Raw genomic sequence first — 278,732 nt, 5'->3', positions numbered from 1 at the left:
GCCCTACCCGCTGTGCTATCACTCCAGCCCCTTCTGTGGGCCATCTTCTATCCTCTTTAGGGAGAGAGCATTTCTGTGTATTGAAAATTGTAGCTCAGGCTGGAGAGACAGTATAGGGGTACAGGCCATGCCTGTGGCTAACTCTGGTTCTGTCTCTGACACCACATATGCCTGTCCCCTCCAGCACCAGTGCCAGGGGTGATCCCTGAGCACAGAGCCAGGAACAAGCCCTACGTATGCTGGGTGTGGTCCAAATCCCTCCCCCCATGCCAATCACCACCCCGCAAAATGAAAACTGCAACTCACCAGCAACTTCTGGAAACCTGCAAGTACCAGCTCTTCACACAAGTGCTTGTCAGGCATGGCCTGCGTCATCTGGGCCTCCTGCAGTCGCAGGAGCAGAGCCCTGCAGCCGTGTTCTCAGAAGCTTCCCTTCCTGTGCCAAGCACAAAAGGTCAGAAGTAAAACAACATGCTCTGATATCTTCTTTTATTGAGAGCTCAGTTTTAAGTATGTTTTCTCTGATTGTGGTTGCAAGTTGTTTCTTTCTCTGACGCTGTGAGCTAAAGAGCCCAGGGGTGGAATTACTTCCTGTGCCCACTTGCTGGCTTGCAGGCCTCCAGGGTGACCAGTACACTTGGTGTACACTTGCTATGCACCTACCATGCTTCTCCCAAGAAGCCTGTCACAGTCTTGATAGCCCATCATGGGCCTTACTGCCTGGCACATGGGGCAATATTAGGGGGTGGGGTGGGGTGGAGGTGTGGGGGCGATGGGGGAGGCAGCCACACCCAGTGGTGCTCAGGGAGGCATCATATCTAGTGCTGGGATACTCAGCCCAGCTATCCTATCTCTTCATCCCTAAAGGGGGCAATAATTTTATTAGGGAATTAGTTTGAGGGCCAGATCTGGCAGTGTTTAAGATTACTCTTGGCTCTGTGCTCAGGGATCACTCCCAATCATGCTCAGGGGACCACCTACATTACCCAGGTTCAAACTCGGATTATTCACATGCAAGGCAAGTGCCATAACCCTTTACTAACATTCTGACCCTATTCAGGGCAATCTTAACAATAATGTGGAGCTTTATAAACTTCAGCGTCCATGGAGCAGCTGCTTCACCAAGGTAAAGAGTCTGTTTCACCTTTCACCTGGGGATGCTGTCAAAATGCAGATTCTGGTTCCCCCATTTGTAAATGCACAGGCATTAGAAGCTCCATCTTGTGCTCTACAGAACTTCTAGATCTTTCTTTCAACCCTTGCTTCTGCCCCTCCTAAGCACAGAGTTAGGAGAAGCCTATGAGCACTACCAGGTATAAGCCAAACTATCCCCCATATGCTCCCAAAAGATGTCTCTAAACCGTGTTTTGTGTAAAATTAGGAGCCAACCATACATGGGAGGGAAAGAACAAATTGAAGACATCTGATCTCGGATGGCCTCACTCACTGCTGAAGGTCCGCTTGGACGGTGCTGGTGGGTTTACCAAGAGCAGGTCTGCATGCCCCATGACGTCATCAGACCACTGATGTCACAGGATGCTGCAAGACTGACCCTTCCCCACCAGCTGCTCCATCTGCCAACACCCGGAGTAGCAACACTGAGCAGCCATCACCAACAATCCTGCCTCTTGGGCGCCCAGCAACGACTCAAGGGGGAGTCTGTGCTCCTCAGGCCAGGATTGTTTGTGTGGTAAATCTGAAAGGCTTGGGTGGAGTGTGGGGGACAGGAGCTGGGAGGCCACTGTTGTGACAGGCAGGAGTTCCTAGCAGGTCTGTCGCTCTGTGGGATGTGTGACAGAGACCTCTCAAAAAAGGGTGCCTGAGTCCTATTTCTGGCCAGCTCGAGGGAAGGACTCAGATGAGGTTCTTCTTCTGAGGGCCAGGGAGGGTGGTAGAGCACACGCCCCATTTGTGTGCAGCCCTGAACCGAATCCCCAACACAACTTGCCTCACCCCATTCCAGCACCACTGGGAGTAGCCATTGATTTTCCAAAAAGAAAGATCATACTTCAAGGTACAGTGTAATCTAGGAATAATGCTTCTAGGAGAGCGCTTGTCAGCAGGAGGCCCGGGTTCTGGCACGGCATGGCATAGGAATAATGGAAGCACCATCAGGAATAACCCCTGAGCACTGAACCAAGAGTAACCCTTGAGCTTATCTGGGTATTTTTACCCACCCATCCCAAACAGCTTCCCACCAAAAAAAAATTTTTTTTTCACAGAACAGGTGAATTCTGTTCCTTTGTCTAACCTTGCCTTTGTCAAACTTTGATTTTTCTGAAATACCATCATCCACATTCCATTTCTTTGCTCAAAGGTGCACAAATTCTGGCCCTGGAGAGATAAATAGTACAGAGGTGAGAGACTCACCTTGCACATCGCCAACCCCCCTCCCACTGCCCCTGCTCAATAGTCAGCACCATATATGGTCCATGGAACACCACCACCAGGAATGATTCCTGAGTACAGAGCCAGGAGTGACCTCTTAAGCACTATTGAATGTGGTCCATCTCCTGGCAAAATATAAAGCTCATAAATTCCCTAGTGATCAGGTTGTTACGGGTCATGTGATCATGCCAACTAGCTTATAAATGCCATGAAATATGTATCTTGGTTTAGCCACCCTCGCCTGGCTAAGCATAACAACACTAGTCTCTCCACAATGTTTCACTGAAACTCTTGAAAATGTTCCCCATTATGATGGCAATTGTGCTGAAGGTACACACTATATTTCCAGTCATTTTCTTACTTAAGAAAGATTTCTGGAAGGCAATTCAATCCTCCTAAGCACCCTCATTCAGTCCCCAGCACCCCACTTAGTCCCCTGAGTACTGCGGGGAGCAGTCCCCAAGTATAGAGCTGGGACTAGCCCCAAGCACCACCCAGTATGGCCCTGAAAACCAAATATAGAACCACTAAAAAACACACGGCCAACCCGGGTTCGATTCCTTTGCCCCTCTCGAAGAGCCTGGCAAGCTACTGAGAGTATCTCACCCACACGGCAGAGCCTGGCAAGCTCCCCGTGGTGTATTCGATATGCCAAAAACAGTAACAATGAGTCTCACCACAGAGACGTTACCAGTGCCCAAATTGATGAGCAAATTGATGTGCAAATTGATGTGCTCAAATTGATGAGCAAATTGATGAGCAACGGGATGACAGTGACAGTGACAGTCATTAAGAAGAATATGATTCAGGCCCTGAACACCAGACTCGCTCACATCCCACGATATGCATGGAAAGTGCCCTGAATAGAAGGTTTTGCCTTGAAGTGTTTCTTGTTTCTTTGTTGTTAGAAGATAATTTGTTGATTAATGTCAAATTTCTAATTTCCTCAGTTTGGGTCAAATCATAAGAAGTCAAAGCTGAGGTCTAGTTGATCTGGCAGCTGAAGGAGTCTGAGGTGACTCTGTGGCCTGGATCATCTAAGAGAGAGCCTGGCCTAAGTCATTCATGTCTCAGAGGAGCGGAATGTAACACCCAGAGTCACATGCTCAGAGGAAGAAGTCCTTTCCTCTGACCTGCCTTAAGCATCTTCCTGGGGCCCCGTGATAGTACAAAGGGGAACTGGAGAGATAGTACAGAATAAGGCACTCACCAGGAGTAATTCCTGAGTGCAGAGCCAATAGTAATCCTGAGCCTTTCTGGGTGTAGCCCAAAGCAAACAAAAAAATAGTACAAAGGTTTAGGCACTTGTCTAGCATGTGGTGCAACTGTGACCTGGGTTAAGTCCTGGCACCACATATGGTCCTCCAAGCTCCGCGAGGTATGGCCACTGAGCACTGCTACGTAGCCTCCTCTTCTCCCCAAGTAAAGTAAATAAAATGAAATGAAACATTCTTCCCTGGAGTGGAAGCCCTGAACAGTGAGCCTTTTGGCTAGGGAATAAATCCATTCGCCTCCTGATCTCCTCCAGGAACACCAGCAAGCAGCTTAGCACCCCATCAGTGCCTCAGCTGTTAAATCCTTGGGTTCTTAGTGGTCATTCAGTTGGGAACCTTGATCTCCTCCTAGGCTAAATGCCAGTTTCTCAATATGGCACAAGAAAAGCAATCATCCTTGGCAAACTTCCTTTTGCTTTGATTCCTGGGAGGGTCGAGGTCTGCAAAGTCTCAGGTCTCAAAGTCTTAGGGCTCCCTTGCAGGCTAAACTGACTGCCTTCCCCCTTCTTTGGGATTACTGGAAGTGCTGGTCACCCCCGGGAAGATCTGTGCCAGAGTTCTGTGCTTACACTGATGCTTCCTGTTCTCTGTGCCAGGCCATGCCCATGTGAACCCCCCTCCCTCAAGTGCTCAAATCTGGTACTCTGGAAAGTTCCATGAATGAGCCCATCTCTGTACCATCAGCTGGGGGAAAGCTAGGTTTCAGGGGACCCTCAAACACGCCTGGTCTCCAGATTATGATCCGGCTTGAATGTCAGAGTAAAACTGGCTGATGGGTCCCTGAGGCTCTAGTATGCACCGAAATGGAAAGTAATTGTGGCAAATGGTTTCCAGCACTTTCTGCTTATCAGGTTATTTCAGAATGTGCATTTATCTTTTCAGTTACACCTGTCTACAAGGCAACAGACTGTGCTTCTAGTTACTTGTTGCTGGATCATTTCTTGTCCTTCAAGATGGAGATATAAATCTGATATTAAAATTTAGAGTACCGGGCCTGAGAGATTGTACAGGAGATTAGGTGCTTGCCTTGCATGCAGTTCAGATACCCTGAACACTGGCAGGAGTGAATCCTGAGTGCAGAGCCAGGAGTGATTCCTGAGTGCAGAGCCAAAAGTAATCCCTGAGCACTTCCAGGTGTGGCAAAAAAAAAAAAAAAGACAAAAAGAAAAAAAAGTTAGAGTACTATCTGGACATCATTGTATCACTGTCATCCTGTTGCTCATCGATTTGCTCGAGCGGGCACCAGTAACATCTCCATTGTGAGACTTGTTGTTAGTGTTTTTAGCAGATGTGTACCTTTTGTAGTTTGTAAAAGGTACACATCTGTCAAGATGGGTACAGTTCAAATATACATCCAGCATTGTAAGCAGGCTTCCTAAGATGTATTCATTGCGTCAACTATGCATGATTATCTTTTTTTTCTCAGCAAAAGATGGTGGTTTGCTTTTCAAGTAACTCATACAAAATGTGCTCAGGGATCTTAATGATAGTTAAAATGAATGATCAGAAATAAGCCCCAGACGTTTCAGTCTTGGGAACTCCTATTTCTCTCCTTAGGGAGCCAGCATTTTATCCAGTGTTTGCCACAAGGTCAAGTCCGCCAACCTAAACTGTGTGGCTGTGAGACCAGGTGCCGAGACCCAGGTGATCCTGAAAATTGGGGCAGAAAGTAATCAGTTTCTAATCAAAAGAGACAGTAATGAAATTAGGAAGAACTGCATTTTACAGGCATTTAGCAAGCTTTTAATTGTACGCTGTCTAAATTCTGGCTTGTAAAACCACTTGAATCACCATAATTAGCCTATTTTGGGAAGGAAGCATTCTGAGAGCCAGAGAGTTTTCAAGCTCAGAGAAAAATCTCCCCAGGGTTTGTTGGGGTGGGGGTGTGGCGGGGATCCAAATTCCTGTGACACCTCAGCCTGGAGGGTGGGGGACAGGTTTACCACAAAACTCAGCTCCCTTCCCCTAACCAGCCCCTAATTTGGGCTTAGAAACAGTCACTGGCAAAATATCATTGGAAAATTGTGGGAGCCGGCAGAAAAGATAGTTTTTATTCCTTAATTAGATATGTGGCATGCCAACTATTTGCCAGACCCTGAGAAGAAAGAGGGAGGAGAGGGGAAATCTGGGAAAGTTAGAGGGTGAAACCTGGTAACCCGCATTTTGAAAATAAAGTCCGGTTGGAGGTGGCCTGGGATTCAAGCCCTCAGAACCAGGGCCCCACATGAATGCCTGGCTCACAGCTTTAGGATTCTCGATGGCCAAGACTGCCTGGGAGGTAACATGTACTAATAATAAAGTTGCCTTAGAGTAGATGAAAGTCTAAAGCACAAGAAAGCAGGGGTAAATACTAATGCTGAAATTTAATACTAATGCTATGTGATAAGAAACAAGTCGTGGCAGTGATGGATTGCCACACAGAGGAATTATGAGTGGCTGGGTTTTCCTTCCTTAGTCTGGTCTGTGTTTCCCAACTTGTTGGTGGGAAGGTTCTGTCAGGATGTCCTTTTCCTTTGATTCAGAGCCACACCCAGCAGCACCCCCAGTCAGGGGACAGGACCACTCCCAGGAATGCTCAGGCCATTGGCAGGCCTGATGCTTCCTGTCTGACACTTGGGCCCAGGCGCACTTCTTGGGAGGTAGTACTCTGAGCCCACCAGGGCCACAAAGGTGACACTGGGACAGAAGGGGCACCGTGAGGTTCCAGGGATAGAACTTGGGACTCACACATGTGCTCTACTGCTTGAGCTACCCTCTGCAGTCCTGTCCTTCTTCTGAAGACTGAATGATACCAAAAGAGGAAGCCTCAGTTTACCCTTGTCAGCAGCTGCCAGCAGCTCCACTTGAGCTATTTCTAGTCCACATTCTAAACATTCCTGCAAACTCCTGGGTGCTTTCTGAGAATGGGAAGTTAACAATTTCCCAAGATGACAGATACTGCCCAGAACTGAGGCTCATAGGAAACAAAGAGATAACAGGCAAATGGTCAAATAAATAATCTCAAAGGTGTCCTGGAACCATGGCCAAGTTTGTGCACAATGTCACGGAGAAGGCCCCAGCACTGATGAGCGCTGCTATGACTTACTTGAAGCCTCGATTGATCACCGTTTTACAATATGCCAAGGTTGTGCTGGTTCTTTCAAAGCCCCCCTAAGATCCAAACAGCTATTCAGGGCCTGAAAGAAATAGTCAATAGTGCTAAAACAGGGAGCTTCAGAAATCTTAGAGTTAAGGAAGCTTTGCTGAATGGTTTGGTGGCTACAGATTTGTGGATGTGATTTTACATTGGCAAGATCATAGGGAAGCGTGCCCTTATTGGTTATAATGTTTGAAGACCAATCTTGAAAAGCTGGTTTACTTGAGTGTTCTTGGATCATGTGTGGTCAGACTGGTATTTGAATAAAATAAAATGATGTGTCATAAAAAAAAAGATTTCAAAGGTCTAAACTAGAAACACCACTCTATAAAATCCTCTCATTCTCTGTAACATTTTTGTCACTTGACAAGTAATATAAAGACAAGTTTTCCTATGAAACCCCCCCAAAACTTGGTCCTATATAAAGTTCTTCCCTAGCTGGGGAGTTTTCATCTCTTCTACCTCTGAATCAATAAACTTTCTTACTTCCAACTCTGAGTCTGAATATCTTTCTTGCTCAATATTTTCATTTTTGAAAATTTTTAACCTGGGAACCATGAAGGAATACAGAGACCTGCCATCGCTGCTCCTGAATCAATACTTGTGTGTGTGTGTGTATGTGTGTGTTCTCACATTCTTTACAACATGGAAGAACCTAGAGGACCTGATGCTAAGTGAAAGAATCCAATCCTAAAAAGGACAACTATTGTCTGACTCCACTTCTATGAGGTACCCACAGTAAACTTTTTCAGAACTTTACTACTTTCAACAGTTAAAATACACAATGTATTATGCAGAGCAAGTGTTCTGTCATACCTCAATCCATGATGGAAATGTATAGAAAGTTAAAATGGTGGTCAACAGGGGCTGGTGACTTGCGGGCTGGGGTGAGTAGGAGGAAGTATGTAGCTCTTCATGGGTTCTGATTCACAAGTTGAGAAGTTTTGGACCATTCTGATGGCAAGGAAAACAAAAAAAAAAAACAACTTTTAAAAATGGGATTACATCCAAAAAACGTTTTGCACCACTAATGAAACTGTGTTGAAAACCAAAAAAGACTGACTACTGAAGGAGAGAAAATATTCACATCCTGTACATCTGACAAAGCACTAATGTCCAAGATACGTTTTAAGGTGAAGGTAGAGAGGGAAGCCAGGGAATGCAGGAAAGACAACTGGTCATCATAAATCTCACCAGCATAGGGGGGACCAACTGATCAGGTAAACAATGGAAATAGACATGGGGCAGAGACAGAGAAACCTATAAAAGGGAACACAGGTCAGGCAACTACCTCTCTGGCCCCTCTCCCGTCCCCTGGAGAAAAAAGCTCACCCATTCACCAGTTGCCCAAGGAACATAAGCTGAGGAACAAAGATCCCACCAGCCCCAGTAGGTAAGTGTAGGAGCTCACTCAGAGAGACAGAACCAGTGAGAGACCAGCATAGACCAAGGAAAATCCATAGAGGAACCAGCCAGTAACAGTGTGAGGCCTGGATATAGACCATTGAGGGATCCTAAACAACATTTTGAAAGCTGTTAAATCAATGATTTCTCAATCACCTAAAGCTTGTGTTCTAATTTTACATCCAGAAATCAAGGACCCATTTAGAAACTAGTTTTGGGTAACTTAAGGTACTTCCAAAACTCAACCAAAACCAACAGCCCATCCAAAAAATTGGGGAGGAGAGCTCAAGAGACATTCCATCAAAGAGGATGGACAGAGAGACACAGCAGTGAATCCCAGAAGACAGCAGCTCACCAGAAATCTCTCTGGACCCTGTACCGAGCCAATTCCACCAGGGCATCTCAGATGGAGTGGGTGTGCCCCGTCTGCCCACTCCAGATGAAACCCCGATGGCCACGAATTTCCAGAAGCAAAATCCAGGTAGACGGGCTCAATAACTAAGACTCCAGGCCACATGGCAGCAGCGGAGACGGGCCAGACCTTCCCACTTGCTTGGGGGTTGGGCTGTCCACCCACAAACTTCCTCCAGGAGCCATCTCAGTGCATCAACAGCCTTGATCCAGAGACTTCCAAATGAATCTCAAAATAGATGAACTCCCTACAGATGATGTAGGGACATGTCTTTGGACCCCAGCCATTTTCAATTTTAGAATTCCAGAAGCACACGGCCACTTTTGGGGCTGCGCAACTTCTCATGATATCCACAATAAGCAATACGAAATAAATGGTCTAGCACCTGCCCCTGGCTTGCAGGCTTGAATGGTAGTGGGAAAATTCTAAATAATGGTGGTGGGAAGGTGTAACGGTAGTGGTGTTGAAATATTGATTATAATCAATGTGAACAACCTTATAAAAATAAATTTTTAATAAAAAGAGGATGGACAGAGAGATGACCATCAGGAACATGGGAAAATGCTCATTATCACTGAGTATCAGGGAAATCAAGATTACAATGAGATATCACCCCACACCTGTGAACACAACCAACATCAAGAAGGCCAGAAACCAGAGCTGTGAGGAAGTAGAGAAAACAAAGATGAAAAGAGAGGAGGGGAAGGAAGGGAAGGGAAGTACCAGACATTGATTGCACAACAAGTATACTTAACATTATTGAACTGAATACTCAAAAGTGGTTGAGAAGGTAAATGCTATATATGTGTGTTTTACAATGTTAACATTTAAGTTAAAAGAAATTAGACACATGTAAGTTTAGGCTCTGCAGTTTTGTTTGTAATAGCAAAAAATTGGGAACAACTTAAATGTTTATGTACCTCCCACAGTGTATATGCAGCTCTGTGTGTGTGTGTGTGTGTGTGTGTGTGTGTGTCGGGGGGAATGAAGAGACTTTGTACTCTACCAAACAACCATCACTTTGTAATGTTAAAAAGAAAAAAATGAGAATGTGGAGCAATACATAGAGGTATTCTCCACTACATGAAAATGATGCAGGAATGAAATGAGTGTGATATGTCTATATGGGCTATATTTGCATATAGAAATGGAAGTAGCAGAAAGGTTTATAATAATGAGTAGGTGTGTCCAGGGTAGTGGAGAACCTGACAGACAAGGACAAGTATGGGTGGGGTCTTTATTACAATGATCTTCATACTACGGTTTGACTGTTGTTGTTTAGGTGCCATGTGAATCTGTACATTTTCAGAACTTTACCACTTTCAACGGTTAAAATACACAATGTATTATGCAGAGCAACTGTTCTGTCACACCTCAATCCATGATGGAAATGCTTTACCAATGATCACCACACAAGTTCCTGCAATTTCAGTCCATTCCTCAGGGTCATGCAAGTTACACAGTGAAATCCACAAGTGACTTAATCCATGGCCTTAGCATCTAAGCCCACCTCCACAGGTTTCCCACCACTTGCCCATCTCTGCCAAGGTGAGAGCGCATCATTATGAAGAGGAACAGGGGTCATTCACACAGCGTTATTTATAAGTGTGAAAACAGAAAGGAGGACCCAAAACCAACCACGCTGCAATCCCTGCCAACATGCATGGTCCCCGAAGCACAATCAGGAGTGACCCCTGACCACAGAGCCAGGAGTAAGCCCTGAGCACAGACCTGAATAAGGGTATGGACCAACTACCAAAAAGAAAAGAAAAACAAAGAAAGGAAAATGATCAAGTCTAGTTCTATAATTCAAGGCAGCCTACCAAACCTTCCTTCTCAGGAATGGATCTTTCTAGTGAATTCAATGCAAGTGAAATCCTGTGTTCTGTCCCTGTAAGGAGCAAAGATTCTACCCACTAAAAAAGACTTGAGGTATTAACAAAGTTGAAAACCTAAGTATACTTATTATCAAGGAGATACCAACCTCCCCAAACAAACAAACAAAGAAACAAAAAACCTTTGAGAGTACTAAACAGTGGGGAAGGAGAAAGGAAAGGACAGAAGTAGGGATATGTTGGGGCTGGAGCAATAGCACAGTGGGTAGGGCGTTTGCCTTGCACGCGGCCTACCCGGGTTCGATTCCCAGCATCCCATATGGTCCCCTGAGCGCCACCAGGAGTAATTCCTGAATGCATGAGCCAGGAATAACCCCTGTGCATTGCCGGGTATGACACAAAAAACAAAAACAAAAACAAAAACAAAAAGGTAGGGATATGTCTCCTTTATTGTGGAGGTGGAAAGGTGGGGTGGGGGCTTTGGTCCATATCCGGCAGCACTCAAGGCTTACTCGTGTCTCGGAGCCTAGGGTTTACCCCCGGCAGGCTCTGGGGATTGGATGGGGTGCCAGGATCAAACCTGGGTTAGTTGTGTGAAAGGCAAGCTCACTATCTGCCATACTATCACATCAGACCCCAAATCTCCATTCATTGAAAGTGCAAACAAACTGAGGAAGCGATTGAGGAGACTGCACCCACAAAGACCTGGAGGACGGACGGAAGATGGATTAGCACAGCCTGTGCTCTGGCCCAGCTCCTCCCTAGCACCGGGGCAAGGTCTGTGACATCCAGGAAGAGGCAGCAGAAATGGGGGAGGAGTTCAGAGGTTCCATCCTCAGGACACTGAATTTCTCTTTCCACTGAGAATGATCCCGGAAAGGGGGGTAGCTCAGCGCTGGGAAGCAGGAGGTTTCCTGCCTCTGTCCCCTGCCCCTCTGTTCCTCCACCTCCGCTTTCCTATTTCCACTCAGCCCTGCATTCCTTTTATGCAGCGTTTGATTCTGCTCCAGTGACTTGAATTCATGGTGAGGTTCTCATTCCAAGAGGTCTCCTTGTCTTTGGACAAAAATAAGACACACTGACTATTCCTAATGCAGAAACAAAGCTTCCTTCTTGAGGCAACGGGCTCCCTGCCAAAGGCAACATCTCATACTGGGGGAGTCGCTTTTGATTGAGACAGCCTCTGGCAAGTTACCTTGGCGCTACTGTTTATCTATCAGAAGCACTGGGCCTGTTAAAGATGAATATTTAATAATGCACTGGCTGAACCCTCCTAGCATGTTTGAAAAAGACAAAGCACGTGCCCATGAGACGGGAGGTTAGAGAAGAAATAGAATCTAAGGAGTGCATATGTTTCTCCGAGCAGTTTTTCCACACTTTGAACTTGATCAAAACTACATGCTCCACCTTGAAACATTAAAAAGAAAACAATGAAAGAGACTCTCCAGGAGCTTGGCTTGGAGGATGTTTTGCTTACCTGATCCAAGAGGTCAGCCTGTCACTGAATGTTTAATAAGATGCTTCCAGGGGCTGGAGTGATAGTATAATGGGTTGAGCATTTGCCTTGTATGCAGCTGACCCAAGTTCGATCCTTGGCATCCCATACAGTTCCCCGGGCACTGCCAGGAGTAATTCCTGAGGGCAGAGCCAGGAGTAACCTTTGAGCATTGCCAGCTGTGACCCCAAAATAAGCTAATAATAATAATATGTTTGCAATCGCAATATGGTCGTGGATAAGTGTTAAGGGAAGAGGTGACCCCACAGGATGCTGAAGGAAAGAAAAGCATCAAATCCAATGGACTCTGGCTTTATTACTGATATCAAAACACAACTCATCTTTGCCGACATTTCCTGATATTCTCTCAAGGCCTAGCTCAATGGGAGGCTATTCATAGAGACCCGTAATCCTGCCCACCCCAGGCTGTGGGGTCAACCTGAGCACCCAGCACAGTCCGCTCTCCCCTTGTGTTGGCACCAGAGATGCACTCTGAGCACTGTACACTGAGCATTGAACATGAGCACCGGGCTAGTTCCTCTCTGGAGGTAGGGCCCAGGGAACATAATCTGCCCACCCCACCCTGCTTCTCAGAAATCTTCCCTTCTAGCATGTGAACTCTTCCTACTTTTTTTTAAAATTTATTCTTTTATTGAATCACCATGTGGAAAGTTACAAAGCTTTCAGGTTTAAGTCCCAGTTATACAATGCTCAAACACCCATCCCTTCACCAGTGCACATATTCCACCACCAAGAATCACAGTATACTTCTCCCCACCCCCCCACCTTCCCAGCCCCTCACCCCGCCTGTGTAACTGATAATTTCACTTTACTTTCACTTTACTTTGATTACAGTCAATATTTCAACAAAAAACTCACTATTATTGTTTGGAGTTTCTCCCCCCTAAAGTCGGACCTGCTGAAAAGGAATCATTTGATAATTTGTTTTCCATTGCTGAGAATGAAGAAATATGAGGTCAAGCGGCCACACTAGCAGCCACACAATTTTGGATTTCTGTATTTTAGTAACTAAGTCCAGAGAAATATCTGCCAGAAATTGCATCATTGCAAGCTTGTACCTTTCAGCTACTTTATATTCCACATATGAGTGCAACCTTTCTATGTCTATCTCTTTCTGACTCATTTCACTCACCATGTCAGAAAACATGAAGTCATGAAATTTGCATATAAGTAGATCAACATGGAGAGTGTGTTCCTACTTTTAGTTACAATGCAAACGTATGTTTATAAGCTGTGAAAAGTGCTTTGAAAGAGAAGCAGGGAGTGGCTTGGAGTGAGAGAAAGTGGAGGGACAGGGGACATGCCGAACAGACTTGCCGGAAGAACTGACGTCTGAGCTCAAACGTGAAAGATGAAAAGTAAGAAATAGGCTCAAATGCAGGACTTCTCAGGGCCTTCCAAGAACTGAAGTGCAGTGAGAAAAAGCCACAGAAAACCCAGTCAGCATTTCTGGAAGTTGCTCTGAGCGAGGGCACCTTCTCCCTCGTGCCCCCTGTGCGCCAAAGCCCCTACTCACTCAGGGCCCGCTCATGCTTCTCCCCTCTCCCTGCAGAGGGTCCACTCAGCAAATTGCCCCAGTCTTTGCAGATCTCTCTCCTTGCCTCCACACCCCCACACTCCCACCCCTCTCTGGGTCTTTCACCCTATTACCCACACCCTCCATCACGTCACATCCAGCCTAAAGCTGCCCACAGACCAGGAGGCATAAGAGCAAAACGGGAATAGATGGCAGCTAAGAGATGGCACGAGGGCAAGAGAATGAGGAAGGGGGCATCCAGTGTGGGGGGAAGGCAGTGGAGCAGTGTGAAAGAGCCTGGACACAGAGCAGTAGCTGGGCAGAAAGCCCAAGGGGCCTGGAACACAGACTCGGGGCCGGGGGTGGGGGTGGGGTGGGGGGAGGGAAACACAGCCAAGCCACACCACCTGGTCTTAAACTGTGCTTGCCATACTCTGTCTTAAATGAAGCTTTTGTTTTGTTCTGTTTTGCTTTGTTGCAGGGCTTAGAGACTATTCTTTACTGGGGGGTGGGGCACACTGGGTAGAGCTCAGGGTTGACTTTTGGTCTGTCCTCAGGGTCACTCCTGGTGGTACACTGTGGACCATAGGCGGGGCCGAGGATCAAACCTGGGTAGACCACATGCCATGCCAGTGCCCTGCCCACACACTATCTCTCCAGCCCAGGGACCCTGCTGCTGGACATCTCTCCTTACGCTGCTCCAGGGAGTGTCTGGTGCTGAGGATCAAAACACAAGTTCCCTCCTGTGTGCAAAGCATGAGCTCAGGGCTAATGGCTTTCCATCCACAATAAGCCCAGCAGTGAGCTCTTCTATGCTCCCTTTTTCACAGAAAGCTTCTGGTGAGGTTTCACAATGTTTATAACACCACAGAACCGGGAAGGGAAGTGGCGGGGATGGGATCTGAAGCCAGATCTTGCTGACTCTGCGTAAGACTCACGACCAGGAAACAGTGGCAGACTGATGGGAGGAGATAGGAAGCTGGTGAGTGTCGCCAGCCAGCAGACTAGGAGGAGAGGAGGGGTGGGGGAGACCAGTTAGAGTGAGTCCCCGCTGTGCCAGGGTGCAAGGGAAACAGAGAGACAGGGGGCTGGTGGGCACAGAGTGAAGGGCATGACTTTCTGTGCCAGCTGCTTCTGATCAGGAAGAAGCTTCTCTCTCTCTCTCTCTCTCTCTCTCTCTCTCTCTCTCTCTCTCTCTCTCTCTCTCTCTCTCTCTCTCGTTTTTATTGTTTTATTGAATCACTGCGGGCTGGAGCAATAGCACAGCGGGTAGGGAGTTTGCCTTGCACATAGCCAACCAGGGCTCGATTCCTCTGTCCCTCTTGGAGAGCCCGGCAAGCTACCGAGAGTATCCCGCCCGCACGGCAGAGCCTGGCAAGCTACCCGTGGAATATTCGATATGCCAAAAACAGTAACAAGTCTCACAATGAAGATGTTACTGGTGCCCGCTCAAGCAAATCAATGAGCAACAGGATGACAGTGATACAGTGACAGTGATACAGTGATTGAATCACTGTGATAAGCAGCTTCTCTCTTGAGGTGCAAAGCATGAAGGAAAGATAAAGTATCCTTCAGCCCCAAGATATCTTCCTACACAGGCTCCCGGGGCCCTCCAGAGAAACAGGAAGTTCCTTGGCATGGTCCCTGCTGGTTCCTCGCCCATTCTCCAAATGCTGCTCTTCAAGAGCTCCCCTCGTGGTTCAGATCATATCCTCCTCTCGAGATAATACAACATATAAACACGGCTCAGAAAGATCAGGAGAAAGAATATTCTCACAGGAGAAATGAAAATAGAGGAGAAGGGAGAGGTATGTTTCCCAGCTCATTCCAGCACAGAGGACCTTTGTTAATTCTCCCAATGCCAGTTTCGACTTCAGCCACTTTAAATCAGTATGAAGGATTGACTTTCCGAAGGAAAACAAGATCACTCGGTGAAGGGGGCGGGAAGGGTCACTCTCCTTCCTACGAACAGCAGCTTCATCATTCTCCCAGACGGGCCCAGTGGCTGCTCTAGACCCAGGAGAACACTTTATTGCAGCAAGTATAAATATTTAAAACACAAAGATACCACTTGGTTGCGGAATTTCAATGACTTTCTAGAATTCATCCTTCGGATCTTATTTCTCAAGATTAAGTCTCCAAGGCAGCTGGCGGGCCAGGAAAGAATTCCTCCTTTGTCAGCTTCCTCCCCGGCAGGCCTCCGAGCGAGCAGAGCAAACCACAGTGCCCCACACCGCCTGCCAAGCCAGGCAGAAATCAAAGCTGTTTTTTTTCTGGGAGCAGACTCACTTTCACCTTCAGGCACAGGCTACCACCTTCCCCTGAGAAAGGAGCTGACATGTGTGTCCACTCCAGTTGCCGTGTGCAGAGCACCAGCACTGAGCTGCAAGACAAAGTAGCAGAGGGCAGGAAGCAGAGAAAATATCACCCCCAAGCCCACCAGGTTCCGAGGGGGGTGCTGGGGGGGGGGGCGTCATGTGGTGTCAATTAATGCGATGAAGCAGTGCCACGATTTCAGTGAAAAAATGAATGCACCTGTTTCCAATGATTGGAGAACTTTTTATTACTATAGATATCCCTCATAAAGAGTCAGGGTCCTAGGTCACGCATGTCTCAGGCACACGTGAGTTAAGTCCCTACTTTCCTCCTGGGAAGTATAAAGTGGACCAGGGCCGCCCCATAGCTGGAAGCCTGCTTCATGAGCGGAGGGGAGAAGGCAGATGGAATAGAGAAGGGATCACTAAGAAAATGATGGCTGGAGGAACGAGCTGGGATGGGAGATGTGTACCGAAAGTAGATAATGGACCAAATATGATGGCTTCTCAGTGTCTGTGTTGCAAGCCATAATGCCCAAAAGTAGAGAGAAAGTGTGGGAAATATTGTCTGCCATAGAGGCAGGGGGAGGGTTGAGAAGGGGGGGCGGTAATACCGGGGGTATTGGTGGTGGGAAATGTGCACTGGTGGAGGGATGGGTGTCTGATCATTGTGAGATTGTAACCCAAACATGAAAGCTCGTAACTATCTCACAGTGATTCAATAAAATTCTTAAAAAATTTTTTTAAAAAGTGGACTAGGGCCAAGTCTTCTCTCTAGACACCATGAAAATTCACCCAGCTTGAGCCAAAATACTGACTTCAATTGACCCTGTGAAATGTATCCACCATCTCCCACCTCCCTGACTGTTAATCAGCTTCCTTCCCCTTTGCAAGGCCTGCGGGCTCCCCCACTTACAAAGATTTCTTCGTGCTAGATCTTTTCCCTCACAGCCCCCTCTGCTCCTTCAGCACACTCCTTCTGCTCTTGGAAGGAGCTTGGTTCTCAAGCTCAAACAGCACCATTTAGAACCCAGGAGGAGTCCTGGAGGAGCAGACATCGCTGGAGCCTGCTCCTGATTATTCTGACACCCTCCAGAGGCTTAGCACACAGTGCCTTACACATGATAGAAGATCAAGAATTCATGAATTGTGAGATTGCAACAGTATTTTCAGGTCCTCCAGATTAGGATACTGTAGGATATTATGGCCTCCTTAAAATCGTTATATGTTTCTTTTATCCTACCTGCTATTCTGTATGTGACCTTGATACTCCCTTATAAAGAAGTTGGGGTTACTTCTTTATTCCCTTCCCTACTCCCCCAAATCCGGGTGGACCATGTAACTGCTTTGACCGATAGAGAGTGGCATTAATGACCGTGGGTCACTCCCATTAATAGCCTCTATCTGGCCTGGAAGTTTCTGTTCCCTGCCTCTCAGAGGCCTCTGGTTGTGAGAAAACCAAAACATAGAGAAGCTATATGCTTTTGGCTTGGTGCTCTGGTCAAGAGCCCAGCTGAGCTCCCAGTTGACAGCCAGCATTAACTGCAAAAATGTGACTCAGCCTCCAGGAACTGACGACCCGGCTGACTGCAACCATAGTCAAAACTTGTGGCTCTAAATCTACTTATTTAGTGATCTACAATCTAAGATTAGATTAGAACCTCCTGTAAGAACCCAGTCAAACTCAGGGAATGACAAGAGATCTTCAAACATTGTTGTTTTAAGCCGATGCACCTTAGGTGGGTGTGTTATAAGGCAGCAAATGAGGGCTACAGATGTGCTCACAGGATCAATACACATACTGGCCAATGTGGAGCCGAATTGAGCTGACATTCAATGGCCTTCTGGCCTTGGATATGTGACGTCTAGATTACAGGCCTCTTCTTCCCTGAAAAAATTACATAACCGTGGAGTTCATGACAAGATCAATCGCTTAATCAATGGCTGAATAAATAGCAGTACTCCTACATTTAAAAAAAAATGGGGGCTGGAGCTATAGCACAGCGAGTGGGGCATTTGCCTTGCACATGGCTGACCCGAGTTTTTTGCCTTGCATGTGGCTGACCCGGGTTTGATTCCCAGCATCCCATATGATCCCCTGAACACCGCCAGGGTAATTCCTGAGTGCAGAGCCAGGAATAACCCCTGTGTATCGCCAGGTGTGACCCAAAAAGAAGAAAAAAATGACATAACCCCTAGAGTGTGACAAAGTTTGTGATATGGATAATAAAACCTAAGTCTTTAAGGTCTAGGAGCTGGAAATCTGAAATGGATCTTATTGGGGCTACATAAGAGTTTCTCTAGAATGATTTTTCTAAGCTAAGGACCATAAGGTTTTCTACAAGGGCAATAGGGGGAAATTGTGAAAAATGAAGGCATGAAACTAGAGGGCCAACGAGGGGGATGGGGGACTCCAGGAAGGAAAGGACCCACAGTAAGAGAAAGGACGAGCCTTTCTCTCCTCTAGAGAAGCCCATGTTTGCCCTTGGACATGTATTTCTCTCTTTCTCACACACAAGAGAGAGAAAGAGAAAGAGAGAAAGAAAGAGAGAAAGAAAGAAAGAAAGAAAGAAAGAAAGAAAGAAAGAAAGAAAGAAAGAAAGAAAGAAAGAAAGAAAGAAAGAAAGAAAGAAAGAAAGAAAGAAAGAAAGAAAGAAAGAAAGAAAGAAAGAAAGAAAGAAAGAAAGAAAGAAAGAAAGAAAGAAAGAAAGAAACCTATTTCTCTAGAGGAAGAACTGTGGGAGCTTGTGACCTTTACCCCAGAGGCAAGATGGGCACAGTGTGGAGCCTACAGACTATTTAAAACCCAAAGAAATATTTAAAATCTTAAAAAAAAATTATTGGTTCCAAGATACCAGAAGAAAACCACAAAATTGAAGTGAATAAATATTTAATTGACATGTTCATACTTCATCGATTATTAAATGTAAGATTCATAAAATATTCATTTCACTTGTGAACACTTTGTAGGTTAAACTCTTTCACCTTCCTCAGGTTCAAGTATGCACTGAGTTCTATGAAACTCAAGTCAATCATAAACTGGGAGACTTTATGAGAGACAAATCATTGTAAAAGCAGGCATAAAAAAGCCTTTTGAAATCATTTACAGCAATTTTTTTAAAAAAATTAAGTTTTGAAGGGTATTTAAAAATGTTTGGAGACAGAGCAAACATGGAGTTTGAGGTGCCTATCTTACATGTGGTCACTGTTCAATCCGTGGCACTGCGTGGTGCCGGAGGACGCTGGAGGCCCCCTTCCCAGCACCCCTGCGGGAGGGTTAGGGGCACAGGGGCCAATTGCAAGGCATGCGTTCTACTGCTGAGCCACATCTCTGGCTCTGTCCAATAAAGTTTTAGTTTTTTGCTCATTTATTACATAAATAACCTGGCAACAACAGTGGAAATTGCCTCACACTCTTAGTTTTCTATTCTTGCAATCTTGTCCAGGTGTAGATAAGTTTTATAAAGTCAAAATATGTACATAAACATATTTTTAACAAGAGTTTTATCATAAGCATTGTCTTCCTCTTTTTTAATATATCCTTACAGAAGCAAGGCCTCAAAAAATTGATTCAGAATTGTTCCTCTCCATGGAAATCTTCAGGAAAAAGTGAAAGATTTACATAATCTGGAGAAAAACCAGAGTATCAAGAGCATTTTCTGTAATGCAATATATTTAGTACTGTTCATCAAGATGTTTAGTGGCTACGTACTTTCCTAAGAAATTGGTGCTGTTAATAATAATAAACATGTATTTATTCAGTTTCCCCTACCATTCACTGCACATATAGATTACACCTATTTTTTTTTTACACCAGAGGTGACCTAAACGTCCATCTCATTGATTTTTCCTTTTTTCTGTTCGGAAGGCTCAGGGGTTACTTCTGGTAATTTTTAGGGGACCATATGGGATGCTGGAGATCAAACCCAGGTCAGCTGCATGCAAGGCAAACTCTCTACCCACTGTTGCTTCTGCCCCTTGAGCATCTGTCTTAATGCATATAGCTTATTCCCCTTTTTGAATGTAAATTTCCAAACATGTGACAAAGAGCTTTTCAAAAGTATTGTATAAATGTTTGCCATAGCCAGCAGTGTACTAGGGTGGCAGGGTCTATATCCCATCTGTGGATATTACTAGTTTAAGATTTAAGTTTTATTATAATCTTTAGCTTTGTCTCTTTTGAAGAGGAATTATTTACATCTCTTATATAGAGAGATATCTGCAGGATATATTGACGATTTTTTAAATGTATAGAGTAAGCAACTGGAGAGATGATATAGGAGGTAATATGCATGCCTCACACACCCCAAACTGGATTTGATCCCCTGCACCACAGATGGTCCCTAAGAACTGCAGGGAGTGAGCCCTAAGCACAGAGACAGGAGTAATCCCTGAGCACTACCATATGTGGCCCAAACCCCTTCTCAATATGCAGAGTGATACATACATATATATATTTAAATCATACCCCTTCCTTCACCGAGATTTAAGCGCAGCAGCCACATGTGTGTGGCCTTTCCACTGCTGCACGAGCATGATCCCAGAGGCCAGCTAAACTACTTTGGGCACCAGCAGCTTGCAGAAATGTCTCTAGACTGTGAACTGAGCCACTGCCCCATGCTGCACCAGGAGGGAAAGGGTTTTTCTCTCTCGGCTTTTCCATTTTATGAGCACCACAAAAGGGAAGTAAAAGCTTGCAGTGATGCAATTTCTGGCAGAAATTTCCCTGGAGTTAGTTACTAAAATACAGAAATCCAAAACCGCGTGGCCACTGTTGTGGCTGCACGACCTCATATCTCTTAATTGTCAGCAATGGAAAACATCAAATGGTTCCTTTTCAACAGGTCTGACTTTGGGGGTGAAAGCTCCAAACAATAATAGTGAGTTTTTTGTTGAAATATTGAAGGTAATCAAAGTAAAGTGAAATCTATCAGTTACACAGGCGTGGGGGCGGGGAGCTATACTGGGGCTCCTGGTGTTGGAAAATGTGCACTGGTGATGGGATGGGTGTTGAGCATTGTATAACGGAGACTTAAGACTGAAAGCTCTGTAACTTCCCACATGGTGATTCAATAAAAAAATTTTTTAAATAAATAAATCACATATATGTATGAATGGGGCTGGAGTGATAGCACAGTGGGTAAGGTGTTTTCCGGGTTTGATTCCTCTGCCCCTCTCGGAGAGCCCAGCAAGTTACTGAGAGTATCTCGCCTGTATGGCAGAGCCTGGCAAGCTACCCGTGGCATATTCAATATGCCAAAAACAGTAACAGGTCTCACAATGAAGGCGTTACTGATGGCCGCTCGAGCAAATCAATGAGCAACAGGATGACAGTGATACAGTGATATGTATAAATACATCACACATATACAGTTACCATTTATGTGGTATTGACCTGTATGTGTGCATGAGTAATCATACTTTGTACAACAACACATAGATAATTCTTGTAATGTTAAATTAATTATTAATGATATCAGTTCTGGGGAAGTAAATTTTAGATGTAGTATTGGCTAGACACCTCTTGATACTATCAAAGTGTTTTGTTATTTTCACTATAATTGTACATTGACTTGTTTGGGGTGGGGAGGGCATACCTGCATTTCTCAGGGTTTACTCCTGGTCTGGTGTTCAGGGATAACTCCTTGCAGAGCTCAGGGGACTATGTGTGGTGCCGAGGATCAAACCCAGATTGGCAACATGCAAGGCAAATGCCCTACCTGCTGTAATATTTCTAACCTAAATTAAACCATAGAAAAGCCATCTGAATACAAGACCCTTGCAGTGGTTAGAATCTTTGTATCAACTTTGACTATTCTTATGATCTGGGTGAATTCCTTACCTTGCCTAAAATCCAGATTTCTCTTCCAAAAATTCCCTGTTTATTTCATCCCACTTTCACTTATCCTCTCCCCAAGCAAATAAAAAAAATGGCATTGATTTTGAGAACAAAAACAAAGCAAATCCTCAATATTACTTTTACAAAGGTGCAGTGAATAAACTAATGAAGGATTGGATTCCCCAAAGAACACCCCAAGTTCCCTCACAAACAGCATAGAACACATGTTTTATTGGGAGTATTGAGATCACTTCCTGCTGCCAGTGCTTTGCTGCATTCTTCAGCATCTCCTTCAACAGTCCAAAGAAGAGTGTTGTGCCAAATAAATAGTCTATGGACCAAAGAAATAGTCAAATAAATAGTCCCATAGGACCACAAACTAAATGGCCAGCACCCTGAACAGTGATGTCCAAGTGTGCTTTATAGTACCATTGGTTTTGTTTTGTTTGTTCATTTGTTTGTTTTTGCTTTGGGGTTATACCTGTGATGCTCAGGGGTTACTCCTGGCTCTGCATTCAATCACTTCTGGTGGTGCTTGGGGAACTATATGGGATGCCAGGGATCGAACCCTGGTTGGCCACGTTCAAGGCAAATGCTCTACACATTGTATGATTGCTCCAACACCAGTTCCCTTGGTTTTAACTCTGTGTTAGAGCAATGTCTGCTCTTAACCTCTTCATTGAAGGACTATCTTTTTTAAGTGTATTCAGAAGATCAGCACATTATAAAAAACAAACAAAATATCCCTAGCACTTTATTTGGTCCCTGGAGTATTGCCAGGGGTCATTCCTGAGCACAGATCCAGGAATAGCCCCTGAGCACCACTGGGTGTGCCCCCCAAAATGGTGTTTCTCTATTCTAATAAAAGAAAAATAAGTTAAAACTAATTTCTTTTGGCATAAAATGAAATCATTTGGAAAACAGTGTGCTGAGTGTTGCACATACATTCTTTACTTTTCAGAGGGGTTTCCCATGCAATATTCAGGGTCCCTGCCAACAGTACTTGGCCAACTGAGTTCTAGCAGTTTGATGCTCAACACTTTGCCTGCTCAGTGATGCTGGGGGACCACCAGGGCCAATGTGGCATTGTGCATGACTCTTTTTTCTTTTTCTTTCAATTTTAAACACTGTGATTTGCAATACTGTTCATGATAGAGACCCGTGCACACAATGTTTTAACCTCACACCTTCTACCTGAGTGTCTGCTTCTTCCAGCCATTGTCTCAAGGTCCCCAGTCTCCCTCCATTCCTCCTGCCCCACCCCTGTTTGCTCCCCACTATAGTAAGCTCAATTTTGTATGCCAGTTCTCAGGTTCTGCTGCCTATGGCTCTCTGTTTTTCTCCTACTATATTTCTTTATAACCTACATATGAGAGAGATAATTCTGTGTCTGAGCCTCCCTTCTGACTGGTTTCTCTCAGCATGTTGCCCTCTACATCTATCTGCATAATATCAAACTGCATGATTTTCTTTTTTCTTAGAGCTGAGAATAATTGCCTTTATAAATTATTTATCTATTTTATATGGGCCACTCCCAGCATTATTTTTAATGGATGGCATGTATTAGTTATAATGGATACCATGGGGGCTGGAGTGATAGCTCAGTGGGTAGCAGCCGACCTGGGTTCGATTCCTTTACCCCTCTCGAAGAGCCCGGCAAGCTACCGAGAGTATCTCGCCCACACAGCAGAGCCTGGCAAGTTCCCCGTGGCGTATTCGATATGCCAAAAACAGTAACAACAAGTCTCACAATGGAGACGTTACCGGTGCCATCTCGAGTAAATCAATGAGCAACAAGTTGACAGTGATGATGATGACAGCATGTATCAAACCTCTTAGTCCCATCTTACATTGCCACGACTCTATGCCTTGGCAGAGTTAAATTTCAAAACAAGTCTGTGAAGTCAGAATTAATATTACCATTTCACAGATAATGAAAGCCAATCTCTTTAGCTAATGAAAAATGTAGAAAGCTAAGCTGCAAGTACAACTGCTTGGATTCTGAGTGGTATAAACTGAACTGAACTTCTTGGTTAAGCTACCTCACGTTGCTTAGCAGTTTCCTTTCACTGCTCATACCCTTAATCCTTATTAATTCATTTGATAAACTTGATTAGACACTCACAACATGTCAGGCCCCTCTCATCTGTAGAACACAAAACACAAATAAAATACAGACCCTGTGTGAGTCTAGAAAACAAGGATCATAATGTAGCATAAAAAATTGAAAAATAGAAGCACATTTGTACTAACTTAAGCTTTAACCCTTGAAAGGTATACATATTTTATTAAAAAAATAAAAATAAATTCATCCCCTATCTCAGTATTTAAGTTTCCTGAAACCCATTATAATAAACACTACTGAAAGTAAGAGTTTAATTTAGACCAAAACAAGGAAAGAAAAGAAGAAATTGGTCTTATGTAATAGCTACCTGAATTATCCCCTCAAAATGCAGAACCTTCCCTACAATATTTGGAATGAAAGCAAATTTTTTTTCTCCCTGACTATCTTTCTCTTGGGCACTATTCTGCTTAACAACAGTATTTGGGTAAGAGCTGATGGTTTTATTCATAGTTAATTACACTAAAAATCATATTAAAATGGACTAAAGAGTAAGAAAAGAGGGTTAGAGAGCTAATACAAGGATTAAAGCATTTGCCTTGCTTGCAGCGGACCTGGGTTCAAATCTCCAGCATCACATATGGTCCCCCAAACATCAACAGGAGTGATTCCACAGAGTCAGGAAGGGCCCTGGACATCACAGGCTGACTTTCCTCCTCAAAAAAGAGTATGAAAACAATGTTCCCCACAATGAGATGGAATAAGTTATATCCTGGGCTGTTTTTACCTGAGTCCTAGAATGGCCAAGGAATTTCTTCTCACAATCTGCCATAAGCGACAGGGATGAATGGAGACGTTACTGGCGCCCGCTCGAGCAAATTGATGTGCAACAGTACGACAGTGATACAGTGACACAGTGCATCTGACATATTATTTTTCCATAAAAGTAAGCACCAAAAGACTTTCCCAGTGGGAAAAAATATTTGCAAAACTGGGAAGAAAGAATTCATGTCTTTAATATATTTAGAGCAATAAGCATTCCTTAAGAATATATTTAAGGGGAATTCAGACAAAGATTTATATACAAAAAGGTTCATGTTGGCATTACTTGTAGTTAAGAAAAAATGAGCACCAGAGAGATAGTACAAGGGTTAAGGCACTTACATGCAGTTGACCTGGTCTAATCCTGGTGCAGCATACAGTCCACTGAGCACTGCCAGGAATGACCCCCCAATTACAGAGCCAGAAGAAAACCCTGAACAACCCCATGTATGGCACCAAAAAAAAAAGGGAAGATAAAATATATAAGAGCTAAAGTACAGATAACTTTAACTCTGTGTGTACATGGAAAACTACAAGGGAAATATGTTAAATATATACAAGATAATCCTTTGAATATGCAGAAAATTTGAGAACAGCTATTACTGCTTCTTTTGATCTCAAGTTTTCAAATGAATGTTTCTGGCATATGTTTTATAATTTTTTAACTTGATTATAATTGTATATATGATAAATGCATGCTCCAGCTTTTCTTTTGGAAAGGAACTGCTGTTCCAGTGTTTAGAGACAACTGCTCTAGACCATATATACTCCATGCATTGCTCCATCTGGTCTGGCAACAACTACTATCAAGAAACAAAGGCAGTGTAAGACCATCTGAACATGTTGAGCCTCATCCAAAAAAACAAACATTACCACTATACCATTTAGTTTGTGCAGACAAACTGCCAATTACAGCTTCTAAAACTTTGTTGTTGTCCTAATTGTGTTTTAGCATGAAAATAGCTAATGTTGATGAAATTCTTCGGGCGGGGGGTGGGGGCGGTCCTTACATTGGCAAAGTATGTGAACAGGACAACCATAACTAAGACCTCCAGTTAAATTCTGTTACTGTAGGACTTGGATCTCTAGAGTGAGCTGTGAAGGTTTTGGTTTTTTTGTATGTGTGTTTGTTTTTACACATCCTATTATCTTCTTTAAATAAATTAGACCTGGGGCTGGAGCGATAGCACAGCGGGTAGGGCGTTTGCCTTGCACGCGGCTGACCCGGGTTCAAATCTCAGCATCCCATATGGTCCCCTGAGCACCGCCAGGAGTAATTCCTGAGTGTAGAACCAGGAGTAACCCCAGTGTATCGCCGGGTGTGACCCAAAAAGCAAAAAAAAAAAAAATTAGACCTATTAAACCTGATCATTTTGTGAAGTGGTGAGAACATACACATAAACAAATGAACAAGTAAAGGCTCTCTTTTGTTTCATGTCAGATTGGATCATATTCTCTCAGGAATTAGATAAGAAAATAATGAGGATAACTATGACATATGCCAGTGGTATTGGTGAGAGACAGGAACCCATTTATTACCACAAACATCAATGATGACAACTTACTGCTTGCTGCTTGCTTTCCAAGTGCCATGCGTTCTTCCTAGTACTGGGTATGTATGACATGGCCTTTCTATTTAAGACTCATGATTAACCCGTGAGACTTGAGGCAGTGAGAAAACTGAGGTTGAGAGGGTCTAAGAAATGTGTCCCAATTGCTTAACCATTGTGGTGGTACCAGAACCATCCCCATGCAGAGTGTGACTTTAATCTCTACGCATCCAGGTTGAAAGATGGATGGGGCAAGGTTGATTGGCTTCTGTGGTCCAAAGGAACTTATTTGTCCTGGCATCAAACAAGTTCACTTTTATCTTTAATAACCTTCGATTTTCATTCTGTTACCCACCAGATTCCTCCAATTCTAAACTACATATTATTTTCATATATAGTATATTTTCATATGTTGTCGTATTGTGGGTCAGAGAGTCTCTTGCCCACACACCTGGCTGTCTTCCCCGGGGCCCCTCGGAGGGGATGGGCTCCAGCTTCCCTCCCCACCCCGAGCAGAGCTCCTGATGGCCAAAGACCTCTGGAACCTGGCCAGAGCCATGCTCAAGGCCCCTCTCCACACGTTCAACAGGCCTCACACATGAAGGTACGGGCAGAGGAACCCAGGTGTGTGTAATCCCATCAACGGCCAACATCCAGAGACTTAAAAGCAAGCTCCCAGAAGCAATATCTTATAACATACCTTTCCCTTTGGGAGAAACTAGCAAGCTACTGAGAGCTTCCTGCCCACATGGGACAGCCTCACAAGCTTCCCATGGTGTATCCATATGCCAAAGCCAGTAACCAGCTGATCTCATTCCCCTGACCCTGTGGATAGGATGAATGTAGAGGTTACTGAGATCGCTCAAGCAACTCGACAATCAATGGGATTTCGTGATTCGTGATTCATGGTTGTGGGTCAGAATGCTTCTCACAAGCTCATTCCATCATGTAGCAGATGTGGTATAGGTACCATTGCTTGGAATGTCCATTAAGTCAAATGGGTGTTAGTGATGAGAAGAAAATCTCAGAAACTACAGAGGGCATCCTTTGAAGAAAGGCTCATCACCAGTGCTTCAAAGGCTCAGAGGACTTTTTAAAAAATCAAGGGACTGGAAAGAGTACAAGGGGTAAGGTGCTTGTATTGAATTTGGTCAACCCAGGTTCAGATTCAACTACCAGCACCCCTATGATCTGCTGAGCCCTGCCAAGGGTGAGCACAGGGCTGGGAGTAAGCTTGGAAAACAGCCAAGTGTGCCCCCAAAACTACACACACACACACACACACACACACATGTACACACGCACACACGCACACGCACAAGCACGTACACACACACTTTGCATTCTGGCAACTTTCTGTGTTTATTGCATAGCTTCTCTGCCCAGCTTTTTATTAAGAGGCTTTTATGTACCAGATCGTGTTTAAGAAACCTGCAATACAGATTAAGCCTTGCCTTACTGATAAAAATGTTTGGAGCAGAAATACAGCAGGGCTTAATTTTTCTGTGACTCATTCAGATATGACATTTTCTCCACTGCTGCTTTTAAAGGCTTGCCTGATTGCTCAGTACTTATCCCCAACATTCACTAAGAACTTATGAGAGAGCTTTTGAGAATCAGTGAAGATGAAATGAAATGGAGAAATTAGCCACAGAAAGTAGCTTAAAAGGAATGATTAGGCTCAGAGGGAACACTCAAATGTTGAATTTTCTGGTTGTGGTCATTTCTCCAAATTCGTACCTTGTCACTGAAATTGTTACACTGTCACATTATTACTGTGTTTGTGTTGGCCAAAGGTCATCAAGAAAAGTGAAAGACTGAGAGAAAATGTAATTTTCTGACTGGAGATGTTTGAAAGGAGGGAAAAGGAAGGTGGAGGCAGAAGTAATTTCTATTTCAGTTAAAGAAAACACAAAGAGACTTTGTGTGCTATTAATTCAAAACCTAGCAAGATGTTGAAACATGAAACAAAGATACAGGCTCATTTGGTTATAAGATCCCTGAATCTGAAATTTGTCATCAGATCATGAACACTATTAACTTGAAATGACCTGTTTTCCATCCATTGCCTTTTCAGGGAAGAATTGCCACCACTCCCACCCCTTTTTTTCATAGGCTTTGTTAATTATAGGCTCCCACCCCTTCAAGGTTTAGTTCTGCTTTCCTTTGGAGGGGGGAGGAGTGATGTCCAAGGGGGAGCACACCCAGTGATGATCAGGGTTACTCCTGGGTCTGCATTTAGGAAATACTCCTGGCAGTGATAGAGGTACCATATGGGATGCCGGGGATCAAAGCTGGATTGGACACATGCAAGGCAAGTGCCCTACCCACTGTATTATCTCTTCAGCCCCCAAAACTTTGAAACTCATTAATCTTAGTTGATATGAGGTCTTGTTCAGCAAAGTGACAGAGGAAAACCCACACACAAAAAAAGCCTCATCTGGGGACTGGAGAGACAGTACAGTGAGTAAGAAACTTGCCTTGCATATGGCTACCTGGGTTAGATGCCCGGATACCTATACGGTCCTCTAAGCCCACCAGGAGTGATACCTGAGTGCAGAGCCAGTAGTAAACCTGAATAAGGCTGGGTGTGGACTAAAAACAAAATAAAACTAAAGTTCCCATCTGGTCATAATCAGAGAGATGGTACAGGGAATAAGGTGCTTGCCTTGCACGCAAATGACCCCAATTCAATAGCTGGCACCCTATATGATCCCCTGAGCACTGCCAAGAGTGATCCCTGAGCACAGAACCAGAAGTAAGCCCTAGACACCCATGGCGTGCCCCGCCCCCAAGAAGAAAAAGAAAAAATAACAGGAATGGGAGGTTATGAGAAAAAATACTACAGCTATCACAAAGGAAACATCTTTCCTTTCCAAGAAAACAGCTCTTAAGTTCAACTTAGGATGCCCTCTAAAAATATTATCACTGGGGGGGGGGGGAGTGAAAACTCAACTGCACAAAGTAAGATATAAGTATATCTTTAGAAGGGTGTCAAAAGGCAGCATGAAGGATAAGTAACAGCAAAATAAGATAGAGTTCTTTTCTCCCATCTCCAATCTATATTTACAGAACTTTTTTTTAAAGTAATGTTTCCAAAAAATGTCTTGCCTTGTACACGGTAGACTCAGGTTCGATTCCCATCATCCCATATGGTCCCCTGAGCACTGCCAGGAGTTATTCCTGAGTGCAAAGTCAGGAATAATTTTTTTTCAAAACACCAAGGCCTTTGTAATCCTGTTCAAGGAGTCCAATCGAGGCTGCTCCACAATGCTGTCCTCCGGGAGGCCGGGGACTGTCCAGCCAAGAGCACTGAGGCACTGGCAGCAGAGCCAGACTCAGGCCTCAGACAAATCATAGCACTTTCCTGACTCAGGATCCCGAGTTTTTCTTAACTCACTGCTGCTCTGTTTCTCCTGTTAACTTCATAGATGTATTCAACCTAACATGTTTTTGTTTGTTTGTTTGTTTGTTTTCTTTCTTGGGTAACACCCAGCGATGCACAGGGGTTACTCCTGGCTTTGCACTCAGGAATTACTCCTGGCGGTGCTCAGGGGACCACATGGGATGCTGCGAATCAAACCTGGGTCAGCCATGTGCAAGGCAAACATCCTACCTGCTGTACCATCACTCCAGCCCCAGTGCTCAAGTCTTATTCCTGGATCTGTGCTCAGGGATCACTGCTGGCAGGGCTTGATGCCAGAGACTGAACCAAGGTTAGCCAGGATAGCATTAATTTCTGGGCATACCTTTTTCACTAATTAATCAGGGACCATAGTGCTAGTCCCTGTTACAACTTTGAAGTGTTGTCCCTTCCAAACCCCATGGCCAGGCAAGCTCCTTCACTGCCGCACTATCTCCCTGACCCCCAAGACCAGACAGTGTGATGCCCTGCTTGGTGTGTGCTCAGGCCTTGCAGTGCCGGTGGCTATCAGGGTCATACCCCAGGGTGCTCAGGGTCACTCCTTGTGGAGCTTCATATGCAATGCGAGGAATCAAATTGGGGCTGGCCATGTCCACAGCAATACTTTGATCCCTGTACTCTATCTGGCCCCTATTTGTCATGTTTTACCATGAGGGATATCAAATTTGACAAGATACCATAGTCACCAACAACCATGAACTGGGCACCCAAACTGGGCACCCACAAACCTGACCCGCCTTCCCCACAAAGATCCCAGTGACGATGCCGTCCGAGCCTCAGAGGGGAGGAGGCTGGAGTCCAGCATTATCCTCCCCCCAGCAGCATGGTGCTTCCTGGGCACGTCTACACCCCCTCCCATGACACCCCCCGCACACACACACAAAAGAGACTAAACTCGCAGAACTCCAGCCTAAGGGGAAAGCCTTGGGTTTCCTTCTTGAAGGGGAAAGAAGCTGCCAGAAGGTCATAGTGCTGAAGGCACAAAACACAAAATACACAGGCAAGGGGCTGGTGTGGGTGGGAGTCCCTGGGTGAGTTCACCACTCCCACCAGCATGGCATTGGCCTAAGAAAACCTAAGATTGATAAATTCTGGCTTCAGGCCCATTAAAAACCAAAAGGTGTCAGGGTTTGGGTGAGAGTTCATATGGTAGCGCGCATGGCTAACAGGTGCCAGGCCCTGAGTACAATCCCCTCGCGGACAGGGCCAGCCCTGGCTCTCTCTGCCCGCACCCCAGGTCTGAGAAGCCAATAGTCATCGGTCTCATCACCTGACCACACACACACCATCACCAGAAGAGGTCCCAGCTCCTTTTCTCCATTCCACTGGGTAGCTCCTATAAAAACAAATATCAATAAAGCACCTTCTCAAAGCCCCTCATTCTAGTATTCCCAGTCTCTCAAAATAGAAGTTCTTTAAATTTGGTTTTGGCGGGGGCGGGGGGCACACTTGGTGGTGCTCCAAGCTTACTTCTGGCCCTGAGCTCAGGAATCACTCCTGGTAAGGCTTGAGGGACCATCTGCCAAAGATCAAATAAGACCAAGTCTCTACCTGCTGTACTATTACACTGACCTTATATTTCTTTGTATTTTTGACCCTGGACACTTCTGATATAGATTAAATTCCTTTCAACCAAAGGGAGTTTGCTTGTGTCTGCCCCTGAAATCAACCTAACATTGGAACAGCAAACGCTTGTAAATACTCAACAACTACACAAACGTCTTCTGACGCCACTCCTGTCTAGGCCCCTCCTTCTCTAAACATTCTAGTCTGCAGTCCTATTTCTGATCACTAGAGGGAAGTTTACATATAGATTCAAAATGTCCACACTGCTTTGCCCTTAACTTCTCTTTGTTGCTCTAATTTCTAGAGCTGTGAAGCCGGAAAAAAAGCCTGAAATTATTTCTTAGACTCCTTTATCTCTCCCATTCCACCAAATCTCTCTTGGGCCTCATTCAATTTATTTCAATTAAATCTTCCTCCCAGTAATGGCTTCCTTGTTAGCCCTTGAGATTCCGTGCAGAAAAAGAGAAGGATTTTACTAACCTTGGGCAGGTAAGCAAATGCTCAGCCGCTCTTTGTTGATAAGAAACTAGTCATGAGTGCCAGTTCTGAAGGCAGGCAGTCTTTCCAATGAGATATATTTGTTGAATTTCATCATACTTTTAATAGAAGGAAATCCCAATAGACCCTGATCTCCAAACTGCCTAACCCCCTGACTCTGGCTATTCTTGAGTTCCCTCAAAGGTTTCAGGAAAAGAGTAGACTTTGGTCATCTTTTTCACCGATCATTGCAGTTCTTACATAATGAAAATTGGACTCAGGTTCTTTTCTCTCTAAATGATCTGGAGACTCATTATTTGCTCGTTCTGCATTTGCCTCTGAACTTACTTTAGTTTTAGCTCTCCCCGTTGCATACATGACTCTGCACTTTGCTGCCAGCGCTCTTCAGCCTTTTTCCCTTAGACTGCCAAAGAAAGGAGGATGGAAAAGCACTAGCCAGAGTCAGCCAAAGACAAGGCGAATGCTCAGGGTCCAGCCTAGAAAAAGCTCCAGAAATGGAGAAAGCTCCTAGAAAACCTTACAAATTTGGTTTTCGCATCCCTGATCCTGCCCACACACCAGCACCAGTTCAAACGGGAAACAATGGTTGGTCTCATACATAATAGGCCTGTCACAACACTGAACTGCATGGTTCATGTCATGAGCAGCACTCAGCATGAGGCTGTGAAAGGAATGCTGAATTGGAGTAAGTGGGATTCATTTTTAGGCTGTGTCCCCACTTAGCATGGATCAAACTGGGATGCTTCCACTCCTTCAGCTCAACTCTAGCACTGTTAGATTTGGATGATCAATTTGAGAAAAGCATTAAACTACGGTGCCCTGCCATGCCGGGTGGGGAAAGGTGTTTGTCCCTTCTGCCTTCCCCACCCCCAACTCCTCCAAGCGGCACGGTGGCCCCCATCTTTCAGAGCCTATTGGACAACCAGGTGCAAGACTGCAGTGATGAGACATGCGGGGCCGCACGGGATGGAAGGTGGAACCGGCCCTTCTCCCCGCCCCGACGAGGCCCCAAGTTGCCGCTCATGAATGGCTCCAGACTTATTACTAATATATCAGATATCCAAAATTGTGTGGCCGCTATCATATGCTCTTCATAATCAGCAATAGAAAACAAATTATCTAATAATGCCTTTACAGCAGGTTGGATTGTTGGGGGAAATTCCAAGTAATAATGGTGGGTCTCTTGTCGAAATATTGAATGTAATCAAAGAAGAGAGAGAATCAAGTGTAAATCATCTGCTACACAGGCGGGGGAAGGGTGCAATGGAGGGTATACTGGGGTTCTTGGTGGTGGAAATTGTGCACTGGTGAAGGGATGGGTGTTTGATCATTGTATGACCAAGACTTAAACTTGAAAGCTCTGTAACTGTTCTCATGGTGATTCAATAAATAAAAAATAAAAATATTTTTTTAAAAAGTGTATGGAGGTTATGACACCCCCACCCTATTACTGTCATAAGTAGAATTTGTTTTGTTTTGGCTTTGACTTTTTGGAGATGGATACTGGGGCCACACTTAAGGTGCTATAGTAGGGGGTGCTAGTCTCAGCTCTGCGCTTAGGGGGTGGCTCCTGCCAGTGGTCCAAGACCATGTGGTGCCAGGGATTAAACCCAGGCCTTCTGCATACAAGGCAGGTGCTCAGACCATTGAGTTATCTCTCCGCTCCCCAAGTAGAAGATTATATTATGCATTCAACAGATGGAGATAGTGAGAATTTCAGCAATTGGAGAAGTTACTTTAAAAAGCCACCAAGCTGGGTCAGCGTGATAGTACAGCAGATAGGTTGTTTGCCTTGCATGCGATCAACCTAAGTTTGACCCTGGTAATATTGGTCCCTAAAGCCTGCCAGGAATTATCCCTAAGTGCAGAGCTAGGAATAATCCATGAGCACTGCTGGGTGTGACCCAAAAATCAAATAAATAAACATAGCTTATTTATTTAAGTAAGTAAGATAGATACTTACTATCTCTCCTAAGTCTGGAGAGATAGTATCGTGGGTAGGAAGCTTTTCCTGAATGTATCCAGCTTGGGTTCAATCTCCAGCACACCTTAGGGTTTCCCAAACCCTACCAAGAATAATCCCTGAGAGCAGAGCCAGAAGTAAGCCCCAAGTAATACTAGGTGTGCATATCCCCCACTTTACCTCCACCCCCCTTCAAAACAAGCCACCTACTAATACGTGCTCAGACCACAATCCAAGTCTATGGATTGTGAGCTAGTTGTCCAATAATACTCTGAGAAAGTGAAAAAAATGTGTGGATTTCCTTTGAAGAAATAATTTTTGTTATTGCTCTTATTTATTTTAATAAGTAATAGCAATTGTATAAATTTTTAAAGAGATAAAATGAAGTGAATGGAAATATTGCTGGCTAAATTCAAGAATGATTTTTTTTTATGGAGCATGAAGGTTCGGAGCGGACATTTCTCAACTATTTTCCAACCTTGCTTCCATTCTGTGGCCCCATATCCTAATGGTTGACTCCTACTCTCATATTATGCCCGCTCCCATGTGATATCCACTTGGGTTTCCCTTGGACTATCCTGAAGGCCACCAGGTGGGTTATATGGTCCCTGGTTGAAAAATGTTGGACCAGGGGCACAACAAAATGTAGGTCTCATTCAAAATCAAAATGTTCAGCCCATATTGAGTATACCATTCTGTGAAAAAAGTTCTAGGGGAGACACTTGAGGCTCACGCTGACAGACAAGGCCTAGTTTATCTGAGAAGGGAACGACAGTGAGTTGAGGCAGCCCCACCAATCTGGAACTCAAATCCAGGAGGTCACTTTCTGTCTTGGGGACTTCACACCAGCTCCTTCACCTCTCTGAGCTCCAGCTTCCTTGCCTTCAAAAAGGAGTAAAATATTTTCTTCTTTATAGGAATTTTGTGGGGATAAACAAACCAAATCGGCAATGATTTGCTACTTATTCCATTTGCCCAAGCCCTGACCTCTTACTGAAACAATGGATGCATATACTTTGCTCTGAACCTAGAACAGTAACAAACACTCTGCAAGTGAGACTGTGTTTGTTCCTCTACAAAAAAAAAAAAAAAAAAAAAAACCCGATTCCGGGAAATACAGTAAAATTGCATTATATATTATGGCTTTTTACTGGATCAAATCATTCTTTTTGCTCATTTTTGTTATGTAGACACACCCAGTAGTGCTTAGAGCTTACTCTATGCTCAATAATCACTTCTGGCGGTGCATAGGGAACTATTCATGCAGCCAGGGATAGAGCCTGGGTTGCTTCATGCAAGGAAAGTGCTTTACCCAGTGCACTAGCTCTCCAGTCCCTCAGGGTTGATAAGTGAACTGGGCCTCCAGAACTGCAAAGCATTAGCTCAAACCATTGAGCTAGCTCTCTGGCCCCTTTATGTCTCTTTTTAAGATAGTGATTATCTGGCTTCAAATATCAATAGTGTTACCATCTCTAAGTAGATGATCTATAAAATTTACATTTTAGGACCAAAGAGAGAGTACAGGGATGAAGGCTTTTGTCTTGCAAACAACCCCTATTTGATCCCTGGCACTACAGATGGTCTCTTGAGAACCAGCAGAAGTGTGCCGGGGTAAACCCTGAGCACAGCTAGGTATAACTCAAGAACTCAAAGCATAAAATAAAATTCCCATTTCAGCTATCATAGTACACTGGCAATTTACTCCATTTAAGTCTATTTGTATATATACAATAACAGCATGAAGAAAATTTTGACCGGTTTCTGAGCTACTTTTCCAGATGCACAATAACCAGTTGAAGAATCAAAAAATGTGCCCTAAACACAGTCCTACCCCCAAATTTGTCCTTTTGAATATATCATAGTTTCACACCCAAAAATACTAAATCCCAATTGTATATGTGGTCAAAAAAGAGATCAGAAATGTTTGAGATAGATGATGAATCACATTTTGAGAGGAGTGTTGTTTTCCACCCAGAGGTCATTCCAAACTTCAGAGCAGCCAATTTGAAGATTTCAAACACTGATCATGAAATCCTGAAGAAAAGCATTCAACTACAAATGACCTTAGTCTCTGAAGCCATAAATTTCAAGTGGAGCCATCATTCCACAGAGGTGAAGAAGCACTGCTCACAGACGTAAATTCTTACACAACAACCTTCATAAAACTATGTTCTCATATAAAACTGACTTACCTGAGACAGTCAATGATGACGTGTTCTGAGTTAGTTATACTGAGAGTTTGTATACAATGCTCTGCAAACTGTAAACTGCCCACCATCCCTGACAGTCTGTCCTCATTATCTGGACATAAATCAGAAAGCCAATAACTTCTCCCAGGAGGAACTTCCCAGATGCTTTATCACTGTGTCTTGACCACCTCTTGCACTCCTCAGAGGTCCTATGTCTGTATATACAGGAAGAGCCTCCATTAATCCATCTGTCTTCTCCAGAGACTTGGGCATTCTGCCCACTTCAAATCTGGATGTCTTCAGGGGGGGAGCATAAAGGTTTTTTTTTCTTTCATTTTATTTTTCTTCTTTTCAGTAATCTAGGGATTGGACCTGAGCTTCAAATGTGAAGCTTGTGCTCTGCCATGGAGCCTCATTCTCAAACTTCAGTGGCATCCTTCACATAAGAGGCAGTCTTAACAGCTAAGAGGTCCTTAAGATTGGTCCTGAGTATGGAAGTTCTAAACAGTTCTCATCTCTTATAGTCTCAGTTCTTTGCTCCTCAGTTATATTGTAGGGTTTTTTTCAAGGCAGAGATTATATCTTATTTCATTTCTTCTCCACATATGGGAATCTTGGAACATCAGATTTTAGGGGCTGGGAGATAGCTCAACAGTCTGTGTGCATGTTTTTTATAAGTGAGGCCTGGGCAAAATCACCAGCATCATATGCTTCCCCACCCACCACTTGGTATGGTCCAAATCCCTTCCCCTCCTCTCCAAAAACAAAGGTTCTGGGTATTGGATAGATAGTACAGTGGATAAGGTGCTTGCAATTGCTTACACCTGATCTAGATTTAATCCCTAGCATCCCAAATGGTCCTCTGAGCCTGCCATATTGATCCCTGAGTGCAGAGCCAGGTTGTGATACAAAAACAAACAAGCAAAAAGAGGAGGGGGGGAGGAGGAGGAAGAGGCTGTGGCCTAAAATAATTCTTCATTTCTAATAAAGTCCCATAAGAGGCAAGGACTTTATTTTAACATAAAGTTCAAGTACCAGTGGTTTGCAATTGAGGTTTATGACAGGCACTGAATAAATTTGGTAAAGAGTTTCAGTTGTGAAGAGGTTCAGTTTGTTGTTTCTTTGCATCTAGATGTTAGAACTGAGAAGTTCTGACAAATACTTAGGCAAACTCAGGGCTTATTAATCCAAATGGAGAAGGTGTCAAGTCTGACCAAACATGGCAATGTTTTAATTATAAAGAGCATTTTACTTCTATGTACTCATGCCATGGTGAATAATTACAGTTATTATAGTTACAGAAATTTTTGTGTACAGAACTTCTTAGGTACGGATGTATTTAACCCTATGAACTTTTCAAAGAAGTAGACAGAGATATATCAAGAATTACTATACATTCCACCTGGCAGCACTGTCATCTCAGAAGGCAAAGTTACAAGAAGCTAATGTAAGCAGAGTCAGGTTTCAAATATTGCACACCATAATACAATTGTACATCTACAAAAACCTCAAAGAGAACAAATCAGTACTACATCTCTTCATCATTTTAGAAATGTATTTATAACCTGACATAAGCCAGTGCTGCATTTAATATAATGGAAACCCTTAGATAAGCTGTTGAAGAGATGCTGTTTCATCCAGGCACTGAGTCCATAGGTGTGTACTAAAGATCTCTCTCTCCTTTTCTAGTAAGCTAAAGATTTGAGAACCATAAGAACTTATCCATCTGGATAAGATCATCAAATGCAACTAAAACCTCTGGACAGGATGCATAAAATAGCTCCTTGAGCACTCTAAGAAGTAATTGCAGCAGATGGATTGGGAAAGAACTCAAAATATAAGCAATCTTGTGGTGTACATTCTGATCATTCTTCTCCTTTTGCCTTTTTTCTTTTGCAGAACCAGAGACCAAACCATGACCTCACATGTGAGCCATGCATCTACCACTGAGCTACATTCCCAGTCTTTTGATTTTTTTTGTGTGTGTGTGTCTTCCTTTTCCTTCCAAATCTTTCAGACTAAGCTTAAAGCAAATCACAGAGCTGGGTACAGATAAAGGACTCCTGCCTTGCTGGTCTTGGGAGCAGAGGGGCCCTGCAGAACACGCAGGGTGTGGGAATCCTGTCTGTTGATTCCTTCTTGGTCCTGCTCCAGTCAAACCTTAAATGCAATGCTGCAACCCCGTGGTGAACAGGTGAGGCATCCAAAACTCATAGGGACCACCTTCTTTCCAAGAAAAGGAACTGTGCTCCAAGACAGAGTTGCTGGGGGAGGGGAGGCCCGTATGACTTTTCACACCTTTTCTCCCAGGGGCTAGCCTAGTGGCAGGCAGTTCCACCAGCAGTAGAACAGGGAGAATCTCCACATTGGCTTCTTAGTCAGATAAGAAAAGGAGGTGGAGGGAGGGGAAGACTGAAGCTTAACAGTGTAGGCTAGAGGAGCTTGAAGATGTGTCTACTCAGAATGTAATGCAAAAAGAACGAAAAGCCACACTTACAGTGCTAGGAAGTGTAGACTATTTCTGGACTTTCTCATTGTTCGTAGACCTGACCATGAACCATATGACAAAGCCCAGGAGAAGTGAATGAACTCACGGGGAGGATATTGCAAAGGTGTCTAATGGGACCCTGTCTGGTTGCAACAGCATTGCACGGGTGTTGAAACAAAAGTGACACCAGGTCAAAAGGTGTTGAAAGCATTGGTCACTGTGTGCAAGAAAACAAGGGTTAGAAGGAAGTTCAACCTCTCCCTTAGAACTTTGACTTCAATGTACGCAAAATGGATAATAAATGTAAGTGAGAAACACAAGGTTATAAAAGTCCTAGAAGAAAACTATTAATTCATCTAACTATGTTAGGTGAATCATTCTTAGCTAAAGGCCAGATTCATTGTTACGCTTTGTCAGATTCATTTTGAAAATAAAAATTGTACTTCATCCAAATGTAAAATTTTGCTCTACAAAATTTTTTATCTGTTTTTTAACAATTAAAAAGGGCTGGAGTGATAGCACAGCGGGTAGGGCATTTGCCTTGCACGCGGCCGACCCGAGTTCAAATCCCAGCATCCCATATGGTCCCCTGAGCACCATCAGGGGTAATTCCTGAATGCAGAGCCAGGAGTAACCCCTGAGCATCGCCAGGTGTGACCCATAAAGCAGAAAAAAACAAAAAAAGAATAAATAAATGAATAAATAAAAATTAAAAAATAAATTGGAAGCCATTGGACAATAGAAGTAATATTTAAAATTGCAGTAGACATATTATTAATTTTAAATTACCTTTGTCAGCATTTTTTTTTTTTGCTTCTTTTTTGTCTGGGACAACCTTTAGTTTTGAGATAAATTATTTGAGGAAGATGCAAAGAATTTTAATTCATTTCATTTTTATTACAATCCATCTATTTTATCTCCAAAATTATACCAAATATATAGTATACCTCTCTCTCTCCTTTTGGATGCTGTGGTTTGCAATAGAGGTATTGAGTGGCCATCATGTTCGGTCTATAGTCTGCTTTCAGGATGCGTTTCCCATCCCGAGCGGATCCTCCTAGCACCATTTACTTGGTGATCCCTTCTCTAACCGAACTGCTTTTTGCCTCAGTATGTGAGGCCAGCTTCTTAGCTGTGGGGTTATCCTTCCAGTACTTATCTTTAATAATCTTGGGTGTTAGTCTCCCATTCTGTTACTTTACATTCCACAAATGAGTGCAATTTTTCTATGTCGGTCCCTCTTTTTCTGACTCATTTTGCTTAACATGATACTTTCCATATTGATCCAGCTATATGTGAATTTCATGATTCATCTTTTCTAACAGCTGCATAGTATTCCATTGTGTAGATGTACCAGAGTTTCTTTAGCCAGTCATTTGTTCTTGAGCACTTAGGTTTTTTCCAGATTCTGGCTATTGTAAACAGTGCTGCAATGAATGTACAAGTGCAGATGTCATTTATTCTATACCTTTTTTGCATCTCTGGGATATATTCCCAGAAGTGTTATTGCTGGGTCAAATGGGAGCTCAATTTCTAATATTTTGAGAATCGTCAATATTGTTTTCCAAAATGGCTGAATCAGTCAGCATTCCCACCAGCAGTGAAGGAGAGTCCCTTTTTCCCCACATTCACGTCAATACTGGTTGCTTTTGTTCTTTTGGATGTGGGCCAGTCTCTGTGGTGTGAGGTGATATCTAATTGTTGTTTTGATCTGCATCTCCCTGATGATTAGTGATGAAGAGCATTTTTTCATGTGTCTTTTGGCCATTCAGATTTCTTCTTTGAGAAAGTTTCTGTTCATTTCATCGCCCCATTTTCTGATGGGGTTTGATGTTCTCTTTTTGTAGAGTTCAACCAGTGCTTAATAAATCCTTGATATCAACCCCTTGTCGAATGATTATTGGGTGAATATCCTTTCCCATTCTGTTGATTGTCTTTGAATTCTGTTCACTGTGGTTTTTTGCAGTGCAGAAACTTGTTTGAGGTAGTCCCATGTGTTTATCTCTGTTTCCACTTGGTTGGCCAGTGGAGTGTCCTCTTTAAAGATACGTTTAGCCTTGATGTCGTAGAGGGTTTTGCCGACCATGTTTTCAATGTACCTGATTGACTCTGGTCTGATGTTGAGGTCTTTAATCCATTTTGATCTGACTTTTGTGAATGGTGTTAGGTAGAGGTCTGAGCTCATTTTTTTTGGCATGTACATGTCCAGTTTTGCCAGCACCATTTGTTAAAGAGGCTTTCTTTGCTCCACTTCACATTTCTTGCTCCTTTATCAAAGATTAAGTGATCATATATTTGAGGGTGTGTGTAAGAATATTTCACCCTGTTCCGTTGGTCTGCAGCTCTGTTTTTACAAAATTTTTTAAAAGATAAGCTATAGAGCATAAGAAAATATCTGCAAATTATACATCTAACATAGAATTTGTATCCAATAGATAGAGAGAACCCTCAGAGTTTAGCAGAGTTTAGCAAAAAGAAAATTAACAACCCAGTTTAAATATGTTTTCAAAAGGGGGCCAGAGAGATAGTACAGCAGATAGGGTGCTTGCCTTGTGCACAACTGACCCAGGTTTGATCCCCGGCAGCCCGTTTGTCCCCTGAGCCCTCCAAGAATGATTCCTGAGCACAGAGTCAGGAATAAGCCCTGAGCATCATCAGGTGTGGGCAAAAGCAAACGTTTTTAAGAAGAAAGAAGGAAGATAACTCAAATGGAAGAACAGAAGTGGAGGTTCTCAGTTGGATCTCTTGCATGGACCCCCAACCACCATTAGGAATGACCTCCACTACAGAAAGTTGTTGAAGAAAATAGAAAACATGTCACTAAAGAACAGAACCAGATGTTAAATGGGGTGGGGGTGGGGGAATTCTCAGTCTCATGAGCCATGAAAGAAACGCAAATTAAAACCACAGTGAGATCTTAATACAAAATGGTTAGAGGAGATTGAATTAAGAGAGAACTGATCAGGACTCGAAACAAATGTAACTATATCACATTGCTAGTGAGAAGGAAAATAGCACAACCATTGTCAAAGAAATCTGGCAATTCCTTACAAAGTCATATGATACTAAAAGACCCATAATCTCACTTTTGGAGATTCACACTAAAGAAACAAAACCATACATTTACACAAATAATCAGACATGAAGATTTATAGAAGCCTTATTTGTAAGAGTAGAAAATTGGAAACAACTCTAATGTCTTTCAACAGATGAATGGATAAATAACCCTAATAAGCTGTGGTACACACATAGACCAGAATACTATTCAGCAACAAGAAGGAAGGAATTATTGACACAAACAACATAGATAAACTTCAAAGGCATTTTGCTGAGTGAAAGAAGTCAGTGTCAAAAAGCTATGTCCTTTAAGATATCATCTAAATGGCATTCTCATAATTGCAAAACTATAGAGACAGAGGACAAATCACTGGTTGTTTGGATGGGGGAGGACAGGACTACAAAGCGTCAATGTGAAAGAAGATTTTAGAGGGTGCCACTGTTCTATACTTTTATTGTGGTCAGAGTTACGTAAGTGTACATGTGTGATACAATTCATAGAACTGTATATCCAAAAGAAAGCTCATTGTAAACTATGTCAATTTAAAAATTGAGGTAAAATAAAAAGTTATTATATTAGAATGTCAATGTTAAAGTAAGAATATAGTCTCAGCCATCAGGTCTATTACCAAAGGCCAACTTATATTTCCTGCAAAATAATGTTGCATAAAATAATCAAATAGCAATTCCCAGACCTAAAAAACATTCTCCTTAATGTGCCATAACAATAAGACAACTTATTCCATTCACAAAGTTGGAGAGTTTTCAGTGACAATTTTTTAATTAATTAATCCTTCATTCTGACCTCTGTGATGTATCGGTCTATTTTCTCATCAATACCCGAGAAATAAAATAGACAGAGGGAATGTGCCCCAGTTATGAAACAAAGAAAAACTCCAGTGATTATCAAATATATGACATAACATGATTGCCAACAAATCCAATTAGATTAGCAACTTTTTGAACTGACCTCATTTATTTATCTTTTAAAGATTTCCCAAGCATATGGTCAAGTCAGATATGAAGATAAAGCAACAGTGAATCTTACTCTCCAAAGAACCAGTCCAAGGAGAAAATAAAATAGCTCTTTGGGAAACTTCTTATCAGTTAAAATTTAAGAGCTGATTTAAGTAGTTTATAATATTTAAGTAGTTCATAGGGCTGATTAGTAACCAAGAATTTTAGACCAAATCTTGTCATCTTTTCCTACAACTGGAGGTAATAAACATGATGTTGGGTTTTTCCAGCCCGAATAATTTCCCTGTGCCATAGTAAAGTAGTAATGAAGGTGGAAAACATGGGTGGAAAATCCTCTGGATGGGTTTTTATATATGAGTAGATAAACAAACTAATTTGGGGTTAGTTGTATAGTCACCAAAACTAGATAAGCCAGTCTTAATCCTGTTTTTACTCCCTGAAGATATAATTTGAAGGGGTAAGATACATATCCATTCAGTGTCTCCTCATCTGTAAGCTGGGTGTTATATGAATACTTTTCTAACAAGGTCAAAGATGAGGGAATCTAAAAACTAGAGTCCTATGACTCTGTACGCAGTAAATAAATCATTGATTTATTAGCGTCCACAAGGCAAAGTTAAGATTCAATGTCTCTGAGGTCAGCTGGCTTCTGTCTTCATGTCCAAATTGCTCTCTGGGCAACCATCAAATAGAAGGGCTTAGAGCAACAGTAGGGATACTGGTCTCAAGGCAGCTGGCCACAGTCCAATCCTCGACATCCTATATGGTTCCCCAAGCCTCACCAGAGTTTATCCTTGAGTGCATAATCAGGAGTCAGCCCTGAGCACTATGGGGGTGTGGCCCCAAAATACAGAGAGAAAGAGGAAGAGAGAGAGTATGTATAGTTCAATATAAAAAATAAATAAAAAGAAGTTTAAGTACTATAAGTTATAGTTAAAATTTTAGTTACGGTGACAAGCACGAAAAGCAAATGGTATTCTCTAAAGATAGTCTCTAAAGAAACCTTACCAGATAAACAATCCCTGTGGAAATATGCTCATGTGAAGAAAAGATAACTGACCTTTCATATGACTAAAAGTGAATATTTTCCTCATACATTGGTTATGCTAATCCATTTACCAAATGAAACAGAGCTCCCCTTATCAGCCACATCCACCCTGGCCTTGTGATTTAGCAAGAAAGCCAGAGCAGATAAATCATTGCCCCACTTCAAAATTCAGGACTGTGCAGTTCACATGAAGAAACATTGGAACATTTTTTTTTTAGTTTTCCTAGGATTCCTATTTCTTGAGCAGCCATAATTTTTTCAGGTGTTTGCATTTCAATTCTTTTTTATACACATTACCTTTGCCTTTTAGAATAGTAAAAATTGTACCCAGCAGTATCTTGCCTTCATCTGTTATCAGACAATCTCAGAGGATGTGCCAATCCACCCAGATCTACCTCGTTATTATCCCTGGCAAGCCCCCTTACTAATCGTAGCATACAATGTGAAAATCTATGAATTATATTTCACTGAAAGGATATAAGCTGTGTTCTCCATCCCCATGGCATAATTAATATTATGCTATATTATCACATAGTAATGTATGTAAGGGTAAATTTTCCCACTTAGGCTATATTGATTATACATTTAAAAAATTTACTAGATGTTTGGTGCATGGTCTTTCTTTCTTTGTAAACCACGGTTTACAAAGTTACTCATGACTCAGTTTCAGAAATACAATGTCCTATACTAATCTCTTTACCACTGTCCACTTCTATCCACCAATGTCCACAGTTTCTCTCCCATCCCCCAGCCTGCCTGATGGCAAGCTTTTTTTTTTTATCCTTTTAGGCACTGTGGTTTATAATACTGCTGCTTATATGGTTTCATACATACATATTTATGTAGTATTTTTGGATTGTAAAGTTACTGAAGCAAGCAAAATGCTTCTGAAAGGGGTGGGGGCTATGAATATTTTTTTAACTCAAAAGAAAGTGAAGATCTGAAACAAGGAAGGAAGGAAGGAAGCAAGGGAGGGAGGGAGGAACACAAGATGAAACTGGATTCTTAGCTGTACAGTCTTATGTATTTCAGGAAATGGGTATTTCACTTGTAAGCAAAGCTCATATTCTAGATACTGTTTTTCTCCTCCACGGAAAGTGTCTTGGCATGGATTTGCTATCTTTTGTTTCACATAAATAATTTATCACAAAAATATAAAAGTGGTTTTAAATTGAACATTTGATTTCCTTGAGAGCTAGCTGGTAATAAACTGAGCTTGACAAAACTGGAGTTATCTTGACATTGTTGCGATCCAGAGCTATGGCCTAGCATGTCAAATTTCGGCTCATTAACTTTATTTGTGAATAAGAATGCAAGCCAAAGCAATCTTCATTAGTTGGCACAGCTTCCAATCTGCTCACTTTGGCAAATCCTGTCTTGAGAGGTTGCCAAGAAATCCTTACAAAGCAAGCAGTAGGAAATCCATGCTTATGGTAGGGCCTCCCCTCCCCCGAAACCCAGGCAGTTGAAGAAAAAGTAAGATCCAGGTTTCACAAAAGGTCCCACTCTCTAACCTGCAGATAGGCTATATTTCAAAAGCAATAAAATGAAAATTCAGACTCTTCTTGATATTGTAAATTTAGAAGAACCTAACCACAAAGGAAAGTGCTGAAAAGAAAATAACCCAGGTTGTAAAGCAAAAGATGTTCTGTTTTTCCAGAGAATGAGGACAATGTGATCTAGGCTATAATCCAGGGCTGAGTCTATAGCCCATAACCTTAACATTGGGTGTTACCGCCCACCCACAGACTTCTTGTGCAGATGTTCATAAATTGTAGAGAATCCTCTACAATTCCCCTCTGAGAAGATAAATTAATACAGCCGGAGCCTATTCCATTGATTAATTCCTCCTGACACTCAAATAGTCTAAAAATAGCAACAGAAGAAATCTCCCTCAGCTCATCCTGCATAATAATTTTTATTCCCATTTCAGTTGACCTGTTGATTGAAACACAAAGTAAACAGAATGATTACTTATCATATTTGTGAGTTCTATTCACATAGTTCACAGCATTGATTTAACCTTCTATTCAAGCAGCTTCTCCATAAGATTCAAATTATTGCATTGAGCAGCATTTTGGAAGCTTTTCTCATTGGCAGCCTTGTAAGCAAGCAAGAGTGACTGAGGAAATTTAAGGGGTAAAAATAAAGCAAATCAGGTGGCAATTCATTCTTGTAATTCTAAAAACGTGAAACAAGAAGTTGAACCCCTTACATTCTGCTGTTCTAGACCCAAGAACTTGGCTTCAATTGTTTATAAATAATCTTACTTTCTCCTCAAGCTGCAAGTGCTTTCACACCCTTAAAAATATTCCTGGTCCCAAACAAAACATTATTTCCAAGGACCACCCTGAAGTCAGAAATGTAGTATCTGGCTCAAGCAGGTTGGAATGTGGCCATGGACTTTCTAGGGGATGTTGTTTATAAAAATCTGCACAAGGTTAGACAGGGAGGAATCCAAACAGGCCTTACAAGCTTACAGAGATAAAAGTGTTACTCAGAGCCCTGTGCAGTTTCCAGGTCTACAGGAACAAAACCTGAAAATGCAGCACATTATGTAATCATACACGAAGACTGAAGGGATTAAAGATATTTTATTCTAGTTTATTTGAAGTGAAACAAAATTGAGTTCACCTCTATTATAAACAAGCATACACTTTTTTTTGTTTTGTTTTTTGCTTGGGGGTCACTCCTAGTGGTTCTCAGGGCTTACTCTTGGCTCTATATTCAGGGATCACTCATTACAAGCATAAGCTTCAGATGGTAGGTTTTATTAACTAGCATAAAGAGGATTCCAGGATTTAAGAGCTTTTTGTCATAGAGGGGAGCTAGAGTACTTTTCAAGGATAGCTCCAATATTAGGGAATTGAATCAGAATTGGAAGGATGCAAAATCAGCAAAAAACTATTTCTTAAAGAAAAGGATGCCAAGAGTGAGTTTGTAGATGTGTTGGCAAGTAGTTTCCCTAATTATCTACCAATATTCTAGTATGCTACCAATTCCAACCAAAAGCCAGGGAGTATTTCCATGGGAGATATGAACAGTCATTCTTTTTTATCACCTGCATTTCTACCTCTACACACCACAACATTCTGTGACTTCAACATCCACAAGGATGATCTAACATTGTTGTTTCTCTCTTCTCTTGACTTCCTCATTTCTCCCTGGATTCTAATAAATCCATAGCTACACCTTTGTTTTCATTTATTTATTTATTTATTTATTTTTGGCTTTTTAGGTCACACCCAGCAGTGCACAGGATTTACTTCTGGCTCTGCACTCAGGAATCATTCCTGGTGGTGCTCGGGGGACCATATGGGATGCCGAGTATCAAATCCGGGTTGGCTGCGTGCAGGGCAAACACCCTACCCACTGTACTATTGCTCTGCCCCCCCATCTCACCACCTTTAAAGAATAAGTCTACACTTTTCTTTTTCAGAATAAAAGGAGAAACCGCTTCTGAGCTCGTTTCATAAGACCAATACTTCCTTTATCCTAACACCAAAAATAGGGGGACCAGATAGTTCAGCAGGTTTACCTTTCATGCAGCCAACCCGAGTTTGATCCCTGGCACCTCATATAGTCCCCTGCCAGGAATGATCTTTGAGTGTAGAGCCAGGAGTAAGCCCTGAGCAACAGAGTGTGCCCTGCCCTCACCACTCCCCTCCCCCCCGGAATGAAACAAAAAAATATGTTCAGCATCATTAGTTATTAGAGAAATGTAAGAAGAACCCACAATGAGAGATCATTTCATACTTAACAACAGCAACTAATGTGAAAAATATGGACAATTCAAAATTTGTACATCCTTTTTAGGGCACCAAAGCTTTCTTCAGTAGTTTCTGCTTATTTCTACAGATCATGTATTCACTTTCACTCCCTAATTCTCCAAGTAGACTAGGTCTCCTCATTCAAGAAACATCAATTTCACTTCTGTGTTGCACTTGCTCTTACTCTTGTTGGTAATGATTATCCCTTTTCACTTTCTTTCTCATCATCCATGGATCTTCTGAATGCTCTGGCATTCAGAAGACCACCAAATCTCAAGTCTGTGCTCTGGTCTCAGTCATATCAGTCCATATCATGGCTTCCATTGCACTTACCCCTACCTTAAGTTACCAATTATTTAACTTACTTAAGTTACTCTATCACATCTGGCACATGACAAGATCAGGAATTAGAATATTCTCTCTGCATCCCACATTGAAAATTTCTTGGAATTATTTTTAGAATAAATGAAAGGATGGAAGAATAGAGAGGTGGAGATATGGATGGATAGATGGATGGATGGATGGGTGGATTGGATGGATGGATGGATGGATGGATGGATGGATGGATGGATGGATGGATGGATGGACTAATTGCACATTACAGTCATGATGATTGATTGAAAGTGGGGGGATACATTCTGAGAAATGTTCTGTGTGTGTATTTTGACTTTAGGGTCACAGCAGCAATGCTCAGAAGTTAATCTTGGCTCTGCACTCAGGAATTAGTCCTGGTGTCACTGGGGGGACCATATAGGATTCCAGGAATCAAGTCTGGGTTGACCAAGAGCAAGGAAAATGCCTTACTATCACTATCACTCTGGCTTCTCTTTCTACAACTTTTGTCTTTGTGTGTACATCATAAGTGAATTTTATTCTCCAGACAACATTTCTTCATTTTGCTGGCATTGCAATGCAGGAGGGCATCTTAGAGGAGGAGCCTTCTTGTTTTTCCTGGAGAGTGTTGACAGTATGTATGGCCATACTAGGATTTGGATTTGGTATCCAAATCCCATACTAGCAATAGGGATTTGGATACCACCACCATACAGATGGTTCTATATGTCACTATTGACCTGCACATGTGTTATGCCACCTCGGACTACATATTAAAAGACTAATTCTGGTCTGTAGAGAAGGAGGCCAACCCCCTTGGACTCGAATGGTGCAGCTTACTGACAGACTTGATACCATGCTCAGCTCTTGAAATCTCTTCAACAGTGTGCCTGTTTATAAATTTATTCCCATGGCTCAGGTGTGGGTCCATAAATTAAAAATTTTTAAATGAGGTCATGACAATATCTCACAGGGTTTAAGCACATGCTTTCCGTGTGGGAGTGAGGAGAGAGTAGGAGGTCAGTTCCCTGAGCACAGCCACTGTGGTCAACACTCCACCAGCGCCCAAAATTGCGGTCATGATTAGTTTCATAGATTAGAAGGAAAGTGTTAACATTATTTACCAGTATATGACATTATTTTGCTCTCTAAGCCTTCTCTAGAGAGCAAAAATTAGAAAGTAGGACATATCAATTACCTCACACTTGTAATATTAGGAATTATAAATCGTTTGCTTGATAAATAGAAGTATGTTTCTATACTATAGTATCATCTGAGTTGTTGTTTGATGGTGAAGGGGGTGCACATCAGGCTGTGCTTGGGGTTTACTTCTGACCCTGCACTCAGGGATCAACCCTACTCACCCCTCCCCATCAACCTCCCTCAGCCCCACCATCCCGTACTACCTCTCCGGCCAATCTGTGCTGTTCTTGAACAACTGTTAACACAGGTATTATGAAGTAAAAGTAGTTTTATTTTAATTATACAAAAAAAGAATACATTTTTGTTCCAGGGAAATAAAAACATCTCTTTAAGGTTCACTACAGCCTTACCAGCACTGATCTATTGGCATATATCATTGCCATTAAAAAATGGAACATTGCTTTAATTAAATAGGCACTGGATATGGCTTTCAAAATGAGTTATTTCCTCAAAGGGCACTTTAATTTATTTACTTGGTGGGAGTGGGGCTCTCAAGCAGTGCTCAGGGAGTTGTGCCTGGGGCTTTGTATACAAGCCTTTAAAGCTGTCTTCCTGGCTGCCCTAGAAAGACATTTTTTCAATGTTACCTTAAAAGTCATCATCTTTCTTCCAAATACTTCCAAGTCACCCTCCTAAAGGACACAGTAATAAAATATATAGCAAGTCATTATCTAATAAAGAGAAAAAAGTGAAATAGTGAAATTCCGATTGGGGGGGGTGGAGGGAGGACTGCCTATAATTTAGTGTTGAACCTGAGTGTAGGCATTTATATCATATCAAGTTGTCTTCCCAGAAAAAAATATTAACATATTATCAGGATTCCTTTTTGGAGATTTTTGTTTTGTTTTGTTTTGTTTTGTTTTTGGGTTACATCCGGTGATGCTCAGGAGTTACTCCTGGCTTTTGCATTCAGGAATCATTCCTGGCAGTGCTCAGGGGACCATATGGGATACTGGGAATTGAACCTGGGTCAGCTGCATGCAAGGCAAACATCCTACCTGCTGTGCTAACTCCAGCCCCAAGATTCCTTTTTGGGCACATGGTATTATTTCCTTTAAATTGCAGCAAGTGGTTATTAATTTCTACTAGGTTCTATGACATAACTTCACACTTGAAATTCAGAGATCATGAAAAAGACAGCCTCTGCGTTTTAGCAGCCTGTCATCTAGGAGGGAGAGACAGAGCAAAGACGCAACACTCAGTTTCAGTATCTTCACAGAGGAACAGGAGCACAGAGGTGTGACTGTCACTTTTCCCATGGGAAAGAGAGCTTGCCTAAAGGTAGCCCAAGGCTGAGCTGGAAGATGAATAGCTAGTTGTGTGTAGTGCCAAAGGACAAAGGGGCGTGTAAGGCACATTCTGCACAGAGAGTGAAATCAAGCATGAAATCCGAAGAAGACATAGCTTGGTCTACTTAGGACTATACAAGTTATGAAATATGGTATGTTTGCCCTTGAATGTCAAGACAGTGTTTATGTACATTATGGAAATACAGGAGCTAGTTTTGTCGTTTTATTTTGTTGGGGTTGTTATGTTTTGATCTGGGGACCCCACCTGGTGGTACTCAACTGTTGGAAAACATTGGGTTGTCCTTGCTCCTCCAGCAGGAAGCTTAAGGTTTATTGAGTTACTCTCATAACAATGCCCCTTAGGCTCACACAATTCCATCAAGCATTAATAATTTTATATTGCTTTTCTCTTTTCTTTATGTCACTTGCATGGTTTAGCAATGTCCTTTTTGTATAGACAGAGGAAGACAGTAGCCTTAGTAACATGGGAGTTTATTGACTCCGAAAAAATATTTACTCCTGGGCATTCATAATACTTACCTGACTTAAACCTCAGTTGCCTTTACTTCCTAGCACTCATAAAAGCAGGGTCCTGATGAAGGGACTGGATGGACCCAGGGTAAGCTAAAAGCTGCTCTGGCATCCAAAGGAAAGAAGCCAAGCACCATAAGAATAATAAGTTAAGAGCACGGTCATGGAACAAACTGTCATAACCCAAAGAAAAGTAACTGAATAAGGACCCTGCTGGGGTTAGGAAAGACTAATGTGGCCTGAGGACTGTGGTCTGGAATATAGAGTGAGATGTCCCCAGGAAGAATCAACCTTTAAGCTTAATATATCTTTTACTGTGTTCATACAAAATGACTAGAAATACTGTCACTGTCACTGTATCACTGTCATCCCGTTGTTCATCGATTTGCTCGAACGGGCGTCCAGTAACGTCTCCATTCGTCCTAGCCCTGAGATTTTAGAAGCCTCTCTTTACTCGTCCTTCCCAATGGTGCCACATTGGAGGCTCTTTCAGGGTCAAGGGAATGAGACTCATCACTGTTACTATTTTTGGCTTATGAATATGCCACGGGGAGCTTGCCAAGCTCTGCCAATAAGAATAATAAAACTAAGTTAACATTCTGGATAAAAAAGTATATGGAGTTTATGCCCTATTCAATCAGCTTAATCAAAGACTGAATAAATAGCAGTGCTCCTACACTATTAAAATTAAAATTTTTTTAATTATAAAAAAAAGGAATCTAGGCTACTCATTGTAATGGGACCATAATGAAGGTATCCAAGCCCTTGGGAGATGATGTTGAACATCTGCCTGAAGCCTTTCAGGGACTCAACCACAGAAGACTAGTGCCCAGGCAGGAGATGAGAGGGATGCAGAGAGATGTGACAATTCTCTGATCCAAGCTTGCATTCCATCACTTGCTCTCTGAAGAGCCCTGGGTCTAATGCTCAATACACCAAAATCCCCGTCTTTGAAAATACAAAGTGTAGGATGTCGGTAGTGAAAAATGCACACAGGTGAAGGAACGAAGGTTGGAACATTGTACGACTGAGAGCCAATCATGAACAACCTTGTAATTGCATCTTGTGCTGATTCAATGAAAAAAATCAAGAGGACAAAAAGAAATAAAAGTAGGAAATGAAAAAGTAAGACCAGGGGTTAAGGTGCTTCTCACACAAAGTGGTGTCCTGGGTTCAATGCCAGCCCTTCCTAGGGTACCCCAATCCCCAGCAGGAGTGATCCAGGAGAACCAGGAGGAGAGCTGGAAGACTGTGGGAAGAGCTCCAAAACCCACAATAAATAAAGTATGAAATGCCTAAAATATTCCAACATGTGCTATGATGGAATTCTGTCAAAGTATCTAAGTGCCAAAGAGAATGCATACATGCATGCTTATATATATATACATATATATATATACTATATATACAGATATACAGATATATGTAACACTGTAGCACTGTTGTCCTGTTGTTCATCGATTTGCTCGAGCAAGCACCAGTTATGTCTCCATTGTGAGACTTGTTACTGTAAGAAGTAAATTTACTATGATTGTTTAAATGGATTACTAGCTGAGGAAAGGATAAAAGGGTGTATTGTATTCCATCAATACACCCTATATGGAATCCTGCCTTTGAGCAGGTCTTCTAGTAATCTGGAGTGCTTAACCCTCAGATGAGATTTTGTCCTGGAGTTAATCTCTTAGAACTTCCCCTGAAGGAGTGGCTTTACCTGTTTGTTGTTATGACAACGTTCAACCCCACCAAATGTACCCCCATCCTTCATGGTTTTATATAACTATGCTATATGAGTAAGAGGGGACTAGAAGGAGGACTAAATGACAACAATGACTGGAATTAGAGGACTAAGAGGGTACAATGAGATGAGGAATGACTATAATTGTGCTATAAGGGAGAGATTGGACTATGTTGGGGAGGAGAGAGAAATAAACTGACTACCGAGCAGCCTGGGGCCCTGTTTCTCCATTCTCCTGGTCTTTCTTTAGTCCATCCATTGCCACCATGGCCTGGCCAGGGGAACGGTTCTCTGCCACCGAACACTTGAGTCCCTTGTATGCTCCCATGCTTTTTCTTCGTGAGAACTCAGACTCAACCATCACTCCTGGAGACCATATGTGGTGTCAAGGTTCAAACTGCGTCAATCACTTGCAAGGCAAGTACATCACTTTTTTTTTTTTTTTGGTGGGGGGTCACACCCGGCGATGCATAAGGGTTACTCCTGGTTCTGCACTCAGGAATTACCCCTGGTGGTGCTCAGGGGACCATATGGGATGCTGGAAATCACACCCGGCTTGGCCGAGTGCAAGGCAAATGCCCTACCCGCTGTGCTATATGCTCCAGTCCCAAGAACATCACTATTAACTACTGCATTATCTCTCTGCCTCTCCCTCTCAATTTTTATTTTTATGGTAGGTTAGGTAATATGGTTATAATAGTGTCATGTTTATGATTTTGATGTACAAATTTACTGCATCTTCACCACCACCAAAGTGCCTAAGACCTCCTGATATAAGCAGGTAGACAGGGAAAGGCCCTCAGCAATGAAACTTAGGTCAACAAAACTTCTGGGAAGGTAAATTTTAAGACTGATCCACTCTGTGGATGGGGGAATGGGAGAGGAAAGAAAGACCTGATAAGACCTTCAGCAGACCCTGAGGAGATTGGACCTCTCCCCATGTAGTTCATCTCCCTGAAAATCCTCAGACTTCTCCTTTAATCCAATTAACTTTAGTGATTCAGCCCTGAGAAGACTCCAGAACTTCCTGATCAAGACAATCCGAGAAGATCCTATAAAAGCCACATGAATAAAGGAAGGGCGTGCATACGCTGCCCAAGCCCGTGTGCTGCTTGAGCCCATGTGGCCAAGTACATGTGGTGCCTGAGCACATGTGTCTCCCGCATCTCCCCTCCTGAGATGTGTATTTTTATGTTTTCCTATCTATTGCTGGGATGTGTGTAGGGAATCTTTCCACCCTTGGAGAAGCCCAGGTTCTCTCTTGAGCATGTTACTCTGTCTCTCTTACTCTCCACTCTCTCCCACTTTCTCTTCCTCCTTCCACACCTTCAAAAACCCTCCAAATAAAATCTGTTTTACTTCACTGCTTGTCTACTCCTGAAATTCTTTTCTGTGAGGCGAGACAAGAACCCAGTAACCCTGGGTCCTGGGTAGCAGAGATGGATCAGGAGAAAGAGACCGTCTTTCTCTCCTCCGGACTCACATGAGCCTCCCGTGGGGTCCACTGACATCACTTCCACCCTTGTCCTTAGGAAACCTGCTCCTTCTCTGCCTCCCTCCACTTCCTCCTTGATTTTGTAATGTTTTATCATAAAAGGTCAATGGTTTATCATGTGATACTGCCCGTTCCCTTGTCTTGGTGCTCTGTCCAACACAGATGAGTGAGATCATCTAGTATTTGTCCTTCTCTCTCTCTGACTTATTTTAATTTACACGACATTTCCTAATTCCATCCAAGGTTCAGCAAGTGGCAAGATTTCATCTTTTCTTATAACCATGTAGTTGTCCATTGATTCATTCATTTGTCATCAGACTCTTGGGTTGTTTCTATATCCTGGCCATTGCAATTAGCACTGTAAAATGTAAGTGTGCAGATATCTTTCAAGTCAATGCTCTTGTGTTCTTGATGTAAAGACCAAAAACAGGCAAATCTTTGCTACTTCACCAGAGATTCTGGAGGAGTACATCGTCTATATTTTCTTCCATCTACCCCGATTAGATCCTAGCCCTGCATATGTTCTCCCAGCACTCCTGACCACAAGGCCAGGAACAGTCCTGAGCACCATAGGATGTGACCCAATCCTTCCACAAAAAAGTAAAGAAACCATTTCTATTGGCTGATAGTTTCAATTAAAATGTTCAGACACTGGTGCTGGATAGAATCCAGTGGGCAGGGCATCTGCATTGTATGTGGCTGACCTAGGTTTGATATCTGAGACCTAAAATGTCCCCTAAGACTGCCAGAAATGAGAAGCAGGAGTAAGCCTTAAGCACTGCCATGTGTGCTCAAGGCACCAAACCAAAATAAATAAATAAATAAATAAATAAATAATTAAAACCAAATCTCAGACTTTATTTTAAATTATTATTAAATATTAACAAGTAACATTAAATAAAAAACCTAAATGAAAATAATTTATAAATGACTAATACAATACAAATAAAATCTGTATTTTTAAAATACAATACAAAATAAATTTGAGGTAAGACAGTAAACAAATATGGTATCATCTACTCTTAAACACAGGGTCAGGATTTCATTGGATTTAATTATGCACATAATATATTAAATCACATAATCAAGAACTATTAACACTACAACCTTGTTTCTGCCTTATGACATATTAGGCACGAAACTGACAGGTTAATAAACACTGAGTATAATTTTTAATATCTATGAAGTTAAAATTACCATTAAATCAAAGTCTGCATAATATTACTGTAAACTATATTTAAAATATTATTTCCTTATACTGTGAGAAAATGCATTGTAAAATAGAAGTAGTAAGAAAGAAAAATATAAGAAAAAAAATTCAGTTCCTTGGGACTAGAGTGATAGTACAGCAGGTAGGGCATTTGCTTTTTATGTGGCTGATTCAGGTTTAATCTCTGGTATCCCAAATGGTCCCCTGAGCCCACCAGAGCCAGGAGTAAGACCTACACACCATCAGGTGAGGCTCAAAACACAAAAACCTAAACCAAAATGTTCAGGTCCTCAAAGCAACAGCAAAAGGGGACGAGCGATATAGTACAGTGGGTAGGGTGTTTGCCTTGTACACAGTAGGCCGGCGTTCAATCCTCAGCACCCAATATGGTCCCTTAAACCCACCAGAAGTGAACTCTGAGCACAAAACCAGAGGTAAGCCCTGACACCACTGGGTGAGACCTAAAAACAAAAAATAAAAAACAAAAACATAATAAAAACAAAAAATAAAAACCAGAAAATAAAAATAAAAAATAAAACCAAAAAATAAAAACAAAAATGTAAAAAAACAAAAAAAGCAATATCAGAAAATTGTTTCTATCTTCATCTTTCAATTATATTTTTTACACAAAAATAGACTAAAGTATCTGAAGAAACTATTGTTTAAGCTGTCTTTCTTTTGCAAATGAAAATCTGTCAGAAATATACTGAGAAATGAGATCTTAATATATATTAATATTTTTAACTGTACCTTTCTCACTAGACAATAATAAAGATAGAGTATAATTTATTCTTTTTTACATATTTGTATAAAGTACAAACATAACACCAAGAAGTAAAATACTGCCACAGTCCTAGATAAGAAAATACCTTGAATACAAAACTAAATATTTTAAAGTGAATTAAGTGCTTATTTCCAAAACAAATTAAAAAATAAAATGAATCATATTTTTCTCAAGATTCATTTAACAAAGAAAACAATACCATGATATTATTTCCTAAAGCTAAGGTCTTGCTAAGCTAGTATTCTAAGTAAATAGTCTTTACAGAATTCTTTACTAAGAATTTTTTAGTAATGTTCACAAAGTAGCCAAAATATGAGTCTAACAAGTTATGGAAAATACTAGGATCAAATATAGCAATTCACTGCCAACAAAGTGACTAGGTACTGAAAATTTCTTATGCTAAGAAAAGACTTATGTGAACCTCTGAAAGCCCTTACACATGCTTTTATATTCACTATAAAACATAATAAATGAATCATTCTTCTCTATCATTCCTAATTTCTCATTTTTAAATTATAGTACAGTGAACAGTGCATTTGCCTTGCACATGACTGACCTGAGTTCGATTTCATATGGTCCCCCAAGCACCACCAGGAGTAATTCCTGAGTGCAGAGCCAGGAGTAACCCCTGGGCATCACTAGGTGTGACCCAAACACACACACACACACACACACACACACCCACACACACATCTAGGGGCCAGATAGATAGTACAGGAGTTATGGCACAAATCTTGCACACAGCTGACCCAGGTTTGATCTCTGAACTGCATATGGTCCCCTGAGCACTGCCAGGGGTCCCTCTAAGCAACAAGCCAGAAATGGCCCCTGCAAACTGTGGAAACTGTGGGACGTGACCTCAAACAACACGTGCACCCCTTCCCCATCAAACAAGACAAACAAAGATGTCTACTAGGACTCATTTTTAACCAATACATAGTGAAAGTCAAACCCCCATAATTGTCAAAAAGGAATAAGAACTAAATTAGCAAAGAATCCAAATTTGTTACCAGGGAAATGCCATTTGGGGAAGGAGACTGTGCTTGTCTTCCACTAATTAAATCTGTAAACTTAAAATAAGCAAGAACTGGGCAGGAGAGAAAGTCATAGGCTAAGCACATGATTTATATGCTGTAGGCCTGGCACTGCAGTGCTGCAGGCCTGGACCCCTAAGCACTGCCAGGAGGGACTCCCAAGCACAGAGCTGGGAGTAATACCTGAATACCATTTCACTGATTAAAAAAATAGAAATTTTCAATTAAAGATGAATCATAAATTAGTCAATATTCATTTAAAAAATACATCCAAGGTGTTTTGGGGGTTATTTGCTTGTGCCTTCCTAGAAGTTGCATTCTTTGCCACAGGTCCAGACCTGGAATGAAACATGAACACAGTGTTCAAAGGCAGGAAGAGATTTAAACACTTTTACAAATAACTGCTTTTTAAAAAGTTACTTGGTATAATGGAAAATTTTAACATTTCCGGAAAGTTATACTTCAAAATTTGAGTTTTATAGCCAACTTTAGTACAGCTCAAATTAATCATACCTTTTTGTTTTTGTTATAGTCTTGTGTATTCTGCCTGAGTTACCTATAGAGGTGAGAGAAATGGAGACATTTCATAATGAATAGGAAATAATTAAAATAAAAACTTACAACTGATTAAAGAACAAAAAGTTCATATATATACATATCAGGAACTAATCTTATAAGCATAAGTTTTTAAAATTTAATTATTTTATTAGTATGCTTTATTTTAGAAATTTATGGCTAGTGAGAGAATGATTCAAAAACAGAGTAAGGACTATGTGATTATCATTGCTATACCACCGTGCCCCGAAAAACGTTCCCTGTGGGAATTTCCATTGCTATTAGGTCACTCCACTACACCCCAGACCTGGGCATAAAGCCAAGCCCATACCAAAGTTTTCTTGAAATTTAAAATATGATGGTTTTCATAAATTTTAACCTATGTTAAGGCCACTAACATTTTTCTAAATGGCAGCATAAGGAAATTATGCCTTTAAACAGAATGTGTTTCAAATTTAACAACTCAATTTAAACAGAGTTTTCTGAGAGAATCATTTCCTTTAAAATGACTGCAAACTCACCAGTATGTTTGAGGCTTCCCTTGGACTGGTTAGCTGGTTTATATCCATCCTTTCCTAGTTCCTGGATAATGCCCTTGTTTAAGCAAATGTCCACATGTACATTGAACAGGGCAAGATCTGAAGTCTCTTGTTCTAGGTTACAAACTGGACACACCAGGGGTTGGTTTGCTATTTCATATGGTTGGAGGGGTTCCTGCCTATTTAAGGACTCGGTATCTTCATTTTCCAATGAAACTGCACAAGATGAATTCTGGGGACAGAGTTCAATATTAAATGATGTACATGGAAGATTAGAACATTCCTCTATGTCGCTTTTATTATTTACAGCATCTAAAATTTCTGCTTTGGGTGGACTACCTACAGTCTCTACCAAATTGACACCATCTACTGAAGTGATTTCTGTAGTTTTCTGATGGGTCTCAAAATCCTGCATCTTAGTGGAATGTTTTACATGTTCCTTTTTGTTCATTTCTGTGGTGGAAGCTTGTGCACATGAGACTATTTCTGAGTTTTCACTGATTGAAGATCCATCAAGACATGCATCTACATGTTTATTAAAGGCTTCCAGGCTACAGCCTCTTTGCTCCTTAAAGCAAATAGGGCAGGTAAATAGCTGACAGTTATCTGAATTATCTGACGTTTCTAAGTTCTCACTCTTCTTCTTTAGAACTTGGAAAGACTGTGATGTCTGTAAACATTGTTTATCCACAGTGTTGTCACATTTAAATGTGTCTTGGTGGCCACATTCTCTTTCAGATCGTTTTTTATCAAAGAAACTCTTCTTGGGAGACATTTCTGGAGGTTTTAGAAACTTTTCTTTGTTTGTTTTCTCTAGTATACACCCAGTGGATGGCAAGGCTTGGTTGCCAGTCTGTAAGAAGCCAATAATGCTTCTTTGTTGGTGTTTCTTGTCTTCTTCACTGGGAAAGCCGGAGACCCGCACACCTAAGTTAAGCCAACCACAATTAACCAATTTAAAATTCAATAAAGCAAATCCATTCAGAACACATAAGAACATTTTGATTTTGCACAATATTGTTAGTACTTTTAAAGGAAAAAAAACAGAAACTACAAATTATCTGAATTAAATTATGCTTTTTCAAGTTGGTATTGAGTGGAAATCCAGGTTTCATTCTAAAATTGTGTTTCACTGAATAGTGTCTACTAGAGTAGACAAGATGACATAGGTCTTTCAATAAATATCTAACACATGATACCACTAAATATCAAGTGGCTAATTGGAGTCAACCACATAGATTCCTTTGTTGTTGTTGCTTTTGGCCCACACCCAGCTGTACTCAGGGTTTACTCCTGGCTCTGTACTCAGGGATCATTTCTGCTGTAGCTTGGGGGACCATATGGAGTGCTGGAGATAGAAGTCAAGTTGGTGTACTATGAATTATGGTACATATTTCTATAGTATCAAACTACCCTACTTGCTGTACTATCTCTCCAGCCCAACCAAAGAGATTCTTTAGGCTTTCTCCCTGTGTGGGTCTAATTTTTCAGAACAAATTTAGATTCATAAGAAAACTGAATGGAAAGTACAGAGTACCCATATATTCCCTTCTCCCAACCCCTGCTCCTACATTGCAGCCTTTCCACTTAGAGCATCTTGTGCCAGAGTGGTGCATTTGTTATAACCGATGAACCTATACTGACACAAATTATTATTCAAAGTCTATAGTAAATCCTTTGGGTTTTTGTTTATTGTGTGTGTGTGTATGTGTGTGTGAGAGAGAAGCAAGAAAGCTTTTATTAAAACATTTATAAATATGTGAGGGGAGAGAAAGGGAGAAGTACAAGTTGAGAGAACACAGACTTCTCCGGAGTGGAAATAGGTGAGCATAGAGACAAGCAAGTGAGATCTCTGTGTTCGATCTGTGAGATCACTTTGTGTTTGAGTCTTCCTTCCCAACTGTCCAACCCTTGGAAACAACTGATCTTTTCAGTATCTTCATTATTTTGTTTTTTCTAGAATGTCACAAAATTGGAATTACACATTCTATGAACTTTTATTTGTATTCTTTTATTAATAACACAGATTTAAGATTCCTCCAGGTCTTGCATTGGTTAATAGATCATTCCTTCCTTTCTGTTTTTGTTTTAGGGCCACACCCAGCAGTGCTCAGGGCTTACTTTTGGCTCTGTGCTCAGGGATCACAACTGGTGGCAGAACGGGGCGGGGGGGGCAGTTGAGGACCATAGAGGGTGCCAGAAATCGAACCCAAATTGGCTGTGTCCAAGTACCTTACCTGCTGTACTATCTCTCCTACCCTCTCTTTTTTCATGTGCTGAACAATACCTCATTGTCAGCATGAAACCATAGTTTCCATTCACCTATTACTTTAGAGCATCTTGGTTGCTTCAAAGTTTTGATGATAACGAATAAAGCTATTATAAACAACTGCTTTTATATCTCTTCAATATCTTTTAGTACTTTATTATTCTCTTTAATACCTTGTTCAATAAATTTCAATCTATGCCATTTTTTTTATATGTGAAAGTATAGCTAATGATCCAGTCCTGGCCATGAAGTTGGCATTTGGAGTATTATTCCTTCACATTCTCTCCCCCAGTTGGCTTTTGGAACATGGTTTGTTTTTTGCTTTACAATTTGGAGGCTAGAGATGAAGTTTATTTTTAAACAGCACTATAATCTATAATCAAAAGTTTTAAAAACTTAAAAATGTAAGTAACGAAAGACAACTGACAAATGAAATGACGGAGGCCATATAAAGAGTCTTAACTCAACATGAATATATTTTGTTTTGCTCAGAAAGATTAATGTGTTTGACAATGAAATGCTGTTTCTGATTCCAAGAGTATGATATGCAATGGACATTAAAATGGCTTTCCAAAATCTGAAAATAAAAGTTTTTAAATACATTTAGATACAAAGATCCTAGTAAGTAGTAAGGAAAAGAACAACTTTAAGTGATTTTTACTGGAATTAAATGAAAGACCATGATTCCATTTATGTCAGTTTCTAAGAAATAATAAAGACAGTAGTAGCATAGGTACAAATTCCTGAACAGATTTAAGAACTAAAATAGGGAGGTGACAGAGACAATACAGGGGTTAAAGCATATGTCTTGGATACAGCAAACCCTGGTTCAATCCCTGGCACCATATAGTCTATAGAGCACTGTAAGGAGTGATCCCTACATACAGAGTAAGTCCTGAGCACCACTGAATGTGACCCACATCCTCCCCCCAAAAAGAAAGAAAATGGGGGTCAGGGAGATAAATCAAAGGGCTGGAAAATATGCAGCAAGAACAAGACCCCCCCAGTTCAAACTAGGGGCACCTCATGGCCTCTCAGCATCATTGGGTACAGTCCCAATAGTCCCCACAATGTTGGAAGGCCCACCAAAAATGGGGAAAAATATGAGAGTAAGTGAGACTTTCTAAAATTTATTTTTTAGAGAAGTCTAGCATATTTAAGGAAAACTGGTGCCACAGAGGCAGAGTGGGGTAGGGGGGTAGGTTTCGGGGGGTGGGAGGAATACTGGGATCATCGGAGGTGGAGAATGGGCACTGGTGGAGGGATGGGTACTTGGGCATTGTATGACTGAAACACAAGCACAAAAGTTTGTAAGTCTGTAACTGTACCTCACAGTGATTCGATTAAAAAAAAAAAAGTCATACCCATAAGTCTTAATCTCAAGGGATGTGGAAAATCAGCATCAATTTCTGTTCTTAACAATTCTTTGGCAATAGCAAATATTTCTTCTGAGGTAGAAACAACAGATGAAATGGTAGATGCACGGGTTTTTACTTCAAAATTCACATTCTTCAGCTTAATGGTAACAGTTCTTCCCTATAAAAAAATATACTTCATTATGTGTAGCTTTCTGGATTCCAGGGGGAAAAGCTTATTTCACAGGACAGAAAAATCAGATCAGAAAAGTCTCTTCTGTAAATATGGAAGTAATACATAGGACTATAATATATAGTGATAAAAGTTGTCATAAAATGTTCTGGTTTCTCTTCAGGTCACATAAATCTTTTACCTTTTACTAAAGATTTCCGTGGAGTGGAACAAAAAAAATTGTCATAAAGATGAACTAAAATACCTAAGTAACCTAAAAAATCTCATTGTGGTCAATAATTATTACTCTCCTTCCCAAATAAATTTCATAAGATTTTAATAAAAGGACAATTCTGACCATATATTTTTCTTTCAATGGATTTCTAGAAATTCAGTACCTAAGAAAAGGAAGAGAAAAATTCCTCTGGGGAGGCCTCACTGAAAAGATCTTCTGAATATCTCGAATTAATTATGTGTCCACTAAATGTCAGTCACTATGGTAAACAATTCACATGTGAGAACCCCCTTTGTTTGTTAGTTATTTAATGGAGAGTGAGTTCAATGGACTGAGCACATGCTTTGCAGGTTTGATCTCTGGCACTACATGATCCCTTTAGCACCACCTAGAATGACCAACAAGCAGAGCCAGAAGTACCCCTAAGAACCATCAGGTATAACCCCCTTAAAAACAAACAAAAAAATTGGGAAAAAATAACCCTCTCTTTAGAGTCAATATATTAAAAGAGAAGAACAAAAATGCTTATTATATATCCCATTTATATAAGAAAATATAAAAAACTTCTTAAAAATTACACTCTGTAATAAATTCTTTGGTTTTGAAAGTGTCGGGAAATACTAAATGTAGGGCTGAAAAGAGAGTTCTAAGGGCTGAGGTCATGCTTTGCGTGTAAGAAGCTTGGGGTTAGCCCTGGGTACAGCATGAGCCCCTCGGCACTGCCAGGAATGACCCTTGAACACAGAACAGGAAGTAACCCCTCAGCATCACTGGGTGTGGTTCAAAACCAAGCCAAAAAATGTCTAAATAAATGTTGCGTGTTGTGGGTAAAGATAAGATAGAAAGTTCAAAGCTTTCCAGGTTTTGTTCTCAAAGTGTTCAGCAAAAACACTTTGGATCAAGGCTTTGAAATGAAAAGCCTATTCTAAAAGGTTATTGTCTACCTGGGAAGCATTAAAGGGTGCCTGGAAAGGCATTAATAACATGCAGATACGCTTCTAGGGAAATCCTCTATTTTCTGATGCCAATATAGCTCTAGTTTGGAACTTATTCAAAAGTAATCCTGAGGCAGTACTAACGCCTCTGGAATTATACAACTTATTATACACCCTCATAAGTTCCTTCTTCATAAAAATGACCTCATCCTAGACCTCAATAAGGGTCAGAATTTAATTGGTCTCTGTTGGGCATAACAATATTCTTTTCTGATATTCCCAAGCCTGTATTCAAATAGAAAATTTAACTCTTGCTTTAAGGGAGATTTTTATCATTAATGCTGTTGTGTTGCTGTAGTATTTAATGGGGTTAGGGAGACACTCAAAGGGCGAGAACACAGTTTTGAGCACTGAAGAGGCCCAGGTTTGACCCTTGGAACCATCTCACCCCTCTGAGCTCCACCAGGAGCCACCCCTGACCACACTGCTGGGAGCTGGCACTGCCCGGTGTGACTCCAAAACCCAAAGCCCCCTCCCTCGGGTTTTTAAATGAAGACCACCACATCAAAATACAGTACCTTCAGGCCTTCTTTTTGCAGATCTTGAGCAAGTTCACCACAAAGATCTCTGCACAAACTGTACTGTTCTTCTGCTTTACTTATCTCACTGAATGTCCTAGAAAGATAAGGGTGATTCCGGTGCACAAAGTAAACCATAATTCAGGATAATTTAGAATGACATACTATGTTTATGTGTGTGTCATCAAGGTCTCACATTGAGACAAATTGCACTAAAAACATCTAAGATTTACTTAAACAGTGAAAGATCCTGTAGATTGCCGAGCTCCTCAGCAAAAGTTCATTTGCTCTTTCTATAAAGTATGCTTTAATTTTATTTTAATTTAATTATAGCTACTAATAGATACTGATAATTCCCCCAGAGCATTAGGATATATGAGGTAAAGAGATTACTACTTTCTTAAGAAAGTACAGATGAGGGGCTATGAGACAGCTCAAAGAAATGGAATATAAGATTCACATGCAGGAACCCCCACCCCCAGTGAGGGATAAATCCCCCAGATCACACTGTCCCCAGAGCACTGCCAAGAGTGACATGTAAGCATTCAGCCTGGAGTATGGATCAAATACAAATGAAAAAGCAAAAAAAAAAAAATCTTCCAATTTCTGTGTATGTATTTTCTTGAAAAGAAAGAACTATCTTCTAGTAGAGTTAAAAGGCTGGTTTATGGCATATTAGCAGAGGTCTCTAATATCTCACAGATAGTGAGATATTGTTTTATTGTAATTTTTTATAAGCAAGGCTAGGCATAGAGGACTGGTAAGATTAAAATTAGACATTTTGAATTCATTTGCATAGTAAAATTGAAAGAAATTGAAAATTTAAATTAGCATAAATGAGAAAGACACTAAGCTCAGGATAAGTAAAAAAAAAATGCATAAATAACATCTGTGAAAAATGCCCCCTTCCAACTGTCCACCAGAGGCAACCCACGTTGCCAGCTAGCTTCCAATTCTATGAATTCCTCCAGAGATATCCTATGAACATCTAAGCAAAAGTACATTTTCCTCTCCTTTTTCTTTTTTGTTTTGTTGGGCTAAACCTAACAATGCTCAGAGGTTACTCATGGCTCTGCACTCAACAATTACTCATGGCAGTGCTCAGGGTTCCACATGGGATACCAGGTATAGAACCTGGGTCAGATGAGGACAAGGTAAGTGCCCTACCCAGTGTACTATATCTCTCCAGCCCCATTCTCTCGTTTTTTAAAATGTAAGCAGTGGACAAGTAGAATATTGATTAGAACTGTGCTTTTAAATTCCATCCTGGTCAGTGCTCCCTATGAGTAAATAATTCTCTAGTTTTTATATGGCAGCATAATAATATTCTAAGCTAAAGGTGTATGATCATTAAAACAATTTTATTAGATGAAGTCATGAAATTTGCATATAGGTGGATCAACATGGAAAGTATCATGTTAAGTGAAATGAGTCAGAAAGAGAGGGACAGACATAGAAAGATTGCACTCATTTATGGAATATAAAGTAACAGAATGGGAGACTTACACCCAATAATAATAGAGATAAGTACCAAGAGGAGTACTTCACACTTGGAAGCTGACACACATGCTAGGTGAAGAAGCGGCTCTGATAGAGAAGGGATCACCAAGCAAAGGGTGCTAGGCGGGCCCACTAGGGATGGGAGATACGGGCTGAAAATAGACTATAGACCGAACATGATGCCTACTGAATACCTCTGTAGCAAACCACAACACCCAAAAAGAGAGAGCAAGCAAATGGGAATGCCCTGCCACAGAGGCGGGGTGGGGTGAAGGGGACAGGGTGGGGGTGGTGGGAGGGGTGCTGGGACCATTGGTGGTGGAAAATGGGCACTGGTGGAGGGGTGGGTACTCTATCATTGTATGACTGAAACTTAAGCATGCAAACCTGTAAGTCTGTAACTGTCTCACGGTGATTCACTAATAAAATTTAAAAAATAAATAAAAAAAAAACAATTTTATTTTATAAGGACTGGAGAAATATCTCAACAAACTGAGCTCATGCTTTGTGTGGACTTATTCCCAGGCACCACATGCTCCCGTGTGCACTGCTAAGCATAGAGTCAGAGATAGTTCCTGAGCATCGCCAGCTGTGACCCAAAACCAACAACCAAATTCACAAATACTTAGATTATACTCAATCTATTGATATTATAAAAATGGAATGAGTTGCCTTCAGTACATGTAAAATGACAAGTGCTTTACATCTGTGGAATGAATACCAGAAATAGAATTGGGGGGAATCAAAAGTACATATTTCTATAAATTCGATAGATTTTGTCAATTTGTTTGCCCCCCTGAAAGATAAAATACTAGCTCCCCCTAAATAAGCAAATCTTCCCAGATCTAGGTGTATGGCATGGAAAAGGGACTTTGCAAGAGCGATTAAGATGGGAAGATAACGCAGCCCAAAGTAATCGCAAAAGTCCTTATGAAGGAGGCCGGAAGGTCGGTGTAAGAAGGAGAAGGCAGAGTCTGAAGGTGGAGGGGTCCAGAAGGGAAGCAGCCTCTGGAAGTTTAGGGAAAGGTTCTAAGTTCTGTGAAACTTCTAGAAGGAACACAATCTTCTGACACAATGGTCGTAGTAATTCTGATCTCTGAGATTGTAAGGGAATAAGTTTGTGCTGCTTGACGCCACTATACATTGGAGGGTCAGATAAATGTACGTTGGTTAAGCGTGCTCGCCTTGCATGCAACTGACCCTAATTCATGAGAGCAGCAGAAACAACCTGTGATCCCAAACAGCCTCCCTTTCCCCCACCAAAAAAAAAAAAAAGCCACCACATTTTTAGCAATTTCCAGCACCAAAGAGAAACTAGTACATCCCTTCCAAATACTGTAACTTTTCACTTCCCTAGTCTTGCCAACAGAACATGTTAGAATTTTTGCCAATAGGATTACTGAAAAATGTTATGTCAGCACTGTTCCGTATTTAGCAAATTACAAAGATGAGAAGTCTTTCTGATGTTTTAAGAGTCACTAGTATTTGTTTTTCTCTTAAAATGATATTTTTGTGAAATTTTTCCCTATTATTTGCTGACTTTTTCCTCAGGAACTTCAATGATAAAAACAAAACAAAAACACCTGAATCTCAAGTTGAGAAGTGTTCACTTCTCTCCCTCTCCCTATCCCTCTCCTCTCTCTCTGCCTCTCCTCTTTCTCGGCCTCTCCTCTCTTTCTCTCTCCCTTTCCTTTCTCTCCTTTCTCCTCCCTCTCCTCTCTCTCTCTCCCCCTCCTTCTCCCTCTTCCTGCTCCTCCCCCTCCCTTTCACTCTTGCTCTCCTTCATCCCCTCCCCCCTCCCTCTCTTATTTCTCTAAATAAAATAATTTTACTTTACTAAAAACAAATTGCAATCTCGGGCTTGGAAAGACAGTACAGAGGGTAAGTGGCTCTAGTCTGTGGAAGGCCAATCTGGATTCAATCCCTGCCATGGAATATGGTTCCCAGATCTGTGCCCCCGTGCAGAACTAGGAGTAAGTCAGAGTGTGGCCCAAAAACAAAAACCGAAAAATAAAAAAATTATTAGAACTTCACTTTTGGATGTTTTTTTTCTAACCTTTTCCTTTGATTGCTTGCACAAAGTCACAGCCTAAATAGTACTTTTTATCAGTCATTTATTGACTGTGTTGTTCTGTGAAAGCCACTCAACTCTTCTGACCACAAATAATATATATGAAAAACGAACATAACCTTGTAATAGGTCAGCAGTTCTTAAATGTCTCAGAGGAACTTTCAGGCCTTGAGGAGATAACTGAGGGACTTTTAAGACAGTTATATATTTCCCAAGATCAATAAAGTTCCATCAAGATTTCATCTGACTTTCAAACAAGATTTAAATCATTGAACTCGGCTCATTCTAAGCTTTCTATCATCAATACTCTTATTATTTGATGCCTATACTTGTCCACCCATATTTACAGTGCTTCAAGAAGAGTTTCTATTGTCATTTTTTAAATTCCCCAAATAACTTCTCAGTATAATTTTTCTTACAGACAACACTGAAGCAGAAATCTAAAAATGCTTGGTTTTCACTGAATAGGAACAGAATCAACATTAAGAAAAGTGTAGTCATATTTTTCCCTCATAGAGCAAGTAAAAATAATAAAGCTATAAACTTTCATATTTATATCTGGAGTACCAGTTGCTAGAAAATATTATTTGATTTGCAAACTCACTGACACTTTTCAAAAACTTTAAAATAACATAAACAATTAATAATAAAAATTACCTTTCAACACTCATGCTTTTCCTCTCTCCATCCCTTGAAACAAAAAAATAAAAAAAAAATTTTTAGCTGCTTACTCAGAGGAAACAGAAGAGTTAGTTAATGAAGCTTTTCAAAGGATCACTAGATCACCTTTCTTAAAGGCTGATCTGTAAGATAACAATCATCTTTCTTTCCACAACAATCTGACCATCAGTATTCTTACTTTCTGAACAAAGAATAAGTATAGAAAAAAGAGCAAACACATCATTCCTCTTATTATATTCAACTAAAGTAGCCAATAATCTATGGAGTGGTTCTTTTCATTATTCCCACATATAATATTTTGACTTTAATGAAAAAAATTATCATCTTGATGCGGGAGAGATAGTACATGCCTTGCATGCAGCCAACCTGGGTTCAATCCTCAGCATCCTTTGTGTTCCCTCAAGCATCACGGGATGTGGCCCAACACTCTGACACGCCACGCCCCCCCCATGTCAAATTATCATCTGAACTGAACTAGCCTACAATTTTAAAACATGTTCTCCTTATAGACTGCTTCTCAATGGCTAAAGATATTATTTCAGTAAATAAAGAAGAAAAAAATGCAAAATGACTAAACATAGATACCTTGCCAGGTGTGTTGAACCTAGACCCAAGGCAATGTGAAGAAAATAATGCCAAGATGTTTCAGAGAAAAGGAGAGAAAGTAATGCTCTCTGTTGGTAGAGTTCTGTACAGGTAGTAATTCCAAGGGCCTTCAACATTTTCTCTGTAACTTTTCCTATTCCAGAAACCTAGAAGAGAACCAATATTATTACTAATGTTTTTAAAATAAAGCAACTGTTACTATAATCTTATTAAACTTGGCATGGGGGGGGGGTGTATATTGGACCATCGTCAGCAGTGCTTGGGGACTACTCCTGAGGTCATGTGTTAGAAAGAGCTCCACCTGATGCTCAGAGGACAGGTGGTGTCAGAAATTGAAATGGGGAGAAGTGCCTTAGCCCCGGTACTATTTCTCACTTCCTAAAGAGATACTGCATGGAAATTTAGAGTTTAGATGGCACTAAATTTAAAAACAAAGTTTTATTAAAAATACACAAATAAATGAATGAATCTTTATGGCCATAAAAACATGGGAAATGGCTGGACAAACACACTTACATTGATTTTTCATAGCGAGATTTATGAACATTTATTATATTACTTTATGCCACAACTTACATATATGAAAGCATTACTTTATGCTACAACTTACATATATGGAACTATTCATTACTCACCCTACATTATATACACTTATGCAGCTTTTCTTTTGAGCACTGAAAACTGCTTTATTTAAAATCATTTATAAACATTATGTAGAAAAAAGCAAGACCTAAAACATCTAAAATGTAGAATTTTCCATTCTTGGTGATCAAAAGAAAAGCTATATAAATGTACATAATGTATGGTGAGTAATGAATAATTTTGTATATGTTGTAGCATAAAGTAGTGCTTCCATATACTTAAGTTGTAGTATAAAGTAATACATACATCGAGAAAGCATATTTCTCAAGATATGTATTGGTGTTCTATTAAAAAAATATTCTGGAGCCATGCAAGTGGTTCAGCAGAGAAACACTTGGCTTCAATGTGTGAGAACCTTGCATTGGAAACAAACAAACAAAAAAGCAAAGCAAAAAATTATTCTGATGCTAGTCCCTGAGCATAACTGGGTGTGGCCTCTAAAGCTCCCTTACTCCAAAAAAACTACTCCCATAACTTTCATCTAACAAACTTTCCAACCTTCTAAAAATAAGGCCCTTGGGGCTGGAGCAATAGCACGGCAGGTAGGGTATTTGCCTTACACAAGGCCGACCCGAGTTCGATTCCCACCATTCCATATGGTTCCCCAAGCACCGCCAGGAGTAATTCCTGAGTGCATGAGCCAGGAGTAACCCCTGTGCACTGCCAGGTGTGACCCAAAAAAAGCAAAACAGAAAAAAAAAATAAGGCTCTTGGAAAGATATCTTCAAGTCAAAATTCAAACATCCTTTTTACTTCCTGCTTATTCCATATTGTTTAAAATTTTCAGCAAAGCATAATTGCTATGATCCTAATAGTATCTCTTCAGAATATATATGATACATGCACATGATTAATTTAATATAAAAGCTCACCTTCCTAATGGGTAAATCCCTGATGAAGTCCATCACAGCTTCTCTGGTGGGGAGAATTTGGTACTGTCCATTTGGTTTTCTCTTATCACTGCATATTTTTGCTAGCATTGTATTTGGGGCAATGCCTTAAAAGAAGAACACTCTGATGATGCAAAGAAGTTGATATATATAATTTTTTAAAGTATATGATAATATAAGGCGAAAGTAATGTTAAGTGCAAATAAAATAGCACAGAATGAATGCTAATATAAAAATAAAATTTAACTATCATATATCCTCAGGACTTGTTATAGTTTTGAGAAAAGAAAATTAATTAGTCATTGTGGCAGCAGAAATGAGAAATATTTAAATCTCCATGGTATGTTAAATTTTGAGTAAATTGAGTTTAAGTGATATTATTATTCACTTGCTAATATTTAATAGACATATAGAGCTATCTTAATAGAAAATATCTAGAATATAATTAGAATAAATGTTTTCTTTTTGAAAAGGTCTTATATAAATAATTTAAGGATAAAATATCAATGATTCTAAATTGCAGTATGTTTAAAACAAGATTATGAAATGAATGCATCTCTTTTATGTTACAAAGCAAATTGCTACTTCTTAGAAAGTAGTTCTACAATTTCTAGCAGTTGATAACATACGAATATTTAAATAAATTTGAAATACGATTTGAAATAGGCATATTCAAATATATGGTTCATTTCCATTTTGATACCTGTCTTCCCAAAAGATTTTATTTATTCTCATCCTTCGGTACAGAAGAGACTAATCTCATCACAATGTGATTTTTATGCTCAAGATGAGTATCAGTTTCTATAGTTAGATGCAACAATACCCTCACTAATTACTGATATCTGTAAAACTCCTTTCCTTTCCCCAGATGGTTCTAGATTGCTAGGCTGCTAGTTGGTGTTTCTGTCTCCTGTGCTTCGATCACCTAGGATCTGCTCTTGTTTACTGTAATCCTAGACAGGGTAGAATTCTTTCAAGGGAAAACTATAAAATACTATATCTAAAGCCTATTAAAATATATTCATGCTTTAGAAAAGGACAGCTATATAAGATTTATGATCATATATAGACTTCTACTTAACTACAATTTATCTGTAGGTTAACAGCATTTTGAATAGCAAAGTTGTAAAAATTTGTACAAAACAATGAATATGCAAACCATTACTATTATATACACTTTAATTTGAGAAACTACCCATGTTAAACATGTCAGTTAATCAGATTATTATAACCATTGTAGTCATCAGTATCCTTTTGAGTACCTGCGCTGGCAGTCAGAGCTGTTTTTTGCTCAATTCTGAAACGAATTTCCTTGACCACTTCCTCAGCTGTTGTTCCAAAAACAACTGAGTTTTGAAGTAGCTGAGCATTTTGTTCTTCAGAATTTCCTTGTAAAGAACTTCCTGGGGGCTGCAAATCAGGAGGACTATCTTCAAATAGCAGTGGAGAGATGGATCCTTCAAGCTCATTCAATTTATTAACATCGTTTCCTGGTTTATCTAAATTATGAACAGGAACAGTAATCCATTTTCATTTTAAGATGCATATACTTTGGGGTTGGAGCAATAGCACAACGGGTAGGGCATTTGCCTTGCACACAGCCGACCCAGGTTCGATCCCCAGCATCCTATATGGTCCTGTGAGCACCGCCAGGAGTGATTCCTGAGTGCAAAGCCAGGAGTAACCCCTGAGCATCTCCAGATATGACCCCACTCTTCAAAAAAAGAAAAAAAGCAAAAAAAAAAAAGAAGCAGCACATACTTCATAAATTAGGTTTTCCTATATCCATTTTAAAGACAAAACAAATATAATTTCAGTTTTGTTTCTATGATCCAAGATCAGAAATGTTATTTAAATTAGTAACTTAGGGGTCTGGAGCGATAGTATAGCGGGTAGGGTGTTTGCCTTGCATGTGGGCCAACCAATTTTTTAAAAAGCTGTTATTTTCATTGATTAATCTCAGGTTGGGGTATGGCGAATCTTCTTAATTTAGAATTTATATATATTTTCTGTTTTTAATCGAGAATGAATCCTTGAAACTTCTTTTTCAAAATTCAATATATAAAAGTAAAACAATAAACTTAGGCTGCTTTTAAATAATATTCAAAAATAAGATTAAGTATTAGGTATATCAGAATTTAATAATAAGAACAGCCATTAAACAACAAGCAGTTGAGAATAATCATAGCTATAAAATAGGTATAAATTTTAGAAAGACAAAAACCAAATTCTCTTCATTCATGGAAAGATAATTTTCAGATGATAAAACAATCTGAACTTCCCTTCAAATGCAGATGCATTTATATATTTATTTGTTTGTTTTATTGGGTTTTTTTTTTTGCCATACCCAGCAGCACTCAATGGTTACTCCTGGCTCTGTAGTCAGGAATCACTCCTGGTGGGGACTATATAGGATGCCTGGGATTGAACCTGGTCAGTCACATGCAAGGCAAACACCCTACCTCAGTACTATAACTCTGGCCTCTGAAGATTTAAATTTTGACCTTCTTGTTTGTAAACTATCTTTACTATGGGCAAATACGAAATAAACAGAAACCACTCTGGGAAGTATACTTCTTTAAAATACAGAAAGTGGGGATGGAGAGATAGCACTGTGGGTAGGGTGTTTGCCTTGCACGCGGCTGACCCGGGTTTCATTCCCAGCATCCCATATGGTTCCCTGAGCACGGCCAGGGTAATTCCTGAGTGCAGAGCCAGGAGTAACCCCTGAGCATTGCTGGGTGTGACCCAAAAAGCCAAAAAAAAAAAAATTCTAACTCTGCTAACACTCTTGAATGGCTTTGCAGAAATAGTAAATATACTACATGTTTTACAGGAAGGAATAAGCAGAAACATACTCAGACACTTGTTTCTGCTTTCCTTTTATCTTCAAAACAGCCAAATTTATAAGAGTTTTAGGAGGAAATTTACAGCAAACAGATAACCATCCAGGGGCTGGAGTGATAGCACAGCAGGTAGGGCGTTTGCCTTGCACTCGGCCGACCTGGGTTCGATTCCCAGCATCCCATATGGTCCCCCGAACACCGCCAGGAGTAATTCCTGAGTGCATGAGCCAGGAGTAACCCCTGTGCATTGCCAGGTGTGACCCAAAAACCAAAAAAAAAAAAAAAAAAAAACCAAAACAAAACAGATAACCATCCATTTTATCCTTAGACCTTCTGCTTTTCAAGGCTCCCCAACACTTTTATGTCTGTTCCCAAAAGTAATCTCTGGTTTTTCAGTAGACACAGATCAAAGTTTCAAACTTTGCTTTCTACTTGTATGAATATTCACTGAAACACTGTTCCTGCCCTCCTGCATTCTGGGCTACGATAAAGCCTTGTTCTTCTTGCCAAAGCCAGTATGATGGTGGCTCTCTGATACACGGGACCAGGGGTGATCTTCCAAATTCACCTTTATAATTATCAATAGACTGTAAACTAACATCATTAGAAATCAAATAGGGGGCTGGGGAGGTAGTATAGAGGCCAGGGTGCTTTCCTTGCACACAGAAGACTTAGGTTTGACCCCAGGCACCACATATGGTCCCCAAGCCTCACCAGGACAGATTCCTAAGCACAAAGAGTAGAGTAAGATAAATCGCCCAGGTATGGCCCAAGTCCCCCATCCTCAAAAATAATGTAGCACAGCGGGGAGAGCACTTGTCTTGCATGTGGCTAACCTGGGTTCTATTCTTCCGTCCCTCTCAGAGAGCCTGGCAAGCTACTGAGAATATCCCACCCTCACGGCAGAGCCTGGCAAGCTACCCATGGCGTATTCGATATGCCAAAAACAGTAACAACAAGTCTCACAATGGAGATGTTACTGGTCCACCAGTGCACATTCCCCACCACCTATATCCCCAGTATAACCCCCCTTTCCCACCCTCCCCCTGCCTCCCTGGCAGACAATATTCCCCATACTCTCTCTCTACTTTTGGGCGTTAGAGATTGCAACACAGACACTGAGAAGAAACCTCACTTTCAAACTTGTATTGACTATTACTCATGTGCTTCAGTTCTGGTCTTTAAAATGCAGAGAAATTTCAAAATGACTAAGACTCAGCCATGTTGAAATGATATTTCTACCTGGCACCTCTTTTTCTTCCATCTGGATGTGCAGAGAGGAGCAAAGGAATTAAGAAAAACTGCAGACCAAGCAAGGTACTTAGTGAATTCCTGAGCTCCTTCTGCAGCATGCCTGATGGCATGCTTGTACCTCCTGCCTCTACCACTCTGCTTTCAGGGAGTCCCTCACAGAGCCACACATGGTAATAGGAAGCAAAGCATGCTTTGTTTGGGTTCCCTGTTGGATCTGCTAATGAGCGGCGAAGTTCCTTTTCAATCTCTCTACTCTGTAAGGCCTAGCTATGCAACTCCCTCCTGCAGTGGTTTTGCAGGCTTTCTGAAAGAAGTATCTTTATTTCTCAGTTTTTGGGTTATATTTCGCAGTGCTTAAGGGCTACTCCCAGCAGACTGCTCAGAGGTCTGCTGCTCAGAGGTCTGAGCTTCTCATGGTGCTCAGAGGACCAGGTGGTGCCAGGGATCAAACCTAGGGCTTCTGCATACCAAGTATACACAGCAGCCCTTGGTACCTCTGGCACCAAGAAATGGATTTTTGACGCTCAAACCAAGGTAATTAAAGTACAAAACTAAGGCTTTTTATAATACAAGCTGCCTGAACTAATGAATCCATTGGGTGGCAATGTGCAGTATTCCAGTTTTTCATGCTGTCTGGCACCAACCGTCATCCAGGTTTCTTTGGCAGAATAAATGAAATCTGGAAATAGTCTGAATAGTTAGCAATACTTTCCAGAGTATAACCTTTACAAAAACAGGGCAGAGAAAAGAAAAATGTCTTGGACTTGAGCAAAGATATCAATCCTCCGCCACGGCTCCAACTCACTGCTCACCACATCCCTTCACCTATGGAAATCAACCAGGCCTGAACGTCCAGCCCAAAGGGTCTTGGCTATGAAGGGGAAGTTCTGTTATTTAAATTGCTTAAGAATATGGAGTACCTGACGAGCTAGAGATATAGTACAGCAGGTTGGGTGTTTGCCTTGCACACGGCCAACTGGGCCTGATCCCTGGCATCACATATGGTCCTTCAGCCCTGCCAGGAATGATCCCTAAGCACAGAGCCAGGAGTAAGTCCTGAGCATGGCTGGCTGTGCCTCCTCCCAAAATAAGAATGCATGAAAATACAAGTGTTTATTTATTTATTTATTTTTAATTTTGTAGTTTTGGGGCCACATCCAGCTGTGTGTGTGGGGGGGTAGGGTTTAGTCAGGGCTTACTCCTTGGCTCATTTGGGGGACCATATAGGATGTGGGGACCAAACCTGAGTCAGCCAGTACCCTACTCACCATACTATTGCTTTGGCCCCCACTATAAGTATATTTAAAGCAATAAATATTAAAAATTTATAATAAACTTAAAAATTTATAATAAACTTATAATAATTCATAATAAACTTGGACTTAAATAAATGAAAAGAACATTAGTAATTAATAAAAAAGCATGTATTTACTTTAGTGCCAGTGTAATTTTTAGAAATATATTGCGAGGTACAGGGCATATTGTGAGTTCAAAGGGCATACAATATTTACGGTTGCATTGTATATGGGAAGCCTGAATTTGATCCCAGGTACCACAAATCCCTTGAGCAACACAGAAAGTTATCTCTGAGCACTGAGTCAGGAGTAACACCTGAGAAACTGCTGAATGTGGCCCACAAAGCATACTATTAAGTTAATAGTTTTAGGAGCATCTCAGGGCTTACAGAGACACAGCCACTTCATGGTTCCTCCCACCTCAAAAAATAAGGAATTAATGAGATTTTTAAGCAACATTAGGTTTTGCATGTCACTGCCATAAAAAATAATTATACTAAGAAAAGAAACGTTTTCACTTCAAGCTTCTGTGCACAGAAATTATGCTTGTTTATTGTTTAATGTTTCTAGTAAAGAAAGAGAGAAGCCAGTCTCTCAGAGCTTAAAATAATGTAATTAAGTTATGATTTGATGTTCATATTAGATCTATTCTAAAGATGCGAGCACCAAACAATATAGAAATTGAATTTTTTGTTTATATGTGGGACCAACCCAGCTGTGCTCAGGGCTTACTCCTAGCTCTGTGCTCAAGGATACATCTAGTGTTCTGGGGATCATTATCTGGTGCTGGAGATTAAACTGAGTCGATGTACGAAAAAAAAACGCTCCAACACTGTCCTATCTCTCTGGCCCAGGAATTAGAATTCTATGTAAGGAGTAATGACCACTGCTGCTTTAAGGGCAAGTTATAAACAGATTTCTCCACCACTGCCTATCTCCTCTAGAAGGAATAAACTTCCTTTAGTAAATTATATGCATGAAAAGCAGCAGTGGGTTATGAGGAAACCCTTTGCTTCTACCTTTTCATCCTAGTGAATTTTGTTCAGGAGTCTAGGACAACTGAGACATTTGAAAACAATCAAATTATTTAATAGGCAACTGCTTTCAACTAAAGCAAAATGTGTGAAAAAAAACAATTTTTTTTTTTTCAAAATCAGTATGTGCATTAACCTGCATGTTACTTGGCTGAGTTTTGGATAGGTAATAAAGGGATCAATTAGAAAAATACTTGTGGCCATGATACTTCAGGGTAACTATCTATAAAAAGAATCAAAATAGGGGCTGGAGTGGGTAGGGCATTTGCCTTGCAGAAGGCCTACCCTAGTTTGAATCCCCCTTCTCCCTCCCCCCATTTCCCATATGGTCCAAGTATTGCAAGAGTAATTACTGAGTGTAGAGCCAGGAGTAACCCAAGTATCTCCAGATGTGGTCTGACTGCCCTCCCCCCCCCAAAAAAAAAGAAATCAAAATAGGTCCAAAGAGAGAGTGTAGGAGTATCATGCTTCTGTGATAAGACCAAGAATAGTCCTCCACCGCCACCTCAGCACTGCTGGGTGTGGCCTAATCTCCACCTACTCCACTCCAAAGAATCAAAATAAAGTCTAAGGCAAAGAAGGAAGCTGGGGAGTCATTCACTTTGGCAAGGTTGGAAAAAAGTCACCACATAACCAGACAACAAAATTTGAGAAGAAATAAAATCCAACCAATATTTTGATATATATTAAAAAAAAAAAATCCAGCTAGGGTTTTAGCTCAAGGATAGCACATTTGCTTTGTAGGCAGGAGGCCCTTGGTCAATCTCCACCACCAAAAAAAATAGTATTAAATAAACAAATTTCAAAACCTGATTTCCATGAGCAGTTACAAAAAAAGATTACCTAAAACAGAACTTCTTCCCTCAAAGTGCATTCTCTGGATAAGGGCCCTGGGTTCAATACCTGAAACTACATGGTTCCCAGAACACATCGATTTGCTCAAGCGGGCACCAGTAACCTCTCCGTTGTGAGACTTGTTGTTACTGTTTTTGGCATATCGAATAAGCCATGGGTAGCTTGCCAGGCTCTGCCCTGTGAGCAGGATACTATTGGTAGCTTGTCAGGCTCTCCAAGAGGGATGGAGGAATCGAACCCGAGTGGGCCAAGAGCAAGGCAAATGCCCTACCTGCTGTGCTATCCTCCAGTCCCCCAGAGCACATACGGAAAATAATCTCCCATACCTACCTACCTACCGAGCACCACCCACTGTGACACCCAAATCCAAAAACAAAAACAACAACAAACAGTAGACACCTTCCTCAGATTCAATACAATACAACCTTGTTAGTCAAATTTTAGGAAAAGAGCAGTTACAAATTTCCTTTGTATAGGGCTATTTCATACTCAAAGATTGGGGATTTAATCATCTTATTCAGTTTTAAAGTGACATTCCACACATTAAACTAAAAGACCCACTTGTGTATTTTAGTGTCTTATATTCGGTTTTCAATAATTTTTAATAACAAAACAATATCTAAACTTAGCCACCTATATATGCTAATGAGATAACTGAGTTAACTTTGTTTTCTGTTTTGTTTTTCTTTCTGGGGGGGCCCACACCCCATAATACTCAGGGATCATTTCTGGCAGTGCTAAGGTGATACCTGAAATGAGGTGCTGGGGACAGAATCTGGGTTGTCCACATGCAAAGCAAGCGCCCTCCCTGCTGTGCTAGCATCTGACTCACCAAACGGGTTAACATTAAGGATCTATTTAGCGGTGCAGGAGGCTAGAAAGCCTCAGTGGATGGAAGCACTGTTCAACTCTCAGTACTGCCAGAAGCAATCCTGAATTCAGAGACTGAGGTACCCCCTGCCAAGGGTGGCTCCCCAAAATGAACAACAACAACAATAATAAAAGAATTTTTGTTTGCCAGCTTTTCCAGTCAGATCATTCTAGTAAATTACTTACCATTTTCTAGAGAGTTCGCTGTCTTGATGAAACATTTCCTTTTGTCCTCTGGCCAATTTTGTCTTTCCTGTAAATGTTTTGTTATATTCAAATAGGCTTCATCAAGACTCATAGCCATAAAATTGGGATCATAATCAGCAAGTATTTCCTTAACCTTCAAAAGAAACAAAATGGCTTAAATTTTGCTTTCACAGCAAAACCCGTCATATATAGCTGATAGGAAACATTAATATTCTTACTTTGCAACTATAGTAACAATCCTGCAATCAATAGCTCAAGTAGTTTGGGAATAAATAATTTACTGTCAAGGCAAGTCTGCCCAAGTTCTCATTTATATTAAAATAGATCATGAAAGCAGGAAATTATGAGATAACTTAATTTCAGATGATTTCTATCTAGTACATATGTTAGATATAGTAAGTGGTTACAATAAATCTCAGATATCATAATTTGGAGAGACAAGAGAAAAAAATGATTAAGTTAACTGTTCTCTTTGATAGATTGTTTCTTAAAATAAAAAGAATAATCTTACATAAAGAACTTTGTAAAGGTTACTTAGAAAAGATGGCTCTTTTAATTAATTACAAATGCACATAAAAGTATCACAATTAACTCCATACATTAATGCATGTGGTTATTCAGGCCTCCATTATTGGGCTTTAAAATGCAAAAGATGATAAAATTTGTTGTGAAAGTTTGTGACTATATTAAATCATGGAGAAAAGTATGGAGTTATATTTCTGAGTAAAAAAATATATAATTGCAAAAATGACTTTTTATATAAAATAGGAGAAAAACAGATATTTTTAAAACCACAGGATTATCAGTCAAAATTAGAGAAAACAATAAATGAATGTTAAAAAATCTACACTTGTCAAATCATGTTTGTTTCTTATATTTAAAATCTGTCTAGTAGGGGCCAGAGAAATAGTACAGTGGATAAGGTGCTTACCTAACATAGAGCTGACCCAAGTTTGATCCCCTGAACCCCATATGATACCCTCTGTCTACCAGGATTGAGTCTTGAGCCAGGAGAGAGAGAGAGGGGGGGGGGAGAGAGAGAGAGAGAGACAGAGAGAGAGAGAGAGAAAGAGAGAGAAAGAGACAGAGAGACAGAGACAAAGAGAGACAGAGAGAGAATATATGTCTATTGTATCATGAAAAAAACTAATTTTATGTTTTTGTAAAAGGAAAGTTTTTTGGCATAATGTGAGTAGCAGTGCCAAAGGTAGTTTTAGAAAATGTTCATAGGAAATCTGGCCAAGCTTCACTCTAAGAGCACCTTAATTAGCTTTGTTCCTGATGTACTCAGATGGAATCTTTCTAGTGAGAATGAAACTCTCGAAAGTGTGGTTGGCATCCAACTAAGATTACGCTGAAGAAGGACTCCCTGGGGACACTGAGTACTCACTTCTTTTACACAGCACACTGCTTTAACAATGGAAAGACTCATTTTATGGGCTGGAAAGATACTGCAAGAGGTAGGACACTTTCTTCGTATGCAGCGGAGTCCAGTTCAATTCTACATCGTCCCCCAGCCTCCGGGAGTGATCCCTGAGGACAGAGCCAGCTCAGCCAACCCTGAGCACTGCTGGTGGCTGATATTGTGTGCTGACCCTCCCCTGCCCTCAAAAACAAACACCTGGGCTTCGATGTAGTTCAACTTCTTCCATTCTTTTAGATAAAACAAAAGTGATTTTTTTCCCTTAAATTTTAAACAAAGTCATAAGTATTCATATACTTATAGTCAGTGAATTTGTTTACATGCAGTTCCTTCACAGATCAAAAAACATTTTCCATGTGCAAATAAACTAGTTTTTGTTTGCTTAAATCTGAAGAATGATTTCTCTACTTGATATAATAACTAGATTAAAGATAACTAAAAACAACCTAGTTTCTTCATGTCATATTAGCAGAAGTTTGAGAAAAAACAGGATTTAAAGACTTCTCTTTGAGCTCGAGACACAGTATAGAGGTGAAGGCACGTGCCCTGCATGCATCCAACCCTGGTTTGACCCTTGTCACCACATATCGTTCTCTGAACACTGTCAGAGGTAACCCCCAGAGCAGAGATCCAGGAGTAAGCCATAAGAACCGTCACTGGGTATGGTCCAAGCCCCTCCCTTCCATTTTTTAAAGCAAAGTCTTTACCACTTATATATGAAAAAGATAATATATTACCTATTAAGAAAAATAGTGAAAATTAATTTAGATCATAATTAAAGCAACTTAAAGTTTTCTGGAGAGAGAAGAATTAACTAAGCAGATGAAGAATATGTGGGGGGAAAAAGAAGCAGGGCATTGGGGCTCTGGATTCCATATGCAGCTCAGCATTCAAAAATATCTACAATAAAGAGTGACAGGACAGGAGACTAAAAGCATAAGCTAAAGCCAAGTTCTGATGTACATTTATACTTGACTCTAAATGACAGAAACTCAGTGAAAAGCTCTAAATAGAGGTGAGACATCAGACTTACCTCTTTACTCACAGCTCGGTATTTGTCAAAGTTTGGGGGCACTATAATAAGCTGTGGGCAGAGTCTTCTAGCAATAAATCCTGGCATAGCAGCACGAACACCAAATCTTCTTGCATGGTAATTTGATGTAGACTGAAAGAAAATGGACCACATGGGAAAAAAATAGATAAAACTAAATGGACACATTGATCAGACGCATTTGTAAGAAACACATTATATTTTCATTTTCATTCCAAGGCCATTTCTATTATAGGCCATTTCTAAAATAAAGGTTTGCTGAAACAACATGTTAGTAATCTCTTACACAATGGCTTAATGGCTCCAGGATGAGATCCAACAATCTTCACGTACTTCCTTCTAAGGAAACCTTTCTTGATCATTTTTAACGAATTATTTATAAGAAGCAATACAAAATAATTTAGGCCTCACTGTTGAGGCAGGGTTGGGTGTGGTTGGGAAAACTGGAAATAATGGTGATGGGAAAGTGTAATGGTGGTGGGATTTATGTTGGAATAGTGAATATAAAAAATTTTTGTGAAGAACTTTATAAAAATAAAATAAAGTTAAAAAATAAATGGAATAACCTCTATTGCAAACCACAACACCCAAAAGGAGAGAGAGAGAGAAAGCAAAAGGGAATGCCCTGCCATAGAGGCGAGGTGGGGTGGAGGGGACAGGGTGGGGGTAATGGGAGGGATGCTGGGACCATTGGTGGTGGAAAATGGGCACTGGTGGAGGGATGGGTACTTGATCATTGTATGACTGAAATGAAAGCACAAAAGGTTGTAAGTCTGTAACTGTACCTCACGGTGATTCACTAATTAAAAATAAAAAATAATAAAATAAAGGTTTGCAAAAAATAGTGATAAAAATAAATAATATCAAGGATTGTTTTTTCAGAGCTTATTCTACTAACACCATACCCCAAGCACAATAAATTAAAAAAAAAAAGAAAATATGTAATAGAAAGGTATAATGTTACTACCATTTCCCAGGTTTATAACATTGGGGAAATTAGTAGGTACCAGACTTTTTCTAACTTGTTGAATAGATATAAGATTTGTACTTCAAAGGATGGTGAAAGAATTTAGTAGCTAAACACATATAAGACACCCAGAAAATTTTATGCAACAAAATTGGTGGGATATAATAAAGGCTTTTGCCTTTATGAACCAGTAAGACTTACTTGAACATGTTAAAAAACTTTTCCTTTTTTGTCTTTTTACATTTTTTGGTGGGGGGGGGGCACACTCAGAGACCTGGGGGTTACTCCTGGTTCTGCACTTGGGAATTATTCCTGGCAGTGCTCAGAGGACCATATGGGATGCTGAGGATTGAACTCAGGTCAGCTGCGTGCAAGGCAAATGCCCTACCCGCTGTACTAACGCTCTGGCCCCTTGTCTTTGCCCCTACTTACCAACATACTCATCGATCCCACAGCAATAGGTTTATCCTTCAGTTCTGGATTGTCCCTCATTTCTACAGCTGCGTAGAAAGCATCCATATCAATGTGCACGATGGTACTGCTCAGATCCCGGTTCTGTTCTAATTCCATCGCAAATCTGTCAACCTTAATTTCACAAAGTTTCCATACTTTTAAAACAAATAATATTGAAATACTATATGAATCATAACATGAACCTTACTTTTAAAACTAGGGACTGGAGAGATAGTTCAGTGGGCAAGGCACTCGCCTTGAATGCAGCTGAATGGGGAGCCCAGGCACCGCAGGTGGTCCTGAATCTTGCCAGGAGTGATCCCGGAGCACACCTGAGTGCTGCCGGGTGTAGTACAAAAACAAAACTAAAGAAAAACAAAAACAAAAAAATATAGCTATTTGTCCCTGTCTACCCAGTTATCCACTCATCCACCTACCCATATACTTAGCCATATTTCACTGTTGTTTATTAAGGCTGCAGATTATTTTTCATTTTTTATGAGCATAGACATTGTATTCCCAAATATCATCCTAACTCTTTTATCTCCTAACTACTCCAAGCACATAATATGTGATACAAATATTTACTGAATGAAGTTTTCCAACTGCTTATGTCAAGTGAGCTTTTTAAGAATAACGTACTATAATGAAAAGGTTCAATTTAGGTAAAATGACTATTTTAGATAAAATAAACTCCATCTGACTTACAATGTTAATGTCTGAAAACAGCAACCAAGGTATAAAAAATGATTATACTCTTTAACATATGAAGTTTATGCTGATTAGCATTATAAAACTTACCAGCACATAATATAAACATTCCCTCTGTAGATTTGCTCTCACAAGGCTAAAATTTGATAAGGCTAAAACCATTAGCCTATATAAATCAACATAGCCTATATAAATCATAAATTATTTCAAGAAGTATCAATGCATGTCAAACAGCAAAAAAATTAGTATTTCTATATTATTGTTATGTGTATATATTATTATGTATATATTATTGTTATGTGTGTATATGGAGGGGTAGTATACTTAATAATATTTAGGGGTTCAGCAGTGCTGGATGTGGGGGGACAAACCAGATGCTGGGGGCTTAACTCCAGGCATCACACATGTAAGGTATATGTGATGTGCCACAAAACTGATTCAGAACCTTAGTCTTTAGGGGCTGGCTTGATAGTACAGTGGGTAGGGTGTCTGCCTCGAATGCAGTTGACCTGGGTTCAATCCCCCCAGCATTCTGTATGGTTCCCCAAGCACTACCACAAACGATTCCTGAGTGTAGAGACAGGAGTCATAAAGAATCCAAGTCTTCAATGATTTTTGCTTGTTTCTTTAGACAGAAAGTGTTGGTGTTATAAGGAAGATAAATAACAAGGGGTAGAAATCATCAGAGTATGGCTATGAGAAAAGGGTTTACATAGCAGCCATATTCAATCCCAAGTATTCCCTTTGTAGCCTCTACTATAGAGGTTAAAAAGACTAAGTAAGGACTTTTTTTCTCCTTCCCCTGAAGCCAGGGGTGGCTGTGTGACTATTTTGCTCTATGTAACATTAGGAAATCAGTAATAACTTTGAAGTAAGATCATGAGAAAAGAGAGAAGCAAGCTATTGAATAGGATGGAATAAATAGTGTAGAAGAACAGCTGGTACATGGTACAGTTCAATAAATACAATGTGCTGCTGAATGGATCAATGGATACCTGCATAACAAAATAATCAAAACCTTAGGAAGGAATAAAGAGAAAGAAGTCAGTGGAGGCGGACTAGAACAAAAACAATTTCTATCACATGGAGATCCTGCTAGCAGGTTTCTCAGAGGAGAGTTACAGGGGTATAATTCAGCATTTCCCCCCTCAGTGCACCTTACCCTTGCTTTTATTCTGTATGATAATCTCTGTGGCCCCCCTTATTTGCATTATAGAGGCACTAGCTGCTCACTACCCGCATGTTAAAACTAACTCCTCCTTTAGGAACAAATACCTTGGGCCAGAAAGATAGTACCATGGGCTGAGTGTATACAAAATATTTTCTGCATGCAGGAAGCCCAGGTTGAATGTCCAGCACAGTATGGTATGGTCCCTACTGTTGGGAATAACTACTGAGCACAAAGCCCCAAGTAGTAACCCAGCACTGCTAGGCGGGACCCAAAAAACAAAGCAAAACATACAAAACAACAATCACCTCGAGTCATCTTTTGTCTCCAGTCCTCACAGAGCCTCTTAGAGTCTGCCCCTATTTCAGCAGCAACTCCTGGATGGAATAGGGTGTTCTGTGCCGTGTTTCAGGTTGCTCCTCTGTCTCAAGTGTACCCCTCCACCCTGGCTTGGTAACAAAGCCTTCAAAGATCGGCTCAGATAGTTCGTTGCAACTTAACTGGATATCTGTCTCTTGCACAGCAGACTCGAATGCTCCCTTATCTGTTTTCCTGCTTTGACTACGGTTCTTATTGCTGGAGATACTACACTGTGAGTTCAATCAGAAATCCGACGGCTTCTGACTTTAAATTCTTTCCTCCTAAGATAAAGGGAGAGGGCACTCATATTTCCTTCTCTGGTTAAAAAAAAAAAAAAAAAGCAGTGGACTAGAGAGATAACTAGGTTAAAGAGCACATGGGGGTGGGGCAGGACCCAGATCCCCTTTACCACATGGACCCCTGAACAGCGGAGCATGGGGTGGGGGAAGAGAGGAAGTATTTGTAAAAGAATTTTGGAGAGGGCTCATCTGCAGTGACATATCACCTTTAATAAAAAGAACTTCAACATTATTTCAAGTGATAATCTAGATTTAAAGCAAAACTATTTCTCTACTAGCTTTAAAAGAGGATCAAATCCCGGAGTTCCAAGGAGAGATGCAAACAAACACAAACGAGGGTATATTAAAAACTACTCTATCCTAATCTAGAAAAAATGCTTACGAGATGAATCAACTGAGAGCAAGGGAGCATCTGAAATAGCTCACCCCTGAATCATTGGAAAGGAAAAGATAATAAATAGAAAGCAAACCAAAGGGGAAAAAGACTCTGTAAAAACTCATATGTTATGCTGTGACAGTTTCTTTAGCAATCTATTGTCTTTGTGTGCTCAGAGCAAGTGGACAGTTGCCAAAAGGAAACCTCCCCACTGAATGACTCAGACATTCCACTTTCCTTGACTATCTCTCATTAGTCACCCGAGTCTGAACTCTTCTTCTGTGTCTACCAAACACGCACCACCAAGTTCGACTGAAATCCCCATTCAAGCATTCTTTTCTTCCATTTTCTCTTCCCAGAGGCTTTTACATTCTGAGACTCTAAGATGTATATTATCCCTTTCACTTCTGTTCACAGCTGCCTTCTCTTACAGTAATGACATTCTCATTGGTGTCCCTGCCCTGCCACTTATTTTTTTGTTACATAACAGTGGGCAAGGTAACCCCTTCTGAATTTACTTGGTTAGGTGGATTAAACCAATCTCAAAAGGTTGAAAGAATTAAAAGAGGGAATGCATGAAATGAGTACTCACCCTAGGATCAGGGTTTAGTAATACTAATAATCTTAAAAGTGGAAGTGACAAAGTGACATTTCCCCTGTACTTTATATGCCATATAATATGCTAAGTGCTTCTTCTTTGATTAATTTATAGCTCTAAATAATCCTGATTACTTTATAATGGCAATTATTGCTTAACACATAGAGTTAGGGTTCAGTAAATATCTAAGCTATAAAGCTGCTAAGTGTTAGAATAGACCTGGAAACCCGAATACTTTGAAGTCTGAGTTCTTTCCATTATATTTCCCTAACATATATTAAAAGTTTTTATGTTGAGAGTTCGGGGGTGTAACTCAGAAGCCGAGTACTTGCTTTTTATGTGTGAGGCCGTGGGATAAATTCCAGCAGAACAAAAACAAAAAAAGCCCATTTTTTAAATGCTAAAATAAGCTCAGTACAACATCTAATGTCATGTTTTAATATTCACATTATGTCATAGACTTAAAAAACTATTATGTTCAGGAGATATTTCAGAAGTATTTATTTCTTTTCATTTCTTAATAATATCTTACAAAATGTTGAGTAAATCTGAGATAAAAATCAATAGCTAAAAAGATCAAAATGCATTGGTTTACTGTATAGTTACCACTTAATAAAATAACATGGGTGGTTGTCTATTCAATGTATGAATCTAGGTTGCAACACATTTTGGCAGCTAAAAAAATGATGTGTCCTTTAGAAGCCTAATGAAGATAGGAGGTAATAGGAAATAGAGAGGTTCTAAACATCTTATGATTTCACCTTGGTTACTTTGCTTGGCAATCAAAGTAGTTCATACAACTGTATCATACACAAACAAAAACTACTAGTTTGAAATGTTGTGATTTCAAAAACAGATATATTTCCCTTAAAATCTCTCTATTCTTGTTCCTGAGCTACCATGATCCCGGAGGCCCACTAACTACTTTCAACACCCAGCAGCTTCTTGCAGAAATGCCTCGAGACTGTGAACTAAGCTAAGGCTCCATGCCACCCTGAGAGGGGAAAGGTTTTTCTCTCTCAGCCTTTCCTTTCGGCAGTGGCTTAGCAACAGCCATCTTATAAGGCCCACTAAACAGAGGTACGAGATTGCAATGATGCAACTTCTGGCAGAAATTTCTCTGTACTTAATTACTGAAATACCAGAAATCCAAAACCGAGTGGCTGCAACAACTCTTTATTCTCAACAATGGAAAACAAATTATCAAATGATGCCTTTTCGGCAGGTCTGATTTTTTGGGGAAAATTCAAAAAAATAATAGTGAGTTTTCTGTTAAAATATTGAATGTAATCAAAGTAAAGAGAGAGTAAAGTGAAAATCAGAGGCGGGTGTAGGGGTGGGATGGGAGGTATACTGGGGTTCTTGGTGGTGGAACGTGTGCACTGGTGAAGGGATGGATGTTCGATCATGGGATGACTGAGACTTAAGCCTGAAAGCTTTGTAACTTTTCTCATGGTGATTCAATTAAAAAAAAAAAAAAACAACTTTCTATTCTCTGGGATCTTCTTGACTCCTTACAAGATCTTCTCCCATTTATAGAACTTCTTTTAAAAGTAGCTGAACAAATGAAACAACTAGTTTCTACAACAGTCCACAAAAACTATAACAAACCTTAAGTTCTGCTACATAATGTATTTTTATACTTTAATATTATTAGCCTAAAAGACTGTGAGTTTTTAAAATAATACAAGCAACAAAAAGTTTTATCATATCTGTATTATGCCTTTAAGACTTCATTAATGATATTTGTAGATATAAATCTCCAAAACTTATCAAAATGAAGTCCAGAAAGCAAACTGCTCAATGATTAATATCAACTTAAAGTATCAATGTTATTGTGGGGAAATTGGAATTTCTTTAAATTTAATGAAACGATGCCAACATTTATTAAAAGGAAATAATGCACAGAAAAAAATAAAAATAAGAGGAATAGTGAAGAAGGCTATTATGCTCTGATAACATCCAGTAATTAATACCACATGGTACTGATACAGGAATTTGTTTGTTCGTTTTGGGATCACACCTGATTATTCTCAGGGCTTACTCCTGACTCTGCACTCTGCATTCCTGAAGAGGCTTAGAGGACTATATTTGGTGTTGGGGTTCAAACTCAGGTAAGTAGCATGCAAGGCAAGTATCCTATCCACTGTATATCTAGCCAGCCCCAATACAGGAACATACTGATTAACAAAGTTTAGAAAAAAAATTATAGGACCATGAGAATTTATATGGAAATTTCACATAGAATTTGTATCTAAATTCTACATAGACTTTATAACATAATATTTCATTTCAGACCGCTGCCGAGATGTGACCCCACAGCTGCATGAGCGTGAATCCAGACCCAGCTGAACCAACTTCAACATGGACTGCTCCTTGCAGATTGTCTCCAGCCAGAGAACTAAGCCTCGACCCCATGCCCGCCCGGGAGGGGAAAGGTATTTCTCTCTCTCGCCTGTCCCTTCCCGGGGATGAAGGGCGTGGGGACCACCATATTATGACGACCACAGATGGGGTTTACAAGCTTGCAATGATCCAATATCCGGAAGAAATCTCCCTGGACTTAGTTGTTAAAGTACAGAAATACAAAACCGCGCGACCTCATTTCTCTTCACAACAGGTCTGACTCTAGGGGGGTGCTCCTAATAATAATGGTGAGGTTTGTGTTGAAATATTGAATGTAACCAAAGTAAATAGAAAGTAATGTGAAATTTATCAGTTACAAGGCGGGGAGGGGTGCGGGGGTGGGCGGGATGGGAGGTGTACTGTGGGTTTTTTGGTTTTTTTTTTGTCTTTGGTGGTAGGATATGGGCACTGGTAAAGGGATGGTTGTTTCAGCATTGTATGACTAAGACTTAAGCCTGAAAGCATTGTAATTTTCCACATGGTGATTCAATAAAATAAAATTTAAAATTAAAAAAATATATTTCATTTCAATTTATTGGAGAAAGAACTCATGATTTACTACATGGTGGTAATAAGTGAATCACAGTTTAGGAAAATAAAATCATCTAGGCAAATATTCATCGTTTAAAAAATACTTCACATCTTATATGAAATTAATTTCAAATGATGAAGTATAAAATGTACTCCTAAAAATTACACAGTCATATAAATTAATATAACCCAATAGATTTTTATAAAGAAATAAATTGAAGATAAATATAATCTTATACCTTAAATGTAACAGATAGATTAAAAGAGCATAATAGGCTGGGTTGTGAGGAATAATTTTTATGTGCAATACCCAAGCCAGGAAAAAAAATTAATTCTGCTGTATTTAGTTAGACATTTACAACTGTAGGGGAGAAACATGCAAAATCAAAATATAAGGCCAAGTATTGGAAAATATATATGACAAATGGCAGGAAAATTAGTCTTAATATATAAAATCTACAAATCAAGAGAATAACATACAAACTAAAGAAATAGATAAATGATACTGTTCTGGAGCTACTAGTTGAATCCCTGAATCCATTAGTCTTTTCTTCCACATTAAGAGATGTTTAGCTGAGCACATGGTCATCAAGCAATGTTTAAGTTTTTTTTTCAGTTAGGTGTGGCCATAAAGCCCAAAATTCTAGCCAAAAAAAATCAATAGAAGTAATGTATTCAACTTCTTTTTCACTCAGTTAGCAAATTCCTTTTTTTCTGTCTTTTCTAATTTCTGTGTGTGTGTGTGTGTGTGTGTGTGTCTGTGTGTCTGTGTGTATGTGTGTGTATGTGTTGCTAGGGATGGAAATTAATGTCTCCCCTGTATACAAGACATGTACTTAATCAACAAGTTACATCCTCTGCCCTAGTCATTCTTTTTTTCTCATCAAGGATAATTGGATTATGGATTGAAGGTAAACTGATTTTGTCAATAATACCAGGGAACAATGGGACAGCATGATGTAGAACCTGGGTCTCTAAAACTAAGTGATCAGAATCATCTAATGAGTCGAACCACTTATCTATTATGTGAAAAATAAATTCTTAATTTGTTTAAAACACTAGATCTTGAGGACTCATGCCAACTGCTTAGCTTATATTCCCACAAAGAAAAATTAAAAAAGAAATTCCCCAAAGCAAAACATATTAATAGTTAATCAATGATTGAGACATTCTTTGTCATAAACAAAAGTGGGGAAATTAAACAATGTTGGGGGTCACACTTGGGAGTGCTCAGAGGCTATTCCTGGTTCTGTGTTTAGGGGTCTTCCTGGAGGTGTTAAGGGGGAACAAATGGATCATATGTGTGCTGGGAGATGAACCAGGATCTGCTGCATGCAAGGCAAGCACTTTAACCCCTGAACTATCTCTTTGGTCCAAAAGACAATTATTTTAGACACTGCATTAGCAAAAACTTAAAGGCTAGTTAAATTAACGAAATAGTTCTAGGGAGTTTTTAGATATCTTGATGGTTCCGTAGACAGTGACAGGAGTAAGAAGTGGTTCAAGGAAGCCTTTCTCATTTCCATTCTCTCAGTGATGGCATTTTTGCTCAAATACTTCATAGAATTGAGTTAAAGTAAGTCATGATGCTAAAGGGGGGTTCATAACAGCTATGAATAAGTGTGTGGGGACAGAGTGGCCTGGCGCCCATATATGACACATGATACACACTCCCAGCTCAGGTGCAATCCTGGCACTGCATGTTTCGAGTGGCATATACTTTCCATCTTTAAAATACTATCAGTGGAGAGCTATAGAGATAGTACAGTGGGTTGAGTGCTTGCCTTGCACGAGGTCAAACTAGGTTCAATTTCCCAGCTTTCTCAATGGTCCCCCTGTGTCCACCAGGACTCATTCCTGAATGCAGAGCCAGGAGTAACCCCTGAGCATTCCGTGTGTGGCCCAAAAAGAAAAGAATACAGACTATGTTGGGCCAGAGTAATAGTACAATGGGTAGGATGGTAGTTTTGCATGCAATTGACCAGGGTTTGATTCCCAGCATCCAATATGGTCCCCCAACACTACCATGAGTGGTCCCTGAGTGCAGAGCCAGGAGTAAGTCCTGAGCATTGCTGAGTGTGACCCAAAAACCAAAAATAAATAAATACTATTAGTGATAGCACAGTGGGTAGGGCATTTGCCTTGTATGCAGCCGACCCGGGTTTGATTTCTCCTTCCCTCTCTGAGAGCCCAACAAGCTACCAAGAGTATCTCGCCTGCACGGCAGAGCCTGGCAAGCTCCCTGTGGTGTATTCGATATGCCAAAAACAGTAACAACAAGTCTCACAATGGAGATGTTACTGGTGCCCACTCGAGCAAATCGATGAGCAATGGGGTGACAGTGATACAGTGATATCATTTTTAGGACGTTTTAGATAGTTTTTAAATAGTTTTAGATAGTTCAATGGGCTAGACAGCATGCTCGCACACAAAAGATCTAGGTTTGACTGCCAGCACCACATGGTCCCCAAAGCACCTCTCAGTATAACCCCAAAACAAAAACAAAAACAAAAGGTGGGAAATGATTCAGTAGTAGAACACAAGACTCAAGTGCATGAAGCCTTAGATTTAATTCCCAAAATAAAAAACTAAAAATCAATTTTAAAAATTAAAGTAAAAATAAATTGAAATCAAAAATTGTACACAACATACAAAATTAAGAATCAAAATTAAAATCAATATGTGATTTTACTAGCATAACTCTTATTTGACCATGACATATGTCTACTGTAAATTCTATTCTTCCAGCTTCCACCTCACTTAGGAATGAAAGAATACCTGTAATTGTGCTTTCCTTAGCTGTTGGTTGGTAATTTGAGCTTTTTGTTGCATTAAATTTTCAATTCGTTTGTTGACTTGTTTTTCTTTCTTGAGCTCATTTTCATAATATCTGGATCCCTATGTAGAAAAATAAAAAAGAATATTAAATTATCTTTAGAAAAGCATCAATATAGTATATAGTATACCCTCATGATTGACAGAACAGACTCTAATACATAATAACTAAACTCAAGAATAATCTCCACTACCTTCTAATGAGTGACCTTATTCTTTTTGTCTGAGTTTCCTTATATGTAAAATAAATATTTGACTACCTACATCATAGCAGTATTGTCAGGCAGCATTTACTAAAGTATAAACTTTGAGATGAGTACAGATTTTCACTCAGAAACATTTCCTAAGCAGGAGTAAGAAATGGGGCTAAGCCCATCTATCACAAGCCTACGGCAAGCATTATCCTCAACGGGGAAAAACTAAGGGCCTTTCCTCTGAGATCGGGCACAAGACAAGGATGCCCACTCTCACCACTCCTCTTCAATATAGTACTGGAAGTACTTGCGATAGCTATTAGACAAGAAAAAGAGATTAAGGGCATCCAGATAGGAAAGGAAGAAATCAAACTCTCACTATTTGCAGACGACATGATACTATATCTAGAGAAGCCTAAAACCTCTACTAAGAAACTCTTAGAAACAATAGACTTATACAGTAAAGTTGCAAGCTACAAAATCAATACCCAAAAATCCATGGCCTTCATATATGCAAACAATGAGGCAGAGGAAAGGGACATGAAAAAAGCAATCCCATTCACAATTGTGCTCCAGAAAATCAAGTACCTCGGAATCAGCTTAACCAAGGAAGTAAAAGACCTTTACAAAGAAAACTACAAAACGCTACTCCATGAAATCAAAGAGGACATGAGGAAATGGAAACATATACCCTGCTCGTGGATAGGGAGAATCAATGTTGTCAAAATGGCAATACTCCCTAAAGCATTATACAGATTCAATGCGATCCCAATATGTATACCCATGACATTCTTCAAAGAAATGGATCAAGCAATCCTAAAATTCATATGGAATAACAAACGTCCAAGGATAGCTAAAACAATTCTTGGGAAAAAGATGATGGGAGGCATTACCCTCCCCAGCCTCAATCTTTACTACAAAGCAGTAACAATTAAAACAGCATGGTACTGGAACAAAGGCAGAGCCGTAGACCAATGGAACAGGGTGGAATATCCCTACACACAACCCCAAATGTATGATCATCTAATCTTTGATAAGGGAGCAAGAGATGTGAAGTGGAGCAAGGAAAGCCTCTTTAACAAATGGTGCTGGCAAAACTGGACAACCACATGCAAAAAAATGGGTTTAGACCTTGACCTGACACCATGCACAAAAGTCAGATCAAAATGGATTAAAGACCTCAACATTAGACCACAAACCATAAGGTACATTGAAGACAAGGTCGGCAAAACCCTCCACGATATTGAAGATAAAGGTATCTTCAAACGTGACACGGAACTAAGCAATCTAGTAAAAACAGAGATCAACAAATGGGACTACATTAAACTAAAAAGCTTCTGCACCGCAAGATATACAGTGACCAGAATACAAAGACTATCCACAGAATGGGAAAGGATATTTACACAATACCCATCAGATAAGGGGTTGATATCAATGGTATATAAAGCACTGGTTGAACTCTACAAAAAGAAAACATCCAACCCCATCAAAAAATGGGGCGAAGAAATGAACAGAAACTTTACCAAGGAAGAAATACGAATGGCCAAAAGGCACATGAAAAAGTGCTCTGCATCACTAATCATCAGAGAGATGCAGATCAAAACAACCATGAGATACCACCTCACACCACAGAGACTGGCACACATCCAAAAGAACAAAAGCAACCGCTGTTGGAGAGGATGTGGGGAGAAAGGGACCCTTCTACACTGCTGGTGGGAATGCTGGCTAGTTCAGCCCTTTTGGAAAACAGTATGGACGATTCTCAGAAAACTAGAGGTTGAGCTCCCATTTGACCCAGCAATACCACTGCTGGGAATATATCCCAGAGAGGCAAAAAAGTACAATCGAAACAACATCTGCACATGTATGTTCATCGCAGCACTGTTTACAATAGCCAGAATCTGGAAAAAACCCGAATGCCCCAAAACGGATGACTGGTTGAGGAAACTTTGGTACATCTATACAATGGAATACTATGCAGCTGTTAGAAAAAAGGAAGTCAAGAATTTTGTAGTTAAGTGGATGGGCATGAAAAGTTTCATGCTGAGTGAAATGAGTCAGAAAGAGAGAGACAGACATAGAAAGACTGCACTCATCTATGGTATATAGAATATCAGAGTGGGAGACTAATACCCAAGAACTGTAGAAATAAGTACCAGGAGGTTGACCCCATGGCTTCGCGGCTGGCCTCACATTCCGGGGAAAGGGCAACTCAGAGAAGCGATCACCAACTACATTGTAGTTGAAGGCCATGTGGGGGAAGGGAGTTGCGGGCTGAATGAGGGCTAGAGACTGAGCACAGCGGCCACTCAACACCTCTATTGCAAACCACAACAGTTAATTAGAGAGAGAGAACAGAAGGGAATGCCCTGCCACAGTGGCAGGGTGGGGTGGGGGGGAGATGAGATTGGGGAGGGTGGGAGGGACGCCGGGTTTACGGGTGGTGGAGAATGGGCACTGGTGAAGGGATGGGTTCCCGAACTTTGTATGAGGGAATTATAAGCACAAAAGTGTATAAATCTGTAACTGTACCCTCACGGTGATTCTCTAATTAAAAATAAATAAATTATAAAAAAAAAAAAAAAAAAGAAATGGGGCTAAGCCAAAGGCTGAGTGAGTTGAATCACTGATTTTCTCCTTCAGGTTAACTTTGCAAGTGTCATAAAAGTTTTCATCTGAACACTGTATGCATGAAACCTTATAGTTATCAGGATTATAAATCATAGTGCCTCAAATAAAATTCAAAAAATTTTATCTAAGTCATTTAAGACAGTGTAAAAAATAATTTTTTGGAAAATTATCTACCATCATTAAACATAATGTCTCTTGATTTATCAGGCTGATGGATATTAGATAATTTTTACTTTTTTGGTTCTTATTAAAAATGCTGTGAGAGCTGGAGAGACAGTAGTAGGTAGGGTGCTTGCTTTGCATGTGGCTGACCCGAGTTAGATCCCCGGTCTGCAGAGGGCTCCCTGAGCTCCATCAGCAGTGATTCTTGAGTTCACAGTCAGGAGTAAACCCCCAGCACTACCAGGTATGACCCCAAAACCAAAAAGATTTTAATTAAAAAAGAAAATGCTGTGATAAAGATTGTGTACATACTTTTGTGAGGACATGTTTTCTAGTTCTTTCATTGCCCAATCAAGGGTTGAATCTCTGTATCACATAGTACTGCACGTGAAAGCTTTTGAGATACTACCAGAACTTTTTTCCAATGTAGTCGATCCATTTTACTGTCCCAACTTACCCAAACGCATAAGGGTTTAATTTCTCCACATTCTTGCCAACATGATACTGTTTATTACACTATTATAAGTATCGTTGGCTATAAGTGCACAGTATTACACTGTGGTTTTCTTTTTTTATTTTATTGATTCACTGTGAGATACAGTTACAAGCTTTCATGTTTGAGTTACAACCTCACAATGATCAAACACCTATCCCTCTACCAGTGCACATTTTCCACCACCAATATCTCCAGTTTACCCCCACCTTTCTCACCCTCCCACTGCCTCCATGGAAGACAATATTCCCCATACTCTCTCTCTACATTTTGGGCATTATGGTTTGCGATGCAGGTACTGAGAGGTTATCATGTTTGGTCCTTTATCTACTTGCGGCACACAACTCCCATGCTGCCCGATTCCAACCATCATTTTCTTAGTGATCCCTTCTCTATTCCAGCTGCCTTCTCCCTGTCCACTCATGAGGCAGGCTTCCAACTATGGAGCAATCTTCCTGGCCCTTGTATCTACTGTCCTTGGGAGTCGGTCTTGTGTTATGTTATTTTATATTCCACAAATGAGTGCAGTCCTTCTATATCTGTCCCTCTCTTTCTGACTCATTTCACATAGCATGATACTCTACACTGTGGGTTTTAATTTATAATTCCTCAATTACTGAAGATGTGAAAAAATCTTTTTTTGTTGTTTTTGTTTTCGCTTTTTGTAACCGGCGATACACAGGGTTACTCCTGGCTCTGCACTCAGGAATTACTCCTGGCAGTGCTCAGGGGACCATATGGGATGTTGGGATTCAAACCTGAGTTGGCCATGTGCAAGGCAAAAACCCTACCCACTATGCTATCACTCCAGCCCTGAAGGTGTGGAAAATCTTTAAATGTGCTTATGAACCTTTGTATCTTCTTTAATGAAGTCTCCATGTCTTTTGTACACTACAGTCCTCCGCTCTACCGGAAGGAGGACTGTCAAGTGTCCATGTCTTTTGCTCATTCTTTAATTGGGTTAATTGTTTTATTAATGAGATGTAAAACTTATTTGCCTCTAAAGAGATAGCTAGGGTTGGAGAGATGGCTCAATGGGCTGAGTGCATGCTTCACATGCAGGAAACCTGGGTTTGATGTTGGCATCACATGATTCCCTGAGTTGGGAATAGCCTCTGAACACCACTGGGTGTGCCCTCCCCCAATAAATTAAAAAAATTTTTTTTTAAATTCTGGATCTAAGCCTTTTATCATGTGCATGATTTGCAAATATTTCACCCTTGCATGTTACTTATATTTTTATTTTTTAAGAGGTCTGTTGAAGTGTAAACATTTTAAAATTCAATCAGGTCTGATTTATCAACTTTTATTGAATATGTATGTGATGATATTTACCCAAGCACAGGTTTCAAAGGTTTTCTCCTATCTTCTAATCCTCTAAAAGTTTTGATGTTTTAGCTCTTACACTTGCCTTTTTAAGTTAATTTTTTGCATATCATGCAAAGTCAGTCTAACATTTTTTTTTGTCCTTAACTCTGTCCTAATTTAAAAAAAATTATTCACTGTGATTTACAAAACTGTCACTAAGAGATTTTCAGGCATTCGGTGTTCTAATTCCAAACTTCGGTGTCAGCATTCTCCAATGACCCAAAGTGTTCTCTCTCTCCCTCTCTCTCTCCCCACCCTACCTCTTTGAAAAAATCTTTTTTTAAAAAAAAATTTGCTATTATATTTTGGACTACATGTTTATCACTAGTGTTGATTTTCATGGTTTTGAAGTGCATAGTGACCTCATCTCCTCATCATTGAAATGACCAAGACCTTTGATCGATGCCCTTATTTAATCACTAGTCTGCTTCCTCCTTCGGCCACAATCCTCTCCTTCATTGGCATTCTCATTTCTACAATCTAGCTTCCTCACACCCCACCCCTTATATGTGGCTATTCAAATTATCCCTGCATCTGCTAAACAGAATAACCTTTCATCTTTTGTCAAAAATCAATGAATTGTATTTACTTATATTTACTTCTAGACTTAGCTCTGTTTTACTCATCTCAATCTTTTACCTGTCTGTAAAAAACAAAAGATTAGAAACAACTTTTGTCCACCAATAAAGATTAAGACTAGTCCTATAAACTATGCCCACATATGCAAGCATTAAAAAAATGAAAAAATCCTTTAATTAATTATAAAGTCCTCCAAATTACATTAACTAAATGTTAAAATTATAGTATTTTTGAAGTTAGAATATATACATTAATTTGTTTTCAATGCATAATACATGCATATGAAGGGAATAGAATAGCAAGAGAATAGAAAGGAGGTCATTTTCCATCTGTAGCTGAACAAGACTAATAATATGTATTATTATATTAATTTTATATATTACATATTGTACATGATATATAATAACCCAGCGCCTAATATTATATATGATATATAATAATAACCCAATGCCTAGCAACAGATACAACTCAGAAATTACAAGGATGAAATCAATTTTGCATTTACTTACAAGATAGATCTAGAGGGGGTCATGTAAGGCAAAATAAGATAGGAAAAAGACAAATGTGGGATGATGTCATTCATATATTGTATATAAAGAAACAAAGCAAAGGAATAGACAATGTCTAAGTAAAATCAAACTTAGACTCTGACAATAGAAGTGAGACCACCGAACGGTGGTGTGGGTAGAATGGAAGATTGAGCAGAAGGGACATAGGGTTAGTGGTGAAAGGATATTGGCACTTTGGTAGGTAGCTGTAGAGCAGTAACACTGCATACCTAAAGCATTATTAATAGTTACCTCAAAATAATATATAATAATGTTTAAAATTACAATTATAATTAAAGATAGTTTAACTTACTAATTTTCTCTGAAGTAGAGAGTTTAAAGTGATTTTTTAAAAGATACTGAAAGATAAAACATACCTTTGTGGCTTCCATTATAATTTTATTAATTTTCTCTTTGTCCAATCCTTCCATTCCAGCTTTATTATCATTAAGTCCCACCCTAAGCAGAAGGTCATCTTTACAACTGTTACTCTCCTTTGTGTTTTCCATGGTAAAAAGTTGTCTTCCAAGTTAAAGAGGCTTATTTTTTTTATTATCTGAAAAGCATACAAAAAATAAATACTTCTTTTCAAAACATTCATGGGGAAGGTGAACACTTAAAAGTTAAAATGATACAGAATATCCCTACACAATATACATTTGACATGGGGTTAATAACTAAAATACATCAAGAATTCACACTACTTAGAAACCAAAAAGCAAGCAACCCAATCAAAAGATGGCAAGTGAACCTGGTTAAGACATTTCTGTCACTGTCACTGTCATCCCATTGCTCATCGATTTGTTCGAGCGGGCACCAGTAACGTCTCTCATTGAGAAACTTATTGTTACTGTTTTTGGCATATCCAATACACACGGGTAGCTTGCCAGGCTCTGCCACGCGGGCTCGATACTCTCGGTAGCTTGCCAGGCTCTCCGAGAGGGGCGGAGGAATCGAACTCGGGTCGGCCTCGTGAAAGGCAAACACCCAACCGCTGTGCTATCGCTCCAGCCCCCAAGACATTTCTAAAGAGACAAAAGACATGATCAACACACATGAAAAAAAAAAAGCTCAATATTACTTTTCAGTAGAAAAATACAAATGATATATCAACACACAATGATATATCAACTTAATAAAAAATAGCTTATGTGAAAACAGATTGAAACTAGTATTGGCAAGAATAAAAAGGAGCATTGTATATTGGGGATATAAGGACGGACAGCCTCGATGGAAAATGGCATGAAGTTTTTTTCTTTTAGTGACCATGATTTGGTTTTTCCCCTACCATGTTTCTTTATAATCTACACACTAAAGAGATAATTTTGTGTCTGTTCTTCTAACTTCATTCAGCATGATATCTTCAGATCCATCCAAATAGTAGCAAATTGCATGATTTCACATTTTCTTATGGCCAAGCAATATTCCTTTCTGTATATAGTTTCTTTATTCAGTCATCTGTTCCTGGGCACTTGGGTTGTTTCCAGATTTGGGCTATAGTGAATAGTACTGCAATGAACACAGGAGTTCTGATGTCTCTTCTGCATTGTGTTTTTGGTACCTTTTGGTATATATATATATATATTTATATATTGGCTTTTTGGGTCACACCTGGCAATGCACAGGGGTCACTCCTGGATTTTGCACTCAGGAATTACTCCTGGTGGTGTTCAGGGGACCATATGGGATGCTGGGAATCGAACCCGGGATGGCCATGTCTAAGGCAAATGCCCTACCCACTGTGCTATCACTCCAGCCCCTGGGTATATTCTTAAGAAGTGATATTGCTGGGTCATATGGAAGCTCAATTCTGAGATTTTTTTTTTTTTTTGGTTTTTGGGTCACACCTGGCGCTGCACAGGGGTTACTCCTGGCTCTGCACTCAGGAATTACTCCCGGCAGTGCTCAGGGGACCATATGGGATGCTGGGATTTGAACCCGGGTCGGCCGCGTGCAAGGCAAACGCCCTACCCGCTATGCTATCACTCCAGCCCAATTCTGAGATTTTTGAGAAATGTCTATATTGGTCTTCCAGGAAGGCTGGACCGGTTGACATTCCCACCAGTAGTGTGAGGATCCTTCACCCCCCACATCTATGCCAACATTGTTTTTGTTCTTTTTGATGTGTGCCAGCCGCTCTGGTGTGAGGTGATATTTCATAGTTTTGATTTGCATTTCCCTGATGGTTAGTGATGCTGAGCATTTTAAAAATACATCTTTGGCCATTTGTATGTCTCAAAGAAGTTTCTATTCATTTCTTCCCATTTTTTGATGGGGTTGGATGTTTTCTTGTTTAAAGTTTTACCAATTCTTTATACATCTCCATATTAACCTTTATCAATGAGTGGTGGGCAAATAAATTTTAAAAGGGTAAAAAATGTTACAGCATCAGGTCCCAGAATCTGTTAAATGTATGCTGTGATGGGAAGCTTAATGATGAGAAGCTGAATATATAGAGTGCAATAAAACCAATAGTAAACTTCAAATTGCTTTTATAAATTCAATGATAAAAGCTAACATTGTGGGTTTTTTTTCTTTTTTTAAACATTGTGGGTTTTTTTTGTTTTTTGCTTTTTGGGTCACACTTGGCAATGCACAGGATTTACTCCTGGCTCTGCACTCAGGAATTACTCCTGTCAGTGCTAGGGGGACCATCTGGATGCTGGGAATCAAACCCTGGTCAGCTGCATGCAAGGCAAATGCCCTACCCGCTGTGCTATCGTTCTAGCCCCAAATATTGTGTTCTTATATATGCATCGTACTACTGAATTTTCATGAAATGAAGAAATTATGGAACAGATTTAGTAGGTATTTTGGAAAAAGTCAATCCTTCAATAAACTGCACGTATTTCAGCTGATTTCACAGTTCTCCCTATCATTTGATGATGTCATTATTTCTGTTTTATGTAATATGCATATTATACCTTTTAGGATGTATGGTTTTTATTTTTTGCATTCAATAAGAATTTTTTTGGGCCAATTTCAAAGTGTAAAGCTTTTTATCTTGATGTAACCCCATTTGTTTTCTTAATTTTCTTTACCAGTGGAGCTGAATCACAAGACACCACTGACACCAGTATCATGGGGTATTTTGCCTATGTTTTCTTGAGTGTATTTATGTACTTTATGGATGTTAGGTTTAATTTTACATCTTTACTCCCTTTTGATTTTTTGAAAAAGGGTGTGATAGTGACCCAATTTCACTCTTCATGTAGCTAATCAATTTATCCAGTACCTTTTGTTGAAGAGGCTTTCCTTTCTCCATCTAACGCTTCTGGATCTTTGATTGAAAATTAACTTATATCTCTGAAGATATATTTCTGGACACTCAATTCAAGTCCATTGGAAAGAGTGTATGTTTTTATTTCAGTATCTTAATATTTTGATTACCATAGCTTTCAAGTATAAAATAAATTCAGGAACAGTTATGCCACCCATTTTCTTTTTCTCAAAATTGCTTCTGTGATTCCATACAAATTTTAGTATTGTCTGTTCTATATGTCCTTAATGTCACTGGGATTTTGATAGGAATTGCATTGAATCTGTATAATGCTTTGGGCAGGATGGTTATTTTAATCATGTAAATTCACCTAAACTAAGAAAATAGGAGTATTTTCCCATTTCCTTATATCTTCTATTTAAACATACAACTTATAGTTTTTGATATGTCTTTTACCTTTTTTGTGAAGTTGATACCTAGGTATATGACTTTTTAAATGTAATTTTGGAGACTGTTTTAATGCCAATTCTCCTTCTAGTTCTTTGCATATGAAAAAGCAACAGACATGTATATTGATTTTGTAGTGTGCTACTACTTTACTTTATTGATTCACTGTTTCTAAGTCTTGTGTGTGGAATTTGTGGCACTGCATGGTTCCCTGAACAATGTCAGGAGTAGCTCCTGAGCACTCAAGCAATACGCTCGCTCACACACACACACACACACACACAAAAAACCCACCAAAATTATTATTTTTGGTGCAATAGATTGTGATTTTGTTTCTGAATGTAAGCCATCTATGAATGTCCCTCTGAGCATTGTTTTTGCTTTGCCTTTTTGACTCATTAGTTTCTAGAAATACATTTCTGTTTAGGTTTCCTCATTGATCCAATATTTATCCCATCATATGTTGCTGTCTCCAGACATTAGGTTACCCTTCTTTTCTTGCTTTTATTACTGCATCACTGTCATCTAGTTGCTCTTTGATTTGCTCGAGTGGGCACCAGTAACATCTCCATTGTGAGATTTGTTACTATTTTTGGCATACTGGATACGTCATGAGTAGCTTGCCAGGCTCTACCATGCAGGAGATATACTCTTGGACTCTCCAAGAGGGGAGGAGGAATCATATTTACATAAATATTTAAGTATATATACTTAGGTATCTATTAAGGCTTTTCTAAAACTCTCATTAGTTTGGGTTGTTCCTGGCTTTTGTCTTCATTCACCAGGGGAGGTGAATAGCTTCTGTACTTCATGCTCCTGGTATCATGTTAGGGCTCAGAGATCGCTTCCTAAATGGAGCTTGCTTGGTGTTCCTCAGTGGAATTTCTTCCTACGGCAAGGGGTTACTTCTTGGTGTGGGTATCCATCGCTCTCAATTTACCTGGGATCTCTCTTCCTGCCCCATTGTCATCAGGTTTCCAATATACTTGCCCTGGCCCATATTCCTGCGGGACTCTCAGTACTGAGCTTACTCCGCCTGGCTGTCATTGAGCCAGATCCCAGGTAGGTTGCATTTCTTGTTGGCCATTACAATAGCTAGCTAATAAAAGTTCTAGTTTGGTTTTGGACAAACACTAGTTTCAGTTTGATTATGAAATAAAATTAAAGAACAGATTTAATGATAGAATAGTAAACCTTGGTTAAGCATAAAAATCTAAATCCTGTTTTTTGAGAAACTTTATTTTTAAACCTTCATATATCATACTTAAAAAAATATTTGGATCACATCCAGCTTGGTGCTACAGGGTCACCCCTAGTGGTGCTCAGTGTATGGTGCTGGGGATCAAACACAGGCCTCCTGCAAATCATTCATGATAGTCCACTGAGCTATCTTTTTAGTCCCTATGTTTAATTTTCAGAAATCTTCCCCAAGAAAGATGTGTGTGTAATCATTTTTAACTGAATAAGATTAGGTCTATCTTGATACTTTTATAAAGATCTATTTGGCTCTTTTATAAATTGAAGATGTAAATGTCTTAATAATGTTGTTTTGCTATACATTGTACATTTTACTATTTCAACACCCTAGGATTTATTTAGTCATTATTCATGAGTTACATAAATTGTATGGAATCATCTAAGTGATCTAGTAGTAAAACAAATATATCACCCTTCAGTTTTCTTACTGTTTCCTCACTTCATCAAATCTTTGAAAGAAAGTATAAGAAAAGTTTGGAAACACCAATTTTTCAGAGACTTATTTTTTAAGTTTTCATTTGACCTAGTTGGGTGTTCTAAATTTTTCACTTTATGCCCATACCCACAAAGAGAAAAAAAAATTACAAAAGTTTTGCAATTAGACAAACCAGATGAATGCAAAGAACTAAAAAAGAGTTCTGGTGAAACTGACTGTATGAGTAAAATCTCAGACTATGACTTTTCAGATGATTCAAATGTATTTCTATAAAACTCAGGACTCAATTCATGAGCAATGCATTTTTAAGAATGAATGCAAATATCCTCATCCAGTTCCTCATTCAACAGGAAGAACATCTTGTGAGTGTTCTGTAAGAACTTAAAACAAATAATTTTGCTAACAGGACACAGGCAGTGTACTTTTATTCTTTATGATGCTGGTGCGTTAAAAGTTGTTTAATAGTTTGTAAGTGAACAACAGCTTAGGGCAAGTGTATATATGAGGATAAAAAGAAAACATGACACAGAAATGAAAATTATTATAATCATGAAGGAATGGAAATGGTTGCCTTTCCTTGAAAAAGATTATCAAAGCTTTTTTTTTCTGGTTTCATTAATTTTAATTGTACTAGTAATTTTTTTCCTAAACCTGTTAACCACAATTCCTAAAAGTTTCCTTTTATCATCAACCAGACATTTTATTCATCAAAAACATTTAGTTGCGACAATTTTACATCACTTGCTCCATAAAAATGTGATTGTTAAAAATATAATGTCCTTATATAACTCTTTTTAGCATTCATAGATAGTAAAATGCTATAAAATAACCAATAGATTATGCTACTTCTCATTTTTTATACCTCTATCAGGAACCATTGTATAGCAGATATTAACAACGTGAATGATGATTTACATAAATGATGATTAAGATAAACTGTATATTGAGAAACTGTCTAAATCACCAGAACAACATGCAAGTCCTACAACAATATTTTTCCACTCGACTAAAAAGAGGATCTGAAATTACAGTAAAAGTAAGACAATGAAAGGGCTGGGCATGGGGGGTGTTGAGGGGGTTGCGAGGAACAGGAAGCAAAACCCATTCACAAAATATCATGACGATCCTACCAATACTTATAAAGACCAGACTTCTCTTTTATGAATCAAACATATTAACAAAAGAATTTTTTTTTTTGCTTGCTTTTTGGGTCACACCCAGCAATGCACAGGCGTTACTCCTGGCTCATGCACTCAGGAATTACTCCCAGTGGTGCTCGGGGACCATATGGGATGCTAGGAATCAAACCCGGGTCAGCCGCATGCAAGGCAAACGCCCTACCCACTGTGCTATTTCTCCAGCCCAACAAAAGAATTTCTTAATATAACAGAAAAGAGATATTAGAAAATCAAAAACTAAAAAAAAAAAACATGGAAAGAAAATGTATATACTCAGAAGAGTAGGCAGTACAATAATGGCAAACCCACTATACATTCATACCATTTTATTTATCATCACTATTATTATTTGGGGTTTTGGCCACACTCTGCAATGCTCAAGTATTGCTCCTGGCCCTGCACTCAGGAATTACTCCTGGCGGAGCTCAGGTGACCATACGGGATACTGGGGATTGAACCCTGATTGGCTCTGTACAAGGAAAATGCCTTACCCACTGTATTATCACTCCAAACCCAAACTGCATACCATTTTATATTAAAGATTTGTTTGTGTTTGGGTCACATCAAGTGATGCTCAGAGGCTATTTCTGGTGCATTAAGGGTCACTACTGGTGGTTGTTGAGGGAACGATGGAGAATAAGATCACACCCAGGCCTTTTGCATGCAAAACAGATGCATTGGTTCTTTGCGCTATCTCCCAAGACATAAGAAGATTTTTTAAATTATTATTGTAACCTATGAAATCCCACAGTTTTTACTCACAAGTAAATTTACTCACAAATATAAGATTTTCAATCCCATAAACCAAATGGATACAAATGAAAGATAATGCTATATATTTTCAATTTTGTTCAACAGTAAGAAAAAGTAGTTTTGCTTGGAACATGCCTGGCTTGGCTTCACTCTCCTCTGTACGACAAGAAACAACAATTTTGAAATCACTGTCTTACTGTAGAACTTTCTACTGAATCAGACATATTTCTAAGTACCTATAATTACTGCACTATAGCATTAATGAACACTGTCTCAATAGTTGTCCTTAAGGGGTTAAATGAGCTATAGTATGCAAAGTTAGCTTAAAGATCAGAATAACAGAATAAGACATAGTAATATGAACAAAACACAATAAAAGTATTTGGTGCTAATAAAAGTCTTAGTATAAGGCCCTGTTTAATTTCCAGGACCCAAAATAAAAATCTATCAGTCCAAATGGAGTATAGGTGGTTAAAAACAGAACAAAGAAAAGAAAGTAAGATTAAGACTGGCAACGCCGGGGCGGGGGTGGGGGGGGGGCTGGAGCAATAGCACAGAGGGTAGGGCGTTTGCCTTGCACTCGGTCGACCGGGGTTTGATTCCCAGCATCCCATATGGTCCCCGGAGCACTGCCAGGAGTAACTCCTTAGTGCAAGGAGTAACCCCTGTACATTGCTGGGTGTGACTCCCCCCACCTCCAATAAAAAGCAAAAAAAAAAAAAAAAGACTGGCAATACCAGGGCTGGATGGATAGTACAGCGGGTAGGACAGTAGGGCGTCTGCTTTGCACATGGTGAGCCAGGTTCGTCCCCAGCACCCCATATGGTCCCCAGAACACCACCAGGACGTAATTCCTGAGTGCAGAGCCAGGAGTAACCCCTGTGCATCACCAGATGTGACCCAAAAAGCCAAAATTAATTAACTAAAAGATTGGCAATGCCTACTAAATAAATATCCAGCTATATATCAGGATTACCTAACTTGGGGTTACTAGAAAATTTATGATCATATTTATTCCCCTAAAGGAAAACAAAAATATGTGAATGGGACATAGAAAAAAGTTTAGTTTTGGGACCAGGGTATAAACAGCCATCTAAGGACCCAGAAAAACAGAGAAATGATGAGATGTCCTTGGCGTCTAATGCCTTGGGATATGGAGGTGGGAAATGAGATTGAAGTTAAGAATTAATCGGCACAGGGGCCAGGGAGACAGCTCATGTTTTGTATGTGGGAGGCTTGGGAAGGATTCCTGGTAGCGCATGGCTCCTTGGCTCCACTGAGAATGGACCCTTAGCATACCAGGAATGGCAAAAAAAAGTCTATCTGTCCCTTTAATGGACAGACTTATTCCACAAGAATTGACAGACATAATATCATCCTTTCTTCTCTAGTCTCATGAATTAAAACAAGATGGAAAACATGCTGTAAAAATTTCTTTGTAGGCTCAAACTTTGTATGAGGGAAACATGAGCACAAAAATGTATAAATCTGTAACTGTACCCTCACGGTGATTCACTAATTAAAAGTAAATTAATTTAAAAAATTAAAAAATAAAACATCATCTCTAATAAAAAAAATTTCTTTGTAGCTAATTTTGCTCCCAAATGTTTACTATTTATTTTTTCACTATTCCCTATTCTGCTTTCCCTACTCCTGCCAATGATTGCAAAGGAAGAAACAAATGAAGGAAAGCAAAATACAACAATACTATGTATTATACTATATAAATAAATAATAATACAGAGGAAGGGGAGGAATGAAAGCAAAGAAAACAGTACATACATATGCAGAAAGGAGAGGGAAATTCTGCCGCTGTGTGGTTGTGGGGATAAACTGTATGTACAGAATGTGCACACACTGGTCAAATATTAATTACAGGGCTGTGTTCATTCAAGTAGATTTTATGACTGGCTTTTGATACTTTTCACAGCAACTGGAAGTTGTTCTGTTAGTCAAAACCTTTTATTTATTTATTTTGCAGTAGTGGGGATTGAACTCAGGGCATCACAGTGCTGAATTATACCCCTAGACTGACAGATTTTTAAAGTTTATTCATTGACTAGTACATTTGAGTTGCTTCTGGAACTGAATTTAGGGCTGAGGAGATAGCTCAGTGATTTGGGGCTTGTGGGAGGCCTTTTGGATTGGGAACAATCTAATCTAATCTGCTGGGAGCAAGCTCTGAGGACTGAGTCAGGAGCAGCCCTCCCACCCCTAGTACTGCCAATATAGTCCTCCAAAAGAAAAATTATTAATATGGAAGATGCCAGATGTTGATTATAGACAGATAAAATATAATATTTTTTTCGTCAACAGAGATCAATATATATAGGAAGCAATGCCCTCAATATTCCTATGTTCACTTGACACAAATTTGGATACCCACTTTTGTGACTACACTTGTAAAGATATTTTACAATTATTTTGCACAACATCACAAAAGAGAAATACAAAAGTTTTCTAGTAGCCCCTTATACTTCTGAAACTAATATTTACAACAGAAAATGTCAGATACTTTATTCACATTTCACATAAATGTTCACTTTGCTATATCTAAGTATCCTCAGTTATAAAGGTATATAATGGCCTAACAAATAGGATACATATAATATTACTATTATTATTATTAGGAGACTGTTCATAGTAATAGTATTGCTTCTTAAGTCATTACTTATTAAATATACACTCAAAACTATAGTTAATAATAATAAAGCTTGACAGAATTCACAACTAGAAACTGTCTCAGTCTGAGCTCAGCATGAATCACCATTGGGGCAGAAATTCTTTCTACATGACCTTTTTTTTTTTTTTAAAGGGGCCACACCCAACAAGGCTGTACCTGGGGCACACTCAGGAGACTTGGTAGGAGATCAGAAGGACTAGCCTCAGAGATGCTTGGAGGACAATAGGGTGCTAGAGATTCAAAACAGGGGCTTGCACATGCGAGGCATATACTCAACCACTTGAGTGGCCCCTATATAAGTCTTCACACCTGAGAGAAACTTTGGGAGAGGAAAAGTGGGTGGGTGAGTTGTCAAAAAAACAGGAAAAACATACATTTAAAGGGGCAAGTAGTAATGGCTAAACTAGAAAAGGCCAAGAGATTGGGAGAGGAGCTTTTAAATCTTTTAAATTTCTGAACTTCAGGAGACATCCAGAACTTCACGTACTCAGTAACTGCATAACGAGTACTCTATTAATTTATAAAATTTTTAGTGTGATATCAGTTTACATTTCCTAATGGAAAGTGACAAGCAAACAAGAACAATCACTTATTTTCTAATATTCCTCCTCATCATCATTTTAACCAGAAAGGCCTGGGGTAATTGGCCTACAGAGCTTGAGCAGAAATCAGATTAATTTACAGGACTAGGGAATAAGATTTATCACTTACAGATGGTAGGAATAAAGATTACCTAAAAAACACTTTTTAAAATGCTCGTCTCATGTATTACAGTTTAATGTGTATCTTTCTGTAATCATCTCTTTGAGGGCAAGGGCCTCATAGACCATCTCCCTCTAATGTTTACTGAAGCCTATCCTAATAACACCCATCGGAGTCAACATAGTATTTTATCATGCTTGTCATAGTATTTAGCATGTGTTTGCAGAATTAACTGGAAGGTAATGTACAATATGGTAATTAGTGGTATTGAATACTTTTTGGGTGCTGAACACTAATCTAGGGATTATCACTGTCACTGTCATCCCATTGTTCATCGATTTGCTCAAGAGGGCACCAGTAACATCTCCATTTTGAGACTTGTTTTTACTGTTTTTGGCATATGGAATATGCCATGGGTAGCTTGCTAGGCTCTTGGAGGGGCGGAGGAATCGAACCAGGGTTGGCCGCGTGCAAGGCAAATGCCCTACCACTGTAAAATATAGAAAAAAATATAGAAAAATTTTTTTTTCTTTTTGGATCACACCCGGCAATGCACAGGGGTTACTCCTGGCTCTGCACTCAGGAATTAACCGCTGGCGGTGCTCAGGGGACCATACGGGATGCTGGGAATCGAACCTGCATTGGCTACATGCAAGGCAAACACCCTACCCACTGTGCTATTGCTCCAGACCCCCTAGAAAATTATTTTTAAAAATCAAAAAAATTCTTACTCATGGCACTCACACTCTTAGTGTGAATCAATATATTCTGTTGAATCAATATATTCTGTTACTCTCTTTAAACATTCATCATGTGCTAAAAATCAGTATATATGGTGTTTCATTTGTCTATTTTAAAAATGACTTTTCTTCAGATTGCCCTTACTCTTAGAAGCAGACTATAATAAAAACTACATGTATAATTACATATATCACAGATTAATATCTCTATTTTTTATTTCACAAAGTCATGTTTCTTATGTAAATCCCAAGTTTTCATCGGTTATATTTTAGTTTGGAACAACATTATTAAGCATATTTCAGTATAATTAAATTCACAGAATAGCTAAAAAGGACTGTTTAATAAAAATTGCATCTGTAACAATAAATGCTATGAAATAAAAGACATAATTTGCTATGGACTAAATTGTATTCCTGCAAATTCACACTTGAAATTCCAACTGTCTAAAATGACTGTAACTGGAGAACAGACCTAAGAGGAAGTAATTAAGGCTAAGTAAAGTTAAGGCTATTAGGGTGGAGCCTGAATCTAAAAGGATTCATATCCTTATAGGAAGTGAAACTAGGATCATAACTACCCAGGTCTGTGAAATTTGGCGAAAGCATTCTAAGCTGACTACTAAAGGCTCTTTATGGCATACAGAAAAAAAATAGACAATGTTTTCCATTTCAATTTGGCATATCCTATCCTACAGAAACCTAAAATATAGGACAAATTGCACTCATACTTCTACTAACTAATCACTAAAATCTGAAGTGTTCTCAGTTTCAATACTTTGGGCTCATTTAACTTCCATGTTTTGGTAGTAGGTAAAGAGGGCAGCGATGAAGGCTTTGGTATATTGGTGGTTAGTGGGGATAAAAGCTCAGAGAAGTCAGGGAAGGTGGAAGAAAGGGAAACAAAAAGAGGAACTTCCAAGGAACTCTAGTGGAATGAGCTCTGGCAGCAGGATACTGAAGCTCAAACAGCAGTTATACTCTTTATTAAGATGCACAAACTTTGCAAAATTATCAAACTTCTCTGTGGTTGTTTCATGGTCTGAAATTAAAGCAAAAATAATAAAATTTAAAAACTCTAACTGGGGGTGATAATAGACAGCATACATATAAGGGTGGATACATGAAAGTGAAAAATGTTTTAGAGAAGAGTTATGCTATTCATTTACAGGGAATATATATATGCATATGTATATATACACACTCATATATATATACACACACAATCCACTTTGTCACTTTATTTACTTATTTATTTATGCTTTTTGGGTCACACCCGGCGATGCACAGGGATTACTCCTGGCTCTGCACTCAGCAATTACTCCTGGTGGTGTTCTCAGGACCATATGGGATGCTGGGAATCGAACACAGGCAAGGCAAACACCCTACCCGATGTGCTATTGCTCCAGCCCCTACTATGTTACTTTAGAGATATTCTAGAGCAAAGAATATTATCTTGGAATCAGAAAAGTTCATATTCTAATTATTTAATAGCCACATACAACGGGCTAAGTTATTCAACTCTGTGGATTGTTAAGAATATGTCAGATCTGGTATGCAAAGTTCCACCCAAAATTGAGTTCTATATTTTTTTAAAGTAATTTTCTTCAGAAACTCTATAAGTTTTCAATTCAAATTTCCATAGAATTTTTAATGCAATTTGACAAGCTTATTCTAAAAATGCACCTGGAAGAGGTATACACACACACAAAGGAATCTAAATGTAACAGGACACCAGAATTTTGCTATTATATCTGTATATAAAACAATATAAAATGGTTGTTAGTTATGGTATCAACAAAAGCATAAGCAAAAGAGGAAAAACAATGAAGTTTAGAAATGGACTCAGGTGTATGGAAATTTTGCACTTCAAACTGACATGACCAAGATAGACTATTCAATAAGGTGTTAGACCAAGTGTCTATCTCCTTGAATTTTTTCTCTGCCCCATTATATGTACAAAAACAAATCTCACCTGAAATTAAGTCCTAAAATTAGCAAGGTAGCACTGTCATCCCATTGTTCATCCATTTGCTCCAGCAGGCACCACTAACGTCTCCATTGTGAGACGTGTTGTTACTGTTTTTTTTTCATATCAAATACACCACAGGTAGCTTGCCAGGCTGTGCCAAGCAGGCGGGATACTCTCAGTATCTTGCAGGGCTCCGAGAGGGACAAAGGAATCAAACCTGGATTGGCCACGTGCAAGGTAGTGGGTAGGGCAGTTGCCTTGCACGTGGCCAATCCAAGTTCTAAAAGTAAGACAAATGAATATATACTAAAAGAGAAAACATAGAGCACTTCTAAAAGAAGCTGAAAAGGCTTCAAAAGAGAAAATTCATAAGCTCTTACTCTCACAAAATTCACCTATTTTATTCTTGTACTGCAATTTCTTCCCATCAAGAGAAAACGAAGCAAATCCCAACTTCTAATGTAGTTTTCTAGTCATGAGACAAAAATCATTCTGTACTTAAATTTTTTTAGTTTTTTTTAAAGTAAAGAATGACTTTACTTAACTCTTCTCATATTCATACTAAATACATCAATTTCCACTAATTGGGTACCTTGGTGACCTAAGTGCTGGTGGTTATAAACCACACAAACTCGAAATGCACAAAATAGGAGCCAGAAACAGTAGTACAGCGTAAGGCTTTTGCTTTGAATGTTGCAGATGTGGGTTCAATTCCAGGCATTCTGTTATGGGCCCCTGAGCTCCTTAGAAGTGATTCCTGAGTGCAGAGCCAGGAGTAGCCCCTGAGCAGTGCCAGGTGTGACCCCAAAACAAAAATACAAAATAAAAAACAAACCTCCACACACAAAAGTTAAGTTCAGTTTCAAAATAATCACATACTATGCTCTTTTCAACAATCCCAGTAATTTAGACTAAAGACATTTTAAAATCCAGAGCTTAAGAAGATCAGAAATAGGGAAACCAATTTGGATCATGAAAAGACAAAGCAAAGTTTAATTATTACAGTATTAAACATTCTAAAGGCATAATTCAAGAGGAAAATGTGTCTTATTTTTTTAATGATATTCTCGGAATTGCTTTAACGTGTTGATAAAATACTTCCCAAAGTTTTATCTATGAAGGTTCTATACATATTTCAATTATTCATTAGAGCATAATTTACAATGGAAACGCCATTTGTAATTGTCTTTTGTGGGAGTAGGAGAGTTGACACAGGGCAGTGATCAGGGTTTATTCCTGTGCGCCTTATCCTCTGTACTACTTCTCCTGTCCCTACTTCTTTACAGGCAATACAGCATCCGTAATAGTCAAACTTCGCAGAATGAACGATGCTATTGGTCGTTTTTAGAGACTTTTCCCATCATTCCATTCTTTCCAGAAGAGGACAGATTAACAAATCTTAATCGCTATCAGCGTTATTTCCGGTCACCCAGCCTTTTCCTTTATACACGAAATTCCACGCCTGTTCTCTTATCCCTGCAGTATACGATTTTTAAAAAGTTTTTATGAAGAATTTTACTGTTGGTAATTGATAGGAAAACTGACAAGATGTAAAAGCAAACAAGAGCAAAGAACTAAAGTTACAGTTAAATATTTTATAATAAAAATTACGAAATTTGCAAAAAGAGTCGGCGTTAAATTTTTGTTTTCACCGGATCAATTCTAATTTTACAACAAAGTGAATCTATTGCCTAACCCATTATTATTCGGTACGATTCCAGCACTTCCGTCTTTTCCATACAATGAGAGTTTCTATTTTCAAACTGTCTCTTCTTCTGTACAGTGATGGGCTAATCTGGGTCTCAGGAAGCTACTCATTCTCATCTACGAGAAAACTCCAGGATTACATCCTGATTTTACTCTAAAAAATCTCTCCCAATGTCACTTATTCTGATAGCCTCAAAATCGCTTTCAGCCAAATGAAAACTGGCGGAAACAAGAGAATTCGTCGTTCAAAAGCGAGAAGCACTCTTTTAAAGAATGAGATGGAATGGGCAGAGATGAACCCCAGTTAAGAGAGAGCTTGCAAACTCCAGCAACACTCGCGCCCGGTACAGCAGCAACACGCTCCCGGGCTTTGTGCAAGCCGCCACGCAGGTCAGGCCCGGGGCACCCGACACCCAGTCCTCTAGCACGGCGGAATCGTCACAAACACGCCAGAGGGCCTTAGAAGCGCAGCCCCGGGGAGCGGTCACACGACTGTCAGACGAAGCCCACCCACCGCTGGAGAGTACCCAGGGCGTCCAGTTTTCCCCGCGCGGGGCACTCACCGGTTGCTCCCGGAGCTCGACTACAACTCCCAGGAGGCAGCGCGGTTCGGGGAGCCTCGCGCCCTTCCCAGGATGCAACACGGCGACTTCCCCCTCCCGCCCGCCCCTTCCTCGGCTCCTCCCACGTTTCTACCCGGCGTCACCCGGGAGGTCCCGAGGTGCGGTGCGGGAGGGGCGCGGCGGGGCCTGGGCGTGCTGCGTCAGACGCCGGGAGGGAGACGGGGCGGGGAGCCGAAGGAGAGGGGGAGGAGAGAGGGGAGGGGAGGGGAGGGTAAATAGTGGGCCCGGCAGGAAGATGGCGGCGGTAGCGGAGGTGTGAGGGGAGCTTTGCAGCTGGATTTTTCTCTTCCCTTCCTCCTTCCCCTTGGAGACTGTCACCGAGCGGGCCGAGTCCGGGTGGCGGCGCCGGGCGCAGCGCGGGGGTCCCGGCGACGGCGGCGGCTGACGGCGGGCAGGGCAGGCTCACTTCGCCGCTCGTCCTCCTTCCCCGCTCCGCTCGGTGTCAGGCGCGGCGGCGGCGGCGGCAGCAGCAGCAGCAGCAGCAGCCGCCGCCTCAGCCGCCTCAGCCGCCTCAGCCTCAGCCTCAGCCTCAGCGCGGCGGGCGCCCGCCCTGCCTGCTCCAGCTTCCCGGCGGCCCGGCGCGAGCGCGCGTCCTCTCCCGGCTCTCGTCCGCCCCTTCACCCCGGGGACCGGGAGCCACGTCCGGCGCAGCTCAGGGAGCGGGGGCCGCGCTCCTGCTCGGCGGCCGCGCCTCCATGTCGGACAACCAGAGCTGGAACTCGTCGGGCTCCGAGGAGGATCCCGAGACGGAGTCGGGGCCGCCTGTGGAGCGCTGTGGGGTGCTGAGCAAGGTGAGGCGCCCCGCGGGGCCCGGGACTCACCTGCCGCGCGCCGCTCGGAGCGGTGGGGCGTGGGGTGGGGCCGGCGGCGCCGGGGGCTGCGCGAAGGGATCGGAGCGCCCCGACCCGGCGTCGGGGTGGGGGACGCTGGGGGCCGGCCGCCTCCGACCCGCGACCCCCGACCGGGTACCCCCTTCCTGCTTGGCCACCCGGCGGCGGCCCGGCACCTGGGAAAACGCTGTCCCGGGCCGGGGATCCAGTGGGGGAGCGGGACGGGCAGCGGCCGCAGCTGTCCCGGGTGTCGGAATCCGGGTTGGGCAGGGGCAGTGTCCAGGCTAAGTATGGGAACGGGGCCGAGGGGACTTAGGCGGGGAGAGTTGGGCGACGCGGAACGGAGTTGCGGGGTGGGGGGCGGGGAGAGGGGGCGATCCGAGGCCCGTTCCGACCCACTCGGGGCTGGAGGCTGGAGCCGGAGCAGGTGTTCCGCCCCGTGTCAGGTGAGAGATAGTGAGACAGGACTGAGGAGGACTTTGCTACTTGTCCTCTTACCCAGCTCCGAGCAGAGCTGCTGAACGAGCATGTGACCCGTGCAAGAAATATCCATAGTAATCGGGAACATGTCACAATCGACTGTGAATCCAAGGAGAGCGTTATTTAAAGTATTCTTGGCCTGAGGTTGGGAAGGGCAAAAAGGAATCTTATCTTTTTGGGGGGCGGGGGGAGTGATTTTTCAGGTTTTGAAAAGGTTGGTCTGTAAGGCTAAGGCCTTTTTAAAGAGAGGAAGAGTAATTTTTATTTTATTATTATTATTTGCTATCGTACATGGTCGCGGCGGGGTGGGGGGTTGATGGTGGTTTTTAGGGGTTTTTTTTGCTACGAAAAGTTCACTTTGCCTTTTTTACTTCCTTCTTTCCTTTTAAACTTTTAGTGATGACTGGAGCTGGCAGTTGGAAAAGGGGAGCTTGAGCCAGTCCCTCAACAAGCTGGTCATGAGATACATGATCATGTGCTCTTAAGTAATCGCCGTGCTCCTGGTATACATTGGCTAAACATTGGACATTGTTAGTGGACTCACTTCATGTTAGGCTTCTATGATTGCTTTCTAAAGGCTTAGTGAGAGTCTAGGAAAGACAGGAGTGTGTCAGAGCTAAGGCTGGCAAAATTTTAATTATTTGCATAACAAAGTCATGGTGTGCAGATACTGTAATCATTATTGTAATTTCAGTGAGAGGTTTTCAGTAAAGTGAAGCTCCCAAGGGTTTTTTTAGATTGAATGGCTCTTGTAATTTAGGAATCTGTATTGAACGTATTGTGTAATAAGTATACATTTTCAAGTGTATTTTTATGAAATTTTCTTCTTGGTGATTCTGATGAGCTTAATCACTTTTCTCCTTAGATGAGAAGAATTTCCAAATTGGTAGTGTAATGATCTTAAGAATTTTACATAACAAGCTGTTCTTTTTGACCTACTGGTCATCACTTTTTTGGAGGGTTTTGTGGATTGTCACCAGTGCTCTGAGTAGTCACTGTATATGTCAGAGTAGAAATTGTAGTAGATATGACAGAAAATAGTAATCTCCTTGATATTTAGATGCATAGACAATTAGAATGTTGGTGCATATATAGAATCAACAGAAATATGGGTATTCTCATTAACTGGTAGGGAAATTTCCTTGAAATTTATCAATGGCTATACATGTTTCCTGGATGCTTATTCAATATTGAATACATATTGAATACTAAATTGAATACATATAGTGTCATATGTTTAATTAAATGCACTAATTTTTAGTTTAGGGGTCATACTCTGAGGTACTTAGGGCTTACTTCTGACTCTGCTCAGGGATCACTCCTGGCAGGCTTGAGGGACAATATGAGGTGCCGGGAATCTAATGCAGATTGGCCACATGCAAGGCAAATGCCCTGCACAATGTATTATCACTCTGGCCCCATAAATTTTAATCTGCATGTTTACATATATGTATTTGTATGTGTATGGATATATCCCTTTATATTCATCTGGCATTTTAAGCAAGATTTAGAACTCAACATCTATTCTTCTGCTTCTATTATATAATACAGATAAGTCAATACTAACTTGTTTCCATCCCTCTAAAATGGAGTGAATTTGGAATGGGAAGAGAGGTAAATTGTGTTTGAAATAAAACATTCCAGTAGATTTTTTTTCTTTGGAAATTCAAAACAGGGAAATGCTGTGAAGGAAATAACCTTTTTTTATATAGACTCACTTCTTCAACGTGTAGACTCTAAAAATACTGGATAAACTACAATTCTAGATGGTTATAATAGTTGTCAGTATGGATTATGAATAGGCAAATATTCACTTTGGTTTTTTTTGTTTGTTTTTTTGGGGAGGGTTGGGGGTTATACCTGGCAGTGCTCAAGAGTTACTCCTGGTTCTGTGCTTAGGAATTACTCCTAGTAGTGCTCAGGGGACCTTATGGGGTGCTGGGGGTTAAGCCTGGTCCTGCCATGTGCAAGGCAAATACCCTACTGGTCTCACGATTTATGTTTTGGTATGCCTTGGGAACAACTAAGCCTAGGTAAAATAAGTTATCCAGCACTTTCAGAGTTCCATCCCACTTCTATTCCTTTATGATTTACTTTCTCTTTTATTTCTTTTGTTTTTGGACCACACCCAGGGCTTACTCCTGGCTCTGTGTTCAGGGATCACTCCTGGCAGGGCTCTGACCATATAGGGTGCCAGGGATCAAACCTGGGTCAGCCTTGTGCAAGGCAAATGCCCTTCCGGCTGTAATGTCTCTCTGCTGGGTTTTATTTGTTTATGTTTGTTTTATCTTTTATTTCTTGTTATATATCTGTTGAGTGAATTTTTTTGTTTTTGTTTTTGAGCCATACCTGGCAGTGCTTAAGGGTTATTCCTGGCAGTGAACAGAGGAACTTGTGGTGCCAAAGAGTGAACCCAGGCCTCCTGCATATCTCTCTGGTCTTGTTGACTGAAATTCTATCCATCTTTAGAATCCATCTCAAATACTATTCTTTCCATGAAGCCTTTTATTTGTCCAGTCATCTTGGATCCTCCCCTTGAATTCCCTATTGCATTTTATTTTCATCTTGCTTCTGACTCGCTTTTGCACTCTCTCTCTTTCTCTCTCATTCTCTCTTCCCTCTCTCTCTCCCTCCCCCTTTACTTCCCCCTCCCTCTTTCTCTCTCTTTCTTTCTTATACCGTTAATGATTTCATACATACAATGTTCCAACACCATAACCTTCACCAGCTGTCTGCTCCCTTTCACTGTTGTCTCAGGCTTCCCCTCCCAAATACATCCTTTGCAGTCCCATCTCCCAAATGTATTTTTCCCTTGGGTTTATGCTTGCTGGACTTGGAGTAGGACTCTGATTCTCTCACAATGTTTTTTTTTTTTTGCTTTTTGGGTCACACCCGACAATGCACAGGGGTCACTCCTGGCTCAGCGCTCAGGAATTACCCCTGGCGGTGCTCAGGGGACCATATGGGATGCTGGGAATCGAACCCGGGTCGGCCACGTGTAAGGCAAATGCCCTACCTGCTGTGCTATCACTCCAGCCTCTGATTCTCTCACAACGTCTTAAGTATTGCCTTTCCTCTATTTGTAAAATGGGAAAAAGTGAAGGAACTTTCTGAGGGTAGAGAAGAACAAACATCTGCTTTCCGGGTGTGATAATAGTAGCTAGCATTGACTAATGCTATGTTCTTTAATCTGATTCATCTGTGGACCAGCACTTGTCCATTGTCCAGCAGTTAAAACCAAGCTATGGGCCAGTAGTTTTTAACCTTGCTATATCTGCAGACTGGCACCAGTCCATGGACCTGTGCTTGAAGACCACTTGACTTAACAGGTTCTAAAGTGTCATCATTTACTGGTTTTTCTTAAATTAGAAAATAGTGTAAAATCATGGGCACACAATTATTGGCGGTCCCTTCAGTTACTGTGAAAGGAGTCCATTTTATCTAGTGAACTATGCTGAAGGTTAAGCTTCATTTACTATGTGTAATTCTGCCTCCAACTTAGAAAATAATATGTACCTGGCAGTGCTCTAAGGCTATCCTTGTTTAATCTCAATGACTAGGGGTAAAGTTTGACAAAGAAACAAACACAGAATGGATAAGTAACTTGACCACAGTCACATGGTCACAAGCTTTTGGAAAGGTGGTAATTGGAAGCGAGGTAGGATTAAGCCATACCAGTCTAAACAGTTTGCAGTATAGTTAGTATGGAGTTGTTTAAGCTTTGGAGCTGGATATCTGTAAGATTAATATGCAGGATAAGCAAGTATGCCTAAGTAGTAAATAATAAGGAAGTATGAATAGGAGTGGTGATCTGTAAAGATTGAAGGAGCAATAAGATATTGGGGGTTTTCTATGAGTATGGTAGGGTATAGTCATAATTGTATTGTTTTCAGTCATTCAAATAACAGGCACACTGAAACTCAGGAAAGTTATGTAGTCAAAACATCATGAGATAATGGAGTCTCTGATCCTGTATCTTTCTTCTGTTCGTATAATACAATTCTGCCAGGTTTTGAGTGTAAATGACTGCAGAAATAGCAGCATAACTCAGGTGGGAAGGTGAGTTCAGTTTCTGGTTTTGAGTTTTGTTCTTTTTTATAATGCCAGAGATTGAATCTAGAATACCTCATATATTTAAGGCAAGTCCTGTACTACTGAGGTACATCGTCAGACCTGTGCATTCCATTTTGTATACATAATCATCATTTCAAATCTATGTCTCTGTGGTGGTAAAACATGGGAAGCTAGAAATAAGGAAATGATGATTAGGAAGAGCTCTCTGGGAGGGATTGTAATGATGGGCTTCAGAGCAGAACCATTTCAAACATGCTGAATTAGGGATTTGGAAAGGAAAGATTTCTCAATGGATAAAGAGCCCAAGCCAAAGCAGTATATTTTTAAAAATCCATTTTGCTTTTGGCAGATACTTAAACTCCTAGAGCATAAAAATAAGCATAATCAAGAACTCCCATCGAGGTTACATTTCTGCCTTTGCAGGTTTATTGATTTTGATCTCTAGTATGCAAAAAGACTTGAGTAACTCAAAAACCACTTTATGGATATGGAAACATCATCCAAATATATTTTTTAAAACCAGTTTTATGTTTGTATAGTAAATCAGGTTTGATCTTTAGAGGAACTTGGAAAGATTAACTTTTAAATTTGTAACATTGAATTCTATGGACAAAATAAAAGATTGACATACACTTTCTAAATATTGGTGATCTAGGGACTGATCATCAATATATGCCTTGCACTTGACCAGCTGGGTTTGACTCTGGTACTCCATTCAGTTCCCTGAGCACTGCTGAGTGTGACCCTAAAACAAAAAACAAAATCTACATAAATATTGATGATCTAGTATTTTTTGCCTTGTACATTTGTGCTCACTAAAAATGCATCTAGTATTTTTACTTAGTTGTAGTTAGAACATCATAAATTTTCATGTAAAAATAACTTCCAAGGAAAGTACAATACAGGCCATGGTTGTATTTATACGGTATGTGGTATAGAAGAAGGAGAAACCATATAGGTAATACCATAACCTATTAAATAAGGGAGGGACTAAGTTTTTAAAATGGCATGAGTGGTGAGCAGGGGAGGGTAAAGGAACAGAGCTTTAAACTAAATTTAGATGTCAAAAGGAAATAATATTTTATTATCTTATACTTTTGAGGAAGTATGGAAAATTACTATGTAATTTAGAAAAACATCAGATTATTGGTTTTTATATTTTTACTGTTTATAATTGTTAGAGTTTTTTTTAAACATTCTGGCATTAAAATTAGACTGTCATTTCATAAAGTTTGGATTTCTGAAATACTGATTTCTTTTTCCCTTTTCTCTCTCGTCTCTTTCTCACCTCCAGTGGACAAACTACATTCATGGGTGGCAGGATCGTTGGGTAGTTTTGAAAAATAATACTTTGAGTTACTACAAATCTGAAGATGAGACAGAGTATGGCTGCAGAGGTTCCATCTGTCTTAGCAAGGCTGTCATCACGGTAAGTTCTTATTTCTGTTCATTGAGCAGATATTTATTATGCATCACCTATATACGCCAAGAATTTGTCTTATGCCTTTGGGATACTTGTAAGCAAAATAAAGCTTTTTCTTTCCAATGTGGGTACCTGATGAGGTCACTCCCTTGGACACTGTCCAGGAGGCACACAGCAATATAGGGCTCCGCACTAAAATGTGCAACCCTTTTCCACACTATGGGAGATGAAGCTGGACCTCAAGTGTGCACCTGTATATTTCTATAGCTTCTCAGAATTTTCTGGACCCTGACTGAGGAGACAAGCCAATTTTCAAAAATCCTTCTTGCTCTGTAGAACATACTGATTTTTTTCCACAAAGTTTATTTTAGAGTATGTATTGATGTATACTTTATATAGTATATAGTCTATAGTATACTATACACACATAATATAAATTACTATAGCATCGATCTTGTTCGTATAACATACTCTTAGACTTGAACTTCAGGGGGAAAAATGTTATAATGATAAAAATATTAACAGAAAATGATATTAAGTTCTCTGATAATGGTATATTTTTATAAAAGTATAAAAGTTTCAACTTAGAAATACTTATTTGCCAACTTCACCTCAGTTTTTTTCCCCATGATTTTAATTTTGTATTTCTTACTGCATTTCTTAACATTCATGGCCCTCTTTAATCAAGAATATAAAATCATCTATTAAGGTTTTGCCACTCAGGGTTGGGAATGTTTTTTCAGAATGATATCATCCTGAAGTTATAAACTGGAGTGATAACTTACAGCATCTGTCAATAACGTAATTTTCCTAACCATAGCTTTATTACATACATTACTTTCCCGACCCCACAAATTCTAGGAGGGATCCTCTTTTTTTTTTTTTTTTTTTTTTTTTTAACTGCACACTGGGACAGAGTATTACTGTATCACTGCCATCCCCTTGTTCATCGATTTACTCAAGCAGGTGCCAGTAACGTCTCCATTCATTCCAGGCCTGAGATTTCAGCAGCCTCCCCTTACTACTGTCTTTCCCAACAGTTGGAGCCTCTTTTCAGGGTTAGGGGAATGAGACCTGTTATTGTTACTGTTTTTGGCATATCGAATACGCTTGCCAGACTCTCCGAGGGGCATATATGTATATATTTCCCTCTATAATGATGTGTCCAGTAATATGTTCACTCATGTGAGGCTGGGCCCGAGCATGTGGAAAGCGGCCTGGAGCGTGGCAGCGGTCGGGTAGTGTTCGGCTGCTGCGGCTGGGTCCCTGGGGCAGGGAGGGCTCTCACTTGCCCCCCTCTGGGGCGCCCTGAGTGAAAATAGCTTGGCACGGAGTCCAGTGGCATGGCTCTTGGGGCCCCATTTTATGCTCCCTTCCAGGAGAAGCAGCCATGAGTTCTGAACAGTGGCCGATGAATGGAGGATGGCCACCTCCCTCGTCCCCCCAATCCCATCCTCGGGACACAGTATACTACTTAAAAAACAAATCATTCTCATTTATCTTAATTGTTTAGATGATCTAACACAAGATAGAGTTTCAGTGACAACCGTTACCTAAAAATTTCCATAAATTCCTAAACAAATGATTCCTGACAGTGCTTTGAATTATAGTTTCTGTTTTTGGTGAAGGGCTATCCCAATGTTTTCAGGGGGGGTCCCAGGCCTTTCCCAGCAGTCTTCAGTTTGTGGTTAAGTGTGAGGACCTGAGGATGCTGTGCTTCTTGAGTGCTGCAGTATCAGGGGTCACCAGGGTTATCCAGCAGTTTTTGAGAGCCTCTAGAGCTATACCCAGCTATGCTGTGCCAGAAGTCAAAACGGTTTGATTGAGCAGGTTCATAATTTGCATATGGCCCTGACCCTAGTGCTCTCCATTTATTTTCAGTTTCTTGACTTTACAGTGATGCTGAAATGATAGGCGCTTATAGAAACTATACTTCAAGTTTTGAGTTTTTATGCTTTCCTAGGCTAGCAGTACACTGTCTTAATGCTCAGCCATGTGATAGTGAGGGTCAACAGCCATTCTGTTTTTCACTGGCCCTACAGTATTTACAGTATTCTATAAATTTTATGAAGTATTCCACACTTAATCATAAAGTAGATTTTGTCTTATTTTGTCCAATAAAAGGCTAATGTAACAGACCACACTTTAAACAATGTTGAGGAATTATTCTTGGGTCACTGTCATCCCGTTGCTCATCGATTTGTTCGAGCAGGCACCAGTAACGTCTCTCATTGAGAGACTTATTGTTACTGTTTTTGGCATATCCAATACGCACGGGTAGCTTGCCAGGCTTTCTTGTGTAGCTTACTATAATGCACAGTAACTAGTTTCAACAAATAAATTGGCATAAATACGTTTGGAAATAGTTTACTTGTTAAACATATACTCTGCTAGTGAGTTCGGAAGTAACTGATACACCAGAAGTAACATACTAGTAGAGAATGGATTTTCCCTGACATTTTAAATTTTAAAAGGAGTGGGGAATTGCTGGGACAGGTCATTTCTGCTTCAGAGAAGTTTGTAGGTTGGTTAAGAGTCATTGTAGATAAAAATGGGTGTATTAAAACTTAATCAGATTTTCCTAATTCAAAGATTATTCATTCTTGTCTACATAAGGCTTTTAAAAGAAAAGCTTACCTTGGATCAATACTGATATCTAAATCTGTCTTAGATAAATTTGTTACATGTTTAGGGAACTGTGTGTTTCTATCATTTTTACATATCTGTCCCTCCTATGTATTCAGAGTTTGAAATTTTTGAAAGCATACTTGAGAACTAGGTTGGAAAACCGGGAATTGTTAGGAATTGTTAAGAAACTGTTACTCTTTATTTTTAGGGATACGTTCAGTGAAATATTTTTAACATAAAAACTTGTTATTTTAATATATGTATTATAGTTAAGTCATATTTTGAAGTTGTTTTTTTTTTTTTCTTTTTGGGTCACACCCGGCGTTGCACAGGGCTCACTCCTGGCTCATGCACTCAGGAATCACCCCTGGTGGTGCTCAGGGGACCATATGGGATGCTGGGATTCGAACCCGGGTCGGCCACGTGCAAGGCAAACGCCCTACACACTGTGTTATCACTCCAGCCCCGAAGTTGTATTTATTTTAGTATTGGGGTTTTATTTCTCCACATAGAGCATTATTATGGTCAAGGATAAAATAGTAGATGGAAATATATTTTATAATCTTGATGTTGGGGTCAGAGAGACAGCTTAAATGATATAAAACATGCTTTGCACATGCAAGGCTCTGGATTAAATTAAACCCATAGCCTAAGTGAGCACTGCTGAGAGAACTCCTTATAGATTTGAAGTGTCTCTTTCCTTGATCCTTTTCTTTCCCCCTTTTACATATTTTCGGATGGTTATTGGTTTAGTGCTATATTCTTTGAAAATAATTGATGGTTGATGTGAAGATGGAAGGAGTGAGGAGCCAGGGAAACTAGTCGTTGCTGTGCACTGTACTCATCCCAGTTTGGCCCTTGGCCATGTGTGGTACCTGAGCCTGTGCCTTCCAGGTGTCAGACCCTCAGTTTGATTACTAACGCCTTATTAACCTCCTCCCCCAACACCATCAGTGTAACTCTTTAGTGTAACCCTTACTAAAAATAGCAAAAGTAAATGCTTCTCTTTAATTTTAGTCATGCTTTCAAGAAATTAGCCATTATTTGGGGGTGGAGTGATAGTATAACAGGTTTGGTGCTTGCTTTGCACATAGCCAACCCAAGTTCAACCTCCAGTGCCATGAATGGTCCTCCGAGCCCTGCCAGGAATTATCCTTGAGCACAGAACTAGGAATAAACCCTGAACAGAGCCAGGTATGACCCACCTACCCCCCAAAAAAAAGATTAAAACAGAAAAGGAAATTTTAATTACTAATGTTAAATTTCTGTTCTTAAAAAAAGTTGTATACCAATATGAACATTTGTTTATATCTTTCATTTTGATTTATATGAATAGTAGCATACTAAAGCTGTTGTTCTGTACTTTGGGGGGATAGTTGGATGGCGGTTAGTAGTTACACAGGCTGCTCCTACCTCTCTGCTCAGAGATTGCTCCGCAGTTCTCAGTCAATTTTGCAGTGCCAGGGATTAAACCAGTGTCAGCTGCATGCAAGGCAGGTACCTTAACCTTTTTACTATCTCTTTGGCACTTTTTCTATAAAACATGTCTTGAACATTAACTGCTACATTCTCTTAACATATATGGGAATACTATACTTCAGTTTCTTACCCGTTCTCTGTTCTTAAAAGTTAGATGATACCTGACTTTCCTTACAAATGTTGAAGCAAAATGTATTTTCATATTTTATTTATAGTTACTGCCAATTGTCTTTATTTCTAGTAATGGTATATGAAGATGTCTATTTCCCTATATTAAGTATTACTGACTTAAAATGGTTTTTGGCTTTTTTTTTTCTGGTTTTGTTTTTTGAGACACACCTGGGAGTGCTATTCAGGGGCTACTCCTGGCTCCAGCCTCAGGGGTTGCTCCAGTGGTGTTTGGGGGACCATAGGGTGCCAGGGATTTAACTCAGTCCTCCTTATGACTATTGAGCTATCTCTTTGGCTTTGAAAATGCTATCTTACTATTTTTTAATTGCATTTATAATTTATGAGATTGAGTGATTTTTATATGTTTATAGTCCACATTTTTTCTCTTCCAGTTGTTTGCTTGTCTCATTGATTTCTTGGTGCTATTTATAACAAGACAATTGTCCATTTATCAAACTTATTAAAGATAATCTTCCTCCAAGTTGTCTTTGTATTTGTTCCCTGTTTTAATATCTTTCTAAGCCTTACTGAGATACAAATTTTTTACATATTCTTTTTGACCTTTCCTGTTACGGCTTCTGTATGTAGTTATATTTAGGTAGGTGTTCCCTCCTCTTTTCATATATAATTCATAATGAATTTTGATTCCTATGGAAGTTACTTTAGTGTAATGAGTGACGTGGGAATTCAGCTTTTTATTTTGTTCCAAATTGCTAACCATGTCTGATAATACCTTTAAATAATTCACCTTTCCCTATTGGTTTGGAATGTTAACTTTATTATATATCACATTTCCATGTTACTTCATTTTTGGACTGTCTTCTGTTTAGTTTGCTTTTCTATTCCTTCTTTTGTACCTTGTTTGAAATTCTACTGTAAATATTTCATCCATCATTAAACTGCTATTGATATTGATCCCTCTGTAAGATGAAGAAGAGGGTTGTTTGTAGTTACTGGGACTAGAAGATATCTTGGGAATTAGGTAGAAATTTTTGATGTTTTAGGAATTTTTTCTGCATTTATTTTGCAATTAAGTTCTTTAGTTCTCAGTTTCATCTGAGACATATGACTTCTTATATACAATGTTTTTTGGCATTCCTACTCTTTTTTGGGTTTTGGTGGAAATGATAGAAATTGAACCTGAGGCCTTTCACAAGCCTGGCATTTTATTGTTATAGTTTGGATAAAGAAAAATGCATTTACCAACTTTTCATTTTAATAAGGTTAGAAGGAAAACTAAAAATGGTAAAAAATATTTAGGTTTTTCTTTTGTTTTTGTTTCGGGGCCACACTTGATATTTGGGGCTTATTCTGACTCTGAACTCAAGGATCTGGCCTGGCAGTACAGTTACAGGGATTGAGTCTAGGTCCCATGTTGGTTGTGTGCAAGGCAAGTAAGTGAATTACCCTCTGTATATCTCCAAAGCACTCCCATAATACATTCCTAAAACTAATAGTTTTGAGTTGGTTGTAATTGGTGGAGAAGTTGAAAGATGCAGATAAAATTAAATTAATAGAAATATAAAACAAGAGAAGAAATGCTTAAAGAGACTTAGATCTAAGATATTTTAAATGTGCAGTTGCAAAGTATAATTATATAGAAAGAGGTTCAGCAAATTGGTTGTCACCAAAGATGAGTAGAGCTTGTGATACAGTAATAATCATTGTATAATATATAAAGAATATACAGATTATTGAGCAATCCAAGAAGTTGACCTTTATCAGCTTATTGGACTGTGTGAAATGTGATGAAGAACTGTATAGTCAACACTTTTAAAACAATAAGATCCTAATTGGTAATTCATCTTATTTAGGACCGTTTGTCAGTGTATGTGTAAAAAAATTAGAACTTGGGGGCTGGAGTGATAGCACAGCAGGTAGGGCATTTGCCTTGCACTCGGCCGACTCGGGTTCCATTCCCAGCATCCCATATGGTCCCCCGAGCATGGCCAGGGGTAATTCCTGAGTGCAGAGCCATGAGTGACCCCTAAGCATCCTGGGTGTGACCCAAAAAGAAAAAAAAAAATTAGAACTTAAGTTGAAGTTGTGACTCAGTGTAGAGTGTGCATCTTGCATGTGTGTGACCCTAGGTTTGATTCTTAGCACCACAAACATACAAAGAAGGAAAATGAGAGTCTTATGCTACTAAGATTTATATCTTGAAAAAGTTTATTCAGCAGGTCACACAAAAATACCTTTCACTTAAGCTATTTCAGTGTAACTTGAGTAATTTTAATATAATAATAAATATTATTTTTCCTCTTCCCTTTCTTTCATTGTTACCATGATTAGGTGTTGGGGTAGGGGACACCCCCACCCCTCACCCTCCCGCCACTCTCTCTCTCTCTCTCTCTCTCTCTCTCTCTCTCTCTCTCTCTCTCTCTCTCTCTCTCTCTCTCCCCACCGGTGATCTCAGATCTTGTTGCAGTGTTTGCATGTGTGCTCACTGGGGATTCTCAGTTCTTTCAATTCTGGTGTTTTTCCACTTTCTGGTTATAGTGCCCACTGGGAATCATTATGATGTGATCACATATCTGTAGTTTTGGTGCTTATACACACCACTAAAGTTAGCTAAAGATTGCACACACTATGGCACTCAGGATCCCAGACAGCAGATCCTGTGAACCACATTTGGCATATGTGGGAGGCGCCCTGGATCACTTAGAGCCTCACACTTGGAGGTGCTGAAACATTCCTCAGATCACCCTCCGTACCTCTCTCTCTTTATTCCCCACCATAATAAGTTTTAAAATATTTGATAAAAAATTTTTAAAGAATACATATCGATATGTACATCTCAGAATGTTGAAAAACAGCCCGAATTATTTCATTACAAACCATATTACTTTGTTAGGGTTTTCATAAAGAAGTACCCACCAGTTAATTGGCTTACATAGCAGAAATTTATTGTCTCACAGTGCTAGAGGCTAGACAAGTCTTTATCAAGTTTTTCTCAGAGCTAGTTCCTTCTGTTGCTTTTAGCAGCTTATTGGCATCTCTCATTCTTTAACCTAGAAATGAATCATTCTCATCTCTGCATTTATGCTCACATAGTATTTTCTCTGTGTTGTGTCTATGTCCAAATTTTTTCTTTTGTAAATGTTGCCTGTCATAGATTAGGATCCATTCAAGTTCAGTGTGATTTCATTCTAATTACACCTTCAATTATTTCCAAATAAAGCTACAGTCTGAGGTTCTTGGTTAGGAATTCAACATATAAATTTAGGTGGACACATTCAATTCATTATATTAACTCACAGTTAAGACTAGAAATTGGGACAGAGATAGTACAGGGGGTTAAGGCACTTGCTTGCAGACAGCTGACCCTACTTTTAACCCCGTAACCACATATGGTCCCCTGAGCACCACAAGGAGTGATCCCAGAGCACAGAGCTAAGAGTATTTCTTGAGCACAGCCAGGGATGCCCTTCCCCCTCTTTCCGCCCCCCACACCCCAAAAAAATAGAAATCAGATCAGCCAGTTCTTATTGAAATTTTTTGTTTGTGTCGGTATGCACAGAGAATAATGCATATATGATATTTTATTTTGTGTTAGACTTAGAAGCTCATGAATATTAAAACTTAAATCAGCTATTTAAGTTTTGAGAGTTGCTATTAATGCTTTCTGTTAAATCTCTAGTAAATGTGGTTTATATTTTAACATTGAGGTTTTCTTAAGCAAACGATGCATGCTTTATGGATTAGTCTGCTTGGATTATTTAGCAGGAAGTTCGCTTTCTTAGTTTTCCTGAAGGTCCTTCAGTTTTCACACATTTGAGTTTTTGTTTAGTACTATTATTTTGCCTTTTATCCTGATTTTCAAACTGTTTAGCAATTAAATTATTCATATTCTAAGCCAGACCTGCTTATTATGGCTAAAGGTACATTTGGTAACATAACTGAATTTCTTCTAGCTTCAGCTTTCTTAATTTATTAAAGGCTGGGTGTTGTTGGCATGGGGTGTATGTGAAGTGTGAGCATGGGATTAAAAAAATACATAAAAGTATTTGCACAGTTCTTAGTATATGATCATTGAGATTTCTTGTTTTGTGAAAAGTTTTTATTGGGAATAGTCTACGATTTTTACAGTTATTTTGTCATTGTCATTTTTTGCAGTGCCAGGGATTGAACCCAGGGCCTCACATATGCAAGACAGGCACTCTGCTGCTGGACTACATTCCTGGTCCTGGGCTTTTTTTTTATTTTGGTTTTTGTTTTTTTTAGAAAAGGATAGAGAAAGCTGATAAATCCCTTAACTAAGGGTGATAAAAATGACTTACTAGGGCCCCAGATATATGGCATGCCATATTTTAATAGATTCTCATCTATCTCCTGCAAGAAATTTCCTTACAAAAAGAAATAGAACCACCCAAGGATGGTCAGGGCTAACTCCTGATTGTAGTGCGGGAATCTAACTGGGGTAGTCTGTATGCAAACCGTGCACTATCTCTCTCTGGCCCCACCTTCCTGAAATTCTTTTCTGCTAGGTCAACCTTTCTAGGAAACCTGGTCAGAGGTTAGGGCTGATGTTCCTTCTCTTGAAAAGGGTAATTCTTCTCAACAGCCTGAGTCCATGGCTCCTGGAAAACTTGGGTGGTACGGCAAGTTCCTGGGTGGTGTGGATCAAGTGAACTTCAGGTGCAGCTGTGACTCTGGCATCTATGCTGCTACCCTACCAGTCCAAATTTCAAGGACTTTCCCAGGTGATCAGGCAGGTAAAGTAGGGAGGTAGAAACACTCTTCTTGAAGCTACCTTCCCTACACCCTATGTCACATCAGTCACCAGCATCTAATTGGCAAGGTAATCAGAGGACCCACTTTTTTGGTGTTACTTCTCACACCTCAACAAAGCTATTAACACAGTGATCCAAAGTGATCTTATTACAAGGGATCAAATCTCTTTTCAAGCTTCCAAAGACTTCCCAGTCTCATTTGAAAAAGGTTATTATAGTATAAAGCCCTTACATTGACCCACAAGGTTCTATGTCATTAGGCTCCATGAACTCAGGTTGAGATGTTGGGGAAGAATCTTCAAGATAGTGTGTTTGAACTTTTTCCATACTGACCCTATCTGGATAAGCGTCTGTTGCTAGGGTGTTATCTAGGAGGAATCTTGGATTCTTAGATCTTTTTCATAGTCTTAAAAGCTTTAGATTTTATTTTTATCTATGGGGTGGGGTGGGTTGGGAGCAGGGAATTCACACTACTATGGGTGGTGCCTCATTTTCTCCTTCTCAAAAGAACTTAACAGTATTTGCATCTCAGCAAGATATAGTCTTCCTGCCTTTGGGTTTTAAAGCTAGGGATTTAGGCAGTTTTTTCTAAGTTTTATATTACTGGGAAAACTTGTTCCCCTGGTCTAACTGCAACAATTTGAGGCAGGAATTGGTATAGGAAAATAGAATGAGATAGCCTTTTGTTTTGTTTTGGTTTGGCTTTTGGGTCACACCCAGCAGTGCTCAGGGATCACTCCTGGCAGTGCTCAGGGGACCATGTGTGGTGCCAGGGATCAAACCCATGCAAGGCAAGTCTACTATCACTTGGCCCAGAATAAGTCAGTTTTAGGAGCTATTGAAGATAAACCAAATGAGAGAGAGAGAGAGAGAGAGAGAGAGAGAGAGAGAGAGAGAGAGAGAGAGAGAGAGAGAGAGAGAGAGAGATAAGCTATTGAAGATAAACCAAATGAGAGATAATGGTGTCTTGAACCAGAATAATGCTAGAGTGAAGTGGTGAAGATTATGTGAAGTGCGTGTGTTGCTGGTGGCTCCTTTCTACCTTTTTACTGCACCCACTCAGCCACAAATGCTTGGGGAAATACCTGGCCTAGATAAGTTCAGTCCTAACCTCAGTATAGGCATTGTAGGTCCGTTGCCTTTCCCTCACAGAAAAAAATTTTAGGGAGTGAAATAAGAAGGAAAGCTTTTATTGAAATTTACTTAGATGTGAGAGGAAAGGGGAATTGTATTCAAGAGAGAACACAGGCAGCAGAGAAACATAGAGGCAAGCAAGTTCATGTTCAAGGGAGAACATGAGCTTGAAGAGCAAGCCCCAGATAGCTTTCCAGAGGAGATTTTATACAGCTTTTCCAAATCTTTTTTTCCTGGAGTTTGCAAACATAAAAATTAATTTGGATGTTGTCACAGGAAAGCCTTGCACTATTGATGGTCTTCTCATAATCTCATCCCTTTTACTGTTCATGGAAAAAAATCAGGATTTTTCTGTAACTTCTGCTGAGGGTTGACCCTTCCTTTTTTGAGTGGGGCCTTGAATTTCTGCATCTGGGTGGTGCCTCAGCTTCTTTTCTAAGAACTGAGAATTTATTTGTATATCAAAGGATTTGGTCTTCATGCTCTTGGGCTACACTTCAAATCTAGGGAATCTCCTTTTAAGTTTTAGTATTATCTAAAAGCACATTTCAAGGTGTGCCACCCTCCGCCCCCCAATCTTGCACTCCCTATTTGCCTACACAGTTGGATTCCAGATTTATTTTGATGGTAGAACTGATAGTATTTCAGATTTGCTGATCTATTCTTTATGGGTTATGAGACAAATTTGGAGTCAGATGGTTTCAGGTCTTATCAAACTGGTAATTAACCATTTATATAAATGTGGAGGCCTACAAGAGAAAAATTTGGAAAGAAAATGAAAAGAATGTCACATTTTAACTGAACCATTTAATATATGCATGATGCAAATATTTCTTTTACTGACAGGTTTTCTTTCTTTCTTTTTGGGTCAGACCCAGCAATGCTCAGGGGTTACTCTTGACTTTGCACTCAGGAATTACTCCTGGCGGTGCTGGGGGGACCATATGGGATGCTGGGACTCGAACCCAGGTTGGCCATGTGCAAGGCAAACGCCCTACCCGCTGTGCTATTGCTCCAGCCCCACTGCCAGGTTTTCTAAAATACTTTTTTTCCCCCCTAACTATGTTTGTGTTTCTATGTTAGGTGATTTATTTCATGGTTAATTTAGAAAGGTTTTAAGACCTTGTCTATTTCAAAGCTATACTCTTATAAGGAAAAAAACAAACAAACCCCAAAATACTATTAATGTTATCCATTACCTGAATGTGGCTTCCACTGAAAAAAATTTCATAAAAGTTTTTAAAATAGGGTCTGAATAGGGTCTGAGAGGTAACTAAGTGGTGGCATCTGAGGTTCATTGTCAGCACTCCACTATATGGACCTTTGAGCACCATTGGGCATAGATAGCCCTGGTGACCCTAGAGCACCAACTGTCAGGCCCTCGTCACCAGCTCCCCACTAAACACCAAAACCTCTAGGTATGATAGCATTTGACTACATTTGCTTCCCATTTTATTAAAGTACTTCCACATAGATGCTTTATGACATTTAGTCCTTTCAACAAATAATTGCATCCGACTACCCCTGCTTTGTGGACAGGAAATGAGTGTTTAAAAAAAAAGAGTTAAACATTTAAGTAGTATATCTAAAATCACAAGAGACATGTCACCGTCCCTGGATTCTTAAAAGGTTGAAAATTAGCATGTAATAGAAGAATACTTCTTATAGATAGACAGGCACTGTGTGTTCCAGGAAGACCTCAATTAGTAATTGGTAGGTGTTAAAATTGGGGAGACAGGAAGTTAAGCTATCTGAAGTTCACATCTTTCCTGAGCTTTCCTCTACAAATTCTGGAAAATGGAAAATGTAATTCCCAAAGGCCTTTGTGGTTGAAAGTGCCTCAATGTTCTTATTTAGAATGATGATGTTTTTGAGAATGATGATGAGGGAAAGAAAGATGGTTTGGTCTCATTTCTTTCCAAATACCCGTATCTGTTATTGAGATTTTGTTTGTTTTTTTGTGTGTGTTAGGATTTGAGAAGGTGGGAAGGCGGGCGGGGGGACAGGTTTCTGTCATTCAAACAAGTTGGGGGGGGAATTTTTCGTAGGTTTAAAATGTTACTAACCACTAAAAATCTTTCAGCTACTTGTTTTGACACCATGAGGAAGCTTTTGAATTATCATTTGATTTTTTTTTTTTGTGGGTGGAGTGCTTAGAGCATTTACCAGAAAATTCTAGTGTATGGTTAAATTGTTCTTCTGTGTAAATTATTAAACTCACAGAATGTATTGACTGATGCATGTGTAAATATCTTATAAACATGGTTGGTCAGACTTATCTCCCTAGATATTGTTTTGTTTTGCTGACAGAATCTAGTTTCATATTTTTAAGGCAGTGTTATCATTCCCTCGGCCAGTGTTTCCCAGAATGAGCAGTACTGGGCACCACTAGAAAGATCCAGGTGCAACTGGGTGGGGGGGGGGGGGACTTTTTGCTCCTTCAGTTTAAAAAGGTAGATAGTACAGGGGTAAAGCATTGCTTTGCAGCTAGTCTGGCTTCACTCCCTGTCAGTGCCACTACCAAGAGTGATCCTTGAGCCCAGGACGAGGAGTAAGCATTGAGCACTTCTATCACTCAACCTTCCTCCACTCCTCAAATCAATAAGGTAGATTTCCAGGGATAAAAGTGCTGAGTAATTTCTTTTTCTGAAAAGGAGATGGTAGGCTCAGTACATTTGAGAACCTTTGTCCTAGACTAGTGGAGGACTTTCCCAAGATCATGCCATCTTTGTTAGATTTGAATCTCTAGTTGGCCTTCTTTAACACCTCTACTCTGATTTGTGTAATCCATCTGCCACTGACAGTAAATCAGTTACTCCATTAGAGAGGGAGTATCTCATCCTTAGTTAAAATAAATTCTGTATTCTGCAGACTAGGTGAATGCCTAACATTTTTAACTGACTTGCATAATATACTGTGAATATCTTTTCTGCTTGTTTGGGTAAATTATAACGGTCATTAAAATTGATAGCCCTTTGTCTCTAAAGTAGTACTGAATTTTTTTGGTAAGGACCATACTCATTTGTGTTCTGAGGGCCTTGAGCTAAATTGCCATTTTTTCTCTAAAAGTAATAAAATATAGAAAATATTTAAAAATTTAAAAAAGAAATTGCCTGTAATTCTAGCACTAAGGAACAACCAGTTTTTAACATTTTATTCAGTTTATTTTCTCCTTGAAAAAAACTTCCGGTTTTTGAAATACTTACTTGTTTATTCATTGAAACTTTTTGAAAATAGAACACACAGGGTCCCACTTCATCCAGTTTCCTTCTATTAATTAATATGAGTTTAATTAGTAGAGTTATGGTACAGTGTCAAAACCAGGTACAGTTGGCTCAATTTGACATTTATTGCTTGCTCATATTTTCTTTTAATTTCTATTTTATTCATTATGCCTCTTGGCTATATTTGCCTTTTATTACAGCTTCTTATATAGCTTTAGCATTTTTTAGCTTTGTCAGCTTACCCCTGTCATCTTTGGAAAAAAAGATTAGTCTTTTTTGTACCTGAGATTAGATCATGTGTCATATCTACTACCTCCCAAAACTTTTTAATTAAATTTGGCCGATACCTTTATTTGTTCTTTTGGTGGAGGTGGTTGGCCCCTCAAATAGTGCTCCAGGGCCTCAGGAACCATACCCTGAGATACATTTTTGTCACCTAGGCCAGGACCCAGTCAATGCTAGGGCCCTAGGGCCATTTTAATGATGTTTGAGGGCTTCCACACCTCCTGCTGGTGTTCAGGGGCCTTGAGGGAGGTGTGCCAGGATCAAACTGGGTTTGTGCCCCCTGACTCCTGTGCTGTCTCTGCCCCCCCCTTATTTGTTTCTAATAATTATTAAGAATAGGACTGCAGTGAGAATTAGTGAGGGACTAACCTCAGTTATAAAATTGGAGAGCAGAGAACTTAGTACATAACATAATATTTTCTTCCTTTTTCTTTTTTTTTAACAAATTGTATTTTACACACACACACACACACACGCACACACACACACACACACACACACACACACACACAGAGGTATACCGGTCTATGCTCAGGGCATTTTTCTGGCTTTGTACTCAGGGATTATTCCTGATGGGGCTTGGGGAACTATATGGGGTACCCGGGATACAGCCTGGGTTGGCTGCATGCAAGGCAAGCGCCTTACCAATTGTACTTAATTTCTCTGACCCCTGATGTATTATTTTTTAAAAAATCTATTGGTAAATAATGAGCAAAATATAAAATTGCAAAGAAAGCTAGGGTTAATTGTGTTTCGGTGAAGCAAGGTATCTCTTTTTGATCGGGAGGGCAGAGTGTGTGAATATTTGCCTGTATGTGATGAGATGAGACATGTTTTATTTTCTAGACAGAAATTTTTCAGATATATATGTGTATATGTGTGTATATATATATACATATATACATGCATATGTATATATACATACATACACACACACACACATACACACACACATATATATATATATATTTGCTTTTTGGTTCACACCTGACGATGCACAGGGGTTATTCCTGGCTCATGCACTCAGGAATTACCCCTGGCGGTGCCTCTAGGGACCATATGGGATGCTGGGAATTGAACCCTGGTCGGCCGCGTGCTAGGCAAATGCCCTACCCGCTGTGCTATTGCTCCAGCCCTCAAATATATATATATATATTTTTTGATACAATAATAATTTATTAAACATGAGAAGTAAAGAGTCATCAGTTAAGGTTATCTAATAATAAGTCCACTTTAGCTTAAATACTAAAGTGTATTAATCAAATATATTTTCTTAAGAAAATAGATATCTGTCATTTTCTTTGCCCTATAGACTCATTTCCTCATTTCCCACTTTTGGGGGGAGGGATTAAAGGCTTTTGTGTTGTTCACAGATGATATATCATCTGACATTTTGTAAAAAATACAAAAATGTGCACGCAGAAGGGGGATGTGATGTGTGTGTGTTGTTCGAGGGCTCTCGGGCGTGCTTTCAGACATTGCTTTAGGGTAAACTAAGTTCCCTGCAGCAAGACTAAAAGGACAAACCCAGTGTTATCCTACAACACTTGATGCATCTTTTATGTCACCTACCCCTCAGATTGTTGGTAGTAGAGATGGCTTGTATGCACGTTAGTCTGTTGAACTAACTCCTTAGTCCTTGTTTAATGTGTGCTATATGAAGAATGTAAGGCATTGAACCAGAAAATTGATGTTTCCATCAGTTTACATTTTTGCCTTTCCCTTTTATTATTCCTTGTAATGACCCTGGATCACACATGCTTAGTGGCAATACCCACATTTGTAGTTGCAGTGAGGATTGCATACTTTAGCCACATTTGGTTGTAGTGTGCTGGAGATTGCACTTCATTGTATGATGGGGTTCCAAAGCAGAGCCTCCAAGATTTCACTGGAGTGCATCAAGCAGTGTCATGGAACTCACTCTCACCGTCCCATGCTCACAAAGTGGACTCCACTGCTAACATATCCCCAATAGTAATTTAGGGAAATTACATTTAGATATGGACAAACATAGCTGTTTAACATTTGATGTAATGTTCCTTTGTTTTTGCTTTTTTTTTTTTTGGCCTTGTTACACTGTCAATTGAAGCTGAATAACTTTGCACCTCATTGGAAACTTTCCCTGCTGTTACTAACAAAGCCAGGCAAAATCCGAGGAAATTAATTTGAGATTCTTGGGAGAACATGTTAACATTTGTGATAGAATATTTTGGTTATCAGATTTAATGAAGCTTGTTTAAGCTTATTTATTATAAAATTAATATTTAGATCCTAAAAATAAAGGAGATTACTCTTGGCTCAGTAAATGTCTCACCTAAATAAAACTTTGGTTCTTTTAGTTTAGTTTTTTTGTATGTATTGTTCTGGGGACTAAAAGCAGGGAGGGCGTCTGGGTTAGTGTGATGGCTCAAAAGACTAGAACCAGTGCTTTGCATCCTGGATCCTATACTCAGCAGATGTGGTCCTTCAACCCCTGGGAAAAATTAAACTAAAAACAAAGGCCTTACGTTTATAAGATTCATTCTTGCACTGAGCCCCAGACATGGCCATTTTAAAAGTTTGCTTTCATTGGTGGTACCAGTAGTTAATTTAATTCAAAGATTTGATGAAAAGTATTAAATTCTGTTTTTTTCTCTTTTTTAAAAACATTTGTTTTGGTTGTGTCAACTTTTGTAGGATTACTGAATGAAGTTTAGTTTTTTTTTTTTTTTTTTTTTTTTTTGCTTTTTTGGGTCACACCTGGCTCTGCACAGGGGTTACTCCTGGCTCTGCGCTCAGGAATTATCCCTGGCGGTGCTCAGGGGACCATATGGGATGCTGGGAATCGAACCCTGGGTCGGTCGCGTGCAAGGCAAACGCCCTACCCGCTGTGCTATCACTCCAGCCCCTGAAGTTTAGTTTTTGACAACTATTTCCTTATTGTGCTCCTTATCTAACAGTTTGAAACAGGTTTTTTGAGTCAGAATGACTTGGTAGATGTTTTTGTATGAGACATAGCATTTTGAGAATATAATTAGCTTTTTCATTTAATTTCCTTCTTTTCCCCCACAGCCTCATGATTTTGATGAATGTCGATTTGATATTAGTGTAAATGATAGCGTTTGGTATCTTCGAGCTCAGGACCCAGATCACAGACAACAGTGGATTGATGCTATTGAACAGCACAAGGTAAGATTTTCATTGTTTACCTGAAGCAAAAAACTCTGGGTAACTGAAAGAAAATCTTGAGATGTTACGTGTTACTGAAAAGTTGAACATTAGTTGGATGGGAAAGACTAAAGGATTAAACTATAGATTTTGGGCCAAAGCTGGCAATGCTCAGGGCTTACTCCTGGCTCTGCACTCAAATCTACCTGCTGTGCTATCTCTTAAGCCCCCGAATAATTTTATTTCTATTTTTATTTATTTAGTTTTTGAGCCATTCCCAGCAATGCTCAGGGGTTACTCCTGGCTCTGCACTCAGGAATTATTCCTGGGGGGACCATATGGGTGCCAGAAATTGAACTCAGGATGGCCATGTGCAAAGCAAGTGCTCTATCTGCTGTACTATATGCTCTAGCCCCAGTAATTTTATTTCTACCACTTGATCTGGACTAAGGGAATTGCTTTTGTAAATACTTATAATTTTTAATTAAAACCAAACATTCTCCATTGTATAAAACATCTTGATTTTCATATTAGGATTTGCTTTATAATAAGTGCCTTTTATATGTGTGGATAAAAGGATTTTTAAAAAATAACATTGGACTGTAAAACTCTAAGATTTTAAAGTGTCATTGTCAGTTCTGTTATCTGTAACCACGTGGGTAAAGTTGTAAAATCATTTAAATTTTATAAGTATGAAGCCATGCAATACTAAATCTTGAGAAATCTTTTAAAGTTATATAAGAAGTCACATTTTTTAGTTTAAAACTAATCTTGGATTTCTGTGGAATAAATAACAACAATAAACTAACAACAATAAACAGGACAATAAATCTGCATTGTCAGCTAATTCAGTATATCATGGTAAAATAGGGAACAGGGAAATTACAAATCACCGTGTTTTTTCTGAGTTGGATTGAAGAGAACTTTGTATTTGTTCACATACATGTCTGTACTTGTTTATTTGGGTTATCTCCCTCCCACTTACTCCGCCTCTCAAATACACACCCACAAGAAAAACCAGTCTGGCCTGGGATATCACAAGCACATTCATCTTGATATTGTTCATGAGTTGACTTTTATTTCTTGATTATCATAAATTTTTCCCAACAGAATGAAAATGTGTCTTTCTTTTTCTTCTCATAAGCTTTATTTAGAATTATATTGGCTTAAAGCATTTTGTGGATCTTAGTTATCTTATTATTCAGAAAAGAATCTAAAAAATGGAAAAATGGGAAACATCATTTTTATAATTTAAGAGAGAGATGAGCAGAAATTTAAAAAATCTGTAGTGCTTTGATGTCAGGTTATGGATTTAGAAGTAGTAACTTCTGCCACATATATAATCTTGACCATGACTTAGTGTGTGAAAAAAATAGATTATATATGTATATATATATATATGTTTTCAGAGTTATTTTATGTTTTCTATTTATGGCATATTAGAAAAAGCAAAGCTTTGGATTCACGACTAACTTGGCTAAATTACACCATGTTGTTTCTGGATGAAGCATTCAATATTCAGTGAGAGTTACTAAATGTGCCTTTAATGACCTATTTCTAATATTTAATCAGGGTCAGCCTTCTTACCAGTGATTAAAGATGCTGTTAAATAGAACTCGGTTCTTTTTAACTCAGTTAATTTTGATTATAGGGCCAGTTTTTCTATTTTAATTAGGAATAGTAAATTTTCTTTAGATTAATTGATATTGTATTATTGTATTTACAGTGTGCAATATCAATATATATGTACATATTCAGAATTAACTTGATAGTATGCTTCACCTTACTAATAAAACTTATTTGTCCTTGTGTTTTAAAGAACTTCTCAGACTCACACTTTACAACTTTCAAATATATGATATCGTATAATTTTTTAATTGGGGCATAACCTGATTATGCTTGTGCCAGAGAGCTAGTATGAGGCACTTGTCCTTGCATGCAGGCAACCCAGATTCAATCACCGACACCCATTGTGGTCCTCTGAACATTGCTGGGCATGGCCTCCAAACCAAAAAAACAAATCAAAAAAAGCACATTGTTGCATTGTTGGTGTTTGATCGCAGGATTCTGGAGTCTGACAAATACAGGATTCAGTCCAGACACAACTAATTAATAACTGTATTGTGTTGGTGAGTTATCAAAGGAAGAAAGATTAACTATGTAATATGTATAGTTATCTTTCCACTACAACCCTCCCCTGTCCTTACCTTGTTTGCTTCCCCAAAACAAAACAGCAAAAACACCCTCCTTAGGGTAACAGGAGCTTTGTATTTCAAAGATGAAGTAGCACTGTCGTCCCGTTGTTCATCAGTTTTGCTCGAGCGGGCACCAGTAATATCTCCATTGTGAGATTGGTTGTTACTGTTTTTGGCATATCAGATATGCCACGGGTAGCTTGCCAGGCTCTGCTGTGTGGGTGGGATACTCTCCGTAGCTTGCCAGGCTCTCTGAGAAGGATGGAGAAATCGAACTCAGATCGGCCGCATGCAAGGCAAATGCCCTACCCACTGTGCTATTGCTCCAGTCCAGAGATGAAGTACAAAATAAAAAAGTAAGTTTATCCGAACTCTGTTCAATTCACAGTCTCTTCATCATAACACCAGTACTTAGGATAGCTGGACAGGATACTGGGAACAGATCGCCTATCTTTTTTTCTCTCTACCCGGTGGGCATTTCATTGCCTTCTCATGCTGTTGGACTTTTGCTTGGTCTACCTTGATAGGTTTTAATAATTTTAAACATTTGGATGGATGAAGGTAGAGTTTTGTTTTTTTTCTTTCCTAGGAAATCCTGGTGCCCACCATTAGACTTTAACAGTCTATTTTACGTGTACATACGCAAAACACCTTGATCTCTTAAAAAATAGTAATAAAGTTATGGCAATGATGATAATAACTGACATTTTAGGATTAATGTATTCTAGGTATGGTGATAACCCCTTATCTACTTTATATTTCCAGTCTTTCGTTAACAGTTACCCTGTTTTCACACATTAGAAAATTGAGACACAAAAAGGTTATTTGCGCATGGTCAAACTGCTAATTAGTGAAGGAGCCAGTATTCAGACCTACGTTTATTAAGATGAGAATAGAGCTTTTGACTAGCAAGCACTCCTGCCATCCTATAAGTATTTATCTATGTGAAATTTTTATTGAGTTGAATCATGTGCTTCTTGAGTCACAATATTTTTTACTTCATCTCATGATTTTAATTGTATTCATTTTTTGCTTTTAAAATTTATTTTTATCAAATCACTATGAATTACAAAGTTTTCATAATTGAGTTTCAGATGTACAGTATTTCAACATCAGTTTATTTTCCAATGTTTACATCCCTCCACCAATTTTCCCAGTTTCCCCCTTACTCTCACTTTCTGCCTCTTTTCAGCACTCTGTTCCCTCTGGTGATTGTTTTCAACTATAAGCTCCTTAAAAGTTGTATGTACACAGTATTGTAGGAATTAGTACAGCAGTGGGCACATAAATTTTCAGGTAGAAATAATTCGTTGTATTATAAAACATTTTATGGTGGAAATTTTGGGGGTTTTGGTTTAATCCTCATAGTGTTGGAATGATTATTGATGGAATTTCAGTAGGGTTCAATATTTTCTCCCTCATTTATTATTTTATCCTCTTTGGTACTTATTCTAGAATAATTTACTCACTATAATAGAGACTTTATTTAGCATCTGAGTATTGCCAGGTTGGCCCAGACCCCTCTCTTCAAAGAAGAAGTTTTAAATACACAGAAAGGTACCATCAAACGGCCAAAGGCAACACAACAGGAGAATTGATCTACATAATTGAATTGGGAGTGGGCATTGGGAACTTTGAAGGGAGGGAAGTAGTTACATGGGTGATGTGTAAAATGTTGGAATTACATATATATGAAGCCATCATCAGCAGTATTATAAATCAAGAACCTCAATAAAAATTTAAATAGATAGTTCTGTAATTCGGATGTTCTCACTATGTTTGAAATTGTTTTTGCTTTTGTTTTTGCTTTTTGGGTCACACCCAGCAATGCACAGGGGTTATTCTGCACTCAGGAATTACTCCTGGTGGTGCTCAGGGGACCATATGGACTGCTGGGAATCGAACCCTGGTCGACCGCGTGGAAGGCAAACGCCCTACCCGCTGTGCTATCACTCCAGCCCCACACTATATTTGAAATTGAATGTATTGAGAAGATAGACTGTAAGAAGGGTATTTTTAAATCATTCTTATATTTGAGGATTTTGTTTCAATGTAAAAGAGACAGACAGAGACAGAAAGAAAGAAAGAAAGAAAGAAAGAAAGAAAGAAAGAAAGAAAGAAAGAAAGAAAGAAAGAAAGAAAGAAAGAAAGAAAGAAAGAAAGAAAGAAAGAAAGAAAGGAAGAAAGGGAGGCAAGGAGGGAGGAAGGGAGGGAGGGAGGGAGGGAGGGAGGGAGAGAGAGAGAGAGAAAGAGAAAGAGAAAGAGAAAGAAAGAGGACGAGTCTGAGTTTTGTTTTAAACTACTGTGCTGGTTTTATTGTGTGGAGTTCTTCATATTTTGCATTTCATCTTAGGACCTGAAACAAAAATGTAATAAGTACTTTGTAAAGATAAGGTTTGGGGACTGTTTTCCCACCCATAGCTAATCTCATGCTGTCTTAAAGTCAAATAACGTCATATTTGTGAAAGTTATTTGAAAACTAAAAGCTATATATTTAGTTTGCTTGATTTTTATTTTGGGGCCACATCTTGCAATGCTCAGGGGTTACTCCTAGTTCACATTCAAAAATCAATTCTAACAGGCTTGGAGGACCTTATGGGGTCCTATTGATTGAACTCCATTAGACAGCATGTAAGGCAAGCGCCCCACTCACTCTGACCCTAAAAGCTGTGTTGTTGTTTTTTTTTTAATTGTATGAAAAGAAATTTTGGGAGGGGTCAGAAAAAGGGGAAGGCACTCTCTTCCAAGCAGTTCTCAGGAGGCCTGAAGGCCCTTCTTGCAATTCCCCAACCAGACTGTGATTCATTGCAATGGTTTGAGGATGTAGTGCTGCAATGGACCCTTGCAGTGTTTTGGGTCCTATAGGGTCACACCTGGGGGTACTTGAGGGACCACTTGGGCTGTACCCAGCAATGCTCAGGGACCACATGATCTAAGAATCAAACTAGGTCAGCTGCATGCAAGGCATGAACTTGAACACCATATATTATATCTCCATCCCCAATTATTATTTATTTGTGGTTCTGGAGATCAAACAAACATGTGAAGCATGTGCTCCACCACTGAGCCATATCTCAAGTTCCCAAGCTATTTGGGTGCGGGGATTTTGGTGGGGGGGGATTTGAGTCATGGCTGATAGTGCACAGGGCTTAGTAGGGCTTAGAAATCACTCCTGACCAACTCAGGGGACCATATGGGTGCTGGGCATTGAATCCAGCTTGGTCACAGACAAGGCATGTGCCTTACCTGCTATACTATGCCTCTGGCCCTAAACTATTATTTATATAGTAAAGCTATGTATGTCTGAATTAACAAAGGACCTCTCTAAGCTTTTTCTGCATAATCAGTTTATAGAAGAGTGTGATACTATCTGTTGATACTGTTACTTTAAAGAAGCACAGCATTTTGGTGATGCTCTAGAACTTTCATAGTGGATACAGTGAATTCTATACTCAAATGTAACTGTTAAGTTATACCCCATTAATTTTATAATGATATACTTTTTTAAAGACCTCCTCAAAAAAGACTCATAGAATTAGTCCTAAAATTTACTATAATTGCAGTAGTACAAGTGATCTGACACAATTTTTGTTTATTATCAAATAAATATGCTCCTCCATATATCACCTAAATCTCCATAAAGGTAGCAGGAAGGTTCCACTGGCACTTTTTCGGATTATGTTGAGAAAAAGTTTCTTATTCTGGCAGTTGGTGGTAACTAAAATATTTATTTCTATAAGGAAAGAGCCTTAGTAGACCTTCAAATTTTGGTGGTCATGGGCCACACAGACTTTTCTATTTCAGTTTTGGAAGCTATCCAAAACAAAGTCTTAATGAAAATATGTAATCAGAGAGGAAGTATCCACAAGGTAATTTTTACAGATGTTGATTGTACAGATAAAGTAGAAATTGCCAGGCAATTATTATAGACAAAACATACTGTTTTTAGGTTTGCATTTCCTTTTGTGGAAAGTCCTTTTTTTTTTTTTCTTGAAACTGAAATACTTTCAGAAGAAAGATTTATTCTTTTTTTTTTTTTTAAAGTCTGATTGGGTTTTATTAAGTGATTCCTGGTGTGGGGTAGTTTTTTTTTTTTTTCTTTTTGGGTCACACCCAGCGATGCTCAGGGGTTACTCCTGGCTTTGCACTCAGGAATTACTCCTGGCGGTGCTTGGGGGACCATATGGGATGCCGGGGATCGAACCCGGGTCGGCCTCGTGCAAGGCAAACGCCCTACCCGCTGTGCTATCGCTCCGGCCCCAGAAAGATTTATTCTTAACCTGAATTTAGGAATTTCTGTCTGAGGAAATTACATGGAAAACAATTTTTCAGTGGAGCTTATTTTTTTCTTGAAGTGAAATATGAAAAATTTCTTACCAAGATATTATTATAATTGAGTCACCTAAATGATATTGAAGACTAACTTTAATAATTATTTAAAAGTAGTGTGGTCATAATGAAATTACAGCATCACAATGGTTTCTTGATTTAAGTGCTTATTTCTTACATGAATAGGAATGATTTTTGCTTATTTGGCACCCTCCTTTAATCTAAAATTCTATATGCTTAGAAATTTAAAAATTGTGTGGTTGTGGGGGGCTGGAGCAATAGCACAGCGGGTAGGGCATTTGCCTTGCACGCGGCCAACCCGGGTTCGATTCCCAGCATCCCATATGGTGCCCTGAACACCGCCAGGAGTAATTCCTGAGTGCATGATCCAGGAGTAACCCCTGTTCATTGCTGGGTGTGACCCAAAAAGAAAAAAAAAATTTGTGTGGTGGAGGTTGTGTAAAAATCACTAAACTTATCTTTAATGTATACTTTATATAATTAGATTTTTTTAGCTGAGTGAATTAGAACCAGTTCTGTAGTCTGTTTGATCACAATAAGTAATGGATGAAAGAACATGAAATCAAATTATTTCTTTGCATTCAGGAGTTTTGATTTTTGAGGGAAGTTCAAATCTGATAGCTGCTAGATGAATCAGGATGCTATCATTTTCTTAGATATATTTTAGGAAAACTCAAATATTTAAGATCCCAACTGAACTTTATTAACCAGAGAAAGGACTTCATTATGTCTTAAGGCATTTTTATTACTAAGAGTAAGATTGTTCCTAGTGGTACAAGTTATTTGCTAACTTGCAATAATCCATCATGGTTAATAAAAAAATTAGCACCTAAATATAGAGAATTCCATATTGTAAGCACTTTTGAGGTTGATGAAATCAAGGAGGAAAACATCTTTTTGGGTTTCTTGATGTTCTGGAATAAAAATAATTCAGTTGGCAAGGACTTTTAAAATAACTTTCTATTTGTTTTTGCAGTAGTCACCTGAGCCTACATCTGCATCTTATACTTCCATATGTTGCCTAAGTACTTAATGAAGTATATCATCTTGGAAGTTGGGAATAAAGATTGGTGACTTACAGAAAATACGGTTTTCTCTGTATTCTCCATATTCTTAAATCTGGGAAAGGATCTTTTTTATCTCTTTAGATGGTAAAGAGAAATTGGAGGAGTATTATATAGAAAAAGTAGTGAAAAAGATATTTAGGTAGTAAATTATTATTAATTATGTAGCTAATTGAGATAGAACTTGACAAAATTTTATGTCACAGGTGGAGTCCTACAAATAACTACAAAAAGTTTATATAGCTTTGTTTTTAAAAAGCCAAATACTAGAACTGGAATATTATAACTAATAAAGAGGGTATCCAAATGGATACTGTCCACACTAAATGTCACAAAAATTATGTCATTATAAATGGAAATTTAACCACAGTGAGATACTACCATATACCTTATAGAGTAGTCTTTTTAGAAAAAAAGAAAAGAGGGCTGGAGTGATAGTACAGTGGATAGGGCATTTGCCTTGATACTGTTTGAAAGATGTGGAGCAACAGGAAAATAGTTTGGAAAACAGTTTTTACAGTATCTGTTAAAGAGGTTAGATTAGTATTGAAAAAGATGAATTTTGAAGAGATCTCACCAGAATTATTGCCAGAAACAGTTTTTAAATTAAACTTTGTTTTTGGATCACACCTGGAGATGCTCAGGGTGTACTCCTGGCTCTGTACTCAGGAATTATTCGTGGCAGTGTTTCAGGGACCATATGGGATGTCGGGGATGCAATCTGGGTCAGTCACATGCTTTGGCCCCAAATAAAACTTTTTAGGGACAGGGTGTACAGGCTAACCATTCTACCTTGAGAAAAGAGAATATTGCCTGGAACCAAGGAAATATAGAATGCCTCAGGGCCAGAGAGAGCAGAAAGTACATTTGCCTTGCACACAATTGACCCAGGTTCAAGCCCCAGCTTCCCATAGGGTCCAGGAGCCTGCCAGGAGTGGTTCCTGAGCATTACCAGATGTGGCCCAAAACAAACAAGAAAGTTTTGAATGCCTTTCCTACATAGAAAGTAAGAATTATATAATTTAATTCTGAGTGCTCTTAGTTACTATTCTGTTACCTATCCAAACTATAGTTAATATAACTTAGCTTCATTTGTTATTTCTTCTCTTCCACTGTTCCTGTTTGTTCATAACTTTTGCCCTCCCATCCTACTCTTTGTTTTGTTACTCATAACTTTTCCCTGTTGGCTTTTTTTTTTTATCTTCCTTTTCTGCTAACTGCCCTCATCTTTTAATCTTTCTCAAAGTAGGGCCTGAAGAGATTGTACAGTGGGTAGGGTGCTTACCTTGCATGAGGTCCACTGGGTTTGATGTCCAGCATCTCATATGGTCTCCCAAGCCCACCAGGAATGATCCCTGAATGCAGAGCCAGCAGTAAGCTCTGAGCAGTGCTGGGTGTTACCGCAAAACAAAACAAAAAAACATTTCCCAAGGTAAATGCTTTAAGAAAATCTAAATGCCTTTTCTTGTCAGATTACTCTGAAATGGCCAGCCTTAGTCTATTTATAGTTGTATATTTACTTTTACTTAAAGGGTATAAATGAGATTGACAGTTATACAAATATGATTTTCTGAAATGCATTAGATAATTTGTTTTATTTATCTGATTTTTAACTTTATTTCTGTTATCATATACTTGTTAATAAGTTAGATGAATATTCCTAGCTATTGAGATCTCATTCTTATTAATCTCTGTTTTGCTTGTAAAATGTTTATTTAGATAAGATAAAGTTATAACTGTTCTTCTATTTTGTAACTGCAGAAATAATTGTTCTACATTGTAACTACAGAAATATTAAATCAAGTCTTATGCTCCTTTTTTTAAAAAAAACTATGCTTCAAAATTTTATTTACATTTTTGCTTAATTAGGGAAGATCTCTGACATTCGCTGGGACAGATGGGATCCTGCCTTTCTATATTTGATATGGAAAAGTAATGGTGGGTGGCAAGGCTTACGCATATTGACAGCATTGGAAATTTTCTTGATTTTACTTACTAAGTATATTGAATATTAGCTTAGAGAAAATGTTTATTAAAAAATCAGGGTCAGGGAAATAATTCAACAGGCTGGAGAACATTCTTTTTTGTGTGTGTAGGAACCCTGAATTTGATTCCTGACAGCACATAGTCCCCCGAGCATAACTGGGATTTAACCCCACATCATTGAACTAGTAGTATCCACCAAGTCAGCTAGGTATGCCTCCAAAGCAAACAACACCAAGTTGAAGAACACAAATTTCTTTTTTTGTCAAGTGAATTTAGCCAATAATTTAATAGATTAAAAAGATGTATGCCTGTGTAAAACTCACACGTGCTCCCTTGCTTCGGAGCTGTATGCACCTCCCTCTCGGGCTGTGTAAGCCCCTCACGAATTCGGGGATTACACATGAAAGGATGTTCAAGGGCTCTCCGGACTGCTCTCTCAGTGCCCGAGTTCGGTTCTTTCGAGCTGCTTCTCTACCTGGGATGGCTGTTGCCTTGGACGGACGAAGGAAGAACGAGGGCCAAGCTGGTTGCTGTTTGGTTACTGTTTATTCAATCTCTCGTCTCTCCCAGCTCTCTCTAATGTGCTCTCTCTCTCTCTCTCTCTCTCTCTCTCTCTCTCTCTCTCTCTCTCTCTCTCTCTCTCTCTCTGTGCCTATCTCTCTAACCACACAATTCTTTCTTCCCTCTGTATCTATCTCCTCTCTCTGCTGTCTTTCTGTCTCCATAACCGTCTCTCCTTCAGTCCCCTCTCCTTCAGTCATTCTCCATCCAACCAACAATCCAACAATCAATCTATTCTCCAATCCTTTCTCCCCACAGCTGCTCTTTTTTTTTTTTTTTTGCAGCTGCTTTTTTTATCCTCCCACCACACTCCCCAACCATGCCTCCCCACAGGAAGCATGATCAAAAATGTTTTTTCAGACATTTCGGCCACCTGCAACCCATGAGGGCAAAACAACCCTCAATGTGTGTTTTTCCTCTCCTTAGACCTGAAACCTAATTAGCATCTTTAATTCTTCTTCCTAATATTTACCATTCTGTATGGACACAGTAATAGATACTTTTAGACTGTGTGACTCTCCTGGGGACACCCTACCACAGACTCAGACAACAGTGCTCAAGCCGGATCAATCATTCCTAACCCCAGCAGGAGCCAATTCTAGGTATTACTTTTGGATCATGACAGAATTTGTCCATGACCAAGCTCTTAACATACAGTTAAGCATTAGGGCACTTTGGCCAGGCCCATTTCGATGCCAGGGTAGCTCATAGCTCATCACTTGCACTGGGTCCGTCCAGTCTCTTGTTGCGATCCTGCTTTGGGGGATCTAGGAAGTGAGGCTTCCTAGATCTTAAGCTGAGGCTTAAGTGAAGAGAGCAGATGTACAAGAGGTAATATTATCTGGAGTCAATCAACTCCCAAGCCATAGGCTTGTCTTTTTAACTGTCTTCCTGTATCCATACAAATAGCAATTGCTCTGAACTAGCCATGCATATATTAAAGAGAAGAGAAAGACAATATTTACAAGTTAGAGTCTGATCAGGAGACAAAGGTAATTGACAGATTGGGGGGTAATCAATAAACACAAGCTTCTAGAGGTCAGGGAGGAAGGGCAAACCAACGTTATCCTATGTATGCCTATGCTCATTATATTTTTTGTGGTGTAAGGATTCAGCCCATGGTCTTACACATGCAAGGCAAGTTAGATCCTTGGCTACTTTTATATATGACTACATGTAGTGCTATTTACAGTAGCCAAAGTATGGAAGCAACCCAAAGGACAAATAACAGGTAAAAGGATGAAGAAATTATAGTATCTACACCACAGTGCTATACTTCCACAGTAGACTTACACACATATAAGATACATTGAAATCTTGCCTTGTGCTACAAAGGTGATGGAACTAGAAGATATCTTGTTAAGGGAAGTCAGAGGGAGAAGGGCAGTGCTGGGTAATTTCATATGTGATATACAAAGAAACAACAGTTTCAAAGAAATGAAATTTGTGGTTCCATACAAATGTTAATAGCACTGTAGCACTGTCATCCCATTCTTCATAGATTTGCTCCAGCAGGGACCAATAACGTCTCCATTGTTAGAGTTGTTGTTACTGATTTTGGCATATTGAATATGCCATGGGTAGCTTGCCAGGCTCTGCCGTGTGATACTCTCAGTAGCTTGCTGGGCTCTCGGAGAGGGGCGGAGGAATCGAACCCGGGTCAGCAGCATGCAAGGCAAATGTTAATATATTTGTTTTATATCTTTGAAGACTGCTATTGGAATTCAGATAGATGTGTTGAATCTGTATGATGTTTGGGGTATACTGTATTAATCTTTTCAATCTAAACATAGAATATTTTCCTATTTCCTTGTTTCCTTTTATCCTTTATTTTTCTATATATGTCTTTAACCAACATCATTTGCTTTATAAATAGAACTTATTTTTCTGTGTTGGTTTTGTAGCCTATTTGCAGTATTAATTTATTGTTTCTTAGAGTTATTTGGTGGAGTAATATATATTTCTATGTGTATTCTGCTACCTACAAAGATTGTTTAACTTCTTTCCTGATTTAAATTCCTTTATTTTTCTTGTCCAATTGCTATGTCTAAAACTAATATATTTAGTATTATGTGAATAATAGAATAATAGTGGTCAAAGTAAATGCCTTGTGCCTGATTTTAGAGGAAAGGCTTTTAGTGTCTTGCCATAAAGTATATTAGCTGTGAATTTATTGTGTATGGGCTTTACTATATTTAGGTAAGTTCATTCTCTTCTGATTTTGGTAAGGTTGGATTTTGTTTATTTTTAAAACATGAATGGGTGTTAATCTTGTCAAAAGATTTCTCTATGATTTGATACTTATGTTTGCTTTTGTTTGTGTGAGATGTATCGCCTTGATTGATTTGTATATATTCAACCATCCTTCCAACCCTGGGATGACTCCCATTTGGTCGTGGTGCATGATTTTTTGGATGTATCATTTGCTACAACATTGTTGAGTAGTTTGCATCTGTGTTCATCAGGGATGTTGGTCTCTGGTTTCCTTTCTTAGTAATGTCTCTGTCTGATTTGGTATTAAGGTAATGTCCTCAGAAACTATTAGGAGAATATGTTTCTTCAATTTTCTGGAAGAACTTGAGCTTTGGTAATAGTCTATTGATTTTTGGCATCTTCCATTCTGCTACCATTCCCACTGTTGTGTTTTGTAGCTCTACTACTGTACTGTTTATTCATTTCTATTTAGAACCTTTTTTATACTTTACTTTTTCTAAGCTTATTAAAAGTTTTTTCCCCTTTTTAAATGCTTGTCTTCCATTAATACACATTTCCTTGTATAGTGATAGGATTGTTTCTTGAAAGGCAGTTCAAAATGTTTTAAGACCTTCTATGGCTTTTATATCTATCTGTTGATGTGACTGAATTTCTCCATTTCTTCATTATGCCCAGTGCTCTGTGAGATCTGAGTATAAGTTGACCTGAGTGAAGATTATGGTCTTGTGTTAGTGAATTGAGTCAATATTTGTGGCTCTGTGATTGTGTTGGCAAAATGACTAAGAATCATGATCACATGTAGCTTGAGGGTGGCTAGATACCTTGATATCACATACCCCAAAATACCCGAGCACGAAAATTGGAAAGTTGAGATTTTATATGATCATATCCTGATAGTTTTGTTGTTTTGCTTTTTTAATTTCCCTCCTTTCACTTTCTCTCCCTTCCACCTCCCTTATTTCCCCTCCCTCCTGCCCTCTTCCTCACAAAAAATGCTTTGGAAGGAGGAAGACTTGCTTGCTAGCAGAAAATAGTAAGAATATTCTGTGCTGAATCTATTGACTTGTTATACAAATGTCCATTAGCTGAGAGTTTTTCTTCTATTAGCCTGGAATGGATGGACTAGCCTCAGGTTTGACAGCCAGCAGCAAGATTCCCCAAGACCTCAGATAATGTGTGGAAATAGCTCTGATCTGTGCTTTCAGTTCTCAGTCACTTCATAGTTTTAAGTTATTAGTCAGCCCTAAACTTCCTCTGCTGTTGGCCAGGGATGGGCAGACCTGCTTCAGGAATGGTGGTTCCCAACCAGACTACTAGTGGTAACAGACAATGCCCAGTGCTAGTTCCATGTCAAGCTTCCAGTTCTCAAACACTTGCTTTCCACTTCAGTGTGTAGAAAATAAAGCCAGTTGTCGGGAAAGCTCAATGCACAATATATTCCTACCCTGTTACACTGTAGCCTGTCTCTTCACATTGAGGTCCTTGCACCAGCTGTGCCCTTGATACTTCACAATCATACTGCCATTGCTACTTCCACATGGAATTCCACAGCAGAGTTCATGTCCTGTGAGGTGGGGGGAGACTGCCTGGACTCAGTAATGTTTTCTTTATAAACTCCATCAGGCCTCTCCTTTTCAAGTTGGCAACTAATGGAACTTGAAAGTTCCGTAGTGAAAAATCTGCGTCTTAGATATGTTTTTTAGCAAGGCCCCATGTAAGATTTTCTGTTTATTTCTGTTTCTTTTGTGGGATCCTGGTTGCACCCTCAGTCCGCTAGCTTCTGCATCATCTTGATCTCACCCGCTCCTGTACTTTGTATTTGTAGATTAGGCAAATCTTTATTTCACTGCAGTTCAGTATATTAGTTTCTTAGTATTGTTTTTTTTTAACCTAGTGTTATTGATTTAAAATGCATTTACAACTTTATTTTTGTAGAAGTGCTATGCAATTACTAAGGCTTTTTACCCTTTACTTCTACAATGTTACCATACTATATTGACACATAACTGTATTATTTCTGCTATTTTTTCTGTATTTTTTTTGTTTGTTTCTTTGGGTTTTTTTTTTTTGCTTTTTTGCTTTTTGGGTCACACCCAACAATGCTCTGGAGTTACTCCTGGCTCTGCACTCAGGAATTACTCCTGGCAGTGCTTGGGGAACCATACAGGATGCCAGGGATTGAACCTAGGTCGGCCACATGTAAGGCAAATAAATGCCCTACCTGCTGTACTATCGCTTCAGCCCCTCTGCCACTTTAAAAAAAAAATTTTTTTAAACACTTAACTAAGTGTATAATTAGGCCCTAACTTTAAACCTTCTAGCCTTATCTTGCAGCACTTTGTCAGTTCAGATTTTTTTTTACCGTTAAGAAAAGTTCATTACACATTCTAGCTGGAAGAAAATGTAAAATGAACACATCAAGTTCTTAATTAAAATGACTTTTAGGACTGGATGGTACAGCAAATAGCAAATAGCCCCCTAAACTTGATCCCTGAGAATTTCCAGGTGTGGCCCAAAAACAAAATAGATACTTGATACTGTTTTTAAATTATGATAGATAAGCTGGGATTTGAAAATTCTGACTAATCCAAGAGCTAATCTGAGCACATGTTCTGATTTCAAATATGATTTGAGATAAATATCTTGAGAACAAGCAAATATCCTCCCAAATAAAATTAACTGACTGCTCCTGGGTTTTTAGATGTAATATGCAAATTATTATTATGTTTTTGATATTTATTGTTTTGGAGGTCACACCCAGGAGTGATGAAGATGAGGTGCCTTTGTAACTAGTACTTGAACCCATGTGTGTCATGGGCTCATGGGCTGGAGTGATAGCACAGCTGGGAGGCGGCCAACCCGGGTTGGATTCCCAGCATACCACATGGTCTCCCAAGCACCACCAGGAGTAATTCCTGATTGTATGAGCCAAGAGTAACCCCTGTGCTTCTCCAGGTGCGACCCAAAAAGAAAAAAAAAATAGAATAAGATAATGATTGGCTAATTTAGTTGTTTGGTGGTTACAGCTATGCAGAAGCCTGTCTTTTCACTGTTTTTTCTACCTTGTAATCCACTGCTTCCTTAATTAAGTCGTTAAAAGGCTAAATTGATGAAATTTTAATATCTACAAGTGTGAAATTAATATAACAAATTTTTATTTCCAATAATGTTTATGTTAAACTGGAAAAGAATAAAATTAATGTCCTGGCAATTTTATTTTAAATCACAGCCCTCTTTATTTAATTATTCTGATATGACGGGCTGGAGTGATAGCACAGCAGTTGCCTTTCACACAGCCGACCCGAGTTCGATTCCTCCGCCCATCTCAGAGAGCCCAGCAAGCTACTGAGAGTATCTCACCCGCGCGGCAGAGCCTGGCAAGCTACCCATGTGTATTGGATATGCCAAAAACAGTAACAATAAGTCTCTCAATGAGAGACGTTATTGATGCCCGCTCAAACAAATCGAGCAACGGGATGACAGTGACAGTGACTGATATGACATTTTTCACATGGGGTTTGCTTTAAAACAAAACAGGTCAGTGTGTAGATGGTTACTACATAAAAATGACATAAGTAAACAAAATAACTTATTGGGCTTTATTACAACATTCATATTTTCAACTCCTGAAAAGTGCTCCACTGAATTTATGTTAAGTAACATTTAATCTGGTTTGTATTTTCCCCTTTCTCTTAATAAAAGTGGAGAGAGGTAATGTAGAGGTAATGTAGTTGGGGGTGAGGAGGTTTTAATAACTGGATAGTTTCAGTACCACGAATAACGTAATTTTTCTTGTTTTGTTGTTTGCTTGTAGTTCACTGCCAGTGGTGTTCAGGGGAACATGTGGTATCAGATCTGGGTCTCCTGCACGCTAAGCACATGCCCTGCCTGTTGATCTTTTTGACTCCCTTAATTTTTGTCTCCACTTATTAGCTGTGGTTCTTGTTGGAGAATATTCTGAGGAATAGGATGAACTTTTCAAAAGACAAATACTGTTCAAAAATATAGCTCCCGGAGGCTGGAGCAATAGCACAGTGGGTAGGGCATTTGCCTTGCACGAGGCCGACCCGGGTTCGATTCCCAGCATCCCATATGGTCCCCGTAGCACCACCAGCAGAAATTCCTGAGTGCATGAGCCAGGAGTGACCCCTGTGCATCGCTGGGTATGACCCAAAAGCCAAACATATGTATATATATAGCTCCCAAATTTTCTTGTACCATTGCTTTTGTCTTTTGTTTTGGGGCCACACCTGGCAATGCTCAGGGATTACTTGTGGTAGCCTCAGGGGTGCCAGGGATCGAACCCAGGTTGACCATATGCAAGACAAGCACCCTACGTATTGTATTATGACTCCAGTCTCTTGTACCATTGCTTTTGGAGTTTAGATGAACTGATGAGAGATTTTAAAATAATTTTATAAATAGGTTATCTCTCAGGTGGTTAAACCAAACCAAAAAATTTAACTGTGACTTTAGAGAGTTCACTTTTCATATTAGTATGTGGGATTTTCTGGTGTTTTATTAAATGTATAACTTTGAATATTATTTTTTAAATGTTCTCAGAAGATCAAAATACTTGATGCACATGAAAGAATTAGTCCAGAGATTGCTATTGCACTCTGACCAGTGGTAACATTTTTTACCACTGTTGTAAACACAAGCTGTTTTCCTTGGAAAATCCCACTGGCCCCCTCTAGTGGCCAGAAGATTGCACTTCTCCCTCTTTTTTGAAGTTGAAAAGGATTATAACAAAGGTGTGTGATCTTTACAATTGTAGTATTTAAAAGAGGTAAACCTTATTGAATAGAGGGCAGGTAAAATAAGTGTTTCATTGAATCGAAATGGCATTTTATATTTATGTTCAGGAATACTAGCACATAAATTTGGGAAACAAGGCTATTTTGTTTTGTTTTGTGGCCTCACTCAGCAGTGCTTAGGGTTTACTCCTGGCTCCTCTGAGTTCAGGATGACTCCTGGTGGTGTTTGGGGGACTATACGGGCTGCTGGGATTTAAACCTGGATTAGCCACATGCTTACTCACTCTTCTATCACTCCAGCCCCAAAAGAAGGTGGATTTTTTCTCCTTGCAAAGTAATTTACATTATGTATCTTAAAGGAAGTATATTTAAAAGAAAAAGTATTTATACAGTGACTTCTGCATTGTTTCAGATAGGATTTGATATTTTCAAAATATATCTTGGTGATAAGAGATTATAACTAATCATGGCTTTTTTTTTTCTTGTAGAAGAGTGAAGTGTGAGATTTAGAAATAATAGTCTAAATCTATTTATATATCCAGAAGCATGCCAATTTTGAAGATTTTGAGATTTTTGAAGATATCATGCAATTTTGTAGGAGAGGATTCTTTCTAGTTAGTGCTCATTGGCCCGTGAGCCACTCCCTGCAAACCAGGTTAAGTTGTTTGTTGCCAGGACCTATGGTTGTGGTACTCTTTGGCCCTCTGGTGCCGGAGACTACCAGGCAACCCTGGTAGTGCTCGTTTTCCTCTGAAGCTGTACCCATTGGTGCTTGAAGGGCCATGCCTTTCCAGAGAACAAAGCAGGGTCCCATGACTACAAAGTATGTGCCATTGACCCTTGTGCTCTTTAGGAATGTTTACTAGTACATCTGTTGTGACCATTTCTATCCTTGTACTGCCTTCAGATAGAAGTCCTTTTATAAATTCAGGCTGAATTTGTCTCCATAGTAGAAATATTGGGAAGCTGAAATGTGTCAACAAATTACCACTCTACAGAACGGCTTTAAAACTTTTTTTAATAATTATTTTTAGCCACTGTGACAAAGTTGTTTTTAATAATTATCTTTGATAGCATATTTAATTTTTGAGAGATATAGAAAACTAAATTAGACCTCTTTGATATGAATAAGAACGTCAAACTTAATTATGAAATTTGAAGTTGTTAATGATTTTTTAAAATTTTAATTTGGCAGCTTCCTCAAGTGAGCCAAGATACTTATTTCTCGACTGTGTAGTGGTAGAATTATCAGGAATATTTTAAAGAATAGCAGCATTATTGACACAATTATATTCCCAAAATGACTAATTCTTAAAATGTAGTGATTTGTGTATGTAGATGCATATTTGTTAATTATTTATGTTTTAAGGATATCCAGTACACTTGATGAAATAGAGTGAGAAGTTAACTAATTTTTTTTAAGTCCTTACTGCTTGTTTCATATTTTTCAAAGAATGTTAATTGAGCATAATTTACATTTAAATGGAAGTATATCACTCTTAACATTTAGTCACCATTCAAATTGAGCATCAGTGGGATTGGCATTCATGTGAATTTTCTGTTTACTTAGAGTTCTCAACCTCATGCATAATTATACTCATACTACAATAAAATGTAATTTAGTATATAATGGGTCTTAAGTAAAATTTTGTTAGAGGTAGAAATACAATTCAGCCTTCACATTTATTTACTTGTATTGTATTCCACAGAATGTATATAGCAGTATCATTGTTGTGTAGTTTTCATTTTGTTCAAGTCTTTGTTGAAAGGAGATATTTGTAGCTTTAAAATAGTAAAATCTGAAAATAAAAGAGAGAAGAAAACTGTGTTTTAAGGAGGAGACTTCAGTAGAACTTGGTAATACTTGTATTTTTTTTCAGATCTTAAAAATACCACTTAGACTTGCTCTGTTTAAAACTAATTATCTTTAATTAAAAATGTAAATACAAGTAAATAGAGAAGATAGACATAAAATGAACTTCTGTTTAATGCGAACTTTACATTCCCTTCATCCCCCTATCCTCAGCCCTTGGTAACCACAATTCATCTTTCTGACTCTGAATTTGGCAACTCTAAGTAGTTTTCCTATTATTAAACACTCTTAAACTACTAACCCAGCATGTAGATAGGATTTGGTAAGTTTCTAAGTAAACTGGCAATTAGGAATTAAAAGGATTGCATATACTTCTTGAGTGCTCTCAAGTTGCTAATTATTGATATACTAACCTAACAATTAAGAGTATAACTTTTATTATTTCTTAAGTAGTTTTTAGGTTTTGTTGCTTTTGGGGTTTTTTTGTTTGTTTGTTTGTTTGTTTGTTTTTCATGTAGTTTACTTTCTGTTTTAGACTGAATCTGGATATGGATCTGAATCCAGCTTACGCCGACACGGGTCAATGGTATCACTAGTGTCTGGAGCAAGTGGTTATTCTGCAACATCAACCTCTTCATTCAAGGTTTGTGGTTAGGAATACTTTAAGGTACAATAAATTAGTGTGTTTGGTACTGAATGTGATGAAGACAACTCACTGGTTTTCAAAAGAATTTTTGAAGTAAGTTATTTGAAATTGTTATAGAAAAATAAAACAATTATATTCACATGACTTATGTGAATATAAAATGAACTTTTTGAATTTTGTTTTTTTAATTAGAGAAGACTTAAAAATTCTTGGTCAAATAAGAATCTGAAGGATACTGAAATGACCTTGCTAAAATTGGCCACTAACCAGAAATTAATAATTAATGTATCTTCCCTGGATAAAGTTTATTTGCATCTTTTTGTATAAGAATTATTTATGTTGCCCTTTGTTTCCTACTTACTTAACCAGTTGTAAAAGAACCCAAATGTTATGAAATCAAAAACTTTTCTGTGACCAAACAACACAACTGTCACGTCCTATGCATGACACACTATATTCTTTGAAAGACCACCAAGTATTATGTGTGCCATTCAGTGTCTTTATTTTCTTTCACAGTCTTTGAATTGTTATATTAATATTATATTACCAAATTATTGGACTTATTGCTCTCTTAATTCTTCCTGGCATATCTCCATCAAGTCCCTAGACATGTTGCTTTTTTTTTTTTTTTTGAATCATCATATACAGTTACAAAGCTTTCATGTTTGAGTTTTGGTCATACAATGATCAAACACCCATCCCTTCACCAGTGCACATTTTCTGCCATCAAAATCCCCAGTGTCCTCCCCACCCCCATCCCAACCTTTCTCCTGCCTATGTGGCAGACAATTTCCATAATATTCTCTCTCTACTTTGATTACATTCAATATTTCGGCACCAGTCCCACCATTATTATTTGGAATTTTCTCACCAGCACTCAAACCTGCCGAAAAGGCAATGCTAGACAATTTATTTTGTATTGCTTGTTATGAATAGCATAAGATGTTGCTCCTGGAATTCTAAAATTTTTAGATAATTAGAGCCTGGAGAGATCTCTGTAGCAAACTGCTCAGCTCCGAGATTCTTTTGTGTGTCTCTGGATGACGACCATTAAGGAGCTTAAGTAGTAGCCGGAAGCAATTGATGGGCACCATCTCAAGGTCCCATAGGACAGGGGGATGAGCGGGGCTGGCCCATCCCCCATTTCGTGAGGCTTGGCGTTTGCCGTTACTGCCCCCACATACCTGGGCTTCTCATTGAGTTCTGGAAGATGGTGGCCACCGGGATTCCTAGGGGCAGGTGGAGGGACAGCACCTGCTCTGATATGGAGTAGCCCAGTGAAATCCACCTGTTGCAAAGTCTGGAGGCATCTCTGTAGTGAGCTGCTCAATTCCAGGATTCTTTTGTGTGTCCTAGACAGTTTTTAAGTCTTTCCCAGTCATATTACATTAATCTTGACAGCTCTTCTTATTCTATGCCCTTTATAGTAATGTGCTGAACCACTGTGAAACTCAACTCCAGTTTCATTGACTTGGATTGCATCTTCCCTGCCTTTCTTTTTGTGTTTTGCAGAAAGGTCACAGTTTACGTGAGAAATTGGCTGAAATGGAAACCTTTAGAGATATCCTATGTAGACAAGTTGATACTCTACAGAAGTTCTTTGATGCCTGTGCTGATGTTGTCTCCAAGGATGAACTTCAAAGGGATAAAGGTTAATTAGGCTATTACAACTATTTTTACTTGGAGAATGAATGGATTTAAAGCTTCTTGATCTTAAAGGGTAATGTCTTTAAGTGATAAAGGTAATTATAGACACTTGCTGCAAATCCCCAGTGTTTTCACTGTCTAAATGACTTGTGTACTTTATTTTGTGTTTTTGGGGATGGAACTCAGGGCCTCAGACATGCAAGGCAAGTGCTTTAGCACTGAGCTATATCCCCAGTGTTTGTGTATTTTAATCACACAAACAATCTGGAATCTGGAATCTGATTAACCTATACCAGATAACATTGAAGTTTTATTTTTGTTTTGTTTTTGTTTTATTGGGGTTGGGGGCGTTGAGCTACACCAATCTGTGCTTATCCTGGCTCTTTGCTCAGGGATCACTTTTCACAGTAATGAGACCATATGTGGTGCCAGAAATTGAACCCGCTTGGCCATGTGTAAGGCAAACACCTTACCACTAAAGGTTTTTCCCCCCTATTTTTGTTTATTTGTTGTGATTTGGGGTCACACCCAGGAAGGATCATCTGAGATATTTGGAATCCAGGTCAGTTGCATGTAACAAGGCAAGCATCTTACCTGCTATACTTTCTTTTCAGTCCCAGTTTTGTTTTTTAACTTATCATGATTTACAGAGCTGTTGCTAACAGTTTCAGGCACCACTGAAGATATTTAAGTTACTTGTGTATGTGTACCATTAATCAGATTAGTCCTATTATGTGCGTTATGCATTCTGGCCCTGATTCCCAGCGAAACTTGTTTGCCCTATTTCAGTGATTCCTGTCAATTTTCTCAAAAAAAAAAAAGAAATGGAGTACACATGTAAAATTAATTTTGTTGCTTTGAAGGAACAAATTTATATCAGTATTATTAAATAATATTTATTTATTCCCAGAATAACTAGGTTGCTTGGCATGGTTTCATTTCTTGTTTTGTTAAATGTGTTTGATTTGAGTTCAGGTTTGTTTGGAGTTGTTTCCCCCCCCCCCTTCTCTTCCTTCATTGAACCCTCTTTGCTGCCTGCTTTTGAATTTTTAAAAAATAAGGATTTTGAGCTAGATTGATAGTACAGGGGTTAAGGTGCTTTGCCTTACACGTGGCCAATCCTGGTTTTATTCCTGGCACAATATACATCCCCTGATCCCTGAGCATTGCCAGATGTGGCCCAAAAACCAGTGGCCCAAAAACCAAAATAGTAATTTTTTTCTTAATTTACATTTGTTAACTTTTTGGCTACAACTTAAGTGGCTACTTTAGGATTTTTAGTGTATACTTTTAATTTATTAGTCAGCCTACACGTAATATTTTACCACTTCATGTATAATACAAGAATCTTCAAATAATGTATTTTCATTTCTCCTCACTTTTGGAGCAAGATACCAGTGTTTTTGTTAAACCAATTCCCTGTGAATTGCTAGGCTTTCCAGTCTACATTATGGAAACAGGTGCTTTTTCTGCACCATGTAGGCTTTTTGATACTGTTCCTTGTGATCTTTAAAGATCTTTTCCCACTTCTGTAATTCCCTTCACATGTATCTCCTTTCCATAATTTTCTCTGTACACAGTACAGAGTTTTATCTAGTACTCTGCTTTGTGAATTCTGTTTTTTTTTTTTATTCTTTTTGAATTTTCTGATCCGTAGTCAGATGTGTTATCCATTGCACCACTGGCCCAATATCTTTATTCTTTCTGTACTCTGGACTGTGGGGAGGATATTTGGGCCACACCTGGTGTTGCTCAGGGCTTACTCCTTGCTCTGTGCTGACGGGTTATTCCTGGAAGTGCTCGAGAGACCATTTGCAGTGCCGGGTATTGAACCTTGTATCAGGCTAGAACCTTAAACCTTTTACCTAGACTATCTCTCTGGCCTCTCTCTGTACATTTGGTTATATTTCTTCACCCCAGAGTCTGTTGGACAACTTCTAGGTTCCCCTCTGACTGATTTGGAGAAACTCTGTTATGACTAATTTGGAGAAACTCCTCAATCATTCCTGACTATGATAGTTCATTGTCCTCTTTTCTAATATCAAGTGTGTTGAACATTATTTGTATGTTTTGTCCAGTTTTTTAGTTTCAAAGGGGTAAATTTAGACCCTAATATTCCTTGGTCAGAGCAAGGAATATTATTTCTTGCTCTGAATATTTCTCAATTTTTCTCATATTTCTCAATCCCTTAATTTATAGAACTTAGTTTATAGAACTTAAGAGCTTTATAATTAAAGTTCTTAATTTATAGAACTTAACCCTTGATATTTATTTCCCATTTTAAAAAAGTGTTTGAGGACTGAGGCAGATAGCAGACAGAGCACTTACCTTATACACGGCCAACCAGGATTTGATCCTTGGCATATATCTATATGGTTCTCCCAAGCCCACCAGGAGTGATCCCTGAGCACAGAGCCAGGAGTAAGCCCTGAACACCACCACCTGTGATCAAAATCAAAGTAAATGAGGGGTTTGAAAAATAATTTAAATAATACTCTTAATTATATGAATGAATAAATAAGTACACTGGTAAATTTGTTATGTTTCCATCATGATACAGACTGGGTTGGTTTAAAAACAGAAATTCAATATTTCAAATCCCTGACATGATCATGACTGTAGCTTCTTTCCCTGCATCATCCCTGTCAAAAATTTTTTTTATTTGAACAAAGATGCTAAGCAGATGTTACAGCAGTAAGAGAGTCCAGTTTGTCACATACTAAGACTTTTTTCCCTGGTGATTTATCTGGAATTTAAGAGAAATACAGAATCTAGAATGCCTGGATTAGCCATTTTGAATTTATTTGGGGGATAAATGACTATTTGTTCATGTGAATTTGGAAACAGTCAATGAATAGAAACAACTCCAAGGTCGTATATACACTGCCTCTGATAAAAGGCATCATTCTTGCCATTTTGATGACACAGGGCTCTTCACACATACATGCATGGCAGAATAGAACTTTGAGATTTATTTATGATAGACTATTAGATTAAGTAATCTTAACAATGATTTGGGGTTATTTGTTAAGCCAGAAATTAATTTCACAGGGCTGGAGCGATAGCACAGCGGGTAGGGCACTTGCACACGGCTGACCCAGGTTCGATTCCCAGCATCCCATATGGTCCCCCGAGCACCGCCAGGAATAATTCCTGAGTGCATGAGCCAGGAGTAACCCCTGTGCATTGCCGTGTATGACCAAAAAAAAAAAAAAAAGAAGAAGAAGAAATTAATTTCACAGTTCTGGAGGATAGAAGGTTTGTTAAAAGAGCCATAGTGGAAAGATCTGTTCTAGGACTCTATTCTGGTTTTGTAAGTGGCTCTCTTTCCTCGTGACTTCATATCATCTTTCTCTATCCTTGTAAGCAGATATTTGGAATTAAACACTAAGATTAGGATCATCCTCAATAACATCATCTAACTTGATTATCACTGTAAAAATACTGTTTACATTTAAATAGACACTTTCTGCGGTATTCTGAGTTAGGACTGTGATATTTGAATTTAGTGGGGATTGGAGAAAGGGCACAAGTTAGAACATAACAAGTGATTTTTCTAAAATCCTATTTTAAGAAATACTGATAGTTTTAAGAATACATGATGAGTCAAGTGCAAAGCCAAGATGGCAGAAAAAGGAGTAATTTGAGAGTGCTCCTGGGATCCTTCGACATAAAGTTCAACACCAATTAATTCCAATCCTGCTAGGTTTCCACTGAGAACCTTCAGTGTAGAACTACAACAGCATATCAGAGAGATTGTCTGCTGTGAACCAAGAGGAGCTGCTGCTGCTACTTAAAAGTTAAGGAAAGTTAACAAGAGACCTGGCGGAGTACCAGCCGAAAACATGACTGATTTCAGGCAGCCACTGCTAGGAAATAACTCTTGTGTAAAATTAGATCCAGCTGCAACAGTATGAGATTCAGGATGTGGGAGCAATGAGGAGCATGATTGCTGTGTGGATCCCACTGATGCAAAGAACAGACAGGCTGTGAATCCTTAAGGTATAGGCAAGCAGGAGGGCTACTCTCTGCACCCAAGTATCTTAGTTCTGACTTTACATCAACTAAACTAGGAAATAGTAATTACAAAATAGAAGCTTGAGTTCAAGTTAGCAGTAGGCATTATGTGTTTTTTGCTGGTGGTCTTACTGATGATCATTGTTCCTGAGATGGGCCCACCCAATTAGGCCAAGACTAGAGCAAGCTTATGATTGACTGACACTTGGACCTGGGAAGCAAGTGACTGAGAACTGGAAGCTTTCAAAGCCAGTGCTGGGCATTGTCTGCTGTTTGTGGCAGTTTGGCTGGTTGTGGGGGGTGAGGGGTGGGGGAACCATTCCTGAGGAAAGCCTTGCCCTTATTAGGTAAATATAGCAAAGGAGACTGTCACCTAATGGACACATGCAATCTGAGCCAGCCATCTTAAAGCAGCCAGTCCTCTCTCAGCTGTTAATAAGTAGGTCATTTATTTACAAGGCATTTTTATTTTTAATTGAGGACAAGTGCAGTGGTAGAAACTAACTATCTACTAAGTTTGGGTCATCTCATAAGTTATCATCTACACACAGATCCGTTTGAATAGAAGGCAGGTGCAAATCTTTGGTGATACAAAAACCCCCAACCACTGCCTTTCTGCTATAAGTGTTTATGCACCATGGGGCCTTTTCTGATCTGAAACTTAGCCCCATAAAGTACATGGCTACACTTCAGAGGCTGGCTGGAATTCACTTTTATACCTTCTGCCAGACACCAGCAACAATGTAGTTAAAGTCCAGGCCAACTAGAACTCAGCCCAGTAGTTATTAAAAGGACAGTGTGACCAAAATCCCAAAAAGGTATCTACTGGTGCACACAGGGTCAGAATCATAGTCACTGTCTTGATTTTGTGAGCATAAGTTGGTGGTGATCATTACCAAAGTCAGCTCATACTCAGGTTTTCACCCCTTATCCTTACCTAGTATCAGTTATAATGGGGAAAAAATGAAGAAATTTTACCTCATTAATGGGACAAAAGGGCAGTAATGTCTTCAAATTTAGCAAAACTTTCAAACTCCTGAGGAAAACTTCCAAGCAACAGTTCTCTTGGTATTCAATGAAATTTAGAAATCAGCCTGTGATGCATCTCAATGGTAAAGTACATGTCTTGCATCCATAAGACTTGGGCTTGATCCTCTGCACAGCAAAGAAAAAGAAAAATCAGTGGAAAGAAACCATTAATAAATTCAGAGAAGTTACAAAGGAAAATGTGATAAAATTGCCAAGAGAAAACAGTTAAAGTATAGCTGCTAAGGTGAAGAAAGAACAATAGCAGGCCTGGGTAGCAGAGTAGAAACCAAAAACTGAATTAATGACCTCAAGGTCAAGATAGAGGAAGTTAGAGAGGAAGAGGAATAAAGAATTAAAAGGAATTTTTAGATGAGTTTTATTGGAGAATGTTTAAAAGGCATAACTTTTAGTGTTCCAGAAGGAGATGAAATGGAGGAAGCGAAAGGATCAATTACTGGATGAAAAGATAATAGCCAAGAATTTCCCCAGTCTGAGGAGAGCCAACCCTATACCTTGATCCAGGAAGTCCAAAGAGTTTCAAAGTAAGCCCAAGCAAAAGAATAGTAAGACATACGGTTATGAAAATGTCAAGAACAAAGGAGAGTGATAAGCTCTCAAAAGTAAGAGTGGAAAAAAAAGCAGACATCTGATTTCTTGGATAAAATAACAGGTCAGAAGGGAATGGTATAATATATCTAAAGCATTAAATAAAAAGCCCATCATCCATCCTCTGTCCTGCCATATCTTATCTCTCTGATTTGAGGAATATGACATTTTCAGACAAACAACAGCTAAAGGCAGTTGTTGCCTTTAAATGGGCTCCGCAAGAAAGATTTAATGGTCTGTATAAGGCATGAAACCTCCACTTGGAAGCAGAAAGATACACAAAAGGCATAAAATGGAAGAAAGAAGGAGATGTAATAAAATATCATTATTTGCTTTACATTTGAAAGGGAAAATATCTAAGAACACCATATGTAAACTACATGGTAACTTTAACACAAAATATAGAAACTGAAAACAAGCTGATCATTATACAAAAGGCCAATATCAGAGTGCACATGGAGAAAACAAGAAAAGCCAGAGAAATAGCCAGAGTGCAAAATACATGCTATCCTCATAGACAAAAGTAAGTACCTTTTTGAACTCCTCAAAAGGCATAGAGTGGCTAAATGGATGGGAAATGAGATTTAACCTTCTGCTTGTAGGTGCTACATTGGTACTTTTGAACTTTGATAATAAAGACTTAGAGTAAAAGTCTAGAAAACAATCATACAGACAAATGGTACCTGAAATGGACAGACAGAGATGTATACTTATATGAGCCAAAATAGAATTTACATAAAAGGAGGTTGTAAGAGACAAAGAGAGCAATCAGTTTATATTGATTGAAGGGTCAGTATGTCAAGAAGACTTACCTCTTATCAACATAGATGTACCAGGTGAAAGCCAATAACACCTTTAAAGCAATTACTAGGAGATCTATCTGAAGAGAGACATTGACAGTAACACAGTAGTAGCAGCGCATTATAAAGTACTACTCTCATTGGACAGATCCACCAGAAAACTAAATCAGAAGATACAAAAGTCCTAAGTAGAAGAGCTAAGATGAATAGAGAAACCCTAAAAATCCTAATACATATTCTTCTCCACTGTGTATGAAGAATTATCCAGGATATATCACATCCTAGGTCACGAAACCAAGTGTCCATTAAGCTATGAAAATAAAAGTTATATCAAGCTTTTGTTAGATCACAATCCTATAAAGATATAATGAATCATAAAAATTAAATTGGGAAAACTGCAAACATTTAAAGATTAAATAACATGCTATCATTCGACAACTGAAGAGTGAAAGAGGAAATCAGGAAATACAAAGATTTCCTGAAATAAAATTAAGACATTTGGGACACAGCAAAAGTATTACTAAGATGGACGTTTGTAGCAATACTGGCTTACATCAGGAAGCAAACGAACAAAAAAAAAATAACTAATCTCACATCTAAGGAAACTATAAAGCAATATATGAAGCCCAGGTTAAAAGGAAGGAAATGGTGGAAATTAGAGCAAAAATAAATAATAAATCAGGGAACAATACAAAAGGACAGTAAAACCAAGAGCTGTTTTTTTTGAAAGATATAACAAAATTGACAAATCCATAACTCGTCTCATGAAGAAAAAAGAAAAATACAAACAAATCAGATCATAAAAGAATACTACAACAAATGTCTGAAAATTACAATCGCAAGAAATGAGTATGAACAACTATAAGAAATGAGTATGAACAACTTTATGCCAATAAACCAGAAAACCTGGAAGAAATGAATTTTTAGAATCATACAAATTTCCAAGACCAAATCAGAAACAAAAAGAAAACCTGAGCATACAAGTTACTAGAAGAGAAATTAGAAGAGTGTAGGATAACATTGGGTTTGTCTTTTCAGCCTTGCTGCAGAGAACTTAGTTTACCTTAAAGCAATGTCCTTTCTGTATGGACACAGGAAGACAGTTAATATTATGCTTTGTAACTTGGGAGCTGATCGACTCCAATAATATTTACTCCCGGGTATTTGCTTTCTTGACTCAGTTGCCCTTAGTTCCTAGCACCCCGAAAGCAGGGTCCCAATGAGGGACGGAATGGACCCAGGGCAAGCTGTGAGCTACCCTGACATCGAAATGGGCCAAGCCAAAGTGCCACAATACTCAACTATAAGTTGAGAGCAGGGTCATAGACAAATGCTGTCATGATCCAAAAGTAACGATGAGACTAGGACCCTGCTGTGGTTAGGAAGACTAACCTGGCCTGAAGACTGTGGTCTGGAATATATAGTGAGATGTCCTCAGGAAGAACCAAACTTTAAGTTTGATATCTCTTACTGTGCTCATACAGAATGACATTGCTAGAGATATTTGAAGTAGATTCACTATTTAAGTGGATGACTAGCTGAGGAAGGAAGAAAACGACACACTCTTGTTTGGATCCCACCCTTGAGCAGATCTCCTAGTAATCTGGAGTAATCTCCTTAGATGAGATTTTGTTAATCTCCTGGAGGAATGGTCTTCCCTTCTTTGTTGATTTGTTAATATTCAACTCACCTTTGTGTCACCACCCTATGTGATTGGTATATAAACTAAAGACTGTAGAGGAAGAGAGAAGACACAGAAGCAGCACAGAAGTAGACAGAAGGAGAGAGGCAAGACAAGGCAGAGGTAAAACAGAATCAAGGAGAAGACAGAAGTGGAGAGAAGAAATGGAGACAAGACAGAAGACATAGAAGCAGAGAGAAGACACAGAAGCAGAGACAGAGAGAGGTCGGAAGAGACCAGAGGAGAGACTACAGAGACAGACAGAGATAGAGAGACAGAAGAGAGCACAGGGGCACACACAGAAGCAGAGCACAAGGAGGAGCCATCCCAATCTGGTCCATACACAGCGGCTTGAGAGCACCGAACACAAGAGAGAGCCGCCTCGAGAGCCCTCGAACAACACGACACATCATCACACATCATCGCACCCTCCCACATGCACATTTGTAATTTTTACAAAAGAGTAATCAAATATCTCTCCAGAATCAAAAGCCATAGGTCCAGACAGGTTTACTGGTTAAGTTCTGCCAAACCTCTGAATGTAGCCTATTTTTGCTTTCCAAACTCTTCCAGAAAATTGAAGAAATGGAAATTTCTTACAAGTTTTTGGAAGGCAAATGTTTTCCTAATATTGGAAGTAGACATGAGGGGCCAGAGTGATAGGACAGCATGCAGCCGACTGGGTTCAATCCGCAGCATCCCATATGGTCCCCCAAGCACTGCCAGGAATAATTCCTGAGTGCAGAGCCAGGAGTAACCCCTGAGCATCACTGGGTGTGACCCAAAAAAGAAAAACCTCTAATCAGGTACAATGTGAGATGTACGATATTTTTGCCATCATTATTCTGTTATTCAACATAGTATTAGAAGTCCTAGCTGCAACAAGTAGTGAAGAAAAAGAAATGAAAGGGATTCATATTGGAAAAGAGCTATTTTTGCTTGTGGACAGCATATGTAGCAGACCAGTCAATAAATAGATCAATACTATAAAGGAGCCCAAACACAAAAGTCAGTTGTCAACGCCAACACCAAAATCTCCTCCATTTCTGTGTGCATACAATGAACTGTGGGGTAGGGGCGGAAATTGCATTTCCAATTTTGTCCAGGTACTAGGAATCAGCTAAGGAGGTAAAAGCTATATTCTATCAAAAGAAATAAAAGACACAAGGAAGTAGATATTTTATATGTACAGGTTAGGAGAATTTACATTCTTAAATGGCTGTCCTACCAAAGCATTATGAAAAATGCAATGCATTTTCCCTATCACAATTCCAGTTATTTTCTTCAAAGACATAGAGTAGGAACCAAAGCAATTGTATCTTGGACATGGCTGACACCATTTGATCCCTGCCACCTCATGTAGTTCTCCAACACCTGCAGGAGTAAGCCCTGAGCACTCTAGGTATGGCTTAGTCCCTCCTATTCCCTACCAAAAAGGCATAGACTAGATACAGCAAAAATTTGTATGGAATCTGAAATTCCCCAAATCACCATAGCAGTTCTGGGAAAAATAGAGGTGGAGGCATTGCATTCCTGATTTTTTTTTTTTAATTGAATCACCATGTGGAAAGTCACAAAGCTTTCAGGCTTAAGTCTCAGTTTTACAATGCTTAAACAACCATCCCTTCACCAGTGCACATATTCCACCACCAAAAAAAAAAAAACTGGTATACTTTGCCCCCCATACTCCCTCCCCACCCCCCGCCCCGCCTGTGTAGCTGATAAATTTCACTTTACTTTCTCTTTACTTTGGTTACATTCAATATTTCAACAAAAATCTTACTATTATTGTTTGGAGTTTCCCCCCCCCAGAATCAGGCCTGCTGAAAAGGAACCATTTGATAATTTCTTTTCCATTGCTGAGAATGAAGAGATACGAGGTCGCGCGGCTGCTATCGCACAATTTTGAATTTCTGTATTTTAGTAACTAAGTCCAGGGGAATTTCTGCCAGAAAGTGCATCACTGCAAGCTCGTACCTCCCATTAGTGGTCCTCATAAGATGGCGGTCGCCACGCCATGCCCCCCGGCAAGGAAAAGGGGAGAGAGAAAAACCTTTTCCCTATTGTGGCATGGGGCCGCAGCTTAGTTCCCAGTCTAGAGACATTTCTGCAAGAAGCTGCTGGTACCCAGGAGGTTGACCCCATGGCTTCGAGGCTGGCCTCACGTTCCGGGGAAAGGGCAACTCAGAGAAGCGATCACCAACTACATTGTAGTCGAAGGCCATGTGGGGGAAGGGAGTTGCGGGCTGAATGAGGGCTAGAGACTGAGCACAGCGGCCACTCAACACCTTTATTGCAAACCACAACAGCTAATTAGAGAGAGAGAACAGAAGGGAATGCCCTGCCACAGTGGCAGGGTGGGGTGGGGGGGAGATGGGATTGGGGAGGGTGAGAGGGACGCTGGGTTTACGGGTGGTGGAGAATGGGCACTGGCGAAGGGATGGGTTCCCGAACTTTGTATGAGGGAAGTATAAGCACAAAAGTGTATAAATCTGTAACTGTACCCTCACGGTGATTCTCTAATTAAAAATAAATAAATTATAAAAAAATAATAATAATAAAAAATAAATAAAAAAAAAAGAAGCTGCTGGTACCAAAAATAGTTTAGACGGCCTCTGGAATCATGCTTGTTCAGCAGCAGAGAGGCCACACATGTGCGGCCATTGGGGTTACATCTCAGCAGAGAGAGGGGCTGGTATCGCCCTCCTCGTTCCTGATTTTCTACTGTAAAATTTCAGTAATCAAAACAGTGTGATACTTAGGTAAAAATTACAGTTCATATCAGTGGAATCAATTTGAGAGTTCACTTGTAAACTCATCAATGTATGGATAGTAATTTATGACACAGGAATTAATTAAGGTGCCTTGATAAAGAAAGGAAAGCCTCTAACAAATGGTGTTGGGAAAATTGATTAGCTGCATGATAAAAAGTAAAATTGGACCCCTATCTTACACCATACTCAAGTTAATTAAAAAATGGATTAAAACTTCAGTATTAGACCAAATCTATAATTCTCCATGTTACGGATTACAGATGCTGACCCATGTTTGACTCCTCCGCCCCTCTCAGAGAGCCCGGCAAGCTACTGAAAGTATCGCACCCTCAGGGCAGAGCCTGGCAAGCTACCCGTGGCGTATTGAGTATGCCAAAAACAGTAACAATAAGTCTCACAATAAGAGACGTTACTGGTGCCCACTTGAACAAATCGATGAGCAGTGGGTTGACAGTGACAGTGACTGATTTCAGATATACCTTCAGTTAATTGAATTAACTGTTGGCAAAGAAAGCAAAAAATGACAATAATACGGCATGAAATTTAAGTTTCTTTTCGGGTCACATGCAGCGATGCACAGGGGTTACTCCTGGCTCTACACTCAGAAATTACTACTGGCGGTGCTCAGGGGACCATATGGGATGCTGGGAATCAAACCCTGTTGGCCGCATGCAAGGCAGACACCCTACCCGCTCTGCTATCAGTCCAGCCCCATGAAATTTAAGTTTCTGAACTGCAGTATAAATTACTCTGATGAATGAGAAAAAGTATTTGCATACCAAAAAATCTTGACAAAGAACTGATATCCAGAATATATTAAAAGGAGCAATAATATGCAAAATATACAGAATATGTAAAAACCAACCTTTTCATACCTGCTGAGACAAAATAGAAATATTCCATGAACCAGCTGATGGCTAAACAAAACCGATGCATTTATTCAGTCCACTTAAAAAAATTAGAATTTTTAGCTAGTATAATATCTGCCTCTGCTTAGAGCCATAGCACTCTGATTTATGTTATTGAGCTGTATGTTTGGAAGAAAATTTTTGGTGGACAACGAAGAAATTTCTGTCCATAGACCACAAGTGTAAGAACATGTATATAAAGCATTAACAGGACTAGATAAAAAGTCAGGCAGCCATGTCTAATAAAGGGAAAAGCTAAACAGATACTTTATCAGAGAAGATAAGCAGATGACCAACAGGCATATGAAAAATTTCTCATCATTACTGATTATTTGGGAATTGCAATTTAAAAAGACAACTTCTTTTTAAAGAAGATAGTTCAGCTGACTGGAGTACCTGCTTTACAACCTCTGGAGACTGGGGATTCAGTCCCAAGTACCACATGGTTCCCAAAGCACCACTGGGACAACACCCAAATTAAGTGAAATAAGTCATGGTGATTTATGGAAATCACCATAAATCTGAAAAGGCCCAGGGTCTAGCAGTAGTAGCCTAAGATGCAACTACAGGGTTGGCACAAAGTGATTTCTTTGTTATTCATTCATTTTAAAAAGGTAGATTTCTAGGGGAGGTGGGGCATGGTACAGAGAGATTTCATTTTTTTCCTGTAAGGAGAGTGGTAGGTTTGGTAATCTGATCCAGATACTCAGGGATTACAGAAGACATGATGTCTGACTTAAATATGCTGTTTGATTTTAAAACAAACCATATGTACCAACTTTAAAGATACTTCTAATCTTGCTCTTCATTGTTAGTTTGATGACTTAGCTTGCCTAACATAAGTAGCGGTGAATGGTTTCAAAAGGTGGATTTTGGTATCTCATGCATCTAAGTTAACTTCTTATAGTCTGTTCATCCTTCACAGACCTCATGCAGAATGAAATGACCCAGGTAGGTAGTAAGGATTAGGAAATCTTGAAAAAATTACTTAAAATGTGAAGCATCCCTCGAACCAGTGTTTCTCAATCTTTTTTTAGACAAGAGCCCCTTTTAGTTTTCCTGTTTTCCTTCATATAGATAGCTTCTTTGTCCTACCAGTTGGCCCTCTGGTCTCATGCCAACTCCCGCCCTGATTTATCTAATTTTTACCTGTGACTCCCTTGGAATATCCTGGTGGAAGCACATGGCCCCCAGTTTAGAAACACTGCCACATACAAAATAGAGTGGCTACAGTATTTATAGACTTCACTGTGTATTGACTATACTTTGATAACACTAAAAATAGCACTGTCGCACTGTTGTCCGGTTGTTCATCGGTTTGCTCAAGCAAGCACCAGTAATATCTCCATTGTGAGACTTGTTACTGTTTTTGGCATATCAAATACGCCACGGTTAGCTTGCCAGGCTCTTCCATGCGGGTGGGATACTCTCAGCAGCTTGCCGGGTTTTCCGAGAGGGACGGAGAAATCAAACCTGGTCAGCCACGTGGAAGGCAAAAGCCCTACCTGCTGTGCTATTGCTCCAGCCCAACACTAAAAATATAAAGTTGAAAAAGATCTTATGTTCACAGAATCCAGAATAATTCATTTAGTAAAACCAAAACAATCAACTGGTTAATTTAGGTTTTTTTTTTTCATCCTGATATCCTTTCCTGTATTTTATTTAGTGGTAGAAGATGATGAAGATGACTTTCCTACAACACGTTCTGATGGGGAGTTCTTACATAATACCAATGGCAATAAGGAAAAACGTGAGTAATACTTTACTTCTCTGATTATTTGAGGAAGCCTCTTTCAGTTTTATTTTAATGTCATCATTAATGATCTGCTTCATAGAAGATTGGTGGGGGAGTGATTGGATATTAGAAAAATTGCTGCAGTTGTGAAACTCTAGTCTACTTTTTCTTTCCATGTACATTTAGATATCTCTGACATTTCCAGGAAACAAAATGGAAGATTACTTTCTGTAGAAATTTAGATTTAAGAATATCTGCCACAATAAAAGTTGGACATAATTGGTAGTGTTTAATTGGAAATTTGTGTATTGTGTGTTATTGTCCTACACATCTTCAAGAACACTGGTTGCTGAGGGATTTATGAAAGTCTACATCATAAAAGATGTAACCCCCAGCTCACCTTGCTTTTTACCCTGGCCATCCATATGGACCTGACATATTATGGGAGTGGGGTGGGGTAAGGTGTTCTTACTATTTAGTATTCTAAATCACACAACTCTAGAGAAACAATGACTAGTAAGAAAAGATCTGTTCAGAGATTTAGGGGGGATTCAACTATGAAAAGCCATCTCATAAATAAGATTACCCTTTGATGAAGTTCACTAATTTAAAAAACCCTGTTAATCCTTACAGAGCTTCCAGAAAAACAGATCTCAAAATCAGCTTTTTTGAACAGACTTCAGACAATCAAATAGCGAACAGTTACTTTTAAAATTCATTTAGAAAAATGTTATAAGTTGCTTGATAATTTTTAAATTATGAGTTATATTTAAGTACACTTACATACTTTTTTATATTAAAATTTAAAATATCATTAGAAAATTATGGGCCATGGATTTTTTAATCATGCAAATCCTTAATACTCTAAATTCAGAAAGCTAATTCTCAGAGCTACTATGTTTACATGACAAAATCACTTAGCTGTATATTTCTTAAGACATATCCCTATCATTAGCAGTAATACAATATCTTAAAGAATAAGGACCCAAATGGTAGGATCAGCTCATTAAACATTGAAAATGCTTGAGCAGAATCTTTTCTTGGTAAAAATGGGCTAAACAAAATCCTTTTTTTTTTTTTTTTTTGGATAAAAATATTCAAGAGAGAATGAGTGCTTGCTCTAGTGTCAAATAATAAAATATATTTATTTCATTTTAAGTTGGCTAATATATTTTAGTTGCAAAAAAACTAACAGGAACCTTCTGGGAACAGCAGGTAGAGGCTAGAAATACAACTAAACTTCTTTTTCTTTTTTTTTTCCACTACTTTTTTGAGGTACCAGGATTAATAATACTGTGTTACTTATACTTTCCATATATACATCATTCCAATAGTGTACCCACCACCAGAATGCCCACCTCCCTCCAATAGTGTGCCAACGGCTCCTCCCCCATGCCCTCCCATGTAAGTTTAATAGTTTCACAGATTAAAATCTCCAGGACCAATGACTTTTATCCATTTTTCATTCCCTTACTATGTTTCTTTATATTTCATAAATAGGAGAGAAAACATCTGTAAGTCATGTCCCCCCACCTAAACCAGCAAAGAATTATCCAGCCTGGAATGTTACTAGTCCCATTGTTGAGAATCTGCTGTAGAGATTAACAAGGTTCTCTGGGTTGAATTCTTGGACTACTAACCTAGTCTCGTTAAAGCTGTTACACTAATATAAAGTAAAAAATTTTCCTCTTGCTAAGGTCTTTTTATTATTTTTTAAAGATTTTAGGTTATACTTGTCATTCCAATTTAACTGTGTTATTGGTAAAAGGAAAGCAAAAGTGGAATGACCCAGATGCGCTTTGGGGGTTGCAAAGGTTTGGCTTTGGGCCACACCCTGCAATGCACAGGGCTTATTTCTGGCTTTGAGCTCAGGGACGACTCCTGGCAGTGCTCAGGGAACCATATATGGTGCCAGGGATCAAATTAGGGGCAACCACTTGTAAAGCAAGCACCTTAATCTCTGTAATATTTCTGCCCCCACTCCAAATATGTATTCCTAGCTGTATTTTCTCACAAGTATCCAATTATCTCTATTTATGAATGGTATTATCATTATTTTGTCATATCATCTACTATATAAAATTATGTAGAACTCAATGTAGTGAAGAATTGTTAGAAAAATTACCCATAAATATTTTTCTTTTTCAGTATTTCCACATATAACACCAAAAGGAATTAATGGTATAGACTTTAAAGGGGAGGCAATAACTTTTAAAGCAACTACCGCTGGAATCCTTGCTACACTTTCTCATTGTATTGAACTAATGGTTAAACGTGAGGACAGCTGGCAAAAGAGAATGGATAAGGTAAGACTGGTATTTTTTCTTGTTTTAAAACAAATTGGGGAGCTGGAGCAATAGCACAGCGGGTAGGGCATTTGCCTTGCATGCGGCCGACCTGGGTTCGATTCCCAGCATCCCATACGGTCCCCTGAGCACCGCCAGGAGTAATTCCTGAGTATAGAGCCAGGAGTAACCCTTGTGCATCGCCAGGTGTGACCCAAAAAGCAAAAAAAAAAAAAAAAAAATGGATTTTATTTAAGTTATTTGTATTTATTGAGCATTCAATCCCACATTATTCAAATAAAAATTTGTTGGGTTGGTAAAAGTATCAGATGGTACTTCTGAAACTGGGCATATTTTCCTAATAAATAAATCCAGTTACTGTGTAATATGTATCCTTGATATTTATTACAATTTTTTCTAATAGTAATGTTTCTTAGTTTAACATTTCAGTAATTTTTTAAGGAAGAATTTTGCTCTTTTATTTCAGTTTTGACAGTTTAATTCTGTATCATTTTTCCTAGAGTGGGCTCTTCAGCCCCAGGGAAAGTGGAGTGCAGGAAAAAAAAAAAAAAAAGAAAGAAAGTGGAGTGCAGGGTGCTCTAAAAGAATCCAGAGCAGGGCATTAGTTCCCCTCAGTTCTATTGGAAGATAAAGGTAATTTTTCAGGGGATGGTAAGGGATCTTATTTTCCAGGGGCTGGAGTGATAGCACAGCGGGTAGGGCGTTTGCCTTGCACGCGGCCGACCCGGGTTCAAATCCCAGCATCCCATATGGTCCCCTGAGCACCGCCAGGGATGATTCCTGAGTGCATGAGCCAGGAGTAACCCCTGTGCATTGCTGGGTGTGACCCAAAAAGCAAAAAAAAAAAAAAGGATCTTATTTTCCAAAAAGGGATCAAATAAGTTTGGAGACCTCTGTTCTGGTTTCTGGGTCTTAACATTTTGATCAGGACACTAAGGAAAGCAATGCAGCTTTCCTCAAATGATGCAATGGCTGAATGACCACAGGATTTAAATAATACTATGTATTTAAGAAGATCCCATGTTTAGAAGGAAAAAGAATTGTTCAAAATTCTCAAGTACTTAGCCATATTGACTGGCAGTATGTATTCTTTGAATTTAAATTGTGGGTCAGACCCCTATAAGAATCATGTAATATTTGACAACAGTACAAGGGTTCTGAACATAACAGCAATCAAAAATTAATTCAAAATAAAACACTTAATGAATCACAGGTATGTCTGGCAGCACTCACCTATATTGTGTTTCTCAGGTAAAAAGAAATTGTCGCAAGTGGCAAAAGTTTGAGAAGCCCTGGCATGGGTATTTATTAGTCTGGAATTGAGCAGTATACTGTCAGATAATTTAACTTTATACCAATGTGGATAAAATTAAATTTTTAGAAGTTTCCCTATACACACAGAAAATAACAATCTAGATTGATCAGTGGGTTCAAGTGAAACATTTGTTCAGACTAGCTTATTTAAACTTTATGGTAACTTTCTTTAAAGGTCCCTTCTTTGTATATTTATCTTTCACTGAGCTCTTATTATTTCATGGCAACTGAAAAGACTATTCACTACCAGGCAGGGAATTTAGCTCAGTGGTAGAGAACATGCTTCACATATATGAGGTCCTGCTTTAATCGCCAGTGTCATTCCCCCCCCAAAAAAAAAACTTTTTTTTAATTAAAAATAAAAACATGAGGGCTGGAGCAATCATAAAGCAGGTAGGGCGTTTGCCTTGCATGTGGCCTATTTGGGTTCGATCCCCAGCATCCCATATGGTTCTTCCAGCACTGCCAGAAGTAATTCCTGAGTGTAGAGCCAGGGTGTGAGCTCTGAGCATCGCTGGGTGTGACTCAAAAAGCAAAAAATAAAAATAAAACATGAGGCCAAAGAAGAGATGGGCTGGGTACTTGCTTGGCTCTCCAAAGTCGTCCTTCTTCCTCAAATATTTTATTAAAAATAAAAACACGGGACCAAAAAAATGGGCTGAGTGATGCTTGGCATACTGGCAGCCTACGCCGTATCACTGCCATCACATGTTCGCCAGCACTGTTGGGACTGACTTTTAAGCACAGAGCCAGGAGTAACTCCTTCACGATCAGGTATGGCCCTAAAACTATGAAGATAAGTGAATAAACAAAATTAAATTATCACCTTCCATATTTTCAGCAGTCAGATTTCTTTTTTTTTTAATTAACTTATTTATTTTATTGAATCACCATGTGGAAAGTTACAAAGCTTTCAGGCTTAAGTCTCAGTTATACAATGCTCAAACACCCATCCCTTCACCAGTGCACATATTCCACCACCAAGAACCACAGTAAACCTCCCCCACAATCCCCAAGCTCCCCAACCCCCACCCCACCTGTGTAGCTGATAAATTTCACTTTACTTTCTCTTTACTTTGATCACATTCAATATTTCAACAAAAAACTCACTATTATTGTTTGGAGTTTCCCCCCAAAGTCGGACATGCTGGAAAAGAAGCATTTGATAATTTGTTTTCCATTGCTGAGAATGAAGAGATATGAGGTCATGTGGCCACAATAGCGGCTGCGAGATTTTGGATTTCTGTATTTTAGTAACTTAAGTCCAGAGAAATTTCTGCCAGAAGTTGCAGCATTGCAAGCTCGTACCTCTCTGCTACTTTATATTCCACATACGAGTGCAGTCTTTCTATGTCTGTCTCTTTCTTTCTGACTCATTTCACTCAACATGATACTTTCCGTGTTGATCCACTATATGCAAATTTCATGACTTCATCTTTTCTAACAGCTGTATAGTATTCCATTATGTACATGTACCAAAGTTTCTTTAACCAGTCATCTGTTTTTGGGCACTACGGTTTTTTCCAGATTGTGGCTATTGTAAACAGTGCTGCAATGAACATAGAAATGCAGATGTTATTTCTACTACACCTTTTTGCTTCTCTGGGATATATTCCCAGGAGTGGTACTGCTGGGTCAAATGGGAGCTCAATTTCTGATTTTTTGAGAATAGTCCATATTGTTTCCCAAAAGGGCTGAACAAGTCAGCATTCCCACCAGCAGTGAAGAAGAGTCCCTTTCTCCCCACATCCATGCCAACATCAGTTTTTTTTTTTTTTGGATGTGGGCCAGTCTCTGGTGTGAGATGGGGTATCATTGTTGTTTTGATCTGCATCTCCCTGATGATTAGTGATGTAGAATATTTTTTCATGTGCCTCTCAGCCATTCGTATTTCTTTCTTGGGGAAGTTTCTGTTCATTTCATCACCCCATTTTTTGATGGGGTTGGCAGTTTTCTTCTTGTGGAGTTCAACCAGTGCCTTGTATATCCTTGATATCAACCCCTTATCGGATGGGTATTGGGTAAATATCCTTTCCCATTCTGTAGACTGTACTTTGGTCCCTGTATCTTTTGTGGTCAGCAGTCAGATTCCTTAACTACCATGCTGAACAGGAGGAATATTTTTATTGTCCTCAGACATATTATCCATTCTGCATATCAAAGAATTTAAGAAAAAACTACTTTTGTTGCTTGTGCACTACATTTAAAAAGAGAATGGCCACAAAAGATGAAATCTGGAAACTATGATTTTTAGTTCTATTACGTGTCAGAGTTTACTCATTTTTTGATTAGTTTTTCTCAAGTTGTAGGATCTCAATTATTTTATGGAATAGAAGTCGGTTTGTGTGTTGCACACACATACACATGTGTATACATAAAATGTATATGCATATGCTTATGTACACTGTATTTTTATATGTAAACTGTATATACACTTAAGACTAGAAAGTCTTTGAATAGAGTTGTTGATCAGCAGATGTCTTAGAAAACTAAGGCTGGGTAGGAAAATCTAGTGATTGCTTTATGGTTTTATTGGAATTATGATGTCATTCAGGTATAAGTATTTGCTTTCTATATAGTGGAAACTAGGAAATGACTATAATCAAGGAGCTTAAAATCTAATGAGAGTAGTTGTATAGGTGATGAAACAACTATATCATAGCAAAATTGTTCACTTTGTACTTTTAAAAGATTCATAAATTTATTTTGTTTTTGTAGTTCTGGGAATTGAACCAGAGCCTCACAAATGTGAGGTTTGAACTGTGCCGGTGACATCCCTTGTCCTGCATAGAACTATAATGTTGGTTTCACTGTTCTTTTAGCTAAGTAATTTTGGTGCATGAGAGAAGTTACCCAGACCATACTTGGCACTATGGTGGACCCAGTGGCCCAGTGCTCTGGACAATTGATGCAGTGCTTACAGACCCAGAGGAACTTAGTGGTAGCTTTAGGGCAGTGCTCAGGGTGCCCTGTGATACCAGGAATCTCGCATGGTACCTTATGCATGCAAAACATCATTGCACCTTTTGAGCTATCTCCCTGGCTCCACAAATTAAGAATATTTTTTTAGAAATGATGATTTTTTTTTTGGTTACCTATAATGTTCCATCTAGTATATAGTATACTTAGTTATTTGATAGTCATGTCCAGGAAGACAAAAATATATAAAACCAAGCTATCTTAATTATTAATAGTTTTAGTTAGAGATTGAACCAGAGATTAACTCAATAGTAGAGTGCTTGCCTTGGCAATGTATGATGCCGTGGGTTTGGTTCCTGACACAACCAAAAATAATTTAAAGGATGAAAAAAAATGTATTCGTTCAAGATGTTTCCTTTTGGAGGTTGGGGGTGGTAAGAATGCTTGGGGGTTTTAGGGTCACACCCTGCAATGCTCAGGGATTACTCCTAGCTCTGCACTCAGGAATTATTCCCGTTGGTGCTCAAGGGACCAATGGGATGCCAGAGATTAGGTCAGCTGCATGTAAGGCAAACTCCCTGCCTGCTTGTAACACCACTCTGACCCTCAAGATGTTTATAGCTGTGTAATTTCACAGGCTTTTTCACGTTCTCCTAAATCTTTTTTTTTGTTTTGGGGTCACACCCTGCAGTGGTTGGGCTTACTTCAGCCCTTTTCTTAAAAATCTTTTTTATATTATTGGTGTGTTAGTATGTTGTAAGTTTTACATTATTTTTTTGAAGCTCACCAATCTTAAGTATACTATTTGATGATTTTTATATTTGTACATTCTTGTAATCACAACTCAGATCAGGATATGAAAGTTCCTTCAAGCCCTGTCCTAGTTTATAACGTTAAACCATCAGTGGGTGACCATTGTTCTGTCAGTATCGATTTATTTTGCCCTATCCTTAAGCATCTTGTAAGAGCACTGCACCGTCGCATTGTCGTCCCGTTGTTCATCGATTTGCTCGAGCAGGCACCAGTAAGGTCTCCATTGTGAGACTTGTTCTTACTGTTTTTAGCATATCAGATACGCCACAGGTAGTTTGCCAGGCTTTGTCATGCAGGGAGGATAGTAGCTCGATAGGCTCTCCGAGAGGGACAGAGTAATCCAACCTGGGTTGGCCGTGTGCAAGGCAAACATCCTACCCGCTGTGCTATCGCTCCAGCCCCCTCTATTTTTCCTGTGATGAACATTTAGACTATTTTTGTATTTTAACAATTGTGAATAAAACTGCCATCAGCATTCTTGTTCATATCTTTTAGTTGACATATATACTCTTTTCTCTTTCGCATACATATAATGGCAAAATGTTAACTCATAAGATACATATTTAGGGGCTGGAGTGATAGCACAGCAGTTAGGGCATTTGCTTGCACGCAGCCAACCTGGGTTCGATTTCCATCACCCTATATGGTCCCCCGAGCACCGCCAGGGGTAATTCCTGAATTCACAGCCAGGAGTAACCCCTGTGCATTGCCGGGTGTGACCCAAAAAGCAAACAACAACAACAACAACAACAACAAAAAGATACATGTTTAACTTTAGTGGATGTTATTAGTTTCTAAAACATTTATATCAGTTTATAGTCCCATCAGCCATAGGTGAGAATTTCAGTTTTTCATTCTCCACATTTGGACTGTCAGTTTTGTAATAAAGTTATAATTTTGCTCATTTATGTTTCTTTATTACTACTATATTTTTTAATGGAGGTGCCACTACTGGTGCCACTTCTAACAACACTGGGAACCATCAAGCCTATACCCAGCAAGGTTTGCTGGGAGGCAGGAGACATTCAGAGCAAGAAATCAAACACAAAGCCCTTTGAGTTATCTGTTCAGCCCCTGTCTTTTACGTTTTAAATAAGAAAGGGAAAGGGCAGACTTAGCACCATACCAGGCAGTACTCCGGCTCTGTACAGGGGTCACTCCTGATGATGCTCAGGGAACTTGGTACCTGGGATTGAATGTTGGTCACCTGCATGCATGGGAAGCACCTTAATTCCTGCATGCTCTTTCTCTGGCCCCAATTTTAGCCATGCTGATGCATTTGTAGTTCCATTTTCTTTTCAATTTATAGAAGTCTGTTAATTTTTAGTTCTAATGAAGTAATTGATTCATACTAGCTAACTTGTTTAGCAAACAAATACAGAAGTACATAGCTTAGTGTGGATCATATTAACACTACATGATCCCAGTCCACCATGAATCAAGCAACAAAACACTTTTTAAAGACCAGCAAAAAATTTTTGTAGATAACATTCACAGATGGGCAGTCGAAAACTACTGTTATAATTGTTTTTATGCTTTAGACTTAAAGTGTCACCCAATGCAGACTGTTACTCTCTTCAAGCTATAGTTTTTTTCCATAAACAGGGTTCAAGTTGGAATTTAAGCTCTGTTCAATTCTAAATTGGTTTTAACCTGCAGTGAGAAAGTACAAGAAATGTGTTTTTCTTAGAATATCTTTTTTTTTGGGGGGGGAAGGGAGTTCCCAAGAGGTGCTCAGGGCCTCACTGGCAGTTCTTGGCCAACAAAGTAGTAGGTTGAATGGTGGGAACTGAGGATGCAGTGTTGAATGCAGAGCCAACACTCCAGGGCCTTATCCAGCACACCAGTGATGCTGGTGTCATGTGGGGTGTCATCTCCCAACCCTGTAACCCTGTAGAATATCTTTGTGGCATTCATTTTATTTCACTTGTTGAATCGTTTTCTTCCTGGTATCCATTACTTGCTTTTTCACTTTATAGCAGTAAAATGAATATAGCTCTTGTGGAGGGAGGAATGCATAATAAGTGAATTTCTCTTGGTGTTAACTTCTTAAAAAATACAGTGGTGGGCTAGAGAGATAGCATAGGAGTTCAGACACTTGCCTTACATGCAGGCCCACCCTGATTTGATCCCAGCACCAAATATAGTTCCCCAAGCTCTGTCAGGAATGACCCCGAGCCAAGAGCCAGGAAACCTGTGGGTATACTCACCACCCAAAATAGATATTTGCTTTATCATTTCAATTTTAAAGAAAAAACAAAAACCTCTAGAGACAGCTTGACAAAATTTGTTAAAATACATAAACATCACTTAAGTAACCATTTGTTATAACTCAGAGGAAGGTATTTTCTTATATTAATATTTTAGTGTTTCACAGTGCTGATTTCTTTTTCTAAGTTACTAAATTTCAGTGAGATGCAGACAAGCTTCAGTTGATATAAATAACTTATTTCTTTGGTTTTTTTTTTTCCTTAAATAGGAATCTGAAAAGAGAAGACGAGCAGAAGAAGCATATAAAAATGCCATGATAGAACTTAAGAAAAAATCTCATTTTGGAGGACCAGATTATGAGGTATGAAGTTATATTTTGTGAGCCACGTCTGTGAATGACATCTGAGATTAAATTTTAGATAATATTTTTGTAGCCTTTAAATATTTGAAATTTGGGGCGGAGAAGATTCTAAGTATCCTATTCTTATTCTTATAGGAGACCCAAAGACCTCTTGCTTTTTATTTTTTAAATTTTTGACTGTCTGTACACAGACAGTATTGCATTCATTCAAGATTTCTCACAAGTGTCTGCCAAGTGACAAGATCATTACACCTTAATTTTTCCCATCCTTCCTTTGTGGTTCTCAGTTGTGACAGGTGTGGAATTATGTTGCTCAATGTTTATGGAGTAGTGATGTTTTGGAATTATCAGTTTAATAGGAAGATTCTTTTTTGAGGGTTTTTATGGTATTTTTTGGTTTTGTTTTGGGACCACACCCACCTGTGCTCAGGGTAGACTCCCAGGTTTGTGCCCAGGCAATGCTGGGTGACCATTTGTGGAGCCAGGGATGGAACCAGGATCAACCACATGCAAAGCAAGTATACTACCCACTTTAAATCTCTCCCCTACCCAGACTGGGAAGATTCTTGACAGATGAGCAAGACTTGAGTGGCATTTTTGTTTATTTAAATATCTAGAGACCCTTAATTCCAAGTCTACTTTTGTGGTCTTTACTTTCACTTAGAAGCTATTCTAGAGTTCAGCTCTTTCACTATAGCAGGAATATAGTTTGCTAATTTTCATTGTGCTAAATATTATATCTCTGGTTCTACTTAAGACCTGTTGATTTAAGAATCTTGTTTATAGGGAGAGGGGGGTTTCTGGGGAATTTTCTTTGTAATAAGTTCTTCATACAGTTTCCCTTTCATATAATTTGCATGTCATAAAATGGTATTCCTCTTTCCCCCCCCACCCCTGCCACCATTTAAAAATGAAATTCTTGGGGCTCAGGAAGATAACTCAAAGGACCGGAGCACATGTTTACATTGCAGGATCCCTGGATCCACATGGTCCTCCAGCAACCTCAAAGTGCCAACCTAGGGGTAGGCCTCAAGCACTGCTGGCTGTGACCCAAAAAATTAAAATGGAAATGAAAAGATTTTAACATATGTGTTGTATAGAATTAGGCCATAGACAGTCTAGCCTGTGGACCAAGGTTCACCTCTCTAGATCCTAGCTTCTTTAACTATGGGGTTTTGATCCCATATGGGGTCACATAACTGAATGTGGGTTCATAAATACTTCATTTTCAAACTTAAAATTTATTATCAGTAAGTGTTCACAAATGTTTAGGTCACTTTTCAGCTTTGTTCTAGGGTTAATGCTGAGATAATCTGTATTTTCTTTTTTCTTAAATCAATTTTGCTTCCTCCCCCACAACCCTGTGTGTTTGAATAGGAAGGGCCCAACAGCCTGATTAATGAAGAAGAATTTTTTGATGCTGTTGAAGCCGCTCTCGACAGACAAGATAAAATAGAAGAACAGGTATATCTATTGTTAAAATTTCTAATCCTGGAGTTCCGGTCTCAAAGGTCTAGAATACATACTTTGTATGTGGAAGCCCTGAGTTTGATTTCCAGCCATTGCATAGTCCCTAGTGCACTATTGATATGCCCTTCTCCCCCCGCAAAAAGAAAAATCACTATCACTATCATCCCGTTGATCCTCTATTTGCTCAAGCGGGCCCAGTAACATCTCCATTTGTCCTAGACCTGAGATTTTAGCTGCCTCTCTTTACTCATCCTTCCCAACGGTGCCACATTAAAGGCTCTTTCAGGGTCAGGAGAATGAGACCCATCATTGTTACTGTATTTGGTATACGAATATGCCACGGGGAGCTTGCCAGGCTCTCCCATGCTGGCAGGAAAACTCTTGGTAGCTTGCCATGTTCTCAGAGAGGGAGAACTAGGCTATAAGATGGTGCTTCTGGGAGCTTGGTTTTATAGTCTCTGGATGTTGGCCATTGATGGGATTACACGGCACTGGGGGCAGTATCTGGGTGTGATTGCCTAGCTACTGGAAAATGGGGGATCTGGGCGGAAAAGGCCCAGTCCTGATCCAAGCAGGCTTGGAGATCTCAGCTCCAGGTCCCACACACCTGGGTTCCTCTGCCAGTTTCTTCATGCATGAGGCTCATCTGAACATGTAAAGAGGGACCTTAAGCATGGCTGTGACTAAGTTTTGGAGGTCTTCGGCTGCCGGGGCTCTGCTCTGGGTGGGGAGGGAAACTCAACCCACCCCCTCCGAGGGGCCCAGGTGAAGACAGCCAGGTGTAGGGGCAAGAGACTCTGCCCCCCTCCCAAATAACTATCTAAATAAGATTATAAGTTAATACTCACTTGAACAGTTACAGACATTAATGTATTATTTTACATAAGTAGAATGAAAATCATAAACCTAGAAGCCTACAGAATAAACTGTCTTTATGAGTCACAAATATTAAGGCATTTTATGTCCTTTCATATATCAGTTTTCAAGTAATAGGGGGAAAAAGGTGAATGATTATTTAAGGGAGGGACCTATGCATAACAAATGTGAATTTATATGTAAGTATTCTACCCTCTCTCATTGAAGTATGTAACTTTTTATCATTGTTAATATTAACATACGATTTGATTAAAATACTCTGAATTTCTCACTACTTAGTATCATTAGAAACAAAAGGAAATTGACCAAGAAATTATTTTCCTTCCATGTTACTGACATTCTAGTTTCATTTTTTCTACTTTCACTGCCTTTACATTCAAATTGCTTCCTCACTTTCATTTGTTTTTATCCTTCAACTCTAATTTTAAAATTTAATCCTTTAATATTTTAATTCTACTGTATTGCAGTTACCATATATTACCACTAGATGGTATATAAGGTCAAGTATTTTACTCTTCCTAGGACTGCAAATAAATTTTATGTGTGCCATTTTTTATTTTACAAGTTAACTTGCATATAAAAGTTGACATTTTTACTCCCTGTCATTACTAAGATGGCTGAGATTTTAATACCAGATTTTAATAGCTGATGTATCTGACCAAGGAAAATCACCTTCGTCAATTATTGTTTGCTTTTTATATTTATTTTTCACTATTTCTCCCAAATCAGTGATAAAAATTCTTGTCACATTAATTGATAAAGCATATTGCTCTCTTTTTTATTTGTAATACAAATCCTGAATCTGTTACATGACCCCCAGTGGAAGTAGGAACTGTCAGTCTCTAAATGAGCTCCACTTGTAGATGCTTAAAATATAACCTGCAGTGATAAAGACCATTATGCTTGTCTTTTCCTCTGTGTTGTGGTTTTTCAGAATGTGCTATTTTGGCAACAGCAGTGAACTGTGAAATAAAACCTCAATTTTAGTTTTGCTACTTATTAACTTTGTTGCGATAAATTTAGCACTTACATTCTCTGGGCCTTGACTTTCTAATCTCTGAAATAAGAAGTTAAATAAGGTCATTCAAATTATCTCTCAGGTTCTAACATGTATTAAATGTCAATATGTTTATTTCAAGTTTAAGAAGATCTTTGAATACTACTACAAACTAGCAAAAAGAATTATGTATTCATAGAGGACTCTTACCTCTTAGTTTCAGTCTTGACATTATGGTAGAAACTACAGATGAATCACAGATAATAAAAATACCAGGATTTTTCTTATTGATAATGACAATTATTACAAATATGATAACACTATAGAATAGGAAGCTTCAGTACTGTAAGAAATCAGTTACACGGTTTAGCTCATTACCCACATTTTATGCAGCATGTATTGCACAGGACTCTCAGAATACAACCACTATATAGGCACTCTTCAGTGACACAATTTTGAGTGTACATTATTTGCCAAGATACAGAAAGATAAAGTGCCATAAAGAGATATACAGTAAATTCAAATAGCAAAATTGAGATGAGTGGTTGTGTTCAGATAGGCTTAAGTGGTAATTACATTCGTGTATGTATAATTAGGAGAAGAGCACACATACAGAAGTGCACAGTTTCTGACAAATCAGTGATATTTGTTAAATAAGTGATAAAAAAGAGATTAGCTAAACAGGAGAAAAAGAAATTAAGTGGTAGTTAGATAGGAGTGAAACGATAGGACAAAGGCAGGATATTATCAAAGAAAAGAGACAAATGTATATGGTATGTTCTTTGAAACATAATTCAAATAAGCAGTAGCATTCAAATGATACATAAGCCTATGACCCATCCTGATGAGATGGTATGACAAGAATAACTGGCCAGAGTTTGGATATGAAAAAATGATTTTTGAAGTAGTGTTAAAATTGATTCATAGTAAATGATGTTCTGAAGGTTTAGAGACTAATTTGGACCAAAATCAGAGAACTAATTTATCATTTGTGGGGCCTGGAGAGAGAGCAAAGTGCACCAGGCACATGCCTTCCTTGAAACAGACCTGGGCTCGATTTCCCAGTACCAGGGCACTGCCAGGAGTGATCAATCCTGGGCACTGGGTGTGGGAAAAAAATCAAATTGAAAAAATATATATATGTGTAATTTATGGTAATCCTCTATGCAGAAAGAATACATGAAATATCAAAATTTGGCAAAGCTTGTGTCTATAAGTACTATAGAGCTCAGCAGTTAAATATTGTTATTTACCTATATATTACCTATTTTTAAGCCTCAAATTATATTTTAAAATCTTTCCATTTTAACATGCTTTCTTAGACGCAGAATGAAAAGGTCAGGTTACATTGGCCTACATCTATGCCATCTGGAGATACCTTTTCTGCTGTGGGGACACATAGATTTGTCCAAAAGGTAAGCTAATATTAAGAGTTTGCTAAAAATGTATGTTTTATTATTTTTCACTGCTGATGGAACTGCCTTGTTATATAGGTTTTTCTCCCTTTTCTTGGATTTAAATAATGAGATTTTTCTAATTAATATTTTGTTTCATATACATCTCCAAAACTAAGCTGCTAAATATTTTTTATTTAAAGGGAAAAGGGTGAAGATGAAACCAGATAGGAAGTAGCTAGTTCAAAATAGTTAACTAGAGGTTAGCCACCTATATTAAAATTTCTATTTTGGGTTTAGGTGGAATTTTGTTGTATTGGAAACGCTGCAGAAATAGAAAGATTTTATATCATAACTTATACATAAATAGGTGCTTGAAGATAGTACTTGGTGCTGAGCTTGTTTCATATAGTTCTTTGTTCTCTTTCTTTATCTTGTGTTTGGAAGTTGGTACTGACTGCTCTGTTGTGCCTTTGTTCTGATTACTTGGTTTTTTCTTTGTCTGTCTCTGGTAGCCCTATAGTCGCTCTTCCTCCATGTCTTCCATTGATCTAGTCAGTGCCTCTGACGATGTTCACAGATTCAGCTCCCAGGTACTGTATGAATGTATGGAGTGGACTCGTGTCTTTCTCTGATATATTACAGTCTGCTTTCTTGTTCCTTGAACTCTTTGGTTAGGTTATTTGTTTGAGTTTTGATTTTCAAGTAGCAATAACAAATATTAAAAAGGCCTTTTTGTTTTACTATTTTCTTGTAGGCTTGCATGTGCCTTTGTATCCACTACTGTGAATAGCTTAAAATATTGCCATGTAGGAGGTACTTATACATGATTTAAAATTGAGTTGAAACTATAGAAGGTACCTTTTTTTTTTTCCCAATTTTTAATGTGCCCCAAGTTTTTTAGTTTTTTGTTATGTTTTGGGGCCACACCCAATGGTGTTCAGGGCTTACTTTTAGCACTGTGCTCAGGGATTACTTCTGGCAGTGTTCAGGGGACAGTGTGCCTTCCTGGGGAAAAAAACCTGGGTCTGCTGCTGCAAGACAAATGCTTTACCTGCTGTACTATCTCTCTAGCCCCAGGTACCTGTTTTATAAAGATCATTGTATTTTTATTTTCTGACAGTATTCAGCAGCTTTGGTGAATACTGTCTGTAGCTTAATCTATTATAGCATATATTATAACATTAAAGTAGTTTCCAGAAATCTCACTTAAATCTAAAAATAGATTCTATTCGGCTAGGAAACAATATTTTTTATTAGTTTCTTTACAGTTTTAAGATGCTTTGAATATTCTTGTGCAGATAAGCCTTGGGAATGATAAATTAATGCTTCTGGTTTATATGCTTAATCTATAAGAATTGTAGATTATTTAGCATTAGTTAGGGTTTGAGAAAGTTAAGAAAGGGAGCTGTGTGCTTGCAGTCTCAGCCCTCATAGTAAAGATTAAATTGTCATTGGAAGAATTTTGGGGTTTTTTTGTTTGTTTGGTTGGTTGGTTTTCTGGATTTTTTTTTTTTTTGAGCAATCTTTTAGCACGGACATTAAATTTTTTTAATCATTCTTTTTAGTCACTTTGAGTCATTCAGATATGTATCTGTATCCTAACAACATTTTATTAGATTGGATAGTTTGTTAAAAACCTATTTTAGTCTGAGTTACCAAGTTTAAACCCTCCAGTTAGCCCTATGACCTTGAGATAATTTTCTGGCTCTTGTGTGCTTCACTTCTTTGATCTAATTAGGACTCTGATTTAGCTGCTAGCTTTTGGATGTTGATCCCAAATGGAATCACATAACTGAATGTGGGGACCACAAAAATATTTATTTTAAAATAAAGTTATAATATGCGATCTGTGAATGTTTGGTTTGTATGCCTATTTTATATACCTGGAATTGCATAAAAATTTCTCTAGTGAAAAAGTCACTAGTAGAAAAAGTTCAAGAAACCATAATATAGTTAACTTATTTGTATTAAGTACTCAGTTTGTTTGCATTAGCATTATAATAATGTTTTTGAGCTAATAAAAGTTGTCTCTAGTTCTCGCTATCATTCTAGTTAAAGGTTTTCCAACCATAGTTTTAAACAAAAATTACATTATAATTTTTAACTCTTTAACTCAAAATACTTTTTTTAGCTTTTGTGATGTTTCCCTTCAGCGTTTTTGAGGAATTTGGCTGTTTTTCATCAGAAATCTATCTACCTATAAACAGGCTTACTGATACCTCTTATTTTGTACTTAACCATTTTTGCATGCTATAATGCAAAATCAGCAACAAAACAGTACTGTGAGACTTTGGTTATTTTGCCAAGTTCCATTTTGCATTAAAGTAATAAAGTTATAGACTAAAAGTTACCAGTATTATCACCATTTTCCATTAAAACAGAGGAAATTCACATTCTACTCTACTCCTTATTTTGAGAGCAAAAAAAAGGAATGTTAGCTAGTGATGGGTGGGTAAAAATTAAGAGTTCCATGACCAAAACCTAAGCCCTAGCTTTAGAACAATTAAAAGCCTTCTAGTACAAATGATTGTATCACCCACAATACAGCTGTTTAGATTTGTAGAAAACTTAGCCAAGTAATAACTTCTTTTTGTAATTTTTATATGTAAGTTGGAGAAAGGTTTTTTGTTTTATTTTTTCAATATATGCTCATGCTCTCTTTATTGGTCAGACAGACTCTATTATAGTTTTGATTATTCTGCTTTTTATATGCCAAAAGATGTGAAAATGAAGAACATAACATTAAGGTCTTCAGGTATTTTTATTGTCTTTGCTAACTAAATCTAAAGCTTTTGTGGGGTGTGTGTGTGTGTGTGTGTGTGTGTGTGTGTGTGTGTGTGTGTGTGTGTGTGTGTGTGTGTGTGTGTGTGTGTGTGTGTGTGAACTTAGGCTCTTGCACTTAATTATTAATTTAAAAAAAAATTGTTCTTGGTGGAATAAGTTCATAGTCCTGGGTTGGAAAGAATAATTAAACATAGAATTGAGATGCTCTGAAAATAAATGAAAAGTACACATCTACTAGGAAATTAATAGCTCTACATGAATTGTTTGATGAACAAATGTAGAAATGTTGTGTATATTAGCTCATTTTCAACTCTAGGTTCATAAACACCAAGGACACAATTTTTGACATTAAGCTTAATCTAATCAAAATTTGAAATACGAACTCTAGAGATAGCTCAGCGGGCTGGGTGACATGCTTTGCATGCAAGATGCCCATATTCAACCCATATACCGCATGGTCCCCTGAGTATTGGAACCCCCACACACACACACACAAGATTTAAGCTGAGAGTAGCCCCCAAGCACTACCAGATATGATTTCCCCAAACCCAAAAAATAAGAATAAAACTTGAGAAACTGTTTGATCACGATCATGAAATCCCGTTAATCATTGATTTCTCGAGCGGGCTCAGTAGCCTCTCCATTCATCCTTTCCCTGAGATCTTAGAAGTCTCTCTCGGCCCTCCCAGATGTAGCACTGGAGGCTCTTTCAGGGTCAGGGGAATGGGATCCAGCTTGTTACTGGATATAGCATATGAATACACCATGGGAAGCTTGCAAGGCTGTCCCATGTGGGCAGGAAACTTTCAGTAGCTTGCCAGTTTCTCCCAGGGGGAGAAGTAGGCTACAAGATATCACTTCTGGGAGCTCGCTTTTAAGTCTCTGGATGTTGGCTGCTAATGGGATTACACACACCTGGGTTCTTCTGCCGGTACCTTCATGCGTGAGGCCCATCCGAACGTGTGGAGAAGGGCCTTGAGCATGGCTGTGGCTAGGTGTGTGTTATCCCATCAATGGCCAACATCCAGAGACTTAAAATCGAGCTCCCAGAAGAGAGTGATGCGGAGAGTCTCTTGCCTGCACGGCTGGCTGTCCTCCCCGGGGACCCTCGGAGGGGATGGGGTCCAGCTTCCCTCCCCACACCGAGCAGAACTCCCAGCGGCCGAAGACCACCGGAGATACTATTAAAACAAGTAAAGCTTGCTCCAATGATTTTGATGTAGCTTTTTTAAAAATTGATTTGAAAATAAGTATTTCAGTAACATTGTCATATTCATCCAAATAGTCCCGTCTGTCCTTATTTGAAAACAATGAAGGGAGTTTGTCACTATTTTTATAGTAATATTAATTACTTAATATTTTGTTTCGCTGAACATAAAAGTGAACTGTTTTATCTGTGTCACCTCTTCTTTTGGACATACCCAGCATTGCTCAGGGTCTAGATGTGCCAAGATTCTAACTGGGGTCACCACATGCAAGGCAAATGACTTACCACTGTATTCTTACCCCTGTGTCATCTCTTTTTAACTTCAATTATTGTTTCTTAAGGAAGAAACAATAAGAAAGATTCTGTGATGAAGGGTTTTGCAGAGATGGTTATTACTATAGTAATTAAGTACTTTGTTTCTTAATTTTATAGTACCACAGCTCTTAATACGTATTTATTTTCCTTTTCTCCCATTTTTCCCTCCTCCCCTTACCAGGAATCAGACACTGGGACTGGCAGGATTGCCTTCATGCATGTGGGTGGTACTAGGACTTGAACATGCCACTTTATGCACTGGACCCATTGTTTGAGATTCCTTTTTTATTACTTAATTGATCCTTTACAAATACTTTTAAAGGAAGGAAGTGAATTTGAGCAAAAGATTGAAAACTTTCTTATGGATATAGTAGTAACTCTACAGGTGTACAACTTTTTTCAGTCTATCTAGAAAGAATGTTAAATAAGTTTATTGTGCATTGAAGAAGAAAAAAGGGTCTGGAATACACAGATAAGTGGTAGAGCATTTGTCTTAACATTCATGAGATCTTGAATGTGATCCCTTGTACCACCAGAAAAAAGCAGGGGGGGGGAGAAGGGAATGGAGGAGTTAGGCAGGTTTTTCCAGGACACCTCTAAAATATTTTCTAATTCTTTATAAAATTACATATGTGCCATTAGCCACAGTTGTTAATTTGTCTGTAACCCAGTACCATTCACATTGTTTTGAGGATTATGAATAAAGAATAAAATGTATTGATCCTTAATTAGTACAAAAATGGATTGCCAGGGCCAGAGAGATAGAACAGGGGTTAAGGCATATGCCTTGCATGTGGCAAACCTCAGTTCCATCCCTGAGATGACATAGTGCCCCAAGAATTGCTGGGTGCAGCCCAGAACCCTTAGGGTTGCCTGGGCATTCCTCAGCACCACAGAGCCTGAGCAGTACCATAGCCTCAGGCTCTCGCACTGAATTGTCGACCTGGATGGCGATGAGTTGGGAGGGTCCCCCAAGTCTCCCGAGCACCACTTAGGAGCCCTCCCTTCACAAATGGACTTCAGAATCTCAACATAAACTTTTATCAAACCCCTTGTTGGTAGTTATTACCAATTAAGATACGTAAAGTCATACCTAGTTGAACATATATAAGTTCGAGGAACAGAATATATGTCACTACAAGCAGTATTTTATGTCAAAATACTATATTCCCAGGGTAAATAAAGGTTTTTATTGTTGTTGTTGTTGTTCTGTAGCTATTAATATATAATGTGAGCCTGGTTCTTGTCCTTAGCCATATTAAATACAATAGACCTTAGGGGACCAGGGTGATAATACAGTAGGTAGGGTGCTTGCCTTGGCATGCACTGACTGGGGTTCTATCCCTGACACCCAGTACAGTCCCTCAAGCACCTCAGTAGTGATCCCTGAGCACAGAACCAGGAGTAAGCCCTGAGCACTGCCAAGTGTTGCCCAAAAATATAATAATAATAATAATAATAAACTTTAGATATAAGTAATTAAATTTTAGAATGTTTTAGAGTACATATTTTTAGCTTTTTGCTGATTTCTCTAACATATTTACTACATAGAACAAAGTTATTATAAAAGTTTAGAAAGTAAAACAGGAAAAGTATATATATATATAGATATATATATATGTCTAAATGGTGAAGGAATAGGCTCTGTCGAAAAACTTTACCACTCTGCTTTAAAAATATATTTCAGACTAAAAGAATGCTCATGGAATTTTATCAGTAAGATTAAAGAATCTTACTAAACATAATGGATGTTTAAAGAAATTGCTAGAAATTTGGAAAGACAAAGTACGATTATTTGTAAATGTTGATCTATATGAGTATTAGCAATGTTCCTAAAAGAATTTAGAACAATGAAATTGGAAGCAAATAGATTGTGACAATTATGCTTCCTAATACAGCTCTGTGTAGACATGAATAATGGAACACTGGATTGTATGGTGCCTTTGTGTCCTGTTTATTCTTAATGTATCATGATTTTATAATTTAACAACAGTTTTGGGACCAGAACAGAATATACCACTTGCCTTGCATGTGGCCAACCTCAGTTCAATTCCTGGCACTTTATATGGTCCCTGAGCCCACTAGGAGTGATCCCTGAGCACAGAGCCAGGAATAAGCCCTGAGCACTGCCAGGGTGGCAGAAAGTAAAAAGGAGAAGAACATTATTTTTAAAGAAGCATTTTAGGGCAAAGGAAGAAATACTTTTTGTTTTCCCTAAAAAAATTCTTACTTGGATTATTTGATGAACATTAGGCTAATACATTATTCGAATAAACATCTTCTTTCCTCACATTTCTTCTCCGGGCGTTAACCTGGGAATGATATCCGAAATGTATACTAAATTCTCAACCTTTATATATAAAATCTCACTAACCTTTGTGCATTTGGTTGCTCAGCTTTCTAAGACATCATCTCACCTGCAGTGAACTGAATATCACTGTTTTAAATACTGATGTAGCTGATATGAAGATGTAATTTCTTACATCTTTATTTTTCTTTTCAAGGTTGAAGAGATGGTGCAGAACCATATGACTTACTCTTTGCAGGATGTAGGTGGAGATGCCAATTGGCAGCTGGTTGTAGAAGAAGGAGAAATGAAGGTGATTTCTAGTTATATGCTTTGTTAATCTGTTAAAAGTTTTACCATTACAGATTGATAGAAATAGGAAAAGCACTTTAAATTACTTTAAAACAAACTATTACGTAAAATCATATAATGATAGAAGCACTAGATACTGAGAGATAAAAACACTGTTGCTCCCCTGGATCAAAACTATTATGTTGCCTATGCCATGGGAAAAGTAAGATTCAGAAGCTCCGATATGATGCCATAATTAGCTGTTGGTTTTTTCTTTCGATCTCTTTCAGCAGGGGTGGAGTGTTATGGTGGCCTTATTTGTTTTTTGGGTTTTGTTTTGGTTTTTTTTTGGGGGGGGGATGGTTAGTTACACCTGGCAGTGCCCAAGGTTTAGTCCCGGCTCTGCACGCAGGCATCAAACCTGGGTCAGCCGCATCTAAGACAATCTCCCTGCCCACTGTACTATGTACTCTTTGGCCCTGAATCTCAGTTTTTATTTTAACAACTCATAGTAATTGTTCATCTCATGCATATTTTTCATGATTGCAGTTTACTTCAGATTTGTAGTTTTGAGTTTTTTTGTTATTTGTATTAATTTGACACTAAATTTTCATTTAGCAGAATAATTATTTCATAGTAGATAATTTATAAATTCTAAAAGGCTCTAAATTTTATTTTCTTTAGTATTGTTTTTGATTTGGGTTTTATTTTTTTCTTTTGTTTTATTTTGGTCTTTGGGCCACACCCTGCAGAGCTTGGGCTTACTCCTAACTCTGCCATCAGGAATCACTCCAGGAATCACTCCAGGTGTGGCTCAGGGACAGGGCAGCTAAATTTCAAAACATACTTTCAGGTTTGTATTTTTAGCTATTTGACTTTTATTTTATAGGCAAATTTTTAAATCTATTCTCCTTAGGTCTATAGAAGAGAAGTAGAAGAAAATGGGATTGTTCTGGATCCTTTGAAAGCTACCCATGCAGTTAAAGGTGTTACAGGACATGAGGTCTGCAATTACTTCTGGAATGTTGATGTTCGCAATGACTGGGAAAGTAAGCAGCCATTACTAATGTATCAATATAATTGTTATTTAAACGTAATATTAAATCTAGCCTGGTTTTTTTTTTTGCCTCTGACCTATAGTTTACAAAGTCAGTATAAAAAACATTTGGAGAATTATGTAGGAGTAATAGTACCTTACATTTGAATAAAATTTTTACTATACAGTGTGCTTTGTCTCTGATAATCTTTGATCCAGTACTTTAATAATCTTACAAGATAGATAATAAAGTAAAATTGAGACATCATCTACCCTGAATCCTGCTGTGATTTGTAGTTGTTTTTTGAGGTGTGGAGAATGTATATTTGTTTTCCCCTAAGACACAAAATTTCATTAATGCATATACTTCTAGCATCATGTTTTTATTTTTGTGGGGATAAGGAGCAGAGTGATCATGCTTGCGAGCCTATATAGTATTTGTGGGACATATTGAGCTGGTTGAAGCAGACTTGGCTACATGCAAGGCAAGCACCTTAACCTCTGTACTAGACTCTTCTCCAGCCTGGTATCAAATGCAGTAATAAGTACTGCAGTAGTCTTCCTTTTTAAATAATATTTTAGTTACCTGACCTTAGAAATAGAACATTTTATTCAGCTTCAGTCACATTCTAAGTAAAGGTAATCTTATTAATAATTATAATAATTGATACTATTTTGCTAATTTTTTTTTTTATTTCAGCAACGATAGAGAACTTTCATGTGGTGGAAACATTAGCTGATAACGCAATCATCGTTTATCAAACACACAAGGTAAAGACCTACCTCTTCACCTCAATAGAATACCAGTGTAGTTCAAACTTCAGACATACAAATTCTCCAAAATAAAATTTGGTAGGAGACCGAATGCCACAAAGATCCAAATAACCTGTATTAGTAATTCATGGATAACCATGTATTTGAAAGGCAGAACAACTCATTTAAAGCAGAATGGATATAGGAAAGAACCTGAGAAATACTAAAAGAAAAAAATCTGGTTTTCTAGTTATGTCTCTAAGTCTAGAAAAGAAAATAATAAATCATATGTTTTTCTGGCATCTCTAGCTTCTGCAGGAGATAAATTACAATTACCATATGTGAAAACAAGTCAATTTCCTATGGTAATAATGATAGGGGATATGGAGAAATATTTTATTGACCTGTGGTTAATAGATATAATGATCTAACTGCATTATCTGAAAGCAAGGGAAAATTGAGCATGACTGTTGAAAATTTCATAGCAGAGTACACAGAAACATGGTCATTTAAATTGGTTCTTTTTTTACTTTCTTTCTTTGTCTGCTTTTCTAGATATTTAAATTATAGAATTAATATTTCTCTTACCTTATTCTGCTCTTCTGAAAACTGCCAAATAATGTATTGTGTAAAGAATAATAAAAGGAAATAAATTTCTGGAGAGATCCACCAAGAGCAATATTGTATGTTATTGAAGAAACATAATGATTCAGTAGGTACTTCCTTTTTTCCTAACCAGTGGGCACTTTAGTTTTCTCTTTTTCAAATTATTTTTTAATTGAGCAGTATATTTGAAAATATTTGAGGTTTGCTCTTGTATCTTGAGCTAAGCCTTGTTACTTGAAGGCCATCTTATCTCTAATGATGATGAGCTTCATTTTAAATAGTAGCTGCTCAAGAAATCTCTAACATGGACTGGGGATTTCTGTGGTGGAGTTCTTACATTGCATGTGTGACGCCTTAGGTTCAATCCCAGCAGCATACAGATTTAAAAACAAAAAACAAAACAAAACAAAAAAAAACTATAACTATGATTCAATTCCAGTACACAGATTTTGGGTATTTATGTCAAACCTCAAATTTGGTACATGTTAAAATGTTCATTAGTTGTCCTGTGACTTGGAATGAAGATAAATAACCCAAAAAGAAAATTTTTAATTGGAAAGAACTTTATTTATGAAGATAAACTGATCCTGGAAGCAGTCTGCTGAGAGTATTTCTAATTAGAAGTTAATTTTGAAGGGGAATATTATATAGATTTTATTAGGTTTATTTTTTTAAACTGAAATGAAGATTTATTAAAGTGTACATCTTCTTTCTGTTAACCAAATTATTTAAACATGTTTTAAATAGTTAAGGTGGCAAGTTCTATATTATTACCACAATTTTTAAAAAATTGCAGAATATTACTCCTCTTCAGATTTACTCCTTTTCTACTGCAAAGACAACAGTCCACTTTTCATAATCCTTTGGTGGATATTCTCAGATGCTTTTCATTTAAAATTTACGTATGTTAGCTTCACCTTTTCTTTGTTTTACGTATATGTTTCACTAGTAGTTCCATATTACATATGAATGGAAAATAGCTCAGATTTTCAAAAGGTTTTTACTTCTTCGCAGAGAGTCTGGCCTGCTTCTCAGAGGGATGTATTATATCTTTCTGCCATCCGGAAGATACCAGCCTTGACTGAAAATGACCCTGAAACTTGGATAGTATGTAATTTTTCCGTGGATCATGATAGTGCTCCCGTAAGTAAACTGTATAAATATGAATTATTGTATTATATGTAGCTAAATATACAACAAAGTGCAGAAGTGACAAATATTTATCACACCCAGATACTTGATATAACGCTTCTTAGATTTTATAATGAGTGACATCTTGCAACAGTGTAATCCATGTTACGTGAGGGCAGTAGTCATAGATGTGAACATTCCAGGAGGGCTATTTTCCTGTCTTCTGAGGTGAGGTAAGACAGAGATGAACCAAGTTAGTGGATGTAGATTTCTTCTCACAGTTTCTTCGTAAGCTGGAATCAGCTGCTAGCAGAAACTCTGTGCTTTTGGCTTTGATTTAGTTCTATTTTCTTCATAAAAGGAGGGGAAATATTCCTGATGTCCTGTCATTTTATTTTGTGTTATTTACTGGCTCTTTAAATTTTTACTTTTTGTTTGTTTACTTATTTATTTATTTATTTTGAGATTTTGATGAGTTACAATTTTGCTTAACACCTTGAAGTATTAGCTTGGTAGAGAATACAAAGACACTGAATTTCTCTGCTACACTGATGATTTTTTGTTTTGTTTTTGTAGCTAAACAATCGATGTGTCCGTGCCAAAATAAACATTGCTATGATTTGTCAAACCTTGGTAAGCCCACCAGAGGGAAACCAGGAGATTAGCAGAGACAATATTCTATGCAAGATTACATATGTAGCTAATGGTATGTATCTTTATCATTTATTTTTACTATATTATGATATGAATTTTCTTACTATCTACATAATAAATGTCAGTTTGGAAAATGTCTATTTAGATTTATCCTTTAATAATTGCTAATTTGGACAGATACATATCAAAATTTCCAGGAAACCTTTAAAACACTCTTTCCTGAATTCCCCACACACCCTTCTTCCCAGAACTATAGTATCAGAATTTCTGCAGCTAGAGTTGAATGGGTAGGTATTAAAATTTTGAATCAGAAATTTTGGGTTAAAATTTTGTATTAGATATATGTCTTAAAGAATGTATATTACTAGGAAATTAAGGGCAATGGTAGGGAAATAAGTTATTTTTTTATGGTCTGTCTTTTTCAATTACTGAAATGTTGTTGTCCACTTATACTTTCTAGTTACTAGTTATATATAGTTTCACATTGCTGGACATCTGTGTTCATTATTCACTCTTACTTTACTGTACCCATAGTAGTTACTGTAGTCCTTCTAATAAAGTATTTAAAACTTTTATACAGGTCTATAACTGCTAATGTTATTAAAAAGATACTTATCTCTGAGGAAATTGCTGTATAATTGTATTTTATTTATAAATTCACTCCAAGTAGGCTAACGTATTGCAATATTAGGATTTGCGCATGATTTAGGGAACCGGGAACATTTTAGAAAGGTATTACTTTCTTATTTGTTACCTGTCTCTATCTGGTTAGTATTAAGGAATAATGATCATGATTCTTAAGACGTACTGTTTCAGTATAAAAAATTTTTTAAAGCAAAATGAGACTTTTATATATGTGTCTGTCTGTATGTATATATATGTGTGTATATATATATGAATATATCCTAACAGCTCTTAATTTTTCTTTATGTCACAGTGAACCCTGGAGGATGGGCACCAGCCTCAGTGTTAAGGGCAGTGGCAAAGCGAGAGTATCCAAAGTTTCTAAAACGTTTTACTTCTTATGTTCAAGAGAAAACTGCAGGAAAACCTATTTTATTCTAGTATTAACAGGTACTGAAAACTGTGTTACCCTTTTCTTTTTTAAACTTTACTTGCCTCATGACTATAATACTACTTAAATTGTAAGTTTTTCATATTTCTATTGTTCCCCAATAAAGTATTGTAATTTTTATAAACTTTAAAACTTATTTTTCATTATTTTCTCTGCTTATGTTTAGTATCACCTTTCTTATGTAAAGAAATTTCAGCATTATAAAATAGAATCAGAGGTACAAATTTCCTAATTTTTCCCTTCCCAGAAATTACTTTTAAGTTTCTTGTAAATTCTTCCTGATTATTATGTATGTCTGCTGAGATAAAATATTTTTTCAAGGGCATGTGGCTTAGTGGTAGAGCACGTGCCTTGCATGTTTGAGGTATGATCCTCAGCACTGCAAAAAAAGGTACTTGTTCTATACTTAATGCTTTTCAGCTTGCTTTTTCCTACTTGACAATATATCAGTTATTCCATATGAACACATGAGACATAAAAAATCCTCTCATCCTTTTGACTGTTATATGATATTTATGTTGCAGGATTTATTAACCAGTCCTATGTTAATGTATAAATTGGTTTTATTTGTGGCAGGAGTTATAGTATCACAGCTAAGGGTTGGATCCCTCATATCACCTGTGGTCTTCCAAAGCACTGCCAGATGTATTTCCTGAGTGCAGAGCCAGGAATAATCCCTGAACATCACTGGGTGTGCCCCAAAAAACAAAAAAATGAATAAATTAATGGAGGTTTTGCTTTTTTGTTTTTGAGCCGTGCTCAAGGGTTACTCCTGGCTCTGCACTAAGGAGTCATTCCTGGCTGGCTCAGGAGACATACATGGTATCATGAATCGAACCCGGGTTGGCTGTTGCAAGACAAATGCCCTATCCCTATGTTCTTCCTTCAGCCCATGGTTTTATATTTTTATTGTCAAAAGTGCTGCACTGAGCACCTTTGCACAGGGGGTTGCAGTCATTCCTACTTTTTTTTTTTTTTAAGAATACAGAGATGCGTTAATATTTAAAAGTATGAAAAGATTTATATGGTCCCCAAAGGGCCTCCCTGTCAATTCTCAGCCAGCCAGCAAGGGCATGGTACTGCTTGAGCCCTGAGATGCCAGGGATTGTCCAGGCCACCCCGGTGCTGCTCAGGGTTCACTTTACTGACATGGTTAATAATGATGTAATAATGAAGCTTTAGGTATGTACTGCTACTGCGTGTCCCCCATGCCCAAAGTGCCATATTCCTCCACCACCGCTCTTAGATCCTTTCTCTCCTGCACTCCTGATCCCCACTTCCTTTTTTCCCCCTCTTAGTTCTATTGCCGGAATCTAAGGGTGTGTATTGTTTTGGTTTTTTTTTCACATTGTTTTATGTTGGTTAAAATAAGTAGGTGATTTTCCCTTATCCTAAATTAAGAAATTTTTTTGAGGTGCTAAAGATTGGGGCCTTTAGCCATGTGCTCTACCGCTTGAATTATCTTCGCAGACCTCGTTTTGATTCATAATAAATGTTGTTAAATACATAAGCCCGGCAAGCTACCGAGAGTGTCTCACCTGCACAGCAGAGCCTGACTAGGTACCCATGGCGCATTTGGTATGCCAAAAACAGTAACAACAGGTACCCATGGCGCATTTGGTACGCCAAAAACAGTAACAACAAGTCTCACACTGGAGTCATTACTGGTGCCCCCTCAAGCAAATCGATGAGCAACTCGATGACAGTGATGCAGTGATATACATAACTTGGAGGGGGGCAAGTTATGTATACTTAATGAGCACACTTAATGGTGCTCAGGGCTTACTCCTAGCAGTTCCTCTGGGGATCATATGTCATCGGGACCCAGGGTCAAACCTGGGTTGGCAGCACATAAGGCACTGTGACTTCCTCTTTATGTACTGGTAGCATATTGCCCTTTTACATTTTTTTTTAACTTTGAAGAATTTTTGTACCTTTTGTTTTTACTGATGTGATGCTCCAAACGTGTACAGCTAATAATTTTACTTCTGTTTTATTTTGGGGCCACACCTAGTGGTACTCAAGGATCACTCCTGGTAGGCTCATGGGATGCCAGGGATTGAACCCTGGTCGGCCATGTGCAGAGCAAATGCTCTACTTCCTATACCATAGTTCTGGTTCCAGTTTTGTATTTTTTAACGTGAAACTTTATAAGATACTTTTTTTAACAGAAGATTCTGAATTCAGATGAAAGGAATCTATTCTGTTAGTCTTATAGCCATCAGAAATAATGTATTGCTGAATTTTTAATTATCCTTAGTCTTATAGCTATCAGAAATAATGTATTGCTGATTTTTTAAATTTTTCTTCTTTCTCCATGCAGTGACAGAAGCAAGGCTGTGTGACATTCCATGTTGGAGGAAAACATGAAAACAAAATTGAGTGCTCTAAGCTGGAACGTAGGATCTACAGCCTTGTCGGTGGCCCTGACCCTTGGCCTTGTGTACAAAAGTAAAGAAATACTGCAAAAGTGAAGAGGAACATGTAACACAAGCTGTCTCCTGCTAGATCACCTTACTCAGCATATAACTATATAAATACATGTACAATTACATGTATATGGCTATATTTTTATTTTCTTGTTCCTAGAAGAGAAATCAACCTTGAATCACAACTAGGAATTAATGCTTTAATTTTTGGAAATTTTTCCAGAATTTTTAATTTACTACAGTCTGGCCTAGGATCCTCCATTATTGCCAGGTTTTGTGCACAAAAGCAGAGCACAGGAGTTAGAGTGCACCTGGGGCATGTGCTTTCTGTGCACCCAATATCTGGATGGGGATCTTTTTTGAGGCCTACAGTCAAATTTGTGCCCAGAACTTTTTGACATTTTGCTTTGTATAATCATAGAATTCATTGCTGCTGGTTTCTATAATGATTCATGTTGCTGTGTAAAGTGTCTCAAAAACTGAGGTCTGTCAGTATCCTATGATTTTTGCCTTTTCTACAGTCTTACTCCCATGAAGAACTTTGTTTCTGATGGAGAAAGAATGAAGAGCTTTATTTCTCCCTCCCCCAACAGATACCTATATTTTTTATTATAATTTTTTAGTTGTGACTGTGTTACATACTTTCTTTTTTTTCTACCTTTTTTTTTTTTCAGTTTGTTACAAACACAGCTTGGTAATCCCTAAATGTGTTCTGCCAGTGTCCAACAGAAACATCTATAAAAAAAACTTGTGAATGTGACTTTCTGATAAAGTGGTCAGGATAAAATATGCTCATGTTTTCCTGAAATTTGTAGGAAGATGTTGTCATAACTTGTTGAAGTAGGCTGCTCGGTTTGGTTCTAATATTCAGTAACAGCTATGTTTGTTACTACTTCTAAATTCATTTAAAAACAGACACAGAAATATTTGCCTCCTTTAAGAACCTTCGGCAGAGTAGTAAAAGATTCCGTGTCATTCAAACTGAAATTCTTTCCTTGGTTGCTTGTTTGTAACTTATATGTAAAATACCCATTTTTAGTTTTAGGCCTCTGAAAAACTTTGAAGCATGGAGTTGAGGCAAGGAATGATACTCATTGAAGTAAAAATGACTGCCCACTTCAGAATCTTCATTGTTCCAATACACATATGTGCTTACATAAATCAGAGGCATTTTTAGGTGCTTTGCTAACTTACCCATCTCTGTAGAAACACAGAAATCAGACCCATTTGTAAAGCAGAAAGTCCTATCATGTATAACATGTTTGTATATATATATTTCATACATGGTGATGGTGTCTTAATGAGAAATGCAAGATAATAATGATGGGATTAGTATGACATTTAATATGCACTATCCTGGAAGTGATTTCTTGCATCAAATATAGTGGTATTTATTATTCTGTACAGAGAGAAAATACATATAAAACATATGCTTACATGCACGCAGATTTCATGCTTCATAAATCTTTTCTATTTTTTAATTTACCTTTCTCTAAATGATGTGCATGGAATATGCCTTATTATAGAAAAATGCTGTTCATAATTTGACTGCGTGGAAAAGTGCCTATATGGTGGTAATGCTACTAAGGCAAATAAGACAAATTATCATATCAGTTTTACTACATCACCAGTTAACATTTTATATTGTGATGTTTAAAAAAGAAAAGTTTATACCTCAAATGTGTATTTTATTTTACAATCAGCTGTGGAGTTTGGGATGGGATTGTGGGAGGGTTGGGAGGAAAGGGTTTTTTCATCATACCGCTGATGGGAACCTTACAGAAATTCCATATGCCCACTATTATAATTGTTTCCCCTTTGGCTATTTCTGGTAACTATCATGAAGACAGGAAAAGTAACCTTTCATAACTAAATTGGATAACTTATTTTACAAAGGTTTAAAACGTTTACAAAGCGGTATCTAATTCTAATTATCATTAGTTGCATTTGCACTAAATGTTGATATACTTTTGCAAAATATTCTGTAAATAAAATGATTACACTAAAAATATTTGTATTAAAAAAAGAAAAATATACATTTTACTTTTCAGTAACTGCACTGGTACTTCACTAGAGTTAATACTGTCCAACCAGATTTTGAAATGAGTTGGGGAATATGAAGAGTTTAAAAGAGATCAACATTTGGAGAGGAGAGGTACTAGGCCTTTTGACAATATTTACATCCTCTAGAATTATTTTCTTATGATTAATTCCTACACACTGAATAGACATGATTTCTCATTCACAAATATTTCCTAGTTCTCTAAGGCGCCCCCCCCAACAAAGTATACATTTATTTTTAAACTATTTTTCTCTTCTATAACTGATTTTAAAAATGTGTCAGTTACTCTTTTGTACTGTGATTGAAACTTGAAAAATATTGGTGATGGGGCTTTTTATCCCTGAGTGCCCGCTATACAGAGCAAGAGACTACAGTGTTTCACTTGAAACTTAGGGCTTCTTATTTTGTGGTGGAGGGTAGTCAAAGTATCTCTTCTTTGGAATTGCCACAGGGCAGCCAGACCAAGGAGGAGGGGACATAGCTTCCTTTTATGAGAGGGAAGTGCAAGAACACAAAATAAGGCAAAGGAGAAATGGATTTTCCATTTGTTTCCATCAGCTAATGTGTATGCCTAGACAACATCAGTATCAAGTGCTATTGAGAATATTTAGTTGGGCTGAGCTGGTTTTCTTGTGAATTTGTGCTGACTATTGTTAAACTTTTCAGTTCTTTGTCCATTTAAACACTTTTCACCAATATTTAGTCCAAGTTGTACAGACGATGTATTTGGATTATTGTCATTGTTTATCTACAAACTCAAAACATAATCATTTTAAAGTACCTTGGGAGTGTGTAGAGTATATTCTATAATAGATTTATGATCCTGATGTTTTTTTAAAAAAATCATAAAGTTGGATCTTCCATGTTACAATCACAAAATTAAAACCAGTATTTAAAAGTGGAAAAGTATTAAAATATTATGGACAAAATGTGTTTGTTTGATTGTTTTCATCAACTCTAAGGTACAGTCTTACACAATTTTTTGAAAGTTAAAAGCCTAAAAATACTAAATTTCATGATTTTTCAAACTATGTAATTTATAAGTTAGGAATCAAGGAAACAGTTTCAACCTAACCTGAAAATCAGGGAGTATGGGAACATATCCAGGAGTGCTCAGGGATCACTCCTGATAGTGTTCAAGAACCATGGGTGCCAGGGATGGAACTTGGGCCTTTTATCTGAAGTGTGTGTACTAAGCCCAGTGAGCTCTCTCCAGTTCCACACAACCTAAATTTTTAATTTAACCAAAACTGGAATATAAATATAAACTCATCTCAGATAACTTCGAGGTAACGTTTGCATATACATGTGTGTGTATAGTGGATTTCAATATTTAAAAAATCTATTACGGTTTTATAGTTGGGTATTTGTGAACTGGAAGCAAACTGCCAGTCATATGTGCTTAATATTACACAGCATGTGTGCTAATCATCTAATTTAATTAAATAGCAGATTCAGCTCAGGAAATTTATGCCACAGGACTAACCCTGTGATCTGAAATGAATTGCAGTCAGTGGTTTTTGGCATATTTCACTCCTAGTGATAAGAAACCATCCAAAACAGTACAACCTTCAAACAAGCCAATTAACTGGCAGATGAATGCTAGAGAGAAAATCTGGCTATTACATTTACTGATAAATAGTATCCTTATGGCACACTTCTAAGATGTTTTCCAAGTGTGATTTTTTCCTTGGACTCAGCTTTAGGATAGAACCAGGGGATAAAGTATTTACTTCAAATTGAGCTTTTACAGCACTTTTCATATTTTCTTGAACTTGATGGCGACTGGACTCCTTTAACTGCACTACCCATTAAAAAGAACCCCTGTGAAATCTGTGTATTTTGAAAGGCCTTTACTTTTTTAAGTCAAAGTTAAGCTACTTGATTGCCACCTGTTTTCTTCCACTGATTTTTTTGAGTCTCCTACTAGAATAAATTATTAAGCTCTTTGTTGCTAAAAGATAACCAAAATTTTCCCATCACCCCATCTGTAATTGTTGAGTTGCTGATGGAGCACACGTGTCCACACACTGCTTGCTGCACTTTGGAGAACTTCTCCCCTTACTGGGCTGCTGCTTTGGCGATGATGAGCTCATTCCTGTTTTACGGATAAGGACACAGGTCATAATGATTCTACACTTTTTTTTGATAAGACTGCTGCCTTTTCATGCCTTAAACATGTAATGTATAGATGAGTGCTTGGTGGACTACCAAGAGCTAACATGGTTGAAGACTGTCGTTTTAGGGGTTGGATCTTCATCTCACATTTCAATATTAGCATCTCAAAATCCAGATACCTATGTATCTTGTAAAAGCTCAGCAGATATATAAATGTTATATTACAGATTAAATTTGAACCTCATTTGGTGCCTTCATTGCTTCCCTTGTCCCCTTCGACAAAAATGTAGGCCAGAAAGCCCAAAGAGAATATCCTGTGTCATTTTTTAAAACTCATTGATGAGGGGATTTGTATTGGCAAGAGTATGTTCTTAGCAATATGGGTAGATAGCATTACTTCACTGACATTCTGAGCTCAAACAATGCCTAACAGAAAATACCAAGCACTTACTACATGCTCAGTATTTGGATGTTGGTTTACCAAGATTGGAGATAAAGCAACAGACTCCTAGCTATGGTTTTTTTTTTTAAGTTCCTTAGAAAATGTATTTGAACTCAGGAAATAGTCTGGAGATTAGGAGCATGTCAAAAAGGTATATTAAGTGATAGACTTCGTCACAAATGAGATGTCCAAAAGTTCTTTTAAATTCTAGTTTCTCAATTGTATTCCCAGAGAGCAGATGTTGCTGTTTTAACAACCTCCCCAACTTCCTACACATTGGTAGCACCAAATTGGTGATTTGGCTATGTCAAATAATCATTTTTAAATGATCATCTTGCTTGTGTTTTGTGATTTTAGTTTCTTTTTTTTTATTGAATCACATTTTGATAGCTACAAAGCTTTCATGATTCTCAGTCATAAAAATGATTCAACACCATACATTTTCCACCACCAGTGTTCCCAGAATCCCTCCCACCACCCCCAACCAACCCCCTGTCTCTATGGCAATTTCCTTCTTTCTACTTTTGGGCATTATGGTTTGCAATACAGATACTGAGAGGCCATCATCTTTAGTCCTGTATCTACTTTCAGCACACATCTCCCAACCTGAGCGATCCCTCCAACCATCATTGACTTACTGATCCCTTCTCTATCCCAGCTGCCTTCTCCCCCAGCTTATGAGGCAAGCTTCCAACCATGGAGCAACCTTCCTGGCCCTTGTCTCTACTGTCTTTGGGTGTTAGTCTCATATTCTGTAATTTTATATTCCACAAATAAGTGCAGTAATCCCTCTTTTTCTGACTCACTTCACTTAGCATGTTACTCTCCATGACCACTTAGAAGCAAATTTCATGACTTCATTTTTCCTAACAGCTGGATAGTATTTCGTTGTGTAGGTCTACCAAAGTTTCTTTAACCAGCTGTCTGTTCTCGGGCACTCGGGTTGTTTCCAGATTCTGGCTATTGTGAACAGTGCTGCAATGAACATGCAGGTGCAGATGTCATTTCCCAGAAGTGTTTAGCTTAATTCTTAACATACAGAAATGCTTCTGTTCCTTCTAAGTGAATTTCTCCCCACATCCTTGACTGTCAGGTATTTGGTTTACTGAAAGGGAATGAGACAAGACAATTTTTCTAGCTTTCACTTGAATAACTGATCTTGCCAAGTCATTTTGGTGTATATAACTCATTCTCTTCTACAAAATACCGAATTGTCTACCATAGCTACATCACAAGACACCATAAGTATGTGCTAAATCCTGTCTGTTGAGTGCAGGAGAGATGAGTTAAGGTGAATGACAAGGAGAACACAGGTTTGGGAATTTGGAGCCAAACTAGGAGATAGAAGCAGTTCTAGAAAATCTGAAGGCTGGGTAAAGTACTTTGACTTTCATGCATTGTAGAGCTATCAGTGGGCTCACTTGATCCTTGTTTAACATGTCAGAAAAAAAAAAAAAAGCTTAGTGCCTGACTTGCTTGGAATACACTTTTTACTTGTAAATAATCCTACCAGTATTAGATATAGGAGTGGGGGAGGTTGGTCAAGGGGACCAACCAAGGGAAATGCCACTTAAGACTTGAGAAATGTTGGGGAATTGTCTCACACTGGAGCAGTCATCCCTCGTGTTCATAAAATAATGGCTGAATGGAGAATCAGTGCAGAGATGAGTTTTCTAACTTAGCTTGACTTTCAAGCTGGAACGATAATAGTACAGCGGGTAGGGCATTTGCCTTGCACGTGGCCGATCTGGGTTCGATTCCCAGCATCTCATATGGTCCCCTGAGCACCGCCAGGAGTGATTCCTGAGTGCAGAGCCAGGACTGACCCCTATGCATTGCCGGGTGTACCCCCCCCCAAAAAAAAAAAGCTTGACGACTTTCGATCCCTGAGCACCCCTTGGCATTGAACCTGCACTACCAGGTTTAGTATCACTAGGAGTGGCTCCAGAGTACAGCTGGGGAGACTACCCATCCCATTCTGTTCCTTCATTTCCCCCCCCCCCCAAAAAAAAATGGATGTAGAGCTCCCTCTAATCTGAAGCAAGGCAAAAAATTTGATTTCACTGCTAGAACCTTAAAGTTACAGCCCAAATCTAGGCAGACAGTGAGTAGGGCAGGGAAAGAGATATCACACATCACTTGTATTGCTTCACTGTGTCCAGCACTTCTAGCAGACAATCCAATTAGAGTGGAAACAGAATTGCTCCTTTTCAGGCTCTGTCCCATTCCATCCTGTTTACCATTTCTAATTTGTAAGTGACATGAAAGCAAAGGAGTTCCATAGCCAATACAAGCTACATGATGATGTGCCTCTGCCAATTTTGATTACTTCTCAATAATCTCTAGTCAAGTCTTCTCTGCAAAACAGAGGTAGTAGAGCCTGTGCTTTATACTAGCAATTGGCATAAAGCTGCCAAATGGCTTCCAGAATCAAGCAACCAGAATGTCCTGTTCAGTTTCTTACTCCAGTCTGGGATGCCAAGGGTGTCAACCCTTGGTGCAGGTGGTGGTTGGGTGAGAATGGTGAGGAGACAGTGGTAGTATATAGGTACATATAAGCCTATTAAGCAGGCAACTTTGGCCCGAGAGATGAGACATGGTAGGGTAATTTCCTATATGCTCCAATTTTGGCTTCGACCCTGGTCTTGGATCCCCCAAGCACCCTCAGGAGTGATTTCTGAGCAGTCAGGAACAAGTCCTGGGCACCATGGCTTGGTGATCAAAAATTCAAAGAAAAATATAGGCAAATTTGTTAGTTTTTCACTCTATATATTTGGTTCATTAGGAAACAAAGCGGAAAACAAGGGGTTTTTTGCTTTTTAGCAAGCAGAATGGCTAAAAACGATTTTCTCTGGGGGCCATTCATTCCCTTGGCTGAAGATGTGAAACCTTTTGTGTTTAGGGGAACACAGGTGTGAGGAGGGCTAAACACTAAATTCAAGAAGATGTGCTTCCGACTTGATTAATCCTCTTTCTAGGGTCTATCCTTTCATTAGGCAGCACTACTTACCTCTGTTTTCTAGCCACGTGCTTTGGAATGTTACAATACTACTTCATGGGAACAGCAGACACCTCGGACAAATCAAGAACTATCAGAGTAATTACAATAGAACCATTGAAATCCTGGCCTCATTTCAGACCAAGTTAATCAGGAACCCTAAGGAAGCGTTGAACCCAGCAATAATCTTTAGACAAGCCAGATGAGTGTTACAACTCAATTTGGGGAACCAGTGTCTATAGCACTCTCATACTTCCTAACTGCTGCAGAATAAAGTTCTCCCATTGACCGTAGAGTTGACTTAAGTTTCTTACCAAAATGCTTATCTACCACTCAAACTAGAGCAAGAGGGGAAAAAACGTGTTCCAGGTATATGAAATAAAAAATGTTAAAACTTTGCTATAAACTGTGTCACCTGCCATCTTTCTCTTGGCTCCCAGTGTAGACATTATTGTTTTTGCTTTTAGAAATTCAAATGTTGATCAGAAAATAAGTTTGAAATGTCTTACTCTGCCCTTAAACAATGAATTTACACTGATGTTTTTGCTCTTTTGTGACCTCATTTTGAGCTCAGACTCTTAGGTTTATGTTCCCTGGGGTTTAATTATCTTCTAAAATGAAAAAGCCCCATCATGCCCACGCATCTCACTGCTCACTGAGTCACCCAAACTGAAAAACATTGAAATCCTTCAGTGCCTTCGGATTGGCCTGCTCCCCTCTGGGGTGGAAGACCACACAAAAGCTCAATTATCGAACTGAATCTCCAGCTCTGGCATTTAATTCATGCACATCTTTTCCTCTTCAAATACGTAAGTGTACTTTCACACAAAAGAAAACATTCTTCTCAAAGAGGTCAACTGCAGCTCTACGAAACTGTACTCCCAATTCAGCAGATAGAACTTACAGACATTTCCAATAGTTGGTTTTGACTGCTCAACGTTTATTCCCTTTTCTACTCAACTAAAACTCACACCCACCCTCTACCCCCAAAATTCAAAAAAGTAGCCAGTCCAGGATCAATCCCCAACACCCCATGCCACTGAACCTGGCAGGAGTGATCCCTGAGTGCAGAGGTAGGAAAAGTACTGATCATGGCCAGGTATGCTCCCCCCTCTCCAAATAAAAGTAGCCCAGTTGAGATGATAGTTCTAAGCTAATCAAACTCTCTGAAGTTAAGAGGAAGATGATTTTATGTACATACAGTACTGGCTCAATCACGCTGGTACTGGAAATTAAGAGAATATAGTGGAGATGCTATCTGGTCATGGGATGCCTTGCCTGAATGATAGTTTACCACTCTGGCTAGAATTAACAAGTTTCTAGACCTTAGCCCAGGGTTAATCCAAATTAAAAAAAAAAAAAAAAGTTACTGCTTACACTTAATCAGTATTAACTTCCTTTTCATAATTTACTATAACTGGAAATAAGTATAACAAATGTATACAATTTAGTAATTATACAAAACATTGATTTAGCAAGTTACAGTCACATTGGTTACAGTCACCAAAGTGAATACTCAACATACTTTTCACTGCCTTTTCCATAAAAAGTTCAGATAAATAAGTCACTGGCTGAGAAGTCACAACAGAAGCCATTTCAACTTTACATACAACAGAAAAAGTCAGTCTTCCACAGTAATGCTGTAGACACAATCAATCAGAGGCTCTCCATGCTGCCACGGCAGGACTGGAATGATTTTCAGAGTCCATCTTCTACATGAGACAGTAGTTCTCCAAGACCAACACTTGAAGCATCAGATGTAATACAAAATAAGGAGTTCTTTATTTATACAAAACGTGTACATTTTTTTTAAAAAAGAAAGATTCAACAACTCTGCTGACCCCCTGAGGAAGCTATGAGCTTTTATGGGTCCATCAAGGAGCCCTGTGTACATGGTTCAGTCACCAACCTCCTGGCCACAGGAACAAGGCACATTCCTTCAGGGCCATTCACGTGGCACCTTCCCTGGCTCTGCACGCTGACTTTCCCCTTCATTAGGCTCAACTAGCAAGCCAGGATTCTCATGAAAGAACACTAGCTTCTCTGGTCCAAGCTTCAAGTGTTACTTAAATCAGTTTATACAAGCTGGTTTTTCTTTCTTGCAACATTTTCAATAAATTCCAAGCATCAGAAGCTTTATTACAACATATACAGATTTGATACAGTTCTTTACCCCCCCCCAAAAAAAAAGTCTATCTAGATTTTTCAGCTAAGTGTCCTTTAAGAATTCAAAGTTGGCTTAGAGAAATGGCATTTACCTTTCCCACCTTTGTTTTCCACTCTGAGAGGTTACAGACCTATATGTTCTTGTCCAATAGAATCACCTCTAAGTGTCAGTAAGTACTCTTCCTTCCATCTTAATAAAGAGCACAAAACCTTTTCTTAAAGCCTTATGTTGAAAAATATTGTAGGTGAGTCACACATTTCTATTTAGACAAGAGGCCTCTCTGAACAAAGAGCCTATAGCGATAAATGCAGTGATTTGTTTTCTTAATCGAGAACTATTTCACACTGCTCTGAACATTATTCTGTAGTTTGAGAAAGAGAGTAATTCTTCCCATGAAAAAAACAGGTCCCCTTGTAAAAAGGAATTGTTGGCTACCCCCAAAAGAAATAAAAATAGACCAGCACCAAATGAAGTATTAGTTTACATAAAAAAAAAAATAAGATTAGCTCTTATTTCTTCAAGTTCTACAACCCAGACTTAGACTTAATAAATTAATTGTGAAATCAGCAGTTCTGGCAGCTACGGTGTATTTAAAAATGTGTCTTCCACCTGGCGGCGGGCCTGGGAAGACAGACAAACTCACGCTGATCACCATAAACCCCACTTTCACTATAAGAAAAAAATTCATCAAAAGAAAGCACTTTTTTTTTTTCCGGCTTGTAATCCCTTTCAGAAGTGAGTTGTGGATTACTGTCTGTGATGATTTAAAGTGTAATATTCACGCGGAGATCTTTCCAATGGGTACAGCACATGAAGCACTATGCTGTGCTCAGATCTGAGTGATTGGCAGGAAAGGGACTCGGCCCCTTTCCAAGAGCCAAAAACCGAGTGGGCATCACAACGATCGTGTCTATTCATCCTCAACAAGACTGTGCATTGAGCTTTTTAATTCACAGATTTTATGTTTAGTCCTTCTAACCCAATGCCCATGTGCAGTTCAGAAGTCAGGTTCTTCAAGATGCCTTCTTAGTGCAGGTTCCTTGGAGGTCTTGTAAATTTATCTTTGACCTAAGGCAGAAAAGACAAAGTAGGGACATATGGTATCAGAGGAAAGTGGAATTTTAAGTAAGTCTTAATGTAGACAAATAACAAGCTTCTATAGTACAGCAACTACAGAGAAAACTCGGTTAGAAGATCTTCCAATCTTACCTGTTGTGAATCATATGACTTCTGACAAGATGTCCTGCTGCCAACGCTGCCATCAGCGACAGCTCCCCAGCCATGACTGTACCGCACACAATTCGAGCAAGCTGCCGGGCATTTTCCCCAGGATTGTCCTGGCAAGCTCCCTGAACACCCAGCATCTGCAGAGAAAAGTAGGGCTCACGTTTACATTCATGGCGATAACGTCCTATTCAAAGAAGAGCAATTTCAAAGGCCTAGAAATATAATAAGGCTTGCCTGAAAGCACAAAGATATAAGTGCCCATGCTAAAAACATAGAAATCCCAGTTAACTTACAAGCCCCCCCTAATGTGCCCTGGCAGTAAGCCCTGAACAGCACAAGCAAATCCTATTTGCTCTTTTACCCTTAACTTCCTAAGCGTAGTCAGGAACGTATGAACACACTAGACTAGGTGGTGGGGGAAAGAGGAGGAGGAAACAAACAAGCTCATCCAGAGATGAGTGTCATGGAGTCTGGTAGAAACAGACTTCCAGCAAGTTACAAGGTGACTTGAGGTCCAGCGAGTCATACCTGCAAACAAGCTTGCTGAGGGAGCAGGTTGGTGCCGCCCCCGACGGTTCCTATCTCAATGGACGGCATGGTGCAGCTGATGTACAGATCTTCATTTGTGGGACCACTTGCTTCCATTAAGGTAATGCAGTTTGAACTACCAACGTTCTGTGCTGCATCCTGAGTGGGGTGGAGGGAAAAGGAAAATATTAGAAAAGCGGTATCCCTGGCTGAAAATAACCCAGAAAAAGCAGCAGCGGGATCCTCACCTGCCCACAAGCAATGTAGATGGCAGTTACAATGTTGGCGGCGTGCGCATTGTAGCCTCCGATGCTTCCAGCCATCGCCGAGCCCACCAGATTCTTATTAATGTTCACCTCAACCAGAGCTTCAGTGGTCGTCTTTAACACCTGAAACAGTTGTGAACAGTTTACAGTTTCACCATGTCAACTTTTTGAGGACCTCCAGAAAACAAGTGGGTTTCTAAACTGTGGCCCCATTTAAGCCTTGTCCTCAATAAAACAGCAGTGAATGTGCTTGAATGCCACACACACTCGGACAGGAGAGATGTGACAAAATGGCCACCTTTCAAATAAAACATGACCATTTATCAAACTTTATTTAGAATCTTAAAACTCCAGGAGTGCCCCCAGCAATACCCCCCCAAATCCTTTCCCCAGTGTATGGCCCCATTAAAAATTAACATTATAAAATATTCATCTAGTCACTCACTTCTCTGACAACTTTGGCAGGAATGAGAGCTTCACAAACAACAGACTTTCCTCTCCCCTCGATCCAGTTTATAGCTGCAGGTTTCTTATCGGTACAATAGTTACCGCTGACTGCTAAAACTTGCATTTCGGGGAAATACTCGTGCAGTTTCAAAAGTGCTTTCTCTGTACCCTGTTAATGAGGACAATAAAATTACATTGCAATGCAACTATTTACGTATCAGAAGGTTTTATTTACATCTAATAATTAGTATACTTCTAAATTATAGTTCAAAATATGTCCATTAGATTGCCAAGAAACTGACTACAAAAGTATCAGCTACTTGATTAACCATCACCATGGCTAATCTCTCTTTGGATATAGATTCCTACTGTTTCTTTATAGTAGCTGCTGATAAACAGCACGCAGAGGAGAATGAGTTAAAAAAAAAAAAAAAAACATTAATGACAGGGTACTGTAGATACAGTGCAGAGGTTAAGGTACTTGTACTGCAAGTGACTGACCCTAGTTGAATCCCTGGCATTGCATATGGTACATGAGCATCATCATGAGTGACCCCTGAGCTTGACAATACCCTTTTCGTATTACCAGTCCTTCTCTTCACCCTGATACCCCCTACCACGATCCCCATCCCCCAGTTTCCCTCTTTCTGTGGCATCCTCATTTCTATAATCCAGGGCCACGGTTTACTTGGGGATTTTGTCTTGTTTTGGGGTCACACTCAGTGATGCTCAGGGGGACCATAGAAAATGTTGGGGATCAAATGCGGGTCAGTAGCATGCAAGGCAAGCATCCTACCCAATGTACTACTGCTTCAGCCCTGACTGGCAATTTTTCAAGTTTATCCTTTCGATCACAGACCTATCTCTTTCAGAATAGTCCTTGTAAACAGAAAAACCATGAAATAAATTTTTTAGCCAAATTAATGTTAATATTTTACCTTTATGTCCAGTAACACACACAAAAAGAATACAATGAAAGTCATGTGTAATTGTGTAAAATAAATGCACTACACACTTGGACTATTACTTGATCTTTTTTTATATACAAATCTTAAAAATCTCTTAAGTCAGCTTTTATGATTTACAAGACAAAATTTTGAAGTGCTAAATCCAAGATTCTTCCTAATCTTCAGACTAGTTTAAAGTAAATGTATCAAATAGAAATCATCTATCAACAAATGCCTGACTTCCATGACTTATAGTACTGTAGCACTGTCGTCCCATTGTTCATCAATTTGCTCGGGTGGGCACGAGTAACGTCTCCATTGTGAGACTTGTTACTGGTTTTGGCATATCGAATACGCCACAGGTAGCTTGCCAGGCTCTGCCGTGCGGGCGGGATACTCTCGGTAGCTTGCTGGGCTCTCCGAGAGGGATGGAGGAATCAAGCCCAAGTCGGAACATGCTGTGCTATCGTTCTGGATCATGACTTATATAAATTATTATTTACTTTTAGTAAAAATCTTTCAACTAACTCTGACAAAGTCATTTATGTATAATAAAAAATTCAAAAGTGCAGCAGAGAATATAATCCTAGACAAGTCTGCCCTGCTCCAAGCTTCCTCTCCTGAGATAATCATGAGCACGGGTTCTCAAATGGGAGAGCCAGGCCCACCTTGGAGATCATGTTCATGCCCATGGCATCACCCGACCGGGACTGGAACCGGATATAAAGGTTGCGCCCTGCTATACTCATATGAAGTTTCTGTAGACGTGCAAATCTGAAAATAAAAGCAGTGAAGGTTTTAAGATAGAACTCATTTTAAAATATACTTAGCTTGTTTAATATAATGTGCTCTCTTTAGACATTTACTAGAATACTATTTCAACTGTCATTCCTATTTTCTCTCTTTTGGAGGAGCAGGGGCAATGCTGGGCTACCAGGGCCTTTGGTCAAATAACCTACTAGGCTACGAGGGCTGAATCCAATGGTTCTTAGGGAGCTATGTGATGCTGGGATCAAACAGTGCCTGATAACCCTTTGACCTATCTTCCTGGCCCGTCACTCTGATTTGCTCTAAGGAAGAGTTATGGTTACTTCATCACAGATGAATTTAGAAGTCTGAATGAAAATAAGTGTAAGGTTTTTTTTGTTTGTTTGTTTTTTTGCTTTTTGGGTCACACCCAGCATTGCTCAGGGGTTACTCCTGGATCTACACTCAGGAATTACTCCTGGTGGTGCTTGGGGGACATATAGAATGCCGGGGATTGAACCCAGGTCGCCCCACCCGCTATGCTATCACTCTGGCTCTGAAAGTAAGTGTGTAAGTTTTAATGATCTTGGGCTAATCATTTGTACTGATCATATTTCTTTACAAATTTAATTTTCTTCATTCATAGTTAAATCTACTATAGTAATACAAACTTCCATGCTGCTTGGAAAATCTTTTTGTAAGTCAATGATCCTGCCCTAGAGCAATTCTAACTCAGAGGTCTTCTAAGGTACAGTAAGTCTAATTATTAAGAGAGCCTTCTAAAACCAACACATACACTTAGTAGTTCAAACTTTATCCCCAATTTTGCCTCTATTGAATACTCATTCAGATCAACATTCTCTCCATGACTAAGCCACGCATTAATAATTAGTTTAAATGTCTCTAGTTCAAGTCAGTCTTTCATTATGTCATGATCAGCAGGTAAATATGTATAGACAGTGACATTTAGTGATCACTACAAATGGCACTGATTCTGAAGTAAACCCCCACACACCTGCTGGTGCTGTCAAATGCTTCCTTTATCACTGCAAACCCTTCAGGGGTCTCAAGCCATGCCTTCACTTCTGCAGAGTCACAAGCACGGGGAAGACGCACCACTGGGCCACGAGTCATTCCATCTGCAAGGACTCGGCTGCTAGCACCTCCACCAAGCTATTCAGAGAATGTTATACAAGCACTTATTAATCTAAGAATGCTTCCACTTGTCCCAAAAGTTATCCTTGATTATCCCCAAAATTCCCATTGCTTGGCCTAGAACATAACTTTAAAAAGGCAAATATATGAATGCCAACTTACACATATGGCTCTGCAGCCTCTGTTAGTGCTGGCCACAAGACAACCTTCTGTTGTTGCCATTGGAACCTGAAATTCTTTTCCATCCAAGAACAGAGGTCCTGCCACTCCAACAGGGATTGGCATATACCCAATAACATTCTCACAGCAAGCTCCCATCACCTGAAAGGTCAAGTCATATACCAAGTAAACACTACATTGAAAATAAACAGCTCTCATCAAATAGCTTCCTTCAAAATTAATCCTTCAGCAAATTTCAACAATATTTAAAATTGTTAGATATTTGAAAATAAAAAAAATTTTGTTTGATCCCTGGCATAGTCCTTCTTCCATGAAATGCATGTGTTTCTTTAAATGCTTCTAAAGTGAAATTAAGTCAGAATGAAACCAAAATGCAGAGTAAATCTTTAAAAGTATTTAAAAGATAAAAGTTTGTGCAGAGAGATAGTACACTGGTAAGGCAGACAGATGCAGAAGATAATAAAATGGGTAGGTCTTGCATATGGCCAGCCTGGTTTTGATCCTTTCCTTCCTCCTTTTTTCCTTCCTTCCCTCCCTCCTTCTCTCCTTCTCTCCCTTTCATTCCTTTGCTTTTGTGTTACACACAGCAACATTCTACCCCTGACTCTGAACTCAGAAATTACCCCTGGTAGTGCTTGGGGAACCATACAGAATGCCGGAGACCAAATCCAAGTCTGTTAACAGCATGCAAGGCAAGAGCCCTACCCACTGTCCTATTTTTCCAGTCCCAGAATTTCTAAAATCTTTAAAGTTCAAATTTATAATTTTAAAAGGATGCATTTTACAAAACCATGTGTTAAAGAACAACTGAAAATATTTTAAAACCTAAATAGTAAATCTGCAAGACTGAAAAACTACAAAGTAAACCTTCTCCAATCAAGAAAATAACTTACCAAGGAATAATTATAGTTCCTATAAGGCAGATACTGCAGTGAAGAAGGCTCTGGAAGTTTCTGTGAAAGCATCTGTCTGCGAATAGATACACCTCGTTCGTGGGTTTCCATCAGAGTTTCCAATTTATAAGCTGGAATATGCTTGGCATTGACCAACTGTATGACCTCAGCATCACTGAGAAATTTCGCACCTTGCTAAAGAAATGTACAAGAGTAGAAGGGAATTTAGGGTGGGAAGTGACAAAACTGCAAAGCACCATAATTCATATTATTCAATTATTCATAATAAATAAGCTGTTAAAAAAATGTTCTCAGTAGAGCTAAAAACACAAGCATTGAAGAATAACAAGCAATGAAGAATAACACTCAAAGGAGCCCCAACCATCTCATCTGAAAAACTGACATGGTTTCAGCTATCTCACAAACAGCTGCATGGCATGAAAGATACCGGAGCCATAAACCATGCAATAAATAAATTAAATAAATAAAACCATGCATAAACTTAGAACTTTGTATATACTCAGAAGCTATAGCTTCTTAAGTTGACAAAAACAAAAAGTTTCCTTTCTTAAAAATCAAGCAAACAAAAAGGAAACCAGACTTGAATCCAAGCTAGCTCAAAGGGCTGGAGTGAATGTTTGAGTGCTTTGCATGCTGGAAGTTCAGATTTGATCCTAAAGGGTCCCAGAGCACTATGCTGGTAGCTGCCTTGAGGAATGCAGAGTTCGACCCAAAATCCCCCCACCTCCCCACCCCCCAAAAAAAGGCTACCACCCTGAAGTTTATTTTCCCTTTCCTCACCTCTGCATTCTCAAGTATCTGCAGACACTCTTCATTAGGCCGTGGTTCCGCAGGGAGTTCAATTTCAGGCTCTTGTGCCTCTGGTTCCAGTGAAGTATCAAAGGAGGGGTTACCAACCACAAATGTAGTTTTGCTGGAAGTGTCAGTTTCTGCCAATAAGGGTTTTATGACCTCAACTATTCAAGAGATCAAAAGAAGATCTTATCAGCCTGAATGTTAACTTTTAAAACAAACTCAACTTAGTGACGTTAGAAGCATTGGAAGAAACGGGAATGAAGAGAACAAGAAATCACCTTTTCTTTCATTGTTTATTCTGGTCTCCTCCATTGCATGGAACTTCTGGTTATTTCTAACTAGAATAGGTTCACGTCTACAACAATATTCTGGAACTTTCTTCTGGGTCACTACTGGAGATGTGATAGGGTTTTTTAATGAAAGTGTAGACTCTGTCTCAGTTTGTTCAAAAAAGATGTACTTGACAGCCAGAAGGAGAGCTAAACTTAGGGTAATAACTTGTTCAATATCCATGCTGATCATTCTAAATAAAAGAAAGCAAATTATTATTCTAAACTATGAAAGGTACAATCTATACATTTAACAAGAAAGAACACTGGGTTCAGACACAACAAACCACGTCTTGATTCACTTACTTGGAGAGATAAAACTGCCAGAGGGAAACACTGGGTTCGATTCTTTTGGACACATTTTCATCCAATCCTAAAGAAACCTTAGAATTTTCTGCTGTGCTATTTTGAGGAGAAGGATCAGCTATCCAGCGACTGTGAGCATGAACAAGAACCAGACCTAGAGACTGAAACAAAAATTAAAAACTTATATATCCTCTGCACACCCATAAAACTAAACTTATCCTTGGCAAGTAACTCATCAGACAATGTTTTCTGTGGTCTTCCCTTATATTAGAAAAAAGCCCTGGGGGACCAGAGAGATAATACAGTGGGTAGGGCACTTGCCCTGCACACGGCTGACCTTCTGGTCCCTGGCACCCCATTTGGTCCCCTGAGCCCCGCCAGGAATGAATCCTGAATGCAGAGTCAAAAGTAAGCCCTGAATACTACCAGGTGTGTTCAAGACCTCACCTCCCCATGAAAAAGTCCTTGGGCCCAATATAGGAGCTTGGAGCCCCTGCTTTATAAGCAGATGGCCATGGGCCCAAACCCCTAGTGTCACACATGTACTGAATGATCCTGGCAGTTCTACTGTGTGTGATTTCTGGCTATTCAACAAAGCTCACAGCCAGATGCTTGTGAGCTATAACCCCTGGCAAGCACCACAACTAAAAAGATACCGAAGTGCCACACCAGAAGTGTGACTGCCAATAAATAAGGCAGAAGTGCAACTGCCAATAAATAAGGCAGTGACTCCCAATGAGCACCACTAAAGGAGTGCCAACCTCGGCAAGAAACACAACCCCAGTCATCACAGCAACAATAAAAGGGAAGGGAAGGGAATTAAAAAAAACATTTTTAGAGAGAAAGAAAGAAAGACCCAAAACACTATGTGACCAATTAAAAGTACAAAAGCCACCGAATTACTGAAAACATCGAAAAGAACAATTTCCAAAGAGAGACAAAGGGAAGGAACAGAAAAAATCTGCTTAAAGGAGAGAATATAGAGAAGTTTTGAAAGAAATGAAGAAGAAATTAAGAAAAAATAAAGGAATATCAATAAGTCAAATACTGTGGAAGACAAGGGGAAGAAGGAAAAACCCCAAAGAGAAAACCGAATTTTAAGACCGGAACTGAGAATATCGGAAGAAAACTTTAATTACCATGATCATCTTAACTCTCTGAGTAACGGGATTTGGTTTATTTTCTTCTTCTTCTAAAACTCTGGCAAAATGGCTAAGCTGCCAAATTGGCCGACCTTCACGGCTTTCCCGAGAGAGCTACAAAATAAAAGTCAACGTTACCTCCATAGACTTTGATTTGATTTCATTTAGGTGAAGCAATGTCATGAGAAACACTACTCCTCAACCACAGTAAAAACTGCTCATACCTCTAAAACCAGGGACACACAAGCTGGGAAGAAAGTCATGAACACAAAGTAGTTGGCAAGAACTGACATGCATCCAAAGCAGCACATAATTTCCAGTTGACGCACTCCTGGTCAAACAAAAAATAAATAATCAGTAAAGTACATGTATTTTTTGATGCTGCATACACCAGATTTAGATAGGTATATCTATAGGTGAAATAAATGAAAATATTAGTATAGCAAGTTCTTCTCAATCTTCTAGAAGAATGAACAAAAGTGAAACCAACCTCAGATCACAGCAGGAATTAAGTCCACACGGATACGGACCCTCCTCTGCTGTAATCCTTAACATCACAGCAAGCACTGCAGTAATGTTCAATGTACTGTTTACCACATGGCAGCACCACTGTGTAGCTATCAAGGGCAAGCTATTCTAACAAAATAAGCCCGTTCCATCCCACCCTTGCCCCTGATCCAGTGCCACTCATTACTACACAAATAATTTGCTTATGAATCATGGACTTGTTTTGTTTTTTTGCCCGATGCCCCTTTCGGATGCCACACCTAGTGATGCTCCAGACTTACTCCTACATCAGCTAAGGGATCACTCCTGGCAGTGCTCACAGGAAAACATGTGGTGCAAGGTTTCAAACCCAGGTCGGCTACATGCAAGTCAAGTGCCCTATCCCTGGCGTTATCTGTCTGCCTCCCCCCCCCCCAGCATGGACCTTATATAAAACATACTACCATCAACTGCTTTTTTACCACTAGCTAGCTTTTCCTTTTCTTAATATAAAATTTTTATCAATTACTGAACTATTTTTAATAAAACATTTCTATTGATGGGCTTATAATTTTTCAATTCAATTAATTTCTTCAGGAAAAAATGAAATGCAAAAAAGCAACTCAAGATTCAAAATAAATGTACATAGTGTTTAAGTTATCATTTAATAGTCTCAAATAGACATAACAGAATGATGGAATTTCAGAGATATAGCTCAGCAGTTGCCTTGTATGGATGAAGTTCAATCCCCAGAACTACAGACACACAAACAAACACAAACACAAAATGCTTTGAAATAAAAAACTGATTCCCTTTCCTTTCAAAAACTGCTGACAAGATACATTTGACTAAATGACAAAGTATAGCATAAGTGACATTATAAAAAACTCTACAGCAATTACTCTTAAATGTACAAATTCAAGAGTAGCAGTGACAATCAACAGTCTGAATGCCAGAAAGACACTTCAATGGGCTGAGCACAGGCTCGGCCACCCAGAGCGCCGGGTTTCCAGCAAGAGCACTGACTGGGGGAAGCCTCCGCATCAGGCTGAATCGTTCCCAAGCACTAGGTTATGACCAAATAAATAAATAATTAAATAAATACTAAAAACAAACGAAAACACAGTATGAACAACCTACATTTTAAATAGTAGCTAAATATCTCTCTAAATCTACTTGCTGGAGGCTTTAACAACTTAGCTATCAACTGGCATTCACTCTATAAGTTATTCCTGTGCTTGCTGTATGTCCTCCAGGCATTCTTCCCTCCTTTATCCACTAACAGTCTCTCTGTGGCACAGAGACAGTACTAATCTATGCACTTCTAAGAAGAAATTTTTCTGCTCTTACTGGCTGCCTAATAGTACCTCCTAGTTAACATGTATTACACCTGAGGCTCAGAGGAGAGAGCTCAAGGGCAGAAGCACATGTCTTTGAGGCCTGGTGTTCAATGATTGCCTGGCCCCAGAACTGAACTACAAGTCAGTCTCCAGCCCCACCACCAGCAGCTATGGTACACTCCCGATCCCCCACAGAACCCTCAAAAATCCCAAAAAAGAATCTTATCCTAAACCAAACCCTAACTGGAATATTTCTGTACGACTATAAATGTCTCCTAAATGACTTTTCCAAAGTTAAATTTGGTAATTTCCACTCTATCATGGCAAACACATCATGCTGCTGCTTTCCAACTGATTTCATAGGCAGAGTCCTGGGTTTCTAGATCCACTACTAAATCTGGCTACTCCTACAGGTTCTTTGGCTCAAAAAAAAGGGGGGGGGAAGGAAGGAAGGAAGAGAGAGCGAGAAATAAAAGAAAAGGAAGGAAGAAAGGAAGGAAGGAAGGAAGGAAGGAAGGAAGGAAGGAAGGAAGGAAGGAAGGAAGGAAGGAAGGAAGGAAGGAAGGAAGGAAGGGAGGGAGGGAGGGAGGGAGGGAGGGAGGGAGGGGAAAGGGAAAGAAAGAAAGAAAGAAAGAAAGAAAGAGAGAGAGAGAGAGAGAAAGAAAGAAAGAAAGAAAGAAAGAAAGAAAGAAAGAAAGAAAGAAAGAAAGAAAGAAAGAAAGAAAGAAAGAAAGAAAGAAAGAAAGAAAGAAAGAAAGAAAGAAAGAAAGAAAGAGAAAGAGAAGCTACAGCTACGGTTTTACCTGATCAAAAATGCCCTGGCACCACATAATTTCCCCAAGCACTGCTGAATGATACATACAAATAATCATCTTACCCTCGAAAAGTTAGAAGACACATATTTAATATGCTAGTGAAAAATACATCAGGAAATACACCAGAACACGTATAGTTAACTGTTAACTAACTTCGGTCTTCATGAGGAAGTCATAAAATTTAATCCTAATGATTAGGAAACCTTAGCAACAGCTTATATATTCATTTGGGCAAATTCCCATACCAGGCCATAATTTTTATCCTATATAGTGGAAACCTATGTTTGATATTTAACATCTAATCCTCTACTCTATCAAATTAGAGATGAAGAAACCTATGTGTTGGGCTAATGCTGGGTACTGGCTATTATAATGCATCACTGTATCACTGTCATCCCACTGTTCATCGATATGCTCGAGCGGGCACCAGTAACGTCTCCATTGTGAGACTTGTTGTTACTATTTTTGGCATATCGAATATGCCATGGGTAGCTTGCCAGGCTCTGCCACGTGCGGGCTGGATACTCTTGGAATCTCCAAGCCAGGCTCTCCAAGAGGGGTGGAGGAATCGAACCCGGGTCGGCTGAGTGCAAAGCAAATGCCTTACCCGCTGTGCTATTGCTCCAGCCATTACAATACATAGTCTGATTAAATCTTTGCAACCACATTAAGAGGATCTAAGTTAGATCCTTCCAACTTCTGACTCTTGTCCTATCTCCTTTGACAATTAAAACAATTAGACACACAAGTCACTAATTTAATAAAAAAAAACAGCAAGGTTAGATGGTGCATTCCAGAAAAATCATGGAACACAAGTTTGGCTTAAAGCCAATAAAACCACCAATGAATATTCAACATAAAATCCTGGAATAAATATAGAAAGAGAAGAAAATGGTAAGAAAATTGGTAAACAATTATTATTAATTGGTAAACAAAAATTAAACCATATGGACATAAAGTGAACTACTAATTTCCCACTAAACCATAAGATGAGATATACACAGTCAATCAAGAATTTAAAGAATAATGTCAGTAACCATTAAAGACTTTAAAAAAACTTGTATTTAAGAATAACCAGTGCACTCTAAAATATGTTTTTCTTTTTATCTACAAACTGACTCTTAAATATATTAAAAACTGCTCACAAACCTGAAATGGTACCAACTCCAATCACAAGACATTCTACTAAAGCATCAAGGGTGAATGTGGGGCCTAAAATTGCCATCCCACGAGCAATATTTTCTCTTACTTCATCCTAAAACAGACCAAACATAAGCATAAGGTACAAAATAACTAAAAATGTCAATAAAGTAATAAATATAGTTTAATGCATAAAGAACAAAATAGGCAATATGGTAAAATTAAGCCTCCAGATGCAATTTATGTGAAGTAGATATGTATATATCTATATGTAAATATACCTTGCTTCTCCTTTCCATTCAGTGACATTTCTTAGGAATATTTCACTAAAATGGTGCCTTAATTCTTGTCACTTAAATCCACAATTACTATCCTATAATAATTTGCATTTTGCATTTTGGTTACTACCAATATAAGTACTTAGGAATGAATTTTGGGAGACCAGATAGTACTATGAAATCTAAATCATATCTCCTTGCAAACATACTCAAATGAAATATATAATCAGGGGGCTAGAGCTATAGCACAGTGGGCAGGGCCTTTGCCTTGCATGAGGCTGACCTGGGTTCAATACCCAACATCCCATTTGGTCCCCCAAGCACCACCAGGAATAATTCCTGAATGTAGAGCCAGGAGTAACCCCTGAGCACCGCTGGTGTGATCAAAAAGACAATATGTATATATATGTAAAAAATCAGGGGTACAAGCAATTTATATACAGATATTCTGATGCATAGCAGTTAAAAATGTTATGCTCCTTAATTAACTACTAAATATCAAAAATTTTTTTTTCTTTTTTTGGGTCACACCCAGCGATGCTCAAGGGTTAGTCCTGGCTTTGCACTCAGAAATTACTCCCGGCGGTGCTCAGGGGACCATATAGTTTGTGGAAATCAAACCTGAGTCGGCCTCATGCAAGGCAAATTCCCTACCCTCTTTGCTATCGCTCCAGCGATAAATAAAATTTTATGACAGATAATGTTAGTGGTTATTCAAAATAAAATTTTATGACAGATAATGTTAGTGGTTATTCAAGTTCTGAAATAAAACTACCCAGAGACTCTTCTATTAGATTTGTTCTACCATCCTATGTGTTTCATTAGGTAGAACTATTCCAAACTCCAGAAGCTGGTGAATTATATCTGAGTTAAGACAAATGGGACCATTCTTAGGAAATGGAGAACACAGTCAAAGGATTTGACAATTAAGCTTAAAATTGTGGGTAACTCCTAAATCTTAGCTCTGACAAATTCTAACTGCCCTACTGTTATAAACAAACTGAAAAAAGAGAAACACCATTATCATTCATGTTGTATAAGACTAATTACCTGTGAGTTGGAACTGAGAGCAAACTTTGCTAGTGCACTTGCTCTGGAAAGGTCAATCAAAAGCAGGAAAAAGGGCAAAGCTTCACTGGTGGGGGGAAAAAAGGGTTACTTGGTACATTTAACAAAGAAGGAAAAAAATATATTTTTTCTAAAACAGAACATTTCCCTGCATACAATATTACAATATATAATTCACTAGTATGTTAACCGTCACTAATATCTGAATCTCTTTTACAGACCAAAAGGAAGATTCTACTATAACTTATTATCCTTAAAGATACTGTTCACTCAAAATATTTTAATGTTAAAAATATAAATATATTTACAGGGAAAAACATCATTTGATAGGAAAATAGGCTGAGTGGGTTGGAGCAAAAGTACAGCAGGTAGGGCACTTGTTTTACATGTGGTCAACCTAGGTTTGATCACCACCATCCCATATGGTCCCTGAGCACTGTCAGGAGTAATTCCTGAACAGAGTCAGGAGGAACCCCTGATCATCGCCAGGTGTGACCCAAAATCTAAAAATATTAAAAATAAATCTACACATATTTTTTTAAAAAAGAAAAATATGCTGAGTAACAGAACCATCTCCTTGAATTAGCAGAAAAGAATAATATATAATTTTTAAACGTATCAATAGTTTGGGGAGATCATTGTATCACTGTCATCCATTGTTCATCAATTTACTCAAGTGGGTGCCAGTCTCCATTCATCCCAGCCCTGAGATTTAGCAGCCTCTCCTTACTCATCTTTCCCAACAATCGGAGGCTCTTTCAGGGTCAGAGGAATGAGACCTGCTATTGTTATTGTTTTTGGCATATGGATATGCCATGGGGAGCTTGCTAGGCTCTGCCGTGCGGTTGGGGGAGATAAACGAAATAATATTTTCAGTCAGTAAGTTGGCAGGATGGGCTGGAGAGAGAGCACAGGAGTTAAGGCATTTGCCTTGCCTATTGTCAACCCAGGTTCCATTCCAGCATCGCATGGGGCACCCTAGATCCTACCAGGGGTGATTGCTGAGAGCAGAGCCAGAAGAAAGCCCTCAGCAAAGCTGGGTGTTATGCCAAAATCAATTTAAAAAAAACAAAATTTTCCCTAAACACAGTAGCACTGTTGTCCCATTATTCATCAATTTGCTGGAGAGGGCACTAGTAACGTCTCCGTTGTGAGTCTTGTTACTGTTTTTGGCATATCGAATATGCCATGGGTAGCTTGTCAGGCTCTGCCGTGCAAGCGGGATACTCTCAGTAGCTTGACAGGCCTCCGAGAGGGACTGAAGAAGTGAACCCGGGTCAGCCATGTGCAAGGCAAATGCCCTACCTGCTGTGCTATCTATCGCTCCAGCCCTAAACACAGTAAGTTGGCAGAAATAGCACTAAAAATATCTCTAAGAACAGCCCCAACTCATAAGAATGCAGACTCGGGGCAAAAAAAAGAGCAAAAATTTAGCTATTGCTATAAATTTATCATACATTGTAAGAAGAAATTTAAAAAACTACTGTAAATGTATCACAACTGTCAAGACAAGATGAAGTAACTAAAAATCCAATTCTAGGGGCGAGAAAGATAGTACAGAGATCTGATTCCCAAAACGACAAAGTCTGGACAGTAACATATCTTTGGGTCCTCGAACTGAACCACCAGCCTGACTGTCTAAAAGTATCATCGAGTGGTCCCAGGTCCCCTGAACACCGAATGGGAGACCCAAAGGATTTAAATCCAAACCTCACAAGAAGAATAAGTAAATGAACAATTCTATACTCAAGCAGGGAAATACTAGTTGGAGCAGGGGAATACAAATAATTTAGTCTAACAATAAGAAAGGACACTTAAAAATAAAACTATTATTATTGGCATAAAAAGCATCAATATAGCAGGAGTTTAAAATTATCTGTAAATATAAAAAAGGGTAGGATATACATATATATAAAAAGATAATATATATGCAAAACATATTTTGGAAAAATTGTTTATTTAGGCTTTAAATACTTACTTCAAGCCTGTCAATTCTTTATCTAGGAAATGAATAACAACTGTACTGAATACGAAACTTGAGAAAATTGTGAAGAGGCCAGCAATACCTAAAACAACAAAATCCCAACAAAATGAAAAAATTTCATCCTTCATTACACAAAAAATAACATAGTTCCATACAGAATTTCAAAATACTAGGTTATTAAAGTCAAATATCAGAATATCTAACTCTCAAAAAGGGTAATTAAAGAAGCAGACTTTAAGCAATACACACATTTCAACAAAAGATTTGAATAAAGAGGTACAATTTAAATATCCAACAAAAAAATGATTACCTAAAATATATTTTGATCCAAGTTGACGTAAGTTCTGGAATTGGAAGTAAATATACAGGATAGCTATGCACCGAGTTATTGTCAGAATTATAATGTCACTGCTCAAAACATCCTATTGGGAGAAATAGGAAAAAAAACCCATTGCTTGAGTTTTGCATTAAACAATGTAAAATAAGAATTTATTTTGTTGCATCATGAGTTTACATATTATCCTAAATGTTAGCAATTGTCAGCTAACAAATAAGCAACTCAAAAATTAAATCAAACTTTTAATTTTATAATCTATTTTGTAAACAATCCACTGCTTTTATCAATCACTTCTCACCATGTCAATTATAAAAAGTTTATTTTCCAAATTTAAGTCAGTAAGACTCATTTGGGTAAAGAAAAGTATTTCGAGTTAATTTTCAAACTATGAAAGTCAAGTTTATACTTGTGGTAAATTCATGATTGTGAAAACAGGATCTTATTCATAACTTTTTTATTTAATGATCTCTAAAAGAAAACACTCTGGAAATTTTAAGTATGTAAGTTTCTTTATAGTCAACACCAAATTAAATTTCACAAACCTCTTCAAATTTTGGACACTCATAATTCCATCCACAGATCTTATCATTCCCAGTAAACATGTTCATGGACATCATACAGATGGTCAGTGTCACAGTGCCCACTATGACTTCCCAGGGATGGGAGGCCACAAAGAGGCCATGCATTCGGAAAAGCCTTGACAACATTGTTGCTACAGAATCCTTGGATCCTGGAAGGAACATCAAGTATGAACACTTTTTATTAGCAGTTCATTGTACTTCAGGAAAAGACTAAGGAAAAAGTATGTCGAGTGCACTGTTTTGGAATCACAGGATCTTATACATATAAATAAATCTATTTCACAATGCTCCCAGTATTTCTGGGCATGTTAAAATTAAAATGAAAGAACTCCTATTTTTTTACTCATAACACTTAGCCTTTGACTAGTCACTAATAAACAAGTGAAAAACAGCAATTTCTTTAAGTTGTGTGAGTTCAAACATTTAAGATCAAACCAATGCATATCTCAACACTTCATATTACCTGGGTTAAGGAGAGCCATAAAATAGAAAACGAAAGTAAGAAATAGCTATCCAGTCCAATTTATTTTCTAACTACCCTGCTATAAAATGCATCTAAGCAACCTCTTCCACATTCTGGTTATGCAAAAGGTAAATACTGAAGAATTTATCAGTGGTGTGTCTTCCATACATAATTAGTTTTAAGGCTGCTCAAGGGCAGAGACATGTTTTTCATTCCATTCAGCATATGCCATAATGTCAACAGCAAATTGATATTTAATGAACTTTCCTATTGTTGCGGAAAATAGAGAAGTTTTTGTCTGAGCTTGATAATCATAGTGCTAGAATAGAGGAAGATGATGAGGCTGGCCAAAGTAGATGCCTACAGCTTCCAAAAGTCATACAAAAGAACATACCAAATTAAGTAAATTTTGAATTAATGACAGACATTACTAAATGCCTCCATTTGCTGGTTAATAATAATTCTGACATTATTTCTTTTTTAAAATCTGATATAATCATTTGGCTCAAATATAGAAATATGTAAATCTCATTTTACCCTAAACATAATACTACATTAAGGCATATATGATCTCCCAGAGAAACCCAAATTTAAAAAATTAAGCTTTAATAGACACCAACAAGAAATCAAATGAATTTCATATTCATGGTGAAACTTAAGAAAATTAGGGCCACAGAGAGAGAATACTATCGCTAAAGCACTTGCTTTGCATGCAGCTAACCAGGGTTTTATTCTCCAGTACTATCCTATCTATGGTCCCCTAAGACTGCTAGGAGACGACACCCTAGTGTAGAGCTAGGTATAAGCCTCAAGCATCACTGGGTGTGGCCCAGAAACAAACTGAAAAGAATGATTCATTTACTGAAGACAGAAAATAAAAGGCAACACATTAAAGAACGCATTTAACTACTAAAAAGGATAGAGGAAAAAGATTAAGAGTAGTTTTTAGAAACCAAATCAATTAATGTAGGGAACATTAATTGATGCCTCCCACTGCATCCCTCTGTTCCCTACATTTGAAGCATACCAGGCCACTAGCTTGATCCACTGGTTTTCAAATTGCAGAGTGCAACCCTCCATTGGCACAATTAGATAACGAAATCAATTTTGTGAGTCAGAACTCTATTTTAAATAAACTTATAAACAATATAAATAGTTTTAAGAATGTAGTATGGGTGGATACTATTTCTTGAAACTATTTCTTGAACTTATGTTTCATACAGCGTGTGTATGGCAGGAAGTCATACTGGCTTCCAACATTATTTCTTAATTTTTAACATCTCAATGTTAAAAGGCTGGAAGTTACTATGGTATATAAATGTGGCATGTCACTGTTTACTCATGCCTTTCAACCTCCCACCCTGACTCTTTTCTTCATTTTATTCTCCAGCACTTTGTCTTTAATTTTAATGTAGCAACTTTCACCAGATGAACTGCTTAATTAAAAGCTAAATCCCTGATTTACATAGTATGCATTTTATTTTCAAAGTCCTAAGATAGTTTTTTGGGTTTTTTTTTGTTTGTTTGGGTTTTTTTGTTTGTTTTTTGTTTTTGTTTTTGCTTTTTGGGTCACACCCAGTGATGCTCAGGGGTTACTCTTGGCTTTGCACTCAAGAATTACTCCTGGCGGTGCTTGGAGGACTGTATGGGATGCTGGGGATCGAACCTGGGTCGGCCGCATGCAAGGCAAATGCCCTACCCGCTGTGCTATCGATCCAGCCCCAAAGTCCTAAGATAGTTTTTAAAGTCATCTAGATAGGGGTAAAACTCCCACCTATTGCTCCTCCAGATAAGAGCTAAATGCAGACCAAGGACCATAGAGATAGTACAGCAAGTAAGGTGCTTGCCTTGCATTCAGCCAACCCTTAGATCCCAGACACCATCTGTGGTTCCCCCAGGCCCATTGGGACTGGTTCCTGGGCAAATACAGAGCTAGAATAAGCCCTGAGTACCACTGGGTGTGGCCCAAAACCCAGAGTTAAAAAAAAAAAATTAGAAAAAGGATAAATGCAGGGCACACAGGGGAAAATATTAAATGGAAAGGGAATGAGGAAGAAGCTACATTGTATATGCTATCCTGGAAAATGAACACCACTAACAAAATACTTGGTATTAAATTAGCAGGGACCTAGACTTAAAAGAATTTTATCTTAGATTTGCACCCTACTTCATTATAACTGACTCATGAGAGGCTAGATTTTCAGATGGTCCCCTATCACATAACTTCCTTCTTATATTTTAAAAAAACCATACAAAGATGCCAAAAGATTCAACTAGCATCAACATTTCAGAAAATTTAATGAACATATATTTCAAAACTAAGTCAAATTATTTCTAACACTCTCTCTCAAACTCCCCAAATTCAATTATTTCTAATCAAGTCAACTCATTTGTCACTACTAAAAAAATTACAATTAACTTGAGCTGTCAGCAGGACCCCTAATCTGGTCACACATCAGTAGAGCATCATTAATCTCTAACTGCATTATTAGACACATTCTATTTTCCCTCAAAAAGATTTCATGGTAGGGCTGTCAATTCTGCCACATTTTTTTCTTAGGTGTAAAGACATTTTTGCTACTTTTCATATGATCTTCTGAACCCTCTTCAAGCATCTTGAACCTTATCTGCTTGGAAATACTTGGACAAATGAATGTCAAAAGTAACTCTGGTTGCACACAATCTCATTTCTCACACACACCTATTTCCCTAGGATTACACAAAGCATTTAAATAAATGCCACAGAATCCAATCTTACATCTTCATCAGCAGTTGCAGTGACACTAGCAGGTAATTACAGACAGTATTTATGCCATGCCACAATTAAAAAAAATAAACTTTGAAAAAAGTTAAATTGCAGTATGTGGCAATATATTCAGACTTCAGAATGTTGGAAACATTTCATGGAACTCTAAAGAATGGATAATTCAAATCCAATGGAATCCTTAAACTGGAATCCAATTTGCCACAGAAACCATCTACCATGGCCAAGAAAAGGATGCTTTGGCATCCAGGCTAATTCTTTTCTCCCACTCTGAACTTCTCCCATGCTACAAAGTCCAGCACCTTGATTATACATTATTTTACACTGTTTTGAAATTAACTACTATGTTTGTCTTGTCTCTTTGAAGGTCTTGGACTGTGACCTGTTTTAATCCCAATAGGATGCAGCATTAGACTTCTGTCACTCTAGTATGGGGAATTAGAGGGAATATACCAGGAAATCAAAAATCTGACTCTACATCCAATTATATCACATGTTTGTGAACTACAGTTTTCTTCATTCACTTAGGAAGCTTGAGTTTCAAAGTTTTTTGACAAAGGTGTGAGACCACATGAAGCTGCCATTTTTGTCGGCGACGAATTTCAAATATCACCACTTTCACCTGGGTTCACATAAATAGGTAATACATAAAGATGGTACCTTCCTAGGATCTAGACACTAGATCATGCAATAAAGAGAACATCTGTGCCAGCACACACATGGAGCCCAAATGTTCACGATTTAGTCAACTTCATATTAATATTAATGTGATTTTTACAGCCCCCCCTTCATGCTATTCATTCTCTTACCACCAAATTGATCACGAATTTGGGAAAGACCCTACAACCAAAGCAGGCCCCGCCCACCGCCCCACCCCCAAAAGCAGCCCAGTTTCCAGAGAACACTCTTAAGGCTATTGTAAGCATAAAATGTCTTTCACTGGACTGAAGGGAAAGTCAATTTCGGGGGGAGGGGCGGGGGGGGGAGCGTTCTTCTCCATTTGTGAGATGTGCGGTTATCCAGACTGGCCCACAAACAAATGTCTCCTCCAACTTTTCAGCGCCAAGTCTAAGAAGCCCTGAAACGTCTCAAACGACCACCTAAAAAGATGGAAGCCCGTAAAAACGCCCTGGAAACGGACTGCCCCCTTTCCGCGCAGGGATCGTCCAATCACCCAAAACAAACCATGCTGGAGGGGGACGGGGGGGGGACGGGGGACAACTCCGCCTTTAGCCAAAAAGTAGCCGGAACAGGAGACCACACCCTTCGTCAGAGGGAGAAGGGAGAAACGAGGGATGGAGGGACGGAGGGAAAGAAGGAGGGAGGGAGGGAGGGAAGGAAGGAAGGAAGGAAGGAAGGAAGGAAGGAAGGAAGGAAGGAAGGAAGGAAGGAAGGAAGGAAGGAAGGAAGGAAGGAGAGAAAAGGAGGGGAGGCAAGGCATCCCCTAAGCCCCCGGGTGGGCCGCGAGACCCGACGCGCGGCGGGTCGCCGGCTCCCTCACGCCTCCGCCTCAGCCCCGCAGCACGGACGGGCGCGTCCCCGTCCCCTGAAAGAAAGGCGCTGACGAACAGCCGGGCCTGGGCGTGAGCGGGGGAGAAGGGCAACGCCGGGGCGTGACCGCCCGCACCTGCCCCGAGAGCCCCCGGCGAGCCGCTGCCCCGCGCCCCACACGCCAGCATTTCTCCCCTCGCGGGGGGTGGGCGGCCGCCGAGGTCACCCCGGCCCCGCCGATCGCGACCGCGCGGCCACCACGGACGACTTCGGCCCGGGCCGGTGAAGGCGGCTACGCCCCGCGGGTCCGCCGGTGGTGACGGAAGCCACGGAAGACGCCGACCCGCCCGCTCCGGCCCAGGCTGCCCCGTGGCCGGCTCCCCCGGGCAGCAGGGCGGGCCGCGGCTCGGCCCCGGCCGGCCTCAAGGGCGTCTTCTCGCTGTCCCCCGCGGGACCGGGCGCCACTCGGGCAAAGCGGCCGACGCGGGGGGCCCCGCCGGGTTCGCGGGAGCTGCGGGCCGAGCGCTCCCGGCCCCAATCCGGAATCCCCACTGAGAGGGAGCCTGGACACGTTCCCGCCCACGCCTGCCCAGCTCTCGCCAGCCACGGACCCGCGCTCGGCCAGCGGCCGCCTCACCTCTGGATCTCACTAGAGGCCTCCGAACCTGGGAGCCAGCGCGCCGGCCGTCTCCAGCCAACGGAGACGCGGAGCGGAAGGAACCTTCTCCTTACGCACTCGCCGAGCCGGGCGAGCGCGAGGCCAATGGGAAGGGATCGTCCGATCGTCTAGCCAATCACCGGGGGGCTGCGAGGCCTGAAGGCGGTACGTCACGAACGGTCACCCTAACAACCACCCACAGCTCTCACTGGTGCCGAGAACGGCCACCGCACCATCTCTCACCATTGCTCGGCCAACCAATAGCCAGTCGAGTTCCAGCAGCGGGGCCTTCCTATTGGTCGCAGCGCCGTGGGGGCGCAAGCGTGGAAGCGGCCTCGGCGAAGGCGCTAGGGGATGTGACGGGTAGAGTGCGCTCCGGCCCACGACCTGCCCAGTGGTCAACCTGGCTGTGTGAGAAGTTCCAGGGGAAGCTGTAGTTGAGTAGCAAATTGGAGCCGGAGAAGATGAACACAGGGCCAGGGTGAGGATGAAAAACTCAAATTAGTAAGTGTAGAGAGTTGGAGGTTAAGTGGAAGTGACACCGACGGACGGATGTGGAAAAGGGAAGGTGGTAGCCCGGTGCAACCCAACCCTCCAGCTGAACCAAACTCCGGAAGTTAAAAAATAAAAAAGAAAGAAAAAAACAAAAACCCAAGTAAACTGACGGCTTCTGTAACTTACCCATTTTTGTAAATGGTTCCAGCCACTGGATTTCCCCTCCTCTCCCTCTGTTGAGCAGTAGACCCCCACCGTCGGTTCTCTCTCAAAAATGCTCCCGTCCTCCGTCTCCGCTGCAATCCCTCTCTGCCTCCCGTGTTTTATTATCTTGGTCTCTTACCTGGATAGTGCAATAGCCTCTCCTAACTGGTCTCTCCACTCAGGCCTTGCCCCCTTCCAATCCAATTATTCGTAGCCATGGGGCCTGCCCCCAAACCCTCAATGAGCAATTGGGATTGCTCATTGCCTACCTGGCACCACCAGGAGGCCTCACCCCACCCCCATTGCTTCCCCGTGTCACCCCTTATGTTCCAGTCGAAATAGTAGCTGGCATTTTTTCGTATTTAGTACTTTTTTCTCACTTCCCTACTTAGGTTCTCTTTGTTCAATCTGGATATGCCAACCTATTTTAATTATTGAAATCCTAACAATATACCTCAGGGATCATTACATAAGTCAACTCCCTTCCTGATTCTCTCAAACACATGTTATTTTTCTTTTTGTTTTGTTTTTTTGCTTTTTGGGTCACACCCAGCGATGCACAGGGGTTACTCCCAGCTTTGCATTCAGGAATCACCCCTAGCGGTGCTCAGGGGACCATATGGGATGCTGGGAATCGAACCCAGGTCCGCGGTGTGCAAGGCCCTACCCGCTGTGCTATTACTCCAGCCCCTCATTTTTCTTTTTGAACATTAATTCACTACATATTGTTCGTTTTGTAATGCTGGGGTGGGGGGCACGCGTGCAGTGCTGGAACCCAACACCTCCAATAAGCCATGGAGGCAAATACTTAGCGATATCCTACACCTATATAATTTTATATGGAAATTTCTCCTTTTTTATCTTATTTTGTTTGGGGGCCAACACCAGAGGTTATTCCTGATCTTGCACTCAGGAATCACTCCTAGCAGTGCTTAGGGGAACCTTATGGGATACTAGGGATCTATCCTGGCCCATAGTATGCAAGGCAAGTGCCCTACCTGCTGAACTATCATTCCAGCCTCTTACATGGAAATTTATTTACAAGAGGAACCATTTTTCACTAAGTTTTTTTAATCCCTGTATTTTGAAATGCAAGGAAAGTACTGGTCACACAGTAGGAGTGCACTTCTTTCTAACATTTTATAGTTTATAGAAAATATATATTTAAAAATAGTTTGTTAAACAACTTACTATACATCACATAGATAATTTTTTTTAAAACTTGGATTTTAACAGATCTAAAGCTATACTACTATACTGCTTTGGTATAAGAACTTTCCTTATGTCTTTTCACAAAACTACAAATCTACAAATCTACATCATGGGGGCTTTGGGAACATCCATGATGTAAAATACACTAGATTTGGCACTGGAGATTCAGCAACAAACGTGACAGACATAGAAACTATTAGTCTGAGCCTTAGAGCCCTTCACAGAACAGATGATCATTACATATTCACTGGATTAGTGGAATAAAACATTTATACAACTAACCAAAGGTTGCAATATTGTGTTAATAATAATGAAGATAGAATAAGTAAAGAAGAAAGATTATAAATACTAACAGCCTAGAAACTGTTATTTTTCTAATTTGCTTAGAAATCCAAAAGGTCATATATATTAGAATAAGACTTCATATTATAGAAATGAGTGCTAATATAAATTTCAGTATAGGATTATTTAGATGCATTCACAAAAGACTTTAGAGCAAGATTTGGAAACTTTCAAACTGATTAATTGAAAACTTAAATGGGTAAATGGGTTAAAAGCAAGCAATAGAGAAATTTTAAATGGTTTTAATTTTTAAAAAACAATTCCCATGCCACTCTCAAAATACATTTAAAAGAGTAAAGCACAAATTTTTATATGGACACAATATACAAGGGGAAAGCTGGGGGCGGGGAGGTGCAATAAAGGAAATCTTTGTGCCCTCTTGTGGTTTTACTCAGAGCAAAGAATATGTGCAACTACAATTTTAACACCTTCTTTTAAAAAAGTTAATGCTCCTTTAGCATTATGTCTGTTAGATTTCCAACCTTGACTTTTTATTTTTTTGTTGAGTCCTGTAAGAGGGAAAATCATAACAATAATAACAGCACTGGACAAAAATATATAGCTCTTCTTTCACTAGGCAATTTTCTAAGTGCTTTATTTATATTAATCCTTTGATTTTCACAAGTCCTAAAAGGAAAGTTTTAGTAGAATTTACATTTTACAAATGGTGAAACTATAGAAAGTTAGGTAGTAGTTTACCTAAGGTCATGCACCTAGGAACGGGTGGCAGAGTTGAAAGATTAATTTTGAAATTTGACTCCCAGGCACAGGCTAAACCATTTCACTCTCCTATCCTATACTTCGAATTAACAGAATATACACGTCTTTGTATTAGCACATAGCATGATTGTTTAAGCTTCTGATGCTCCATTATAAAAGACCTTTTAAAATATCAAAGAAGAATTGTGCTTATTGACAGTTCTGAACTTTCCATTCATCACAATCACGATAGCCCGTTAATCACCGATTTCTAGGGCGGGCCCAGTAACATCTCATTTCGTCCTTTCCCTGAGATCTTAGAAGTCCATCTGGACTCGGCCCTCCTAACGATGTTGCACTGGGGGCTCTTCAGGGTCACGGGAATGAGATCCAGCTTGTTACTGGATTTTGCATATGAATACACCATGGGAAGCTTGCAAAGCTGTCCCATATGGGCAGGAAACTCTCAGAAGACTGCCAGTTTCTCCCAAAGGGAGAAGCAGGCTAAAGATATCGCACGGCCGCTTCATAGTTCATAGTTCACATTTTTATGTTTCAACCTTGGACAGTGTTTTTTGGAATGAGGGGGATGGTGGGGTGGTTGTTTGGGGCCACGCCTAACTGTTCTCAGGGCTTCTGGCACTGCTCAGGGGAACCACATGCAGAGCTGGGGATCAAACCAGTTTATGCTGTGTGCAAGGCAAGCACATTAAACCCTGTACTACTAATCCAGTCCATGGGTATTTTTTTTTTTTTTGCTTTTTGGGTCACACCCAGCTATGGACAGGGGTCACTCCTGGCTCTGCACTTAGGAATTACCCCTGGCGGTGCTCAGGGGACCATATGGGATGCTGGGAATAGAATCCGGGTTGGCTGCTTGCAAGGCGAACACCCTACCCGCTGTGCTATCGCGACAACCCCCCCTGGGTAATTTTTTAAACTAATAAAATGCATGTGATAGTCCTGAAGTGGTAGTAGTAGAAAGGGGGGTTGCCTTGTATGTTGACTCAGATCGATTCCTGGAATCCAATATGGTCCCTCGAGCATTGCCAGGAGTAATTCCTAAGCTCAGATCCAGGAGTAAATGCTGAGTACCGCTCGGTATGGCCCCAAAAAACAAAAATGCAAGTGATAATTGGTTAGTTTTTTTTTTTTTCTTTTTGGGTCACACCCAGCGATGCACAGGGGTTACTCCTGGTTCTGCACTCAGGAATTACTCCTGGCGGTGCTCAGGGGACCATATGGGATGCTGGGATTAGAACCCGGATCGGCCACGTGAAAGGCAAATGCCCTGCCCACTGTGCTATCACTCCAGCCCCGGTTAGATAATTTTTCGCAATTACTATAATTGATTAATACTTCTGATAGAATTCAAGAAATTTCACTGAGGGAAAGGGGAAATAAAGAAATAATTTCACTGAGTACCTTACTAGTCAAAAAGCTAGAGTAAATAAAACAGACAAATAGGTAATTTCCAGATAACATGGTGATGATTCTGAGTCACGTATCCAGAGGATCATCCAGTTTCCCTATAATGAGTTTTGGAACAAGAGGCTGAAGAGGTTTAAGGGAAGACTGTTCCTACAAATGAGTGAGCATGAGACTGGAGGTGATGTAGGCAGCCATGAGCAGGTTGGCAGAAAAGTCCATCTCACGTGCAGTAAAAGTCATAGCACTCCTCTTCAGTAGCAAAACTTAAAATTCTGTTCTTTGTTTCTAAAATATTTTAAAGTGAAAATTCTGTTCTTTGTTTCTAAAATATTTTACAGTGAAATCAGTAGCATCAGCCTTCCTTTAAATAAGGCTCAAGGGTCTATAGGAAAGGGTGTATATAAAAATTTCACTTGCCATTCAGCCTGCTTCACTTTGTTTGCTCCCTTACATTTCCATGTTCTTATTTTGTATAGGCTTTCCCCTGGCTTCATCAGAGACACTGGGGAATTGAAATGAGCTATCTTGGAACTTAATTGTCTTTGAAAGAAATTTTCTTTTGTCAGGAAAAAAGAATGCTCAGATAGTGTAGAAAAAGCCTATCAACAATGAGGAATGTGGGGCTGGAGCAATAGCACAGCGGGTAGGGCGTTTGCCTTGCACGCGGCTGACCCGGGTTCGATTCCCAGCATCCCATATGGTCCCCTGAGCACTGCCAGGAGTAACTCCTGAGTGCAAAGCCAGGAGGTAACCCTTGTGCATTGCCAGGTGTGACCCCAAAAAAAGCGAAAAAAAAAAAACAAAAACAATGAGGAGTGTGTGTTCCTGAGAGTCTTAAGGTAATGTGATTAGTTTACAAAGGAATCAGTAAAGACCAGGAGAAAAGGAAAAAGGAGAAAGACCAGGAGAAAGAAGAGGAAAACCAATGTGAATACTATTTGTTCTTCAATAGAAAACCTAGTCCTAATCTCCGTTGATAAGAGTGGAGTAGACTGTTTCCTACTAATGCTACTTCCAACTCAGTTATCACTTCCCAACTCTCTTCTATCCATTCTCTCAATCCCATTTTTTCCTCTAGCAGCTCAGTCAGAATGCTAGCTCTGTTACCTTCACATTGAGAGTAGCTAGAATGAAATTCAAATGGTGGAGAGGAAAAAGGGAAGCCTTTGGAAGGGGTGACTAGGCAAATAAAGAAAACAAAGATTATGATCCAGCATTATGATCCAGAATATAATGATCCAATGCAGTCTTCAACTTTCTTTGTTCATATGCACACACACCGCTAGGGTTAAACCCATGGCCTCACACATGTTAGACATTTGCTCTACTACTAAGTCACATCCAGGGCTTTCCAGCTTTCTTGAGCAACCCTATTAATGAGGGAGCCAAAAAGCAATTGCCTAGGGCTGCCCATGGTTACAATCTTTTATTACTGTCACTCATAATTAAAAGGATTCAAACAGTGCACAGTACCCCTCCTACAACTGAAACTAATTGCGATATATTTGGCTCTAAGTAATATTGAACCTAAACTAAAAGTGACTTAAGCCAGATATTTTTTAACCTCAGGTCTCTGCACTCAGGAATAACGCCTGGTGGGCTTGGGGGCCATATGGGGTGCTGGGGGCTGGCCACATTTAAGGCAAACACCCTACTTGCTGTACTATCACTCCAGCCCCAACATTTCCTTCATTCTTGACTAAACACTGGAGATAATCTAGATGCACCAGGATAATTTAGGGTTTGTAGACATCAGCCCAGGATGGTTTTCTTTTTTGGGGGGGAGGGGGATTTTTCCATCTCTGCTCCACCATTCTCAGCTTGGATCACCTTGTGCTCCAAGATGGAACTCGAGCTTCAGTCTTTTTATCTGCTTTCCAACAATGCCAGGAAAACAAAGACAACAGAACCTTTCCGAACTGAGTCTGCAACTTCTTCCATTTGTAACTCAGTGATTAGAAGTGTAAGTCATATGCCAGCCAAAGGACACTGAGAAATGCAAATCCTTATTTCTATCAACTACATGCCTAGCTCAAAATGTAAGAAAGGGTTTCAGTTCTGTTTCCTCCATAGAATCTCCATATCAAATGAGCACAGGAAGAATCCATTAAAATTACTGGTGATTTATCTAAAGACCAGGACACAACTTTACCCACAAGATTTGAAGGATATCAGAAAGGACAAAAATCTTAAGGTCAAGCATCCATTATTCTATAAACATTAGCTTAAAAGATCAATAGAATTCTCATTAAACCTATGCTTGACTATTGAATCCACATCAAAATGTATTTTATAAACAGTTGAATATAAAGAAGTGATCTGGGAAAATAACCAAGTGGGCTTTCCTTATAAAATAAAGGATATAGCAATTCTTATTCCTTGCTCTATTGCTAACAACCATTAACATCAAATCAGTGAGCTTGTTAAGTAATTTTCTGAGTAGTTTGTGGTTTTCATTTCTTTATCATTCAAATTCTCAGTATTCAGAAAAATGCTCATCAGCATCTTCGGCTGCCTTAACTCTGCACCACAGTAGTTGTATCTTCTGCTCTTAGATTTACTATGCCTGAGAGTTCTGCCTCTTAGTGAATATCTTTAGTCATCTGATTTGTCTCAGCTGTGCTGAAATTGAAGCTACAATTTTGGGTGAGGGGAGGGAGGTTTGGGGCCACAACTGGTTGTGCTCAGGGCTTAATCCTGACTCTGCTCAGGTAACACACTTAGAGATGCTTAGGGGACCATATGCAATATCTGGGATAGAACCAAAGTTAGTTATGTGCAAAGCAAGTATCTTAACCCCTGTAACTCCAACCTCGAAGTTATAATTATTGATGCTTTCCAAGTCCATTTATTCAGAGTCACAGGGAGTACTGAAATTATTTTTCTGGTCGCAACTCATCTACTAAATTCTTACTCTTTCACTCTCCATTTTGCACTTTCCTTTTCTGGTGATTGGAGTTACCTCAAAGACAGTATGCTTTTGATATAATCTTTTGGATCTAGAGCTGAGCAACCCTGAGGCTATTTTTTTCCCTTCTCATGAAAAATAAATAGAATTAACAAACTGCCTACTTTTCTCAAGGAGGGTCTCTCTGGGCCAGAGAGCTAGTTCAAAGTGGAAGAGCAAGGGCTGGAGAGGGTAGGGCACTTGCCTTGCAGGTAGCCACCCAGGTCCGATCCCTGGCATCCCACACAGTGTCCTGAGCACCACCAGGAGTGATTCTTGAGTCAGGAGTAAGCCCAGAGCACTGCTGGTTGTGGCTCCAAAACAAAACAAAACAAACAAAAAAACAATCCAACAATAACAAAACACTAACTAGTAGAGGACATAGAGCACATGCTCTGCTTGGGTGAGACCCAGTGTTCCGCCCCGTTGCCACATGGCCTTTGGGTACCACTGACCCCTCTCAGCATTGCAATGCTTGTCCATGCACCAAACCACCAGGCCTGCATCACCTGGCAGGGCATTTTCAGCAGTGACTTGCAGACACTCTAAGTATCATTGGGGGAGGCCCTTTTTAAAAGAATATATTGCCAAATTATGTTTGTGTCTTCCAGAAAGTTAGGCTGCTTACCTTCTCCCAAGAAAACATGAAACATCTGTACCGACTCTTCCCAGTCACTATTTAGAATTCTCACTTTTGATACATGAGAATCAATGTTTAGAAATATGACCCGAGTATGTCAAAGCAAGTTAAGAAAATGACCACTAATAAGAAAATGACCGCTAATGTCATTAACGCCTTTAGGCCATGAGGATTTGTGCCTCTTGGGGACTGCACTATGGTTACTGTAACCGCCTTGTCATGCTTTCCCACAAGCCCTCTCTTGATTACAGTCCTAAAATCTTTTAGAAGATGGTCTACTCTGCTTGAAATTTGGATAATTCCTTCCTAGTGTCTGGGTAGTAGTATTCCATGAACAAACTATATTCTAAAGGCTTGTTTTGAATCTTTATTCTGTTTGTCTTTGATCTACTAAGAAGTATGGCTGTTCCCCAGGCTGATAGTTGTCAACCACTTTAAGCTGTTTTGTTTTGTTTTGAGGCTTCACCGACCATATTCAGATTTTCTAACTGTTCTCAGGGAAAGCAGGCTTGGGGGACTATATGGGGTGCCAGGGATCAAGCCCAGGTCAGTCTTATGCAAGGTAAGTGCCCTACCCACTGTATTACCTCTCTGGTGGCAACAACTTTAAGCTTGCATACACTCTAGCATAGAACATAATTGATAAATATTTGTTGCTGATTCCAGTCTCATGAAACTCGGACTCTTGATATACATACTACAAGTTCCTGGAAATTGTCTAACAATGTTGATTTCTAACATTACAGAGAAAGGACACAGGATTCATGGGTCATTACCCATACAGAAAGCTTCTATATACAGATGGAGAGACCAGGTTTCCAGTATCTTAAATTCCATCTTTGTCAAACAGAGGAGGCATATTATTTGTGAGAGTTAGGATCTAGAGTCATGGCAAAAACCAGAATTATATCAAGACCTGAATTTTTTTTCTGCTACTATTTTTTATAAGCATTTGGGGTGGGAAAATGTCTAACATATTCTTAAAATTCTTTCACATTTAATAAAACATTATATGCATGTTTTGTTATTATATATTTGACGGGGGCCAGAGAGATAGTTCAGCAGGTTGCCTTGCATGAAGATGACTCAGGTTCCATTTTCAAACAGTACATATGGTCCCCTGAGCCCTACCAGGAGCGACCCCTTAGCTTAGAAGTAAACCCTGAACACTGCCAAATATGGCCCCAAATTCAAATATGAAAAAAGTTTTAATTAAAAATATAAAAACATTTTTAAAGTTCTCAAACAACTTAGGTTTAAGATTCCCTGACAATTGACAAATAGAACGTCAACTATTTCAACTTTTCTGTCAGCAAAATTTAGTTATCAATCCCCAGAATGAATGGGATTTAGATAATTAATGCTGTATTTCTACTTGCCTGTGTGATTGCTCTATTCTGTGTTATTGTTGTTCCTATATATGCTACTGCATTTGAGATTAGCATGATATCACATTTTATTAATATTTGTAATGTATTTTGCAAATATTTTCTTCTATTTTTGTCATTTATCGTTTGGCTTTGGTTATGATGCCATACAAAAGATTTTTTTTTAATTTTAAAAATTTTATTGAATCACCATGAGATAGTTACAAGCTTTCATGTTTGGGTTACAATCTCTCAATGATCAAACACCCATCCCTCCACCAGTGCACATTCCCCACCACCTATATCCCAGGTATACCCCCCTTCCCCACCCTCCCCCTGCCTCTAAGGCAGATAATATTCCCCATACTCTCTCTCTCTACTTTTGGGCATTATAGCTTGCAACACAGACACTGAGAGGTCATCATGTTTGGTCCATTATCTACTTTCGGCATGCATCTCCCATCCCAACTGGTTCCTCCAGCCATCATTTTCTTAGTGATCCCTTCTCTATTCCATCTGCCTTCTCCCCTCTGCTCATTAAGCAGTCTTCCAGCTATGGGGCAGTCCCCCTGGCCCTTGTATCTACGGTCCTTGGGTGTCAGCCTCATGTGATGCTACCCTACACTCCACAAATGAGTGCAGTCCCTCTATGTCTGTCCCTCTCTTTATGACTCATGTCACTTAGCATGATACTCTCCATGTTTATCCATTTATAAGCAAATTTCATGACTAAAGATTTTTTTAATGTAGTCTTTTGTTATACTTGGATTTTGAATCTTAAGTAGAAAAACTTTTCCCACACTCATGTTATAAAGGAATTACTGTGTTTTCTTACATAAATATTCAATTCTTGCCTTTTACATTAAGATTTTTGATTGTTTTGGAATCTACTCTTTGGAGGAGGGTCACACCCTGCAGTGCTGGAGAGGTACTCTTGGTTCACAAATTACCCCTAGTGATGCTTGTGGATAATATGATGCCAGTGGTTGAATATGGAGCTTCCACATGCAAAACTTTTGCTCCGGCACTTTGTTTTTTTTTTTCTTTTTTATATTTTTTAATTTAATTTTATTAAATCACCGTGTGGAAGATTACAATGCTTTCGGGCTTAGGTCTCAGTTATACAATGCTGAAAAAACCATCCCTTCACCAGTGCCCATATACCACCACCAAAAAAAAAAAAAAAAACCCCACACAGTACACCTCCCATCCCGCCCCCCCACCCACTACCCTGTAACTGATAAGTTTCATTTTACATTCTGTTTACTTTGGTTACATTCAATATCTCAACACAAACCTCACTATTGTTGTTAGGAGTACCCCACTAGATTCAGACCTGCTGTGAAGACAAATAAGGTTGCGCGGCCGCAGTAGCGGCCGCGCAGTTTTGAATTTCTGTACTTTAACAAGAAGTCCAGGGAGATTTCTTCCAGATATTAGATAATTGCAGGCTTGAAAACCCAATCTGTGGTCGTCTTAATATGGCGGCCACCGCGCCCTTCATACCCGGAGAGAAACAGGAGAGAGAGAAATACCTTTCCCCTCCTGGGCGGGCACGGGACCGAGGCTTAGTTCTCAGGCTGGAGACATTCTGCGAGGAGTTGCTCACACCGAAAGAGGTTTTGCTGGGTCTGGATTCACGCTTGTGCAGCTGCGGAGAGGCCGCACATGCGTGCGGCCCCCCGGGATCATATCTCGGCGGTGGGAGGGGCTGGTGCCTCCCACCTTCCCAAGAGCACCCTCGTGTCCTTTTGCTGCAGTTTTTGTCGTAAATCCCATCTGTGGTCATCTTAATATGGCGGCCACCGCGCCCTTCATCCCCGGAGAGAAAGAGGCGAGAGAGAAATACCTTTCCCCTCCTGGGCTGCTCCGGCACTTTGAACCCTGGAGTCTACACTGTGAGTAGTATGAGACATAGACCTAATTATATCATGCTATATTCTTATTTTATTATACACAAATACACACAATACAGTGGGAAGGGCATTTGCCTTGCACACGGCTGACCTGGGTTTGATTGACCCGGGTTCGATTTCACCATCCCTCTTGGAAAGGCCGGCAAGCTACCAAGAGTATCAGGCCCACATGGCAGAGCGTGACAAGCTACCCATGGCGTATTCAATACGCCAAAAACAGTAACAACAAGTCTCACAATGGAGGCGTTGCTTGTGCCCACTGGAGCAAATTGATGAACAATGGGAAGACAGTGTTACAGTGCTATAATACACAAAATATTGTGTTGTCTAGTAACCACCAATAGACACACATCTATAAACTCTCTCCTAGCATGAGTCACTTCTGCCAATAGTGAATTACATTAGTTTTTATTTGGTTTCAAAGGGGACTGTTTTCTAAAATTTTACAAATTTTGAGGAAGTACCTTATCTAGAGCTCTGATGACTCATGAAAAGCATATTGCATTTTTTTAAATCACTTTTGAGAGCCAGAGAGATGGTACATCAGGCAGGGTGCTTTCCTTACATGTGGTGCACCTGACTTCGATCCATGGCATCCCATATGGTTTCCTAAGCTCACCAGAAGTGTACCCTGAATGCAGAGCCAGGAGTAAGCCCTTAGCACTTTGAGGTGTGGCCCCCATCACACATGCGCACACACACAAACACATACATACACACCCACCCAAAAAGTAGATATATGGTTCCCAGAACTAAGAGTTCAACTTACGGAAGGACATGTGGGGAGATTTAGAAACAATTGAAGGCAGCATAGAACTAGTGAAGTTTATATGTTCAGGTGCTGCCTAAATACCAGGAAGTATTTCTCTACACCTGGGTGGTCATTCTTTATAAAGGAATAGCTTTTAAATTAATTTTCCTTGTAAGTAATGGAGGACCTAATTTACAGAGACTTAAATATTTTTCTTTCTCCTATAAGAAAATCTGAGGTTTTTTTTAATGTGTGTGAGTTTGGGGGAGGGGGAAGGAGGCTTACCTTGAGTGCTCAGGAGTTGTTCATGGCTTTATGTTCAGGAGTAGCCCTAGGGAGTGAACCCAGGTTGGTGGCAAGCTAGGCAAGTGTCTTGACCCTTGCACCATCTTGGGCCTTTATCAGGAAATCTGAAGGTAGGTGGTTACTAGCATTGTTTCAGCAGCTCAGTCGTCAAGCCAGCACCTCTACAGTTCTGCTGATCTTTATTTGACACCTAATTTTGTGTGCCTGCTGAAGCACCAGATACTAGTCTGACCTCTGAAGAGAAGTGGGTATGCCGTCCCCAAATATGTCCCTTTGGCATAAGGGTGGTTTTGGTTTAAAGAAATGTGAAAATCTGAAGATTTGGTAGGACACCAACCTCTCTTTTTCTTGCTGAAAACAGGAGATGAACTTCATGGTGGAAGATGATCTCCCTGTGCTATATCTCATTACCAGAGATGAGGAGTCGAGGCCCAGGGAATCTATTACAATAGATCTGATTCAAATAATCCCTAAGGGGCTAAAGTGGTAGTACAGTGGGTAGGACATTTGCCTTGCAGATGAACAACCTGAGTTCAATCCCTGGCATCCCATATGGTCCCCTGAGAACTGCCAGGAGTAATTCCTGAGCACAGAGTCAGGAGTAACACCTGAGCATTGCAGGTGTGGCCAAAAAAAAAACCCAAAATAAATAAATAGCCCTTATCTTCCTTTAGCTTTTCTATATATTTTATTGCACTTCTTTGGGGGGATTTTGGATCAAACCCAATAGTGCTCAAGGCTTAGTCCTGTCTCTATGCTAGGGGGTCCAACCTGTGTTTGCAGAAGCCATATGCAATGCTAGGGACTGAACTAGGGTCAGACGCTTGCGAGGCAAGTGCCTTACCTTCGTATTGCCTCTCTGTGCCTCCCCCATATATTTCACTGTTTTCACAATCTCTAGTCTATGCTGAGCCCAGCTGTATCCATAAAATGTAACCTTTGGACTTGCTCTGAACACTGGAAGGTGAGAGGAGGGAGGTGTGTTCAGAGTGGTTCTGGAAGTTCTGTCCTGTCTCATACTTTGCCCTCTGTCTCTCTGCTGTTTGGTCATTCCTGCACTGTATCTTTAATAATAAACCAGTATGTGTAAGTGAGATACTTGCCTGAGTTCTGTGAGCACATCTAGTGCATTATCAAATCTGAGGGAAAAGTTTAAGGGACTCTTGAATTAGACCCTATTTGCCAGAAGCACTTATGATAACCTGGACCTTGAGACTAGCATCGGAAGTGAGGACAGTCTTGTAGGACTGAGTCCTGAACTTGTGCACCTGCCTCTAAATCCAGTTAGACTATGTCAAAATTGAGTGTCAGAGTGGTGGGATGCTCAACTGCTATCAGAGAGTTTGAGAAAAGGCATTAGATAAACTACTGCACATTTGATATCAAAAGTATTGTGAGTGGGTCCAGAGAGATAGCACAGGGGTAATAGCTCTTACCTTGCATACAGTTAACCCTGGCTTAACCCCTGATACTTTCGAGGATCATTCCTGAGTACAGAGCGCTAGGAATAGCCCCTGAGCGTCTCCAGATATAGCTCAATACTATCCTTACCCTGATCCCTCAAAAAAAGAAGTACTGTGAATCAAAAGAGCCAAAAGAGCACAGATATAACAGATTTTTTTAAATGGAGGTGAATTAGAATGACTCTGGAGGCCTTCCATTATGAGGCTTAGCTTGGCCAGAAGTTGTGAGTCAGAAAGATAGATAACTATAAAGTTATCAACAGTGAAACTTAAAATAGAAAGAGACAGGGACTAGAGAGATAGCACAATGGGTAAGGCACTTGCCTTGCACATGGCCGACTGTGGTTCAAGCCCCAGCACTGTATATGATCCCCTGAGCACTGCCAAGAGTAAGTGAGCCCTGAGCACAGTCAGCTATCAACCAAGAACAAAAGAAGAAAAGAAAGGAATGAAAGAGAGTAAAAGAAGGAAAGAAGGAGAGAAAGAAAGAAAGAGAGAGAGAAAGAAAGAAAGAAAGAAAGAAAGAAAGAAAGAAAGAAAGAAAGAAAGAAAGAAAGAAAGAAAGAAAGAAAGAAAGAAAGAAAGAAAGAAAGAAAGAAAGAAAGAAAGAATGGAAGGAAGGTAGGGAGGAAGGAAGGAAGGAAGGAAGGAAGGAAGGAAGGAAGGAAGGAAGGAAGGAAGGAAGGAAGGAAGGAAGGAAGGAAGGAAGGAAGGAAGGATGGAAGGGAGGGAGGGAGGGAGAGAGGGAGGAAGGGAGGGAGGGAGGGAGGGAGGGAGGAGGGGAGGGAGGGAAGGAAGGAAGGAAGGAAGGAAGGAAGGAAGGAAGGAAGGAAGGAAGGAAGGAAGGAAGGAAGGAAGGAAGGAAGGAGAAAGGAAGAAAGAAGAAAGGGAAGAAGGAAAAATAAGAAAGAGACAAAACTTCAGAGAGATTTAAATGATTAATCGTAGATTAAAGGAATATGGAAGGATTTCAGGTCTAGCAGGCAATCTGATTCATGACACTGAGGTAGATGCTTTTAGCCAGCTGTGGGACAGATGTCGAAGGTCTGAGAAGCAGTCTAGAAGATGGAATAGGTTGGCAGAATCAGAGCTGGGATTTTTTACATACTAAGGGTCAGAGTAGGGCTGCAGTGCAGGGTCTGAGAAAGAAGAGAACTCTACATCAGGTCTGTGAGAATAATTTCTTCGCAAGTTAACTGCTATTTGCAGTTTGTTGAAAACCATCAAACTCCCTAAAGGAGTCTGTCACGGTGTCAGAGTCCTAACTTTCAGAATTGGAGCACACTGGGGATCCCCAAAACAGGGAGTCATACTGGTCAAATGACAGAAAGCCTGATTATTTCCCCTGCAGTTGGTGGTAGCTTACATAGTAACAGAATAAAACAGATGGAGAAATTCACAGACTTCTTGACATTTTTGGAAACTTGTGGGAATATGAGTGTTTGGAGGTGGCTGGGGAGGAAAGTGCTGATGCATGTCCTGCTTCTTTGTTTCTATTCCCTAAGCCCACAGATCTAGAAGTATCCACCTGTTTGGGGCAAATTTTGCGTTCTCTCATAAGAAATAGCTGTTTAAGGGAAACCAATAAGCCCAAGGCTGATCAAGATTGTACTTATGGAGCAAACAGCTCCTGTCTGTGGGAAATAGACACTTAGGCCTGGCTCTTTGGTTGTCAATCTAGCAAGCTGCAGTGAACTTCCAAATACAGCACTTTGATGGAAGATAGTAATGTCTCTGAGTTGTCCATCCTGCCAGTGGACTTTGACTATTGGCTGGATTATCTGTACAGAGATATCTGGGCAGCTTCTCCTCTACTGCATTGTGGAGATGGGAAGACTCTTGATAGTAATGTTCTCTACCTGTGTTCTCATAGCCTGATCAGTAATTATAAATGATAGGGAGGTACAAAGCTCCCATGTGTGATCAGAACATGCTTCATGCATAGCTATACACTATGTGTGTCTGAGAGAAGAAAGATTGAACTCGGTTGCAGTGACATCTATAGAATCCTCCATATGTTTTGAAAATGAAATCTGAGATTTGTTACTCATTTAGAAGAAAACACAGCAGCTGGCCATAGGGAAGGCTGATCCTAAATAACATAAACCTTATTTAGGATCATGGCAGGCAAGCTGCTCAAGAAAACTCAGACTCAGACATCCATTCCCCCTATCTCAGGCAGTGTCTTTACTATAAATAGCTAAGAAAAGGAGATGGAATTAGGCTGGGACAGTCTGAGAAGCAGATTGGATTAGAGACAGAGCTCTCAAAGGCCCAAGGAGAGAAAGTAAAGTCTTGTGAGTGGAGTAGTCTACGAGGAGTCATCCCTCAGCCGTCTCAACTGTTACTTTTCTCCTAGATTTTCCTGATTTCTTGGCCTAAAATTCCATCTGACTTGTCTGTTTCAAGGCTGAGTCTTTATATTTCTGGTTCAATGCTATTTAGGAGCCTCTTCTAGAAAAGACGTTACCAGATTATTCCTTGTTTATAATGCTTCTCACTGAGAGATAAACATCAAGACCGTGTGCCTTCAGGTTAGGTGAATATACAAGATCAATAATGAAATAATATCAGGGTGTGAAAATATTTGGTTTGGTTGATACTTCAACTTTGAGTAAAGTTGAACACAAAAATCTCCTTCCTACCTGAGAAAATCTTTACAAGTTAATATAAATGTAGGGAGCAAAGAGGGGAAAGAGGGAGAAAGAGAAGTGGAAATTCTACAAGTAACAATAAGAAAACAAAGGGTAGGACTCTTAAGTCACAAATTTGGAAGAGTAGAAACCAAACAGAAGATTTAACCTCTGAACCCTACCATATTTTATTAAGCAAGACAGAAAATTTGGGTGAACTGATCTCAGTTTTCTTTGGTAACTCCTTGTTAGGAGAGAATTGCTCTGGGGTGGCCAGAGGACCCTAGGGTACAGGATTTTAAAATTCTTGGCCCTTAGGGGCTGCAGATAGTACAACTGGATAGGTCACTTTCTTTGCATGGGCCTGATCAGGGTTCCATCTCTTGCATCCCATACGGTCCCCTGAGTCCACCAGGAGTAAACTCTGGGTACAGAGCCAGGAGTAAGCCCTGAGCACCATCAGTGTGGCTCCCAACCCAAAATAAATACATGAAACTCTTGGACAACCAGGCCAGCGGTGCTGGGGGCCTCCAGGGCAACACCTGGCTGTGCTCAAGGCTGCACCTGGGCTTGCTAAGGGGACTGTGTTGTACCAAGGATCCAACCCAGGTCCAGCTCATGCCAGGCATGCACCCTAACCACTGCAGTATGTCACTGTCCTTACCACCAATGATAAGAGCATATATTGTGGGGCTGGAGCAATAGCACAGTAGATAGGGCATTTGCGTTGCATGCAGCCGACCCAGGTTTGATTCCCAGCATCCCATATGGTCCCCTGAGCACCACCAGGAGTAATTTCTGAGTGCAAAGCCAGGAGTAACCCCTGTGCATCGCTAGGTTACAGATGTGACCCAAAAAGCAAAGAAAAAAAAGAGCATACATTGTGTCCCCCAGCCAACTAGTAGAACTCAGGTAGGTTACAATAATATATTTGGGATATTTGTTCTCAGAAATGTGGATTCCGGGGCCAGAGCGATAGCACAGCGGGTAGGGCGTTTGCCTTGCACACGACCAACCGGGTTCGATCCCCGGCATCCCATATGGTCCCCCAAGCACCACCAGGAGTAATTCTTGAGTGCAACACCAGGAGTAACCCCTGAGCATCACTGGGTATGACCCAAAAAGGAAAAAAAAAAAAAGAAATGTGGATTCCTACTAGAGTGTTTTTTGGTGTGTGGTTGTTGTGGGGGCCACATCCAGTGTGGCTTGCTGGAAGGGATCATGCATTACTGGTGACTAAACTCAGTACATTGCACATGCACATCATGTACTCTGTCACTTGATCCACATCCCTGCTTCCCCAACTGGATTGAGTTTAATATTAACTAATTAATTCACAGACATTAGCTGTTCTATACTGAGGGACACTGTAAGATCACCCAACATTCAGCAACTGGCATATGGCTAAGTTAGCAATGATAGATCAAGACAATGTAAATTCATAAAGTATTTACCATGTGCATACATCAGTGTGTGGAAGCCCAAGTGGTAGAGAGAATTTAAAATGGAAAAAAATAAACAAAATATTTTAAGATGTTGTGAATTATGTGTTTGTTGAATTAGGAGCATATAAATTATAGAAAATATTAAAAAATATTGAGATAAAATGAATTTACCCCCTCAATATATTTCAAGTATAAAATTGGAAAAATGCCTTGATATTATGGCTTACTGTCAGATTACTGTGAAGTATTTTTTTGTTTTAAAGAATTATTGGGAGATAGTTGAGGGGAAATTCAACAAGTAATAAGGCAAAAGAAAGGGTAGGACACTTACGTCACAAACTTGGAAGAGTAGAAAACAAACAGAAGGTTTAACCTCTCAACACTACTATATTCTATTAATCAACACAGAAAAATTGGTAATTTGATCCCAGTTTTCTTTGATAAATAGTAGGTAGAATCTGTCTGCAGCCTTTGTGATCACTGCAAAACTATATCCAAACTAACCACAGAAAGTTATCCAAAACCCCAAATAAACAAGGAACAAGAAAGCTATCATTGGATTAGAGTAAAAGGGATGTCCTTGTTGAGGAAGAAGCCCCACTGTAGAGCTGCAGCAGGTGTCAGGAGAAGTTTTATTTCACTTCTTTTGGGGGCTTTCCCAAGCAGTGTCGTGGAGTCAAGGGATCTCTCCTAGTGACCAGCTATGCAGGCCAGTTTTCAGTCACCCGACTCCTGCTTCGAGGATCTCTAGCAGTGCTGGGGATCAAACTCTGGTCCTAAACATGCCAGGAATGCACTTAGTCCTTTGAGTTATTTCCCAGCCTAGAAAGGAACTTCTACAGTGAAGAACCTTACCTTCGGAATATTGGGAGTGGGGTCTTCCCCTAAACACTTGGCAACCTGACCTCACAACGCCATGCATAAGATGTTGGAACAGGAGACAAGAAGCTAAAAGAAAAAGATAGGGCTGACAATCATGGGCAAGCATCATTTTAGGGACCTCTCACAATCCTGCTGGGGAACACAATATTATTCATTAGTAATAGATTCTGTGGGCAAATTCCTGAAGTGAACCCTTCCTCTTACCTCCCAACCTCCCCCAAGCCCCCAGCTAATAGCTGAAATAACCAGGGGCTGGGGATCACATGCTTAAATCTAGCTGACTCAATATGAATCTTTCCTGTCCGCATCTGACTTCTAGCAACCTGGACACATGCCTACAATCAGAAAGCACCCTGTGGACATCCCAGAACACTGTCAATGAACTGGGGGAGGGGCACCCCTACCTGCGGGGCTCCTGCTCAGCTCTAGAGAACATGCTCTGTGACTGAGGCCCCAAGGCCCTTAATCCAACCCATTTCCCACAGGTTCTTCAGCCACAGCAGGGCAACCTGAGGCTGCCAGGCACTTGCAACCTTGAACCCCTGGTTGCTGCTCAGGCCCTCTTGATTTTGGTCCACAGGTACCACAAGGTACTCATGACTTTGAACCCTAAATTGCTCCCCAGATCTACTGGAACTTGGCACACAAATGTCCCAGGAGCACTCACAGACTTTTAAACTCCTGACCTCTGATGCTCAGTCTCTTGGAACTTGGTGTACAGGTGGCCCCAGGCACTTGGAATTTTGTTCCTAGGTTGCCCCACAGGCCTGTTTATACTTGATATCCAGGTACACCTCGACACTCACAAGCTCATACTTCTGGTCACTGCCCACGTCTGCTCAAATTTGGCATACAAGTGCATGCAGGCACCTGTGATTTTTGAACATTTGGTTGCATCTCAGGCCTGCTCAAACTTGGTGTCATTGGCCTTGCCAGACAATCAGAACCTTACAACACAGGATGCTACCCAGGCCTGCTTGAACTTGGCATTACAGTTGCTATCCAGTATTGGCAAACACAAATTCCCCAGTAGCCCTGCACAGCTTCTCATAGATACAGGGGCTTGTGGTCATGAATCTCCAGCTGCTTCTCAGACCCTGTTGACCTTGACACCACAACTGCTTCTGGGAAGTAGCAACTGTGAGCCCTGGGTCATAGGAGAGGCCTGCTTGACCTCAGTGTTTTAGTTGTTACAGATGTTCATGACTGCAAAGTCCTGCTGGTCATCATGTCATCCAAAACAAAGAGCCACAGTAATTGTTTGGAAATTCTGAGCAGGAACCTCCAGTAGCTGCACAGGCCTTTTGGAAACAAAGACCCTTGCCCCAGCCCTCATGTAGGAACAGGCAAAGTAAAGAAATAGGAATCCACCTTCATTGATCCATATAGACAAAAGAGCCCTAAGCACATCAGAACTTTCTCAACACTTGCTGATGAAGACTTCAAAACATCACTCCTGACGTTGCTTGCAGAAATGAGGAAATCAGTGGGAGAGAACTATATCAGGAGCAGAAAAATATGATATAAATCTGAACTGAAATATTTGAGTTAAGAAATAACAGTAGTTGGAGTAAAACAACAATAGATTAAGGAATCAAAAAAGGAACAGAGAACTAGGGTGACAGCTCAGATGCGTGGCATGCATGAAGCCATGAGTTTCATCCCTGACACCATATAATTCTATAGGCACTATAGAACTGTTGGGTGCAGCCTTGGTGACCCCTAAGCATTGATTCTAAAGTGTACAGCAGAGTCGAGTATCACAGGAGTGGCCTTCATATTCCCAACCACTGTTTATGAAGACCTCCTCTTCTAAGCACATATACAAGAAAAATATATTTTGGGGAAAAACTAACCTGAGATAAATGGTACAAAATCAAAAAGATTCTGACTGAAGAGATAGCACGCCAAGTAAGGCATTTGCTTTACGCACAGCAGACCCAGGTTTAAACTTCATATGGTCCCCTGAGCACTGCCAGGAGTGACTCTTGAGTGCAGCCAGGAGTAATCCTTGAGCATCACCAGGTGTGGCCTAAAAACAAAGAGAAATTATATTCTCATAATAGAAGTTCCAGAAGGAGAATAAAAAGAGAAAGGGACAGAATTATTACTTGAAGTAATAGGCCCAAATTTCCCTGAACTAGGAGGAGAGATACCTAGATTTAGGAAACTAAAAGTTTCAGACAAGCAGATGCACCCCAGAATACAGGGGTATTTGGCAAGAGCCAAATACAGAGGTGGAATCTTAAAATCAGCAAGATAAAAGCAAAGATTTGTGTACAAGGGAATTTCCCATAAGATTTGGCAGATTTACCAACTGAAACTAGAGGCCAGGAGGAAGCAGTGTTATATATGTATAGAGCTGAATTAAAAAGATTTCCATACAAGAATACTCTTCAGCTAGGTTATCATTTAGATTCACAGGAATAGTGAAAAGTTTTTCACAACAGTTAAAGCAATTCACGGTCACTAGGCTGACTCTCATAAATACAAAATGGTTTACTTTAAAAGGCAAAGAAACCCCACTTAAAGGTTAGTAAGAAAAACATAAACACATAAAAAGTAGAGTAATAATGGACTCTTCTGGATTGAACTTGAGACATAATTACTAACATTTAAAATGAAATATTAGCTTAAAGCTTTCTCTTTTTGGTTGCTTTTGTTTTTGTTTTTCAGCCATCCCCAGCATTGCCCAGGGGTTACTTCCTGGTAGAGTGAATTGTCCCTGGCAATGTTTGAGGAACCATATGGGATGCTGGGAATTGAACTTGGGCCAGCCACATGCATGACAAATTCCCTACCAACTGCGTTACCTCTCAGGTCCCCAGCTTAAGACTTTCTATTTAGGGCCGAAATGATAGTATAGTGAATAGAGCACTTTCCAACATGGTTTTAATTCCTCCTACCATATATGTTCCCTGAGTGCAAAACCAGGAGTAATTTCTGAGCACCACTAGGTGTACCCTACCCCCCAAAAGAGAAAAGAAAAACAAACTTTTTTGGTAAATTTTATAGTAACATCAAAACAAAAAGTACAGAGATGAAACAAAGGGAGTGAAATGGAGACTGATCACTACACAGAAAGCAGAGTACAAGAGGAAACAAACCAAAGAAAAAAGATAAGCTTCCAAAGCTCCCAGAATAAGTACAGGAAACAGATAGTAAATATTAATGAGAAAATCCATTGAGTGAAATCAGTTGTCACTAAACACCCACAGCCTTAACTCACCAATCAAAAGATACAGTGATGGGTGAATTAGGAAACAAACTACAATTATCTGCTTTTTACAAGTAACCCTCTTGAACTTCAGTGAAAAGTATAAGCTCAAAGTAAAAGGCTAGAATAGAATTGACAGTCTAAAAATATACTCTGGACTACATGAACAATTTTTGAAAAATAAACCGGAAGTATAAAATAGAAAAAAGGAAAGTTTCATCAACAAATAATATTGAGGAAACTATATAGTCACAAACACAAGAATTAAATTAAGAGGCTGGAATGATAGTACAGCAGGTAGGGCGTTTGCCTTGCATACAGCCAACCTGGGTTCAAGTCCCAGCACCCCATATGGTCCCCCGAGCACTGCCAGGAGTGCATAGCCAGGAGTAACCCCTATGCATCGCTGGGTGTGACCCAAAAAGCAAAATTTAAAAAAAAATGAAATTGGGTCACTAATGTCATGCATAAAATTAATTCAAAATGAGTTAAAAACATAGATGTTCAAATTGAATGAATGAAATACATAGAGTAAAATGTAGGCAAAATTCTCCATAATAGGGGCTGGAGCGATAGCACAGCGGGTAGGGCATTTGCCTTGCACACAGCCGACCCGGGTTCGATTCCCAGCATTCCATATGGTTCCCTGAGCACCGCCAGGAGTAATTCCTGAGTGCATGAGCCAGGAGTAATCCCTGTGCATTGCCGGGTGTGAGCCAAAAAGAAAAAAAAATCCATAATATTTCCTTTAATAATGCATTTATTCTTTGACTCATCTCAATTGGCAAGAAAAGCAAAAGTTAACAAATGGGATTATATCAAACTTAAAGGCTTCTATACTGGTTCCAGAGAGATAGTATAGTTGGTAAGTTGCTTGCTTTGCATGCAGCTAACCTGGGTTTCTTCCTCAGCATCCCGTCTGATCACCCAAACCTTGCCAGGAGTAATCCCTGAGAATAGAGTCAGGAGGAAGGCCTGAACACACAACTCAGAAAATAATAAAATGAAAAGGCTCTGTACTATGAAATAAACTATTAATAAAACAAAAAAAAGACATTCTAGTCAATGGGAGAAAATACTAACCATACAGATAGCAAAGGGTCCAAGACACATAAAACACTCACAAAAATTCAACACTAATAAAACAAGAAATTCTGTTAAAAATGAGAAGATCTGGCTACTTTGCCAAAAGGATGACCAGTAGGCATATAGAAAAATGTTCATCATCATTCATGATATCAGTGAAATACAAATTAAAAAGACAATGTGATGATCCAGGATGTAGCTCAACTATAGTGAACCCGCCTTGCATGTTTATGGCCTTGCACTTAATCCCCAGCACCATAAAAAAAGATATGAAGGTAATATCACCCCATACTATACTAGAAAAAAGTTCTGTAGGGGATGTGGAGCAAAAGAACTGTGGGTGGGAATGTAAACTGTTTGTATTTAAAAGTAGAACTGCCAGATCCAGAACTAATACGGGAGCTAAATTGCCCACCTTGCATGAAGCCAACCCGCCTGGCATTACATATAGGCCTCGAGTACCACGAGGTGTGATCTCTGGTCACAGAAACATGTCTATGGAAACAGTCTATAGACAACTATATTGAAAAACAACCAAACCTATCTTGTAACTTCTCCTTCTTCCCCACTTACTTCCTCAACAGTTAATCCCAATTCCTTTAGCACTGTAGAACCAGACATACAAGTTACAACCCATGACTATATCCTCATAGTCTTTCTAAGAGTTGTGTTAGTGAGCTTTCTTCTCCAAAGGTTTCAGTGACAGAAGTTTTAATTGTTTTCCTTATCCATAGGTTGACTCAGTCAATTGGACAAAGGCAGTCATTCCAGACACCGACCAACTACCTACTAAGTACCCTAAGTGGAAGATTGATTTCAATAGCAAAATGTTCAGTGAGGTCAATTTTCTTTTTAAGAAATCAGAACTGTAAGTCAAGTAGTTGGTGGCTGGCAACTATTTGACAACATCCAAAATCTACTCAGCATAGAGTAAGCAGAAGCCATGAGTAAGCAGAAACTATGAGTAAGCAGTAGACTTGAGGTACAGCTTAAGGTTGTTGATTGATAGTAATAACACTGGCTGAGAGAAGAGAGCCTGTCACCACAAATGTAAGGGACTCTTAAATTACTGCAAGAACAAGAGATCTTTTTGGCTTTGACCCTTAATCTATGTTCTGTTCCCAAACTATACTCCTGATTCTGCAACCCAAAAATCCCAGTGTGCTTATTCTCCATCATGAACACACAATAAATTGTAAATAAGATAAATTACATGTAAATGCTTTATTGCAACCTGAGTTGCATTTTTTTTGCATTTTCTTCTTAAGGAGTCACAAATTGAAGTCTAAAAGTCTTTATTCCTCTTGCTGCCTCATTCCAAATCCTGAATCCTCATTCATTCTCTCCAACCCTCATCAGCTTACTTCAAATCTGATAATTTCCCATCTAATTTTCATTCCTTCAGCCTTTCTTTCATGCTACCTCCACAGTAATCAGCTAAAACATTAAATAAAGAAGCCTAAGTAGGCATTATTTGAAAATTGTTTTCATATAAAACTTTAAAATAATCTATGTAACATCAAAACTACTTTTCTAAGATAATATGAATAAAATCTGTTCCTTTGAAACAAAATGTATTAATATCCCTGGATGAGAAGACTGAAAATGAAAAACTTGACAATTCAGCTCCCATTAATTATGTGGATTTAATGTATATCCTTAAGATGGATATGTATATCCTGGCAGAGTTTCTTGCCCCTGAGCCTGACTGTCTTCACTGGGACCCCTTGGAGGGGGTGGGCTGAGTTTCCCTCCCTACCCCGAGCAGAGCCCCCAGCCAAAGACCTCCAGAACCCAGCCACAGCCTTGCTCAGGGCCCTTTTCCACACATTCAGACAAGCCTCACGCATGAAGGAACCAGTAGAGGAACCCAGGTGTTCGGGACCCGGGGCTGAGATCTCCAAGTCTGCTCAGAATGGGACTGGGCCTCTTCCGCCCAGATCCCCCATTTTCCAGTAGCTAGGCAGTCACACCCAGAAACTGCCCCTGGCGCTGTGTAATCCCATCAACGGGTAACATCCAGAGACTACATAAAACAAAGCAGCCTCGTGACATCTTATAGCCTAGTTCTCCCTCTCCGAGAACCGGGGAAGCTACTGAGAGTTTCCTACTTGCATGGGAGAGCCTGGCAAACTCCCCATGGTGTACTCATATGCCAAAACCAGTAATAATGATGGGTCTCATTCTCCTGACCCTGTAAGAGCCTCCAGTGCGGCACCATTGGGAAGGACGAGTAAAGAGAGGCTTCTAAAATCTTAGGGCTAGGACAAATGGAGACGTTACTGAGACTGCTTGAGAAAATTGACGATCAATGGGATGATGATGATGATGATGATGATGATGATGATGATGATGATGATGATGATGATGAATGTATATTCTATCAGGGCTGGAATGACAGTTCAGCAGATAGGGCACTTGCCTTGCAAGACACCAACCTGGGTTTGATCCCTGGCATTCAATATAGTCTCCGGAACATTGCCATGAGTAATTCTTGAGTTCAGGGCCAGAGTAAGCTCTGAGCACTTCTGGGTGTGGCCCCAAAACAAAACCTAACAACAACAAAATAAAATAACAATGCATCCCCTAGCAACTCCCAAAAAAGAACTGACAAAGAATATGCTTGTTCCAGAAATTCATGTGAAAGAACTGATAAGAATGGCCAGAGGAGAATATTTATTTTTTTTATTAATGTAGGAGTACTGCTATTTAATCAGCCATCGATTAAGCTGACTGAATTGGGCATGAGCTCCACATTACTTTAAAAAAATTTTTAATTAGATATCCTTGAGATAGACCATTACAAAGCTGTTCATAATTGGGTTTTAGTCATACAGTGATCCAGCACCCATCCCTCCACCAGTTTCCCACCACCAATGTTCCCCGTTTCCCCACCACCATGCCCCAACCCCCTAACCCCAGCCCCCAGTTTCCCTCTATGGGAGGCACTTTCAGAGGAGAACATTTAAAGGGATAATAACTCCTAGGTACCAAAACATTATAAGGCCATGATAATTCACAAATAGTACAAGAGCATGAACATAAATGGAGCAAAGAAAGAAGGTCCCCACAGACATTTGTAAAAATGCACATTATAATGTAAAATAACAATATAATACACATTTTTATTCAACTGGGGATAAATGGGTTATTAAATAGATAATTGGAAAACAAAGTTAGAATGGAGTAAAAAATCATTTAAGATTCTGATTTAAACATCTTCTCTCTTGATTCAAGACCATAAAAACTGAAAACATTCTTTAGTGCTTCCTACTCCTCAGTTAAATGTCTCTTGATTGATATTAGCATCAAAATAATTGGTTTTCTTTTCTATTATTTAAAGAATGAAACAAGGAACTAAGAACTAAGACTGAGATTTAAACAAAAAAATCTAGGACTCTTGTTTAGCACTATAAAGTGCTCAAGAAATGAGGAGTTAACAGCTGAGAGGGATACTAAGTACCCAGGATTGTTGCTTTTATTACTCAATGAGCAATTAATGGTTGCATTACTCAAGACTTCCCTTTCAGTGCAAGTAAGTCTAAACAATAGCAATTTCAAAACCATAGTATTAAGGAAACACGACATTAAGGAAACCACAGTACTAAGAAAACACTTCATATTTTACTGAGAGATCTCAGTTAAATCCAACCTCTGTCCTTTACATTTACTAAAACCCTATCTTCCATGTAACTCTAAACTTCACTCAGGTCTATTTTCTCAACTGGCAGTTTAGGTTTTTTTTGCTTTTTGTGTCATACCCGGCAATGCTCATAGGTTACTCCTGGCTCTGAACTCAGGAATTACTCCTGGCGGTGCTCAGGGGACCATATGGGATGCTGGGAATCGAACCTAGGTCGGCAGCATGCAAGGCAAACACCCTACCCACTGTACTATCGCTCCAGCCCCTCAATTGGCAGTTTTAAAAAGAAAATACAAGATTCTTAGGGCATCATATTTTTTCCTCAGTGGAATGATAGTACAATTTATATAGCATTTTATAAATGAAGTGCCATGTTGAAAGAGCAATCTCAATGAATTGTAAAGAAGCATGCATCCCCTCTGCAATGGCAGATAGGTAAACGGTCCAAGGCTGTGCAGGATGGAGATAAGGAAGACCATGCTCTGCTAGATTTCCAAGCAGAATGGCAGCAGTGATAATACACTTTGTGTATATGGTAGTGATTTGGGTAGAGGGTTTTGTTGTTGTTAAGTTTGTTCTACTTACTATTATTTGTTTAGGAAAGTTTTATCCCCACACTAACAGGTGGATTGTTCCTTGATAATTTTGATGTTTTGGAGAGGAAAGTCTTTCTGGTGTTATGTAAACATTCAGACTACTCAGGGTTAATTCAGAAAGGCAAAAAAAAAAAGAAATAAAATCAGTGAAACAGAACATTTTTCCTATTACGTAAATAACCTCTCAATATCATTTAAAGAAGGTGGACAGTCTTAGACATTCTTGATATTATGGTTCTTCTCAAACTGAAGACAGTATTCCTGAGCAGATGTACTAGGTAGACCAGGGAGAGTTACACTAGAGAGAGAGCTGCTGGTTGATGATTGGGAAAAAGGATTACGGAGAAGTCCAGTGAGTAATTTTATTTCACACTCCCCCCCATCCGTGAATTATTTCACACATCCCTAATGAGTGGGCTATGCAATTTTGTGTGCTATACAATAAAATCTATCTTTATTTCTATTAAATACTCAGTAAACTCTATGTTGCCAATTAATGCTGCGGTAAATGGATTGTATCTGTATTAAAACATGAGGACAGATTAACATGGGGCAACTTAATGCACTCTGGATTTTGCCTTAGTCACTTTTCTGAAACTGCCTTCATTGAACTAGTCAAATTGTCAAATAATTTAACAATTACTAAGGCCAAAACCTAGGGGAAGGGCTAATGGACCACAAATCAGAGGAGAAAAGATGTGTACAATAATGTGTATTATATTGTTATTTTATACAATCATGTGCACTTTTATAAATATTAGGTCTTTCTTTGCTCCATTTATGTTCATGTTCTTGTCCTATTTCTTAACTACCATGGCCTTATAGTACTTTGATATCTGGGAGATATTATCCCCTTAAATGTTCTAATCTTACCATTCTTACCAGTTGTTGAATTTTCACACAATAACAAAAACTCCATAAAAATATGTTGTTACCAAATTTGGTAAAAAGTAAGTTCTTTATTATGAAAGTGAAGGCATTAAACCCTTCTGAAGGGAGTTAAAAATATTTAATGCAAGAAAAATGGTCAAATATGAAAGAAAAATATAGTTTAACAAAGAAGAGAGAAGACAATTATAAAAATTAAATAAAGCTTAATAGTTGTGCCATTGTATCAATTGCTGAGTGAATATCAGAGAAGCCTCAAAAGAAAGGTTACAATTGTTAATAGTTAGCAATATGTCATGAAATATAGCCTCATTCTCACCAAATCTACTCACTCACTGTTATGAGCTCAGTCTCATTATTTCCTTTCTCACATTTTCTTATTTTCAGATATTCTATAATTTTCACCTAAGACATTTGTCTCTTCATTTCTCTCCCAATTATCTCTCTCTTGCTCGCTGGCTCTTTTGATGAGGTGAAGTTTAACATATCAGGTGTCTATTTAGATGTCACTTCTACTCAGAAACCCCTAATCCTTAGACTGAATTAGTACCTTTAATATCTTAACTTCAACATTGTTCACACTGTAGTAAATAACTTGTCTAAATTCCTACTTCTGCTACTAAATTCTGTATTCCTAGAGGACAGGAAGCTTATCTTGTTTGTACACCATTAGCATTTCATTTTACCCCCTCAGTCTTAAGAGTGTCTTCCAGAGCATCTCATCTAAAAAGTGACAATTTGAATGAGTTAAAAGGCCAAACACACATTATACAAGGAATCTAGAATTTTCCAAGAATTTTTTGTTAGGACAAAGAATATACCTATAAATCCAAAGAGAGTATATGGTCCTGAGGCATGTGCTTTCATTCTTAGGACTTGAGCATTTCACACATCCAACAAAGCATTATGTTTATGATATGTAAATAACTCATAAGACTCAACATCAACAACAAAGCAGACATCCCATTTAAAGTGGGGCAAAGATTTGAGTAGACAGTAATCCGAAGTCAGCACACAGATGGCCAGCAGACACACAGGGAAAATATCCTTAAGACCACTTATTTTCAGGAAAATATAATTAGGATGGCAATGAAGCATCCCTTCACATCTGAGAATATGCTATACAAAAAACAGATTGGAAACAAGTTCTGGGGTTTGTGGAGAAATAGGATTCCTCACTAATAGACCTGGGAATGCAAACTGATTTGGCTTTTGTAGGAAACAGTATGAAAGTTTCTCAAAATACTAACAACATGTTTACCATAAGAATAAGCAATTTTATTCCTAAATATTTATGCAAAAATTATAAAAACACTAATTTGAAAATGTATAGGAACTTCCATGTCATTACAGTTCTGTTAACAATAGCCAAAATTTGGAAACAACCCCGTCCCCAATAATGAGTGAGTGGATAAAGAGGATGTAGTGTATAACATAATACTGTATTCCTATATCACTGTCATCCCCTTGTTCATCGATTTACTCAAGCAAGCACCAGTAACATCTCCATTACACTCAGCCCTGAGATTTTAGCAGCCTCTCCTTCCTTGTCTTTCCCAATAATTGGAGATTCTTTCAAGGTCAGGGGAATGAAACCTATCATTACTATTTTTGGCATATCGAATACGCCACGGGTAGCTTGCCAGGCTCTGCAGTGCGGGCGGGATACTCTCGGTAGCTTGCCGGGCTCTCTGAGAGGTATATATATATATATATATATATATATATACATACATACATACATATATGTATATATATATTTATATATTTTTTTACTGTATTTGGGATATGAATACACCATGGGGAGCTTGCAAGGCTCTCCCATGCGGGCAATACACTCTTACACTTGTCAGGTTCTCCAAGAGAGAGAACAAGGCTATTAGACAGCTTGGGGCCGCTTTGCGGTGCGCTTCTGGGAGCTTGGTCTTAGACTCTCTGGATGTTGGCCGTTGGTGGTATTACACAGCGCCGGGGACCACAGGCATGCTCAAGGCCACTCTCCACGCGTTCGGACGAGCCTCACACATGAAGGGACCGGCAGAGAAATCCAGGTGTGCGGGACCTGGGGCTGAGATCTCCAAGCCTGCTCGGACTGGGACTGGGTTTTCTCTACCCAGACCCCACATTTTCCAGTAGCTCGGCAGCCACACCCACAAACTGCCCCCGGCGCCGTGTAATCCCACCAACGGGCAACATCCAGAGACTATGAAACCAAGCTCCCAGAAGAGAGTGAAGCAGAGTCTCTTGCCTCCCTCCCCCCCCCACCCCCCCGCGCCTGGCTGTCTTCACTGGGGCTCCTCGGAGGGGATGGGTTGCCTTTCTCTCCCCACCCCAAGCAGAGCCTTGACAGTTGGAGACCTCTGGAACCCAGCCACAGCCACGCTCAAGGCCACTCTCCACACGTTTGGACGAGCCAGTTCCTTCATGCGTGAGACTCGTCCAAACGTGTGGAGAGTGGCTTTGGGACCTGGGGCTGAGATCTCCAAGCCTGCTCGGACTGGGACTGGGCCTTCTCCACCCAGACCCCCATTTTCCAGTAGCTAGGTAGCCATACCCACAAACTGCCCCCGGCCATCAATGGCCAACATCCAGAGACTAACATAATACTACTTATCTTATAAGAAAATATAAAAATATTGCCATTTGCGACAACATGTATAGAACAGGAGGAGGTTATAAGTGAAATAATTTAGGAGAAACACAGATACCATCTGATTTCGCTCCTGTATGGAATATAAAGATATAAAACGAAGGAGCATACCAAGACAAACCTCCAGCTTCTAACTACAGAATTAAAGTAATCAGAGAGGGTTGGGAGCAAAGTATGGAGAAAATTCAAAAGTTGGTGGTGGAGTGATATTGGTATTTTGATGCTGGGCATGGTGGTAACACATGTGAAATGTGAACCTGTACTGCTAAAACATATGTAGTGTTGTAAAACAACATTGCCTACTTTTAAGGGGGATTATTTTAAACCCTCATTACCTCGATTTTTAAAATAAGGTGGGCTTATTGCATAATGGCAAATAGACTGATAGAATTTGGATAATAAGGAAAGAAAACAGGTACAGAGTTACAAGAGAGAAAATGAATTATTTGGGAAAGGAAAGTGTTTGGAAATTGTGTGAGAAATTTTACAACTCTCTCAAGATGCAAGAAATTGCAGAATGGAAGGGACTGAGAAAATTGATGAAGATTATCTATTAGGTCTTATTAGTGTTCATTAAGCATTTGGAGTCATGAATGGAATTCCTTTTAAATTATGTTTGGCTTCCTTAGAGTGCTTCTTTAATATGACTTTTTGTTTATACTGGATAATATAAGCCCCTGGATTCTATCGAGTTGCAAAACTTTCTTTTACACATGCTTTATCTCTAAGTTGAATCTCACTTATGAGAGCTGTTGAGTTTTGTAATTTCCCAGAAAAGATCATTGTACATTTGATTTTGAACTAAAAATTACTAGTTCTCATGAAATGATAACTCTTTGAAAATTAACAAGATTGGTTTTGCAAAAGGTATCTTAGATGAGGCAGACAGGATAAGACTCAGTGGGATAGATTCAAGCCTGGGAGACCCAGTGGCATATTGTGACCTCTGCTTCTGTTTCTTTCACAGTGCTGCACTCAAGGCCTCACGTAAACTGCAATCATTTCAATCTTGACTCAGGAATTCTTTTCAAGTTCACTCTTGTGGTTGGCAGGACTTGGTACTTCTGATAATGGGATAGTGACTTCAATCCTCAGAAGCTGTTGATTAGAGGTTTTCCTCAGTCCATTGCCATGTGGACTTATCCATAGAACATTTCACAATATGGTATTTACGTCATTAGAGTGAGCATGTAAGAGGGCAAGAAAGTGTCAGCAGGAGAAAAAGTAATCTACAAATCTAATGCATGAAAGTCTAATCATAGGAGTGCAGTAATTTGCTTTTATATATTAGAAAACAATTCATTATACTCAGCCCAATATTCAGTTGGAGGGGATTCACAAAAACATGGACAGTAGGAGATGGAGGACATTAAAAGTGTGTCTTAAAGTTTTTATTTTTATTTTTAATTTTTTTCCGTGCTCGGGGACCATATGGGATGCTGGGAATCGAACCTGGGTCAGCTGCATGCAAGACAAATGCCCTACCCACTGTGCTATCGCTCCAACCCCTATTTTTAATTTTTTTAATTTTTAATTTTTTAATTTTATTGGAGCACTGTGAGATACAGTTACAAAGCTTTCATGTTTGATATTCAGTCATACTATGACCAAACACCCATTCTCCCACCAGTGCACATTTTCTACCACCAATATCCAGTGTCCCCCCACCCCATCCCAGTCCTCACCATGCCTCTATGGCAGACAATTTAGGGTGTCTTAAAGTTTGCCTACCAAAAAAGGTTTGGAAAAAGGGCAAAAAGGAGGGGATTGTGGAGATGGAGTACAAAAGACAAGAACATTCTAGTAGTTAATGATGCTCCAGTGGTAATTAATGACTGTTATTAGTTACTATGGACAATTATAAGTTGACAGTAAGAAGAGGAAATCTAAAAGTCTTTATTTCATAAAAATAAACTTATTATAGACCCAGGGATGTGGCTCACTGGTAGAATACCTGTCGTGCTGGCATGAGTGCCGTGCGTGTCCCCATGGCATTTATATATGTGTGTATGTATATATATTGCTTTTTGGGTTACACGGGGTTACTCCTTGCTTTGCACTCAGGAATTACTCCTGGTGGTGCTTGGGGGACCATGTGGGATGCTGGGAATCGAACCTGGGTAGGCTGCGTGCAAGGCAAACGCCCTACCTGCTGTACTATTGTGCCAGCCCCGGCACTGACATTTTTGATCCCCAGTGTCACACAAAAGTTTTTGATCTCTGTAAAACCACAACCAGGTATGTCTAATTAGTGCAGCTGTGCAAGAATCACAACCAAGTATGTGCGACCCCATCACTGAAAAACCAATGAGAAGGGAAGGGGAAATTTAATGTGTGTGTGTGGGTGGGCATCTATACAGAATGATTACTACAACTTTTGTAAGCTACTCTCAATTTGTGCCTAGTTATTATGAAACCTAACAAAGGTTACAGTTAAATATGAAAAAAATTCATTGTTATTTTATTACAATCATATTCTATATATAAAATATATGTTAACAACAAGACAGTTTCTGTAGCTAGAACAGATAGGTTTTGCTTTGTTAATTTGGCATTTAAAATGAAACCCTACTGACTAACATGATAGATACAGAAATCTTAACAACAACAAAACCCAAATAACTCCATTAAAAATGGGCAGAGGTCAGACACTTGAAAATGATGGTCAATAGGAATATGAAAAAGTGTTTATCATCACTTGTCATTGAGGAGCTGAAAATTAAAACCAAACTGATAGATCATCTCACACCAGTGAGAATGTTATATCAGAAAGCCAGGAAAACAGTGTTGGTGTGGATATGATAAAAAAGGAGCCCTCATTCACTATTTGTGAAAATGTCCTTTGCTTCAGGCTTTATGGAAATTTGTATGAAGATGTCTCAAAACAGCAAGAATAGAGACTCCATATGACCCGGTAATTACACTTCTTGGCATCTACCCCAGAGCACAAAAACATTAATTTGGGAAGATCTATGGTCTGTGAGCTCATTACAGGGTAAGTGTAATAACCACAAACTGGGAACAACTCAAATGTTCAGCAACAGATGAATGAATAAAGAAGCTGTGATTTATATACACAATGATATACTATGCAGCTTAGAAAAGATGAACACTTGTAGTTTTCTGCAACTTGGAAGGAATTGGAGGGTATTCCATCCAAGTTGTAGCAAATTGCAACTTGTTAAGTGAAATAAATCAGAGGAAGAACAACTTATACTGTGTAATCTCATTTATCTGTGGTATACAGAGCAACAAAGCACTATACAATGATGGAAAACTCATGGCCTTGGATTACAAAATTCAGATTACCAAGAGTGGGGGGAAAGTTGAGGAGAGAATGAAGAGGAAGTATAATAGTAGTGGTGGGAGTGGGTATGGTAACTTTGTTTATTAAGACAATAAACTTTATCACTATTGTAATAATGTTACCTAAATTATAATTGAAGAAAGAAAAAAAATAAAGCCCTTCCCTTACCAAGTTAAGTTTATTGACTTAACTTGCAGGGTTAAGTATGATTGAATATTTCAAAATAGCATTTTATTACTCAATAAATGGTGATGATTCTAAGTGTGCCTTCAAACATTTCCACAACATATTTTCTGATTTTCTACAATTGAGCCATTTAACAGCATTAAAAAAAAACTATACTCGCATTCTTTGCTTTAACTTCTTCAGAATGTTCCAAACAGTGGTAACCCCAACTGCATGCATAAACTGGACTTATACTGTAGTATCAAACACATTTTAATGTGATGGGGTTGAAGTCCTTGAGAAATGCATGCATTCCTGAAAGCATAAATTCATGTTCAACCTAAGGAGTGAGAGCACCAAACTTGGACTAAAGATTAGGCCCCTGGGAAGGGAAATTCTGAAGTCAGTAGGTATATGCTGCTCTTACCTCTTGGAGATAGAAGACTTGAAGAAAAGTGCTGCTATCACCTCAATAACATTCTGAAATCTAGATAATACAAATAGAGTGTTGAAGACTGAGAAAATATTAGCATGGTTGAAAGATTGGTGTACTCCACACCAGGAGCCTGAGAAAGACTGAGAACCAGTACTGGAACCACAGAGTTGCACACAATGTCAAATAATGGTGCGTGATTCTTCAGTCAATGGCACATTTCAGTAAAGAGAACCATGATGTACCTCAGAAGACTTTCTGCATGATTTTAAAGGGATTTAACTAGATGGAGGAGGATAATTCACCCAGTTTGCCAGAGGCAAACGAGCAGAGAATCTAAGTTTGAAATTATTTTAGCCCTGATCCTAGCTGGCACTAGGTTCAGAACTGATTTGGAGATGGTGGTTTTCATGGTGATTTTCATCACTAGCTGGCAACAAATACAAATAAGACTCTCATAATCACCTCCTTTGTCATGCAATAAATTTGTCTGTGAACTTCACACAAACTGTCTAAATCAATGTTGCAACAGCAGCTTGACACCTGGGTTTACTTTGACCTGAAAAAGTGTTGAAATTATTTACATAGTCATATATATCTTGTTCTTCAGTAGCCTTTCCCTATTTAAATGAGAGTTTCCTATAAAATCGCATGAAATACAGATTATTGTGCCCTTCTGAATTATTTAACCTGATTTATTGACTTATAGAAGCTAATGTGCTATAACTGAAATGAGTTATAGAAAATGCACTGATACAAACACCAGTGATCCCAGTGAAAGGACTCCAGAAAAACAGCACTCCCCACCTTCACCCTTTGCCCAGACTCAAAAATATACTCTTCCCTGTGAGTCTTCCATGGGAAGAAGGGGGAACAGATTGCTTTTTTCCTCTTTGCCCCAGGATTAGAGGATTCACTCTTCTATGAAGAGTTCCTTTTTTTCATTCATTTGGTGGAGGTTAGGAGGAAGGATATTCCCAGCAGTGCTTGGGGAAGCGTGCAGTGCCAAGAATTGAACTCAGGGTTTTTTCATGCAAACCATGTGCTCTAGTTCTTTGACTGCCCTCTCCAGCCTCACTACATCTTTCCTTGGCAAATATGAAAAAAAAAACAAAGAATTGCCATTTCTACATTGGTTCTTAAGACATCTACTTATTCCAGAGCTGAGACACTATAGGGATATATGTTATGATGTGACCTTTAATGACAGCAGGATTTAAAATTATCCAATTTTGGGGCACAAAGAATATGTTGAAGGAGAGTTGTTTAATACACAGAATTCCTGAGTTGTACTTTAGATGTTGCTGTCCTAGCTTTAGGAAGGGGATCTGTGTAATTTGTATTTTTTGAAAAATACTCCAAGTGATTTGGTGCACAGGGACAATAGTATCCATTCAAAGAAATGAAGTTCTAGCCCCCACTGCTAACTTCCCTCATAAATAAGTAGCCAACTTGACTCTGTGAGCCCTTCGATCCCCTGTATCTAGGACCTCATGTTTGCTGCTTTCTTGCCCATACCAGCTCAGGAACTCCACTATAGTATCTCTATTTATTTCTCCTAGAAATCAAATTAGAAGAAACATGGTCCCAAATTACAAAATCAGTTTTATCTAACTAGTGTTAGGAAACTCATTTAGCACCAAATGTTCATAGTCATAAGTAAACATTTATTTATTTCCTAGTTACACCTGAGAATACCAATACTATTACCTAGGGTTCTTAAGGATTTAAAATTTTCTTTTAAGGGAACCACACCCAATGGTACTAGTGGTCACTAAAGCCACATTGGTGGTGCTATATGCCATGGGATAATAGGATTGAACCCATTGAATCACTTTCCCAGGACACATACTCTACCTCTTGAAACATATCTCTAGCCCCTTGAAAGTCTTGGGGTTGTAAATATTTTTCTTCTTCTTTTTTCTTTTTTTGGGTTACACCCAGCAATTCACAGGGGTTACTCCTGGCTCTGAACTCAGGAATTACTCCTGACGGTGCTCAGGGGACCATATGGGATGCTGGGAATTGAACCCGTGTCTGCCACGTGCAAGGCAAATGGCCTACCCGCTGTGCTATCTCTCCAGCCCCTTGGGGTGGTAAATAGTTTTATAAATAATTTTTGATTCTGGAGAACTAGTTACAAAAATTAAGGTTGAATTAGTTTCTTTTAAATCTGTAGATTAAAACAAAAAATTTCTCGTAAAGCAGAGAAATATTAGAGAAGAAATTGAGTTAAAAGGTTAAAGTTCTAAAGATCCCTGGACAATAGACTCGTAGACCATCCCCTCCACAGTAATGAATAAAGTTGAAAGCATCTTGCCTTATATTTGAAAGATTAGAAGACAAATTATTTTTAGAACTGCAACCATGGGAACACTGCCTCTATTAGGACTCAAATTTTGGTGAACGCTGGGTTTGCAGCCAAGGTTCCCCCCTCTCCTTTCCATCTACCTTATTTTAGGATAAGAAAATTGGATCCTTTAATTCTACCATTCTGATGATTTTCTTTTCTCTTCTTCCCATGCTTCCTTCCAAACCCTTCCTGTTCTCTCTGTCTTACTCTGCTTTTACTCCTGAGCGTTTCTATATCTTCCTGATGCTATTCCACACAGTACTTTCTATTTGCATTTAATTAAAGGTTTTCATATCAGTCAGCTATTCAGGGGTCTTCTGAGGTACCTTGTGGTACTCTCTACTGAAGCATGTCATTGGCTGAAGAATCATGAGTCATTATTTGACATTGTTTGCCTCTTTGTGGTTCCATTACTGGTTCTCAGCTTTTTCAGATTCCTGGTGTGGAGTGTACCAAGCTTCCAACGACTCCCTCTCACAGGCCCAAAATGTGGAAAAGGAGTGGGAGGGCTGCTAGCCTCCCAAACTAGACTCCGCCCAGCCCCAGTCCCAGGAAACTGAGGAAGCACGATGGTATTGGGGGCCCTGATTATTACGCAGGATCACTATCTTGCCCAAAGGTCAGGATTCTTTCCATCCACAAAGTAGGAGGCATTTCATTTCTTCACCTCTCCATAACTCATTGTGAGCATACAAAGACATTCTAATTCTAGTCACCTAGCCACACAAAACATACAAGAAACAACTGCAGGCTGCAAAAGTCATAATGGGAAAGCAACACAGAACACACCATATTTTGTGAGTGAAGATGCTAGCCCAGAAGACAAAATGGAGTAATAAAGAACCAATTAATCTCTCTTATAAGTAATTTAGAGAGGAATTGTTGAGGATATTTAAGGAATATGGAAGAATCATGGAACAGACCACTATCAATATAAGAGGAGAAGTGAGCAGAAAAGAGGAAACTACAAACAAAAATGACAACTGAAAAACTTGGTAGGTGAAATGAAAACCTTACTGTGCTCTGAAGCCTTATTGGACAGAATCAGTGAGCTCCAAGATGAAGTGCAGACAATCTCCAGACAACACCAGAAGATGGAGGGAAAGCCCTCAAAATAAATGAACATCTGACAAGAAAACTTTGAAATGAATTCAAGAGGATCAATATAAGAATCATTGGGGTCCCAGAGGTCCAGAAGGCAACCTTGATGAAGAATTAAGAGCCAAGGACATCATTGCTGCGAAGTTCCCAGAGATGGAGAGCACATGCACCCACATTCAGGCGGCTTTCTTTTGTGTGGCTAGGCTTAAAGGATACTAGTTAAAGAAATTGAGCTTCCATATGACCACTTCTTGGAATATATCCTGAGGATGTAAAAAAGCATAGTAGGAATGACATCTGTACCTATATATTCATTGCAGCACTATTCACAATAGCCAAAATCTGGAAACAACCTGAGTGCCCTAAAACAGATGACTGGTTAAAGAAACTTTGGTACATATACACAATGGAATACTATGCAGCTGTTAGGAGAGATGAAGTAATAAAATTTGCTTATAAATGGATAGACATGGAGAGTATCATGCTAAGTGAAATGAGTCAGAAAGAAAGAGAGAGAAGAATTGCACTCATTTGTGGAATATAGAATGACATCACATGAGGCTAACACCCAAGGACAGTAGACACAAGGGCCAGGGGGATTGCCCCATAGCTGGAAAACTGCTTCATGAGCGGAGGGAAGGAAACAGTTGGGATGGGAGATGCATGCCAAAAGTAGATAATGGATCAAACATGATGACCTCTCAGTGTCTGTGCTGCAAGCCATAATGCCCAAAAGGAGAGAGAGAGAGAGACAGTATGGGGAATATTGTCTGCCATAGAGGCAGTGGGAGGGTGGAAAAGGAGGGGGGTATACCCGGGATATTGGTGGTGGGGAATGTGCACTGGTGGAGGGATGGGTGTTTGATCATTGTGTGATTGTAACCCAAACATGAAAGCTTGTAACTATCTCACAATGATTCAATAAATTTTTAAAAAAAATTTTAAAAAAGGATACTAGTTAAAATAAATACAAATAAAAATACTGCAGCCCCATCATAATTAGAATGACAAAAACCACAGATATAGAACACTGAAAGCAGCAAGATCAAAGAAAGAAATTATATACAAAGGAGCATGCTTAAGATTTACAGCAGATTTTTCAAACAAAATCCACCAACCAAAGACAGTGGTGAAATATAGTGAAAAAACTCAATGAAATGAATGTCTCACTAGGAATACTTCACTCAGTCAGACTGTCATTTGTATTTGAAAGAACAATATGCAACTTCAGACAAATAATTCAGGAATTTTATTGACTCAAAATCATCTTTATAAGAAGAACTAAAGGGGGTACTTTAAATACATCCCACAAATACGCCACACTCCTGCAGGAAGATGGCACAAAACTCCATAACAATAATCTCTCAATGTCAGTGGGCAAATGCACCAATTAAGAGACACAGAGTGGGGGCTGGAGCGATAGCACAGAGGGTAGGGTGTTTGCCTTGCACAAGGCCGACCTGGGTTCGATTCTCAGCATCCCACATGGTCCTCCAAGCACTGCCAGGAGTAGTTCCTGAGTGCAAAGCCAGGAGTAACCCCTGTGTATAGTTGGGTATGACCCAAAAATAAAATACACATACACACACACAGAGTGGCAGGATGGATTAGAAAACTGAACTCAATATTTTGCAATCTATAAGAAACATGTTTGAATAGCCAGAGCAAACAAAGACTCAAAATCAAAGGCTGGAAGACAATTCTTCAAGCAAGCAACCCCTCAGAAAGGCCAAAGTGGCCATATTAGTATCAGACAACATAGAATTCAGGCTTAAAAAGGTTATAAGAGAGAGCAGAGGTCATTTCTTAGTGATCAAGGGATATGTACATTAGGCAGAACTCACAGTCCTAAAGGTGTGAAATACTTAAAATGCTTAAAACAAATACTTAAAACAAAATGCTAAAAGCAACTGCTAATAAACTTGAAGAAAGACATTGATAGCAACTCACTAACTTTTGTTTGGAGACATCAATACTGCTCTTTCACCTCTTGACAGATCAATGAGACTAAAGGTCAGTAAGTTCATTTTTTTGAAGAAAATGGAAGAGGTTTAGTAGGTGTGTATAGGGTTTTTCATCCTCAAAAATAATAAGATTTAGAGTTAAAATTAATGAACTGGAATCCACAAAAACAATCCAAAAGATCAATGAAACCAAGAGCTGGTTCTTTGAAAAAATTAAACAAGACTGATAATCCACTAGCAAGACTCACAATGAAAGAGAGAACCCTAATAAATTGAAGCAGAAAAGAAAGGGGGGCATGACAACAGAAACCACAGAAATTCAAAGGATCATCAGAGATCACCCATGACATTGAGGCTAAAGGCATCTTCAAGGATGAAACACCACTGACTAAGCAAGTGGAAACAAGGATAAACAAATGGGATTATATTATCACACCATTATCACCCCCACCCCCCTGTCAGCGTGGCCAGGGACAGAACTCAGGATGCCAGCGTGTCTTCTCTGTTGTAATATTCCTAGGGTATTTTTTAAATTGAAATACTTATAGTCTAAATGGATTGAGCAATGAAAATTTAATTTCTACTTCTAATTTTTTATAATAAGCAAGAAGTTTCTGCACCTGAAAGAAAATGAAGATCAGGATACAAAGACAGCCCATAGAATGGGAGAAATTATTTACCCAACACTCATCTGATAAGGGGTTACTATCCAAAATATATGACATTGGTGGAACTTTATCAGAAAAAAATTCCAGACCCATAAGAAAATGGGGAGAAGAGAATAAACAGAAACTTCCTCAAAGAAGAAATTCAAGTGGCCAAAAGGCACATGAAAAAATGCTCTGCATCACTAATCATCAGAATAATGCAAATCAAAACAACAATAAGATATCGTCTCATAACACAGAGGCTAGCATACATCAAAAAGAACAAGAATAACCAGTACTGCAGGCATTTTGGGAGAAAGGAACTTTCATTCACTACTGATGTGAATGTTGGGGCTGGTGTACTTGTTTAGTTCCTCTCTGTCTCAACCGCTAAAGGGCAAGACCAGTAAGGGAATGATCCTCATTCTTAGCCCTTCTGGTGCTAAGCCTTACTACTTGTTGCTTAGCATACATGCTGTTGGTTATGATTTTGGAATCTTTATTTCCCGTGAAAATCTGAAGTGACAGAACTGACAGTCCACTTTAAATTCACCTTTGAAATAGGTGAAGACAACCCATTTAAATATTCTGGAGTTTCTGGAACACCTGGCTGCATTTGACGCCACTCCACAACTCCAGAAAATTCTCTAATACCGACATCCCAATACGAGCACACTAAATTAGACAGGAAAGTAACATAGAAGCCAACTTAGCTCAATAAACAAAAACAATAACACAGAAGTCTCAATTAGCTTAGTAAACTCTCAGACAAGGATTTAATTTAATAAACTTAATAACTAAATTAATTGGGGCTGGAGCGATAGCACAGGGGCAGGGCATTTGCCTTGCACTCGGCCAACCCAGGTTCAATTGCTCCGCCCCTCTGGGAGAGCCCCCAAGCTACCAAGAGCCTGGCAAGCTACCTGTGGCGTATTCATTTATTTTTTTTTTTTTTTTGCTTTTTTGGGTCACACCCAGCGATGCACAGGGGTCACTCCTGGCTCATGCACTCAGGAATTACCCTGGCGGTGCTCGGGGGACCATATGGGATGCTGGGATTCGAACCCGGGTCGGCCGCGTGCAAGGCAAACGCCCTACCCGCTGTGCTATCACTCCAGCCCCACCTGTGGCGTATTCAATATGCCAAAAACAGTAACACGTTTCAAAATGGAGATGTTACTGGTGTCCGCTCAAGCAAATCGATGAGCAACGAGATGACAGTGACAGTGACATAGTGAATCTTGGGGTTACCAAGATGAGATATGATAATTTTTGCAAATTTTCTTTTACTGGAGCAATTTTTTATAATTCCATCAGCCATTTAATTGTAACAAAAAATATAAAATAAATTATTTTGTGCCTGCTAATGGGGCAGGCTTGGAGAGTGATTGGAAAAAAGGCAACAAAGGTGAAAGGAAGGTCACACTGGTGGTTGAATAAATGTTGGAATATTGAAAGCCTGTAACAAATGCAACATGAATACTTTGTAAAGCACGGTGTTTAAATAAATGGGGGAAATGCAAATAAATAAATAAAACATGAAGAATTCTCAAATAGCAGTATGTTTTTATTATTATTATTATTGTTGTTGTTGTTATTATTGTGGGGAAGGGGTTGTTTTGAGGTGAGCCACATGCAAGGTACTTTAATTCTTGTAATTATCTCTCCAGACCCACCAAAAACAAGGTTTTAAAATTCATTATTGTTTTTTGTATGTTTTTTGAGCCACACCTGATGGTGCTCAGGGGTGCTCCTAACTCTGCAGTGATTCAGCAATCACTCCTGTCAGTGCACAGGGGGACCATATGGGATGCCAGCGATAGAACCTGGATCAGTTGCATGTCTTACCAGCTACAATATCTCTCTGATCCCAGGAGTTTTTTTTTTTTAATTGAAAGACTTATAGTCTAAATGGATTGAGCAATGAAAATTTAGTTATATTTTTATTTTTGGCTTTTGGGTCACACCCAGTGATGCTCAGAACTTATTGATAGCTCTGGGTTCAGGCGACCATATGCAGCACTTAGGGGTCAAACTGGAGTCAGATGTGTTCAAAGCAAGTGTCTTAGCTGCTGAACTATCCCTCCAGCCCCCATAATTGATCAGTTTTCCATTTTAACTTCTTAAATTTAGTATACAATATTATTCCTCAAAGACACAAATTTTATGTAATCTAATTTAATTATATTCTGCATTGTACATAGTTCACAAATATTTCTCTTCTCAAAGTTTTCTTCTTTATTCATTTTGCATTCTTATTTATTTTAATAATCAACTGCTTGAATTCCCACCCCTTTTCTGATATCCTGTTTAATCTAAAATTATTCCTATTTCTTCTTTTTTTTCATGATATTTGATTGCTGGGTAAAAAAAACCCTTTATATTTGTCCAATAGAATCTCTCATATTCTAGATTTGATTAAATTTACCTTCGTAGTGTCAACTACCTCTCTATTGCTCTCATATAAATAACTGGTAGTTAGATCTAGGGTCTTGGTTAGAAGCTGTCATTCATTCCCACTTTATTATGTCACTGTCATCCCATTGCTCATCCATTTGCTGGAGCGGGCACCAGTAACATCTCCATTGTGAGACTTGTTGTTACTGTTTTTGGCATATCGAATATGCCACAGGTAGCTTGCCAGGCTCTCCCGTTCAGTGAGATATTCTCGGTAGCTTGCTGGGCTCTCCGAGAGGGACGGAAGAATCAAACCCGGATGGGTCTCGTGCAAGGCAAACGCCCTACCCACTGTGCTATCGTTCCAGTCCCCTATTATTTCAGGCCTAACATATTTGTTTGTCTCACTTTTAGTGATGTTAAGTCGACTGAAGTATTGCAAGTCTGATAGCTACTATAAAATGTCCTGAAAGCCTTTAAAAAATCCTAAACATGGCAGATGAAAATAGATGTGTGAAGAATAGAGGCCTACGAGGTACGTTAAAAAAAAAAACTGTTGAAGGTCATAGCCTACATTTGTTATTTTATTGATTGCAAAATGGTGACTTTCTAATTTTATGCTTGTTTTTGTTAATTAGAATTTTTCCTTTTCTCTCTTCCTTTCAACCTGCTGTCTTCTTCTCCCTCTTTCCTGCCTTCTCACTCTTTCTGAGCCTCTTTCCTCCACCTGCTCTTATTTTTGATCCAGTTCATTGAGACACAAAAGAGTCATACATATAAAAAGCATGCTCAGTCAGTATGTTACATCTCTGTTCCGAAGATTTTTCTACAAAATTTTTCCTCATTTCCTCATTATACTGAAATAGATTGCATAACAGAAGTAAAAAAATGCTTAATTTTTTCTGTATATTAATTTCTAGAATGACATTTAAAATAAATTTGAGAATAAAACACCTACCAACCTTCAACAGTTGTCAACTTTTATTTTTAATCAAGTATTGGACTTCTATACAAATGTGATGTTTTCAATCTATTTGAAACTTTTAAATTTAACAAATTAAAAAAATCTCAGTCTACTTCCTTTCAACATTGACTGTCTGAATCCTGTCATACCTGAATCTTAATCATGAATTTTCGTAACTCAGTTCTTATTATCTGCTTGAAACAGTTTAAATTGCATATTTTGTCACTTAAAACCTAGATTCCTAACACAGGCCTGTCCATTTTACCACTTTGTCTTGCATGGAAACTTTGAATTTTATTTTTAAAAAACCTTAAAATTATTTCACATCATCTTCCTTCCTTCCTTCCTTCCTTCCTTCCTTCCTTCCTTCCTTCCTTCCTTCCTTCCTTCCTTCCTTCCTTCCTTCCTTCCTTCCTCCCTTCCTCCTTCCTTCCTTTCACTTTCTCTCTCTCTTTCTTTTTTTTCTTTCTCTTTCTTTCCCCAGCTGCTTACTCCTAGCAGAGTTTGGGGGACCATTTGGGGTGCCAGGGATGGAACTGGGGTCGAATATGTGCAAAGCAAGTACCTTTTCAGTTGCATTATCTTTCTGTCCTCCTGCCACATTTTTAAATGCTTTCAGTGTTGGCCACTGTCAGAATAAGGAGAACAACAACAACAATGGGAGATGCAAAAACAACTATTTTCCACCACTGACTAAAGCACTTTAAATCGGAATTTGAATTTCAGGCTCAGAAGTTGTCTATACTTAGCGTAAGTTCCCAGATATCTGCAGCAAATCTGATTACTAGTGGGAAGTCACCTTAGTACAGCATTTAAAGCTACCCACTAAGCTTTTCCTATGCATCTTTCAAAGCTGGCAAGTACTTATTTAATTGCTAGAGGAGGACACTGGAAGTGCTTCAAGCCACTCCTGGCTCTGTGCTCCGGTCACTCCCACCAGGGGTTGTGGGGTCAGGTGGTGCCATGTTTCTAACTGGTGTCCACTGCATGCAAAGACAAGCACCTTAATCCTTGTACCATCTTTCTGGCCATAGTCTTACACTTCTAAAAAGTGAAAACAGCCTGATAAAGGAGTGGGTGAGCAGGTGACTAGATAGGAATTTTAAAACTGGTTTAAAGGGCTGAAGTGATAGCACAGCGGGTAGGGCATTTCCCTTGCACGTGGCTGACCCAGGTTAAATTCCCAGCATCCCATATGGTCCCCTGAGCACCGCCAGGAGTAATTCCTGAGTGCATGAGCCAGGAATAACCCCTGTGCATCGCCGGGTGTGACCCAAAAAGCAAAACAAAACAAACAAACAAACAAACAAACAAACAAACAACAAACTGGTTTAAAATCGAAGGATGTAGGTGGAGACACAGAGGTCTGGGTCTTTGCATATTTACCACTGCTCAGCCTAACTTGCATAGTGGTGGTATACTGAAATAAGTTTAAAAGACAAACACTAAGTGCTATAAACAGCAGTGACTTAAATCTGATTTGAATAGTAAAACAATAGCAAACCTGACCAAGCAGTGAAGAGAACAATGAAAAGTCGAGTCAGAAAGTCCTCATTTTTTCCACTTATTCAACAAATGTTGAAAATCCCACTCTGAGTTCTAGATGCTGCAGATATGAATACTAAAGAGAATCCCAAACATTTACTGAAGAGAAGGGGCTCTCTCAGTCAGAAGATGGAAGCACACTTGGCTGTTTTGAATTAGTTTGATTCAGCTACTTTAAGATAGAAATAACAAATACAGAAATATCTAGTATTGCATCAAAACTAATTGGCTACTTGGGGAGGTGACCAAAGTACCACTATTGTTCTAAAAATAAAGGAGGGAAGGAATAAAGCATTCAGGGATCAGAGAGTGGTACAGGAGTTG

General features: G+C 39.4%; 3 protein-coding genes, 1 non-coding gene and 3 pseudogenes across 7 annotated transcripts; 4 read left to right on the top strand and 3 right to left on the bottom strand.

The window, feature by feature from the left end:
- The first annotated feature begins 6,681 nt into the window (after window positions 1-6,681).
- On the top strand, window positions 6,682-6,994 carry LOC101540225 (ATP synthase subunit g, mitochondrial-like; annotated as a pseudogene).
- A 12,340-nt stretch (window positions 6,995-19,334) lies between these two features.
- Window positions 19,335-19,443, bottom strand: LOC129401221 (U5 spliceosomal RNA; annotated as a pseudogene).
- Window positions 19,444-54,479: 35,036 nt separating this feature from the next.
- On the bottom strand, window positions 54,480-112,967 carry POLK (DNA polymerase kappa). 3 transcript variants are annotated; one of them, XM_055127064.1, is made up of 15 exons: window positions 112,862-112,967; window positions 97,584-97,762; window positions 91,175-91,294; window positions 81,927-82,079; window positions 80,510-80,641; window positions 78,033-78,186; window positions 70,955-71,191; window positions 69,675-69,799; window positions 68,140-68,306; window positions 67,531-67,563; window positions 63,303-63,399; window positions 61,392-61,563; window positions 57,741-58,685; window positions 57,178-57,220; window positions 54,480-57,002 (listed from the first exon to the last, which is right to left on the bottom strand). In XM_055127064.1, the coding sequence occupies exons 2-15, from the start codon at window positions 97,713-97,715 to the stop codon at window positions 56,918-56,920; spliced, it is 2,595 nt and encodes an 864-aa protein (XP_054983039.1). In that variant the 5' UTR covers window positions 97,716-97,762; window positions 112,862-112,967; the 3' UTR covers window positions 54,480-56,917. The 3 variants fall into 3 exon arrangements, with proteins under 3 accessions (XP_054983039.1, XP_004613190.2, XP_054983047.1); XM_004613133.2 differs by lacking the exon at window positions 112,862-112,967 and having other exon boundaries at window positions 97,584-97,882; XM_055127072.1 differs by lacking the exons at window positions 81,927-82,079; window positions 112,862-112,967 and having other exon boundaries at window positions 97,584-97,882.
- On the top strand, window positions 61,719-61,827 carry LOC129401220 (U5 spliceosomal RNA; annotated as a pseudogene).
- Window positions 112,968-113,185: 218 nt separating the features above from the next.
- CERT1 (ceramide transporter 1) lies at window positions 113,186-203,552 on the top strand. 2 transcript variants are annotated; one of them, XM_055127090.1, is made up of 18 exons: window positions 113,186-113,712; window positions 119,600-119,734; window positions 136,434-136,550; window positions 156,005-156,112; window positions 157,628-157,766; window positions 171,244-171,327; window positions 173,461-173,618; window positions 181,144-181,236; window positions 182,614-182,700; window positions 185,902-185,994; window positions 186,489-186,566; window positions 192,787-192,882; window positions 193,777-193,909; window positions 194,597-194,667; window positions 196,270-196,398; window positions 196,963-197,092; window positions 197,978-198,114; window positions 200,439-203,552. In XM_055127090.1, exons 1-17 carry the CDS (start codon window positions 113,617-113,619, stop codon window positions 198,103-198,105), a joined length of 1,875 nt encoding a protein of 624 aa, XP_054983065.1. In that variant the 5' UTR covers window positions 113,186-113,616; the 3' UTR covers window positions 198,106-198,114; window positions 200,439-203,552. The 2 variants fall into 2 exon arrangements, with proteins under 2 accessions (XP_054983065.1, XP_054983057.1); XM_055127082.1 differs by lacking the exon at window positions 186,489-186,566 and having other exon boundaries at window positions 113,470-113,712.
- Window positions 119,848-120,046, top strand: LOC129401478 (small nucleolar RNA SNORA73 family). The gene has a single exon (XR_008628369.1). It is a non-coding gene; the product is annotated as a small nucleolar RNA SNORA73 family (small nucleolar RNA).
- A 5,995-nt stretch (window positions 203,553-209,547) lies between the features above and the next one.
- On the bottom strand, window positions 209,548-232,833 carry HMGCR (3-hydroxy-3-methylglutaryl-CoA reductase). Its single transcript, XM_004613131.3, has 20 exons — window positions 232,699-232,833; window positions 227,305-227,492; window positions 226,736-226,847; window positions 226,420-226,507; window positions 224,424-224,508; window positions 223,105-223,210; window positions 219,539-219,645; window positions 219,312-219,428; window positions 218,173-218,333; window positions 217,816-218,060; window positions 217,523-217,698; window positions 216,722-216,916; window positions 215,811-215,969; window positions 215,509-215,666; window positions 214,415-214,520; window positions 212,798-212,968; window positions 212,335-212,475; window positions 212,087-212,245; window positions 211,541-211,695; window positions 209,548-211,399 (listed from the first exon to the last, which is right to left on the bottom strand). Exons 2-20 carry the CDS (start codon window positions 227,467-227,469, stop codon window positions 211,345-211,347), a joined length of 2,661 nt encoding a protein of 886 aa, XP_004613188.1. The 5' UTR covers window positions 227,470-227,492; window positions 232,699-232,833; the 3' UTR covers window positions 209,548-211,344.
- Window positions 232,834-278,732: the final 45,899 nt, after the last annotated feature.

This window comes from Sorex araneus, chromosome 1, assembly GCF_027595985.1.
Source record: "Sorex araneus isolate mSorAra2 chromosome 1, mSorAra2.pri, whole genome shotgun sequence".
Lineage (NCBI taxonomy): Eukaryota > Metazoa > Chordata > Mammalia > Eulipotyphla > Soricidae > Sorex > Sorex araneus.
The sequence above is the reverse complement of the archived record's forward strand: the minus strand, read 5'-3'. Positions and strand labels throughout refer to the sequence as shown.

Bases quoted from the DNA above. Each gene is read 5' to 3' on its own strand.
- POLK (XM_055127064.1), bottom strand. From the start codon at position 97,715: ATGGAAAACACAAAGGAGAGTAACAGTTGTAAAGATGACCTTCTGCTT. The intron at 78,187-80,509 runs GTAAGTCTGATG...TTTCTTTTGAAG, and splicing joins ACCGAGCTGTGAGTAAAGAG to GTTAAGGAAATACTTGCTGA. The intron at 57,003-57,177 runs GTATGATTAATT...GTTTCATTCCAG, and splicing joins ACTATAACAAAAACAAAAAG to GTCTGGACCTGTGGCAAAGA.
- CERT1 (XM_055127090.1), top strand. From the start codon at position 113,617: ATGTCGGACAACCAGAGCTGGAACTCGTCGGGCTCCGAGGAGGATCCC. The intron at 136,551-156,004 runs GTAAGATTTTCA...TTTCTGTTTTAG, and splicing joins ATGCTATTGAACAGCACAAG to ACTGAATCTGGATATGGATC. The intron at 193,910-194,596 runs GTAAGCAGCCAT...TTTTTATTTCAG, and splicing joins TGTTCGCAATGACTGGGAAA to CAACGATAGAGAACTTTCAT.
- HMGCR (XM_004613131.3), bottom strand. From the start codon at position 227,469: ATGTTGTCAAGGCTTTTCCGAATGCATGGCCTCTTTGTGGCCTCCCAT. The intron at 226,848-227,304 runs GTTTGTGAAATT...TTCTCCCAATAG, and splicing joins AGTGTCCAAAATTTGAAGAG to GATGTTTTGAGCAGTGACAT. The intron at 217,699-217,815 runs GTGATTTCTTGT...TCTCTTGAATAG, and splicing joins AATAAACAATGAAAGAAAAG to TTGAGGTCATAAAACCCTTA.